This window comes from Parasteatoda tepidariorum, chromosome 4 (genome assembly GCF_982258835.1).
Source record: "Parasteatoda tepidariorum strain Cologne lab strain chromosome 4, Ptep-v5.0, whole genome shotgun sequence".
In the NCBI taxonomy this organism is placed as follows: domain Eukaryota; kingdom Metazoa; phylum Arthropoda; class Arachnida; order Araneae; family Theridiidae; genus Parasteatoda; species Parasteatoda tepidariorum.
The window spans coordinates 30,791,924-31,080,281 of record NC_141758.1 but is presented as its reverse complement, the minus strand read 5'-3'; the positions used below and the strand labels follow the sequence as shown (position 1 = coordinate 31,080,281).

The 288,358-nt window shown below is 29.9% G+C and overlaps 2 protein-coding genes across 2 annotated transcripts; one reads left to right on the top strand and one right to left on the bottom strand.

Annotated features, from left to right (window-relative positions):
• Window positions 1-32,734: 32,734 nt before the first annotated feature.
• LOC147810858 (uncharacterized) lies at window positions 32,735-33,996 on the top strand. Its single transcript, XM_087160361.1, has one exon. The coding sequence runs from the start codon at window positions 33,089-33,091 to the stop codon at window positions 33,848-33,850; it is 762 nt and encodes a 253-aa protein (XP_087016487.1). The 5' UTR covers window positions 32,735-33,088; the 3' UTR covers window positions 33,851-33,996.
• Window positions 33,997-53,672: 19,676 nt separating this feature from the next.
• Window positions 53,673-283,549, bottom strand: LOC107447924 (uncharacterized). Its single transcript, XM_087160872.1, has 7 exons — window positions 283,128-283,549; window positions 212,366-212,417; window positions 146,794-146,886; window positions 90,698-91,277; window positions 88,307-89,461; window positions 69,293-69,432; window positions 53,673-54,339 (listed from the first exon to the last, which is right to left on the bottom strand). The coding sequence occupies exons 5-7, from the start codon at window positions 89,423-89,425 to the stop codon at window positions 54,144-54,146; spliced, it is 1,455 nt and encodes a 484-aa protein (XP_087016998.1). The 5' UTR covers window positions 89,426-89,461; window positions 90,698-91,277; window positions 146,794-146,886; window positions 212,366-212,417; window positions 283,128-283,549; the 3' UTR covers window positions 53,673-54,143.
• Window positions 283,550-288,358: the final 4,809 nt, after the last annotated feature.

The following is a 288,358-nucleotide window of genomic DNA, read 5'->3' as shown; positions in this document are numbered from 1 at the left end:
CACTTTATATTTAAAGGAAAACCGCGAAAACAGCCCACGGTTAGTTCGATGATAAGGGGATTCTAACCAATGAGCTGCCTCACACTGAAAATATTTTTGCGTCACTGATATCTATGGCCGGTGCGAACCAGCAGCGGAAATCGAATTGATCAGTCATCGCTGGGCTTCCAAGCTGAGTCAGTTAAATGCCCCGACTCCCTGAGACACCGTGTTTCAGTAATACACTTTATTCAAAATTCATAAATACCGTTTATCGAAGATTAATTGCAATGAGACGAAACAAAATCAGTCCGATTGCGAAATCCTTGTATATTTTCAAATTAGCCTAATTATCGAAGACTTACCGAATCAGCATATTTCTCTGACAACATTTACGGTAACACTTGCAAGGAGACTGATTTTAAAAATAGCCTATAATATTACTAAATAATAAAATACCTAAATTCAGGTATAAAAACTACCTCCGGGTAAATCTCTTTGGTCAGCTCTTCTTTGATATGCTATTTCTTAAGTCATTACATTTAGGTTATTAATAATTTTACGGTATTGGAAAGATGATCACAAAATAACTTTGATTTCAGGCATATAATGATACTCACAGTAAAAAACTTAGGACTGAGTATGAACAATATTTATACTATAAAAAATTACAGTGCTAGACAAAATAAAGAAATTAGTATTTTATGAGCTTTTGACACATTTGCATTTAGCTCTATTGAAAATAGTTAACCCACTAATGGAAAGAAATTATTGCTGTTGTTTATATCAATAAATAAATTACAAGGTATGCATTCAATAATTTGGTTTAATAATTATCTAACTATAATTTTAAAGTCACGGATATTGAATTTACAAAGTTTCTAAGGTCAATGTCTATTTTTTATAGTAAAAAAGTAGTAATTTTTTAAAGTAGTTTTTTTTAGTACTCATAATAAAAAAATATGATGGAGCGTTTAGTAAAAAAAATGGCACATATGAAGAAAAAAGGGAAACAAAAGGACACGAAAAAGCAAGATAATCAAAATCACTACCCCTTCATCTTCCTTTCAGTAATATTAGGACATAGTTAAATTTAGCACTCCTTTATCACCTCTGAGGTAAGATCATAAGTCACCTCTTTGACATTTAAAATTTTTGTACCTCAATATTTTATTTCCATATTATTTTATAATTATTAATTGCCTTATATATTATTATTGCTTTATATATTATTATTGCTTTATATATTATTATTGCCTTACATATTATTATTGCTTTATATATTTATATATTATTTGCTATATATATTAGTTGCTTTATATATTCATATTACATAATATATTTTAAATAAATTAATACTTAAAATTAATCTAAATTGCATTGTAAACTACACGGAGCACAAAAGGTTAAATAAAGCTGAACTGACGCATGTCAAAATCTTATAAAATATGCATTTCATCTTTACCTATCGCTGCCATTTTTCATGCTAAAATTATCATCTCAACGTTATTTTAAGTTTTTTTTAATGAGAATATCATGTTTTGATGTGAAGGGAAGGTATTGAAATTTGTCATTCTGTAACAATAACTTTAATTCTTGATTGTCATTTATAACTCTATTCTCGAGTGCATACCTTATATTACATTTATGAAAAGTTACTCGAGTATAAACAATGACATGCTATCAATGTTCAACTCCTTGGCCTTTTATTTTGAACCCTACTCAGAAGGCAAAGGAACAATTGAATCAAGAGTTATAACAAACTAGCCTTCTCGGAGTTCTTTGTGATAGAACAAGCCAGCATTTGCGTTATATGAAAAAGAAAACCACTCGTGTTTAGTTAGATGGCAAAGTGATTCTATCGTGTGATTCGTCTACCATTGGGGATATTTCATGTCAGTATTGTGGTCGGTGTCTTGGATATGATTAATGTAACAGAATTGTTTTTGCTTTCATTTTAAGTTCGGCATAATCAATCTACATCTGTTTCGAGTATAGTTGCATGATTTTTATTTTAAATTAGGTAAGGATGTCTAAAATAAGGCTAAGAATTACCTTCTAAAAATGCTATAAAAATATATCGGATATAGCTTTTTTTTCTTAGTTTGATTGTAGCGACTCTAAAAATGTCATTTTACTGCTTCGTTCACTAAACTCCTCATTTATCCACATAATCTTGGAATATTTGCATAATTTATTTTTCAGCTAGAAGTTTTCTTTACGGCAATCTTAATTAATTGATACAATTTGTCCTAGTCCTAGTGTTTTGATTTTATTGGGCACCTGGGCCGCGAAGCGGCCCCTATCCCATTCATCTGGAATTTTAGAACAGTTTTGGTTGAGCAATGAGGTAAGCAGGCAATGGAGTTGCTTGATACAATTTGTAAGCACTTATTTATCTTTTCATAAATGGTTCTAAACGTAAAAAGTGATAGGAATGTTACTTTGGTATGAACATTATTTTAAGAAATCAAAAATAATCCATGGCCACTAGAATACATTAATTTAAGAAAAAATTTTTTATTGTTAGGATGCAGTTAGAACAATTTTAATATTGAAATGGTAGCATAGAGAAGAAAACGGTTTAAAATGAATGTATTACCACTGCGCACATATGGGGTTCATATCCATTCGTGCAAGCTCAATTAAAAAAAATAAAACTAGTTTTCATTTTTCAAATATTTTTTTTTGGTTTTTACCCCATGCAACTTCAGTTTCATAAATTCTATTTTCAATTACTTAGAAACTTATATTTTAATATCCTGCGTAACTTAGTTTAAAAAGTATTGTAAAATGTGAAATATAGTAATTAAAACTATTTTAATTAATGCCAAAATCATCATCAATTGCAGCGTCTTTGTCGTAAAATTTACAAATTACATTCTTTTCAACTATTGAGGTTTCTGAAAAATGTTATTTTTAGTTGTAGTCCACTAAAGCAAAACTTTCGGAAAATTTTATAGAACTTTTAAGAGAATTCTAGTCCTAGTGTTTTGATTTTATTAGGCACTTGGGCAGCTAAGTGGCCACTATCCCATTCATCTGGAATTTTTGGTTAAGCATTGAAGAAAGCAGGCAGTGGTGTTGCTTTTATGAATGTTTCAATCACTTTGCTAGAATATCTAAAGAGGAATCAAAAAATATAATGATCAGCTTGCTCTAAACTATGTTGGTTTGAAGTTTTACAGAGTTTTATTGAGCATTGAAGAAAGCTGGCAGGGCTTTTTTTTACTTGAAAATGAAATTTTTTTTTTACTAAAAAATTGGACAACTTGGCCGCGCAGAAGGCCTTTATCCCATACATCATGAAATAGTATAAAAAGTTAAAATAAATGACAGTTTTAGTTCAGCAGTTTATGGGGTGGCTGTTACAGGGAGACAAGCACCTTGCTTGTATAACTGAAAGAAAATGAAAATAATAAGAGCAACTTGCTGTAATCTGTGGATGGCTGTAGTTAGATCGTCAACGTGAAGTAACATAGGTCAGTATTTTAATATTGGTGGCTTTTTTTTAATGAAAGTCCGTTCAATACATAAGCTCAAATTATTTTGATGTAGTGATAGACAAAAATCCTTAAACTCTAATTTATTTAAATATTAATTATTACCATTGTTACCACTTAATAAACTCCTTAGTTGCTGAAGGGTATGCATAGCTGCCCTTCTTGACTTGATATAAAGTTATTTAAAGTACCTGCCCGCTTCGCGGGCATCTCACTTTTTTATCTAATAAGTTTAGCCCTTAGGCGACTGTGACTATCGGCTTTAGCATCGCTGCCCACTCTTCTGGTTTCTCTGAAAGATTTTATTTTCATATTTAAAGCAGTATCGAAACTCATGTTATTCCATTAAACGTTTGGAATTATAATAATAATTATAAATGAATTGATAATTACAAAATAGTTAAATAATTACATTAAATGTATAATAGAAAATCCTAACCTGGTCAGTATTGTTTTTCAGTAATTATTTTACCATCACTTAATACTAATTCCATTCTCAGAAAGAGTGAGTGTTGCAGGTATGGGTATGAAAACATTTACTCATAATGTCTGTAATCTATATATAATTGGTCTTCTTCACCAAATAAATTTAATATTAAATTCCCTTTAGACTGCCAATTAAAAATATTCATCTATGTAATAAGCTGGGAATTATAAAGTATTATAAACGTTATCTTATATTTTTCAAAATAAAAGCAATCTATTTTCGACAAAGATATGTAAGAAAAACTTTTTAAAAAGTGAAACAGAAAGGGTTTAACTAAATATATTAAAAAAATCATTGATATCGAAAAATTTCATGCGCGAAAGAGCCCCGGAATTAAACACCAATTTGTTTTATGGCTTAGTAAAAGCATTTGAACGAAACAGGAAAGAAGATATGACTATTCTAGAAAAAAGAAACATTAACTCTAAATTTATCAAAAAAGTAAAAATATATGAAAAATATATTTATTAATATATTATGATATATATTATTATATATTATAATCCACAACCTATCCTTTTTTTTTAAATACAATTGCTGAACTCTTGTCACATAATTTGCAAATTATTTTCGCATAATTTATATAGTCAATATATAATTGACTTAACACATATTTTTCTCACTAACTGAAAATAATATTAATTCCAAAAGACTGTTCATTAAAAATATCTTTTCATTTTATAAGCGGGGAGTTTTTAAGTATAATAAATGTTATCTTATTTATTTCAAAATAAAAAAATCTATTTCAGTCAAACTAAAAAAAGAAAAACCTTTTAAAAAGTAAATCATAAAAATTTTGAAAATATATCCTAGATAGTAAATGATATGGAAAAAATAAATGCCCAGAGTCCCGGCATTAAACTCTAAATTATTTTATGGACCAGCGAAGGCATATAAAGTAAATCGGAAGTAAGATTACTGGCTTGAATATAACTATTCTTGGAATAAAATATATAAATTCTAATTGTAAAAATATATATAAGCATCCAAAAGTACATGAAAAATATATTTATTAATATTATAATCCGCAACATATCCGCATATTTTTTTAAAAAATGCCGCATCTGTGTCGCATAACTTATACATAATTTATATAGGATATATATAATTGATCTTGACACAGATGTGTCTAACTAACTGGAAATAATATTTAATTATAAAAAACTGTTCATTAAAATAATTTTTCTATTTGATAAGAGTTAAATTTTTATAGCATAATAAACGTTATCTTCAATCTTTCAAAATAAAAGTAATCTATTTTCGTCAAACTAATAAAAGAAAAACTTCATAAAAAGTATAACAAAAAAGTTTTAAAAATATCTATAAATAATATATATTTATATACATATACAAATACATAAAAATTACATTTATTAGTATTATAATTCGAAATCTACCCGCATATTTTAAAAAATTGCCGCATAAATTATAAATAAGTTAAGCATAGTTTATATAGTCTATATGTAATTGATCTTAACACAGATCTTTCTCTCTAACTGAAAATAATAATAAATTCTAAAAGATTGCCCATTAAAAATATCTTTCTATTTAATAAGCGGGGAATAAAGTATAATAAACGTTATCTTATATCTTTCAAAATAAAAGTAATCTATTTTCGTCAAACTTATAGGAGAAAAACCTTTTAAAAAGTAAAAACATAAAAGTTTTAAAAATATACCTTAGAAAATCAATGATATCGAAAAATTAAATGCACGAAAGAGCCTCGGCATTAAACTCTAAATTGTTTTATGGCTCAGCGAACGCATTTGAAGGAAACAGGAAATAAGATTACTGGCTTGAATATAACTATTCTTGAAAAAAATATGTATATAAATTCTTCTCAGAAGAAATTCCTTTTAAATAGATAAGAAATATTGCATCCATTCTTTAGATGGTAGCATAAATAGGGTTTTATGATTTATTTCTGCATCGTGGCTCAATATTTTATTACAAATTACATTTCAAAAGTTCTTTGAAACAATTTTACGTTACCTTTTAAAACAAAATAATTTCGAAACGCAATGAGAAAAATAAACTGAATTAATACAATACAATGGCAGAATCATAAAATATTAATTTCTCATTCTAAATTATACTGTCTACTTATCTATAACATTATTTAATATTTTAATTATGACGGAGATTTCATAATTATGGCTTTAAAATAGTTATATGATTAGGTAATATATTTAGTTATTATAATTACATTAATATAGTTATATATCTTATTACATATGAAAATTTAATGATGGTATCGCAATTTTCCATTGTTGTCCGTGTATTTTTATTGGCCGGGAAATCTCGTGATGCGGTCCAGATTTTCTTCATTCATTTCCATATTGCTTTGGTTGTCATCAGCATAAAGTCAATAAAAATAATAATGGTACTGTTTTTCCATAAATATTTAAAGTTATTTTCCTGTACCCCTATTATTACGCTTTTGATTCAGGAGTTAGAAACTAATAGAGTTGTTTTTTTAAAATTATTATTATAATGTAATCCTGCGCTACATTTTGAGATAAAGTTATTTAGAAAGTGGTCCAATATTATTAATCGTTCTAGAATTATTGTTTCTGTGCAACTAACATCAATATACTGTTATAAATTACAGTTAAAGTGATCTGTTAAAGGATTTAGAACTTAACAATCAGCTTCATGCAATCAGATGCAATCAAAAATATAAATTTATATACTAAGTATATACTAAGTATATACTTAGTAAATACTAAGTTATTGAAATAAATTTGAATTCAAATAAATGACATGTAATTCGTTAAACCTATTAGAAATGTGGTATAGTATAAAATCTTAAAGCGTAACAGCACGACTGAAACTCATTTTTCAATGAATAACAAATAACAATAAAACAAATAAATTCGTGATATAAATCAAAATCGTCAAATAAATTCGTAATATATAAATTCGTGAAAAAAAGCGCTCTCGATAAAATACTTAAATAGAGATCTATCGCCAAATACTACTCACTTCTGCCTAGCTTAATTGTATGAGATTGCCGCATCTGATAATGCTCTATCTGGTTATTTCAGTTTCCGTTTTTAAAAGCGCTATATGTTGAGCCACCTCAGCTAGAATTGGCATGTGACATTTTTAGCGGCAATCATTGGTCAATTTCCTAGCGTTGCCATTCGGGGAGTTGTAATGAGGCGTTTTTTGTCGCCGTGTAAGAGAAATATATATATATATATAGATATTTAGACGTGGGAAGTGGAGGCACAAGCGTAAGCAAACAGAAATAATTTTAGTGCATGGATGTTAAGTGAATAAATTTAACTTTAGTAGAAAAACTGTTTTCTATCAAGAAACAACAATTATTGCGAAGCAATCATCGGGGTTTGTGAGCGGAAGAGAGCAGGGGGTTTACCCCCTAGTATCATATTATAATTATGTTATTATAATAATTATATTATTATAATAATTATATTATTATAATAATTATATTATTATAATAATTATATTATTATAATAATTATATTATTATTGTTATATGTAACATAATATAATTAAAACAATTGCTTCATTATAACATTATTTCTGCCTAAATAGCAATTGTAAACTGGAATTGTTTTACTAATAAACATTTTCAGAAAATTATTAAGTTTTCTGTAAATTTCATTTGTTCGAAACTCAGGTGGTCAAATTAATTTCAAAATCAAAGTTATCGAGCATTAAAATTTCTTCGTGTGAAATATTTAAAAAAAGATAAAAACTTGGAACTCAGTTTCATTAATTTTAAAAATTTATTTTGGTGAAAACAAGACGTTCATTTTTACGTCGGAAGGAGTTGTTGGAAGAAAGCAATAATAAAATTCAGTTTATGATGCGATATGTTAAGGTCATATGTTTTTTTTTCTCATCTACTATTTTCAAATTAGCAGACAAGCGTACATACATATGTATACAAAATCTCTCTCTCTCTCTCTCTCTCTCTCTCTCTCTCTCTCTCACATCGAATATTTCATTACATTCTTGTACATTTGGAAACTCACCGGTGTATGTCGACAATCACAGATATACTTTGGTGAATGTCTGAAATATTTATTACATTCGATTTGATATGAATTTATTCGTGGATATAATTACATTTATTCGATATTTTAACCCTACACTGATGTTTTTTTTAGGTTAAGTGTCACTGCCCGGTATATCCCACACTGATGTTTTTTTAAGGTTAAGTGCCACTGCCCGGTATACCCTACACTGATGATTTTTTAAGGTTAAGTGCGACTACCCGGTATAAATTGCCCGGAATACCCTACACTGATGTTTTTTAAGGTTAAGTGCCACTGCCCGGTATACATTTGCCCGACATACCCCAAATTGATGTTTTCTGAAAGTTAAGTGCCATTGCCCGGTATACATTTGCCCGATACTCCAAACACTGATGTTTCTTCTAATCTATCGTCAGTAAGTATTAAAATAAAGAATAAATATAAATATATCAAATAAATATAATAATATTAAGAAATAAATTAATATCAAATTGGATATAACAAATATTTCGGACATTCACCAAAGTGACTATGTGATTGTAGACATTCACCAGATTCCGGTGTTTCACCGTAATTCATATATATATATATATATATATATATATATATATATATATATATATATATATATATATATATATATATATATATATATATATATATATATATATATATATATATATATATATATATATATATATATATATATATATATATATATATATATATATATATATATATATATATATATATATATATATATTTATATATATATATATATATATATATATATATATATATATATATATATATATATATATATATATATATATATATATATATATATATATATATATATATATATATATATATATATATATATATATATATATATATCATAGTAAGTAATCATAGTTATCATTCCGTTTGCAAAACTTATAATGCCATTTATATATAAACTTGTAGTTTATTAAACGTAATAAAATTATTAATAACCTAGAATTCAGTCGCTTTAGAATACATGATTTTAGCTGTGTTAAAAATAATATTTTAATCACTGAAGAGGATTTTTATTGAAGATACAAAAAAGGAACTTTTTTACAAACAACTACAAAACAACTAAAAAAGGAACGGAATTGCTTTTACACAAAACAATTTAGCCATTGGGGCTAAATCCAAAATACACAGATTATTTCTTCTCCTCTACTATTCCACTTTTTCATATGAAGGATAAACGGATTCAGGATATAATAAAAATACTCATTTTGATAGTGACAAATTAAATGCAATTTTTTTCTAATAAGGAAAATGATTTCAACAAACATTACCATATTAAACCAATTAAAGATTTTGTTTTCCCTCTTAATGATAATAATATCTGTAAGTTTCAAAACATAATTAAATTTTTTTTTAATAATTCCAACTTTAAAATTCTTTAGTTAAAAGTTGTAAGAGCTAAAATGAGTAAAATGTCACCAAATATAAAGAAAAATTTATCTTACTTTTATTTTATTATCTAATTTAAAAATCCCTTTTATGATAAGTTAATAATTATTAGACAATTTAAAGAATTTGTTTCCATTAAAATATTTTGACAAAATTAAAATCTATAAATGTAATCAAACTTTTGGCAGAACGTATTGTTTTAATTTTAAGGATATTAGCAAAAATTTAGAGGAAATTAATATTTCCAATTATGAATGTCACTGTAAAAAAAGATAAATAATTTGAGTTTGTTGATAAATATCATAAATATATTATTTCTAGTAATTTAGTTACTGTAGAAATTTATAGTTAAAAAGCCCAAAATTTTGACCAATTTACCATAGATCAATTAATAAATTTCAAAAACGTTTTCTTTATGATTTCAATAAATTTTCTCTAAAGAGATCGCAGATTCCTTTTAACTTTTAGATATTATAACGGATTGAAATGAGTTCTTTATTATTGCTTTAACTTTCTCTTTAACAATAAGGGAGCTCTTAATAACAGTAATAATTCAGCAGGTTTTCTCAAACCGATCCAGAACTTCGAAAGGATTTTGTAATTACTATCATAGTAAAGCAATAACAATGTAATCTTCTGTAAAAAAAATTATATGTTGAACATTTAAATAAGAAATTTATTAATAGCAGAAATTTTAAGCTTAGTAATTGAAATAATAATATTCTCATTAAAACGTGTTAGTTTTCAATAAGAAGTAGGAAAAAATTAAAACTAATAATGTACAATTTCTATTTTTAATAATCAGTCCACAATTTCATAAAATTCTTATCAAATTTAGAACAATCACTTGTATGTTTAAAACATACTTAAACCTTTGCACTCCGATGTCGCCTCCGAGGCGCCATTTACAATTTTCATTCTAAAACTAAAAATTTATATAGCTTAATAATTTGTCATAATTTTTAAAAATAATACATTTAAAAGAAATATGTTCACCTCTACTTCTTTCAGATCCAGTGGCCGTTTTCTTCAGTTTAGATAAAAGTGTTAAATAAAGGATCTACCGTTTAAGAAACTTCTACATTGGTTGACTATCAATTGAAAAATTATTTTTAACACTAGGCTTACGAACGTTCCTTATATACCTATCTCTACGAACACGCGTCAATTTGACGAATACATATACATACGAATGCATATATATACGAATAAATATTTAATAAATTTAATTTAGTAGATTTTTATCCACCACTATTTCTAAATAAATTGTAGGCTTATATGATTCGCCGCTTTATATATCAAAAATTACTTAGTAGTTATATATCGATCTTCTAGTTATTTTGGCGTGTACGGAGCAGTTGGCATCTCTGTACTTAGAAAGCAGTGTAATTATGTACTATAAGAAAAAGAATGAAAATATGAGAGATATATTTATGAAATATCCTAGTGTTTTATTTTTCAATACTCGAACTAAGCAACTGAAACCTTCAAAATCTGACATTCTGCGTTTGTTCGTTCTATTATTGCTTATCGGCAACAGTTGTTTATAGCTTGTTTCATTTGAGATAACGGATCGAAGTATGGTCGGTACAATCCTATTTATTATTGATGTGATGTTTGCATGTTTACTCAAAATTTTGTCTAAATGACGATCGCGCCAAATTGACCTATATCCGTAGAGATAGGTATACCACATAAAGAATTTCAATATTTCAACGCTTTTGAAGAAAATAGACTTCAATATACACTTACCTCGATCAATGGATAAAAATCATTACAAGAGATAAAAAAAAAATTCAAACGGATTTTGTAATTTTCCTTACAAAACTCGAAATGCGTCAAAATGACGCGTCCCGTAAACCTAGTGTTAAATGTAGGAGGTTATGTGGTGGAAATTTCACTAGCAAATACTTGAATACCTGTCCCCGAATCTCCCGGAATTTTCGGGATATATTCTTTTTTATTCTTAAAGTGTTTCAAACTCTTATGTTTAAATATTTGAATCTTATTTAAAAACTTTTTGATTTAAAATGTTTTTTGCAAATAATTTAAAGAAATTTACATTAGTGCAATAATTATTTTTGGTACAATTTTTAGTGGTATTAAAAATTATGTGAATTTTGCTCACGTTTGCCAATTCAATTGCTATTTACCTACCTCTAAAAAGCCCTCGTTGGAGAATATTAATGTTGGCAGCTAGATATCTGTTATGAATGTTAATAAGTCTTGGTAGGTCTAGATATTATATTTCTTTCGAAAATAATCTAAGAATGAAACAGTTTTATTTAAAATTTCTTTTTCCCTTTCTCCGTCATATTTTAAGCCATACACGTTTATCGAAATAGAAATAATGCATATCAGTTATTTTTAAAAACCTATCTAAAGATAAAATATTGATTTCAAATATATTGAAAAGAAATTCTATTTATATCAAAAGCGTAATAACCTAGCCTTAGTTTTAAAATAATGTAAAGCGCAGCTCAAGCAGTTTAAAGAAACAGGAAATAAGATTATGCCCTTGGAAATTACTATTTTTAAAGAAATATTTATACTTTTTTTTCTGACGAAGTTCTTTCAAAGAGATAAGAAATGCCCCATCATTCATAGTACTATAACAAGATTCAAGATTTTCTTTTATTTAATTCTATATCATAGTTCAAAAACTTTTTCTAAATTTGTTTGAAATTTTTTTGACACATTTTAACCCTTTGCTCTCCGAGTACTTTTAAAAGCTGATTGATCAAATTTCAGCTCTATAACATTTAAAATACAATATATAGTATTATCATACAATTTTGAAATTCTTAAAAATAATGTGGTTACTAATTATTAAGATATAAAATTTCTTAATTTTAAAGTGGTGACTGCTGATGGTACCTCCGTGGGGGCATCGGAGGTCAAAGGGTAAAATCGAGATAGTTTCAAGGTTCGATGAAAAATATTTAAGTAAATTCCGAATAAAAAATAATAAATTTTTTACAAAACGTTCTTTGATATTATAGTTTTCAATTTAACTTGTATCATTTTCAAAAAAAAAAAAAAATATTTCTTTAGGTGTGAAAAAAATTATATTTTTCTAATGCTTAGCATAAATTATTATTGATTTTTCGCTAATCATATATAAAAAATACAATGCTGCATTAACTTGCATTTTACTTTGTTTTTCATTAAATTAGTAGAAAATATCAAAAATATTTTTTAATAAACTAAGCGGGAATTTTTTTAATATGGTCCGGATGCTTTTAAACATGGCCTTTATGCTGGAAAACTTACGGTATACGATTAACGCACTGCGACACATGACCAACAAAAATATACACAAAAACATGAAACTTGGCGAAATTAATCGTTTCATATAAAAAGTGAATACATCATTTTACAGTAAAGCCTTTCATTGCAACGCTTTTAACTTCAACACCATATTTCAAATCCATCACTTCCTTCCTTTTATCGAACTCTTTGTATCATCTACAAATAAAGACGTCTGCGTGTTGCAAGCAGTCGTGTCAGCAACCACCGTCTCCAACTAAACATTATATGTGGAAAATTTAAATAGTAATTGAATATCAACTGATGGATCGGTTGGTGCTTTTTTTACCTTCAGGAGAAGCGATGTAGACAATAATAAGAATTAGCTGCAAAGAACCCCTACCGAGATATACAAAGCTCCAAACCAGAATCTACGACATCGAAGATTAGTGTCTGAACTGGAAATTTGAAGTGAGTGCCCTAAAAACTCCACTGTTTGCTTTCCAAAGGAAGGGGGGGGGGTTGACGTGCACAATCTACTTGTTCTCCCGAATAAAACAATTCCAACCGTTAAAAAGCTATCTATCTTGCCCTTTATCATCAATAATCTTCTAAACTGTTCGTACCACATGTCAAGAATAAAGTGAAGACGGCAGCCATCGTCTTACGGATTATAACGAATCAGAAAATCCAATAACTCAAACTGGAAAAAAAGAATATTGTGTTGTCATTGTGATTTATCCTCCAGCTGTTTGCTATAGACAAAATCCATTAGATTATTAACCCTCAGAAAATCGAGAGCCAAAAGGGGAGAAACGTATAAATCCTCCCTCTCCAGGATGACCCAAGCAGTCCAGGATGTGTTCTGCAGACGCCTTCTGCCCTCAAAGAATGAGAGTCTCTTTGTGTGTCCACTTGCCAATCTTAAATGCCATTCGTGAAGGTCTGTCCCAATTGAGAGCAAACAAAGAGCCCGCGTCTTTTCCCCCCATCCCTTTTGGGTATACAAAATCATAAGGAGGTGAAGTGTAGCTTCTGTTGTTTTGAGGAATTTTAGCACCATAGAGGTAGAAGATTAGGAGAAAAAAACTATGATATATTTCAATGTACCGACTCATTTCTACCAACACCTCTGTCATCTGGTGTAATGTCACATCTAATCAGTTAAACTAACCATCCTAGAAAATCGAACTTTGAGGAAAATCACCATTACTCCGCGGTTTCAAAGAAATATAGTGATATTCTGACCTTGATGCTGACCCTTTTGATCAGTACTTTCATGAAGTGAAGGGGATTCTTTGACAGGGCTATAAAATGCGACGCTATAAACTTGAATGATATCTTTAGATTCGGATTTGACATTCTTAAATAGGACAATATCAGATAAATCGCACACGCTTCTTACCAAATAGTGATGTAGTTATGACAAAACAATATACACTCTAGCTATATATATATATATATATATATATATATATATATATATATATATATATATATATATATATATATATATATATATATATATATATATATATATAAATTCTCATCATCAAATTTTACCTATCTGTGCTTCAGTTCATATCTACTAATGATGTCTTCTAGTCCAATGTGCTTACCTTCCCCCAAACTTCACATTTGCTTATGTCACCTGATTGCTACCACAGCTAAGACCTGTACCACACAATGAATGAGAAAATGGTCAATCGAAGGTCTCAGAATTCCAGCTCGAATTATATGACTGCGATTAAGTTACAGAGAACCCAATTTGTTCCGCTTTGTTAGAAAATTTATTCTAGCAATACTAAAAGTCATGTTTTTAAGCCTTTCGGTACAACAAATTTCAAATGAATATAACCAATAAGAATCTAATTTTCATGGAACTCAAATAAGTATCAAACTGAATAGAAAAATAATTTTTACGTCTTCATTTGCAATACTATACACTTTATGATACAAACAAAATCTGCTTTCATATATGGAACATAAAATTATTTGTCCATTAAACTGAGAACAGTTAAGAAATTTTCAATTCTTTAACTACAGTAACAACTCTACGACCAGGAGTCTTACGATTTAAATTATTCAATAGCATTGTAGTATCATCCCTAAACACGAGACACATTAATAAGACCTGACTCCCAATTTACATTTATCTAAACTGTCGATGTTCATGAAGTAAAAATAAATAGTAAAAAAGATAGTTTGAGGAAAAAAAGTGTAATTTTTTTTGTGCGTGATTGAAAGATTTATTGTAGGAATAAAGTTAAAAAATGCGGGTGCGAAATTTAGGCTTATAATGTCACTAAAAAAAATAGTATTTACTTTAACCCCTCTTTTTCCGCTAAAGACGTTATCGTAATTGCTTCTTGTAAAAAAAAGAAGAAAAAAAAAGCAGAAAAATAAAAAAGAAGTTGGAGAAGAAAAAGTCGAAGAATTTTACTTATCGTATTACCATAATGCAAATGAGATTTGGGGGCGTATTGGAATTTTAGTTTAGAACATTTACTGTGATGAAAACCACGAGAAAAAAAATTTGAAATTTAAATATTTAGTTTATACAAGTTAAGAGCTCGAATGATTCATGAAACTCTTTATTAAATTGAAAAGTTATCTTGAAATTGTATTTAGTATTCAAGGATGCATATATTATTTTCTTAATGAACACACAAATGAACACTTCTAGAAAACTTTGAATTTAACTTCTTTTAATGTAAGTTTTATTCCTAATTACTATATCTTACATAACACTAAGCCGCAATGGTTTTCTCTCAGGTGGCTCAGTGGTTAAAAGTTCTGAGCTGTCGTCGTGCAGGGCTGGGGTTCGAGTCTCAGTGGTGACTTAAAACTTACCCAGTTAATCAAAGGGTACCAGCTTATTTAAAGGTGAATCGGTAAACGATGCTGATGGCTGTGTCACAATCATGCTGTTGTTTACAAATTATCGAGCCCCAATCTTCATCGTCACGTGGCCCACATTGAGCTCTTATGAGATAGCTTTCCTTTTTTTTTCTAACGGCAAGGCAAAAAGTTCATATATCTAACAAAGATAACGATAGAAAAGAATAAATATGTACTACGTGCGATGACAAAACAAGACCTAATTCATTGCTCTAAAAGTTCGCTTGCTCCCCAATACCTCTAGAACTCAGTGCATACACTAAGGGTCCCGCATCAGAGCAAGTGGTTCTTGTATTACGATGTAAACAGAGGCGTTTCGGAAAGGTCTATACGATGTAGATGAACAGAGAGACAAGCATGGCTCCTAGAAGACCGCAACTGCATCACGTTCGGGTATTGAAGAAGGGCTTACCCTCCTCCAGCTTTTTAGGCCTGTGCTTGTCCCAGGATCCTACAATGAATTAATTTTACATAGATTTTCCAGAAACAGTTTAATTTTCCAAAAGGAAGTTGCTAACTTTGGATGTTGTAATAAATTCGTACCTTTTTTTGCAAGTAAATCTGCCTGTCATTACCCCCAAACAGCACAATTTGCGGATACCCATTGGAGAACGATTCGTTTACCCTTAAAATTCAAAGATCTCAGAAGTTTTTGACATCGGGAAATCTCAGGAGTCAATGAAAGTGTATTTAAAATACACTGTTAAAATTTTTGGAGTACAGTTGCTACTATTTTTGGTGTTGAAATAAACAGAAGGCATTTTTAAGTAAAGAACTGCAGCTATCGTGTAAAGATTTATATGAAATTGACAAAATAACAATAGTTTGAAAGAATTAGAGCGAATATATTACTAAAAATATACTTGCTTTTTAAACGAAATATTTTTGCAACGAAGTCATTAAAATGATTCTAATGCACACGAAAATATGTGTTGTCAGTAAATAAACAAATGAGCAAACAATCAATAAAAAAATAATGAAACTATAAAAGTGAAAAAGTTAATAAAACTTCAAAAAAATCAGATTCGATTTGTCAGGAACTATTCGACCGATCTTGCTCAAATTGTATATTTTGCTATATAAAATTATTTTCTTTAAAATGAAGCACTAAATTGTATACCTTACAATTCAAAATTTTTTCTACCATTTTTGAATAAAACAATACAAAATAGCAACTATTCATTCAAAATTATTGATTGCATGGAATTATCTTTTGATAAACGAATTTTATGATTGTGTGCAAAAAGTTTTCAATTCACTTCAAAAGTGAGATATAGCGAATATTCGAGATTCCGAATCCATTGGAGAAAAAAAATATTTTTTCTAGATAAAACAAGTTTTGTGTCTTATTTCGCAACTTAAATTATCGTTTGGACCAAAAATTTTATAACCGTCGTTGAACAGCTGACCCAATTCTGGGTTGACGACTACCAATGTTCAAATTCGTGGCTTGTAATTTTGAATGTAATCCTGAAGACAAGGGAATTCCTTGATCAAGTATTGGGAGAAATTTGCCTTCGTGGCTGATTTTTTTTTGTTGATGGAACTAACCCCGCATTTGCGTTACATGGAGAAGAAAACCACGAAAGCTTCCCATAGTTAACCTGACGGCAAAGGGACACTAGCGTATGATCCATCCACTACCGAGGATATTTTTACGCCAACACTGTGGTCGGTGCGGACCGTGTTGTGGAATTCGCACTGAGCAGTCATTGATCGGCCGGTTCTCTTCACCGTTTTAACTCATTGGAAGGTGAACGCTCTATCCCCTGAGCCACCACGACAGGCATATTTGAGGCCAAACCCTAGAAATATTGAGATTGAATCCTAGAAAGTGAAGATCTGATGGTTAGATCAAAAAGTATTCTAGGCTGTCCAATTTTTCTATTGTGTACTGAACTAAGTATTTATTTATCTTCCACGTCTTTTACTTAACTTTGATAAATTATTTGTTTATGATTGTTATTGTAACAGTGATATATTTTTGTTTTGTGTACCTGGCAATTTCGATGCATAACTAGTTTGTTTATGTTTTGCATGGTTTCACGTCTGTCTTTGCATTAAATAAGAAATATTCTGTGAAAGGATTGAAATCTTTGTGAAAGAAAATAGAATGTGTCACTTAAGAGAATTGATACTTGGCGGGCTTTGCTTACTTGAGATAGAATGGAAAGAACAGTTTCTAATGTTACCAGGTGGCACATTTCAACAGCTAATCAGGATTTTATTTTTTGCGGTCAACATAAGTTTTGCATTTATTTAGATACCTTTTTCCTACTTTAACACATGAGTCAGCACAGTGTTTTTTTAAAAAGTCGATGTCTTAATTTTCAAACAATACGGCTTCATTAAAACGCAATAACAAATAACAACTTCAATAGTTTTTCAATAGTCCATCTTTGGATGTTAAAAATTAATATTTTCAATAATTTTGCAGTAGTTTAATTTTTGAGAGGAACATAAGTTTTGCATTTATTTCATTTTTCTTATTCGAAGCACTAACTTTAACACATTAGTCCACATAACTTCTTTTATCAATTCTATATCTTAATTTTCCAACAATCCGGCTTAAAAAAAGCGTCTTTAGATGTTAAAAAAATAATTACTCCAATAGTTTTACTGTTACGTTAAGATACGTTTTGCCTTTATTTAGCGAGCATAAGTTTTGCCTTTATTTCTCATACGAAGTATTTACTTTAACATATTAACAAAATAATTTTTTTATCAGTTCTATATCTATTAGCTCAATGCGTAACACATTTAAAAATATCTGAAAGTTAAACTCTTATTTAATTTAATGCAACATTGAAGTTATTTCTTAATTTATAACGACATCAAAAATAAAGCAAATTAAAATATTTGAAACAGTGTTTCATATGGAAATGACAGTTTTGCAATTTAATACATTAATTACTTTTTTTACTTCAAAATATTTGCCTCAAACATTATAACACAAAGTCTGTGATTACTTTAATATGCACAAAAATTATCTTAATTACGTAAAAGTAAAATTAAAGCTTTTTCAGAAAAAATGTGTTTCGAACTTTTGCTACTTATGAAATTTAATATTCATCATTTTTTAAGTCAAATAAATTATTCATAAGCGAAACTGTTTAAGACATATTTTATGAGTTAAAACTCCTATAAATCATATTAATGTCTCAGTTCTTTAAGTCCATTACTCAAAACGCAATATTTCTCTATATCTTATAGATGCGCAATAAATAAGATAACATATATAAGATTCTTAGACACATTACAAGTTAAGATGAGATGCATTTAAATTGCAACTATTTTAGGAACTTTTTCCGTTATATTTTATTTTAAAATTCTTTTATGTTCTGCGAAATAAAATCTTCGTTTTTCATCACGCAAAACTTTTCCACAAGTACAAGTACCACATCAACTGCAAGTACCACACTTTTCTGCCGACGTAATTTTTTCCTTTCACGTTGAATGCCATGGGGGTCACCGGTGACCAGCACTGAATTTGTTCTTAGCGCCACGGGGGTCATCGGTGACCGGCGAAGCCAAGATTATTAGAAACACATAGCTCGAGTAAATTTTTAACTTTTTATACTATTATTATATCGTTATTAAAATGGTTTGAAAAAATTAATGCAATATAGAACACACAAAAATAGTATTATTTATATATACATACAGAGATGCCAACTAGCACCGGACAGCAAATATATATTTTCAAGTGGTAGTTTATCAATTGTGTTTCTTGGTTTAATTAATTAAATTTAGTAGAATTTTATCCACCACTATTTCTAAATGATTCGTAGGTTTATATAACTCACCAGTTTGTAGTAAATTTATCTTGTTATGCCTCTTACAGACCTGCCAACTTTTGATCCCTTCCATTATCATTTTTTTCCCAGTGGTATTAAAATGGAATTAAAACTTCAATTTTAAGCAAACAAATACGTTATATGTGAAAAAAATTAAGTTGACAACCATGATAGTAACGCATATTGATATATAAGCTTAATTTTTGTAAGAATAGTGGTGATCAAAATCTTTTAAAAATTAAATTTATAAAAGAAAAAATAGTATATATTTACTACCACTTTAAATATGAAAATAAAATCTCCCGCAAAATTCGGGAGAGTTGGCAGGTATGCTCTTAGAAAACAAGCAAAAATAGTCAAATATTTGCAACGTTTACTTTGTAGTTATTTACCGTTTTTTTAATTATGGCGTGTCCGGAGTAGTTGGCATCTTTGTATATATAGAGAGAGATGTCAACTTGCTCCGGACAGTGAATAAATATTTTCAAGTGGTAGTTTATTAATTTTGATTCTTGGTTTAATAAATTCAATTTAGTGGATTTTTATCCACCACTATTTTTAAAAAATTTGTAGGCGTGTAGCATTCGCCACTTTCTTGCGTTATGTCATGCTGAACAACTAGCAAAATTTGCCTAATGTATGTAAATTTTGTTGAAAGTGACTTACGTTTGGCCAGACGGGCAAACCATGTAAAATTAGCGTCGCATTCACGTGTTAATTGATATTACAATCAGATAACCGTAGTTAATTTCCTAAAAATGTTTTCTTGTCTCCTTGACTAAACTGTTAAGTGAAAAGATCCATTGCCAGTTTTGAACTCATTAAACTACATTTATTCAAGAAAACCTTTTGGATTAACAATATATGAATAAAAAGTACTATGGAGTCAATTGATTTTCTTTTTGTTTTGTTTATTTGCGGCTGAAATAATCTTTTAAAATGACAGTATTTAAAATATAGGAGATAAACTATTTTTAAATCAAAACTGTCAGCTATGAATGATATATAATATAACTAATATTATTTATAAAAACACACTATAACCGGCGTGAGTTCGAATCCCACTGCTGCCAATATAGTATTGATCCGTGGTGGCTCAGGGCATAGAGCACTCTCCATCCAATGATGTGAATTGGATTCGAATATCAGCAATGGCTGGTAGATTCGAATTCAAAACCCGGCTCGCACCGACCACAGTGCTGACGTATATACTCAGTGGTAGACGGATCCTGGGTTAGAATCCTTTTGCCGTCAGGCTAAGCGTGTGAGGTTTACGTGGTTTTGCTCTCCATGCAACGCAAATGCGGGTTAGTTTCAGAGGAAATTCCTCCATGAAAGCAAATTTCTCCTTGATTCAGGGGTTCCCTTGTCTTCTGAATTGAGTTCAAAATTGCAAGGCTATAGAGTTGAGCATTGGTAGTTGTAAACCCGAAATCGGGTCGGCTGTTCAACGACTGTTATAAAATAATATATAAAATGGTTGAATTAAGCCGCGTTGGCTCAGGGATAGAACATTTACCTCTCAATGGAGTGGCCAGGTTTGAATCCTAGCTGGGATTGGTTGATACGAATTCTGCTCCAGGCTGGAACCAATCACAATGGTGACATAAAATATCTTCAGTGGTAGACGATCATGATTTGTAACCCCCTTGCCGTCAGATTAACCGTGACAGATTTCCATGGTTTTCCTCTCCATGTGACTCAAATGTGGAATCGATCCACTAAAAAGTCGTCCACAAAGGCGGGTTTGTCCCAATTCCTGATCCAGGAGTTTACTTGTCTTCTAGATTGGGTTCCAAATTGTTAGGCTACAGAGTTAAGCATGGATAGTTGTAAATCAGAATAGGGTCGGCTGTTCAACGCCGGTTAAGAAATAAAATTCTTGACTTAGAAAATAATCCATTTAGCATTTATACTACTGTCAGAAAATATGCCGGAATGTAAATGATGCAAAATACCTGATACATGAAATATTATCTCTCTCTATATTCCATAGCAAGTAAAATTTATCAAAGTATAATGCATTTATACTGTTTTTTTTTTCCTCTATGAATTTTGCGGACGGAAATAAATGTCACCCGATGTTTGCAAAAGGAATTTCTGACATCTGTTGAAGCAGAGTTTCGTCCGTCTCATAGGTTTTAAGTATGACCGTCTGTCACCTGTCACAGAGTGAGGACTGAAATAACTCAGCAAAAAAATAGCCCCAAGCTGGTTGGTCGTTTAGTTATTTCTTTACCGGATCTAAGTAGAAACAACAATTTCCTTTTCCATCTGATAAATATTTGAGGAACGTAGTATTGGACATTATTTTTACTTGCAAAAGTTTCCAGAGATATTGGAATTTATAAATTTATAACGCCAGTTAATAACAGATATGAAAAGCTTTTCTGATTTATTGCTTTGGAAGTATAGTTGGAAGTTACGATTGATGAACATTGTTCAGTGTGTACATCATTTGTTTTTTTTTTCCAGAGCTTTATTTCCTTCTGAGGAAATATAATTTTAAAACCAGCATTTATCAGACGACTCAGTTTCCGAGTTTCAATCTCTGAATATTCAACTCCGTAGCCTTGTAATTTTGAACCCAATTCAGAAGACAAGGAACTCCTGGATCAAGCATCATAAGAAGAAGGAGAAATTTGTCTTTATGGAGAACTTTTTCATGGAACTACCCCCATTTGCGTTATTCGGAGAGAAAAACCACGAAAATAGTCCACAGCTAGCCTCACTGCCAGGGGATTCTAACCCATGATCCGTCTACCACTAATGATATCTTTATGTCAGCATTGTGGACGGTGCCATCCGGGAGCAAAATTTCTTATCAACCAGTCACCGCTCGGATTGGAACTTGTGTCACCTCGTTGAGTGGCGAACTCCCTACTCTCTGACCCACCGTGGCTCCTGTAGAAATGTAGAAAACATCAACATTTTTGCTATGTATACATAAGCTGCTATTTAATTTTAAAAAATTTTATATTTAATTCCGTACTTTGAATACCTACACAGCGATACAGAACTTTAAATTTTTTCTCTACACTATTTCGCTTAAAATGATTGCTTGAACTTTAAAACAGAACTTAAAAACTTATATATTTAAAAAAAATTATAAATCCTTTTTTTAAAGAATATTTCGGATTTAGCGTACTTTTTTTGTTCTTGATGGCAATTATTAAGATAGCTCTGTCGTCTATGAAAACAAAAAAAGCCACATTTTAAGTGGCTTATACGCAAGGCAAAGTTGTAATTGTAATCTATATAGACCAGTGTTTCCCAACGTGGGGCCCACGCCCCACCGGGGGGCAATTTGATTGTAAAAGGGGGTAATTCAAAAATGGACTCAACATGAGTTTAAACTTTTTGCTCTGGACCATTTAAATACAATGCGAGATTTCGGTGACAAAATCGAAAGAAAAAAGCAAATTCTTAAATAATTGCGGTCAATAAATATTATGTGACTTAGGGATTTTTAAGGTGACAAACCTGAAATGAAGTATCTGTTTACAGTCGATGGTAAAGCATTTGTGAGTTATTTAGCCAATATCTTTGAAAAACTGAATATATTAAATAAGAAACTCCAAGGAGCAAATAAAACTCTTGTTGATGCAAAAGCGAAGATATATGGCTTCATTACCCTTATTGAGTTATGTCAGAAATATATTAATAACAAAAACTTTGAACAGTTTCATTGGCTCCAAAAATGTGAAGTAAATGATACCGCTTCACTTGTTATTGTCTATCATCTGAAAATTTTATCGGCTGATTTAAAAGAAAGATATTCTGATTTAAAATAAATTTATTTTCCAACATGGATGTTGCAGTCCATGTTAGTGGATTTGCCTGATATATCAAATATATCAAGAACTTGCAGAAATGCAAAATGATTAGTCAGTTAAAACTTTATTTAATATGAAAGGAGTGATGTCATGGCTTCTTGAGGAAACAAAAAACAAATACCCAAATTCAATCAAATGTGCAAGAAAACTATTGTTACCGATTCCATCTTCATATTTAGCTGAATGTGGATTTAGTGCTGTAAATAATTTTATTGGTAAAAAAAAGAAATCGTCTGGATATAACACAACGGGGAGACTGGAGACTGAAGCTAACCAAATTGGAACCTAAGATAAAATCTACGAGCAGCCAGCATCAAGGGCAAGAATCTCACTAAATTAAAATATTAAATTATTATAGAAAAATCTTTATTAAAATTACTTTGAATTTTTCATTATATGTTCTGAAAATTTACTCATTTTGTTTTGCTAACAGTTTCCTAAGTTCCTTAAGTGAACAGTTCGATTTTCTAATATTAAAAATTATGTATATGTTACATAGGGGGGTATAACAATTTTAGAAAGGCTTAGGTGGGGCATGGTACAAAAAAGGTTGGGAAACACTGATATAGACCATCTTACCATATAGCTATTGAAGCTTTTGAACGGAGAAACAGTATAGGTATTTTAAAAGTCATAATATTTTAAAAATCACCAATTTGGCTAGATTTTCCTACTAAAAACTAATTAAATTAATGAATAACCCTGAATGTTTACAAATTTGTAAGCGGCAAAATAATGCATAAGAAGTAAATTTTTAAATATTAAAATATTAAGCCACAAACTACGCTTTTCATTTTCTACTTTTAGGCTTTAAATTGAGGCTTTCAGTTTTACTTATTGACTCTTTGAGGTAGGTGAAGCGCCAGTGCCCCTTTCGTGAATTTTTTCAGACGCTCTAATTACAAGTAAAAATATATTTTGGTACTTTTTAATTATTAAAAACTCTAATAGTTTCCAAAAAATGTGTTTGATTACCGGAATTATAATTGTAATAAACTATAAAATCCAAGAACAATAGTTTGAAGAAGTAAAATATTTTTTCATTCAGATTCAAAAATGTATTAATAATTGATTTTATAAATAAAAGAAAAGTCAATGATGAATATTGTTTCTAATTGATCTAAATAACTGCAAGTAAGTGCAAATTTGGAAAATTATTGTTTGGAAGCAAGCCTTGTTCAGGAGATTTTAAATTTAACCCCGAAAAGACACCGGTGTTTTTTAATGTATTTCTTAACTATAAATTATTAAAATGCTATTTGTAATATTTTCACATAATTTGATTTATATTAGTATGAAGTATTGAAAAAATATAAAAAAATAGATTTAATAAAAATTGTGTGTCAAAAAGTCAACACTTTGAGCCATTCTGATAAATACCATAAATGGAGCTTGAAATATAAACAAAACATAGTCTAAAAGTAAGAAAACTCACAATAGTTATAAAAATCGCATATAATACAATGGCATATAATAAATGTCATATAAGTCAATGGCATATAATAAATGTCAAATAAAACAGAAGCGTTTTTACATTGGCAGATTCTTAAAAATCGTATTACTTCTCTTCAGTAAAAATACGAAATAATACTACCATCGGGTGATGCATATTAAAGTTAAAATCCCCCCCCCCCAGAAAAAAAATTTCTATCGAATACTTTCAAGTTTTGTAATTTACAAAAAGGGAATTTTATCCAATCATAATTAACGTTTTCTATTACTTTAATAAAATAAGCAATACAAAATAACTCAAATTACCGTTTTTAAAAACATACGCGTAACTAGTCAATTGTGTGTGCTGAGGTAAAAATTAAGGGCCATTTAGGACTCAGATGCAACAACCAGTGTTGCCAGAACTTAAGATTAAAAAGTAGCGAATGGGAGCTCCAAAAGTAGCGGATTCGAACATTTTGTAGCCCAAAAATAAATCATATATATATATATATATATATATATATATATATATATATATATATATATATATATATATATATATATATATATATATATATATATATATATATATATATATATATATTTATATATATATATATATATTATATATATATATATATATATTATATATATATATATTATATATATATATTATATATATATATATATTTATATATATATATATATATATATATATATATATATATATATATATATATATATATATATATATATATATATATATATATATATATATATATATATATTTATATATATATATATATATATATATATATATATATATATATATATATATATATATATATATATATATATATATATATATATATATATATATATATATATATATATATATATATATATATATATATATATATATAACAGCATTAAAACATTTCTTCACTTTTAACTGATGCTTTTGAAAAAAAATTTCCCAATTAAAGAAAAATAATCTAAACCTAATATACGAAAAATATACAAATAAACAACTACAGTTGAGTATTCTATTATGGTAACGCGGGTCAGAGTATTTGCCCAAACAAAATACCTCAGAAGTGATTATTACTCGAAAAATACTTCGTTATTCAAATAACATCCGAGTGGAATGATTTCTTGTTACATGAATGTTGACAATCACATTGTCGCATTGGTAAAGCAAGTCCAAATATTTGCTAGGTATATATATATATATATATATATATATATATATATATATATATATATATATATGTATATTAACAAAATTAATATCACAGCATAAATAAAGTGTAAAGTTTGCCATGTTTTGAGTGCTCTAATTTATTTGGCTATATTTCTGTAAAACAGCGCCGTTTGCCAGAAAACACTAAAATTATAATAACATTGGATAGCTCGTTTTTTTCAAGCTTTTTTATGTGTAAAAATCAGTCGGAACTGTCTTCGATATTTTAATGTTGGTGCGGTCTTTGAGCTGCATAAGAATACTAAGAGGTTTCGACCTCAGCTCGCTTCGCTCCCCAACCTCAAGAACCTTAATTACTCGCACATAAAAATGTTCTCACTAGCTAATTTTTTTTTAATAAAAATTATCTCGCGTTTTGAGGAAATTAAAAATAAGACCTAACCAACTAACTAGGACCCAGTCTCCAACAAGAAATTCAGAAAAGTTCAACTTCATGGGCCTACATCTGTGTGTATTTAAAAATAAAGGGCAAAAAATCTTTTTTTGATAAGCAAAATAAATTATTTAATCATTTCTGCTCTGAAGTTCGAAACAATACAAATTACAAACATTCAGCTCGCAGATGAGAAATATGACTTTGCTTTTCTTTGTAACAGCATCAATAATTGTTTCAAACTCGATTGAGAATAGTTTTGATAGTAATTTCGTGAACAAATGAATATTTTGATTTGGGCCACGTATGAAACAGTATTTTAAAGCGTCTACGAAGCAACAAATATTTTTAACTAATTTTTTTTCATTTATTGTAGCCGTAACATCTGTTGTAAAGTTAAAAAAAAACAATGATAAAAAGATAGATTTGCACTAAATGCTCGTAAATATTTTCTTTTCTCGCAGCTCGCTATTAAGTTGACCATTTCTATAAGTTAATCACCTATCTAAGATTTTGATGATCAAGTGCAAAACTGGTAAAAACAATTTATTATCATTTTTATAAGATGACTTCTCTTATAAAACCATCAAATTGTAGTTCCACTTCTGATCAGTTTACGCTAGTTTCACTGTAGTAGCTTTAATAATTTTTTAAACTCCTTTTATAACACACAGTGTTTCCGGGTTTATCATTTAAAGTAATTATCTTTCCTAGTTATTTTGCAATTACTATAAATGTTTCGAAAGGTTTAAAATGTTGACATTTTCGAATTAAAAAAATTGTCGTTATTCAATTTTCCTGATCCCTAAGTGCATTATGTTTCAAATAACTTAGTCATTTTTATTCATAATTTCATTGTTATAGTTAATTATTATTTGAGATTTCCCAATATATATTTTTGTTTTAAAAACAAAATCCATCTTTTGCGTTTCATCGTCATCATTGTGTGGGTCTTGGCCTTCTATGAAATATTTCTTCATGTCGTTCTCCTTGATGCCAATTCTGATTATCATTTGCGTTTGGTAATACGAATTTTATTTTAATATGATAACTATCAAAAACTTCCTTTTTATTTGTTTCATTTGTTTGTTTTATTTATTTATTGCATATTTGGCAAAATGAGGTGAAAAATAATAACTTTAACCATAGCAATACATATTATAGCTTCCTTTAAAAAAAATAATTTCATCATTTACGACGGGCAAATCTAAGCTCTCAGCGGCGCGACAGCCCTAGAGGGCCAAGGCCTGCTGTGCCCATCTCAGTTTTCTTGACCTTGGGCTCTGGGGTGCAGAAATCTAAGCTCTAGAGAGATATAAAAATTTTCCTATTTTTCGTGCAGCTGTGAACAGATGGTGATTTACAAAAGTGAAATGAATTCACTAAAAAGCATTTAACAGTACGATATTTTTTGGAAACTCATTGTCATTCACGAATACTATTTTCATTCATCAGGTTTAATGACTTTGGATTTAATTTTTCTGGGTTTCAAAGCGAGTAACGTGATTTTTTTTCTCCAGAAGATAAACGATTAATAATAGTTGGAGTTAAAAAAACATTTTCCCCATCATACTCTCCGTGCATTTTTCCACACTTGCGATTTCCCGAGTCTACGATTTGAAACATAAACATGGAAAGATTATAGACTCCATCAGTAAAACATATCAAGAATCCAAAACTGAAGCAAGAACGTTTTCAACAACAACAAAAATGTCCTTTTTAAAAATGGTAAAGAAGCTGCAAACTTTCAGAATCATTTTATAATGGGAAGGAAAAAATTAAAAAATATATACATATTTCAGTAAGGAAAAAAAGTAGCGCATATTTAAGATTTGTAGCGTTCGAAAAATAATAAGTATCCCAAAAAGTAGCAAGTAGCGTAAATTCAATTTTCAGTAGCGGGGACTTTTAAAAGTAGCCCAATCCGCTACTTGTAGCCCAATCTGGCAACAACGAACGAGCTGAGGTAAAAGTTTACTTAACTGGTACGGGAAAAGAGAAAATACTGGTAGAAGAACTATTTCAATATTAGATAATATTCGGGAGGAGTTAACCTATTCTCGAAAATGACAATTCACTGTAAAGAAATTTATTACGGCGAAGAAGCAATTCAATATAAGAATTGCATCCGTTAAAAACAATTGGTAATTATGGATTTTTATTATTCCCGGAAAAAAACTAAAAAACTAAATTTATTGTTACCAGTTTTTACTCCAGTGCGCTGCCAAGATGAGACAATCTAGCGTGACCCACCTTTGGGTCACCCCTACGTGAACGTGTTAAGCTAAAATGTTACCGCCAATTACTTGATATCATAAACTTAGGCTTAAGAATTACCAACAATTTTGGCATTGTACTCGTATTTAAGACTTCAGATCCTAACATACAAAAATTCATTTTTAACACTTTACCGACCGGTAGCGGTTCGAACATACTATGCCCTTTCACCGCCCGTTCAGCTGCAGATCGTCCGAGACACCGGCTCGGTTTCGGCCTAGACTGACGCGCGGACTTCACCACTAAATATCAAAAATTACAAATATGATATAAAATGCAACGTTAAAACATCAATATACTGGTTACTGTATTAAAAAGTAGGCGTAACTATCTTTCTTTAACTAATCTTACAAAATATTTTGCTACCACTTTATTAGAACTTTTCCAGAAAGCGGAGCAGTTGGCATCCCTGCCTTCATATCGATGAAAAAATCCAGACTTTCCTCGCAGGAAAATCTAGTCGCACCCAGCTGCACGTTGAAAAATCCCGACTCTTTTCGCAGGAAAATCTGGTCGCACCCAGCTGCACTCGAGAAAACGACAGCTGAATTTTTTTCAGGGCATGCTGAATTGGTGGAAAACGTAGTCACCACAGATCGGTCAAAAGTCGATTAATCGACGACCGGTCGGTAAGCGCTGGGGAGCAAACGCTGAATAATCTACGGCCGGTCGGTATACGATGAGAACAAAACGTCGATTAATCGACGACCGGTCGGTAAGCGCTGGGGAGCAAACGTCGAATAATCGACGGCCGGTCGGTATACGATGAGAACAAAACGTCGATTAATCGACGACCGGTCGGTAAGCGCTGGGGAGCAAACGTCGAATAATCGACGGCCGGTCGGTATGCGCTGAGAACAAAACGTCGATTAATCGACGGCCGGTCGGTAAAGTGTTAATATATTGTTTTGGGCTTTACTGCTTTGTTCCTGAAAAATAAACTCTAATGATGAAATAATTAGGTTACCATTCATAATAACACCACTCAAAGTAGCCGTCCGATGATTGATATTTCGAAAAGGAACTTTTAAGGCCAGTAAAGATTTCTTGATAAAAATTCCCTAATATAAAAATGAAACGAGAACAAACAATTTTAATAGGAACATTTATTAACATGAATTATTAATTATTTCAATTTGATAAACAAATCAAAAAACTAATTTATATTAAATAATATAGCTGTATTTAAATTAAACAGCTACCACTTTTAAATTTATAGTTTAATTTAAATAAATATTCAAAATTTAGTGCTAGGTGGAAGTTTTCAAGCAAGTAAACTCATTGTGTAAATTTATGTGACACTTAATTGTGTCCATGAATGAATTCTTTAATATGAGTCTTAATGGAAAACTCTATCAGAATCATGGTCACCCGTGATCTCCCAAATATTATTACCTTATTAAACATTATTACCACAAGCTATTATTACCTTATCCGCTCTTTAAAAAATGTGAGATAGATGCCAACTGCAACAAATTGAAAAAAGTATTTTAGAGAATGGTAGGGAACTACAAACTAAATTTTCGGTTAATTTTTCTAGTTATTTAAACTGCTCAACACTATCTAACAATAACTAAGTGCATACCTGCCAACTTTCACTATTTCCGAGTATGGATTTTCAGAGTGGTTGTAAAACAATAAACGAAAAACAATCTGATTCAAAAATATATTTATATTTTGATTCCGTTGAAATTTGCTTACGTAGATATTATTATGCTTTGATATATTTATTGTAATTATTTATATGTAGTGGTGGTCAAACTCATTTATAATTATCATTATAATTCAAAAAGTTAATTGGAATAACCTGAGTATTGCTACCTTTTTAAATATGAAAATGAAATCTTCCGGAAAATCCAGAAGAGTTGGCAGATATGTAAGTGGCATTTGAATTATTTAGAAGTAGTGGGAGTAAAAACCCTAAATAATCGAATATATTAAATTAAGAATCATACATTAAAAGACGACCTCTCGAAAATACACTGTCCGTCGCAAGTTGGCATCTCTGTATCTGTTTAAAAACCGATACCGTTAGTTGTAATGTTGGTAAGATTGATGTAGAAATAGAACTTAGAAGTGCACTTAGTCTATCAGCGTGAAAATAATAAATTTGAGTTGTTGCTGACTCTTTTGAGAAGGTAATTAGAGCACTTTAACTTTGATCCGGGAAGAGAATAGCTATTACTGATAAATTATTATTATTAATACTATTTGCATTACATGTATCCGGGATCCCTCTTTCGCTAACGCTTGCCAGTCCCCTGTGTTTCTTAGTGGTTGAAAACATAAATAATTGCTAAAATCACATTAATGATTTGATAATTTAATCTTGTGCATCACATTTCAACGGCAGCCTCTTACACCCCGGCGAGATTTCCGTATCGTGATCTGTGGCAGAATAATCGCCAAGTCTTGGAAACTTCCGGGCAGTGGCCCACGAGAAACTAAAAAAAAAAAACATCGCAGAAAGGGACCAACTCGAAAGGTATAACTCGTAGCCACCCCCGGTCAAACATCTACGAGTTATTTTTTTAAAAAATTGCAAGTTTAAAATCTATTTGGCAGCTTGCCAATCAATTCGGCGATTGCAGTTGGAGCGACAGATCGCGATACGGAAATATCCGCACCTACACCCCTCTTCCTTCATTTTATAAATTTTAATTTAGATGAAGGAGCGGATAATTCTTCGGGCTAGGTACTCCGTATCTTATGTTTAAATAGGTATCAACGATTCCGGACTTAGGCCCCGGATCGGTATCAACAATTCCAATCAGAATTCTTATTTTTTTCAATACTTTTAATTACCAGACCTTATTCATAAGATATTGTTTGTAGTAATAAGTAGATCAAATATTTGCGAAAATTTATATTTTATCCTGAATGTAGTAGGAAATTTTGTCATTGGTACTCAATTCCTGTTTTAATATATTTGATTAAGCCGACCGGTTTGTGTAGGGGGCAGGGGACTGTCCTTGCATCAGAAAGGTTCTGGGTTCAAATCTCGGGAATGGCATGGATGTTCCTTCCTTCTCTGTACTATCTGTCCCTACTGTGGGAGCTACGTTGGGCCACCTAATACGGTGCCCCTGTAAGAGAGGTCAACAAAATCGCCCTGTAGATGCCTGAATTGACGGATGTTAACACAGGCGGGCATTTGAAAAAAATATATATACATTTGATTAATTTTACCTTTTACTACATTTAAATAGTATAAGACATAAAGAAGGCCGGATAGTTATCTTATTGTTATTTTTAGGTGTTGGTAAAAATGAATTAAATATTTGTTTACAATATCCCTTCAAGAATTATTTCACAACCAATTGAAATAAGAAAAACTTTTTGAAGAGCGTAAAAATTGGTAGCTGTGCAATAGCTCCCCCCTTTCTGGATTAGTGAGAATATGTCCCACTTATTTTTGATAATAATATAAACCTCTTAAATTGTAATAGTTTTCATATATGAATATTATATATTTTTATAAATGAATATTATGTATTATTTATTTCCATATGCTGGACTATATGCCCAGTTATGTCATTTTCCTGTCTCTTTGAGTCATGTTAGATCCGATGAATTGGTCAGAGTCCTCCAGGGCTGGTAATGAATAACTGGAAAAATTATAAGCCTGAGGATCACCGTAGGATGACCACACTGTTTATGGCTTTTCTTGTTTGAGTAAAATTATTTGTACCTCAAAGCGTTACTTATTGTTCGCGCAAGTTTTATTATTATAATTGTTTTTGTTTGTTACCTTATTGCGAAACATTTTTAAATATTGTGATAATTAATAGATATTGAAATTAATCAAAGCTTTATTAATCACAAGTAAATTGATAATGAAGCCATTTGGGAACCGTCTTTATTCTTTTTACCCTCGTTGATAGAACCCTTGTCTGATCTGTTCTTTATTCATCATTCGCGTTATGAGATAACGAGGTGGAGTGTTGTTTTCGAGGACTTGAAACATGTTGATCTCATTACATGTTTTGCATCGACTACAACTGTGAAGAGTAAGTTGGTTTTCTTTCTACCTTTAAATAATACATTGCCTGTCGTATTGGAAGGCTTGAAACGTGTTGACTCCATCTAATGTTTTGTATCGATTACAACTATAAAGTGTAAGTTGTTTTTTTTTATCTTTAAATAATACATTGCCTGTCGTATTGGAAGGTGTGGTGATAGGTTCGTCGCTCATCGTAAAATCAAGTTTATTTCATATTGTTATCTGTTTGTCTTTAATCAATTGTGTTTTTACTTATTTTTGAAGTGAACTGAAATAAGAGTTCTGACGTCATCATATTAGAATTGTATAAATACCAGCACGCACATGACAGCCTGTCAGTAATTTCTCTCATCACTTGCCGTGATGATGTTCTTGTAATTCAAACCAACTTGTATATAAATGTAAATATGTTAAATAAAATATTAGTATCTCAAAGGAGCTATCTTCGCTTACCTCAATGGTGACCCGGATGTCTGACGATACAAGCAACTTTCATTTTTCATCATCGAATTAATAGGAAACTGCAACTATGGCGGAATCGTCTGCAGTAAAAATTCCCATCTTCAATATCTCTGATCCACACCTGTGGTTCCATATGGTCGAAGCAACTTTCCAGCTTGCGACACCGAAGCCGATTACGGAAAGCAAAACAAAGTTTAACTACTGCCTCGCCCATCTACCTCCTGAAGTAGCCGCAGTTGTAAGGGACGTCATTATAACTCCTGACGCAGAAGATCCTTTCAAAAAGCTGAAAGAAGAAATTATTGCACGCTGCGGGGAAACAAAGTCCCAGGAAATTCGACGTTTACTCTCCGGAGAGAAACTAGGAGACAGAAAGCCTAGTGAACTCTTGCGCACTATGCAGAGAAGAGCTGAATCCCACGAAATCTCAGATTCTCTACTTTTGGAACTATTTCTAAATCAGCTACCGCAGCATGTTCAGTCGATATTGGCCGCAATCCCTTCACTAAGTTCAACTAGAGCAGCAGAAATTGCTGATAAAGTAATGGAAGTGTCAACTTCAAGTGAAGTTAGCGAAGTTTCTTCAAACCAACAATGCACCTTTGAACTTTTAGAAGAAGTTAGAGCTCTACGAAAAGAAGTAGCTGCATTGCGGACACGCAGCAGGTCTCGTAACCGGAACTATGCACAGTTTCGTAATCGTCAAAGCCAATCCTCATCTCCACATCGAAACTCCAAAATGTGCTTCTATCATCGAAAATTCAAATCTGATGCTAGAAAGTGTGTCAAACCCTGCATCTACCAGAAAAACCAAGAAAGGCAAGAGTGAATGCGACTAACATCTTGCCACCAACAAATTGTCGCCTTTTTGTTAGAGACAGACAATCCAACAAACAATTTCTAGTGGATACCGGAAGTGACTGCTCAATTATTCCAGCAAATAAAAAAGAAAAAACTCTTTCTCCTATTCAGACTTTTAAAGCCGCGAACAATACCATCATAAAAGTATACGGTAAGAAATTGTTAACTTTAGACTTCGGTCTTAGACGAAAGTTTAATTTTCCATTTTATATTTGTGATATAACTAATCATATTATAGGTGCAGATTTTTTATACTATTTTAATCTTAAACCTAATATTAGAAAACGTTGCTTAAATGATATTACTACTAATTTAAATTCTCATTGTATTTTTAAAAATTCTGACATTATTTCAATTAAAACTGTTCTTGGTGAAAATTTTTATGAAAAATTGTTAAACGAATATCCTGAAATAACGAAACCTATTTGCTCAGACCAAATTGTTAAGCATAATGTTGTACATCATATTGAAACTTTTGGTTCACCAGTTTTTGCTAAACCTCGGCGTCTAGCGCCCGATAGGTTAAAAATAGCAAAAATGGAATTTCAACATATGTTAGATTTAGGCCACATGCGCCCTTCCAAAAGTAATTTTTCATCACCTTTACATTTAGTTCCCAGGAAAAATAGTTTGGACTGGCGTCCAGTAGGTGATTATCGAGCGTTAAACGCTCAAACTGTTAAAGATAAATATCCAATTCCAAATATTATGGATTTTACTAGTGAACTACATGGAACTAAAATATTTTCTCACATTGATTTAATTCGAGCTTTTCATCAAATACCTATAGCCCATGAAGATGTACATAAAACTGCAATAATAACTCCTTTCGGATTATTCGAAAGTACTCGTATGCAATTCGGACTTTGCAATGCAGCCAGTACTTTCCAACGCTTTATTGACGAAGTAACTAGAGGCTTGGAAGGCGTTTACGCTTTCATAGATGATATATTAATAGCTTCCGAATCTCCCGAAGAGCATATAAAATATTTAAAATCACTTTTTGATAGACTGCAGTATTTTGGTTTAACAATAAATCCCTCTAAATGCTTATTTGGTCAGAATAGTTTACAATTTTTAGGTTTCAAAATTTCCGAAAAAGGTATTGAACCTTTAAGTGATCGCGTTAATGCAATTCTAAATTTTCCAAAACCAAATACGATTACTCAATTACGTAGATTTCTAGGATTATTTAATTTTTATCGACGCTTTATTCCTAATGCAGCTCATATTTTATCACCTTTAACCAAGTTTTTAGAAGGACAACGAAATATTAAGAAATCTAACAAATCATCAAAAAAATCTGATTTACCGTTAATTTGGACCGATACTTCAAACAAATCTTTTTCTGATGCAAAACAAGCAATAGCCGATGCAACTCTATTAAAATTTCCTAAACCTGGTGCTAGTTTAAGTCTGTGGACTGACGCGTCTGATTTTGCAATCGGCAGTTCTTTAATGCAATATAAAAATAATGAGTGGGAACCAATTGCATTTTTCTCAACAAAATTAAATAAAAGTCAGCAAAATTGGTCAACATACGATCGCGAATTATTGGCAATATACGCGTCAATAAAAAAATTTCGTCACATGCTTGAAGGTAGAAGTTTTACTATTTTTACTGACCAAAAACCTCTAATTTATGCGTTTAAACAAAAACCTGAAAAATGTTCCCCACGCCAATTCAGATATCATGATTATATTTCTCAATTTTCAACTGATATTAAACATGTAAAAGGAAAATCTAATTCAGTTGCTGATACTCTATCGCGAATAGAAATAAATGCAATTTCAAAACCTCCATTTCTAGACTTTAAAAAACTAGAACAAGAACAAAATAAAGATTCAGAATTAAAAGAAATATTAAATTCAAATATTTCATCTTTAAAATTAGAAAAACATTACTTTTCTTTGGAAGATGTTAATTTAATATGTGATTTTTCAACTAAGTACCCTAGACCTTTTATTCCAAAATCATACAGGCAAATTATTTTTGATAATTTACATTATTTTTCTCATCCTGGAATATATTCAACTACAAATTTAATTTCTAAACGATTTGTTTAGCCCAACATGAAAGTGGATATCAAAAATAAAGTTCGTTCTTGTGAGAAATGTCAGCGAGCTAAAGTTTTTCAACACACTAAAGCTCCTTTTAGTACATTTGCTCAACCCGACGCAAGATTTTCCCATATCCATCTGGATTTTATTGGCCCACTTCCTATTTCTGAAGGTAAGCAATACTGCCTTACAATAATAGATAGATTCACGAGATGGCCAGAAGTTATCCCTACTACGGATATGACTGCCGAGACCACCGCAAAAGCACTTATTCACGGTTGGATCTCTAGATTTGGCACACCCGTTACTATAACTACCGATCAAGGCCGAAATTTTGAATCGACTCTTTTTCGAAATCTCACTAATATCTTAGGCAGTAACCACATCCATACTACTTCATATCACGCGCAAAGTAATGGAATGATAGAGCGATTTCATAGACAACTTAAAAGTTCTATAATAGCACAGGAAAATAATAAATGGACCGAAATTTTACCAATTGTTTTATTAGGTATTCGCACAGCTTTAAAAGCTGATATTAATGCAACTTGTGCACAACTTGTTTATGGTACTTCCTTACGTCTACCTTCGGATCTTTTAAACGCAAATTCTTTATCTCCGCCAGTAACAGAAAATTATGTCACAAATTTAATGGCCGCAATGAGAAAATTAAGTCCTGTACCAGCATCAGCACATAGTAAAAATAAGTTCTATATTAATCCTAATTTAAAATCTTGTTCTCATATATTTTTAAAAGTAGATAAAATTCGTCCTCCACTATCACCTGCATACACCGGACCACACCGTGTAATTGAACGCTCTGATAAAACCTTTATTATTGATTTTCATGGTAAGAAAATAACCGTCTCAATAGATAGAATTAAACCAGCTTTTCAAATTTCTGAGAAATTAAAAATAAATAAAATTCCAATGGTCGAAAAGCAATCTTCTCCAAAGGAAGAAAAGCAAATTGTTACAAAATCTGGTCGCCGTGTGCATTTCCCAAAATATTTTGTTAAAGAATATGGAATATAAAAGCATCTAAATATTTTGTATTTATTAATTGTATTCCAATTTCCAAGTTCAATTTTTTTTCTTCTTCGTAATTAAGACGTATATTTGAATTTACTACTTTGTATTTTATGATTGTTTTTAAACAATCATTATTGGTATCGTGACTTTGTCACTAGGGGGATACTGTGTGGTGATAGGTTCGTCGCTCATCGTAAAATCAAGTTTATTTCATATTGTTATCTGTTTGTCTTTAATCAATTGTGTTTTTACTTATTTTTGAAGTGAACTGAAATAAGAGTTCTGACGTCATCATATTAGAATTGTATAAATACCAGCACGCACATGACAGCCTGTCAGTAATTTCTCTCATCACTTGCCGTGATGATGTTCTTGTAATTCAAACCAACTTGTATATAAATGTAAATATGTTAAATAAAATATTAGTATCTCAAAGGAGCTATCTTCGCTTACCTCAAAGGCTTGAAACGTGTTGAACATCTCATGTTTTGTATCGATTACAACCTTAAAATGTAGATTGTTTTCTATCTTCGAATAATACATTGCTTGTCTTTTTTGAAGGTTTGGATCATGTTGACCCCATTTTATGTTTAGTATCGATTACAACGTTGAAGTGTAATAGTTTTTTTGTCTTTAAAAGATATACTGCCTCTCGTATCCGAAGGCTTGTAACATATTGAGTACATTTCATGTTTTGTACCAATTACAGCTATTAAAACAGGATTTTTCATTTTCAAATAATGCTTTGCACAGTGTGTTTAAATAAACATCTATTCTTATCTTATTTTCCTCCATATGAATGACAAAGTGTGGTAAATGTAAATAAACTACAGATAAAGTATAAAGTAGAATTTATTTAAATCCAAAACTCACAAGCGGTTACACAAATGGACATAGTGTAATGATCTCCCTCGTTAGACAATATAATAGGAGACATGAAAAGCCAAAAGCAAAAAAGTAAGTGGTAAAATACATTGTGTTGTTATTTCTTTCAATAGAAAAACAGTTAAAACGTCGAAACATCTTCACAACATCGATTGCCACAATAATATGACAGTGCAAAATACAACCAGAAAAATATAGTGTCAAAATCAGAAAATATATTAACAAAGTTCCTACTTTATGAAGTGTAGGTAAACAGCCGGACCTAAAAGCATAGGTAAGTCGATAAACATTCAATAGAAAGACATCAAAGCAAAGTTGTTTTAAGCAAACATTAAAATAACATACAAACAAAACAAAGCATTTACATTATCTTGTAAGAATCTCGTCAAAATATTTTGTATACAGGAAGTGTTTTAAGGGGATGAATTCGAAATTTAGTGTAAATGCGCATATGCCCATGAAGATTAATTGTCGAATTCTTATTTTGATAAGATAAAGTGTCCTTAAGAAAAAAGTATTCGCAGGTTTGCGTATAAATTAAATGAAAATTCTCTTATGGTGTCTATAAATTTAGTTAAATAACACTACTACTTTAATTCAGAACAAGATATATTTTTATACTATTAATTACTAGCTTTAGTTGGTAAGAGCTTACTGTCCAGGGAAGTTTTGAACTACCAGTTTTTAATGTTTTAAAAAATGACAGTGTTTAAAAATCAGATCATTCGCAGTCAAACGGTTAACCAATCACCAATTATAATAAACAGTCAGAAACATTATAAATTATACTAGCGTTCGTTTTCTTGAAGTTTTTACACAATTTACTTTCACCGTTTTTTGAGAAATTCCTACTAGTGGTAGCTAAGTATTTGTTTAAAGTATGATTTTTAAGTATGCATGTAAATGCAAAGTAAGTAAATTGAATTTAAAGTTATTTTCCACCCCACTATACGATTCAAAAGCGTATAGGGTCTTACAGAAAAGTTAATAGACCACGGAATTAGCAAACCCACCGACTGCTAACTTCAATGTTTTTAATTCATTGATGAAATTACATGAAGATGAATGGGATAAAAGCAGCTATGTGGCCTCAGGTGTTCACATTCATATTACGATTTGGTATAGATCACGAGACTTGATTCCAGATCCCGTTGTTAAGTTTTCCAAAATGTTGCAAAATTGTTGCAACCTGTTTACCTTTTAAATCAAAATAGATCAAAGTAACTTCAAACAAAAAAATTAAGAAGCAGTGACACGACTTACGATATTGTTTGAAAATGAAAAGTGTTTTAATTCGACTTTAATTTTAGGAATTAAGACTCAGCATCTAGATTAGATTTTATTTAATTTAAAAACACATTTAAGTTCGTAAGAATTAGAAAAAAGAACCTGCCTTAAGAACTTTTTGTTCGAAATTAGAAATTGGAAATCTATTCGTAAAAGAAATCCCTTTTGTTTCCGGAGATGCCAACTTGCTTCGCTTTGCAATAAAATATTTTCTAGTGGTAACAAAATTCAAGTTATTTTTAGCTTAGTTTTTATTACTTTAATAAATTTTTTCACCACTACATATAAAAAAAAATCAATTTTTCATATGGAATGCAACTTTATCGCAATTAACTGGTAGTGATACTGTTAAAAAGTAAGCGTAATTACCTTTATTCTACAAGTTTTACTATTTAATTCGCTACCAATTTATTAAAACTTTTGCAGAAAGCACAGCAGTTGCTTCCCTGAAGTGATTCATCGTAAATTATTACAGAATGCAAAATTGCAAATCAAATCAATTATTCTACAACAATTAGACATTCTAAAAAGAAAAATTCCTACACTTTGCATTACTTAAAGTAATCAGAGATTTCAAATTATTTCTATATTTCTAATACCATTGTATGTTTAATAAAACTGAAAAGTTCACAATTTATTTCCCAACAAGTAATTGCAGATAACACATTATATTAATTCCAGTATTGCAATTTTATGCTCCAAAATATTTCAAAGAATTAATTTTTATAAGAATAACTGTTTATAACTGTAACATAGGATACAAATGACATATTGCAAGTTGTATTTTTGAGATGGTGACTGAGTTCATTGTTTGAAAAAAAAGCATTATTTAGACTTTTATTCAATATTATTTCTAAGGCTTTTATGATATCTTGCATTTTCAAATTATATTCCCATAGCATAAAATTTACATTTATTATAACTTACAGTTTTACATAAAGCAGCATACAAAAGCAATAAAAATTATTTTGCAAGTCCTCAATTGAACGAGGTATATTAGCATCGGGTATATTATTTTACCACATTAATTATTTTTCCGACATGAAAGCAATTAAAAAAAAGTTCTTGGTAATAATATTATTGATTTTATGCAATATGAACATTTAGAGTTATTTTATTACATACAGCGTTTCACAAAATAGCATACAAAAACAATAAATATTATTTTGTAAGTTATTCAACGAACAAAATATTGTATTTAGTGGCCCTTTAATCTAGCTTAATGATTATTTTCCTAGTACGAAAACTAATAGAAAGTGTTAAAAAAATAAGCCATTAACAACATTGAGCGTGAGTTGATTGTGCTTGATCCAACACATAGGCCCTAAACATATAACACATCAAATATATATTGCAGCAATCTTGTTCACGTGCTTATAGGAGTGTACGATATTAAAGAATGTTATGTTATATTTGGAAACATAAATGAAAACATGTACTACATTTCCAATAGTTTGAATACAGTTATTTTGTTTATAATTATATATGTATGTACAGAGGCACGTAGGGTAATTGTAGTGCTTGAAATCTTATAAAAGTATCTTTGCATTTACTTTGGCAAATACAGTACATATATAAGGTGCTCCTTGGCTTTCCGAAAAGCCATTTTATAGAATTTTCAAGAAAATTAAAGAAAAAAATACAGTGACTCAGTTATTTGAGAAGAGTTCGCTTTGATATCTTATTCAAAACGTTTATTTTAAAATGGGGGCTTTTGACATTTTTTTTAACTTTACTTCTAAGTATGAACAATTTAAACTTGTACCAAAAGAATGCTTTTAGCACTTATGTACTTTGCTTCTGAGCTCTAAGAATTTTAAATTTTTATTGATAAATGGAACGATAAAAATGAAGATAGTTTTGCATTTTTTTAAATTGATGATTGCAATGAAATGATATTAGTATAAGTGGCAGCTTTTGAAAATTATTCGTAACTTTAAACTTTTTATATTAAAATTTAAATTTAAAAGGAAAATATTTTCAAACATGTCAAGTTAATTTGATTTTTGATAGCCATTTATTTAAACTGATGAAAAAATTGTGTAAATACTACTTTTTCTTACGAAGAATTACACGCTTGGATGTCATTAGGATAATGATAATGCAGTTCAAAACGCTTGATTTTTAAAATTATCAAAATGCTTACTTTGTAATTTAAGAAAAAATGAAATTTGTTCTGCTGAATTGTACTAAAATGCTAAAAATTTGCTTTAGTCTTACTTTAAAAGTTAAATTTAAATCCATACATAACATTTAAAAAAATATATCTATTTCGAAAAACTTTTCAGTTAAATATAGAAAAAAAAGCTTTTTTTCTGCATTACCATGATTATAATCTCTTTTACTGATTTTAAAGTTTTGCATTAATTTTTATGAGGTTACGCGACTTCCAGATAAAAACTTGTAAATTCCGGAAAGTTTCCTAAAGCTTTGAAATGCTTTGTATATATTTTTATGACACATTATGAGGTTGAGGTTGATGAAATATTAAAACCTTTATTTGACTTAAACTAACTAAATAATAATATTAAATAAATCCTTTTTCAAAATCGAAAGTGAAGTCTACATTATAACTGTAAATTATACGGTAAAGAAAACATACTTTCTAGAGAAAAAAAATATTTAAAGAAAAATACAGATTTTTGCGGCTTTTAGCCGTTATGCGCAAAATGTAAATATTTCCCGTTTTTTTTACTGACTTTCTCTGGATATTTAACAGTTTAAAGCTGCTTTATTGACGAAACAGTTTTTCTTTCTGTTTTTTTTCTTAATCATAAACAGATTTAACCCGTCAGTTCAAATTTTAGTTTTTGCCATCCAGGTTTTCACCCCGTCCGATAACTTTATCATTTTTCAAATCCTTATACGATAATTTACTATATTTGCTCTTATATTTTAGAAATTATTTTATGGTTTTATATATTGCAAATAAAATTGAGAATCGACTTGAATGTCAAAATGCATCTCTACTGTGTTATTATGCTATTTTAGATATAATTTTTTATAACTTAAGTAGCCAGATAAGGGAGGGTCATTATAAGTGAAAATCTTTTTTTACGCTTAAATATGATTTTAATAAAACTTTTAAGATAATAACATTTTCAGTGTTTTCTTCATAAAGAAAACTAGAGCTTCTGTAACTCCGGGAACAGTTCCCTTGCCTTGAGAGACTTTTTTTTGTCGAAATAACGAAGTTTGATGGTTAAAATAGCAGTACTTACCTGCAAAAAACAAAAGAAGAAGAAGAAGAAAAGAGAAAAGAAACGGGTGCCCGTTTTTAAATTTCATAATTTTTCTGAGAAATAAAGAGTTTTATACTGGCACACTAGCTGACAGTTTTTTCTTTCCAAAATTTTCAAAGTTTATTTTGCAGTATGTTAAAAATTAATGATAAAAATAATCCAGCACCAAAATTCCATACTGATGTCTATAAAAATCCTACAATTTAAAAAAAAATCATTAAAAATATTCTGTTGAATTATAATAAAGTTATTTCAGTTTACTGTTGATGTGAGGCATATGAGACATCAAGTCAGATAGGAATTCATTTTTTATAGTTTTTTACTAAAGTATCAATTTTTTTATGATTCAATCCTTTTTTTACTCTAGGTTGGATAAAAGTGTATTGCAAGGTTAATGAAAACATGTATGAAATTCATCGGCATCAAATATATTACTCTTCTCAATTTTTGTGAGTCACTGTAAAAAAAATAGTACATGAAACACAGTGATTGATCTTTCTTAACATTGACTTAATATAATCTTTATCTATTTTTATCTACAATAATAAATGTTATTATATATTTATATATATATGTATATTTTAATCTTTATTTATTTACAAAGTTTTGCCAGGAAACGCAAAGGCAATAAAGGGATTATAAACAATGTGGGGTCTGATGATATTCCGTTTGACTAAAAACATATTTTTATATTATTGATCATCCAATTATTAAGTTTAGAGTATATAATATTATTTTGCTTGGTTATCAATTTAAGGATTGTTACTTAAAACTATTAAAACAATTTTCCCGGACAAAAAAAGTATTTTTCTTTCTTTCGTCAAAACCTTGAAAGTTGTTTTAATGTAACTGAGAATTTTCGAGTTTTTCAAATTTCCCATTTTGTATTACGTAAAATACCTTCCTCATTTTTATTATTCAAAAATGTTAGATAATTCATAGAGTTTGCTTCAAATTCACTCCTGTAAATATTAATTTTCAAACACTTGTTTAAAATCGTTTAAGTGTGAATTTTCTCTATTTTCATTTGCAAATAAATACACTGCTCAAACTAAAAACTTATTAATTATGTGGATTTTATGAATTAAAAAGATAGGCGTGAATCCATATGTTTTACGAATGCTAAGTGATGTTCATAGTTAAAGCAAGCTAAATCAATATCAGTGATTTTGCATCCATTTGTCTCTAATTTGATTTAATCGCATATAAACTGTTTTTTTTTACATCTAAAAAACACTAAAAATTGGAAAAAACAGAAAAATTATAAAATCCCAAGTTAATTAAAGAATATGATTCGGATACATCAACGCCTTCATATTCAAAACGAGATCGATGTTTGAAGAAAAAAATTTCAATAATATGAGGGGTAGTAGGGAGGAATAGTACATGAGATGAAGCTGTAGCAAATTCAGCAGTTGCAAATACAGGTATTAATAGTTATTATTGCTGTGTATAATTTTAATTAGAGGCTTCTATAAACCTCCGTTACAGAAATGATTATTTTGCAATAATGATGCGGAATTAATAGCTTTTATAGTTTTAAGGAACTAATACAATGATTTGTAAGATTTAATAGATAATTGAATCCTTAAATCAATTAGCTTATAAATATTACAGGAAATTTTACTATTCAATGATATCGGAATATTAATATCACGTTATAAGACACTGATATTTTACGATGCATCGCGTAATTTTCCAATTTATTGCAGAATATTTTTTATATTAAATCGATACAATGTTTTCTAAATTAAATACTATTTCTTTCAACGGAAAGAAATTTTTTTTTTCTAACACTGAAATTCTTTTTTATTGCTTCAATTTACTTATAAAGTTATTAATGTGTTATATACCATAAATTTCTTTTCAGTCTGTTAAAAATGTTTTAGATAATTTTACTAAGATTTATAGTTTCCTACAAGTAGAAATAAAATTATTGGAAGCATAGATAGATCATTCAAATGTACTGTCCCTTCCTACTATTCCTTATCTTCACATACCTGCCAACTTTCATACTCTTTAAAATAGTTTTTATATAGTGGTTGTGGAAGAAAATTCGGTAAAGCATTAATAGCAGACCTTTTATTTATATATAGTCCACATAACGATTAATGCTTTAATGTGAGCGTATTGTATTCGACCGACGAATAACGTTGAAAATCTAGAGAATAAAAATACACATAACGTTTACTGGCTGCTGGATATTCTGTTTTGTCGTATTCTAGGAGGTCTTAAATATCAATGAAGTTGCAATTTCACATAATGATAATTAATAAATTTTTTATATCTATGTCTAGATTATTTAATTATAGTGGTACTTAAAATAATTTTAAAAACAAAATTACTTAAACAACAATTGAGCTGGAGGAAAAGTAACTACAAAATTATTTTTAGAAATAAAACCTTCAGGAAAATCCGTAAGAGTTGGCAGGTATGTTATTAATATTTTCAAAAGTATTACAACCTATAAAAGGTTATTAAGTAATTCACTTACTTAATTTTACTTTATTATATTAATTAACAAAATTAAGAAAAAAAGATGATATTCCTGTTTTGATGTTTATTCTACTTATTATTTTATGATAAAATTCGTAATGTCGGTGGTTTTTATCATCTGACGCATTATCAAAGGAATGAATGTTGAGTAAAGGAGCAGATGGAGGAAAACGGAGGGGATAAGCACCAAAACCTCGAAAAACAAAATATTTCCGTGCCAACAAAATGCAAATATTGTTTGTTTCATTCCAGACCTTTGCTGTTGGAAGATCTTGATATGTTTTGCTTTTCTGGCTGATGCATCACTAAGCTACTGAAGACAACAGGGACGGATCTAGGTGGGCCATGGGTAACTGAGTTAAAAAGTAGGAGTTAAGCAAATCCAAAGTTAGCAAAATACGTAATATATGTATTTTTAGATGGGCAGTCGCAAAACACATTTTATACTCGAGTCAAGAAAAACCTTGATCCGCCCCTGAAAATATAGGAACAAAATATTAGGAATACCGCTCTAAAGTCATAAAATGGATTTATTCGTTAAAGCGAGTAAGTCTAAGAGTCGAGTAAGTCTTTCTTAATAATATGTTTGGGATAAATCAAAAGAAATATTTTGATCTTTTGCTATTGTATTGAAAGCAATTACATAGATATATAAACAAATTTAAAACGACATGACAGTGAAACATATTATGAAATGTATTCGGATAAATTGTTTAGCTATCTAGCTAAAAATTTAAAAAAATCGAATAAAAGTTAGTAATACTAGGCCAATTAAAGTTCTTTTGAATATTTTGATTACATTTGTTTTACTTTATTTGATTACTTTACTGCGTTCTTACCTATTCTGATTACTTTAATGATGGTTGATTTACTTTAATGGAACACTATCGAGACTTTTACTACTTTTTTAATTGGTAAATTAATTTAAATCAGTCGATAAAGTCATTTTGATATTTTAAAATAATTACATTTCATTTCAGCATCCTTCATAATATATTAGTAATATTTTAAATTAATAATTACAAAACACAAAACGAAATAAAGTTCTAAACATTACAATAATTATAAACATTTACTACTGAAGCTATAAGTAATGATTGTAAGTTTCTTCAGAGTTTTAAATAATGTCAGCGGACTATTATAGTCAAGAAAAAAAATGAAACGCAACTATGATGCAATATATTGGAATAGCTAGTATTACCACGCCATGTAAGTATTCAATATTTTGTATCAATATTATCTTTGTTTATTCATATGCATAAGCAATAAACTTAAACATGCTTCAAACTCTAAAGCAGGTCGGCAACCTGTGGCTCGCGAGCCACAGGTGGCTCTCTTGATGTAAAGTTGCGGCTCTCCAGTTCCATACGAAAAAATTAATAAATTGTTACCAAAGCCCTTAAAAATAAGAAAAAATATTTTTAAGTACCTAATTTCTCAAGAGCTTTCTATTCTTATAATCGTTAATTACAAACCGCTATCCTCAGGCCTGTCGTTAAGCCCGGTTAGAGGGGTGTCTCATTCCGAGTATTCACCCGGAAAAGTGGCAAGTCTGTTGTCTGTTTGAGCATGCCGTTTCCGACACCATGAAAAGGCACAAAAAAAGGATGATGCCTGCGACTCTGATCTTGTGAAACAGCAGACAAAACCCCGGAAATTTCTGTCAACTTGAAAAATCCAGGGTGCTTTAAAAGTATTTATCTAGAAATGCCTTTTTCTCACGTTTTCTCTTGCTCTTTCTAAGAATGAAGACAATATCTTTGTCCATGTCGTTAAGAAAAGGGCTCAATGCACATACAGCTGTGGTTTTCTCTATATGACTGTCCAGTTTCTTTTCCCTAACCTCCCCAGTTACTTCACTGACCTGTCTTTAACTGTCCAGTACCAGTTTACAAGTACTTAGTTACTCAAAGCATATCTTATAAATTAATATTATTATTGAATGTAAGTATAAATTTTTTATGAATATTTACTATTTGCAGTCTTATTGTTTAAATATTAAGGTAAAATTAAATTTCATTATATATGTTGTTATTTTCTTATATAATTAATTCCTCAATTATTGCTTCAAAATTTAGGTATAAGACTTTTTTCAAAAAAGAAAAAAAATATTTTTTTTAAAAATATATATGGGTAAAAATTGATTTTTATGAAGTAGATAAAAAATTTTTAATCTCTTTTCAACTGTAAAATGATTAAAAGAAAGAAAAAAGAGCAATTTAAATTTTTTTACGTTATTTATATTCATTAGTAGGAGCTTGAGATGGAAACAGATAAATCACATTTGAATTCTAAATATAGGAATTCTTTTTCCTTTTTTTAAATAGTTATTTACTAAGCTTTTTAATTTTGTGTTTAAAATAGTAATTTATTTTTAAATTTAATTTTTTCAGTTGAGATTACTTTTCACAGATCTTATTTAATTTAAATTTCAAAAATCAAATTCTATATTTGTTCGTAGCAGTTGTTTTTATAATAAGTTCAAACTGCAATCCTTTATGAACAAAACTAATGCTTATTTTATTAAAAATGTAATGTGTTTAAAAATAGAAAAGCTGCAGTTTTTTTTTAAATAATTTTTTTCCATCTTTTTTGTTACTATGTTGATGTATTTCGTATGTATTTAATGTTTTTTATTTATATTTTAGATTTAAGTTAACAATTTTCCATTTGTTTTAGTTAATTATTAGTAAAAAGAAACTTAATATTTTTGTAATTATGTAAAAACTCTATTCGCAGTTTTGTATTAAAAGGCACGATAATTAACAAAATAAATAATTAACAAAATTGTACTTTAACTACCTTAACTAGAAAAAAAAATTTTTTTGCGATTTAAGGGTATTTTTTTTTAATATTTTAAAAAAAGACTTGAACATTCTTCGGTAAAGCATTATTTACAAATCATCAAATTTTAAAAATATTTATTTATGATTTATCACGCTGCAATGTTTGAATACATAGTTAAATTTTTTTAAAAGTTTAATTTATTATTTATATAGTATTATTTTTATATAAAGAAATATTCGTATAAAAAATTTAGCATTTTACAAATTTAAGGCAAGAATGCGTGAAAAAATTTATCTGTGCTTCCAAAACTAGTTCATCCCCCCCCCCAGAAAAAAAAGAACTATTTCTGTATCCCCATTCAAGATTTTAGTCACAGCTCTTATATTAATAACAATGTAAATTATAAAATGAATAATAAAAATAAATAAAATTATTAAATGAAAATGAAAAATAAAATTTTAGTAATAAATAAGCATTAAAAATAATTATTCTCAAATCAAATTACTAAAATTAAATAAATACGCATATAATATTTGAAATGCATCAGAAAGAATCCTACTTAGATTAAGAGTTTAAAAAAAATGCACGAGTCTTAATTGATGTCTGATAATTTTTCAGTTTAATGTTTCAGTTTAATGAATAAATACTAATTTAATTTTCATCTACATTTTTTAAAGCCTTTGAAGTGTATCACATGTTATTATCATGTAAAACATGATGTTATGAAAAGACCACCCTTAATATAAATTTTTATAAACCTTGCCAAAAATAAAGATAAAAATCTACTTCAGCGGATATAGTAAATTAAAATTTAAAAGGGAAAAAACAAGCATATAAATTTAAAAAATATCTAATGCAATATATTGATATAATCTTTATAATAATAGTAATAATAACAGACCTGTTTAATTGCCAGGTGAATGTTGAAGTTTTTAATTTATAAAGTTATTTAATTTGGTAAAAAATCGCTAATCGCCTTTTTACACTCGCCTTCCTCAACAGTGATTTGTTTGTTTTCGATTGTTAAAATTCTAACGTGTGACCTCTCCGTTCGTTTTCGCGTTCACTTGAAACAAAATTTCTTTAAATGCATATTAAGAACGGTCACTCCGAATTACCTGCATATTATTAAATTTAGCAATCAAATACATTAATGTTGTAATTTTGCGTATAAAAGATATTTAAAATAATAGAAGATCGTTACTTTCAGTGACTTTTATTAAATTAATTTTTTAAAAAAATGTTAAATTATTTGAGTTGGAAAGCTTGAGGCTCTATAAATGTTTACAATAAATAGAAAATAAATAGAAATAGAAATTACAATAAATAGAAAAAGTACGTGACCATCGTTTCTAGTTCATCATAAGTCGATTTAACGTTTGCCTTGAAAAAAAATGCAAAATTTATTTAAATGTTTAATAATTAAGTGCTTAAAAATTGTTTTTAACAATAACAAGAATAGACGGTACATATTTCTTAAAAAAGGAAAATGGTGAAAAAATTCTGATATAATATAAATGAATATTATTACGGAATTGCTATGAAAAATTAAAAAGAATTATTATAAAATCTGTCTGATAAGATTGTGTTTCGTTGCACATTTAATAAAAAAAAAATCGCGTTTTCTGTTGAAAATTTGACAAGAATTAGTAAGAAAATTTGCAATTTTCATCGAATTTTAATGACCCAAATATTCTTATCCCCCCCCCCAAAAGAAATAAGATAAAAAAATTAAAAATTAAATAAAAACTAAATTTTAAAAAAATTATTAGCGTATTTTAAAAATAAAGAATAAATATTATTCTGTATTCAAAACCGTTTTTTTTTAAATTAAAAATCATATATACATAAAAAAATATTATAGTATTAAATCAAAAATTTTCAGTGGCTCTTTAAAAGCGGGAAATTTTGTAAAATTGTAACTTTTGGCTCTTTCATTTCAAAAGGTTGCCGACCCCTGCTCTAAAGCAATAAACTTAAACATGCTTCAAACTTTATTTTGATGTTTTACTGTCCGTCCACTTTAAGAAGACCATTGAATTTCGGGTAGTTCTTTTCACCGAAGGAATACGATTATGCTAATTGGTGCAAAGCCTTTTTCTTTATTTACTGTCTTTCTTTCAATTTCCTTCGACTTCTGCTTTTATATAACCCTATTTAACTAATGGGCTCAAACTATAATTTGGCCCTTAATCGATTTCATATGGTGAATGAGCTGTACTTGTATTTTTACCAAATGATTTAAGAGGACTTATTTTCAGTTAATTTAGAATTAAAAACTTTGGAACGGTATTCCTTTTTTTGTCAGATTTTACCTCAGCACTAGAGCTACGTGCTAAACAACACACAGAACTATCCTGATTTGTTTGCCGCAAGTAGCTAAAGTTAAAATTAAGAAACGGAAGCGTTTTTTTTTTCTTTCTATTTGGTCCCAACAAATCTGTAGGTTGCTCGTGACGCTGCTAAAAGGAAGCACAAGCTCACGTGGAGAAAAAAGAACACATTCAGTGTGATTATTGTAGTTGTGTGCCTCCGGGAAAGCACTTATGTTTGAAAATGCATTGTCTTCGACATAAACACTACTTTAAGTGCTTAGAGATTTTACACAAAGCCTTTAAATTCTACTGAAGAGAAAGTATGATGCGTGTCATTGTGTGCTTGTTGCTGTTCTAAAACTGATAAACACATGGTTCTTTCTTCGCTTTGTTTACTACAAGTGATTCTAAGTCTAAGCATTTGACCTTCATTTGACTTTACGAGCCGCTGGAAAAATTGATTTCTGTTATAAATGTTTTTTTTTCCTTCTTCTTTTATATTTTTTTAACTAAATCGCCTTGAAGACGGTGTGTGATTCCAAAAACGATATTTAATAGCCTGTAAATTTTATTCCAATAAACAAAAAAATTCAAAAAAAAAATAAATCTATTTAAGTATGCTTTTGAATAATATTACTGTAACGAGTGGCTAAAGTAAGTGCTATGATTAAACACTATAACTTTTAGTTGACAAAGTTACTGCCAATATAAATGATTTTATATGGATGGATCGATTGTTTCGAAATAATAAACAGTTATAAACATGTAAATTTTTGTAGAACATATAAATAATATATATTTTGCCAAAGAATAATTTGTACGTTTTACAAATGCGGCTATGTGTGTAAAGTTTATGGCACACGTAGATTTGGCGATAATTTTTAAATATATATACTCTCTGAGCACCTTATAGTGATTTTAAAGTAAAGAGTATGCTTCAAGCTCTAAATGGCATACCATGTATCTCTAATAATATACATTATACAATTTGCTAATTAGGTTTTAAAAATGTTTATTAAAAGTATTTTATTTTCTCAGAGAGCAAGTATGAAAGGTAATAAGTACACAGTTACAGTGAAACCCTGATTTTTTGCAGTATTGGTTAGTCTCCCATGGTAGTCACCATGGGTAGTCTCCCATGTAAAATATATTTGTGAAATATAAATATATTAGTATGATTTGCTAAACAATATTATTTCGCTTTCTCATTCATAAGATGTATAATTTGAAAATTTATGGTATTCCATTTCTAAAATTATAAATTTATAATTTGAAAAAGAATGCGTTATATTATTTCTCCGAATAACAGAGATATAATTTTAAAGAAAATCAATCTACTTCTCAGAATATTAGACTTAATTTGAAGTAATCCGTTATTCTATTCCTCAAATTATAAATACTTATACATTTCCATGAACCGCTGTTAGACTGTTATAAGCCTCATAAAATTGAAAGCATAAAACTGCAGGATTGCTTAAATGTAAGGGATATGTTTCTCAATTTAGTCATAACCTAAGTTTAATAAAACTTTGTGATTTGAATATCAAGCTTAAGTGACATTTTCCCCTCTTTTTAAGCCTATAACACAGAGTTCTTAATAAACACATTTTTAATTTTTTTTCAGTATTTCATGTTAATTTAGACAAAATAACTGAAAAATAATATTTTTAGCATTTTAATAATTTATCGTTACAAAATACAGCATGAAACACTGGTGTCTTTTTCTGCCTTAGAGGTAAATTCTTCCGAGCAAGCTCACTTCCAAACAAATTTTTTTTCTCAAATGTGCACTTATTTAGATCAAACAGAAATAGTTATTCAGCATTGGAATTTCTTTAATTTGCAAAATTATTTATTGATAAATTTTTTAATATGAATGAAAAAAATTAAAATCATCTTTGTTTTTACTTTATTACAAATATAATTGCGATAATCTAACAGATTTTTTAGTAACTATTAGACTGTTCTTTTATAATAATATAATATCAAAATATATTTCTGCTTGTAATTAGAGTGTCAGAAAAAAATATATTAACGGAACACCGGTGTCCCATCGGTGTGAAAACTTTCCATCTTTAATTTGCCAGAAACGGATTACAGATAAAGAAATTTCACCAACGCTTTACCGTAAAGGATGTGCCATAAATATTCTTGTCTTAAACTCTTCTCGGGGGCGGAGATTCTTGCATTAAGATCTTTCTTTGAAAGAAAAACATTCCCCTTTCCTGATGCAGATGAGGATAAAGGAATATTGTATAATAATTAAAGATAACACATTGATTAACGATAAGTTTTGCCTGAGTTCCAATTGGAAGAAAGCACACATTCTGTTTAAAAATCGACTAGTGAAAATTTTTTAACAATTGAATTCATGTAAGTCTTTGATCAGTCAATTTTTTAACAATCAGGATTTCACTGATTTAACTGTACAATCTGAAAAAGTTTAGAAATATTTCATAATATTTGCTTACAAATAGAGCTTTAAAATGCTATAAACTAAGCTTAGTATAGATTTAAAACAAACAATAAAACAATAGATGCAATTAAAATACTTTGATGATAAGAATTTAGCAGGCAAATATATTTAATATCAAAAAATATCTGTTAATAGAAAAAGATTAATAGACCATTTTCGCATTATGGTGATTTCTTCTTAAATGACGCTGTCATAGTTTTTTTTTCTTTCTCCAAAATATTTTTGCATACAACAAAGATAAAAAGCTTTGAAATTTTATGCAATAAAAACACTTATAAATAGGCATAATAAATAATTCAGGAAGTATATATACTATGCAATTTGATTCTAAAAATATCAAGAATGTCTTTATTGATAAATCAAAAAATCGATTAAAACGTTTTTCCTCAATTATTATTTCATACAATATGGAATGAATAAAAATATGAATAATTAGAAAAATCAGGCGATCTAAACGATTACGAAAAATGGTGCAGTAGTACGCGTCAAATTTTAATTGCAGCATATTTAAATATTGGCAAAATGTCGATAAAGTGAGGAAAAGGCATTGAAATCAGGAAAATATATAATCGTATAAAAATAAAATATTTTATGTATTATTACATTATTAAATAAAAAAATCTGAAATTAAAAACCAATAAATTTAAAAAAAAATCCAGTTAAATAAATACAAATAAATCTAGTCTTTATGAAATATAGAAGCTATTTCTGAATTTAAGCAGAAGGGATTTTGATAAAAAAATAAATATAAGAAGAAAAAAATGCAATAAAATCAAGTGTTCGATTAAATGAAAAAAATAAAAGAATATGTTTCAAAGTTTTCATTTGCAATTTTGAATAATTTTACAATTAAATTCAGATTAATTTCACAGCAGAATTAATTCAAAAAATCACAATAAGCTTCGCTATGGTTAGCTAGATTTTTAATTGCAGGATATTTAATAATTTAATTTTATATACTCGTAAATTGCGAAACGACGTTAGAAGTAGCGAATAATATTAAAATAAATTTTTAATACTACTAAAAATATAAGAAAAATCTTTTCATCAACGAAAAGTTTTATAAATCTATAAAATGCAATGAGCCTTTTGAAAGTCTTACAGTTCAGTTAAAAATGTTTAAAATACTTTATATTGCTATTGCAAAGCACATTTTTGTTTATCAAATTTTGATATGCTTTTTAGTATGTGTTTTAGTTCATTCAAATCTTTATTTTTTACTATTATTATTAATTTTTTGTATTTTCAGCATATACAAAATTTACGTCAAATTTGCACACAGATAGGAATTATTAGAGCAAGATATTAAAAAGAATAAATAAAATAGATTGAAAAATTAAAAAAAAAACAATATTATCCAAATATGAGTGTCAAATATATCTTTTAAAAGAGGATGATTGATTTTAAAGCGTTTGAATTCTGAATATAATTAAAGCGTTTATTACTAAAGCTTTTAACATAGGTCTTTCTAGTGACTGCCCTGAAGTTATAGCTTTCATTTCTATTTACGTCATTCATAAAAACCTAAATGATTTTAAGGTGGTTTTTCTTCTCGGTTACCCCTCCTGAAGAGATGGCCTTCTACTCTGCTTTCCCCCATTCCACCAGAAGCGCCACCTAGTGGAAGTTTGTGGCACTCTGTCCTTGTGAAGAAGGCAGAGTGTTTTCACCCGTATGTTCTCACACATATTCAGATTCCGAGAAGCTTTGCTCCTTGTTTAAGCTCCTTTCATAGTAGTGGTCATTGTAGTATTCTTCGTCTAGTTCTCCGGTATGTTGCGGCGTTCGAGACTGGGAAATTGCTAAGGATTTTTGATAGCTGAAAAGCTGCCTCTCCAAGCTGTAGTTCTCTACTTGAAGTGCCGTGATTTCACGCCTGAAATAAAAGCAAAACGTTAGACCAAGAATACACCGTCTAAGACATTTTATTAATCACTTATAGTCAAACGCAATATTAAAAAAATGAAAATTTAACATAAAAAGTTTTAATATCACGTGTTTTAAAGATACGGTGAATCTGTGTATGAAACAAGTTATCTGTTAAGAAAAAAGAAAAAAAAAAGAGAGAGAGAGAAAGAGATTGATATAATTTAACTTTTCCACTGCACTTAATAGTAGGGGGAAAAGAGTATTAAATTTAAGGTGATTTATATTCTTAATAAAGGTAATTTATTCACAGTGAAATGCTAGTATTTATCCTAAAAATAATACAATAGAAAAAGTTAATAGAGAGATTTTGGAACTATTCAACTTTTTCTAATATTCTGGTCATTTACTTTCGTAGATTTTGCGAACGCACTGTAGGGCTCCGATGATATTCTGAAGTAACTACGCAGCGAAGAACTTTCGTGAACTAAAAGACAAGCTAAATGACAGAGCAAAATCTCCCAACTCCCCTTCCCCAGGAATCGAACTTCTGCAATATAATTTACAAACCAGCGTTAAACCCTAATGAGGCATATTTCTCCCAATAAGGAGGCATATTTCTCGCAATACTTGATCTAGGAGTTTCCTTGTCTTCTGGATTGCGTTCAAAATTACAAGGCTGCAGAGTTGAACATTGGTAGTCGTAAACTAAGAATTGGGTAGGCTGTTAAGCTAAGGTAAAAAAAAATGGTAATGAAAAGTTTACCCACCGGTAAAAAAAAGCTGCGGCAATGAAAAGTTTGAGTAAAGAGGAGAAAAATGACTTTACCTGAGATATTTAAATCGTGACTGATACATAAAAACATAAATTTTTCTACCAACAGAAAAATTTTTACCACAATATGGCATATCTGAAAAAACATGAAAAAATTTTTTTGAATAACTAAATACTTTTTTTTTAATAATTTTTTTTTCAATTATATTAATTTAAACTAGATCTCTTGACTTAAATTACTAAGTTTTAATTTTTTTGGTTGCATTTAAAAAAAATTTTAAACAATCTTTTAAAGTTTTATTCTGAAATGTATAGTAATCAAAAAATATGGGGACCCATCCGCAATCGAAATCGGTTGAATAATTAGTTCCTTGGAAATTGCATATTAAAAGTAAGGCATTTTTAAAATTAGATTTTTGAGGAACTAGTCAACCGATCTCACTCAAATTTTGCATTTTGCCATCTGAAATTACATTATTTAGAATTATATCAAAAATTGTATACTTTACAATTCAAATGTTGTTTTGACTATTATTAACTAAAATAATAAATAATCTATATATATATATATTTCTCTTACAAGGCGACAAAAAAAAAAGGCTCATTACAACTCCCCGAATGGCAACGCTAGAAAATCAACCTATGATTGCCACTGAAAATGTCACATGCCGAATCTAGTTGAGGTGGCTCAACATATAGCGCTTTTAAAAACGGAAACTGAAATAACCAGAGTGTAAAATATTATGTGTTTATGCGCATCGTATTTTTTGTTAAATAATTTATTTATTATATATCAGTTTATAGATGGTAACGAGAAGAGTATTGTGGTTGCTATGGTGACTAATTAGAATGTAAATTGTTTTTTTGAGTGAGTGTGAGATCTGTTTTTCGGAACTGCGATGCTGTAATCTTATTGTTTAGTTAAAAAATCTTCCTTTTATATTAAACGTGATAGTAGTTTCCTTAATTATTTGATTCGAAGTTCTTTGAGTTTTATTTGAGGTCAGTTTATTTTGTATTTTTTGACAAGAGAGAGCATTCTCACCAAATGAGATTTCTTCCGAAATTCAATGTTTTGTTTATGCAGGTTTTTCCATTGTAATTCATTAATTTAAATTTTTAATAGACTTAATTATAGAGAAAATTTTAACCTTTTCAAAGAGATATCAGTTTTAAAAATTTTATCTTAAGATTTTATACTATGGCACATTTCTAACAGGTTTAGCGAATTACATATCATTTATTTGAATTCAAATTTATTTTAATGACTTAGTATTTACTATAAAGATGTAATATTTTTTTAAAAAAAAAGTTGTTATATGCATTTGAATGATTGTTTTGAATTCTTAGAATTTTGTGCAATAATTTTCCCACTCCCCATATTTTTTGTATCATATTAGTGTTTTTTCCACATTATCTCATGCAATGTATTTGTTTATCCAGATGTATTTTCATGATATGTTATATTTAACCACGCTTCTTCTGTATAGTCACTATTTTTGACGCTCATCTCACATGGGTCTTAAATGTCACTAATCAATATTCTATTATAGTTACATAACGTCTGTTTATATCTGTATCTCTAAATAATTATATAGTAATTAATAAATAATAAATGTAAGGATCCTAACGGGAGCTCTGGCGACGTTGCAGATGCTAGGGTGGGCTTGTGATTAGCGACTGACATCGGGGGAAGCGTGGTATGTCGCCGTTGTAACTGTTTTCCTGGTCACAGTTTTTCTTTCTGATAGATGCCCCCTCCGGGGGCATAGGTGCAGAGCTGTGTGCTGGCGTCCATGTCCATGTACCTAAGTTAGTAGCGAGCGAAGCGACCACTATGAAGGAAAACCAACCCACGAAGAGACTTATCTTTGGGGGTTAGCGAGCGTTAGCGAACAGGGGGCGCATCACACTAGTAATAAATGTATATTAAAAGTTATTTTTCGTATGGAATTATCTTTGGCAAAAAGAATTTTATAATTGTGTGCCAAAATCTTTTAATTTACACAAACATTTCTCGAGATATGGTGAAATACGCAAAAAATAAAATTAACATTAAAGGGTCCAGTCTTTGGACCACTCACCCATCTCCTCCAACATCAGTAAGCATTCACACGGTTTCTTATAAGAAGTCTGCGCATATTATTTAAAAAGCAAACCACTTGTGAGCATGAACCCAAATTCTATTTTAAAAACACTTGAAAGAAATTTATCATAGATATTTGAGAATTGAATCTGTAGTGGTTGACAGGTAAATAAAACAAACCAATTATATTCATAAATTTAAAAAAAAATAGACATATATTTGCTACCTCTTTCTAATTTTTAAAAGATTTCATATTAAAGGGCTCTTTCACTAATTGGTTTTCCTTCATAGTGGTCTGATCGGACTACCTACAAAAAATCGTGTGGAGGCTTTCAGTTATAGGAGGCGACTTCTCAGATAACTGCTACCCCCTTAATTTTTTGGGAGATCAGAAATCCGAATTCAACAAAAAAAGTTATGCTTATTCAGAGAAAGTACGTTTTTGTGTCTGATTTTGTATCTTAAAATATCGTTTGAACTATTTAATTAGCATATATGACGTCACCAATTCCAAACATGAAGTTTCAATCCTAGAACGTTAAGTTCTGATAATTAGATCAAAATTCAGGGTGGTTCGTTTTTTTATTTTGCAAATTTTCCTTTTTTAAAAATTAAATTATTTTTTCCTCTAATTAAATTTTGAACTTTTTTTTTTACAATTCTGAAATTTTAAAACACGTCATTTAATGTCGCAACTTTACACACAGTTTTTTTTTTAAACACAGAAAAATATTTAACAAAACTAAAAACTACAAAAATGAATAATTGATGTTTCAATATCTAAAGCATTAAATGGAAAACAAACTATAATTGTATCATTAGTTGCCTGTAACATAACCCTTCAAGACATTATTATAGACTGCAATTTAGTACTTTAAATTTTACTCAGATAGCTTCAAAACAAAATGTAATTAATTCATAATTAAATTAGAGACTTACGTCAGCAATAATTAGAAACGCTCTGTGAAAAGTATTAAATTAACAACAATTCGCTTTGGCTTCAGTGTTATATTTTTAAAGCAAAATGTAACTGTTTCCTTTAATTAAATATGTATTATTATTTATTTAAAATCCATAAATTAAATTAAGCAAATCATATTACCTAATTAGGAAGGACTTGTTGAGATGAAGGCGATATTCATTTAGTGAAGTATTTCTTACTATTCATTATTTATTTAGTATGTTTTTTCTGAACAGAGTATTCTAAATGTTCAACATTGAATTGGTGTTTTAAATAAATTAAGAATTTTGAGTTAAAATTGTAACAACGTTTTATTTTGAAAAATACATTTTATTACTGTTTAATTGGATGAATTTATCTCATAAAAGTACCAATTTTAAAAGTACCAATCTCAATTATGTAACACTCCCCTTTGAGCCTAACATTCCCATTCGCTATTCTCTTTTGCTGGAGATTTTATTCGTGCCAGGCCATCACCTCCCAGGGCTAAAGAGAATAGAAGGGCTGGTTCACTCCTTTGAAGTATCTCTTGCCGCGCCGATCCTCCGACGTCACTCTAGTGACGTCACTTTGGCGCAAAGCTCGCACTTTTACTTCAAGAACGGAGCGTTTGGCCTTACTAGCTCTAACTAATATTGGATCATTTCTTTTTGCGAGATATTCTAAGACATTTGTTGTTTTCTATAATGATTTTCCTCAGTTTTTGCAGTGAATTTACAAGAATTTAAAACTATTATCGAAATGCCAGTTTGCGCGATTGCAACTTGCAAACATTCTGATATAAAAACAAAAGGAAAAAGTATAATTTTTCGCGTGTTCCCTAAAGTAAATGAACAACTATGTAAAGAATGGATTCCGAAATGACACAGTTAATATAAAACCGCAATACGTTTATTCTGTCGTAAAGAACTTTTATAAAAATTCATTATCTAAATAGAAACCGCCTCGCTACTTCATAAAGAAAGGCAGGTGAAAAGAATTAAAAAATAGATAAAGTCAAAGAAAATTAAAATGTAAGTAAAAAGTATAAATAAAATATATAGTATATAGTTGAAATTCTCCTAATTTCATAACATATTTTTTAATGTAGTTATTCTAAATATTTATGATTTTTTTTAAGAATTATATTCTCTTCGATTTAAATATCTATAAATTATATCATCGTAAATTTAAATGTCTATAAGCAATTGTAAAATTTCTAATGTCATTATGAACCTAAATTATTATTTTGTTTCAGTAATTAGCGTTTAAGGTTGATGTTTCCTAATGATTAAGTATGAACAAATTGCTATTAACGACATATTTTAAAATCAGGGATTCTAAATTTAACTTAACTTATCTTTATAAAAGAATATGTAGATAAAAAAACCGTGATATATGCCTTCATTTTTCTTAATAGTTAAAGTTAAAACTGAACTTTTTAAAATAAAGTATTTATCGTGTCATTTTCACCAACTAGCAAAACATTTTTATAAGTTTAAAATGGTATTTTTTTTAATATAATAACCAAGAAAGTTTTTTTTGAACTATGTTTATGAACGGAAATAATGTGTTAATTACGTAAAGTTTGAAGGCTAATAACCAGAAAAAGTCTAACTTATTTTTACAAGAGAAAGATGCAAAGTTATCATATCATTGCTTGCGATCTCCGAGATCTGTAGACACAGTGACGTCATGAGGAGGGAAATCGTAGCTTCATCTCTAAGAGCGAAGTGAACTAGCCCTTGTATTCTCTTTAGCCCTGATCACCTCCTACATCAAAAAGCCTTCACACGGTCTTTCATAAGTAGTCCGCGCAGACTATTTAAAAAGTGAACCAGTTGTGCGCATGAACCCAAAACCTTTTATAAAAGTATTTGAGAAAAATTCATCATATATATTTAAGAATTGAATCTGTAGTGATTGACAAGTGAATAAGGCAAACCAATAATATTCATAAGTAAAACAAATTTTTAGTCATATACTTGCTACCACTTTCTTATTTTAACTAGATTTTATATTAAGCGACTCGTTCAGAATGTGGATATCCTTCGAAGTGGTCTGATCGGACTACCTATAAAATACCGTGTGGAGGCTTTCAGTTACAGGAGGCGATGTATCCGCAGATTTCTGGGTATCTTGTGCTACAGATGTAGTTGTCGTCATTAGCCTGGTCGGTAGGGCACTGGGCCCACATCCAAGAGTTCATGGGTTCGATCCCAGGTCGGCCGAAGACACCCCGTGTAGTAAATTTTGACTGGTGTACGTTAAATCTGTCAAGTTACAAAGTCCGCCATGTTCCCATAACAAATTAATACCTCAGGGGGTACTGATCCTTGTGTTTCCTTGTCTTCTGGATTGGTTCAAAATTACAAGGCTACGGAGTTGAACATTAGTAGTCGTGAACCTAAAATTGGGTCGATTGCTCAACGACGGATATAAAATATAAAAAAATAGATTGCGTAAGGGTCACCTAAACTAATTTACTTGCATTCAGGCCAACTGATGACTTTAAGTTCTTTTTTTCGTTAAAAAAGAAAAATCCGTATAAAGTTTATTCTAGATTTAAAAGATAAGCTTAGCAAACAAATAAAAAACAACATGAAAACTAATTTTAAATCGATACAGAAAAAAAGAAATATTTATAAAACTTAATCGACACCTACACATTAAGTCCTTATACTATTGAGTCAAAATTTACATAGCGGTAACACCCAAAATTTGATATTATAATTTTTATAATTTTTACATTTTCTGTTGTTTTTTAAAAAGTATATATTATACAAAACAATAGCCCGAAACGATTTTTTTTATTTAATTTATTTTACAATATATTAACAATTAAATTTTAAAGCTCTTTTTAATTAAAAAATAAAAATCTAAGGATAGAATGAATGGATTTTTAAAAAAATGTTTCTCATTTTACGCGGAAATAATTGAAGTTTTTGATAAAATAATTATAATAAAACAAATGTTTAAAAAATTTAATTTTTTTTGCAAAATTAAGTTGTAAAATGAAAAACAAAAATGTTGTTAATTTCGTACAAAGTTCAAACAAAACCCATTTTAAAGTAAATTTTATTCTGAACAAAATGGCTTTAAAAAAATGGATCGCAATTCCATATATTCCTTTTTTTTTCAAAACGCTGCACCGTGGCGCGCCCTACCACTCCACTCCGCTGATCGCTAAATTGCGCTGTATCAGTTAATTTGGAGGGAATTTAAAAACCTCAACTAAAGTTTCACAAAATAACAAACATTATATAAAATAATAAATATATAATTTATAATTTTAGGTGAATAATATTATGAATAATTAATTATTTATAATTTATTTACATAATTTTTCGAGTTCAAACTTGGAGCTAGAAGAATATATTTGAGAATACATTTGAAAGTTTCAAAATTTTCAACTAAATAAGTATGGTATTCTCTAGTTCCATTAATTGTTGAAGCTTTCTTAAATCATGTTTCCAATTTTCTTTTTTCATTCTCATGTTCAGTTTTTGTGCAGAAGTCAAACATGGCAAAGGGGCATGCAATGGTATTGGTGGTACAGTGAAGAGGGAAGCAAGAAAGAGTAGTTTGCAAACACAAAATATAGCAACACCTGAAGAATTGTTCGACTGGGCATGTCAATTTTTCGATAATATTCAGTTTGACTTATGCAGAAAAACTGAACATGAGAATGAAAAAAAAAAAAATGGAAACAAGATTTAAGATATGTTCACGTTCTACAACTCAATCTTAATGGTTCGAGGCTGTGACCTCAAATATGCTAACAATTTCTGCAGACGATGTTTTAAGTTACGAAATCAGGCACTAAAACGTATTTTCTTTGAATAAACATGTCTTATTTTTTATGAATTTCGATTGCTGATACTCCCCTAAAATATATGAGGAAGCCACAATTTGAGAAATATGGCCATAAATTTGAGAAATATATGAAAATTTAGTCAGAAGACCGGTCTAAAGTTTGGAATGGGAAGATACAATCTATTGATCAAAAGTTATTCAGTGTGGAACGTTTATTTATTTATTTTGCGCATTCTACATAACTAAATTGAAATCTAATTTTCAAATATTCAGTGGCAGTCACAATTTTCAAAAAGAAAAAAGAAACAAAACTACATAAGAAAATAAAGAAACGTTGGAAACAAAAGTATGGTAATTCTTTAATTCAAAAATTAAACTGTACATAGCAAATTTAAATATATTACGAATGAAATTTATGAAAACCTCGAAATGAAAATGTCCAAATGAAGTTTCGAAACGAAACTTCAGTCGCACTATCTATTAACCATACAAAGCTTTTCTTGTCGGGTATTGTTTGGATAGTCAACTGCGGTACAGCTTCATCATTAAATGATTAATGATTCAAGTACTATACAAATCGTACAAAGGTTGAAGAGAAAGTTTCGTTTCTGTGATAAATTCCTGAATAATTGGGGGATGCCCTCTCTGGCCCAAAAGATAACCCATTGTACTACTCAAGACAGTCCCCCCCCTAAGAACACACCTGTTGTTAATGATGTTCAGGCGCAGAGAGGGAGGAAGAACTTCGAGAAAGCTTAGGGGTTACTCAATGAGATTGGCATTGGCGTATTTTAATACCTTCGAATCCTGCTACAATTCTTGAAGACTAGAAACTCGCCAATTCTCTCATCTCTCAAAAAAAGTTGCATACTAGTATAATAGAAGTATTTTAAATGAAGCTAAGCACTAGGTATTGTTCATGTTATTATGAACTTCGATTTAAAGGAATGTATATCAGTAATTCAGTATTTTTTTGTGTTCGGAAAGTATTAATACAAAAAAGTCACTAAAATTTAATTGAAATAGAAAGAATGTGAAAGAAGTCAAGAATGTTTTTTTTTTTTTCTTCTGAGGTGGTAGCATATACACACATATTTATTTGCGAGAATAAAATTTTTATCAATCTGAATTTTTTAAACATTCGTTAACTACAAATAAAATAGTAAAGAAAAATTAAAACAAATACAAAAAAATTGCTTATTTAAAAAATACGTAATAAGGCTTATGCCTTATATATATATATATATATATTAAATAAAAATAAGAATGAATCTAATTTACTCAAAGTAGAAAAACACGTCCACAGAAAATTTTAAATTCATATTAATTTTTATAAGTTATACTGTCTAGTTTCTGTACGTTTCTTGCGATCAATGGTAACTAACGTAATGCTTAATGATTTAGTTCTCGATTAAATGAATGCGATTAAATGAAAAATAAATAAATACTGATATCATGAAATATTTTTTTTTTTTTAATTTACTTTCCGGAGGAATGGATTATTAGTAAAGTTAAAAAAAAAAGAAGAGGAGACTGCTTATTTTCTTGCGGAAATTTAAAATATAATTTTTAAATTACTTTTTTATTAGTAAATTAGTTCAAAGTACTTGGTGCGTATCTTTCCTAATAAATTCCTTGGTAAATATTTTCCTTACTGAACATTAAAAAAAAGTTTTCTTAGGATGAGTATTTATGAATTTCCTTTTTAAATTTTTTTCAACTGTATTTTGAAAGAAAAATAAATAAATACTGATATCATGAAATATTTATTTTTTTTAATTTACTTTCCGGAGGAATGGATTATTAGTAAAGTCAAAAATAAGGAAGACGAGACTGTTTATTTTCTTGCGGAAATTTAAAATATAATTTTGAAATTACTTTTTTATTAGTAAATTAGTTCAAAGTACTTGGTGCGTATCTTTCTTAATAAATTCCTTGGTAAATATTTTCCTTACTGAACATTAAAAAAAAGTTTTCTTAGGATGAGTATTTATGAATTTTCTTTTTAAATTATTTTCAACTGCATTTTGAAAGAAAAATAAATAAATACTGATTTCATGAAATATTTTTTTTTTAATTTACTTTCCGGAAGAATGGATTATTAGTAAAGTTAAAAAAAAAAAGGAGAAAAAAAAGGTTTATTTTCCTGCGGAAAATAAGTATTTGAAAAAAAAAACAACTTCTTATTAAAAGATCAGAGTAAAAATTTAAAAAAAAATAATATTTTTAAAAACCACGTTTTTGTAGTGGAGAATAATAATTTAAAAAAAATTGAAAAACGAAAAACGTGGGGCGCATGAAATACATAACAGTAATGTTATATTAGTGTGTGTATGTGTGTTCTTGAGAATATGTGTATGTATATCTGTAATTGTAATTGTATCTGAATGTGGATGCGTAATATGTTTGTGTATATGCATATGTATGTGGATGTATATGTGGCTGTGCGTATGAGTAAGAAAATGTGTATATGTATGTGTATATGTACTGTTATGTATTTCATGCGCCCCACGTTTTTCGTTTTTCAATTTTTTTTAATTATTATTCTCCACTACAAAAACGTGGTTTTTAAAAATATTATTTTTTATTTTGAATTTTTTTATTTTAAATTATAATTTTTCAAATTTTTATTTTATATTTTTTAAAAATTATTACTTTTTAATTATTATTCTTCACTACAAAAAACGTGGTTTTTAAAAATATATATTTTTATTTAGACTATTTTTCTTAGTCAAGAGTAGTCAAGACTACTACAAGACCACTACTAAGATAATAGAACTTTCATTTTAAATTAGGGATACAAAAATCTTTATAGAAAATCAATACCTTTACGACTTTCATTCGTTTTATGCTGATGACAACCAAAACAATCTGGAAATGAATGAGGAAAAACTGGATCCTACTAAGTGATTTTTCAGCCAATAAAAATACTCCGACAATGAAAATATTTTCACCTGACTTGAAATACTAATTTGAAATAAAGGAATCGACAACAAAAGACAATCTCGAAAATAATTTTTTTTTTAAATTTTAATTTTATTTTACTTTGTATGTCTTTTTTCTCTTCATTTTATGCATTGTCATCCAATTCTAAACTATGTGCCAAATTTGAAGTTTGTAGCTAGTCGGGAAGTTAGTTTAAAATCGATTACAAAATTCCAATCGGACAGACATACACGAAGGCAAGTTTATATAAACGTGGTAAAAAATACATATATTTACTTGCGTTTTGTAGTATTGTTGCAAGATTAAATTTACCTTTAATTTTTATAACATCATCTATATTACAGTATTATTACAAGATTAAATTTTACCTTTGATTTTTATAACATCATCTATTTTACTGATTACTTAAACAAAATTGAATGAGAATAATAAATAGTAATGAATTTTAAGCTATTTTTGGAGAAACTTTTTGAAGTAATTTTTTTTCTTCATCTTATTCCAAAACATCTGCTGAATAAGTTTCTTTTTTTTAAAGTTTTTTTTTATTAACGTGGATTTCACGTTTTATCTTTTTTTTAAATATTTGTTGGAATTTAGAAAAGAAAAGAGAGGAAGAGAAAATAAATAATTATACAATGCTTTAAAACAGAAAGTAACTTAACGACATCCTGAATAAGTCATCATGAAGCTGCTTCCGCCTCGCATATGCATTCGACCTCACTTGCGAATCTTCCGGCCACCACGGTCTTAAATTGAAAAAGTTTTTGTCGCACTTATCCAATGCCAATGAGATTCAGTATTAAGCCCTTGATAAATTAACGCTCGTGCATAAGTGTGAAAGCCGCATAAGAATTTTGTGCGTCTCAATTTAATTTCGTTTAAAAAATAGTTTAATGGCATAAACCTTTATAACTGTTGAACTCCGAGATCTAGAATCAGTCTGAAGGTGCGACGAAATAAAAATTGTAAGGCCTGATTAATATGTGTCGAAGGTTTATGGTATGGCAATTATAAGATGAGCTCTCTTTCCATGTCTTTCTTCGTAAATCTCTATTGAATTTCTTTTAAAAATAGTTTAATGGCATAAACCTTAATAACTATAGAACTCCAAGATCTAGAATCAGTCTAAAGTTGAGACGAAATAAAATAGTTCTGTTTGACACATTCATTTTAGAACAAATTGATAAATTTTCAAATATGTTACTGTACTAATAATATATTTGAAAATTTATCAATTGGTACTGTGCAAATATGTTACTGTACTAATATTTTATTGAATTGTCTCAGATAAACTAATTTTGTTAATAAAGTAATGATTTCTCGATAAAATTAGATTCAGTATTATTCGAATTCCTGCTTTTGTTAAATGTATCATAACTTTTTTTAAAATTACCGTTACATTCTTGTAAACATCTTTTATTATAAATTTCTATGGATATTATATCGAATATAGAATTTTCAAAGTGCCAAAAAATAAAAATTTATCGAATTTTACGATTTTTTTCTCTCCTCTGGGCTGTTTAGAGTATATAGTATATATTTATTGAATAGTATATAGGTTATATCCAGCATAATATAAATAAATTCCCCTACACGAAGAATTGTCTATCGGAAATCGAGGTTAGTAGCATTGAATTGAATATAAACTTAAGTTTTCTTATATCATAGGTAATACCTCAATCCAATCCAAAGAATTTTTCACTCTTTCAAGATCGAGTACAATTGGTCCTCTTACAGCTATGTAAATGTAGAACATACACTGTCCTAATTTGAGGATTATTTTGTAGCTGTTTTTTGCTATAGCTTAAAAATATTGAATGAAATGGAATAAAAGTTTTGAAGAAATTTTTAATTAATTACAAGATAATTTTAAAATTGAACAGAAAGTAAATCGTTTAAAATGCGCAAGATATGAGCGTATGAAGAATTTTTTTCAAAATTTTGTCGGGAATTGTAGTTAGCAACTCGCGGGAAAAAAAAGATTTGAATATCTTCAAAAAATTATACTGCAAAATTAGGAAAAAATATTTGTACTTCTTACAAATTATGTACTTCTTACAAATAATAACAAAGTGTCCTTTGAGTTAATAAATTTATTGTTACATTTTCTGAAATAAGATGCTATAATACTTGTTTTCGATCATAATTTATTGCCGGCCCCTTAGATCACCTCTGAAGTTTTTAAAATTTATTACACTCTTGAAATTCATAAAATAATCTTCTAGGTATTTTGTGAGAAATTCCAAAAAAAAAAGGTGAAAAACTGATAGTGTCTTATCTATTATTGCACGGTAGTGTGTACTTAAATTTCCTTAGTTTTACTTCATAGCTGATTTATTTGTTATGAAATGTTAGTGCCTTGATGAACACAACTGTTTTATCTATATTTCAGAAACATTCAAAATAATTTTTTTCATAAACTCCACTCTTCGCTAGTTTTAAAATTTTTGACAAAAGGTAAATATTTAAGAAGCTGATTAAGATTCATAAAAGATTATCCTGATTCATCACAGCAGAATTAAATAATTAATATACAATTTTATTATTTCAAGTGAAAAATGGTATGGAACTAAAGCGAACACCTTTAAAATATGTTAAAAAGGAATTGCTTTTAAATATTTTTATACTACATTTACTGTAATTAATAGATTGCGTCAATCTTTAATAATTTTCTTTTTTAAAATGTTACTTCAAGACTACCTACGGGTAATTTTTCTACCTAGTCAAGAATTCTAAAAAAAAAATTGATCTCGCAATTATGGGACAACCTATTTAGAATTAAATTGCTAATAAATTAATATTAAAAAATTAGTGACAAAAAGAATGCTGTTTCTCGTCCTGTTTAGTTCCTAGCATGTGGCTGCATTAAATCACACTAATTTACTAATATTGCTGTAAATAATCAATAAATAAATTTTAATAATAAACACACTCTAAAAAAATGTCTTAAGAAATTTCATATTTAATTTACTTTATGTTTCATAAAATACTGTGAGCAAAGGGGATTAAAAATATTACGAAATAACTCTACAATACTGATATTTTAATTACAATAAATAATTTTTTAAAACTAACTTCGCGGAAAAAAAAAGCAGTCTTTAAAAATTCTGAATTTTATTCTTGTTTTGTGAAATCATAACATTTTGTAAATAATAAATATTAACGAAAACAATAAATAAGTTTTTAAACGAATTACAATAAATAAATTTTTAAAAATAATCTCGCGCAAAAGAAAGCAGTCTTTAAAAATTCTGAATTTTATTCTTGTTTTGTGAAATCAGAACATTTTGTAAATAATAAATATTAACGAAAACAATAAATAAGTTTTTAAACGAATTACAATAAATAAATTTTTAAAAATAACCTCGCGCAAAAGAAAGCAGTCTTTAAAAATTCTGAATTTTATTCTTGTTTTGTAAAATCATAACATTTTGTAAATAATAAATATTAACGAAATGGCGCCAATCAGAGATAAACGCATTATGACTATCAACCCCTATGGAAAGAAAGATAATGTCAAGTGCGATGGATTATCGTCAACTCCGAACCTGTGATTATAAAGGGAGGGGGGAAAACTTTGAGCGAGGCTCACCTGTGACTTTGGGGCAGAAAGGATTCTCCCAATAATTGAACTCGACTGAAACTCTAATGGTTATTTGAAAAGTTGCGGCAGAAAATATACCTTTCGTGGGAATTTACATTAAGTTCCGAATCTATTGCAAAACAAAGCTTAGGGAAATTAATCCTGGCATAGACAATCCTAAATTAAACAAGGCATAGTAAAGAGAACTTAACAACTTTCAAAGCTCAAATATCAAGAAAAAAACGTTCTACGCCTCTGCTATTAAGTATCGTCCTCTAAACAATTTTCCTACCGGACAATTATTTTGCGCTAATGGAAAAAGTGACTTTATAGAAAACTTGGTAGTAGGTTTCCATATAAATTCTGTTAAACTGGTTACTAATTTTTGTTAAAATATACAGCTGTTTGATTACAGAAAAGATATATATCACAAAATATATAATTTTATATAACCAATAGATTTTATGTGATAGGAATATTCAGTTTTCTTAAAAATAGTGTTTTCAAGTGCCAAGAGCAAATTAATTGAGAGACCTATCTTAGACATTTTCCGAAAATGGTGCAGTGCCATTTAAGCGGTTAACCTTTTCGGGACGGGCGAGTAACACGGAATCAAGATTTTAAAAAAATATATAAAAAGTAGGCATCGCTTAATTGACAGTCTTATTTTGCTTTTATTTTAATCACTGTTAGTTCAAAGTGTAACCAGAATTGAAGAGAGATTGAAGAAACAAAAATGATATTAAGTAATTTTTATCTACCAAAGTACATTTAGAATTCAGAGAAGCTATGCATGAGTGTAAGAAAGAAAACTCACTTCATCTGGTGTCCGTGTATTCTGCACACGTCATCATATTTATGGTAGAGGGCGCTAAAGAGAAGAACAGATTCCAACCACTCAATGTGAACTGTCAGATGAGTGTTGTTTTCTAGATAGGCACTGTTTGCTTCTCGCACCTAAAATAGAATAACTAATTAAGCATCATTTGACAATAAACAAAATAAATAAATAAATAATCATTTGATTTGAATCCTCTTCCATAATAATAAATAAATATAATAATAAGTAAATATACAAATAAACATTTGATTTAACCCCTTCCCCCGTCAAAATCACAGGTGAACTTTCGTTTCTTATTTCTCGTGTTCGTGATATTTCCGGGCTAGAGCGTTCAAAAGTAATGCACCAAAAAGGTTTGAATGAATCCCTCTCTTGCTCCTGGAATTTTTTTAATTTCTTATTTTACACACTAGATGGCTGCACCAGAGTTTTTTTAATGTAACTGGATATAGTATATTTTAAACTGGATTTCAGCACTATACAAATATATGTAATTAATACTTTTAACTCAGCTACTTTGGGGAAGCACGTGGTTTCTGTTGTGATAAAATATTTTTTGTGCACATTATGGAGTCAGAGCTACATGGACATATGGAGTTCTAAATTTCAAGCTAAAAAAATTCCTAAAATTAAAAATGAACACATATCTTGTACTTGCACCTTTTTTTTACATAATTTTCTTGAATAAAAAAATATGTACATTTATGACCGTGTTCTTGAAAATAATAAGCTCGTTAAAGGGTTATGGTAGGACAAAGTATTGTTCTGAAATTCAATATTTATTAGTTAAGAGAATTTCACACCACGGGAGAATCTTTTCGCCACAAATTTTCGTTCAGCTCTGTAACTAATTAAAAATTATAGAAAAAGTGAGTCCAGACAATCCTAGAGTATGCCATGGTGTTTCTAATACTAGAAAGACATTTTTGAAACATCAAAACGAAAATAAATCATGAAAAAATAACACTTAATTATGTAATGGAGAAGTTCTCTTCCAATAATTTGTTTGCATTTTTAGATTTAATTTTTTTTTCAGCAATTGAAACTTCAAAGTTTACTCTAGGTTTGTCTGGACTCCCTTTTTTCTTTCCTTCAAATTTTAAATCAGCAATGGAGGGGAAAAAGAATTTGCAACGAAAGATTGCTCCCGTGGTAAGGCTTCCTCTTAAATAATTATGTTCTAAAGACAGAAGTATTTTTTCATGGGTCGTAAAATATTTATCATATCAAATGATTTAATATATGATATTATAATGCATCCCTAGCGTGCAAACAAATGTCACCGAGTTACAATCTTCTGGCGGCGATATAGTTCTTCAGGATTTCTGAAATCGAAGACCAGCGCTTCAAACACCTTCGATACCTATACATTACGAGATTATGTCACATTCTTTTTCGACAGCTCAATATTATTTTTATAGTGAGTTTAAACTCATTCACGTCTAAGCTTTCTTTTTATTTTCGGTATCACGTTATAGCATACGTCAAAATTTGCAATAATGCAGAGGGGGGGAGACTTCAGTTAATCAATAGACTGATATCTGGCATTTTAATAACGCTTCCATAAAGGAACAGTAAGAAGAGGAAGTAGGAACAGTAGAAAAGATACAGGAAGCAAAGTGAGATATGCCTACTTCTTCCTGGTTGTTACACTGAAGATAACAAATATTTGAGAGCAAATTGAACTCTGTGAATAGAGCTGCCGGAACAAACGTGGCCAAAGGAAAGCCGTTTGCCACCGTTCAATGTCTAGGACCCTCAGGAACATGGTCATACCAGGGCTGAATGCCGCTTTTACGAGTAACGTCCTGAAAGAAGGAGCATTAAAGGATCCTTTTAACTACCATCCTGATGGACTAGTAGGCCAACTACTGGTTATAACTAAATTAAAAATGAGACATGAAAGCAATATTGGTATATCATTTATACGTACCAATTGTTGTTCGAAGTGCACAATGATGTGAAAGATCGACATTGCAGAGTTCTTAATTCTCAGTTAATAGTTCTTTGTTCATAATTTTTTGATTGTAAAACAAATCAAACATTAACAATGCATTAGATATTAAAAATTCTTTACATTTCAATTTCATCCAGTTAAGTGAATCTGTTCATTTCTTCCAGATTTTTTTCAACCAATTCTGGTGTTTTTGAGTTCCGATAATTCATCTGTGAATCGTTTGTTGTTCAAGATTGCAAGAACAAGATAACCAGAAAACAAGGCTACCAGGAACAACATATACTATTGTTGGAGTCATATTGATGCGATTACCCTGACTTTTCTCAGAAACCTTGATCCCCTAGGTCTTCAGTTTTATCAACGACTAATTTTTCCCCATGCTGTTTCCAGAAAATGTAGTTTATGTGGTTAGAACACACATGATTGCAAATCTTAAAGAGAGCATTGCAGCACTTAATTTCAACTTCAGTACTGATCTGATTAGTTTTTGACGATTTGGAAAAGGTAAGTAGATACTTTATTTACGTCACGCGCTATTGGCGACGAAAATCTCGAAAAACAAACACGCTTTGGCATTCACAATAGAAGACGTCATTTCGAACATTTATGGTAACACTTTAAGCTTTTCTTCTAAAAATAAAAATTCAACATTTCAAATGATTACTGTGCTACTTCATATTCATTAAAAAAATTTTATACTGGTACTTTTATGGATCGTTAATATAGGTATGCCCTACTTTATACTCATAATGTCTAAGGGCAAAAAAGTTTAAATTGTTTATTTATAATTTTTTTTATAAACTAAACTCTTATACAAAATGGCTTTTGCATAAACGCCAAAAACTACTTACCCTTATATTTTACCATTATATTACCTATAACTTATTACCTTTAAGCTTTGAAAACGTTGCCCTAAACATTATTTATGATTCTTATAATATAATTAACTATAATTCATAAAATGAAACTATCAAACTAAAATATTTCGGCAATATATTTAACTATCAAGAGAGAAACAAGTTCAAATACATTATACTCCTTGTACCTTCCATATTTAATTCATACACCTGTAAATAATGAGCACTCGATTCAGAATCCGCAGAATAAGAGTTACTAAAATATACCCTCTATTCCCAAATCATATTGTAGTTGTCAGCTATTAATCCTTTGCTGTTGCGTTATATGTTGTCTAGGATCAATAGAAGATCGCCAAATAGCCGAGCCAATCGTTCTAGCGGGAGATCCTTTATGAATATAAATAGGTCGGTGTTACGGTGAAATGTAAGCCCAGTTTAACCATCACATACACCGTTCCAGATTTCATGGCTTTAAGAGGAGAGCGGAATTAGAATTGGCTTTATGCGGAATCTAGAAATGTAATTTAAAAGCACTGTGTAAATGCGGCTTGGGCTTCTCTAATATAAAGCTTACAATTCAAAGGTTCCTACTTAAAAAGGTTTTTCAAAATTTAGTTTTTATAAATTTAGTCATTTAGAATGCAATAATTGGAATAAAACCAATAAATGGTTGGATCGGTTTCTTGTTATATTTCTTTACCGGAATGCCAACGCCTCCTATAACTGAAAGCCTCCACACGGTTTTTTGCAGGTAGTCCGATCAGACCACAATGAAGGTAAACACATTAGTGAAAGAACCATTTAATATGAAATCTATTAAAAATTAGAAAGTGGTAGCAAATATATGTCTACAAATTTGTTTCATTTATGAACATAATTGGTATGTTTTATTTACTTGTCAACCACTACAGATTCAATTCTCAAATATATAGGATAAATTACTCTCAAGTACTTTTGAAATAGAATTTGGATTCGTGCACACAAGTGGTTCGCATTTTAAATAATCTGCGCAGACTACTTATAAGAAGCCGTGTGGAGGCTTTCTGATGTAAGAGGTGATGGTAGTATACATGACTGCCAACTATCTACGCTTTTGGGGAGAATTTCTTTCAAGTGATAACTAAAGTTAGGTTTTAATGTATAATTCTTTATTTTAAAAATTAAATTTAAAGGATTTCTCTACATTATATATATAACTACATGTAAATGATTCAAATGTTCCTATAAAACCCTTTATTTGCCCTTTAATGTTTGATTCTTGGTTAAGTAAGTTTACTTTAAAGCATTTCTCCCATCACTACCTAAACAGAACTGTCACCCCGGGAGTTCTAGCTCTCAGCATTATTTAATGCAAAAGTTAAATAATAATTCCGTTAACCAACGTTCTTAACATTTCACTTTTATCGAACGACAATACTGCTTGCCTTTCCGACATTTTCTGTCTGCAGAAGAGATCTGCCAGAAGGATAACTACGCCTACTCCTTAAAAAAGTAACCACTAAATAAATGCAATGAAGCTGCATTTCATTCGGTACTTGGAATTTTCAATACGTATTGGTGGAAAAAAATTACTTAGAATGAAAAATACTAAACTAAAAATAACTTGAATTTCGTTACCAGTAGGAAATTTTCTTTTACACAGCGGGGCAAGTCATCACCTCCTACATCAGAAAGCCTCCACACGGTTTCTTATAAGTAGTCTGCGAAGATTATTTAAAAAAGCGAGCCACTTGTGCCCAAATTCTATTTTAAAAGCTTTGCTTGCTTTATTTAAATAAACTGGGCACCTGGCCGCGAAGCGTCCCCTATCCCATTCATCATTAAATTGCATACAGTAAGGTAAAATACATTGATTTGGCAAACATTGTGGTAGCCATACAAAAGTCAAGCCGTTTGCTTTTGAAATAATAAAACAATGAAAAAATTAAATATGACAAATGGACGTTTTTACATAACATTAGAAATATTGATTGTAGACTTAAATTAAAAATAAAGATAAAAAATGATTTGATATGTACAGTCCGCAAAAAAAAAAGATATCACCCTGAATAACTTTCGTTCTAATGATCCGATTTTCACGAACTAAATGTCAATCTTAATGGTTCCTGGGGGTGACCTCAAATATGCTAATTAATTAGTGCTAACTATTAATTAAGTTACGAAATCAGACACAAAAACGTACTTTCTCTGAATAAACATATATTTTTTCTTACATATTTGGAATCTAGATACTTGAATTAGGGGGGGTAGACAAAATTTTAAAACAATTGGGTCGTAAATTGGGTTGCAATAAAGGTTTATATATTTAGCGATAATCCAGAAAAACGCCAAAAAAAGTCGCCTGCGCAAATAAATATTTTAAGATAACCCATTGACTGATTCAAAAGAGGAACGCTTAATTTTACTAGGTTGCTAGGCAACCAATTTCTGACTGTAAAAAAATTGAAATAATGTTTTGTGATTGCTCTGAGAGGTTTAATTAATAGTTAATAGAAAACATCTCGAAGTTTCTAGGCAATAGACAATTTTTAAGTTCATTTATGTCCAAAAAGCAAAGCAAAAACAAAAAAAAAAATTTTTTAATCTCTTTTGAAAAGAAATTTTGAATCGATTTATAAGTTTTTAGAATTTAAATACATGAACTTTTTATAAGATATTATTTAGATTATGCTATTTTTGCTATGTTTATTCGAGGATTTCATACTAAAATCAAATTAACATAACTTATAATAGCTATATACAAAATTTTAGGGATAATGATTTTTACAGCTTTAATCGAGTCTTCTAGGCATGAGAGTTTGAAGGGAAAAAAAGTGCTTGAAAAATAAAATGTGGATTGTATAGTAATTCTAATGCACATTCACAAGGTTTTCTATAATTTACGATATTTCTTTTTTCTATAACTCAATGAATTGCTGAATGTTTAGTGGCATTTTAAAAACATTGAAATATGTTATGTTTAAGAATAAGATATTGAAATAATATGTTGCATATTGTATGATTCATTGTTTAAAAAATTGCTTCATTTTGCTAGATATTTACGTTACATGGTTTTCTTTGGATAAAGATGATTAGCAAATAGCATCCACATGTTTCGATACATTCTGAAAGTTACGTTCGCAAATTCACCATAAAATGTCGCACAACATTTTCTTCAATTACGATAAGCTACATTTACCACCAAATACTGCTACTATGATTATTTTTGTTTTCTTATATATATATATATATATATATATATATATATATCTGATATGATACTCTCTTTTTAAACAGAGCTCGTAAGGCCCTTAAGATACTGAAATGGGGGCACGAAAACTTAAAAGATTTTTTTTCCTAATGCCCGCCTGTGTTAACATCCGTCAATTCAGGCATCTACAAGGCGACAGATATCTGTGTGGCCTAAGGATTCCTAACGAGCATCAAACATTCTCAAAATTAAGTGTTCATTCACTGGAAAATTTAGTGTTTATTCAATTTTAAGAACTGTTCCTTCACTTGGTTATCTTACTACTTATTATTGAAACCACCAAAAGCTTAAAACAATATTATGTAAGTTATCTAAGTTTTTTTTACATAATTTGTATTTAATAACGAATATGTCGACATGCATTTAATAACAAATACGTCATTTAGCTAAAATTACAAATTTTGAAATTTTTATGATTTTTTTTTTTAAAGACAAGCTAAGCTTAAGTATTCCTTCACTGGTTAGTTTACCCTATAAGATTTTGAGAAATTTGCGATGTTGTGAGAGATGCTTAAAAATGTTGACTACGTATTTTTATTAATATTTATAAAATATATATTCAAGAAATTGATGAATATTTTATTCCAAATTTATTCATTCGTATGTATATTATTGAAATTTTATCAGTTATTGAGAAAAAAAAACTAAAAACTAAAAAATAATCACATTAAAGAAGCACAATCTGTTGTATAATCATATTCTATCAGAAACATGCTTTAATAAAACTCCACATTCTCTGAATAAAATGTATTTTATTCAATAAAATGTTTTATTCAAATTTCTTTACTAAATTGCAAATAGAATTTTAGACGACTAAAAAAGAAACATCGTATTTTATAGCTTAAAAAAATAAAAATGAAAAGATAAGCAAACGATTATTAGCGAAAAAAATATGAATGAAATTTTATGCTAAGCACGCGAAGTCAAGTTCCTCGCAAGTTTATCACATTTTAATATTAATCGCCCCATTTAATCATTTCTTCATTGTCGCCAAATTATTTTTTTTAAAAATAATTAATTTTAATTTTTCTCAGCTTCTAATAAATTAAAACAGTTGAAACTTTAGATTTTTCAATTGAAAAATATGTAGATTAATATGGTATAAAAAAATTCATACCTTATTCAAAAATTTTTCATCCTTAATTTAATTAAATAATAAAAAATAATTAACAATTATTAAAAATTATTTTTTTCATGAAATTATCTTTGGGTAAATGAGTTTTATGACTGGGTGAAATTTTCTTCGAATTGCTTTATTAGTTTTTAAAATATGACTAAAAACGTTAAAAGTGAAATTAACATTAAGGGGTACGAACTTTGGATCGCTCTCCTGACCAAACTATGGGGACCATATTTTCCAGATTGCGGCTACCCCCTATATTTTGAAGGTTAAGAATCCAAATATGTAAGAAAAAATATATGTTTATTCAGAGAAAGTACGTTTTTGTGTCTGATTTCGTAACTTAATTAATAGTTAGCACTAATTAGCATATTTGAGGTCACCCCCAGGAACCATTAAGATTGACACTTAGTTCGTGAAAATCCGATCATTAGAACGAAAGTTATTCAGGGTGATATCTTTTTTTTTTGCGGACTGTACAATATTTGATTTTTGAGAAATGAAAGACGTAATTGATGCTATTTTAAAAGCAATTGAGAAAAATTTATCATATGTATTTGAGAATTAAATCCGCAGTAGTTGACAAGTAAATAAAGCAAACCAATTATATTCAAAAATTAAAAAAAAATTTATACATATATTTGCTACCACTTTCTAAATTTTAATAGATTTTATATTAAATTGTTCTTTCACTAATAGGTTTATCCTCATACTACAATTTCAAAAATATTTAATATCTCCTAGAATACGACAAACTAGAATCGGTTAGTGGCGCACCCTCACAGTGGTTTGATCGGATAACCTACAAAAAATCGTGTGGAGGCTTTCAGTTACAGAAGGGGTTGGGCAAGTTGGCCTCTCTGCATATATCTTTTCTGAAGTCGTACAATTGTTGCTTTTTTTAAATATATATATGTATATAAGCTTGCTGCAAAAAATATCCATTTAATTTATATGCAAACCTGCTTCCATGTTTTTCACAAAAGAGACTTTTTTCCGTTAATGCAAAATAAGAGACCGGCAGGTAAACTGTTAAAAGTTTTCCTTATCTCCTTTTATCAAGACTTTACCTTTAAGTCAAAAAAAAAAAAAAAAAACGACAATGTATGAGACTATCTATAAAACATATGAAGATGCTGTATATTTTTCAAAAGAAGAAATAAATATCGTTAAGAGACAGGAAATAAACGTTTTCTCTTTACTATAAAGATACCGCTTAAGCCGCAATAAAGTTGAACAAAATACGACGTTTGACTTCAAAACGATTGCTCCATTTTCCATAAAAGGTGCTCCTTTGGAACACATATAGACGCAAAAATATCTCTGTTGCCATACATATTCTTTTAACGCAGGGGAAATATATATCTTACAAAAAACAGAAATTGCAACCATATCTTTATGCAAACAGATATTTCGCGTTGTCTCTGAGTTTATGTCTTATTCTTGTCGTCGAATAGGAAAAAAAGAAAAAAAAACAGCTTACTGAAAAATGCATAAAATTTTTTTTCAAGAATGCTTTTATCTAGTGATAAAAGTTTTTTTAGGCAAAGAATAAGAATTTTTATTTTCACTTTGAAGATATGGCAACAGTAAGTACGAAAAGCAAATAAGAGAATCAAAAATGTTTCATAATTTTCATTTGAAATTCAGTAAATAATGTAATTATTCTTTTGAGAAAGGGCCGGGATAGCGCGGATGGTAGAACGTTGGACTCATGTTTATGTGAACGCGAGTTCGAATCCCGCCGGGGGAAGAATCTCCGAGTATTAAATGATGACTGGTGGAGGTTAAATTTATCAGGGTCACAAAGACTACCAAGTTCTCGAAATAAATCAATACCTCTTTGGGTACTGAAATGAAGATTAATCTTTCTTTGGTTCAGGTCAAAATTACGATCTGTGAATGAATGAATACATACCTATCAACCCCTCCAGATTTTATTTTCATGTTTAAAGTGATAGCAATACTCAGGTTATTCCAATTAACTTTTTGAATTATAATGATAATTATGAATGAATTTCACTACCACTACTTATAATAATTATAATAAATATAATAAAGCATGAATTCAACGGTATCAAAATATAAATATATTTTTGAGTCAGATTGTTTTTCGTTTATTGTTTTACAACCCTTCTGAAAATCCATTTTTGGAAAGAGTGAAAGTTGGCAGGTATGATGAATAGAGTATGATCGGATCGGAATATGATTTGTGCATTGCTGAAATCATATTATAGACCAGGGATGGCGAACCAATGGCACGCGTGCCATTTATGGCACGAGACACAATATTTTGGGCACGCCACCGATCACAATTGTTATTACACTATGAATTGTTATTACATAAATGTTATTACACTATGAAGTATATGAAACAATTAAATTAAAATTCACAAAACCGAGCAAAATAAACAATTATTAATAAAAAAAATTAACAATTAATTTTAAAAAACAATTAATAACCATAAAAAACAAGCCAACAATAAATAACTAGCAAAAAAAAATTTTACAGTCCTGCTTAAACTAACATCTTACAACCTAATAATATAAGTTATTTGCCATCTTATCTGCAGCAACAGAAGTCACACTGATGTTAGTTTAAGTTGTTTTAAGACATGGCAAAATGTTTTTTTTTTCAATGTAAAAAAAGAGTTCTGATTTGATAGTATTTAGTATTATTATTTTCACAATAATCACGAAGTCAAAATTATTTGACGGCACGTCTATGACCTCATTGAACAATTTTTTAGAAAAAAATGGCACGTTGGTGTATAAAGGTTCACCACCACTGTTATAGGCCATAGATGGCGCCACTATAAAACAAAAAACGCATCTTCTGTCTTAAATTCGGTTCCTTTTCCTTAGTAGGCTTATTGGTATTGGCAAGAGGCATAAGAAGAGCCGCGATGACTCAGAGGATAGAGCGTTCGCCTTTCAATGAGGTCAACCGGGTTCGAATCTCGGCGATGGCTGGTCGAGGCGAATTCATAGTAAATATGGAAACAAAATCTTCCAGGGAAATGCAATCGCCGTTAGCCATCCATGATCTTTAGAATTATATAAAAGTAGAGGTGATTAAAAACCCTACAAATTGAATTTACTAAACCCTATAAATGAATACAATGAGAGACTACCACTCGAAAATATTTATCCGCTGACCGAAGCAAGTTGTAATCTTTAATAAACCCCTCTACTTCTTCTTTAGTTATGCTAGCTAAGCACCTGGGCCGCGAAGATTTAATAAACCCTAGCTATAACGATACGCGCGTTTATCAGAAAAGCGTGTGATTCAGAAAAGCATTCGTACAAAATCAGAATCAAGTTGCAATTAAATAAAAAACGGTAACTTAAATGTGATCGTTGCCAATTTGGCAGACTTACTTTGCTTTTACTTTAATTATTGTTAGTTTAATCATGTACATTATATTATATTATATTATATTATATTATATTATATTATATTATATTATATTATATTATATTATATTATATTATATTATATTATATTATATTATATTATATTATATTATATTATATTATATTATATTATATTATATTATATTATATTATATTATATTATATTATATTATATTATATTATATCAATCCACTTCGGAAGGGTATTAGAGTCGTTTCAGAACAGACAATTTTCTACTCTTTTTGCCAAAATTTCTTCTAGTGGAAGCGAAGTTAAAGTTTTTATAGACCCTTTCTTAGTAAATTTGATGTAAAGTTATTTTCCTTGCCACTAAATGTGAATAATTCAAAAGGTCATTTAAGAACCCACTTTATCCTATTTCCAGAGTTGCCACTGGCAACTAAGAATTTGAAAAGTGGCGAAACTCAATTCATTTTTGTTTATTTATTATCTCTCTAATTATTCAATTGTATCAACCACTATAATATACATTTCAAATTATTCATATTTGTAAACAAAAACATTTTTTTCACTCTCTTTTAATAGTAAGCTGAGAAAAAAGTTGCTTTTTTTAATGTATTTTATCTAAGTATTGAATTTTATTTTTCACCACTTTTTGGCATTATTAGTCGCCCGTGGTAACCCTGCATTTCTCTCATGGTGAAACTCATAAAATATTGGCAAAGTCAACTAAAATTCTGACAGCCTTACTGTTTGATTGTGTACCAATCAATAAAAAAATTTTGCAAAAAACGTAGCTGTTGGCAGCTTTGTAGTAAAATATAACTTCTTTACTAGTTCTCTCGAGTTAATTCGAGCTCGCTAAACAAGGCAAACTGTGCACACTCGAGATAAAGCGGCGTTATATTTTATGCTGTTATAATTTTTCACACTCAAATATAATCGAGAATTGAAAAGAACAATGTGAAGCTAAGAAAAAAATCGTTTTATTAATATTTATTATTTGCATAGAATGGTAAGCTATAACCCTTATTTATTCAAGAATAAAATATTAGAGATGACAACTTGCTCCGGACAGCAAATATATATTTTAAAGTGGTAGTTTATCAATTGTGATTCTTGGTTTAATAAATTCAATTCAGTAGATTTTTATCCACCACTATTTCTAAATATTTCGTAGGCTTATATAAGTCACCACTTTATAATACTAATGTCATGCTGTACCTTTTAAAAAGCAAGTAAATATTGTCAAATATTGGCAAACTTTGCATTGCAGTTATTTACAGTTTTTTTTAAAATTATTTTGGCGTCTCCGGAGCAGTTGGCATCTCTGAATATTATCTTTTTCCATGGAACAAAAGCGCAGTATATCAAAACTGATCACCAAAAGAAAAGACAATGTTCTAAAGTGTGTTTATTCTAAATAATTCGTAGGCTTATATAATTCACCACTTTAACGTACGTACGTCATGCTATACCTTTTAAAAAGCAAACAAAATTTGTCGAGTATTTGCAAAATTTACTTTGTAGTTATTTACCGTTTTTTTTAATAAGTTTGGCTTGTCCGGAGCAGTTGGCATCTCTGTAGTTTTGACGCCTAACATTCTAGAATATCTTTCTATCCTTACTAGTGTTTAACAACAGATAAAAATAAGAAATATATTTTTAAGGAAGATACATTTTATGCAACAAAGAAAGAAACAAAACAATCTGACGCAGGGAATAAAAAGTCTCTTTCCCATAGAAAGTTACAAGGGCATAATAATGGTAGGCAAAGTACGACAGTTGACTGCAAAAACGATTGTTCGATTTCTCTCCTAAGCTATTTCCCTGCTACACATTTATATGCAATGGCTGCCACACTTTTTTCCTTTTTCCCCTACGTGAGGGAAAATATTTCTTCCTAAAAAGGCAACTGCAACCGTATCTTTTTCAGAACAGATATTGCGATTTGCCTTTAAGTTCATGTTCTATTATGGGTCCTTCGCTTTGAGATAAAAACAGTTCTAGTCGGAACTATATTTTATTTTCCAATGCCTTCTTTTTTAGGTACAGGTGTAAAATGAACGAGAAATATAGGTTTAGATAGAAATGGTGTAGTATCTAGATCGATCATATAATCGATTTAGGTACTACACCAGTCCGATACTTTAAAAATAGTTATTATTATTATTTTTTTTAATGTCTTGTGTTCGTATTATCACTTATTTTTTTCTTTTATCATTATTATCACAATGTGGAATATTTTTCCTTAAAATAACATCTTTACAATCGATTTGAATTGCTATATTGGAGTCATTACATTTTTTATAAATGTTTCGACAGTATATAAAACAAATATCTAATGATTGGAAATGATAAATTGATTTTTTCTTTTAAAGTGTTAGAAAAAGTGATTTCGTGTTCATTTTACATTTTATCTAAAAAGCATTGCTGGGACATGATAAATGTTACATTTCCGTATACGTGCCATAATTCACAGTAAGATCATTTTCTCTAAAACTATCCCTCTTGTCCTTTTGCGATGTCACATTCACATAAAACTATCCATTCTCAATGTGTAAAAGTAAATCCTCGGGGTTTATCTACTACATCCAGGGGTTATAGACCTATTAATCACGCTCAACCTCCTTTTTGTAGCGCTTTCTTCTGGCTTCAGAGTTGATGCTATGAAATATTGATTCTAGAGATCTCATTTTCCCCTAGAAAGTTTGTTTTGACCCATTGCCAATGGGCTTTACGTAAAAATAAAAGTAAAGGGGATACACGATATCCAATACCCTAGAAGCAAATTAGGACTTTACAGGGATGCTACTTATACAGACCATGGTAAAAGGAAAAATTTATTTTTATATCTTTTCAGGAGAAAAAGTCTTGGTAAATTGCGAGATTAAAACTCAAATATGCTGTAATTGAGAAGAGACAGTTCTCTTAAATGTTGATCAGATTATAAACGGTTTAAGCGTTTATTTTGATAATCTTTAACTGAAAACATTATTTCAACGGTACATTAAATATCCTCAAAAACTTAAGAAGAAAAAAACGATCACAGCAACGTTTTGTTGTAAGAAAGTAATCAGGGTTGGAAAAAACGGGGATTTTAATTTTAAACAGTTTTCTATTATAAAAAACCCAATTATTGTTATTAAAAACGGAGTGTTAAATAATACTTTATCCACTAAATCAAAAGTAATTAAGCTATTATAAATTATAACCGTTAAAATTTTTTATTATTTCATACTTTCAATAAACAATTTTAAAAATTTAAATTTTTTCCAAACACAGGCTTATATGGCAAAAAGGAATAACGGAAAATTATTAATTTGTGCTTATACTTTACTTTAAATTTCAACTTATCAAGCGAATAAAAATTTAATATCAAAATGACTGGTTTATGCATAGAAAAGAATGAGTTCTCCTTTGTTACGATATATGAAAATATCATACGGCATCATTAAATTTACAACATTTGTGTTCATTTCCCTTTATTTTAAAAATAGATCTAGTCCTGTTCTTTTTTAAAATTTAACAATTACAAATTATTACTTTCAACTTAAAGGAGGATGAAAAATGTTAGGTACTAAACTTTTTCAATTAAAAGGTATTTTAAAATAACAATGGTGGACGAACAGGACTAAAAATGTCAAACAGTGAAGTAAACGTATGTTTTATTATTAATGATTTAACCATAAATAAGGAATGAACTTTTTAGAAATTTATTTTAACACAACGAAGCTTTACGCTTAACAATGCTAATAAATAAGGCAACTTTTAATAAAATGATGTACATTGTTTTATTTAATGTTGCTTTGTTCAACATTAAATAAAATGATATAAATACATTTTCAACGGATTTCGAATACTGTTCAATATTTTTTAATCATGTTCTTTTATTAAAACATTTTGATTTAAAATTATTAGAATCATTAGTAAAGAAACACTGCTTGCATACAATAACATAGCTGATATCAGAAAGATTCAAAACACAATTGTCAAGTAAAATATATAATTCGGAAAAGCACGTCATTTAAATTTATGCTTTTTATTGTACAAAGCATATTATACTGTTTAACAAGATTAAAATAAACAGGTAAATATTTTTTTATCTTTACTTATTTTATAAATTGTTCATTGTTTAAATAAATTTAAAATCTATCAAAACAGAGTTGATGTTGGTCTATGTTATTTTAAAAAAAATTCGAGTCATTATGATTTAGATTCAAATTGACTGACATTAATTATTTGTAACATATGACATTAATTAATTATGACATTAATTACACTTCATATATATTTACATAGACGCGCGTCGCAGTTTAACTCCAAAATAAAAAGATTTTGAATTTTTTTTTTCATTTGGTTATATTTAAGTTGATGGTATTTATATAACGAATAAAAAAGAAGTTATGAAAAGGATTTATTTCCTTAAAAAACACTAGTTTTTTGAAGAAAAAAATGTCTGGTTTTATTTGTGGTTTAAACCATGGTTTAAAATACATTGGTTAGAGCCATGGAATTCTGCAAGTATTAGTAAGAACAACAACAACAAAAAATCATTGAACCAGTTGTATAAATTATTAAAAAATTTAGATATTAAAACTGAAGTTATTTATTTTTTCTTCCTTATTTAAAGAAACTATTCTCTATTGCTATTTGTTCCTGCTTCACACATTTTCACAAAAGGAAACTGCATGTCAAAATGTAACCCTTTGCGATGCAGTTTAGCCAGACGGTCAGCAACACTTTTAAAATAAAAAAAAAATTGACAAACCACTACAATTGCAAAACTAATTGCTTTTAAACATTTAGAATGTATAAGAATTTCACTTCATAAAAGCAACTCCATTGCCTGCTCACCTCATTGCTCAACCAAAACTGTTATAAAATTCCAGATGAATGGGATAGAAACAAAAAGCGATTTTGGAGCTAACAAAGAGATTCTCCCTTCCTTATAAATACAAAGCAAAGATCATCACGTAATAGAACCAGTTTTACCTTTTTCTTTCCTTCGGAGATCTCCTTTCTTATGAGGCAAACATAGAACCATAACAGTTAAGAGGCTCCGCCCCGCCCCGCCCCGCCCCTGTTGAGCATTTTCAATCGAAATGTGTTGTTCCCGAAAGGGTTAATTAACAACATGTACTCAAAATTCTCATTTATTCAAGATTCTTGTATACAGCAGTGACTATTTTCTTTAAAAGCGTGACTTAGCTTTAATCGAGCACTTCTTCACATTATTTCGTAACAATAAATGAATCAATATATAATTGCGCACCTCCATAACTACTTATTAAATTGGTTCCAGTATTGAGACAACTTTTGTCACAATTACAATGCCCAAAGAAACATAACATAAGACGCAAGAGCAGACAAACGACCGCCAAACCAACTAACAAAAGCCTTTTGTTACTCTTTTAATTTTACATTCAACTGTTGTGAACTTAAGCGAGCATTATTTAAACAGCCATTTGTGTTAAAACTTCTTTCGACTTTTGGAAAAGTTTGGAAGAAACCAGATGTTAGAATGTAAATTCGAATTTTAATTAAATCTCTTATTACGCCGCAAGAAAGAGAGAAAAAAGAATAATTACAGGAATATCCGCGTGAAGAAAAGATTTAGTTTCAGTTAAATTCCCGAAAGCATCTCATGTAAAAAGTGTAAAGAGATAGAATTACAAAAGACTGTTTCCTAACTTTCGGGAATAATTGAGGCTTAAGGGCGCCGGCGAAGAAAATTTGATCTTTGAAAGAACAAGAATAAAATGATTTCCAGAACTCTACGAATGCAATTACTTATTCTTCTTACCATTTAAATTTCGGTGACTTTCTATGCATTATGCAGTACATATTTTAAATTGAACATTAGCGTGTACATTATTATTCAATTTACAAAATATTTATTTAAATTGAATAGTGGCAAGTCAATCGATTTCGAAACAGAAAAGCCAACTTGACTCATTCTGAGGGAAATTTTTTTTCCAGTTGTGGCAAAATTTAGTATTTAAATTTGGAATCTTTAACCTTTTGTGCCTGAGGGTAACATCATTGAGCCATATATCTCCTTAGTCTCCAACTGTACGGTCATCCAGGAATATGTTTTAGTGGTAAATACCTGTATGTTTTATCTTAGTTTAAAAAAATTTGAAGAAAAAAAACCGTTTCACTGACTACTATAAAACAATAATTCAAACAAAATTAAATAATATATATTGATTGGTCAATTACACTTTATAAATAAAAGCAGTGGGCAGTGATACTTGCAAAAATCAATCTTAATGCTACACCTTTTAATACTGATAACACTAATGACTATGAAAAAGTTTCAATAATTATAAATCTCAATTAAAAAATAAAATAATAAAAATTCACATCCCTCTATAACCACTCAAATAATTTACCGAAATAGGCAGATATAAATTTATCTTTTGAAGATAAAATAGAAACCATTATTGGAGGAGACTACAGTAAGCACACAATCTGGGGAGTGGAGACAATAAAAATGGAATTGCTCATCACAATTAAATGTCTAAACAAAATTTAAAAGTAGAAGTACATTTACATCCATGTTTCACAGCACGTAGACCGGATGTCCAGACTATAGCTAACTCCTTTCTGAGCAAATTAAAATAATCAGTGTGAAATGCATGAAAAAAACATAATTTGCAATAATCAGTGGCAAATCATGTTGCAAATGTTTTGCCAGCTGATCACTTTCCACTTGTAGCTACTTTTGTTCAAAATCTGACAAGTGCGCAACATGAAACTAAAATAACAATCTGGCAACTATACTTTATTCTCACACAAAATAATATAATTAAACCTCTGCTAACTAGTACAGAAGCTGTGGATAATGTAATCTCTGATCTTACTAGACCTCTTATCAAAGTTTTTCATGAGGCAACACATGAAAAACATTTTTCTCCCAAATTACATGAAAGTGACATCACATATTAAGCAACTAATGAAATACAGAAAACAAGTAATGAAATGGTCTGATCGAACTACCTACAAGAAATCATGCGGAGGCTTTCAGTTATAAGAAGCGTTACCTGTACTTACCTGTCGGCCTCTTTGATCGACACCTGAGATATTGTGAGTTTCTCAGTTTAGTTGTCTCATGATTTTTCTTTGGCGCATTCAAAGCTTAAAACCTGACTCTAGTTTATGCTAGGGTAGAAATAAGCACACTTAAATTTACTGGCAAAAATATGCTTATATGCTTGTTTATTGTAATATTAAATATTAATACGAATCAAGATGTTCCCTTCGAGTGGTCATTCACACATCAACCAAGCACACAATGTCTTGAATCAACACTTACAGTGTCTCTCTTTTTCTTCAATCGGTTGACCAATATAGGGATGGGAGTAATGCAGTCTCGTCTTTTCACGCCAAGCAGCTCCTAAAAATTTTCCCAACATCTCCTCTATCAGCTTGATGAAAACGTAATTATTCATAAGGACACAAGATTCACCTTTTATACTGGTTTGCTTGATTAAATGTCTATTTATTCTGCTACTGGTCTTCTGATGAACACCAGTTCATCTTTCTACAACGACTGATGAAACTTGAGGTGCGATCCACTTGTCTTTTCCTTGATCCATCCAGCTTATGGCGATGTCTTTAATTTTTGGTGTCTGTTTAACCTGGGCAAGATTATTTTTCTCCAAAATGAAGAGATGAAGAGAAATGTTTAAAAAAATTATGGTTTCCACCAGAGTCAATAAGAAATCTATTATTACAGGACTTTTCTTCAGTTACTTGTACTTGTATTGATAATTTTTTTAGTATATTCAACAAATTCAAGGTGGTGGTAAATTTTTTAGAAGATAAAATCACAAATAAAATAGACAGTTTTGCGACACAATGTTATTGTATTTTTTCAGTCGACATGGTCAAAATTCATTTTGTATAAACAAACAAGTCAGAGAAGCTCCTACCATCGTTTAAGACAAATTTAATTATTCTTTTCTGAATGTCTTAATTTATTAAATTTAAAATAATTAGTTTATTCATTGCTAATTCTAAATATTATTTTATATGAAACAGCTAAATATACATTAGCTCACCTAATCAACCTACTATATTTCTTCCTTTCCAACTTTACTTTTTGAGATTTATCACTGTTTTATAACAAAGCCTAAGATTAAAAATTTCATTCTTGCTGATATTATACTCTTTGGCCAGTTCATATGGATCCTTTTGAGTAATGGGTTGGGGAAAAAACGGTCTGTTAGAAAAAAAATACAGCTACATAATAAAAAAGGGAAAGGTCTCACGTCAGCACTTAAAGGGTAAAATATAATACTGATTCATAATTTTTCATATCTAAAACATTTGAATAAGTTCAATACATTGAATTATCCATTATGTTCAATATAAAATACATAATAGTATACAAAAAAATAAGTGCAAAAAAGGTACTTACCTGTTTCACAGGTATATTGGTCTCCATGATAACTCCCATATCTACGCCATCTTGTACATAATAGTTGTTATGAGGTGCGTTCAGCACTATCACGCTCTCCTTAATCCCCGTTGTGGGATGGTCGCGGATGACGTAAGCGTTCCACGAAACCGACCGCAGGTGGTTCCTTGGTACGTTGTGCAGGTCCGAGTAGAAGAGCTTCAGCCTCAGGAACTCGCACTCTAAGTCTGCTTCAACGCACCATCCCTGCTTGTCCCGGTCATAGCAGTTGGCCGTTGAGTTAGGATCACGTGTGGTAGGCACCTTGGCCTCACTGATTGTATTAGCACAGATCATTTCTGTGTGTACCCGGAGGACAGTTCGCCGGACTATATCCGGCACCTGACAACGGAGGGAGAATCCTCGAATTCGGCCACTCATGTCCGAGATTTGGTCGAGAATGCCAGAGTCAATCTTGCGCTCGCCTTCACCTAAGACGACTCGATACATGACTCGGCACTGGTGGTCAAAACCGGTGAGTCTGTTTAGTAGGACCCTTGGTCGCGAGCTGGAATCCGCTTCGTCACCATGTGGCAATATGGAAACGTTCCACTCGAAGTTTCCAAACGTAAAGTAGGACGTCTCCAATTTGACGCGGCTTTTTTGGCCACTTGCCGAGTGAGCTACGTGCGGCACCTTAACCAGCCCCTCGAAAACGGTCATAGCGTTGCTGACGGAAAGTTCCATCAAGAATTCCCAATTCTCGTCTGTGAACCTACGCGTCTTCAGCTCGCTCATTAACATCCATTTGCTGGTACCGTGAGCTGGTTCTTCTACACTGAAACTAGCATTCTTCATCGGATAGACCTCGTTCTTAGAGAAATGTTCTCTGTTGAGAATGGTAAAGCTAAAGTCTACGTAACATTTAGTGCCTTCAGTTGGGTTTCTGAGAATCAAAAACACCCCTAAAATCTTCTCTGTCCGGGTGAATGAAACGGCCCATTTGTGGTAACCGAATGTAAAGTCTTTTGTGGTGGCGTCACGATGAACATCACGTGTCACAGATCGAGTGACAATGAAGGTGAAGACACCAGTATTAGATCTGTCGTTCAGTCGAGAGAAACGATACAGAAGAGCCATCTCTCCCTCTCTCTTCTTGCTTTCGAAAAAAAAAATCTGAAATTCAAAGATAATTTTCTTATAAGTGAAGATTATTATGCTATTAAATATTGATCACTTTAAAAATAAGAACATTTTGATGTGATATAAAACAAGTTTATATGATCGACTTTTATAAAATCTGTCGACTTAATTTTATTAGATTAAAAATGTCAAACAAATTCAGACAACTTTAAGCTGTCATCAACATAAATTAATAAAAATTATTAAGCTGTCCTATAATTATTGATTATCTGCATGCTTTAATCAGTACTATAATCAGTTATCGAGTTCTTAAGTTTAAATATTAATATCTACAGTAAGAGTTTAGAGTTAAAAGTGACATTTTTATTACATTATTCAGCTTTACCAGCAAAATACATACGATTCATGAAATATGAATAGGATCTTTACCATTAAAACGTATTGAAAACTTTTTCACTGAGTCAGGGGAAGGAAGTAACATTAAAGCATATAGATATTACCATTCATGTTAATCCATTTGTCTTTACATTTGTTCACTAACGATTTTAAAAGCTTTTATAAATATGATTACCAACGTTATAAAATAAAATGAGATGATGTTAAAATTAAAGTGAATATAAAAACAAATATATGAAACATTCACATTATTGTGCGACTACTATCTTTATTTTCCCTGATTGATTCCTCCTGATATCTGAAATTTTTTTTATCTACTTCAGTCACTATCAGGGGTCTGTCTAGGTTTTTCTGAGAGGTACCTATTATGTGAAAATTTAGACATAATTTGTGAAAAATTAAAAATTATATTGAAAAATCAACACAAAAATATGGATTTATCGTTTCTTAAGGGATATAAAAATAAAATTTTATGAAAAAGTATTTTGTGAAACTATCGTTTTTCGTAAAGTTGGATTTGTGAAACTACCATTTTTCCTAAAGTTGGATTTGTGAAACTACCATTTTTCCTAAAGTTGAATTTGTGAAACTACCGCTAAACGGTAGTAAATTAGGCCTGGGCAGACCCCTGACTATGCTCTTCATTTATCTTTGATTTTTAACTTTCCTCGTTTCTTTAAACGACCATAATTTGGCTTTCGATGAAAATTTTGAAAATAAGTCAGTTTCCACAAACATTGTTTTGGTAATTTTAAAAAGTCATTTTATAAAGATAGTTATTTATGGAGAAAAGTTATTTTATAGAGAGCTTTTATGGAGGTACACAAAAAAGGCTGTGGTTACAAAACCTTAATTTGATAAACATATACTCACCAAATTTCCTTTTTTCTGAAGCAAATCAGCTACTTGAATCACAAATAAATACTTCACACACCATCAGTTCAATAGTTCTTAGATTCATTTACGAACCGAAATTCATAAACTGTTTCGTGTTTCAAGAAGGTGTGGATTGCGTTCAATCAACTTAAAAAATTAAAGGTAAAATGCAGTAAAGTTCACCGAAAAGATTTCAGACTCTGTGAGATACCATTAATGTCTCTAACGATACTACCTAAACTAAGTGTCACCTATATCTACATAGATGTAGATACCAATGGTTTAAAGTTTCATTTTGATTTGTGCTGTCCTCTCACTCGATGACACCACATCAGCTCTTATAATGATCATGTTTATTTATATATGCTGAATAAGATTCTCTACATCTTCAGTATTGTATAATCATATAGTGGAACACATGTATAATATGATGATATACTTGGGGATGATATATCGCAACATGTTCTTTTATGGTTTTAGTTCATATTTATTTCCACTTCATTTCGTTCATTTTCAGGTAAAGCTTTTTGATGTTTTTAAACATTTATATTTCAGTTGCTCAGATGTAACTTTTCACCTGAAATAAAATAAAAAGAATATGGTTAAGAAAAATAAGAACTTGAAATACCAAGCAAAAAATAGGTTATTAGAATATTCCAAGATAAATAGAAATCAAATAAATTCTATTAAATGCAGAAAAAAAAGTTTTTCGTTTGCATAGATTCATCTAAAGCTTTGTTCAATTTCATTATTTGATAGCTTCATATCCTGTCAATTATGCTTTTAAATTTTCGTGTATTTTTATGAATAAAAAAGTAACTGCTTCATTTTTAAGTTGCGTTATGCCATTAAGTTGTTAATGTTTAACGACAAAAAAAACCCTGAGATTTTAGTTTTTTTCCTTGCTTTTTTTCAGCTGTAAAATATATTCAGAAATGACGACGTCTCGCTAATAAAATGATGTTATATTCGAAAAAAAGTGCGAAAAATATATCGAGTTTTCTTTTTTTTTCTCACTTTTCTATTTAAAAAAATTGACAGCAATCAGCAAATGGAATATTTTTTTAAAGTATTGTATTTTTTGTCATCTCGTTCTTATCGCTACAATTTTGCATTAACGATAAAAAAATGTCGATCAAAACTGTATTGTACAGAAAAGTCACGATATACACACATTTTCACAAATACTAAATAGGTTTTTTTAATAAAAATACCTACAACTGATAAGATAAGTATAAGAGCTTTTTAAGAAATCATTTGAATACTTTTTATAGGATACATAACATTAAGAAAAACATTAAAATTGTAGCTCCTAAAAGAAATCTTAAACAAGAATCGAATTTTGAAGATTATCTTATAAAGAATCTATCAAGAATCTTTATAAGATATCTTTCAAGAATCTTCTTAGAAGAATTTTGAAGATTATCTTATGAAGAAAATCTTATTAAGAATTAAACTATGATTCTTTTTCATAAAGTTAGTTTTAATAAAATAGTTATGTTTCATTTGATAATTAGTTTATTTTGTAGTAGGTTTGAATAAAATAATTATCAAATAACACATAAATGACCATTTTTTATCACCTCAATAGCACTTAGTATCACTTAATACATTGAGCGACATCTATTTCAACCTATGGATTATCAGGTGATGTCAAAATGGCCACAACTTGATACTTCCATTAAAGAAATATTGATGGTGATTTTTAAATTAGTTACATTTATATATTAGGTCAAAATGAAAATTCTATTTTCGAAGGAACACTCCCAATGTATACATCAAATGTACCGCTAAGTTCTGTCTGAAACTACAAGTTTGAATATGTGCCGACTGGACTGTGCAGTGGCTAGGGAGCTGACCTCCCATCAAGAAGGTCCTAGGTTCGAATCCCAGTGAAGGCATAGACGTTTTGCTCTTACTGTGGGAGCAACTTTGGCTCACCAATTTTAGTGTCCCTGTAAGAGTGGCCAACAAATCTGCCCTACTGATAACTGAATGACTAGTGTGAATCGGGTGGGCATTGGAAAAAAAGTTGAATCTTGGGAAAGTTGAAGTCGGGCCTCATATATGAAGTGACTCTTTTATTTGGAACATTATCATTGAGTTAATGGGTAAATACTCTACCACTTAAAAAAAGCCACTTTGTTAGAGTTAAAGGGTAAATACTCGTTTAAGAAAGTACCATTTCAATCACTGTTAAAGTAAGCGTGTACTTTCGTTCTCATAACTTTCCGGTAGACCTAAAATTTTGAAATTAAAGTTTCTTGTTCAACAGAGGGTGTTTAAGGTTAGGAAATACTCAAAATCGTAATTTCCAGCTATTTGTTAAATAAATTTAAATTCAAACTGAACCACGCTCTTGCTGCATAGGTTGATGTTAAAGAGTTGCTTTGGTATGAATTCAAACAGACGGATCTTATATTCCTAGATGCTGGATATTGGCGGTATCTCAAAGATATTTAACTACTGGAATGTCAATTTTCTAGTGGTACTTGAGTTTATGTTTAAATGTATTTTTTTTTAATCATTTGAACTTATTTCCCACACCACTATTTATAAATGATTTAAAAGTCATACCTGCCAACTCTTCCGGAAGATTTTATTTTCATATTTAAAGTGGTAGTAATTATATACTATTTTTTCTTTTATAATCTTAATTTTTAAATGATATTGATCACCACAATTCGTACAAAAATTAAGCACATATATTAATATGCGTTACTATCATGGTTGTCAACTTAAGTTTGCTCATATACAACGTATTTGTTTGCTTAAAATTGAAGTTTTAATTCCATTTTAATACCACTGGGAAAACTGATAATGGAAGGGATTAAAAGTTGGCAGGTATGAAAAGTTCATAACAAACGCTACTTTATTCTGGTGAGGCTATAAAATTTTTGGCATAGTTGACAAATATTTTTAAACTGCAAAACATTTTATAGAGTGGTAGATAATTAAATTCTGAAGCTTTCAGAATTTTTGGTAACAATAACTACGTATTAAAATCTTCACCACGAGAGGACCCCGGAACGAAGTGGCTTTTCGCTTAAACTTTTGTACGATTTTCTCCTAGTGGTGTGGAAAATAACTTTAGATAAAGCAAATTACAAAGCAAAAGTAATTTACAAAGCAAACAATGATAAATTAAAACATTAACTTAGCTACCACTTGAAGAAATTTTTAAATGAAGCGTGGAAACTTGGAAGTCCTGTGTTCATACAAGATTTTACAGCTTTAATTTTTTCACATTTATTAAAAACCTATAAAACACTACGCGTCTGCTTTTTCTTCTGACTTGCAATTGCTATTCTAGATATTTTACATACATGACATAATATGATTTAAAGTATAAGATATAGGGATTAAAATTATAAGACATATAATGTTTAAAAATATAAGATATAATAATTAAAATATGATAAAATGTAATGATTAAAATATGATAAATGTTATGATTAAAATATGATAAAATGTAATGATTAAAAAATAATGTTTGAAGGTAATGTGGTATAAGTTTAATCGAAACAGAATTTCAGAATATTTACATGCAAGAAAAACCTTCAAACTACGTAACCCGGATAGTCTTATAAGTAGAATAACCACGTTTCAATCGGAATACTTCTATGACAAACTTGCTCATTTTAATAAGTTCCAATGTGTGAACATATTTCAATCTTATACACTGCCCCACAATAATGGAAGAGATACTTTCAGTTATTGACATTTTTTTAAAAAGTTTTCAAGAAATACTCAAATGATAATTCTTTAACCTTAGAGTCGTTCAGTTCATGCGATTTTTCATACTTAGCAATAAGATTTTAAGCTTTCAGTGGCAATGCAATAAAGGTGCACTACAATAACTGCAATAAAGTTGCGCTTCGTATGATACTTTGAAATTTTGACATTCAGTGGTAAAAAAAAATATACTGAAAATGAAAAATATTGTATTAAAAATAATTTGAATTTCGTTAAAACTAGAAAAATATTTTTACAAATCGGCGCAAGTTGGCTTTTCGTATTAATACCTGATTATGAAGAACGTCAGAGTAGGACACACCAAGTAATGATCCTTAGGGAAAATAAAAAACACCAGCGTTCGGAATACCGGACATGGTCATTTTGAGCGACTGACCTTTATCTTCAAAAAACCATTGTAAAAAATACTGAGCTAGTCAATCACATGCTATAATCTAATTCTACTTACGCTCTACCTGAAAATCTAGTTCTTTTCACACTTTATTTGAAATTATATTGTCATTTTCAACAGCATTTAGATTTCATTCTTTTAAATTTGTAATAACATAAAACTTCTAAAAACTCAAACCTTTTTCGAAATTTTGAAAAGTTAAAAAAAAAAAAACTATAAAACTTTCTTAAGCAATAAAAACTACCTAGTTTTACATTAATTACAGTAGTTAAGTTTTTATTGCAATCACTGATAACTCTTAAGAAAATTGGCATTACTTTCTTAGAAAAGTAAAATGTAACGGGGTAACTAATCATGAAGTTACTGACGGTTCCATATATATCCTACGTACATATCACCCACGGACAGTAAAATCCAATTGTTTAAAAGCAATCTAGTTCTATTCAAATAAACTTGTTTTTCCAATTATGACTGAAAATTATACCGAATTCGATATATATTCTAGGAAATAAAAAAAAAATGGAAACTCGAGAAACGGAATTCGATTAGAGAACATTCTGAACAAACTAATTACCATCCTTCCTAAAGTATCTGAAATAAATTTTTCGCTTCATTCTTCGCATTTGGAAACTACCTCGAACGCGAATCGATCTCAGTTTTCATCAGCAATTAAATACTTTCAACAAGTTGGAACAGTTATGATGGAACATTTTTCTGAAAAATAACTCAGAAGGATTTATCGAATATTCGAAAGGATTTCATTAGGAAATCACTCGAATTCCAAATTCATTCGATTGTTAAATACTTTTGACAGGCAGAAGCCTAATTTATTAAAAGTGTATTCTCTTATTGAGAAGTTAGTCGAAAATGTCAGATTAAATCATGGCGTTCATTTCTGAAGATGAATAAATGATTTGGGATTATTTAACTTCTAAATTATTCGAACTTCTAAATTCTTGAAGACTCTTTACAGATGAAACGCTGCCGAAAAACCAATGATAGAAACAAAAAAATTCGATATCTAGATTTTTATATATTTGATATCTTTGTATGGCGAGCTATATATTTCACAAATAAATTCTATTTTAGTAATCACAGAGATGCCAACTGCTCCTGACACGCCAAAATAATTTAAAAGTTGGTAAATAACTTCAAAGTAAACTTTGCAAATATTTGACAATTTTGCTTGCTTTAAAAGGTTTAACACGACCTAATATAATAAAGTGGTGAATTATATAACTCTAAGAATTATTTAGAAATAGTGGTGGATAAAAATCTAATAAATTGAATTTATTAAAACAAGGATCCCTATTAATAAACTACCACTTGAAAATATTCATTCGCTGTCCGGAGCAAGTTGACATCTCTGTATTCGTAGCATTAGCAATAGTAAGAAAACAGTTGTCAAGCCATTTTTCTCAGAATCAATTACGTTGTTATTTCAATTGCAAGTCAGAGTATGTATCACTAATTACCCAATATATGCATTAATACCAGAAGGAATTATATCTTATTTCTAGATCTTACTTTAAAGTAATAGTTCACTGCTATACTACTAATAGTTAGCATGAACTGGAAGAAATGCTCGACGACGCATCTTTGCAATTCGTATCGAATATTGAATTAAATATTTACATTATATTATAAAAAGAGGACTGGTAGCCATATATTACACTTTATTCATAATACAGGAATGCAACAGGTGTCTAAAATTGTTAAAAAGTGGTAGAAGCTTAATTATTTTTTAATTTACTTAATCTGTTTAATTATTCAACATGTCTATCAAGTGAAATCATTCTTTTCATTCACTTTCTACAGTAAACTAAAAGAAATATGCTTGAAAAATTGCTAGTTTTAAAATCTTTTAATAGACTTTTGCATTTTATTAGTCACCACTTCTCTTTTTTCAGTCACCCGTGACATCGGTAATAGGAATAAATAGGAGGTAGATGGATTGGAATAAATTATGGAAACACTTCGATACTCAAGGTAAATAATATTTCCTTTGACACCAAATATATTAGGAAAATATTTTCAAAAATCAATTTTATGGTTGAATTATGTTTATTTAAGTTCTATTTATATCAAAATTGTATTATTTTATCAATTTTATAAAGTAATATTTCATTCATGACTGTTTTTATCGCAGGACTATTTTTTTGACGTTCACTAGTGTTGCGCGACTGCTCGTGAGGGTAAAGAGGTCAATCTGAGATTCATTCGCTTTTGCTGACACGTAGATAAAAGGTGGTGGAGCATGACTGATAAAAAAAGCTGAATGAAAGTGGCGAACAAATTTTGGCTGGAGCCATCAAATACGACAACGGACTGCCAATCCAAGTCCTTCAACTGCTAGTATGAAGAAAGATTCCTGTTGGTAAGAGAACCTGTATCTACGAATTAATGCTGTGCTGACAAATTTATTCCTGCAGTTTTGCCGAAGGGAAGGAGGAATTAAAGTGTTGGTGTGCTTAATATTAAAAAAGATGCTGCTCCACATGTTCCAGCTGCAATACAAAAATGAAGCGGTGGAGGAGTTTCTGTGTGCTGCATATAAGAAAATGAAGTGTTGACCCACGAGTTCTGGCTGCAGTATCGGTGAGCATTCAAAAGAGTTAGTCAAAAATTCAGTTTCGAAGTTTAAACTCTAAGTTCAATTTAAGATAGATGTAAAGAATACTATACCTATGTTTTTAAATGCTTTTACTAGATATAAAGAATAATGTGCCGTTTATTTTTAATTGCTTTTACTAGATATATAAAGTAATGTGCCATTTATTTTTAATTGCTTTTACTGTAAATATAATTTCATGCAGCTCAATTAATTTTGACCCTTCAAGTACCTGATAAATTGTATGTATGTATGTAATGTCAGGATAATAGCATTTGGAAATGATTTAGAATTTTTTTCTTTTTTTTTTTGAAAAACTGAGTATCAATAAACTTGTTTGTAAATGTTTAATTTTGTAAGTAATTTCTTGATTGTTTCTTTTTATTCAAATCTGGGTAAAACTGTTGCCAAATCTTCTAGATTGATTAATATTTAACGAAAACCTAAATTTTAGAGGTAACAGCGCAGCTACCAATTTTATCTTCTTTACCCTATTTATCGACACCCTGAGAACGCATATATGACTCGCCCGTCTCGAAGAGGTTAAAATCATTTTTGAATTTTCACTGAAACCCGCACAGAAAGTCAATCGTGAAAGACATAAAAATGCGAGTTAGGACTATTGCAACTTTATATTCTCTAGAGATTTCAAATGTTTCATAGGGATTAAAGAAAACTAATTTAAAACTTAAGAAAGAATCTTATGAAACAAGACAATTTCCGGATTTTCCCCCCTTCCTCTCTATCTACAGGCTTACCACGGTCCTTGAAAAAATTTAGTAGTGGAAATAAATTAATGTTAAAGTTCGAACATATTTCTTATTTTTTAATACCATTTTGTCGCCAAGTGCATACCTGCCAACTTTCACTCTTTCCGAGAATGGATTTTCAGAGTGGTTGTAAAACAATAAACGATCTGACTCAACAATATATTTATATTTTGATCCCGTTGTAATTCGCTTGTGCAATAATTATTATGCTTTTATATATTTATTATAATTATTTATATGTAGTGGTGGTCAAACTCATTTGTAATTATCATTATAATTCAAAAAGTTAATTAGAATAAACTGAGTATTGCTACCACTTTAAATATGAAAATAAAATCTTCCGGAAAATCCGGAAAATCCGGTTCAAAAGCTCAAATTTTCAGGCATATATACTTTCTTTGGAAAACAATATTTAGTGGTGGTTACACAGAAATTAAATGTTCGACATTTGATTAATTATCGTTACCGCTTTTTAAAATTTAAAAGGCCTGCGGGAATCCTGTACCAATTTCTTCACTTTTCTGGAGTATAAATCTGAGTTGCTTTTTTCCTTTACGGAATGAAAGTAAGAGAAAACAAACGAGGAAATGGACCCTCAGATTAGTTTCAGAATTTATTTACACCATCTTGGCTGGGCCGTTATGGGTCTTAGACAAAAGGAGAGAAAAAGAGGATTTTTTAAAAAAGTTTTAATGATGACATTTCAAGAAAAGTCCTAAGGTTGGCAGTTTTAGGATTAAACCTAATTTGAAATGAATTGTTCCATCACCTGCTGTTTCACCTTTTGTTTGGAAACCTTAATCTTTTTTTCCTTTTTACTATTCTATAACTAGTAGTAGGTGAGTTTCGATAATGATAAAATGCAGTTACTAAGAGAAGAAAATCTCCTCTTTAAAAGTGTTTTTATTATACTTTCTCTAAGGAAAAATTGTAGGAAAATTGTTGTAGAAAAATTACATTTATCTATTTTCTAAAAAATTTATTTTATCATGTAGAGCTATCTACTTTCACGCTTTTTTTGGAGAAAATCTTTTTTTAAAAGAAAAAAAATCAGTAAATGATTTTTTGTTTTTATGGGAGAAATTTTGCTTGTGTCAAATTATTTCCAATACACTTTCACTTTAATAGAAAAAAATCTTTTACAAAAGAATTAAAAGCCGGTAGACATGATTGACTCTTACGGTCCGGAAAATTAAAATATTAAACATCCTATTGAAAAAATATAATTTTCCTCTTAATTTAAACCTTAAAAGTCATCTTAAATGTGGGATATTTAAATTAAGGCATATTATGTGAAACTTTAATATTGTTAACCGCTTTCGCAAAATTCATCGTATTTTTGAACCCTTTATTAAATGAAAGGAATTGAAGCAAAACATTATAATATATAAAATCCGATGCAGTATTTCCGGTTTGAACCATTAGATATATAAAGCTATTTCCTTCGAAAGGATACATCCCTTTTTAGCAGCCATTATTCTTCAAGCAACGAAGGAATAAAATATATTTATTTGATTAGAAAGGACTATTTACGGGAGCAGTTGCTTCAGTGGTAAACTGATTGGATTTTATAAATTGATGTTTATAATATTTATTCTAATAATAAATAATGATAGTCTATTAACCCTACAACCGCGTAGTAAAGGTTAGAAAGCGAAAGGTTTGAAGTCATTCCAATAAATGGTTAATTAATTGTAAATAATTAAGATACTAATCATGGTACTGTTTAAAGTAGTCTGAAAATTTCCTGATGGTTAATATTAAGTCAACAGCACTATAAATAGTCAACAATCAGCATTTAAAGCAAGCAGTATCCACATACGTCAAGACAGATCTTTGTAGTTACATAATACACTGTTAAAAGGATCAGTTACATAATACACTGTTAAATAAATTAACATAATTGTATTCTAATAATTTGCACTTGATGTCAAATCTATAAAAATAATTTTATTTTTTCTCTTTTCACAATAAAACCAGAGCATCGGAATTTTATATTTTGTTTCCGTTAAGCTTCGGGATAAATTACAGTATTCATACCAATTTACCTGCCAATTTAAATAACAACTAAAAAGTATTTAAAGAATCGTGATTTACTTCTTTTACAAAAATTTCTAATATTTTTGAGGTTCATATGAGGTTGTTTTGATGTGTCAAAATTGTTTTAAGGTTCATTCGAAGTTGATTTTAAAAAAAAACCTTAAAAGATCAACCTCCCGAAGTGTATGAAGTTGTTTTCAGGTTGATGGAAATTTACTTTAGAGCAACCAGCTTAGTTTTTGAGGTGCGCGGATTATTGTTTCTACACTTCAAGCAAATACGTTTATTATAGGTGTGAATAACTTCACCCGATCTAAATCATTACCTTCTACATCAAATAGCCTCTACACGGTCTTTTATAAGTAGCCAAATCAGTGAATGTAATTTAAACATTCTTTAACCTTTTCGCGCCGACTGTCACAAAAACGTGCCAGCATAAAACCGTATCAATCAGGGTAAAAAGATAAAACTGGTAATCAAAGTAGTTCTTTAGCAGTTTATTTGTGGGCGGAGTTATAATTGTTTGATTTATTTAATTCACCATTACTTTGTTCAAAATAAAACAATTTAGTTATACTTTGAATTAACATTGATTATATATATGATTAAAATAACAATAATTAAAGTAAAAGCAAAGTAAGTCTGTCAAATTAGAAACGATTGCATTTAAGTTACCGTTTTTTATTTAATTACAACTTGATTCTGATTTTGTACGAATGCTTTTATGAATCACCCGTCCCCAAGGGGTTAATGAAAATAATACCACATTTTATAAAATTTCTATTCTTGACCTAAAATGGGTTCAAAAGTGAATCAGTTGTGATGGGCAAGAGTCTAAATTCTTTTTTAAAAGTAATTGAGAGAAATATTTATGATATATAAATATAATTGAGACTTGAATCTGAAGTGTTTTTTTTTCTTCCAATGGCCAATGACATTTCGCTATACAGACATCGTCATACAGTTCGATTCGAGAAAACGATTCGAAGACATATTCGACAAAAAGACAATATTTTTTTTTAAAATTATCTAGTTATCATTCAAATACTCTTCTTCTTTCAAATCGTTTATTTATCCTTCAATTTCTAATTGATATTGATAAATAACTATCAATTGTATACTCTCTGGGTACGTTTCTTGCCTAATTTTTTGTGAATAAAATCTTGCTATACAGTCAAAGTTTTCTGATTTCAAATGCATCTTCATTGATTATTTAAGGCACAGGGAAGGATTTGATTCTCTTAACGAAGAAACAGAGGCCAACCTAGTTATTCAACAGCCGTCCAGAAAACTCTGAAAGACACCATGAAAACAAACACAAAGAGGAGAGGCTATTCAATTTCGGTGAGTCTTTATACCTAGAATCTGGTGCATAGAAGGTGCTGTATAATAAAGCTTTCGTAATTTCTAGACCCATTTGTGGATAACTTCCTTTTCACTCATTTGTACCTTTTAGAAAGACGGTTCGTTCGCACTTAAAAGATATAAGTGGAACCACAAGTGTTGCATTGTTAAGATTTATTTTATCGAAACATTATTATTCTATCCATCATATTATACGCATAATATAAAAACACACACGCATATTGGTATTTAAATTATGCCGTAGTGCTTCTTTAAATTTAAAGTTGTAAGTAGTAAAAATAAGTATTTGCATTAAACTGACTAGCGTCCTAAAAAAATTTAAAAAATCGGTAATAAAATTCACTGCTTTACCATGACAAGTTAAGTGTTAGAAAACAGAAATCGTTAGTAGAGATTATTTAACAGAAATATTTTTTTAAAAATAATTCAGATGGTAATAAAAGTGAGTTTTTGATTTTCTTTTTAAAATTTTTTTGTAGTTTCCTTGGAATATCGATAAACTTAACTTACAATGTATCAACAAATTCGTTATACCACATCATATATTTTTATTTATAAAAACCGGAAAAAAAAGATATAATCTTTTCATCAGCCCACGCGATTATATCTGCAAAAAAGAGTGCTTTCTGATATTGTATTAATATAGCCAAAGCAAAATATATTAATACAATAGTGTGAGGAGCACTCAAAAAATTTTTTTCAAAAAATGCAACAAATAAAATAGAACACAATAAGTAAAAATAACATGTAAAAACAGAAAATAAAATAAAAGAAAAAGAAAAAACAGTATAAAACATAGACTATAAAGCGAGTAGCGAAATCAGATGTACTTACATGGACGGGAAATTTTTCAAGAATGATTTAAAAATGTTTTCACAACAAGATTGCCAGATTACAAAATATGAAAACAAAAGCGCAAATTGAGTGTAACTAGAGAGTTTTAAAGTGCCGTTCTTACTGCACTGCTGATGTGATTTGTTATTCTGTGCATTGATTTGTTAGTTACCAAGGATGGGCCCGTAATGGATGTGCGCAAGGTAATATTATACTGGATAATTTTAAAAAGTTGACCATAAATAGTTTTAGAAAATACATGTTTATTTAAGAAAAAATATAAAATAGAAAAGAGAAACATAAATTGCCTGTTTTGCAAATAATTTTAGCCACGGATTTGCCCGAAATGGATTTACACATGGAAAAATTAACACAGAAAAAAAATTTTAGTAGATAATTTTACCCTCGGATTGGCCCGAAATGGATTTGCACATGGAAAAATTATTTAGATTAACAAAGGAAATTATTTAGTAAATAATTTTGGCAACGGATTTAACCGAAATGGATTTGCGCATGGGAAAATTATATAAATTAACAAAGAAAGTGTTTAGTAAATCTATCCACAAAAAAATACGATTAATTCAATGATTTAAAAAAAATTTTTATTACTTTAGTTAGGTATCCATTGTTTTTTATCCAATTTTGAAAGAGTTTATCGATTTGATTTTTGAATAAATAAATATTACTACATATACTTTTAATTCTGTTCATTTCATTGAAAGTGATATTTAATAGATGCTCCTAAAACATTAGAATTCCAAGTAATTAGTTTATTAATATTAAAATTAAAATAATTTCTTTTATCGTATAAATCAACAAAGCAGTTATTTTCAGCTTTAATAATACCCAAATCCAAAAAATTGAAATTAATATTATCATCATGATTACGAAGTAATATTAATTCCTCAGGGTAAATATCATTTAATAAAATAGTAAAATCTTGGAAATTAAAGATAATTAAGTCATCAATATATCTAAAAACAAGTTTAATACTAACAGTATAATTTTTTTCATAATAATGCAAAAATAAGTTAGCTAAGAGAGATGAATAATTAGATCCTTGTGGTATTCCATTAATTTGAAGAAAACTATCCTTTCCATTGTAAAGATAATTATTAAAAAGACAAAAATTAATCAGAATTTCCCAATAATCAAAATCGCAACAAAGGATATTTTTAAAGTCATAGTAATAATTCAAAAGGACATCTTTCAGTTTAGAAAGGGGAATGCTATTGAAAAGATCCTGGAAATCAAAAGTCGCAATAGAATTAATTTTATTATGTTTAATGAAATCTAAAATCGGTTGATTATTAGTGATAATCCAAGAGAAACCTTCTTTGTAATATTGTTAATAATTTTATTTAAGTAGTTAGAGAAAATGGTGCCAGGTTTAGTTAAATAAGTATTAGATCCACATATGATAGTACTAAATTTTACAGGAATTTTATGAAATTTAGGACTGATAATTAAGTAAGGAAATTGAATATTGCTAATTTTAATTTTTAATCTCTTGTAAAAAGTTAAAATTTTTTTAATGACAATATTATTATTGAAATTACTAAGTTTAAAATTTTTACTATTTTTTAATTCCGTATTAAAAAGTTCAGCATAGAATTTTTTACAGAATATAGCATAATTATTGTTAGCTTTGTCTATGGGAGTAATTACAAAATTTTTTTGAAGTTGCGTAATTGATTGAACAATATTAGAAAAATTAGTTGAATTGTTACTCTTATTTAAATTATCCTTATAATTGAAAATAAAGTTTTTAAAGTAATAATAAACACCCCATTTCCATTCTGTTAGCATACCTAAAGGTAAAGAGAAACTATTTGTTATCTTTTGAACAAAAACTATTGAGATCATTAAGAAAGTATTTTAGAATTTTATTGATTGATATATGGTAAATGGGTCTAAATTTTGTGCTTTTTATCATTAAATTCTTACGTTCCAAGTTTTCTATAATATTTAAATTACCAGTAATAATGTGTTTATGATGTTTATCAACAAAATCAAAATATTTATCCTCCTCACAGTGACATTCATAATCGGATATATTAATACTCCCTAAATTTTTGCTTATATCATTATAGTTAAATATGGCTCAACCAAGAGATTTGTTATATTTAAAACTTTTAATTATGTTAAAATATTTTAACGGAAGTAAAGCTTTAAAATTTTCAAAAATGTTGTGAAATTTGATCTTATCGAAAATAGGATTTTGAAAGTTAATAACGAAATGTAAATTATCTTAACTTTTCTTTTTATTAGGCGAAATTTTGCTCATTTTGGCTTTTATAAGATCAAAAAAAAGAATTTTGAAATGTAAATTAATAAAAAAAAGTTAATAAAAAGATCGTAGAACTTATATACATCATAATTCTTAAGGGAGAAGACAAAATCTTTCATTGGTTTAATGTTATAATGCTTATTAATGTCTTTTTCCATATTGGAAAGAAAATTTATATTTAATTTGTCACTATTAAGAGAGTTTCTATTACTTCTTGAACCCCGTTTACCTCGATTTGTACGCTTATCTTTAATATGAAAAAGTGAATAAGTTGATGAGTTATTGTAGTTAAGTTAATCTGTGTATGTTGGAAGGTATCGTTTAGCCCATACGGCAGAATTGTTTTGCATAGAAGCATGTAGTAATTTTCTTTCTGTAGTCTTAAATCTAAATCTTCTACAATATCTAAAATATTAATTTTGACACTGTTAAAATTATGTACTCTAAAATGATTCAATTCCAGGTTATTGATAGTCTTATTACTGTTAATATCAGAACGGTGTTGATTAATTCGAATGTTAAATGAGTTACTAGTTTGTCCAACATATTTCCTATTACAGAAACCACAGGTTAACATATAAATAAATTTTTTAATTTTACAAAAAGATTTGGAGCTAACGTTATAAAGAACAGTATGTTTCTTGTCAATATTAGGGCAAGTTTCTTCACTTTTTTTATATTATTTTATAGAGTGGTTGTTAAGCAAAAACTAAACATTTCAGAATTTTTGGTTATTTTGCCAACTTTTTAAAAGCCTCACCACCACAAAGCTGGAACAAAGTGGCGTTTCATGCAAGCGTTTGAATCATTTATTTGTAAAATGAGAAAAAAAATGTATAATGCAATATTTTAGGATTAAAGTGTGGAAAATAACTTTTAGTCAAAGTTTTTAAAAAAAATTGCATTAAAACATAGATTAAGCTGCTACTGGAAATTTTTTCCCGAAAAAGCGTCCTGCTTATATATCACAGTAGATATATATGCTTTGTTCTTTTTTCTCTTACTCTTATAACTTTCAATTAAATAAATTTAGTTTCAGTTCAAATTTTTTTCAAAAATTTAAAGGTCTCTTAAAACGAAGCATCGACGCTCCAATTAATTATTTTTAGAATAAGGAATTTCTTATATGTTGTTGTTTCTAATATCATTTACCAATACCAGCAAGCGTATTTAATGAAACCAAACAAATTTGAAGCAGAGGATCTCGTTGCTCGGTGGCTTCGGCTATGGCCAAGAATACAACTTCAGCCACACACACGTCGCAGCCCGTTTTAAGAGCAGACCCATTCATTCATCAAACAATATTAATTTTGACCTGAACCAGAGAGCGAGCAATCTCCAATTCAGTATCCCGAGATATATCTTAACGAGGGAACATGGAAGACTTTGTAAACCCGTTAGGTTTAGCGTGCACCAGTCACCATACCATTTACTACACAGGGAGAAGGAACTCTCGACCTCTTGGACGTGGACCTAACGTCCTACCAATCAGGCTATGCCAGCCAAACTACTGAAATTCAAATATAAACACCTTTGTCCCAATTTGTGGGCAATTGTTTTTCGAATAACAGCAGCATTTATGACTAAATATATGATTAATAGTGAAGTAAATTTAATTTCAAATCAATTTTTCCTTCACTTCATATAAATAATTCCAAATTAATTAAAATTCAAATAGGTTTTATGCAAAGCTATAATTTGCTAATAATATTTAAATCTAATGAAGTTATACAAGCTGTACTCTTTTATTCTCTATCACTTTATAATGTATTTTGCACAAGTTGTAGCACTTAACCTCATTGTTCAGACTTGTTTTCTTAATGTTTTTTTATTTTACTTAACTGTCTTGTATTTTGTTTGATATTTTTTTTCAAACTACATTTTGAGAGATTTACAAATTGCAAACAACATCTGAAAAAAAATAATGAACTTACAGCTACGTGAAAAAATGATACCATATAAACGTACGTATGGCCATTTTGTTACTATAGTAACGAAATGATCTCATGTCAGTTTACATGACCTTATTTCCGGAAATGATCTCATGTCAGTTTATATGACTTTATTCCCGCTATTTCTGCGTTTCTTTAACTTTATTTATATCTATCATTCATAAAGTTAACTATTTCTTATTTAAATTTTGGAAAGGCATCAAAAATATTTATTACAAGGAAATATTGAGATTCCAAAACGTAAATTTTCCACAGCAAATACTATGCAAAATTTTCCAAATAAGTACTTGTACTGGAAAAGTCTCTATTCTTTATATAAGTAGGTGCATCTTTAGTTTTTTATTTCTTTTGTAAAATGAGCTATCGTTTTAAAAAGAAGTTTACAATACTCCGAAAATGCCATTCTACTAAACTAAAAAAAAATAACCAAGACAAACAATCTTTTTTTATATTCTTGTGTTGAAAACAAACTCAAATGCTTCACGATCAAAAACAACAGAGAGAGAGAACATTATCGCATTAAGTGTATCCACCGCTAGAGGTCGTTAGGATGATGCCAAAAATAGTACCGAAATAAGATGGTGTGTGGACTTACTTTGTACCTTTTCTCCTGATAAATTCCGCGAGAGTATTTTTCCTTTGAGAATGCAATGCTTTATTTTTTCTTTCTAAGAACTAAATTTTACAGAATCTTGCTGAACACCACGACATTCAGAGAATAGTTATTATTCTGTTATTTATTTACTTACTGACTACATCATAGATGTGACCAAAAGTTACCGAAATGTACTAACTGGAAGCAGAATTTAAGCTTTAATCTATTTCCTCTTTAAATTTTTTTTATAAACAACGATTTATGCTATCAACGTCATACAAACATATTAACTTCGTATGTTTACATATTTAGGTTCACAGTGTTTCCCTCAAAATTGTTATGTGATGGTAGTTAACTTATCATCGGAAATTCACTGGTTTTAGCAAACTTTTAAATGCTATAAAGTTTTACTCCACCTTCCATAAGTTTTTATGTTTTAATATATGATTCCTTGTTTTATAAATTTGATTTAAACTTTTTTATACCATAACACGTAAATGATTCATAAGATATTTTATATAAATCGCCACATTATACCAGCTTTTTCCTGCCAAGGCTCTAAAATTAGTAGCAAAATGACCATAAATTCTGAAAGATTTTGTTTTGCTTGTCTACTACACTATAAAATATTTTTTTATAATATAAAATATTTTTAAAATTATATAGCAAATCTGCTATAGTAATTTTGAGGGACCACTAGCCGCTTAGGATTTAACAATTGTCTTGTGCACTTTTCATTTTATGACTTAGTTCCTATTTTTCTTACATGAGCGAAACCCAAAATAGGAATTAGTGCCTCCGATTAGTCAGTAAGTGCTAATTCTCGGCAGACACTGAAATGCTTGTTACAGAGATGCCAACTTGCTCCACTTTATAAAAAAAGTAATTTCTAGAGGTAACGGAATTTGTAGCTTATTTTACTATGTTAGCAATTTTTCCCCCACAAAAGGTATCAAAAACTTGAAGAATCATACATAATGTAATTTTATTGTATGTACCTTATGGTTACTCGTTTAAAGAGTACGCGTAATTATCTTTTTTCTACAAGTTTTCCTATTCGCTACCAATTTATTTAAATTTAGAAACCATAACAGTTGACCATCCTGTTATTTCCACAATTCATAAAGAAGTTAATTAGTTAAATAATTAGATAAAGTTTTCGTTCGTTAACTGTTATTCTACTACAATTTTAAGCAATTGGGTGCTCAATAGGCCTCGAAAGCCATATCAGTCTAAGGGAACATTAGGAATGTTGAAAACAATGTCATAAATGTTGTTAGAAAAAGAACAATAAAATATTACAAAAATGCTGATTTTAAGAGAAAATCAAAACATTTTTTTTTCTTTTGCAAAATTCCCAAAACCTATATTTTCAAGATTACATTCGAGTGTGAAAAATTATAGCAGCATAAAACACAACACCGCTCGAAGTATCTCGAGTGTGCACAGTTTGGCCTGTTTAGCGGGCTTGAATAAACTCGAGTGCACAAGTTAAAGGGTTAATGCTGATTACATTCTTCTTATTTATTCACTCACATTAATACTTTGGATCTGTCCAAGAAAGATTTGTATTGGAATAGAATGTATTTTAATTGTAAAAAATTTTGAAAGCATATTATTATTATTTCTTCTTATAATCCAGTAATTCTATGCTAGATTTCGATAAGATTGTTCCAAAAAAGGACTGCGAATATCTATTCATTCAAATGCAAGCAATTACTTCTGTCCTGCGCAATCCTATTCCTTTAAGAACACTTTATCGAATTCCGAGAGCAGACTGATGTCATTAACCTTTTTGCAGTAGTCGAGGTCCACCATTTCACGTGATTTACTAAAGAGACTGCCCCCGGAAAACAAATAATTCAGATCTTTTCTCACAAAACTGTTTGGGGAGAATTTAGGGAAGGAGGAATATTTTTCTTTGGTGTGCTGAGCTCAATAATAGATTTTTTAGAGATTTTTCGAGGAAAATGTGAACTTAAAACCTATTTGAAACATAAACTACTTTTTCAGAAATAAAACTAAAATGTGAAATCGTGTAAAATGTGTGTTTACGGAAGTACTTATGTAATTAAATTTATAAAATAATTCCGTAAACTACACTCGAGTTTCAAAGTATTCTATTAACGCTTATCGTTTGTTACAGAAGTCAACTTGATCCGGACAGCGAATAAATATTTTCGAGTGTTAGTTCATTAATGGTAATTCCTTAGTTTACTTAATTCAAAATATAAGGCTTTTATTCACCACTATTTCTAAATAATGCTTATATATAATTCGTCACTTTGTTATAGTTAAGTCATGCTAAACCATTTAAAGAGTAAGCAAAATTATTCAAATACTTGCAAATTTTAGCTGGTAGTTATTTAAAGTTCTTTAAATCCTTTTGACGTGCCCGGAGCAGTTGGCATCTCTGAGATACAATATTAGAAAGCACTCTTTATTGCTGATATAATCGTGTGAGCTGAGAAAGATCTTTTCAATTATTTTGTTTTCCGGCTATATATATATATATATATATATATATATATATATATATATATACAACAGTTGGGAGAGTCGAATCATCCGTCATCATTTAAACCACTTACTTCCTCATTGAAAGGCGCCAGCCCGGCCAGAAGGGAAAATGCCACGGTATCCGCGGAGCAGCAGTGTCTAGACGAGAAAAGTCACGAAAATTATACGAACTTAACTCTTTTCTACCGAACAATCTAATTTAGCATTCATTCTTGTTTCTGCAACGCTGCGTGTAGGCAGCTCTAGCCGTTCATGATATCGCTGTTAAACTTATTCCCTTTTTTTTATTAAATATTAAGTTTCATTATTGAACTATTATCGATTTTTCCTCCCTTGCTCCACAAACCCCTACATATATAATATCTGTTACTACTCTATATCTTTTCTTAGTATAAAATAGAAGTGTCCATTGTTCAAATACTTGGTGCGATTGATTGAATATCGAATATAGATATGAAATAAAATAAAATAAATATTCTTAAAAAAAATCCTCAGTCTTAAGAGACAAGTAATTATTCAATAAAAAACATGTTAAAAGAACCTGCAAATACAAAATAAAAAATAATTATTCATTTTCCTGATAAAAATTTTGTCATTGAAATAAAAATAATTGCTAGCGTCAATAAATGTGTGTCATTTTTTAAAAATAGCTTCGGAAATTTAGTTTTCAGCGTAAAAAAACTTAATTTTTCGTAAGTTCAATCAAGAATAAGAATTTATCATCCAATTTAACACAGGGGACTGCTAAATTGCTCCAGACCAAAAAGACTTTTTTTTTCTTCAAGAAACATGAAAAAAAGGTCAAAAATTAAAAAGAAATTCTCATCGTAAAACTCCAAAGAATACTTTTGTGTTCTTCCGTTAATAACTGTTGCCTTTAAGCAAATGAACTTAAAAAAAAAAAAGAAAGAAAGAAAATATCCCATTTTGAGATTCATTATGGATTGTTCAAAAAGAAATGAAAGGTAGTGCATGTATTTTTTAATGACGACTAAAATTCTTCAGTTTGTTTTCTCTTATATTAAAATGATCTTGTTTTCTCTTTTTTTAATACTTTAGTTTAGAAACGTTGTTCGATTAATTGCAACTTTAGTTTGTTAAAAATGTTTTTGAATTCTTTAAAAGGGAAACAAAAAGATTTAATAAAAGCCTGCAGTTGTTTTCTCTAGACATTTACTTTTAGGACAATGATTTTGTGGTTTATTATTTAATAACCTTTAGCGAGCAAATGCTCTATTCGTGACAAGCTATATTCGTGACATTATAAATATTTCAAAAATGTCAGGCTGCCGAACTTGGAGCTTTCGATGTGTTTCGATTCGACAACAAAAACTAAAAAATATTTACATTTCAAAAAACATTATATAAAAACATTTATATATATATTTTTATTTTTAAGAGAGCTGAAAGTTTTTTTTAACGTGTTCAAAATTGAAATTTTATATCTTTATTGGACATAGGGTCGTGTCTTGTTGCTCGGTGCCTGTTAGAAGGCATTCGCTAATCAATCTGTTAATAATAGAAGGTGATAAAAATCATGTTTTGAAATGAATATGGGAAGATAAACAAAAAACATAACGTTTTAAAGAATAAAAAGTTATGAGCACAGATTTTGCTTATGAATTGAATAATGATGAATTTTTATCTTAGAATAAAAATGATTTTAAATGAATCCGAATTTTAGTTCCACCGAGTTTCTCCATCACCTCCTACATCAGAAAGCCTCCACACGGTTTCTTATAAGTAGTCTGCGCAGATTATTTTAAAAGCGAACCACTTGTGCTCATGAACCCAAATTCTATTTTAAAAGTACTTGAGAGAAATTTATTATAGATATATATTTGAAAATTGAGTCTAGTGGTTGACAAGTAAATAAAACAAACCAATTATATATTCATAAATTTAACAAATTTTTAGACCTATATTTGTTACCACTTCCTAATTTTTAACAGATTTCATATTAAATGGTTCTTTCACTGATTGTTTACCTTCATAGTGATCTGATCGGACTACCTTCAAAAAAACCTTGTGAAGGCTTTCAGTTATAGTAGGCGTTGGTTTCTCTTACAAAATAATTATATACCACAGAAAAAAAATACCATGACATTAACTAGGATTGCCCTGATTAGCTAAAGTTTTTAAGTGGTAGCATTATCGAAAGTAAAACATAGATGCTTTACTTCTTTCCGACACACGAATAATTGACTCCGCTTACTGCAGTTTCTAAGTGAAGAGATATACTTTAATTTCCTACTGCTTAAAGAATATTGGTTGCTAAAGCACAACTTTTATGTTTAGAAGCAAATAGAGTTATATTTCTAGTGGTTTACTACACATGTATGCATAAAAAAACAAATATAAAAATACGGAACGGAAATTTGCTAGAATATAAACTTCAGAGATTTCAATTACGTAGAGATTAAAACACCGAATAATGTGCAGAATTTTCAATACTTAAATATAATTCTCGAAAACCTGTTTCATTCGCTTCAAAAATATATAAATAACAAAAACCATTCGATATGTTCCAAGTGTTTTATTCTATGAAATTAAGCGTTCATTCCAGGCGTGAATAAGAATAAAAATCATTCGACATGTTCCAAGTGTTTTATTCTATGAAATTAAGCGTTCATTCCAGGCGTGAATAAGAATAGAAATCATTCGACATGTTCCAAGTGTTTTATTCTATGAAATTAAGCGTTCATTCCAAGCGTGAATAAGAAGAAACCAAAGTGATTCGAAATAAAAACAAAAAAAAGACATAAAATTGGCAACAAAAAGGGGGAAAATAAAGGTGAGAGACAAAACCAGAAAAATTAGAAAAAATGTCAGTGGAAGAAAAAAAGATGATAAATGGAACTTCGATACTTTTTATTTACGTCGCACTAGAGCTGCACCATGGACAATTAGCGATAGTCTGGGAAACATCTCTGGGGATGAACCGGAGACAACATCCATACGTCACATCCCGTTTTACAGGGAGGACGCATTTACACACCATCCATCCGTTAATCGTAATTTTGACCTTGGCCATAGCATGATTAATCTTCGATCCAGTACTTTCAGAGGTATTGGTTTGCCATGGGTACTTGGAGGACTTCGTGATAGATTTATCTTGCACCAGTCTTCATGTGTTATGGGTACTTCGGCAGGTGGTGATCGAACCCCCGTCCTCTTGAACATGGGCCCAACGCTCTACCAGCCAGGCTATCCCGTCCAGAAAAAAATTATGAAAATGAGAAATAAAAAATAAAAGGAATTTCCACGAGCTATAGGGTGGTGGTGAAAAATGAATGTCATTAACGTACTTTCTACATATTTTTAAAACGAATGAAAATCTAATCGAGTAATATCCTTTCGCTTCCGTTTCTTGGGATTATTTATATAATTATTCGAATAACTCAGAATTCTAGAATTATTACTGAAACCTACATGAAAAAATAAAATAAACAACTATAAAAGATGTAGTATTGAGGTTCATGTTTTTATATTACTCAGTGTTTCAAAAACACAGCATTGAGATAAAAAAAACCAATCAATGAACAGAGTTTTAAATATAAATTAAAATCATTGTTAAATGTTTACAGAAATTTGTATGGACAGACAATTGTAAAAGGTACAAAGTTTCAGAGGAGAACTATTGCTGCCTTTTGCTCTCAGGAGATTTCAAATGTGGCGTAAGGATTAAAGAAAACCAATTAAAGACTTAAGAAAGAATCTTAAGTAACAAGCCAATCTCCGAATTTTTTTTCTTCTTCCCTCTCTCTCTACCGATTTCTTCACTTTTCCTGAGAATAAATCTGAAGTACTTTTTTTTCCCTCTACGGAAGTGAAATCTTCCTTATGAGAAAGTTAAAGGAAAACAAAAGAGGAAATGGGCCCTCTTCAGATTCGTTCGAGAATTCATTTACACCATCTAGGCTGGGTCTTTTTGAAATCCCTGACTTAGAAAAAGGGGAAAAAAGCGGATTTTCTAAGAGTTTTAATGATGACATTTCAAGAAAAGTCCTAAGGTTGGCACTTTTAGGATTGACCCGGCTTTGAAATGAATTGCTGTATCACCTGCTGTTTCATCTTTTGTTTGAAATCTTTAATATTTTCCGTTTCCTTTCTACTATTCTATAACTAGTACTAGGTGAGTTTTATTATTGATCAAATCTTTTATTTTAAAATATTAATGATAATATATATATATATATATATATATCTTATATATATATATTTTATATATGTATATATATATATATATATATATATATATATATATATATATATATATATATATATATATATATATATATATCTTATATATATATATATCTTATATATATATATTTTATATATATATATATATATATATATATATATATATTATAAAAAAAAAGAAATCACACTTTCAGGAACATATTTATTGGCAACAAGTACATTAATGTTTCAGCTATTTTTCAACATAGCCACCACCAGAATTGAGGCACTTGTCGTATCGTGGAATCAACTTTTGTATCCCTCTGTCGTAGAACTCTGCCGCCTGTGAAGGAAACCAACGTGTGGCAGACGTCTTCAGCTCTTCGTCGTTGCCAAAACGCTCACCGGAGGACAGGAATTTCTTGAGGTGCAAGAAAACGTGAAAATCGCTAGGAGCAATATCAGGGCTGTAGGGTGGATGATCAAACAACTCCCAGCCAAGTTCCGTCAAAGCAGCTGCTGTGCGCCATGCCGTATGTGGACACACATTATTGTCATGGAGGAGCGCAACACCTGCAGTAAGCACTGCACGACTCTTGTTTTGAATGGCACGTCACAAATTCTGGCAGTGTGCCACAGTAATGGTAGACGTCAATCACACGCTGGTTCCATTCACAGGCGGCAGAGTTCTGCGACAAAGGGATAGAAAAGTTGATCCCATGATACGACAAGTGTCTCAATTCTAGTTGTGGCTATGTCATACCTGCCAACTCTTCCGGAAGATTTTATTTTCATATTTAAAGTGGTAGCAATACTCAGGTTATTCCAATTAACTTTTTGAATTATAATGATAATTATAAATGAATTTGACCACCACTACATATAAATTAATACAATAAATATATGAAAGCATACTAATCCTTGCCCAAGCGATTTTCAGCGGGATAAAAATATAAATATATTTTTGAGTCAGATTGTTTTTCGTTTATTGTTTTACAACCACTCTGAAAATCCATTCTCGGAAAGAGTGAAAGTTGGCACGTATGTTATGTTGAAAAATAGTTTAAACATTGCTGTACTTGCTGCCAATAAATATGTTCCCTAAAGTGTGAGTTCTTTTTTTTTAAGAAATTCGGGAAACTTACTTTCTGGATGCGTTTACGCTTACTTACTTTCTGGAAGTGTGGATATATATATATATATATATATATATATATATATATATATATATATATAGGGCGACTGTGGTCAGTAATCAAGACAGGTGAAACATAATAGCGTTATATATGAACTTTTAATTAATTTATAGTCTGTGTAGCCTTGTGAAAAATAAGTTGAAATGAATAAAAAATCAATACATTCAAACATAAATTTAGCTAATACTAGAATAAATTTCTTGAATAAAAGCCCAATCATTCAGTGCTTTTTAGGTCAAAACAAAATTTTGTATTTTTGAAGCAATTGTCCTAAAGCAGTTGTTGTTGGGTTAAATTTAGATTGCGTCAAATAACTGCTGACAACATTATGCTAGCTACACTATTATTATTCACCACTGTATAAAATGTTTGGCTCGAAGCACAGAATTTGAAATCACTTTTTGTGCTTGTTTTTTTTTCATTAAAAATTGCAGAAAAAACTAACAAATGATGTCACGTATAACATAAATACGATCGTTTTGCTACTAAAGGTGTTACTTTTTGTATAAGTATAATTTTGTATACTTTAATTTTAGTTTAGTTTTTTTTCTTCTTTATTTTGAGAAATATTTGTTAATGCAGTACCAAATTGATCGCATCATTCGCACTTTTATCGCGATGGTCTAACTTTTCTATAAATCAAAAGGTGATATATTTTATTTGAATGTCTAAATTCAGAGATGTTACTGGCAACTATTTATTTAGAAACTCAATTCACTTTTATTTATTTATTATCTCTTGATTATTTAACCGTATCAACCACTATGACTATTACATTTCATATTATTAATACATATATGCACAGATATATTATTTATATATTTTTTATTTATTTATTTTTACGTTCACCATTTATAGAAAACCGAAGAAATGAGCTTTAAAAATTGCTAATTTTAATTAACTTTAATAAAATTTCGAATTCTAATAGTTAGCCCTTTTTGCAATTTTTGTCTCTCGTGGCACCCCAGCAAAAGGGTATCAAAAATATTTATAACAACAATGTTATTCAAAAATATTCATTTTCCAAAGAAAATACTGTGAAAAATATTCCGGAAAAGTACTTCTCAGTAAGCCTCTTTTCTTTTTAAGAAGGTGCACCTTTTGTTTCTATTTCTTTTGCAAAATAAGCTGTTGTTTTAAAAAAAGAAGTTCACGATTCCCCTAAAATGTCATTCTACTGAACCCGCCCCCCGAAAAAAAAATTAATCAAGACAAACAATCTTTCTTTTTTATATTCTGGTGTTGAAAACAAACTCAAATGCTTCACGATCAAAAACAACAAAAAGAGAACATTATCGCAATAATTGTATCCACCGCTAGAGGTCGTTAGGATGATGCTAAAAATAGTACCGAAATAAGATGATGTGAACTTACTTCGTTCCTTTTCTCTTGATAACTAACTCGAGTGTATATTTCTTTTGTGAAGGCAGTGCTTTATTTTTCTTTTTAACAACTAAATTTAACAGAATTTTGTTGAACTCCTAGTCATTATGATAATATTTATTTATTTTAAATTTTTTATTTTATTTCTTTTATTTATTTATTAATTGATTTTATTTTGCATTCATGTGTGCGCTGCCTTGATTATCGATGTCAACCGTACAACTATGTTTTTCGTGGTAGATTTTTTTTTAAGTTCATTCGATTTTTGAATTCAAACATTTAATTAACAATAATTTTTAGTGCCAAACTATGGAAGCAAACTAAGCAAGTAAATATATAAGGCATGACAATGTCTGATTAATTGCGCATTTCACGACTTTTCACCTATTTTGCTCATCATATGAATGTTTTATTTCGATAGTGAAATCCAAAATAAATCCTACTACTTTCCGCCCAAATTTGAAACCCAGTGATGATAAAATTAAAATTGGAAAACAGTCTTATAAATAAATGCATTTTAAAAATTGGTATTAGCTCCAATGTATCTTCACCACACTTTTAAAATGGATCTGGAAACTTAAGCCAAACATTGCTTTTGCCCATTTATTATGTTCAAAATAGTTGGTGTTTTAATTAAACTGCAAAGAGGAAATTGGTGAACTAGTTTCACTATTATGATTATATATATCTTTAATTTACGTGCAGTGGTGGTTAAAATCATTTTAAATTGGGTTTATAAGTCAAAAACATAAATAGAAAACATAAAATTTACTGCTACATTAAGTACACGAATAGAAAACCTTACGCAAAATCGAGTAAAAATTGACAGCTATGTCATTACTTCTAATGAATTTCTAAATTCTGATTCGCACCAGAAGTCAAGATTTTCGTTATTTATTAAGTCCAATAAATGGTGAGGCTTACTAGTGCCGGCAAATTTAAACAATTTTTACAGGCGTTGGCTGTTGTTACACTAAATTCTAGGAAGGCATCCATAGCCACAACAGCTAACATTGTAACGTTTGCGTGACATTGTAACATTTTAATTAGTGGTATCGAAATTAAAGATTTATAATTAATTGCAAATGATTTTCAGCATCACTACTTGAAAATAGGCGTACCCGCATATATAGACAAAATAATATTTTAATAGAATTTCTAATATGTGTCATAATGTAAGAAAAAAAATGCAATTTTTCATTTTATTTCTCAATTTATAACCACTACGAAAAAACAGTTTAGGAGAGAATAAAAGTTAACAGCTGCTCTTGGCTGTCTACTACATATACACTGTTACATCGAATCAGATCACAGTCATATAGTTTCAAAATAATGCTTTAAATATAGCCGTAAAAAATCGGGAAAAAAAAACAGATTAATTGTAGTTAAACTAATTTTAAAAAAATCGAAAAAAAAAAAAGATTTTTTGTAGTTAAGCAAAATCGTTTCAAACCGAGTAGGCATTTTCATGTGTTGGTTAAAATTTCAATTAAAAAGAAATTGGTGTTTCTTTTTTAATTTATTATTGCACAAAAATGCATACAGGTTAATGCAAGATTCAAAACCTCTACCTCCAGGCTACAATTAATTTGGTGGAACGGTGATATCACTGAGCCGAAGAGGCAGCAGATATATGAGGTCCCGATTCTGATCTTTTAACTAGGCGCTTGGGGCTACTTGTGGTAGGTATTAAGTCTATTCCAGGTGCAAATATTTTAAAATTATTGATAAAAAGAGTATATATAAATATTGTCATATTCTTGAAAATTGAAACGAAAACAAATATGCTGTTAGCAGCCCATTTTTCTTTTTCAGTGTTTTTAAAAGGAGGCTCTTAAATAAATTTAATAACGGGGCCATTGACCGAGTGATTTCGCCGTTCCCCGAGAAGTTCTGTAGTGTGGGGTTTGAGGGTTTGGATCCCGCCGTAATCCCGAATGTAGCATTGTGTTCTCTTTTTTCTAACTTGAGCTATATGTTCTTAAACTAGGCAAGAGATCATAGGTCGTGTTTAGCATAATGCGCTCACAGGCCTGCATATGTATGCATAGCAATAAAGAAAGTTAAAAATATAATGGTTAATTTGTATTGTTCATTGCAAAAGAGATCTTGATTTTATCTGTGCAGAACATTAGCAATAGACATGAAAAGCATGCATATACTAGGAAAAAAATTTTTTTTTTTATTTGAATATCATGCAAATTCTACGCAATTTTAATAATAAAATAACGCATATAATATGACAAAATAGATATCAAAAAATGAGGCTCTTACAAAGATTTTTGGCAAAAAGTAGTTTATCAAATATAATGATTTACTTTAGTACTTAGCCGTCCCATAAAACCCATTACGTTGTTTCAATAAGTTGTCTTGTGCTTGTACTAATTCTTTGTTACAAACCTTTACTCCTGAATGACCAACTACAAAATTTTGTTTAAATATATATAAGAGGGAAAAAAGAGGTCCTACATTTTTGTTTAAATTAAAGTTGTTTTTATATAGATGGTATCGATATTATATATTAATTGACTTCAGACTCCCCCCTCTTCTTAGTCATTCTCACGGTTATATCCAATCACCTCAACGTTTTTAACGATTTCACATTTTAAAGAACATAATGTTCTTATTGAACGATTTTGAGGTGGAAGGAAGTGGGTTCGCTGTTCAGCCACACGCAGCGACAACACTTGTAATGAACCACCACGATGTGTTAAGTGTGCTGGCGGCCACCTCACTTACGAATCGAATGAGCACTAAGCCTAAATACACTTCACCACTTTGTTGCAACTGCAGTTTAGAATTCAATGCAAGTTTTTCAGAATTACCAACTTTTACGCTTTTTATAAAGTGTTTTCCTTGAAGTTGACGTAAGCGAAACGAATTGAGATTGTATGTAGGTGTTTCGTAAAAGTTTAGCTAACACTTTAAAATACTTTTAGAGAGCTGGTAAGTCTACCATATATATGTTTGTTGTTGTTGTCTTTTTAGACTTCTCAATATTAACAATCCTATGTAAAGACGGAGGGGTGTGCTTCTTCTTGTTCTCAAGTGACTCCATCTACGGCCAAGAATTCGACTTCTGCACCATGAATACCTCAGGAGCCCTTTTTAAAGGGAGGGCACATTCACGCACCATCCATCTATCTGCAGATTGTAATTTTGACCTGAACAAAACGCATTACTGAAACAAAATTAACTCAACATCCTTATATATGTTTAAATCCTTTAAACGTAATGAGAGTCAAAATTATTTGAAACCGCATTTATATAACCCCTTGGGGACGGATGATTCATAAAAACATTCTTACAAAATCAGAACCAGGTGTAAATAAATAAAAAAAAACGGTAGCTTAGTTGTAGGCGTTGCTAATTTGACAGACTTACTTTAACTTTAATTATTGTTAGTTTAATCATATACAGGGTGCCTCAGTTAAACGTTTCAGAACTCTTAAGAGGTGTAGAGTGCATCCTGACGACTCGAAATCATATAGCAATGCGGGGTCGGAAATGCTTTCCAGACACAGTAGATGACGTTGTACAAAAGTTCCGAGCTTTCCAGAGCGTTGGCCTCCTCGGTCACCCGAACTATCATGTCTTGATTTTTATTTCTGGGTCATATGAAAACACTGGTTTATGACACCCCTGTTGACAATGCTGAGGAGCTGGTTGCAAGAATCGCAGTAGCTGCCGGAGAAATTCGAGATATGCCTGGAGTATTGCAGAATGTTCGGATGTCCATGCGCCGGAGATGTGAGGTGTGCATTGTAGCCGGTGGCAGAAACTTCGAACACTTACTTTGACCCATGTACCTTATGCTTTTTTCAATGTATTATTAAAACGATTTTTCACTTACGGTCTCTTTTCTTTACGGTGCTTCAGGAAAGCATTTCCGACCACACATAGCTATATGATTTCGAGTCGTCAGGATGCACCCTACACCTCTCAGGAGTTCTGAAACGTTTAACTGAGACACCCTGTGCATGTAGTTGCCTTATTCACACTTGAGGTTATTTTGAAATAAATGGAAATCTGACTTTAAAACGATCAACTTAGAGAGGTTAATTTTGAGGTGTACAAATTATTTTTTCCACACTTTAAGCAAACAAATATATTTGAGATGTTAATAATTTCACCCGATTTCAAATTAAAGTATTACTGAACTATATATGAGGTTGACTTTACGCTATGCAAATTAGATTGAAATTGAAGTTAATTGATGAGGTTATTTTTGGCACAAAACATAGCATTATTTTCTACCTCGGGTTATTTTGTTTACTTCTTTCCTCCCCAAAACAACCTTAAAAACACCTTATTTTTTTGTAAGGAAATAAAGAAAAATTTACAATTTTATACCTTTAGTAGCTACGGTGAAAAAAGAAAACCATTTTGAAAAACACAGTATATTCCGTATTGTATCCGCATATGTAAAAATACTTCCCATGTTTATTTTTCTCATAGAACTCAGATGGTGTTCAGGAACTTCTTATCAACGTTCTTTGATTATTCCAAACAGCTTTCGTTGGTTGCTCATTTTCGCCAATAAATGCGATATCTCCTCCTTATGGGCGAAAAAAGATCTAAAGAAATAACCAGAAACAACGATAACAAAAAGTTTTCTTGAATATAAGCGAAGCACATTCTTTGTATTTCGTTGATAAAGTACAGAGTTAGAAGTGCCTCGAGGCCATCAAGAAAACTTCCGCTACTAGTTGAAGATGGGGAGGGATCAACGCCTAACTTGAGATTATGCAGATTTTTTTCAGGCTAGGTTTTACATATTACATGTAAGAATGAAAGTAAGGAAAAAGAGTATTCGTTTTTGCATGTAAGATGGCAAATTATTTCTCATCTCAGATAGTAAATCAGATGTAAAATTGTCAATTTAATTATCTGATAAATTTAGTCTATAACTGGTGATTGAAAACAATAACTTCAAGCCATTGATTAAACAATAGAAACACCTAAACAAAAAATAACTAAATATTGAGTAGCCTAAAAATTATTAAGCATTTTAAACAGTTGCACAGTTACAAAAGGGAGTTTCCTTTTTATAGTAAAGAATTATATTGTATTGATGTGGTATAGTAGAAGCGCTTGCAGTAATCTAGTGATACACCAGACGTTTTATCAAAAGCAACCTTTGTTTATCAGACTTTTTTTTAGTATTGCATTTATATAGACATTTCACATATATTCTAAAAATTCCACTAGCTTACAGAATACTACGCAGAAACATCCTAATACTTACATGGAAATCATCTGGACTATAATTTACCGAGAAACCTCAGGAGTTAAAATCAATTTATTTCTAGCTTATTTTTAAGGAGGAGTAAAATTAACCTGATAATTTAAAGACTTAAGACAATGAGCCTGCTTAACGTAAGGTTAATTAGAAAATATATAATTCATTGCTCAATTCCCCTGATTTATTTCAGGCAGTTAAAACAATGTTGAGGCATTTGCAAACATTTGGATTTTTCCAATATGTCCATAACAGGCTGTTTTCAACCAAAAACGATAGGGAAAAAAACTGGCTGTAAATAATTTAATTTTAAAATTTCTTAAAAAAGCAAACAGAAAATATTTGTGAATGTTAATTATAAGCTATATACCACTGAGTAAATTGTTTCAGATAAGAGACATTCTAGTGTATATGTTTGCATTAAATCGTGGTTGTCAGGTGTAATTTACAGCCACACAAAACACGTCAGATAAGAGCTTGTCTTACTGCCAGTTTCTTTTTCTCTTTTCAGTGAACAAACAGTTATGTAAGCCTTCGACACTTTGAAATAACTGTTAATCAGTCGTGGTTGTCAGCGATACTTAATTCTCTCAAAAACAAGTTACAAATGAAATATTTTTGCAGTTATTTATAAATTTTTCTACTTTTTTTACTGGTATACTAACTCTAAATCATCGAGGTTTTGTTCAAAAATGCAAGTGTACTGAGCAATTTGAAAATACTGTTTATGATTATATTGCCGGACTTATCCAGTAATTTTATTAAAATATAACCTCTATCGTTACTTCGTAATTCAATGTATCTATCTTTACAAAAGCCCCGAGCACTAGACTCCCACGTTTAATGTAAATCTGCATCATTTCGTAAGTCATTAGCAGCTAATATAATTCATATATCATAACGAATTTACGAAAACTAGGAATTTCACTACTATGGCATATATTTGATTTTTGTGTTAATTGAATCTTTCAATATTACGAACATTCTCAAACTGTCTGCTTTTAAATAAGTTTTGTTTCTCTTAATAATATAATTAATATATTCGCACGAGGTAATTTCCGTCTGAGAGTTTTTTTTAGTACAAAGAGCTTTAGTAAGAATTATCTTTAAAATTAGATGGTGGTTATAATATTATAAACCAATAACTATAAAATACCTTTTTAAAAAAAATAGTTATCTTGTTCTACTAATCTTTAGATCTTAGGATTGAACAATGATATTAACAGATAATTAAAATGTTTTATCTGAACTTTTAAATATTTTATAAGTAGTGGTGTGTAAAATACCCTGAAATCCAAGTTTACTGTACTGAACTGAACTGAAAACCATCCATTAAAACAAGAAATTTTGCTTTTATTTTAAAATTTCGTAAAATTTTTCCAACAATACGAAGGAAATTGCATTTTTTTTGTCTGATTATATATGACAGAGATAGGCCTACTAAAAATTGAATTGAAAAGAATAAAGAAATAGTATAAAAGTTGTGATAAACTGTAGTCTATAATTTTCGTTTCAACTATCCTTTCGTTTAGCTATCCTTTTTCTCTGCTGGAAAAAGTTTTTTTAAAAAAGAGTAGCAATAAAGTAACTGGACATAACGACAGTTAAATAACCCGGTACGAAATTTAACGTTTGATTTCAATATCTAAATTTTATTCCTAGATGCAAATGCTGTGCCTCGACAGAAATGATTATCTATTTGGTTCACTGGAGAGTACTGTAGGCGAAAGTATGCCCCTCCTTTTTGCAAAAATACAAAAGTTTGTTATATAGAAGAGAGTGGTTGGGTTACCCTTTAATGCGTTGAATGCCACGCAAATTTTACATGGCTTGCCTGTATGACCAAACGGTAAATAACTACATACTAAGTTTTCAAATATCAGACAAATTTCGCTAGTTTTCAAAAAGACTAGCATGGCATATGTGAAAAAAAGTGGTGAATAATATAACCCTACGAATTGTTCAGAAATAGTGGTGAATAAAAATCCACTAAATTGAATTTATTAAATCAAGAATCACAATTCAAAAACTATCACTTGAAACTATTCATTCGCTGTCCGGAGCTAATTGGCATCTCTGTGAATATAAATAAAACTATTTTTGTGTATCCTATATTGCATTAATTACTTCAAACCATTTTAGTAACGATATTAATATAAAAAAATTAAAAATTTACTCGAATTATGTGTTTCGAATATCCCGATGGCTCTACGAACAAACTCAGTGCCGGCCACCAGTGACTTCCATGACATTCAACGTGTTAACTTGATGGTGATGTCTTAAGAGACACAGTTTATATGGCACAAAAAAAAAGCATCTGTATTGGTATTTAAACTTAAAACGAAAGTATCCTATAGAGTAAAGCGGTATTTTTGATCTATGAATTTAAGGTTAAATTCGTTATCACTTTTCTTTATATACATAAAGGCACCTTTTGCATCCCTGTACAATAGTTTTTGTTCTTTCACGGACAGAATTTTCCAGTAGACCTACTATAATTTAGACAACTTTAAATTTTATAAAAGACACATTCGTCCTATCCAGATATAAATGTTGTTGCTGTTTCTCATGCAACTTGCCAATACCAGAAAGCCTGCATGGAGAAACCATGCAAATTTAAGGCAGATGGTGTGTTAGGTGTTTTTCAGTGGCGCCCTCTGTAGCAAAGCATACGACTTCAGCCACACCCGTCACATCCAGTTTTAAAATGTAGCCCCATTCATATATCAATTCATTTACCCACAGATAGTAATTTTGACCTGAATCAGAGAGCGATTAATCTCCAATCCAGTACCCCTGGAGGTATGATCTGTCATGGGAACATGTAGAACTTAGTGAACCGACAGATTTAACGTGCCCCAGTCACCATTTACAACACGGGGAAATTTTGGCTTTCAGGAATTGAATTCACGACCTCTAGGACATGAACCCAACCAGGATATCCCAGCCCAAATATAAATGTTTAAATTTCTAACGAATGTTTCAATCTTTTTCAAATAAATATTCAACTAAGAAAATAGTTTCTGCCACCATTTGTTTCGTTTTCTTTTTTTTTTTTTTTTTTTTTTTTTGCAAGAATGTAAGAGATATTTTGAAGAACCGTCATTAAATGAAAGGATATTTATTATTAAAAAGAATTATTTTAAATTCATGTTTGTCTTACAGTGGAAAATAATGCAATCTAGAAAATCTTAAACACCATATTCCTAAAGAAGATAATAATTTTTTTCGAGGACTTAACGAATCCTTTTCCATTAATATTTTAGTCTTATGCAAGGAATATTTGCATTGAAATAAAAGATGTTTTACCTTTAACAATATATGAAAACATATTATCAATATTTCTTCTTATAATCTAGTAATCCAATTCCACAGTTCGCTTAGACGGTTCCAGAAAAAGAAGACCCCCGACTATTTATTCATTCAAATGCAAGCAATTACTTCCGTCTCGCGCAATTCTATTCCTATGAGGACACTTTATCGAATTCCGAGCGCAGACTGATGTCATTAACCTTTTTGCAACAGTCGAGGTCCACCATTTCATGTGATTTACTAAAGAGAGCGCCCCGGCAAACTAATAATTCAGATCCTTTTTCACAAAACTGTTTGGGTTTTGCTTGAAGGCGAATTTGAGAAAAGAACATTATTTTTCCTTGGTTTGGTGCTGAAGGCAATATCGGCTTTAAGAGTGTTTTTGAGAATAATATGTTAACTAAATATGCGTTATCTGAGAGCAAAATTTTCTTTAAATGATCACATTTTTCAACGTTAAATAAAGATATAACCATAAGTTTCTCAGCAAAAGAAAATACTGTATGAAACCCAATAAAATATCCGTTTACGCCAGTTAATATAATAAATGAGATGGATTAAAGTCGGAAAAAGATTGGAAAATAAATTTATTTACAGAAAATATGTTTCAAAATTTTTTAATGTAGTTTAGTTTTCAAATTCATTTATTTACAGAAAATATGTTTCAAAATTCTTTAATGTAGTTTAGTTTTCAAATGCTAAGCAATTTAATTATATAATATAAAAAAAGACATTTTTTCACCTTATTGTATAGGGGGTAATCGTTTTTGGATTTTCATTAAAATTTTATTTTCATAATTAATGTCAAAATAAATATTTAGCATTTGTGCTTGATACTTAGATTAACAACTTCAATTTATAGTAAATTTTTGATAAATAAACTATTAAAGTTATATAATAGAGAAAACATAATGAAAACCCAGCTAATATTCTTAACATATGAAAAAGAACGACACAGGCAAAGGCGACTCTTTTCACATTTTTTATTATGTAATGTCTTTAATCAATAAGGCAAAAAATCAGTTCAAGTGCGCCCCATTTCCGGGATCAGTTATTTCTCCTCCAAGCGATTATTAGATAAACTATTTTTTATGCCTAATAGGTTGAAGGTCTTGGAGAAGCATAAACGTCCCCATAACAGCACACCATCAATAGCAATTCTTTCATAAGCTTCATTGATGGGACAGCATATGTCCCACCGTAAGCCCAAAGCATCTAAACACCGGGACAGGGCATGTCCCGGCCGGAATTCTAGAGTCAATAACTCATTTTTAATGACATTTTACTTAAAATTTTGATGATTATTTTAGGCAACGTTTTATTTATTAACATTTTCATGTACATTTGCGTTAACATTTTTATTAACATATTTATTTCTAATTACTTTTCGAAATTAACAGTTATAAAATAAGAAAGGTAAAAAATTGAAAGTAGTAGAGGAACAACAGTATCTAAAGTCTGAGTTTCTTGAGGGTGTGGTATGACTAGAAACAGTTCTTGCCCAGTGCTACGTTGCAAAAGGTGCACACTATTTTCGAGCATGCCTCTTGCTCTCATTTTTGCGCACCTTCTGTGCGTTTTCCCCTCAATTGGGAAATGGTTTTCAACATTGAAAAGTCTCGCTGTTGTTGTTGTTGATGATGATGATATAGTTTAGGAGGAAGAGGGCCTTTTCTTATTGACTTATTTGCTGGCACTTTCAAATGTTCTTTCCTTCCATTATTATACTTTCGTTCGTACATTGGGTAATGTAAATGAATAAGCTTTTGGGACAGATCTTGAAGAAAGAAAGCACTCCTGTGGCTTCGTTGCCAATATGGAAATTTGTTTGACCCTTGATGTAAGTAACTAGTGGCATTCGTGGTGCAAAGTTAGTTGTATGGGACCATGGAAATGAAAGTAGATTATGGTTCTAGAGCTCAACTTCATCACCAAACAAATCATTGTGATTGGGTGAAACGACTTCATTATCGGTCTCCTCGTCAGTGTTTTCAGTTTCAGAAGACTCACTAATATAAGCGAGCTGTCTCAACCTGTTATCAGGGTAAATTCTCTTTCGACTCATTTCAACCCTTCATCAGAGGAAGGAACCTTCCAATAAGCCTTCGAATTATTTAGAAATAGTGGTGGCTAAGAACCTGATCAATTGAATTTATTAAAACAAAAATAACAATTAATAAACTACCACTCGAAAATATTTATTCGCTGTCCTGAGCAAGTTGCCGCTTGCTTGATTGGATCTCGAACGATTGACGTGAGAAATTTATGGAATCAGAACGATGAGACGGCCTTAAATTCGGTTTGGAGACCAACGTGGGAGTTATTTTCTGTTCTAGATAATTTTCAGTAACTGGGACATATGTTGTCCCAGCCGTAAAATCAAAAATTTACCAGACTGGGACAGCACATGTCCCGTCCGGTGCGAAACGGTTAAGCAATCAATCGAAACTACCACTTAGACCTGGTCCTATACCTATAAATATTTAGAATCTGAGTACCAGCCTAATAAAAGGCTTTAGCTCATTCATCTGAGTGAAAAAAAAGTTTGTAAATTCGGAGCGAAGCTCCGAGAAAATATGGGGTAGATGTTTAAAGGGTGGAGTGGCTATCAACTCGTCGTCACTGGTTTGGTCTGGACATCAGAGAACAAAACTTAGACCTGGTCAACAATACCATAGCATGTGATGAAAAAACTATATAAAAAAAGTGGTAATAGAAGCGTTTCAATACTAGAATTTATTTTTCAAAAATAAGTTGGTTTGTCTACCATAATTGTATACTGATAATATAAATTTTTATATTGGGGTCAGAAATCAAGGCATAGTGTTTATTTAAAGCTAAGGTGGAAAGTTACTTAAATAGTTGGTACAAACAAATATTATCAATATTCAACCTATATTAGATTTTATTAAACCCAACAAAATGAGATCAATTGCGAACTTGGATATTCTAGATCTTTTTAATGGCATTACATTTTCTAAACTACATTTGAGTCATTTATAAAAATATCACAAATTTGAAAATTAATTATTATGGAATTTTAATATCTGTGTTTTTTTTTAGTAATTATTTTTATAAAGGAAAATGTTTTAATTTTCAAATAAAAGGAACACAACAAAGGTTTAATTTTCGTAACATCTGTGTAACTTATTTTTACAATAGAAAATATTCATTATATACCGAATTTGTTTTCAGATGGTTTTAAAAACTCTAATTTTCAAAATTATGTAATTTTATTAAATAATATTTACCTCAAGATAATATTGCTTCGTAATCATGACGATAACATTAATTTTAATTTTTGAATTAAAGCATTAAAAAAAGGAAAAAATTATGTATTGTTGACATATACGATAAAGGAAATGATTTTAAGTTAAATATAAATTCCATGGAGCTCTAATGATCAAAACACACTTATTTAAATACTATGCTTTATAAAATAAATAGAATCAGAAGAATTTGTAGAAATATTTATTTATCTCAAAGTACATACTTTTCCAAAATTTTATTGAAAACTCCAGCTGTAAAATAAATGAAATCAAATTGTATACAAAACTATTGAGCAAATAATGTATTAAAGTTAAATAACGAGAATATTTATTTAGAAATCTTTTATGTATCAAGCTTATTATTTTTGCCAGATGCAAGTCCAATACGGGCAAATTCTCGGCAACCAAATCATATTATGAATTAAAATTATATCAATATTATATGAATTATATGAAATGAAGTTTCATTATATGTCAAAAATTATATGAATTAAATTATACTTTAATGTAAACAGTTTTAAATTTTATTAATAACAAACTTTCATAACTTTCTATAAAAATCATTAGAATAAAATGCTTTATGTCAATTTCTATTGAATTATTCTGATTTATATATTACTACCTTGAACAAATGTAGTTTTTGGACCAATCTAAGGCAACGGACAAATAAAACGCGGTTCGTAACTTCAGTATGAACTCGCCTTAAAAAATATATCCAATTTTTTTAATAAAATATGTTTAGATTATTTTTGTAAGATAACAATACATATCTGCCAACTTTTAATCCTATCTAGGATGCTTTTCCCCAGTGGTAGTAAAATGGAATTGAAATTACAATTTTAGGCAGTAATATACGCAGTATTTTGAAAAAGCTTAGACGAAGTGCCATAATTTTTTATATGCTTAATTTATGGTATTTTTCCACCGATCGCAGAAACTGCTCCCTCACTGGTATCGCCTACCCGATGACGCTGCCATGCTTGTCGGTGCTTTCCTTGTCCATTTTATTGTTGTCTAATAAAAAGTGACTTTTTGGCAGGAAATTCCAAAATTTCGGTGTCTTGGGGTATTAATCCGTTTTTAGATGCACCTGGATTTCAGCCCCCGCCCCTCTAAGAATGATGGAGGAGATAATGATATAGGTAGTTAAAGAGGGGTAATGCACGTAGGGTTGCACACCCCTTCGTTTTGGCGTACGAAAGGGACACCCCTTCGGGTTGGCGTCCGTAGGGGTGACGCGCCAGCTGCTGATAAAAATATTCTTAAATGTATTTTCGTCAAGCATGAAGTGACTATTAACTAGTTTTCATTATATTTTTAGTTAAGAGATATTTAAATTGATATATTAAATCATTTTAAAATCAAAAGTTTCAACAATAAAGATAAGGTACGATTGCCCGATATTTTTATCATATATAAACTTCAGAGCATGATGACCACATTTTATGTATTTATCTAAATTATTTAAAATCCTTCCTTATCCAAATGCTTCCTTTTATATAAATTCCGGAAAAATATGTTATTAATTGCCAACAATGTTTAATTTTTTTCCCCATTCAAATGCAGCTTTTGCTGAATTTGTAGAGAAAATTTTTTGATTTCCACACCTGGGCTGTTTCAAACTACTATTTTAAACACAAAAGACTGGCTGAATTATTATTGGTTCTTTTGTTTATTTTCAAATTAAGTGACAAAATGCTATAATTTATCATTTTGCTATCATTTATAGACACAGCGGTCGCTGTATCTTATTAAAAATATAGCGGTGGTACAGAATATTAACAAATCGAATAACCAAGTTGAAAATTGAATGGTATTTCAATTTTATTTACTTTTAATAATTAACAATAGATTAAATGATTATTTTTATAACTTATCCACAATAGCCCCCTCACGTGTCTACAGTAGTGTTTAATTATTTTAAACAAAATGATTATTGAGAAAGTATACTTTCAGATTATTAAAATCATAATGTTCGATTTTTTCATTCAAAATGAAGATAAATGTTCGAATTTTGATTAAAAGAATACTACAGGAGTTGCACAAAATAATCGAAAGACTTCGATACTAACACATTTTTTGATATTTCTCAGAAAATACATAGAGAATCAAATAATAAATTTAGATCCTGCGATTTCTTATACATATCCATGAAATTTAAAGCTTTTTGAGGGTTGAGGCACCGAGAATGAATGACAAACGGAAAAAATGCTTTTGAACACTCTATGACAAATAAATGTAGTAATAAATTTATAACTTATTATTTTGGTTCTTATATACAATAATTGAACTAAACTTCGTAAACGTAGCTTAAATATTTTTGAAAATATGAACATTTTTGTAAAAAAAAAATTAAGAAAGAAAACTTATTTTCTTGCCTTGCGTTTTTTTTTTAATAACTTTAAAAAAATTCAATAAAATAAAATAAAAAACGTTTGAATCCATTTTAAATTGATTAAAAAATTTTTGACATAAAAATTTAAAAAAAAATTTTTAAAAACTGCTCCAAATACGTGTAATTAACGTTTTTTTATACTGCGCATATACGCAAAAAAATAACTAAATAAAATAAATAAATAATTTTAAAAATTTTCTTAATTTTGTAGTGAATCTTATTTGACAACTACTTAATTCCGATTTGAATATCTTAAGCAATTTCCTAAGGAGTTTTTTTTTTCTTTTTAAAAGAAACCTCAAAATAATAAAGGATTTTCCACAAATTTCATTTTGTACTAGTAAACAAGATTTATAAATGACACCGGTTGGAGATTATGCCGATAAAAGTATCTTTTCTTTCGCATGTTTTATTTCCTAATTCCATCATACTTTGTTGTCCAGACCATCAGTTGTAGGGTATGATCATTTGTTAATAAATCTTGTTTAATAGTGCAAAATGAAATTTGTGGAAAATCCCTCATGATTTTGAGCTTTCTCTTAAAAGAGTAAAGAAACTACTTAGGAAATTGCTTGAAACTTTTTTCATTTTTAAGATATTCAAATCGGACTTAACTTATTAGTTGTCAAATATGATTCACTGTAAAATTAGGATAAATTTTTTTTTTAATTTTTTTCCGCACATGCGCTGTATAAAGCAACTACTTCAATTACTCTTATCTGGCGCAGTCTTAATTATTATTTTTTTTATTTTAAAGCAATAATTTCGTTATCAGTTTAAAATTGACTCAAGTGCTTTGTTTAATTTTTTTTAATATTTAAACTATAGCAAAATAAAAAACTTTTTTTTTATAAAAATTTTCATACATCTCCATAAATATTTAACCGAGGTGTACGAAGTTTTGTCCAATTATTGCATATAATATCCAAAATAATAGTTATGAGTTACAAATTTACTGCCACATTTTTTGGCACAGTTGTTGAAAAACATTTTTTTCCGTTTGTAGTTCATTGTCGGTACCTCATACTTCAAAAAGCGTTAAACTTCATTGATATGTAGGAGAAATCGTACCATTTAATAATTTTTAAATTTATGAACTGATTCTCTAAGTATTTATTTTTCAAATATTAAAAAATGTGTTCGTATCGAAGTGTCTCAATTATTTTGTCAAACTCATGTATTTATGATTAGACACATACATATATATAAATTTAAAATAAAAATTTTATTAATGTATGTTAATCCAAATTTTTTTTTTTTCATTTTTATTTAATAAAATCTCCTCTCCTAGAGATTACATTATTACACTATTCGTTTCATATCCTTCTTATCTTTATTAAAATGACATAATCAGAAAGCTATAATGGGTAAATGTGATATATAATTTTTCCCTGTCTTAAAGCATTTTAAAACATGGGGTGAATTTATTTTGCTAAAAATTTTATAACACAAATTAAATCTAAGACATAAATTTATTTAATTTTAATTACATATGAAGCTTTAATGAAAAACAAACTTTTTATTTTAGTGAATTCTTTTGTTTTAAAATATATCTGTGAATAACAAAATAAAGCGATTGAAATAAAGGGAAAAGAAAAAAAAAATACTATGAAAATGAAGATTGGTACTTGGTCAGGTAAGCGAAGAATCACTTTAACTAAACAGAAACTAGCATCCACACAGAAATCGGAACTTTTCTGCTAAAGTTTTCATTCCGGATTCAAAAAATAAAAAAAATTGGTTTTGTTGGCGATGATCTCGTAAGGCGATAAAGAATCGTGCATAGTACACACGCAGAGCATTCAGAATTCTTCGCTAACAGCTTCTAATCGCTTTCTAAACTATAATAACAGGGCCTTCGATATTTGACGGGTAAGGAAGGGGGAATGAAATTCTCCTCGAAGGAAAAACGGATTAATACCCCAAGGAACCCAAAATTTCATGCTAGATGAGAGTCGCCTGCCAGCTCTCTACTTGACATAAAAAAAGTGCAGTAATCTTTTTTTTTCTTTGTTTTTTGTTTATGGTAGCCAGATAAGTTAATGAAAGTTATACTTTTAAAAAAAAATTGAAAATATGGGCCATCATATTATATATACATACGTAATATTTCATTAATTTAAATATTTAATTTGAAGATTTTTTGTTCTCCATTTTGTCATGTAAACTAGGTTAATACTCGAACTCGTAGCCTTTGACTCGCATCCGAAAAATTGTGTTTCCTTCTGTCAAACATATATACTTCTACTTTGATTTTCGAGATCTCAGTACGTAATCTTCATCTGCCTTGCTTTTAAATTCTTGCTTATCACTCTTTCTTGCAGATGTCGGGGGTATTCTTGTTTGCTGTGTTTTATCGCCAACCTCAGAAACTGCTCCCACACTGATGACACGGTGATACCCCTCTGATGATACTATCATATCTGTTCTTAATTTAATTTCTATTTTTGTACTCTTTCTTTTATGGTTATTTTTCATTTGTTAAGTTTTAGATGCTGTTTGGATTATTCCCTATTACCTGTTATTGCTTTGTTGCCTTTTTGATTATCCCTGCTGCTCTCATCGCTTCTTCATGACAAGTAATAATCAATAATCAATTTCGATTAATATTTTCTTTATATATATATATAAAGAAATATATATATATATATATATATATGTTTAATTTATGATTTATGTCCTGTCAAGAAAAACTAAGAGCTTAAGTACGTTAATAAGAATTTTTTCGATTTTAACATTTCAGTCTCTTAAAACAATGATAAATCAGAATACTCTCGGCACTTTTAGAGCTGGATAAATATCTTCAGATCACGGATTCGATGTAAGATACGTGCCCAGGTCTCTTAAGTGCACTTTTCTGAACTTTTTAAGAAATATGAGATTGCCGTTAGAGAGAGACTCACAAGTTTATGTTTTAGCTTAGATGCAAAGAATTACGTAAAAGAAAAATGATGTAGTGGGAAGCTTGCACATTCAAAAACTCTAATGGATTTTCATATAGACAAAGGCGATTCTTTTTTTTCCCGCATATTTTATCGCGAGGAATACGAAATTGAAACCAAGTATGTTGACTGCTTTGAGAAATTCATGATATAAATCGTTACGAAATTTATAAAATGTTCTCCCGTATGCATTGAAGTAAAATGTAATATACGGTGACTATGCTTAAATTTCTTAAAGAAAAAAACAACTTATTAGAATTCGGTAAAGTAATGATCCCCCGGTATAAATATTTTTATATATTTCATGAAACTTGGAATTCAAGATGAGAAACTGTCTGGCAAGTTTTTGGTAATATTTACATTATGCGTAATAAAAGTTTGCTTATTTTACTTATTTGTTTATGCAGTAAGATTTATTCTAACAGTGAAGAAAATAAAAGTCAGAAACATTTCGTATTTGAAGAAATTCACAGAATATGATGGTTTTGTTTGAAAAGCTAATTTTCCCAGTTTAAGGATTCGATAGTTTAAAACACCAGATACACTTGTTGTTTGTTAGTATTTCTTTGTTCTTCGATTTTCTGTCAAAAAATGTAATAACTTCATTAATTATTTTTATGAAAAAAAAAATCTGTTTTTGTCTAATTTCAAAAAGATAATATCCGTTGTTTAAAATGTAAAACGAAATTGGAACATTTGAGGATCATATTAATTGAAAGAGAAAATTGAAATCTACCAGTTGTATTCTCAACTGCTTGCAATCTCTTTAATAAAATGTCAGTTAATATGGCTTTTCGAAACTCTTTCGCTCATGAAAATAAAAATAAGCTACAATGAGTTACATTTGAAGCAAAGCTATAATTTTAAACTATCTGTGTCATCTTGCTGGGAAGAATTATCCGAGTTAAGAACGGATAAATAACTAAAATATTTTATAAAATATAATTTAAAAATAAAAAAATGCCCATTTGGCAATAATTTTACATCTAGATGTACATGAATTATCAAAATCAATGCATAATTATCATTTTTTGCAAATTTTTAATGTATGCATAAACTTGACCTTACAGTCATCAATAACTGTTAAAAAAACGCATTATTCGCAAAAAGCATCAATTCATGCACTGCTGAAGCTTCGAAAAACAGCTTAAAAGTTTTTTTGCTTCCTATCCAAAATGCACATATTTTTTGTCTTTATTTTTGATTAGTTTTTAAAGAAGTACAGATTAAGGGCTGATATCAGGGAACACTTTGAATTTGTCAATTGGATTTAATTTTAATTAAAAAAGACTACTATGTAAAATGAGTATTTAGTATGAATATTTTATATTCTTATTTTGTATTGTTAGAATATTTATTATAGAATATTTATTATAGAATATTTCATATTATGGAATATTTTATATTATAGAATATTATTATAGAATATTATTATAGAATATTTTATATTACAGAATATTATTATAGAATATTTTATATTATAGAACATTAATATATTATACTGTGTTCCTTTCTAAAAATAGCATTGAATAAATATATCATTTTACTCTTGGTAAAGATTTTGATTTTTTAATGAACCGAAATGTGATTGTTTAAAAGATTTTTGTGAAGTGATAAGTACATAATCCTGTATAATCCCACACCACTCCACTTTCTTTAAGCTAAAATAGAAAATTCAATTTCCCGAAAATTGAGTTTTACAGACTTTGTACAAATAATCTTGTTCAGTTGGAAATGGTACAGCAGTTATCACACTCAGGTAAATAGTCTTAAAAGCTGAATTCGCTGTTTAAATATAAATTTCGTTTTATAACTCAAGTTAGTAAGTGGTTTCGTTTTATCTAATTCAGGGGATTATGTAGCCTTAAACGCTGAATGCTTAATTTTTTATATAAATTTAATCTTATATATTCGGTTAGTAAATGATTTTTTACTTAATTATTTTTTTTTACTTAATCATTTGTCTGTCTCTATAAATTGTTTTAAAAGCTGAGCGCGTATTATTTAAATTTAATCCGATATTATAATACAAATGTAATACTAAAGTAATTGGAATTATATGATACAAGTTTAATACTAAATTAATTGGAAAGAGGCTTTTGTTTTTCTTACGAAAGGGATTTAAATTGTTTAAAAATAGCTTTAAAAGCCGAGTATATAGTTTTTGTACAAACTAAATCGTATATTTGCTGTTTGTAAATTGTTTTGTAAATTGGAAAAAATAATTAATTAAGGCTTGTTATTTTGTTGATGCTTTTTATCACACAATTCGATGTATTGTTTTTCAATTCACCCAAGAAAATAACGAGGAATTAAAACAGCTACGATCTGTAAAGAAGATGACTATAATATAATACTTGATTTCAAAAGCTGGTGTTACCGGGACTTTATAAGAAAAATGTTTTGTCTAAATGCTCCTATGGATATTCAAGAAAGGAGAAACAACAGTTTCAGCGTCACATAGTAATTTTACTTACAAAAGCACTACACCTGGTGAAGTTAAAATATTTCTTGTCATTGGTTTATGCAAATTAATATTTACTCAGTACAAAAATAAATAAATAACGAGTGCGATAACAAACAATGCGTGCAAGTTTATCTGAAACACATTAATTTCAGGAACAATATTTGCAACTGACAATGTACAGTAAGACCATGTCACCAATTGAAGCCTTAAGTAATTAAAAGAGCAATTAAAACAATCAAATTCATAGGCATGCTATACCTGAAGTGGAATGTAGCCTAATTCTGAGCTTCCTTTATATGCATACATTAAATTAAAATAAATAAAATAAGCTGAATTCTAGTTTTTGGAAAGGAACTCTTACAAAAATTGTTAATATTTATCAGAGGGACGGAATTCGTTATTCTTGAATTTGATCATTTTATTTTGAATTGAAAAGTTCGACGAAAAATATTCGGGTAATTTTTCTATAAATTTAGCCATTTCTTTTTTTACTGACATTTTCCTTAAATAATTTCATTAAAACAACCAAACTTTGAAAGAAATTACGGTATATTGCTCTGTTGTAAATATAATTACAAGTTTCAAGATTCATTCCTGATTTGAAAAATTTAAACTCTTGGAGCCCCTGTTATTTTCCATGGAACTCCAGAGTTCCCGCAGAACATTCGGGGAACGCTGCACTACTGCATGTATGCATTCGTATGGATTGTAGGTGTTAGATACAAACGAGTCAATGTAACGACGTATAATAAATGGTTTTTGTATTCTGTAAGAACTTCTTTAGCCCTTTCGCATACCTGCCAACTATCCCGCATTTTGCGCGAGATTTTATTTTCATATTTAAAGTGGTAGTAAATATATATTATTTTTTCTTTTATAAATTTAATTTTTAAATGATTTTGATCACCACTATTCTTACAAAAATTAAGCTTATATATTAATATGCGTTACTATCATGGTTGTCAAACCCAACGTTCCTGCTCCTCCAGCCCAAGATGCATGAAATGTGCCGAAGGGCACTATTCATTCCAGTGCAGAAAGAGCCGAGACTCCCCAGCTAAATGCTGCAACTGCATGCAAAACCACATCTCAAATTTCACTGGGTGCGAGGCCCGTCCCAGTCGAAAGAGAAAAACGACCAAGGACACGACTACTTCTACAGCCCACAGACTTGTTAGCCTCATCAGTGAACTTAAAGACTTGCTGAAGGACCAAGACGTACTGCATCTTCTCACAACTTTAATCCAGGGGAATTCCCCATACAACTGATGTACTACTGAATCAACTCATGCCTCACCTCATCATGGACTTATTATCTGATCCTAACTTAGAACTATGAACTGTATATGACCTCTGGACTAAATGCCAAAACAGTATAGATGAATCGGTTAGAAGCGCTTCGCGCTTAACACCGAGATTCCACTCATATCAATCAATCAATCATGGTTGTAAACTTATTTTTTTTCAAATACAACGCATTTGTTTGCTTAAAATTGAAGTTTTAATTCCATGTTAATACCACTGGGAAAAATGATAATGGAAGGGATTAAAAGTTGGCACATCTGCCTTTCGGGACGGGTAAGTCATAAATGTATTCGTAAGGAATCAGTATCAGGATGGTAAAAAATAAAAAGCGGTAGTTTAAGTTTGAGCATAGCTAATTTGACAGATTTATTTTTGCTTTTACTTTGAATCGAAAACATTCAATCCACGTGTGTTAAAAGTGTAACTATACAATTTTTAATTCGAACTAAGTAGTGAAGTAAATAAAGCAAGCTATCATTACCCTGCCCACAAATAAACTGCTAAAGAAATACTTTGGTTACCAGTTTTATCTTTTTACCCTGATTGATACGGTTTCATGCTGGCACGTATTTGTGACAGTCGGCGCGAAAGTGTTAAAGATGTATCCATAGCAATGAATATAACAATTAAGTGTCTGAATAAACAGTACATTTATTATTATGAGCAACATTATGCGAATCAGTCGAATGAACAAGCTTTAATTTTCTGCAAAATCTTTAAAATTACGAAGGGAGTTCCTCTTTTCAGTTGAGTTAAAAATTAAAATTTATAGCTAATCATTTCGACTTCACCTCTCATAAAATGCAAGATTTTAATCTTAATTATCGCATGTTATTATGACTACCTATTCAGTGTGCAGAGTCCACCTAATGTGAATTTTTAATGATACTGTGGCTAACAGCAGCTTTGGCATGGTTGCAACAATGGAAAGAAATGATTGATGCTCGTTAATATTCACGTAAAGAGCCTCATTGCGACATTTTTAATGAGATTTTAATAAAGGCTGATTAACTCATTAGGGTCCCACATTTCAACGAACTTTTTTTTTAGAAAGTCAATTCATATAATTCTCAAAATTTATCTCTTAAAAAACAAATAATTCTATATTGAAGAGCTTAGTGGAAAAAGCATGTAAGCGACATTTTCAGAGGAATTTTTTAGTCAAAAAAACCAACATGAAGTAGTTGCATTAAAATGGATATGTTTTATGAAAACAGGATTGCTTCCGCCTTTAATTTTGTCATATCTAATCTGAAATAGTTTTGAGCAAGCCTGCATGATTACTATTTAAAATTAGATAGAGGTAAATAAAATGAGGCGAAGAATTATTAGCCCTGACTTCTAGTAAATCAATAAAAAAATAGTTTGTAAATTATTTTTTTTCATCTTAAACTGATTATATCCTCTCTTAATATGTTACTTAAATGGTTTATCTACTCAACCCTAAAATTATATTGATGGATAATCATACAAAGCTAAACACAGGTGGCGCTATGGGTTAAAATTTGCAATAAGACTCCCAGGTTACTACCTTAAATTTATTTCTACGCCAAATCATAAAAAAGCGCGCCATTCAATATTATTATACTAGTAAAGTTTACATATTCTTTCAATTTAACTCAAAATGAAACAATCAACAAACGAAATCGAATGGCTAAAATCTTTAATATAGCAAGTCAGAAAAGAGCAAAAACTAGTAGAAAACCCATTTCATTTTAGCATTTTTTTCGAGAAAAATAAAATATCTGTAACTATCAAGATTTCTTTTATAATTTTAGCATAACTATAAAGCTGCTTCTTTTGCAAGATAAAGAAGTTATTGTTCAGGGCTAAAGAGAATAGAAGGGCTGGTTCACTCCTTTGAAGTATCTCTTGCCGCGCCGATCCTCCGACGTCACTCTAGTGACGTCACTTTGGCGCAAAGCTCGCACTTTTATTTCAAGAACGGAGCGTTTGGCCTTACTAGCTCTAACTAATATTGGATCATTTCTTTTTGCTAGATATTCTAAGACATTTGTTATTTTCTATAATGACTTTCCTCAGTTTTTGCAGTGAATTTACAAGAATTTAAAACTATTATCGAAATGCCAGTTTGCGCGATTGCAACTTGCAAAAATTCTGATATAAAAACAAAAGGAAAAAGTATAATTTTTCGCGTGTTCCCTAAAGTAAATGAACAACTATGTAAAGAATGGATTCCGAAATGACACAGTTAATATAAAACCGCAATACGTTTATTCTGTCGTAAAGAACTTTTATAAAAATTCATTATCTAAACAGAAACCGCCTCGCTACTTCATAAAGAAAGGCAGGTGAAAAGAATTAAAAAATAGATAAAGTCAAAGAAAATTAAAATGTAAGTAAAAAGTATAAATAAAATATATAGTATATAGTTGAAATTCTCCTAATTTCATAACATATTTTTTAATGTAGTTATTCTAAATATTTATGATTTTTTTTAAAAATTATATTTCCTTCAATTTAGATATCTATATATTATATCATCGTAAATTTAAATGTCTATAAACAATTGTAAAATTTCTGATGTCATTATGAACCTAAATTATTATTTTGTTTCAGTAATTAGCGTTTAAGGTTGATGTTTCCTAATGATTAAGTATGAACAAATTGCTATTAACGACATATTTTAAAATCAGGGATTCTAAATTTAACTTAACTTATCTTTATAAAAGAATATGTAGATAAAAAAAGTGTCGATATATGCCTTCATTTTTCTTAATAGTTAAAGTTAAAACTGAACTTTTTAAAATAAAGTATTTATCGTGTCATTTTCACCAACTAGCAAAACATTTTTATAAGTTTAAAATGGTATTTTTTTAATATAATAACCAAGAAAGTTTTTTTTGAACTATGTTTATGAACGGAAATAATGTGTTAATTACGTAAAGTTTGAAGGCTAATAACCAGAAAAAGTCTAACTTATTTTTACAAGAGAAAGATGCAAAGTTATCATATCTTTGTTTGCGATCTCCGAGATCTGTAGACACAGTGACGTCATGAGGAGGGAAATCGTAGCTTCAGCTCTAAGAGCGGAGTGAACTAGCCCTTGTATTCTCTTTAGCCCTGGTTATTGTTGGATATAGTTTAAAAAAAGAATAACTAAACTACCCTCGAAAGCTAAATAATAACTGATAATTGAGATGGTTTTACTACCAGCCTTTCCACTTTTCCGTCTCGCCCCGAAGACCCAGTAAGTATGCCCTTTTATTAATAAACAATGAAATTTTTCATAAGTAGTATATCCAATTAAGAGATAACAATCAAAACATAGCAAATCTTACTCTTTAATAATATTGTGATATTAGTGTACTCATCCTAGTTATTGCTCTCAACCTTTTAGACTTTATAGATTACAGATAATATACTTATATATGATACTTATAAATGAGAAAATTATGGGTAAATTTAAATACAAATCACACTAATGAAAGTTCCCAGAATATCACGCCTGTTCACACGTCGACTTGTAAACATTACACGAGCGGAAGGATACACCAGAAGTTTTCTGTATTGCTTCCGGTTTTAGGAAACTTGTTCTTGTTTACATCCTGGTCACCCAATACAAATAGATTTTAATCTGAACTAAACACTTTGCATTCCAAGTGCTTCCAAGAATTAAAAAAAATGATGTAATCATGTTTAATTTGCATGATTAAATTTTTAAATTTACACTCTTTAAATAAAAAAGCTCTACAAGTTACTAAATAAAGTGGTTCACTATAGGTAGTGAAAATTTTCGTGATCTTTATTCCAAATTCGGTTAATATTTTGATCAATTTTAGCCAATTTTTTAAAAGAATTTTTTTTTTTAATGGCGGGCACTTGGGGATTGTCCCATTGGCCACAGAAATGCCAGAACTGCTACTCTTTTCTCGTTACCCAGTGGGCACTTGGGGCTAAGCCACGGCGGTGGAGCAGCGTCGCCCACGTCACACAACCACAAACTCGTTTATAGGGCGGGTCACATTCACACAATCACACACACAAAGGAGAAGGGACATAGAACACAGAGAGAAAAAGAAGCGTCCATGCCCTGAGCAGGATTCGAACCCGCGACCATCGGCTCCGCAGTCAGACACGCTAACCACTCGGCCGATTTCATCAACGAATCTGATATTGAGAGTTAGGAACTAGTTTTTTAAACGAAGCCGTTGTGAACATATCCACTCAAAAAGATTTTTAGTTTAAGACGGTAAATACTTTATTTTATTTTATATTAAGCTGGGGAAAAATTATTGTGACTGAGTCCCTCTCTACCGTTAAGGTTTAAGTTTAACCCTTCTAACTACTACGAAATTTCGGAAGTTTCAGAAAATAATTTAATAATGTTCATCTCCAAAAATCTTGCATTAATAATGCGATAAATAAGAACTTTAAAAAAATTCTCCGTTTTTTCATACAAACAGACGAACATATGTTTAAAGGATTACGGTTTTAAAGTTCTTATAAAACTTTTTTAAAAAATATATTTATTTTACCAATTTCCGACATAGCTCACTACCAGTGGAAAAACTATTTGATAAAAACTTCGAATGCTGGAGGGTGTGGTTTAAGGGACTACAGAATTTAAAAAGTAAATTGGTAAAAAATACCAGAACATATAAAATTTTATATTAAGAAGAAATACCAACCATTCTTTTATAAATGTATTTTTAGGCAGCTGCAAATGTTGTAAATTTGTAATGCTAATCCATAATGGATTAATCAACGTTAATAGTAATAGTCTCTTATACAAATTATGATATTAAGGTAAGTACAGAGATGCCAGCTTGTTTATGCAAAGTAAAATAAAATAAAATTTTCTAGTGGAAACAAAATTTAAGTTATTTTCAGTTTAGTAATTTGCTTTTCAATTAAATATTCACATCTACAAATCGTAATATACAACTAAAATCAATTTTCTCTTGGTTATTCTTTTAAAAAGTAGGCGTAATTATTCTTATTCTACAAGCTTTACTATTTAACTCACTACCAATTTATTAAACTTTTTTTCCAAAAAGTGGAGCAGTTGTCATCCCTGTAAAAGTAGATTGTTTACCATAACTACTGCAAAATCTTCCTGATACCAAAACCAGATTTTTCATAGAGGTAGATACATTTATTCCTTCGTATTTATGTATTCTTCGTTTAATCAATATAAAGCATACCTACCAACATTTAATCCTTTAGAGGTTGATTTTCCCCAAGAGGTTAAAAAATGAAATTTAAATTACAACTTTAGAAAGAAACATATTTTTTATTTCGGATGAGCTCATTCGAACCACAGATCAGTATAGCATGTTTATATATAATATTATATGTTTTGAAAATAGTGGTGGACAAAAAGATTATAAATTAAGTACATAAATGTTAGGAATAAATGGAAAGCATACACTGTACTACCACTTTAAAAATAGAAATAAAACTTTATGTCAAATGAGAAAAGCTGCCAAGAATGATAAAACAATGGTCGGGTCCCAACGCCTATTAAAATAAACTTTTTGAGATAAAATTACCTGTTTTAGTGGGAAACGAGATATTTTAACTTACTCGACAAGTTAACAAATTAAATTATTTTAAATAGTTCTAAAACTGTAAACCGTGATTTTTTTCTTAAAGTGAAATGAAAAAAATTAAACGTTCTCTTTTCCTTAAATTAAATTTATACCTTTGATTGTTCAAAGTAAATTGACAAAAAATTTTTTTACAGGACTTTGATCACCGAATGTTGTCAATATGCTTGTAATCATACGTAAGAGTAGAAAGAGTCACGATTTACTTTTAAAAATTTCAATTTTCGTTCGCTATCACTAAGACAAATATCTCTTAAAAATATTCTGAAAAATAAAAATCTTAAAAATGGAAATTAATAAGATTTAGAAGGTTCTGAAAGATATAAAGTTTATTAAATTATCTAACGCTTGGGAATAGAATTGGTGAAGAAATGAAATTACACGACAGCAAATAAAACTGAATGGGTACTACATTTAAACAAATTGAGAAATATTCTTATGCCTTAAAGGTGGAATCAAATTTATTTTTTCTCTGTCGCAATCGATTCAATCACCCAAGTCCCTGCGGTTATCGTTCGATCGATTGGCCAGAGCCTTCTTCAGTCCATCCTTTTTTCCCAGGCCTCTTAGAATGTTTGTTGCTCTCGTTTTACCTGCTCTCTCCTTCGTCATTAAAAGAAAACTGTTCCAAGAAAAGAGAATGGAAACAAGGGTAATAAAACAGCTGGAGGTCTCCAAAGGGATGTGCTCAGCATCGAAAAAATAATGGGCTTACGTCGTATTTCATTTTTGACTAAATGGATTTTGGTCATTTTTCTCCTCTGGTTATGTAACAATGCTGACATTTGATTTCAAAAGGTGATATATATATATATATATATATATATATATATATATATATATATATATATATATATATATATATATATATATATATATATATATATATATATATATATATATATATATATATATATATATATATATATATATATATATACTCATTTACAACCAAGTAGATGGATCATAAAGGTTTCCGACCATTTTTTCCCTTTTCACTACATTTTATTTGAGTATAGTTGCCATGCATCAGAAATTGTATGAAAATAATTGCAAGCAGTTTCCATATTAGTGGGAGATAATTGAATAATAGTATGGGCTGTTTGTGAACCACAATTTGTAAAAAAATCGATTTAATCCTTATGCCATCGATTATTTCTATAGTTTAAAATTGAATGAGAATTTATTTTCTTTGTTCTCCTTTATGTATTGTTCTTATGTTACGTTGACAATTTAAGTCTTTTTTTTTATGTTAAACTACATTTTTGCATGAAATTGTACCTTGTGACTTGAACAAAGTCAGGTAGTACAAAAATACTGTAATTTATAGGCTAAGCAGAGCCATAATTATAATGGCAGTTGGATATAGAAACTCAATAAAAAAAACATGATCAAATGTAAGTTGGGATTTTCTGCTTTTAAATCTGATCAATTTGCGTAATTTAGTTTCGAAAATTTCTATATCAACATTATTTATGTTCCTTAATTTTTTAACCCCTGTATGTTATACTGCGAATTTAGTAATCGCAAACAGCTTCTTTTTCGTTATTTTTATGCATATCCGGTTTTACTTCACCAGGTCAGATAAGACTCAATGGTGACTTGACTCGAGGCTTACCCATCTTCAGACAGATAGATACCAACTTGTCTTGGATGTAAAAGTGTTAGACCACAATTTCAGAATCATGTCGTTTGTCACACAATTAAAGAGCTTTTTCATTTAAAATAAAATTAAAAAAAGCAATTTTTATACTGATTTTATATGCTCCTCCCTTTCAATGTCTAAGGTATGTGTAAAACGTTCTGGTACATTGTACATTGATAAATCACATTTTGTCATATGTCTAGTTTCTGTAAACATTATTGTCCAGCCACTTAACCCTTTCTAAAGCCGTAGTAAGAATACTTACCACCAATTTTTAAAGTCCATGTTAACTTTTCTACCACTTTTAATTTAGGTTTCTATTTGCTAATAACTTCAGCTTTCTTGACGTGGGTATGAATAAAAATGCCAATCACTTTTTAGCATAAGAAAATGTATCAAAGTTATAAAGTGCATAATTCCTTCTGATGTTTATAGCATTGACAAAATATATTTTATAAGTAAAGAAAAATAAAAGTCAATAAGTTCCTAATAGGTCGTGGTAAATACACTTACCTCACAAAAAATGGCATTAAAATTTTAATTAACTTTTTTATAAGCTAAATGAGTTTTTCTTTTCTTGTATCATTTACTATTCTTATATGAATTTCAATTCCAAAAATTCTTCAATTTAACTTAACTTGAAATAAGGTCCACTAAAGGGTTAAAGTAGTCTATATATGAAGAGTACATACACGAAAAAAGTAGTATTAACTATTTGCTTATGCCTACAGGACATTTCTGTCTGTTACCCTACCATTTCAGCTTTAAATAAGCATTGCTGTTTCAATAAATATTTATGTATTGCTACTAACAACTGCGAATTGTCTGCAGCAAATCCTTGTTAATTTTGAATTTATTAATTTTAATTTAATATCATTTTGACTACTACTACAAACAAATAAATCAATACAAGTTTTTCAAATGAAGAAAAAAACAAGTAATTCCAAAAAGTTATTTCAATTTGCAAATATATTTTAGTTAGCTATAAACTACCTCTCTGGAAATTCTTCCACGGAAAGTGTAAAAATTGGCATGTCTAGCAATATTAGATAGAATTAGGTTGCTTATGTAAAATGTATATTAATAATGAAACACTTGTATTACAACATTATTAATTTTTCGGAAAAGAAATCGTCATTTCAACCCTTTCCAAAACAGCAAATATCGATTGAAAATTTTAATCATGTAACACATTAGCAAGTGAAGCTTCATACTTGAGCTCACAGTTTAAGTAATCTAGTCCTAGTGTTTTGATTTTATTGGGCACCTGGGTCGCGAAGCGACCCCTATCCCATTCATCTGGAATTTTAACACTGTTTTGGTTGAGCATTGAGGTAAGCAGGAAGTGGAGTTGCTTTTATAAATGTTTCAAGCACTTTGCTTGACTGTCTAAGTAATAGTGATTGCTGAACAAATACAAGCAATTACTTTTACATTACTAGTGGTTCGTAACATTTGTTGAATTAACAAGAATGACGACGCAGCGCCGGAAAGGATTGATACAATGCCCAAACAAATAGGTAAAAGTTCATTATGATCTATTTTTTTAAAAATAAAACGCACATTAAGCAATATTTATACATTTGAATATTCCTTTTGAGCTACATTTACTTTTTCAAAACAGCATTTTAAGATGTGAACGTATTCTGTTTGAACCAAGGAAGAAAGTCCATCGATGATATGGTAGCTTTGTGAATGCGAATCCCAAACAAAATGCATTAAATTTTTTTTAACATGTATGCTAAAGCTTTTAAAAACAACTATAAGCTCTTTGAGCCCATAAATTATTTTGCACACAAAGGAGCAATAAAAAAGCCAACTAATTGAAACTGACAGTAATTAGAATCTCAGTAGTTAGATTTTAGTAGGAGATAAATCTTTACATAACTAGAACAGATAACTATAACCTAAATTGTAGAGGAAAAGTAATTATGATAATAAGGCTAAAAACAGTAATGTTAGTTTTCTGTTTTTGTTTACCGACTGGGGACACATAAAACCAAAGCAAAGGTTAATATATTATAGATGAATTCAAAGTGAATAATGGATGCTTACTTCTTATAAGGCCTTTAAAAGATATGCAGAATGCTTCATTTGAAAATCATGATGAGAGTCCTAAATATCAGTTAAATCTGGTGGATTATTCACCTGCAAGTAAAAATACAGTTTATTAAGATTGCTACTAAATCACTATTTTAAAATAGAAATTATTATTTTTTTAAGTAAAATCAAGTACACTACATTATACAGGGTTATTCATAATTCCCTCCGGGGTTTCGGAGTGTTATAGTAAAAAAAAGAAGACGAATATGAAAAAAAGAAACATATGAAATTATTCCGAAATTATTCAAGTTTTACTTACATACATTTCAGGTGTTTTATGTGTGAACCCTTGGTCACGCGGCATACATCAATGCAATGGTCCATTTCCTGCCCGGAGGGAATTATGAATAACCCTGTACATGTGTATCCATACCTGCCAACTCTTCCGGTTTTACCGCAAGATTTTTTTTTCATATTTAAAGTGCTAGCAAAATTCATGTTATTTCACTAAACTTTTTGAATTATATTAATAATTATAAATGAGTTTGACCACCACTACATATAAATAATTTCAACAAATATATAAAAGCATATTAGTCCACACGATATCGAATTTCAACCTGGCTAAAATATAAATATCTTTTTGAGTAAAACTGTTTTTTGGTAATTGTTTTACTACCACTTGGAAAATCCATTCTCGAAACGAATGAATGCTGGCAGGTATAGTATACGTTAACATAACCCTTTGCAGTACTCACAGACACTTTTAAATTACATACCACTCTAAATGTTTAAATTTTTGCATCACGGTGTTAAATGAGCACTTTAATTAGTTGCTCTCGGGCATTATATGGTTATGTGTGCAAATTTTAGGTTTTGTCTTATAAAATTGTAGTGGTTGTGACCAGTTTTTAACCGGTAAACGCCCACCTGCATATGTTTTAAACATATGTCGGTGGGCGTTAACCGGTTAAAATAGTACATAACTGCCAACTTTTGCGCATTTGGCGTAAAGTTTTATTCGCATCTTTAAAGTGGTAGTAAAATGTATGCTTTCATTGCATTTATAAACTTAATTTTTAATCTTTTTGATCACCACTATTTTTAAAATAATGAAGTATGTATATTAATATGTAATACTGTCGCGAATCCAAAATACAATATATTTTTCTTCCTAAAACTGTAATTTAAATTCCATTTTACTACCACTGGGGAAAATGATCCTCGAAAGGATTAAAAGTTGGCAGGTATGTATTCAGGACAATTTTCAAAGACATTAATTGTGACGGGAAACTTTTTTCATTTATCTGGGTGAATTAAAAGATTCTCAGATACCAAAATGATTTAGCTATTTCTGATTAGATCTAGAATTCTAAGGAACAAGTATTTTTTGCAGATTTTTTGAATGCCTTAACAGTAGATAAACCAATTAATTTCGATAATATATTATACCACTTTTTCCATAAAACCACTTTTTGTATCATTTCAATTTATAAATTCGGGACAAAGCGGGTTACGCAGTTTTTAATTTTTTTCTTAAAAGAATACTTACCGAGATTTATAAGTAGTTCCGATGTACATATGCATGAACGTCGAGGAATTGCATGTTAAACCCTCAATTAGATGCAATTGTATAGCACTATCACAATGAAAAGGAAGAATAGCCGATAGCAGTCCTAGGTACCAAGTTCTATTAAATTGTCTGTTTCTGTCTAAATACTTGAATGAGTAAAAAATGAACAGACACATAATGAACTTCCTATGCTCTTTCATTGCCACATTATTATAACGAAGTCAACCGTTATTACAATCATTAGCAAAAGAAAAAAAATATTATAATCTGTTTCAGTTTTGACATACTATTATAAGAATATCACGCATTTATATATCTGTGCTGAAATTCAATAAATTTTTTATTCAAAAGGTAAAATAGGAAGCTTAAAATGTGGCACAATTCTCATGGAATCAGAGATGCCAACTACTCCGGACAAGCAAAAAATATTTAAAAAACGGTAAATAACTACTAAGTAAATTTTGCAAACATTTGACTATTTTTGCTTGCTTTTTTAATGGTAAAGCATGACGTATGTACGTCAAAGTGCAGACCTGCCAACTTTTAATCCCTTCCATTATCATTTTTCCCAGTTGTATTAAAACTTCAATTTTAAGCAAACAAATACGTTGTATTTGAAAAAAAATAAGTTGACAACCACTATAGTAACGCATATTAATATATAAGCTTAATTTTTGTAACAATAGTGGTGATCAAAATCATTTAAAAATTAAATTTATAGAAGAAAAAATAGTTTATATTTACTACCACTTTAAATATGAAAATAAAATCTCCTGCAAAATCCGGGAGAGTTGGCAGGTATGAAAGTGGAGAATTATATAAGCCTGCGAATTATTGAAAAATAGTGGTGGATAACAATCTACTGAATTAAATTTATTAAACCAAGAATCACAATTGATAAACTACCACTTTAAAATATATATTTGCTGACCGGAGCAAGTTGGCATCTCTGCGGAATTTTCAGAATTATTAACAATTATGAGTACCTGTCAATCTAGTCATGATAGGATGTCTTAGCATCTAACGCCGCGCGCTGGTCAGGTCAGGGCTGAAAGCCTATACATATATATCGAGACGGAAAAGAGTAAAAACTGGTAACAAATAAATTTCATTTTTTAGTTTTTTTCTGGGAATAATAAAAATCGATAACTACATACCTGGTAACTTTTAATCCCTTCCATTATCATTTTTCCCAGTGGTATTAAAATGGAATTAAAACTTCAATTTTAATCAAACAAATACGTTGTATTTGAGAAAACTTAAGTTGACAACCATGATAGTAACGCATATTAATATATGTGCTTAATTTTTGTAAGAATAGTGGTGATCAATATCATTTAAAAATTAAGATTATAAAAAAAAAATAGTATATAATTACTACCACTTTAAATATGAAAATAAAATCCTCCGGAAAATCCGGAGTAGTTACCAGGTATGTAACTACCAATTGTTTTTAACGGATACAATTTTTTTATATAGAATTGTTTCTTCGCCGAGAAAAAAAATTCCTTATAGTCAATCGTTATTGTTGAGAATAGATTAACTCCTCCCGAATATTATCTAATATTGAAATGATTCTCCCACAAGTATTTTCTCTTTTCTGTCCCGCTTTCAGGCCTGGGTCAGGTATTGCCTTCTTACCGTATTATACGTCCTTGTTTCTTCATTTTTCTTCTGCGATCTCCATTTAGGGGTAATGGTTGCAACTTATCTATAATGGGAGTATACGTTGACGCTGTTATTCCATGACTTGATAGCCAGATTAAGCTTTACAACCAAACCACTTTCTAATACAATACTTTTGCATTGTACCACTTCTGAACACTTACATTGCTAACAGCATTATTTAGAAAGAAAAGAAGTTCTCCTTTACCTTATTGATGGAAAAAAAACATTCGACAATGGAAATAAAAATAAACTAGATGTGTTCTTGGCTAAACTTGTAGGAAAACTAACTGTTCAAAATCTTCTCCTGAGGAAGACGCTAAACAGACTTGCGGATGAATTTCTCCTTTACCTTATTGACAGGAAAAATACACTTCACAATAAAAATAAAGCCAAACTAGTTGTACTTCTGGCTTAAGTCGTGGGAATCTCTTCAGAATCTTCTCCTGCAGAAGACTTAATTTCACGGAATCTAGACATAACTTCTAGGCCATCAGTGAAGATATGCAAAAAGAAAATGAAGAGAAAGCCAATGCATTTTATTCCAAGACTTTAGAACACCTAGAGTAAAAAGGCTTTTGCAGGGTCTGTAAAATCAAAGTGCCCAGCCTTTAGAAATGATATCTTTCTCCTGGTCTCCTGCTAAAGTCTCTCTATTGTCGTTGAAAAAGGCTAAAATACCGGATGCTATATTACAGAACTGAAAAATAGGAAGAATGTAGTTTTTTAATATCAACTTTTGATTTTTGTTGGAAAAACGCAGAGATGCCAATTGCTCCAGATTCGACAATATATTGTGCGAAACCCGTGGAGAACTACAAACGAAAATTTTCTAATGTTCGGCTAATATTGGTTAACTTTCTTAGAGCTTAATTATATTGATATACAACCTACATTTGTAGGCCTGCAGGCTTATAAACCTTTGTCAAGTAAAAGGACAGATAACACAATATAGTGGAAGACATCACAAAGAATACACCCAGGGTTACGACGGGATTCGAACCCGTCACCGCCTCCTAAAACTGAAAGCTTCCACACAGTTTTTTGTAAGTTGTCCGATCAGACCACTATGAGGGTAAACCAATTAGTGAAAGTACTATTTAATATGAAATCTATTAAAAATTGGAAAGTGGTAGCAAATATATATCTAAGAATTTGTTTAATTTATGAATTTAATTGGTTTGTTTTATTTACTTGTCAACCACTACAGATTCAATTCTCAAATATATATGATAAATTTCTCTCAAGCACTTTTAAAGTAGAATTTGGATCCGGACTCTGTAGCGTATCTACCACTACAAAATTACAACTACAATTCACTAGTATATAAGACATGTTAACTCGACTCTATGTTGGGGTACCTTTTCATAGATGACGGTTGACATGGTCTGTTACTACTCTCCCCACATTGGTGACCTTCGGACGTGATGTGAACACGCCTACCTTGGCAAAAACGCCCACTTTGATCTGGATACGGCCTACATCGGCATACCCTCCAACTGCTACGGAATTTCCGTAGTTTCAGAAATCTTCTTTTCAGACGGTAGCAAAATTAATGTCTTAATATTTAAAAAAAATTAATTTTAGCGTAACTTGTCCTCTATTACTTATAAAAGTGCAAGCCATATGGCTAGATTCTTAAGTTCTGATAAAAGTTTTATGAGAGATCCATTTGCTTTAAAAATTTCTACTTTGGTTCGCTACCACTAGAAAGAATTATTTTCAAAATCTTCATAAGTTGGAGGGTATGCATCGGCAGTATCGCCTACTTCGTTGGATGGTCCACATTGAACAGTTGACTTGCTACTTGTGACTGCATCATTATCCACCTCCTCACACAGTTGCTACTCAGTCTCATCTCGATCACACACAACGTTGGCTTGCATACACTCGACTGCTAACGGCAACACAGGAGCGGCTACAACCGTGAAGTTAATACACCTCTCACATTCAGTCTCAAAAAAAAAAAAATACGGTGATCTTAATACAGCTCTCCCGGCCTCGCACGAAAAACAGCAATGAATCAACTAGTGGCATACATTCATCGAATTCTATCATAGCTATAATTCTGGTGGGGAGTACTGTAGCGTATCTACCACTACAAAATTACAACTACAATTCACTAGTATATAAGACATGTTAACTCGACTCTATGTCGGGGTACCTTTTCATAGATGACGGTTGACATGGTCGGTAACAACTCTCCCCACAGACTCTTCCGGAAGAATTTAATTTCATATTTAAAGTGGTAGTAAATATATACTATTTTTTCTTTTATAAACTTAATTTTTAAATGATTTTGATCACCACTATTCTTACAAGAATTAAGTACATATATTAATATGCGTTACTATCATGGTTGTCAACTTAAGTTTTCTCATATACAACGTATTTGTTTGCTTAAAATTGAAATTTTAATTCCATTTTAATACCACTGGGAAAAATGATAATGGAAGTGATTAAAAGTTGGCAGGTAAGGAAGGGCCGTGAGGCCTCTGAAGCCCAGTTCCACTATAACAAACGAACTTTTAAAATAGAATTTGGGTTCTTGCGCGCAAATGGTTCGCTTTTTAAATAATCAGCGCAGACTACTTATAAGAAACCGTGTGGAGGCTTTCTGGTGCAGGAGGTGATGTATCGGCCAGCAAAGCCCCCTTAATTACAGGGATGCCAACCATGACTAAAAGTCCTTATGTAGCAAGACGGGAAAGATGAAAAACTGGTACGAAATACATTTTATTGTAGCATATTTTTCGAGAAAAAAAAATTATCTGTAACTATCAAGATTTCAACATATATATAAATCTGCTTCTTTTCCAAGATTAAATAGATATTGTAGAATAGTTTAAAAAAAGAATAAGTGAACTCCTCCCGAAAACTAACTATAACTGAAATGGTTTTCCTTCCAGCCTTTTCTCTTTTCCGTCTCGCTTTCACCCTTCATGCCAACTGCTCCGCTTTCTGGAATTATTTTAATAAAGTGGTAGCAAATTATATAGCAAAATTCCTTAAAGAATAACCAGAAAATGGATGCTTTAACGTTGCATTTTACATGATGCTTGTAATTTTTGATATTTAGTGGTGAGAAAATTACTTAAAATGAGAAATACTAAACTAAAAGTAACTTAAATTTCGCTACCACTAGAAAATACTATTTTACAAAGTGGAGCAAGTTGGCATCTCTGTAAGAAGAAAGCTTTAAAGGGAGATGTTGAACTATCCGGTATATGATAAGCGTAATCAGGAGTGAGCAACGGACCTGAATATAAATCGGCAACGCATAACAACTGCTAGATACAGCAGTTTCCAGTTAACTCCTAAAAACTTAAGAATGCGGGAGCAGAAGATAATATATGGCATTTAAAAAATATCTAGTATCATTTCATGGAGTTAAATTTTGTATTTACTGAAAATTAGCCTCTCAGAAAATATTGTGTATTATACAATATAAATTATGATTTGACTACCACTTTCTTTAAAATATAATTGTTTTAATATGTTTCGTATAATATGATAGAATGATTTAACACAGAACTATTATTATATAGTGCCACAGCTCTCTCTTCTAAAATGAGGAGGGTAGCTTAGAAGCTAGGATAAGAATATGGAGGCTAACTGCTCCGCTTTCTGGAATAAAGTGGTAGCAAATTATGTAGTAAAATTCAATAAAGAAGGATAATTACGCCTACTTTTTAATATGATAACCAGAAAATGGGTGCTTTACCGTTGCATTTTAAATCATACTTATAATTTTTTATATTTAGTGGTGCGAAAATTACTTAAAAGGAAAAATACTGACCTAAAAGTAACTTAAATTTCGCTACCACTAGAAAATACTATTTTACAAAGCGGAGCAAGTTGGCACCGCTGTAATTATAACAAAGTGGTGTACAATATAAGGCTTTGAATTAATAGGAAGTAGTGGTGATTAAAAACTTTATAAATTGAATTAACCAAACCAAGAATCACTTTAAAAAGACTACCACTCGAAAATGATTATCGGCTGTTCGGAGCTAGTTTGCATCTCTGACAGCACATTAATGATTACCTACTATTTCAACCTTTTTTTATATGTAAATATCAGTATTATTGTGATAGCGTGTTAGACAGAGATACCACAAAATAAATATTATTAATATAGCTATTCTACCACCACAATCTGAGATCTAAATATTTCCGAACACACCTGCATGATTGCCTACCATTTCAACTTTTTTTAGATCGAAATAAAAGTATTATTATTATCATAGCGTGGTAAACAGAGATAAAACTAAATAAATATTAACGATAAAGCACTTCTACCACCATATTTCTAAAATATAAATATATATAAAAAAAGCAATTCTATCATCCTTTATTGATCTAAATATAAATGTTATTATAATAACAGCGTGGTAGATAATATTAAAAAGTAATTTTAAAGCCACGCTATGTGGTAAGCCGTATCTAGTTGCGAAAAATATAATGTCTCAACTGTTTTGCCATTATTTTATTTATTTTGCACTTTTTTTTAAATCAAAGTAACAATTTTTAACCACATTCTGGAATTAAAATTATGCGGTTTAAAATTATCTTTCTGTGAGCTGTCCTAATTCCAAAAAGTTAAGAAAAAGCAACCAGAGTCAAATTCAGATGCATTTGATATGGATTTTATAATTTCGCTCAACGAGAGAGGTGTTAGTGTTATTAGGGATCTTGAGAACATAATTACAACTCCGTTCTGAGAATCAAAAGATGTTTATAAATTATTCATGGACTTCTCTTAAAACTTTACAGCTTTTCAATTGAAGCAATTTTCTAGAAAATGTCTCTCTTAATGGTAAATGAAGCCAAATTTTCCAGTTTCCTTTTGATGATCTGTAGGAAAGTATTTGGCTTCAGTTCACACTTAATGACAACGAGGAACATGAACAATAAAATAAAAGTCATTAAAAGTTTCATTTTCCCGAATTATAAGTTATCACTCAATTCAAAAGTTATCAATGTGTTTGAGAAATTCTACTTTGTTGTAGTGATTGCGTAAGTATTTTTTTTAAAAATGACACTGTGAAACATAATAAAATCTAAGGCATTCAAGGTTTAGTTCACAACAAGTTATCACTCAATTCAAAAAACATTAATGAGTTTGAGAAATTCTACTATTGTGATGATTGCTTGATATTTTCTTAAAAAGACACTGTGAAACATAATAAAATCAAAAGCATTCAAGGTTTAATTCACAATAAGTCATCACTCAATTCAAAAATCATTAATGTGTTTGAGAAATTCTGCTTTGTTGTAATGATTGCGTAAGTAATTTTTTAAATGACAATGTGAAACGTAATAAAATCAAAGACATTCAAATTTATTTTCAGGTGATAATCTTTAAATGTATGATTGTTTAGTAAATTCGATTTATGGAGATTTTACTCACCACAACTTCTAAGTAATTCAAAGGCTAATGTACGCCACTTTGTTACAGTTAAGCCTTTAAAAAGATTAGCAAAATTAACCAAAGATCTGCATATTTCAGTTTGTAGTTCTCTACCGTTTTTTAAAATATTTTGTTGAATCTCTATTTGTTATACATTTAGCATCTCTGTTTCAGTATGTAATTGCCTAACACTCCATGTAATATTTTGCAAAAAGCATAGTAGTTGGCAGTTCTGTTAGTCTCCCAACCACAACAACTGAATAGAAACGAACTGCGCATGTGTAATTGTCAATCAGTCAGTGATTTTCAAGAGTGTAAGTTGGAGGAGATCCTCTCCTCTTTCACATAGAGTCATAAATGAAAGTTTGTGTTTTTTTAATTTTTGTTATGTTTAAATAAATTGTTTTGTTTTATAACTACGTCTGTCTTTATTGTTGAATAATAGAAATACGTTACAGTCGCATTGGGCATTGAAAAATATGTAAATGTTCTTGTACTAAGACTAACTACTAATTTGTTCTTAAAACGAGCAGTATTTTCAAATACAATATGCGTCTTTTCAGGTTATATTTGATATGTCGTCGCGAATTCACCTTACAGCAGTGGACAAATTCTGAAGCAAGTCTTAAAAGTTTATGATAACCCTAACCTCGTTAAAGCTCATTAAAGATCCACTTCATTTATGATAAGAGAGCAGAATTCTTTGGAAAAGTGATAAAATATAAACAAATATGGGAGTAACGGAGCTATTACCTATCTGGAAATAAAGAACTGGTTGAGAAAATAACTATTTTACTTCCCTTATTATTATTTGATTACAATATGCATATTTGTGCTTGTAAACTTATAAACTATAAACCAACATTTTAATGGCTATTAATTCGTTGATAGTTAACTACGCTTTAAAGTGACTTAAAAGAAATGTGGTTTTACTATCAGTTTTTTTATCTTCTGAGAAAGTTATAGCTCGTCTTTTTGTGAGCCGCTTTAAAGATATATTAAATAAATATTGTTAATAACAATAATTAAAATTTTTGAAAAACAAATCAGCATTTAAGATTAGAATTTTATACGCAAAAAATTATTTTAATGCTCAAAATATTTTTCGTTTTAATTTATGATGGAAATTTATTGATATTAAAACCAAAGTCGGTATTTGCAAATAAAATTTCATTCAGGAGAAGGTATTTTGCTATGCAAATAAATTCACTGTCTTAATTTTTTTTTATTATGAGAATTCCTCAAATTTAAAATATAAGGTTATAATTCCCTACAAAAGAAAATATTTTATAGCTCAATGAATTCTTGTTTCTCATCCAAATATATAATGCAAATTTATTGAAGTTAAAAACATAATTTAAAAATTTTATTCATAAGAAGGTATGAAATAATGCGTAAATAAACTCACACTTTTCGTTTTAATTTATAATGTAAAATTTTCAAAATTTAAAACATAACAGGTACTTCACTGGTACAACCATATTTGGCATCCGTATTTCATTCATGAGAATACATTGCTTAGTGCAAAAGAATTAATATCTTTAATTTTAATTTACATTGTAAACTTCTGAAATTTATGAAATATCATACAATGGTTGGAATTTTATTAAGCAAATTAATTCATAATTTTCATTTTCATTTTATGAAAACCAAACGAGACTTATTTTAATTAAGATTTCTGAAATTTATAACATTTCATGCAAGATAATATTTTAATATGCAAATGAATGCATAATTCTCATTTTAATTTTGATAAAATCAAATGAAACTTTTGTCTTGTCTTAAAGAAGCTAACAGTAAGAGCTAACAGTAAAAATTATAGAAATGCATTAAAAAACAAATCTTCAAAGCAAACATTAAATTCCTAATCACCCTTGTACAACTACATAATGCGACAGGTTTGAAAGACCAAAGAAGTCTATGCGTAATTACGACTGCACGATGCGAATTCCAAGATTCTTCATGAATTATTCATAAAGTCTCTCATCAAAGCTTAAGAAACTTTCAAAGAGTTCTTTCTTTAACTAGTGTTGAAAAAGTCTGCACTTGTTGGAAAGATTAGTTGAGCAAAAAGAAATTTATATATAGATATATTTTTTACCTTTAACTATTACGGAAATACCATTAGCGTTACAACGGATTATTGGTTTTTACTTTCATAAACGTTAGTGAAGGAACACAATCCATTGATAAATAAGAATAGTCAATAAATGACTCAAATGCATGAAAGATCTTTGAGACATGAAACATAACTATTTGTTAGGGGAGTTGGATTTTGTGAAATGATGAAAGTGACGGTATGGTTTTAATACGTAAAGTATATAGGAAATAAACACACTGAATTTCTTTGGGTTTGCAATGCTTTGCTTCTTTTTTTCCTAGAAAAAGAAGTTTTTCGTCCTGAGACAAAAAGAATGACCAGAATTACCTGAATATGATTAAATTTGCTGTATTTCTTGTTCCATGGGAATACAAAAAATCTCGGTAATTTTTCGTAAGGATTTTGGTAAAATTAACAACGAAATGCCGTTATATATTCAGAGGTAAAATTTGATAATTGAGGTAAAAATTGCTAATTTTACCACGATTCCTTAGCCTGGCATAAAACTATTTCTTTCGTTAAATTTACTGATCAGTTTTGTATTATTTACTAAATGTGTGATAGTAAGAACAATAATTTTAAAAATCCGAATTTCCGGTAAACCGTTGTTGAATGGTTTAAATACAGTAAATTTTTTCCAAGGAAAGTAACACAAGTTTGTCCTTAACACTTCATGAAAAAAAGGTCTTAATTACAATTGGCCCATAAACTGCCAATTGATCCTAAGTCCTTTTGACCTCTGGAGTGTGGGGGGCTAGAGATTTGCGAAGGGGTTATATATATATATATATATATATATATATATATATATATATATATATATATATATATATATATATAAAAGCCAAAAATGCCATTAACATACAATACGGTAGCTATAACAGAGTTTTTTTCCCCAGTGCGCCGAACGCACATTTCAAATTCATAACTGAAATACTCAGACACAGTTTTGATACCTCACTAAAAATGGCTCTTAAAAAATAATTGTGCAATATTTTTCTATATTCAGATATTCGTCTTAGCATGCTTATTGTGAATTTTAGCCGATAAACATTATATTTTTGTCAAAGATTTATTATCTTATTACTTTCTGGGCCGAACGCCTTCATATACCAAATTGACAGTAAGAAAGATATTGAAAACCACGTGATTATTTTCTGTAGTCATGCTTTGAAATCCGTTTCTTTTAACCTAAACATTGAAAATCGACGTTGATTTTAAAAAGAAGTTATTTACTGAAGTGTAAATAATTCATCGAGAAAGTGACTTAATTGCAGTAAATCAAAACTAGGTTCATCGCTTTCATTAATTAATAGCATCTTTTTCGTTGTCAAAAAATACCGAGTATATTTAATCTTTATTTTGATGGATTGAAGTTCTAAAATCGCGTTTTGCTTCATTATCTTTTGATGTTAAACCATCGGGTAGTTAAACAAAAAATATCATTATTTTAACCGGTATATGGCTTTCAGTATATAGCTTTCAATTTTGTTTTATTTCTCAGTGTTGATTCATATTGATTTTTTAGTGCTTAACTATTTTTACCCTATGCAAAAGAACGTTTACGGATTTAGTGTTTTCCGAGATGCCAACTGCTCCGCTATCTGCGAAAGTTTTTATAAAGTGGTAAAGAATTATAGACTTAAATCTCGAACATTTCTGATCAATTTGCCAGCATTTTAAAAATTACACCACGAGAAAACTGGCACGAAATTGCGTTTTAAGTGTAGATTTGAATTGTTTTTGTAGCGAGGAAGGTTAATTTATAGTAAATCGATTTTATTAAATCTAAAATCATGCGTTAAATCTGAACTTTTGTTAACAGTAAAGATAACACTAAGCAGAGAAAACTTTCATCGCTGGTATAAAAGGAAAGAAAAAAAAACAAATCAGTTGCAATAATCTATAATTTTGTTGCAATATTTTATTTTTACCCTAGCACTGCCACTATTCTGAAAAATGTAATAAAAAAGCGAGATGGCAAATAACGAATAAAATGAAATAAAACGTAGCAAAATGAGGATTTACTTGGAATTTTGACAGACTAATTTGACTTTGCAAAGTAGCAAGATTTATCGCAGCAATTTGACTAAGTATGACAGAGACAATTCGAAAAATAACAAGTGAAATATTGGACGAAACAGATTTCTAAAATTCTAGTTTCTTGGAGGTAGAATAGGAATAAAATTCACTCCACGGAAATGAGGACTATCTTGAATTATTCATAAATTCTAGAGAAAAGTTCCATGCATTGTTAAGTCAGCGGTTTGGAATTGAATTTGAATTTAAATAGGAAAGTAACTCAATGTGATATCGAAAACTTTTGCAGAAATATGGGCGAATTTTATGACATTTGAAATAAGTCTAATTTTGAGAAAATTTAATGATAATAATTTATATACCAACGTTATGTATGTAACTGTAAAAAAATAAGTTTAGCCCATAATTTTTTTTTTTTTTATAAAACTTAAAGCTCTCTTAAATAAGATTTATTTTTCTACTATGGGAGATTTTTAAAATAAGTTTGAGAAGTAAAGGAATAAAGTGTTATTAGAATGTATGAGCTCAAAAATTGTATTAAAAATAATCAGCCATCACATTGTGGTTTCAGTAGCACACTTAAATACATTTTCAAATAGCTACAACTTCGTTTTTCAAAAAGTTGATAATTACAGTACCAAAAATAAAATGAGATTATTGCATTACTTTTAGAATAGCGTCAGTACTCCGCACTTACGTGAAAATATTTTCGACGAGTAAAAGAATGTTCATTGACAACAAGAAATGCGGAGAAATTTCGGTAATTTCTGCGTTGCATCGATCTTGCCTTCATTGTCTTAGTCTCATATCACTACTATGTGCTAAAAATATCGCTCCCATTCCATTTTAAGGATTGTTTTACTGATATGCTCAGGTTTTGATCCTGTTTCTTTTACAGTAACAGAATAGGCAATGAATAATTGTTCCTAACACCTTTTTCGTCAACAAAATTAGGAAATGCTATTTTAAATCTGCCGAACAGTATGGAAGCCAGATGGTCATATATTGGCAACATTATTCTATAATTGCCCATCCATCCGGTTGTAGAATTCAGATATAATTGTCTGTTTATGTAACTATATCTGCATATACTGTAGGATTTACGTATAAGTCAATCTACAACACTATCTTCAGAAATCCAAATCTATCTGCAAACTCAACACAGTTACAATGATTTTTGTTGTGAAAATTCTGCTTAATGTAACATGCATGTAGTAAAATTTGCAAATATAAGGCACTTTAAAATTGCACATAGAAACTTCAAGAGGTTTAAATTTTAGTTGAATTCCGTTCAATACTAAAAAAGTGGAATAAATTAGTACGCAGTGTAGTGTAATTTAGTAATAGAGAAAAATTCCGTACTTTTTGTTCTTTGCGATGTCCTCTCAATTCAGAGTTTTAGCTTTTATTGGAAACAAATTTAGCGGTGTTTTATAAATGAATTTGAGTAATTTTTCCATTTTTTTTAAAAATATAAAATTAAAATTAAATAAAAATGAATCTACAGAATACTGCAGATTAATGTTATAGATCTGCAGATTATGTTCATCTGCAGATTAATGTTACTAATCTGCAGATCCTGCAATAATCTTAAGATGATGCAAAAATCTATAGCGTTCATTACTGTGCTGAATGGTTCAATATCAGATAGATTCATTCGATTCGCATGTAACCGCCAAAAGCATTATTCAAAAAATTACAGTCTTAATTATTTATTTTTGATTTTATTACGAGAATGTAGTTTTAATAAACTACAGGGAGGGGCAGAAATGGGTTAAATGGAGTATTCTGTTATTTATAACACAAAAATTCTCTGTTAATTTCAGTAGAATGGCAAAGCTATGTTTCATATGTAATGACAAGACCAAACATCAAATTCTTAAGCAGCAAATAAAAAACAAGGCTTTCAATGGTAAAAAAATAAGTTCTTAATTTTTTTATTTTAATTACATCTTATACTATTTATAGTCATTATTATAAGTAATGGAAGATACTTTATAATAATTTTTTTTTAAAATTCAAGTTATAATAGTCGCATATGTAAAGTTTTTTACTTAATCAATTAATAATGGCTTAATTAATTAATTGAAGACTCCAAGAGGATGATGTGAACGTGTCATTCATTATCACAGTATTTTAGTTGCAGTAACTTTACGCTAATGCTTTCGGGAAATCACTGATTATAAGAATTACTGTAACATTTAATGATCTTGTAGAACGCAGTTCTTTTGGAAACGTATTTTTTTTAAAAATATTATATAGCTGTGGGGATAAATTTGTTAAATAACCTTATTAATAAATTTTCTTTGAATTGGAAGAATCCTGGTACAATATTTAGATATTTACCTAGCTAGACGAGGTAGATTTCTATAATATTTAAAGTGTTAACGTGATAACAATAAAATACATCAAAATTTGTTTTATTTTGCTATTATTTAGAATCTTTATCGCCCTCTTGGCCGGTCATACATATATATATATATTTCAACAGAGGTATCTTTTCATAGAATAAGGTTATTGAAAAACTAAGTATTTATTAGCCGCACTTTCATGTTCATGCAAGTCATTTCTATCTTATCATAAAACAAGAATACCTTCAGCTTATTTCTTCTGTCTAAAAAATGGCGCAATACATTTATTGAGATTTAAATTTCTGTTTCTCAAAATGAACGAAATTGGAGTTGACCTACTATTCAAATAAAGTATTTTAACCGTACATATTATTTGAATGATATAATATAATATAGTTTCAAGAACTTGAGTGTAGTAAAAGTTATTTTCTTTTGACATACAGCGTTTAAAACAGTAACAATTTTGTCTAGTTACCCACCAGAGTGTTTTGGATATTGGGGGAAATTAGGTGGTCGCATCCATATTTAAATTAATGGAATAATTTCAAGCCCAAACTACAGTTAGAGTCACAGTTATAGCTATAATAACACAGAGTTATGAGCACCCTCTCCATAACTGACTGACGATTTATTCCAACAGTTTAAGCATATTTATTTGAACACATGCGAAACTAAAGTTATTAAAGTCAGCAAAGTTGAGCATATATTTGCATTATTTATACAATGCGACATCAGGTTGCGTTGCTTTAAGGCGAATTCCAATTATAGAATTATATTTGTTTATTTTAATTTGTCAGCTTTTACTTAAACTATGTTTTCGTAAACTTTGACGTGCTCTGCAAATTAACAATTCTCGAAAGATTTTCGCTATAATTTATTTTAATTTTTATAATTATTACTGAATGTGTTTAAAGTAATTTTTATTATAATTCTTAGGAATTTATTGTGTCTAAGTTCATTAAAAATTCAAAACGACACTCATTAATGTCTGGTTGCAGCGTTTTATTTAGAATTAAATATTACTGTTAGAGAGTTATAACATTTTTTGCCTACTTTTAGATTTTACCTACCACGAAATGTCAGTACCAATATTATGTGTACCGAAAAATTCTGTCCCCGAGAGAACACAAGCCATTATACAAGCTTGAAAGGTGCCTTTATAAAAATAAGTGGTAGGACATTTATTCTCAAATTTTTATATCACATCTACTGCTTAGTTCTGTCTTCCGTTACACTTAAATATGTATTCACTTACTCTTTTGTGTCATATTCATATATACTGTTTCTTTTTAAGCTAGAACATTTTCATCGAATTAAAGACTAAATATCTTACCACTTTCTTTGTAAGAGAAACTTTTGGATTATTATAAAAAGACATTTTTATACGTACTTGCATATACAGACATTGCCATTAGACCTAATAATTTGCATAGAATAATGCACTTTCATTCATTCCGAGAATGGATTTTCAGAGTGGTTGTAAAACTATAAATGAAATACAATATGAATCAAAAATAAATTTATATTTTGAACCCGATGAAATTCGCTTGCGTAATGATTATTATGCTTTTATATATTTATTGTAATTATTTATATGTAGTGGTGGTCAAACTCATTTATAATTATCATTATAATTCAAAAAGTTAATTGGAATAACCCGAGTATTGCTACCACTTTAAATATGAAAATAAAATCTTCCGGAAAATCCGGAAGAGTTGGCAGGTATGCATAAGTATATAGCTTTTATGGGTTAAAACCCATGAAGGCTATATAAATTCATATCACCGGAAAATTTAACTCATGTACCGAGGATTTTTTCCAAAACTCGTAATGGTAGTATTGTTAAAAAGTAGTGTTATCTGAAAATTAAATATTTCATTTGCTTTAAATTAAATTAAAACTTGTGTTTAGTACTTTAAAACGAATTGGCAACCACTTTTGCATTTTTATCTTTTTCCTTTCCTTTACATTATTATTTTTTGTGAACCGCTGCTTAAAATTTAAAAGAATGATTTGAAATGCAAAATCAAGCAACTATCAAAACTTATATTTGAATTTTATCATATATACGAGCAAATTTATTTTTGGTATATTTTGGGAATTGATTTATCTAGTCCTACCACTATTTTAATGGAAAAAATAAAATTCTGAAAATAAAATATTCCAAAAGTAGTGCATAAGCAAATATATAATTTTACCAAACAATTGAGTAAATTTAATTTTTGACGCATCTACAGCAGAATAAGCAGTTTTATTACTTAATCAGTTACAGTACAGTTAAAAGAGGAAAACAGTTTATATTTTTTAAAACTAGTTCCAGATCAATTTAATCCCTTAGCGCACAAATTTTTGATTTAAAAAAATGTTAAAGAATCATTTTTTTTTATTTAGAAAACATATTTTAGAGCCTTGTTTTGGAAGGTATAAAGAAAGACAAAATCAAGTGAGGAAAGTGCACCGGCATGAAATACAACCCCTCTGGAATTATTTCGAGTGTGTGGACAGTTTGATCTGCTTAGTGCGCTCGAATTAATTCGTGTGCACACGTAAGTTAAAGAATTTTGAACACGATTTTGGTAAATAGTTTTTCTATAATGAACATTTTCGGGAAAAAAAATATTTTTTGCCTGCTCGAAAAAATAACCCCCATTTGTGAATAATGATAAAAATAAACATTTCGATACAACAATACTTGTTTTTATTTTATAACCGCCGTTGAACAGCCGAACCAATTTTTTGAGTTTACTACTCCTAATGTTCAACTCCGTAGCCCTTGTAATTTTTAACCCAATCCTGAAGACAAATAAGCTCCTGGATCAAGTATTGGGAGAAATTTGTCTTCATGGAGGTCTTTTTGATAGAACTAACCCGCATTTGCGTTACATGGAGAGGAAGACCACGAGAACCTCCCACGGTTATCCTGACTGCAAGGGGACTCTAAACCTTGATTCGTCTACCACTGAGGATATTTCACGTCAGCTGTGTGGTCGGTGCAAGCCGGATGCGGTGCAAGCCGGATCAACCAGCATTCGCCGGGATTAGAACCTGGTTCCTCTCATTCGCTCTATCCCTTGAGCAATACAACAATACAGATATATTTTGAACTACAACAACACTGATACATTTTGAACTACAATAATACTGATATGTTTTGTTTAATTCAAGATTTTGGAAACTATTCGCAACATTTTAATTGTGATTAACATTATTATCAGCATCGCAGCAACGGCCTACACTCTATTTGTTATGAAACCCATGAATTTTTCATCTTCATTATAAAGTCTGAGCGACCGAAAATTTTGCCAGCTAATTGTGAATTTGTAATTATCGAACGATAAAGGAAAGTTGCAAATTAATACATTTAGTTCTCATAATTAATCAAAAGTTAAGTCCATTAACTGAATTCCATGTTTAGGTAATCAATTATATTAACACAAACAAAGGGAGGCTGTTCTCTCTGTGGGGTACATAATTGATTGTAAGTAGTTTTGCGGTCTGGGAGAAATTAATTACACTCTTTTGTAAATAACATTCATAAGATGTAAATAAATTAAAGACGTTGTCTGAGTAAATTGAATGCACTTGAAAGCTCAATTCAGAACTTCTCAAAACTAGATGATGGAAAATTGTATTTTTATTTGATAACTGTCAAATTATTTTGATAGTTTATAAGTAACTTAGTCTCACTTTAACTTGCATCAATGACAAAAGAATATGTTTATAAAATAAAAATAAAAAATTGGAATGAATAGAAAAAGAAAATGTATATAAAAGAAAAGAAATATTTGAAATGAAAGCATAAAAAATAAGAAAATGTAAATGCTAAATACATTTTAAGAAAATGTGTATAAAATGAAAAACGAAATGAAAAAAAAATTTTTTTTTTTGGATTATTATCGTAACTGTCGAATGTAATAATAACTAAACGCAGTTGTTTAACAAAATATAATATCGCATAAAGATTTGTATACTGCAGGTCTGTAAGAGAGCTGATTCTTATTTAATGTACTAAAGAACTTTATAAAGTTTCAAATAAGAAATTGACAACCATTGGGCTGTAAAAGAGCTGATTCTAATTTAAAGTAATATTGTATAAAATACAGTATAAAAACCTCGATAGTTGCTGATCTAAATATCGTCTGTTCAATAAAAGAGCTGATTCCTATTTAATGCACTATAGAACAATATATAGAATCTCGTAAAAGCATTGGGAAAGTGCTGGTCTATAAACGAGCTGATTCTTATTTAATGTAATTTAGAACATAATATAATACGTCATAATATTTTTAGCAACAGCTAAAAATATCACATGCCAAAAGAGTTGATACTAATTTAATGTAGTATAAAACAAAATATATTATGTCGTAAGAGCTTTGACAACTGTTGATCTATATATCAGCTGGTCTATAAAATAACTGATTTAAACTTAATGAAATATTAAATAAAACATAAAGTGCCCGCGCTAAGCCCACACCTCCTAGAAAGAACAGGCCTCAGCATGGGTTACCATAAATATCCCTTAGTAGTCCAAACGTAATGACATATTTTGTATTTTTAACCACTGCGCAGCTTAGTACCCCTAACGTAATGACATCTTTCTTATTTTTCGTCTACTGCGCAGTTAACTTCGTCACATCGGACTACTAAATTGATCCGTGCTGAGGCCTTTCTACTTCTAGGAGGTGTTGGCTAAGCATTCGCAATCTCGTCAAGTGCAATCAAATCGTAAATTTGGCAAATAAAATTGTGCTTTACCGAAAGTATTGGCGAATAACTTTTCCACTGGAGAGAAATTATAATTGCATCAAGATGAATTTTTCTAAACATATCATCATTTTTTAAATTTCAATTACAGTAATTTTCGGTAGATGCGCGGCATAACCAATTAGTATTGGGTCCAAGTAACATAAGCTTGAAACAAACGTAAAATAGTTTTCTATGGCAAAATTGAATCATAAAAAATTGCATTTGGCGAAGACTTTCGAAAATCGACGAAAACTTTTGATATTTGGCTAATTTACTGACTAATAATTTGAAATCCCTAATGTAGACCATGAATATAGTATGTCATTAAAAAACTATAAAAGAACTGATTCGAATTTACTGTAGTATAAAACAAAATAACTTAATCTGGTCTATATATCAGGTGGTCTATAAAACAGTTGTTTCTAATTTAATGTCAGATAGAACAGCATGTCGTTTCGCATAAAAACTTTGGTAACTGCTTGTTAATAAAAAAAGCTGATTCTAATTTAAATTGTGTTAAGCAAAATGTTTGAATATGTTTTAAGCTCTATATTGAACCGAAAAATGTTTCGATATAAGCATATTACTTCCTTAAAAACGACAATGTGACTTTCATTCTTCAACACAGCTTGCTTTCAATAGCTTTCGTTTAAACTTTCTATGTAACTGCGCCATTTCTTGAGAAAATACTGTCTTTGGTAATCCATTGTAGTGTTGTCATTAACACTAGCAGAAAACAGAAACAGATGTTGCCTATTTGTCGTGTTTAATAGCAGGCAGTGATTTGTATTTGGGAGAAAAAAGTAGGACACAAGAGTTTCTTCGGCCCCAATGCGCAACAATGTCTTTGCCTGAAGATTTGTATTGTCGCTCCTCTGACAGAAATGGTTGTCTTCGACTGAAGAAGAACTGTTTATTGCCTAGTGAAAAGAGAGAACACAGCAGGGTTGGACTACTTACTTGCATTTCAAACAGCTGTTGTTTGGGTGAAAAATATGGCTTTCGAAATATTACTGTCGCCTAAAGCAAACGTTACAGCTTTTAGTAAGATTAAAGTTTGAAACTTGGTAATTTTCTATTTCTTGATTTTTCTCGGTCAATGAGATCTTATAATAAAACAATGTTACAAGATGTTCTCAATTTAGTGATTATCTCAAATTGCAATAATTTATTCAAGACATTGTCTTGAACAAATATTTTTGTCCTATAAGGTATAAATAAAGCCATACTTTTTAAATGATTTTTGGTGGAATCTGCGAATTTTTCTCTTGTTACCTTTAAGCAAAAGAAAGAAATTTTCCTTGCTGAATTCGGAACCATGTTGCATGAAAGATCATTGTAAGTGGGTTCTACTTCTTATATATTAGTTTCGCTGCCTTTCTTTAATCTTTTAAAGGACTGTGCAAAACGAGCAAACATTATATTGTTCACTTTCTTGTTGGAAATGGGTTCTTAAGTAGATATTTTCACTCCTAAGCCAGCATTATATTTCCACAATATTCCACTTTAGCAATAATTATTCCAGCAAATACTTCCACTTTAGCAATAATTATGTGTAAGACATAAAGTTTCTACCTGTTATTTAGGTGGAATGAATGAAATTTTCCCTTTTAATATTATACCAAAAGGAAGTCACTATTTTCCTTTTAAAATACAGAATCACGTGATATGAGCGATTACTATAAGTACTGTTCCTCTATTAATTTTGCTCTCTATGATTTTAAAGGATCGCGGAACCTGTTAACCCTCTTTGTTATTCATTTTCCTGCCTGAAATGCTCCTTTTAAATAAATACTTTCCCTCGTAAACCAGTATTTAGAAACGAATTCTTCACTTTAGCAATAATTAAGTGTTGGATATGATTCCAACTGTTTTTATTCTAACTGTTATTTAGATGGAAAATGGAAAATTTTTACTTTTAATACCGTACCGAAAGAAAGTCACAATATTCCTTGCTAAATCCAGAACCACGTAATATGAGCAATCGTTATAAGTAGGATCTACTGTTTTTCTATTAATTTTGCAGCAACTCTCTAGGATTTTAAAGGACTACGAAACTTTTAAACTCTGTTTATTATTCATCTTCCTGCCGGAAATGCCCTTTTAAATAAACACTTCCACTCGTAAACCAGTATTTAGAAACGAATTCCCCACTTTAGCAATAATTATGTTCTAGATGTGAAGCCATCGACAGAGCAATTGCTCCAACACGAAGAGAACAATTTATGTCTGGCGCCATAAGTTTAAAACAAAATACCCATAAACACCGAAAGTTCTCCCCCTAGGCATTTCGTAGTTCCGGCTATCTTTTTCCTGGAGATTCTCCTGTTCTCCCAAAGCGAGGAGCTTTTGACAACCGGAAATTGCCATCGCCGTGCATGGGTGTTGTGACACCCTTTTACCAGGAAATGTAATCTTTATGTTTATTGGTGGTATCAGTTGTATGGTTCGGATACTACGTGCCCTGGTTTAGTAAACAAAAATTCAAACCGGGGAAAAATCTAGCGTTTTATGATGAAACTTAGAAGTTTGAATGTTACGGATTTTGTTACATATTTCGGATAAATATATAAATCACCTGCTAGATTTATACTGAAATGTGCAAGATAAGGGTGAATAAGTAAATATGCGACTACCTTTTTCTATGAACTTTTTCGTTTGCAAGGTTTTATATATTATTTTATATAAATGCTCATCAAAAAATCTCATTATATGGTAGCTATCATAGAATATGCGAGAACTGAAAAAGTTAATCCAAAGAGATAATTTAATAGTTAGAGAAAAACAGTGAAGTAAATTTATGTTTAAAGGGAGTTGAGCGGTTTCGTTTCTTCGGAGAAAAATAGGTATTTACAAAAATCGTATTAAAATTTTATATTCTATTTCTTAAATTTCATTTTGCTTGTGTGATGTTCAGTCAGTTTTGCAATTTCTAAATCTAATGCTTATTGAGGAATATTTTTACCCGTTATATTATGTATATATTTTAACTAAATTTATTTAATTGGGTTTACTACTTTATTTAATTTTATTAACCTAATTACAAAGATATTTTAATTTTACTAATTTATTGAATTCAGTAGTGCTTCCTTCAACAACCGAGTGATCAAGCTCAGAATATAAATTATTATACTATATCACGGAAACTTTTTGCTTTACTAGTATTTTGTTGCCGAAAATTTTTTCATTAAATCAGGAAATTGAAAAAATAACTATCCTAGCGATGGGAAAAACATAACAAAATGCAGACCAATGTGTTTTAAAAAATGCAAAATAAAAATTCAAAATTATTTTGATAAATAAAAAAATGCATTTGAATTCTTAATTTTTTTTTTAAGTTCAACTTCAAACTACGAAGTTTTGTTTAATATTCTTCTAACAGTCGATTTCGATTAAATTTATTTCTAAGATGTATGGTTGTATCAACTTAAGAATCGGAAAGTATAAGTAGCAAGGTGCATTTTAAACATGTTCTGGTTGAAAGTTCGTCAATGGAGAGAAGAGAAGGGCACCTACAGGCAAATACTCTGCTACAATACATATCAAAGTACTTATGTCATGCTATACCTTTCAAAAAGCAAGCAAAAATAGTGAAATATTTGCAAAATTTACTTTGTATTTTTTAACCGTTTTTTAAATTATTTAGGCGTGTCCGGAGCAGTTGGCATCTCTGTAAATAGACACATCACATAAGATTAATTTATTTGCTTGTAGTGGTAGTTAAAATCATATTAAATTAAATTTATAAATCCAAGAATTAAAAAGAAATTTATAAGATTCATTACCACTTTAAATATAAAAATGAAATACTACGCAAAATCCATCCGTAATAATCAGTTTGAAGCCATCATAATATTTACATTTTAATTAATTTAAAAATGTCGCCATTATAAGCTTTTAGACCAAAATATAACTCTTTAATTTAACACGTTCACGCCGGGGTGACCCACCAGTGGGTCACGCTAGATTGTCACATCTAGGCAGCGCACCTGAGTAAAAACTGGTAACAATAAATTTCATTTTTTAGTTTTTTTCCGGGAATAATAAAAATCCATAACTACCGATTGTTTTTAACGGATGCAAATTTTATATCAAATTGCTTCTTCGCCGTGGTAAATTTTCTTACAGTGAATTGTTGAGAATAGATTAACTCCTCCCGAATATTATCTAACATTAAAATAGTTCATCTATCAGTATTTTCTCTTTTCCCGTACCAGTATTTTAACTTTTCCCGGCGTTAACGTATTAAATTGTTAACAAATAATTGCTATTTTAAAAATAATCGTTATCCAATCTATTTTAAATTGTTACCAAATAATTGTTATTTTGAAAATAATTGCTACTGAATCAGTTATAAATTGTTAACAAATAATTGTTATTTTAAAAATAATCGTTGCCGAATCAGGGTCATTTTGCTTTTTGTTTAAATTTTTCATTTTTTGTATTCTTTAATGATGGAATGCACTTATTTCGTTGTATATTAGCTCACCTTTTCTGTTGTGGACATTACCAAATTTAAAATTTTTTCGATAGTTTTTATTCTGAATCTGATTGCTTTTATCTTAATTAAGTGTATTAATTCATTAATTTTAAACGCTTTGAAAAATGGAAACATTGATAGCTATGCATTTTTTATACGAAAAAAACGCAAATTATTTTTTTGTGCCGAATACAAGAACATGTTTTATAAACCTTTTAAGTTAAAACTTTCAGAAATATTATCTAAATTCTATAAAAAAAAACTATTTCTCATGAACAGATCTCTGAGACTAATGCATAATTAACATCTCTCTAATATTCAGATTTAAAAAAATTATCATTAGTAAATTTTTTTCGACTTCCTTAACATTATTATTTTATTTCTGGAAGTAAAATAAAAGTAATACAAAAAGTCAATCACATGTATTTGTAATATTGTAATTTGGTTCTTTTTGAAATAAATTAAAAATAAACAAATGTATGGTACTTTAGTTTTACGTAGACTGTATCTTTCAATTAATCATCTGTCATCAATCATTATAGTGATATCTTCCTCGGCTACCCATACATTATCTATAAGCATGAATATCATAATAATTAAAATAATGTACGATACATTTGCAGCGTTAGAAAGCATCAAACTTCGCAGTTTGTAATCGATGTCTATTAAACTAATTATTGACTATATCCGATTGCTTTAACGTACGGCCGTATTCATATCATTAGTCTAAAGCATATAATTAATCAATGAGAAGTTAAATAATAGTTGCTTAACCGAATTTCGTATTTGGCAGGAAGTTATCAATCAATATTTCTACTTATCTACTAAGCATCTACAGAATAGCTTTATTTCAAATAATGATTACGTATACATTAAAGTAAAACATTATTATGCATATTTATTATCAGTGCTGCATTGCTGAAAAATAACTTTTAGGGATAAGAAAAATAAAGGTTTTTATTAGTACGTTTCTCTACAAAAATTTGATAGAAAGCAATAAAATAATATATATATATATAAATGCATATTCTAAATTTTAATATTATAGCGATGTGAAAAGTGCTTTTATGAAAAAACGCAATATATTCTCGTTTAAACTAGGCAGTTTTTTTTTTGTTATTACATTCTAATTTAACGAATTGTAGTACTATATGGTTCAAATTCCAAACATATTTATTAAAGATACTTATAGTGTTGGTTCTACTATCCTGTGACTGTTATTGTAGAAATGATAGTATTACCATTAGTTACCATAGTATTACCATAGTATTACCATTAGTCTTAAAAAATATTTTCTGTAAGACATTATGTTATATATAAGATATCATGTACAACATTATGTAAGACATTTACATAAGATACTATGTGATATATATATGACATTAGTGATAGTTGATTAAAGAAATAATTTTTAATAGAAACACCGAATTGAAACTATTTGTGTCTTTCACGTTTATGGAAAAATGGTTCTCACAAAATAATTATAGCACGAGAAATTTAATAATATCTTTGATTTTGTCGCAATATAAGATAGTTTGGTCAAACGTAATATAATAACGAGATCTGGAATTTTTGCACTACGTCTTGTCAAAATCAGAGTGGTAAAATGAGATCACATTAGTTCCACCGGAACATTCTACTTTTCAAAGAACACTCTCCGTTATATAGGAATGCAATATAAGAAGGTTGTTTGGTATTTTCCCTTAAATATGTATTTCATACTTTCGTTACAAGTTTGAATATACATGACAATGCTTTTTGGCGCCATATATACTGTGTCTCATTACGCTAGAGCATTATCCTTGAGTTCACCCTTTCGCACCGGACGGGACATGTGCTGTCCCAGTCCATGGGTGAAAGCCCTTATATAGCAAGACGGAAAAGAGAAAAACCTGGTACGTAAAACATTTCATTCCAGCATTTTTTTCGAAAAAAATGAAATATCTGTAACTATCAAGATTTCTTTTATAATTCTGGCATATATATATAAAACTGCTTCTTTTCCAAGATAAAGTAGATATTGTTGAAAAATTTAAGAAAAGAATAAGTAAACTCCACCCCAAAACTAGCTATAACAGAAATGGTTTTACTACCAGCCTTTCCTCTTTTCCGTCTCGCTTTCACCCCTGCTGATTTTTCGCCGTATTGAAAGGGCTAAAGGAGTTATATTGAGTTATACTTTACCACTTTTTTTCATAAAAGAGCCTTTAGCTTTATTGTAAAAGGTGGTGCGTGCTTTCGCGTACATCATTAGAAAATTTATGATCAGGTATTATTGGACTAAAACTTTTTGTTTACAATTAGAGTAATTGTATACTGACTAAAAATAGGAAAACTTTCCTCATACTTGCAACTGTTGGCAGCTTAGATTATATATTATGCTGACCTTAATGCTAAACTAAACACAATTGCGCCACTGCCAATGAAACGCTGATGCCTACATTACCCATCGCAGCTTACTCGATCTTAGGCTGTGAGTTGCAAAAGTAAATGTTTCGATTGGGCGGACAGCCGAAAGCGGAATGTCCAGTATTTAGTCTCCAAGCATGCTTGAGGTTTATTCTATCGACCCACTGAAGGGATAAAAGACTGAATCAACCTTGCCCTGTCCGAGGATTGAACACTGGACCTGGAAAAGCTACCTCCCAAACACCGAGCGATAGATCTCCACACAACTCCGACTTTCATACAAAGCATTTTTTTATTTAACGTATGAAGTAAAATGGTTTTTACATTTATATACTTTAATGACACCTATAAAAGATCCGATATTATTCTTGTTGTTATTTTGTCGCTTTCCAATATAGCAATCCAAGTAAATTTTTAAGGCAGAGGATAGGTTTTCTTGTTTTTCAGTGGCACCATCTTCGGCCCAGAATAAGACTTCAGCTACACACTAGTTTCATCCAGTATTACATGAAGGACCAATTCATGCTCCATTCATTCACCCACAGATCGTAATTTTTGCCTGCACTGAAGAACGATCAATCTCCAACTCAGTACCCCAGAGGTATTGATTCATTATTGGAACTTGGAGGACTTTATGACCCTGATAGATTTGACGTGCCCCAGTCATCATTTAAACACACAGGAACTCATCTGCCGACGGGGATTCGAACTCATGCTCAAACGGATACAGTTCAACGTTCTATCAACCTGGCTATCCAGGCCCTCTGATATTTTGAATTTATGATTAATTTATTGTATCATCCATTGTTTGGTAAATTAGTAGTAAAGATATTTTCCCCGCACCTCTACATGTGAACAAACACCACTACATCGTTGCCCATTCAATATTTTAATATTCGAAAAAAGCTTTTTGTGACTTTCATTTTTTAAGTACAAAAGCCTGTAATGTATCAGTCTGTATAAACATGAATCGATGCCCTCTTTCATGATGTTAAAACACGCGAGAAAATATCACGAAAAAACTTCTTGTTGTTTTTCAATATTATAATAAAAAGCTATGTGATTCATTTTCTTATGTTTCTCTTGGTCGTTCTGCCTCACATATTATGCGTATTTTGAAAAAAAATTTAATCAATAAGAAAATAAACAAAAACTTATGTTTCTTGACTTGGATAAAAGCATACAACTCTTAACTTTCCATTGGTTTTGTAAAGGCATTCTAAAGTGAAGCTAACACGCAAACCTTAAAATTCAGATAATCGTGGTGTATTGACAAAAGACTTAGACAAAACATTAACTCTAACATTTTCTAAGAGTTTAGTGTAGAAATCGGCTTTTTGTGTCCGACATTTTTTAACTTTTGATACATTGCAGTTTGAATTTATCATAATTTGGAATCAAATTATATTTATATTATTATTTATACTTTTTAAGTGGTAGTAAATTTTTTGCAAAACTATTAAAATCTTGATTTCATAAATTTTTATTTTAAATTATTTTGCCCACCACAACGTATATATTAGGTATATATAGGTAATGTAACTTTATAAGGTATACTTCAGGTAAGGTAACATAGATACATATAGGGAATCATACAATTGTGGATTTCGGCTCTGACATAAGTATATAAATTAAAAAGTTATGTTATTAGTTGTTATTCATCAGATATGTAACTACCATTTGTGAAAATCGGAAGGAATACGTATCTATAGTCATCTGCATTTAAATTAGCTTTTTTATTAACATCTGAAATAACCTCTACAATAATTGATATACAATAGAGCAATTTTTAGGTAACGCTTTTTGAAAAAGTTATTTAAATATTTTTTTTTAATATTACTATTTATATAGCTTTTTTATCATCATGGGAAAAAAAGGTTAACGAAAAAAAATAGGGAAAATTTTATAACTTTTCTTAGTTTAACCGGGTTTATTAGCTGAGAAAGATTATTGATGATACCAACAACAGTGAATAGTCTTAACAGTATTAAAAGATAATTAGGTAAACAATTTTTGAATGATATTTCTAAAAAATAATTTTATTTTCTTATATTAAAAAAGAAAAATAATAATATTGTAACAAATCGAAACAATTTATAATTAAAAGAAAACAAACATTTGATACACATGAGAAGTCTTTCGAGAGAATTTGTAAAAATATATTTGAAAAAATAGGCATGCAGTTAAAACTAAATCAATTAGAATGATCTGGTTTTTCAAGAAAACTTTTACACTATTCTTATATTTTCCAAAAATTTAGTATATTTTATATGTTAATCTACTTCTTACGTTTATTAAATAAATTTTATAAAAATAAGAAACAAATAAAGGGGGACAATAATGAAAAGAGCACAAATAATGCCACAGTCGCACAATAGTTTTGGTGCTATATAAAATGAAGACTTTCTTCGCTTGCTTCTGTGAGCAACTGAAACGATCATCACCTGGGAAATATTCAATACCGATAAATAGAAAATTCATTTGATAACAGCTACCTGTAAAAGTTTATTATTTAATTATTACAGTAAATTTCCACTTTATTAATAACAACCATTTTTCGGAAAGGGCATTCAGGCCTTTGCAGAGTGCGGTCGTGTTGTGACTAGCTCTGTGCGATTGAATCATGTCAGAGTAGGTTATATTCCTGGATTTGTACCCTCTTCGCGTGTAGGCTATTCCTCACGCGGCGGCTCTAATCATCGATCCGGCAGGGGAGGCAAGACTATGTCTAGCGCTCCTTCACCGACTGCATTTTCTAGAACGGTTCCCGACGGAGATACCAGGCCATGTTACTCAGGAAACCCAATACCAGAGACAGTACTGCCGAGCCCACCAGTAGAGAAACCAATCATGGAATCGGAAGAAATCGAACAAGTTCCTGAGACCATCAACATCACCCCTCCTATGGAGATTGAAAAGAACCAAGAGCCGAAAGAAGAGGCTTCGGCCTCTGAATCGGAGAATGCTGCCAGTAACACCCAAGAACCACCGATAAAGAAGAGGAAAAAGAAGAAGAAGAAGCCCACCAATGTTGCTAATACCACTCCAAGCCCTAGTACTACGACACAAAGCTGCTCTTCTCCTTCCGAGCCCTCTACTCAGCCGGAGACTAAGCCTACTTCTTCATCTACATCCACGGACGAGACTCCCAAAAAAGACAAAGAGACTTCCAAAGAAACAGAAAAAGCTCTGACAACCAAGCATGCCAAAATACTCATCCGAGGATTGCCAGATGATTTTGATACAGATAACATTTTCCAAGAATTTGGAAAATTGGACTTAAAAATTCACAAAATTATGCAGTTCAAGAAGAGGGTGGGCGGGGCCTATAGGCTCCTCCCCCTTTTTCTCGTCATCGAACCAATGGCAGACCAGGAAAGGATCTTCGCAACGAAATGTATACAACAGTTTACCATCAGTGCAGAGAGATTTCGTGGCGGCCGCCGGCCAAAACAATGCTTTAGATGCCAAGGCTTCGGCCATACGCAGAGATTTTGCTCCAATCAACCAAGATGTATGAAATGCGCAGAAATGCACTACTCATATCAATGCCAGAAAGATAGAAGTTCCCCCGCCAAATGTTGCAACTGCGAGGGAAGTCATACTTCAAATTTCTCTGGGTGCGAGGCCCGCCCCAGAGGAAAAATTTCTCAGACAAAGGATACACCTGCCACCTCAGCTCATCGACTTCTTACAATCATCAAGGAACTGCAGGAGATCCTAAAAAATCAAGAAGTGCTAGGTCTACTTCAAACTCTTATCAAGGGATCTTCCCCTTCAGAATGATGATCTTCTACTCCAACTCATGCCAACCCACAACAAGGACTCGATTTTTAATCGAACTCTATCGACATTATTACAGGCGCCTACGGGCACTACCTTAGATGAAAAAGTCAATTGTCCGCTTCGCGGACAGGTACTTTGTATCTTACTATAGTTCAAGTTCAAGTTAATAACAACCACTGTTAAAATGATTTATTCTTCTTGCTATTTTGAGCAGTTAAAACGATCATCGCCTGGTGAATGCACTGAAGATGAAAGTAAGCGAAGCAAACTATAAACTTATAACCAGAGAAGTAAGCTTGAAAAAGACAATGAAACAAATACTAATGATTTGAATGAGAATCTCAGATGCTCTAAGACTCAGAAATAAAAATAAGGAGAGAGATTTTAAGAATATCTTAACATATTGACCTTTTTTTTATGTATATTTAACACGTTCACGCCAGTGCGGGCCACCGGTGGCTCACCTTAGTAAAAACTGGTAATAAATAAATTTCTTTTTTTGTTTTTTTTTTCCAGGAATAACAAAAATCCATAACTACCAATTGTTTTTAACGGGTGAAATTTTTATAATGAATTGCTTCTTTGCCGTGAAATATTTTCTTTCAGCAAATTGTTATTGTTGAGAATAGATTAACTCTTCCCGAATATTATCTAATATTGAAATAGTATTCTTCTACCAGTATTTTCCATTTTCCGTCCAGCTTTCAGGCCTGGGTGTGAATAGCCGGCGTGAACGTGTTGAGTTATTTTGATGTAGTTGTGGTAATATTTCTTTACTTCTAATTTACTAAAATATATAAATAAATAGAAAAAATAACGGCACACTTGAAAAGTTTTTTATCAGAAAATATGAAAATTCCATAGTTGTTAGAGAATATGATATGCATACCAGCCAACTTCAATTCTCTGCGACGATGATTTTTCCAGGAGGTACTTATGACACCACGAAAAATGACAACTACTGGCTGGAATATTTTTATATTATTCAAGAGTTTAAACACACGTATGTTAATTATTAGGTATTAATATACATACATAATTAAATTTTATGGAGTAGTAGTAAAACATATTTTAAAGTATATTTATAAAACCTATTTTTGAATCGAAAAACATGAACTACCGTTTTAAATATAAAATCTTTTGGAAAAACTATAAGAATATACGTTTACGGAGATCTTAAATTGACTTAACTCATATTCACTGTCCTAACTATAACTAATTAGTAAAGTTGCATAGTCGGGAACGAATTTCACATAGCTGTTTGCATTTCTCACTTGAACAATATCAGAGATGCCAACTAGCCTGCCTTCGACGTAGAATTTTATAAAGTGGTAGTGAGGTAAAGACTAAAACTTTTTAAATTTCGTTTATATTTACTTTGACCACCACTTCATATAAATAATTACAACAAATATATAAATGCATATTAGTTCTTACGATAGTGAGTTTCAACCTGATTATAATATAAACATATTATTGAGGAAGATAGTTTTTCGGTAACTGTTTTACTACCTCTTGGAAAATCCATTCTCGAAAAGAGTGAATGTTGGCAGGTATGCATCATAACTTTATCAACATAACTTTTCTACTACTAGAAAGCCTTGTTCAACAAAGTGGAACAAGTTGGTATAGCAGGGATACCAACTGCCCCGCTTCCGGAATAGTTTTAATAAAGTGGTATCAAATTATATAGTACAATTCGTTAAAGAAGGATAGTTACGCCTACTTTTTATTAGAGTAACCAGTAGTCTCATGCTCTAACGTTGCATTTTATATGATACTTATGATTTTTGATAGTTAGTGGTGAAAAAATTACTTAAAAGAAAAAATACTAAACTAAAAGTAACTTAAATTACGCTACCATTAAAAAATACTATTTTACAAAGCGGAGCAAATTGGCATCTCTGTATAATAGTAATAGAAATAAATTATACAAAAATTATTTTAAGCCACTGGTTAAATACGTAATAAAATTACAAAAAACAGCATTTTTCTATAAAAATATAATTTATTCAAGTTTTTATCAAAAAGAGAAATAAAAATTCAATTTCCATAGTAACTCTAGAATTATGTGAAAAATAACTAAACAAATAAGGCAGATATACTTGAAATCGAATTGATAAATTCTCTCCTAGAGAAAAAATTTGATCTCAGTCTGAGAGCAACTCTAGCTTTCTACCAATAAATAACACTTAATTTTTCTCAAAGTTTTGGATTTTTCTAAGAAAAAAAAACGCTTTTATGAAAAATTTAGAATGTTAAAATAGAACATTAAAAGAACGATTGATGTCAGAAAATTTTTTTTCTGCCATTACCGTCGGTAATTTCTTTTTTTTTTTTAATTCGATATTTTTTTTTCTAGTGATGATTGAGCAGAAACTATAAAAGAAAGATTCTTTCAAATATTTAGCTTCTAACATTTTTTCAAAGCCATGAGTGATTTGAATAATTTTCTGTACGATATGAAATCTTCAGATCAAATTTTTCCGTGCTTTGACTTTATTTTTTAGTCTCTCATCACATATTTTTTTTTCTTTATTTTCCTATTTTTTTTCCTAAAAAAAATTGGAAGACGTTAGCCAGGAAAAGATTGCTCTTTTTGTGGAGGGAATATGATCTTTCATATTTATTCATAAGCTCTGTTTTGAGGCTTTTTTTTCTAACTCTTTCTTTAAGAAAATTTGAATTCTTTTGGTGAAGTGGAACCAAGTATGGCGTGTAAAGGACGATCATAAAAAGATGCTGAAATTTTTCATTCTACGATCTTATAGGTTGTTCTCTTTTTGTTCGGATAAAGTTATTTGTGTTCGTTATTCACAGAGTTTAGGTTATAATATAAATTCTAAATAAACCAAGAAGATTACAGCCTAAAGTATAAGTTTAATACTTATTTATAGTATGTGTAATTACACTATGAATTTCAAAAATAGACGGTTTAAGAACGTTGTTTTTTTTGTTGTTTTAGAACTTTTATATTGGAGATAACGCAGCTGCTAACTCATCCAAATTTTTGAGAGGATTATATCTTTTATACTTAAAAGCATTATTTATGCTTTAATACCGCGGGGGAACAATTTTCTTTTATTTTATGCTGCAAGCGATTTTTGAACGGATCTTAGATATTTTCAAGCCCCAGATTTTAAAACTGTAATCAGCTTCTTTCTAGCTATAGTTTTCATGCAACTGAAAAATACATTCATAACCAAGAATTTTTTTAAAATTCAATTGAGTGAAAAGTGGAGGACCCCACTTGTTTGCTACATAGGGAGTGATAGAAAGAAAAAGATTATACATTTCAGTTTATGTTGAAATTTATTAAATTAATACTTTATTTTGTCTTAAATGTAATTTTCAAAAGAACAGACAAATCTTAGTTTATGTTTATAAACCTATACATTCTTTATAAGCTTGTATATTCAGAAAAAAAATTAACTAAACTAAAAATACCATTTTGAAAAAAAAAATATGTAGCTTTCCAAACAAATGTAATTTTATATTTAAAATCCATTTACCCGAATTGGGAAAGATCAGGAATCAAAATGCAACAAAAGTATAAAAATACAACATTAACCCTTTATTTCTAGTAAAGGTAAATTGAAGTATTTTTGGAATTGAAATTGTTTTAAGAACAGTAATTGATATAACAAAAACAACTCATTTTGTTTATAAAAATGCCATTTTTTTGGTGGTACATATATTTAACATGACCTATTAGGAACTTACTGACTTTTGATTTTCTTTATTTATAAAATAAATTCCTTAAATGCTACAAACTTCAAAAAGAATTATGTATTTTATAACTTTTATACGTTTTTTAAAAGCCAATTTTATTCAAACTCACTTCAAGAAAGCTGAAGTTATTAAAAAATGGAAACCTAAATTAAAAATGGTAAAACGTGGTGGTAAGTATACTTACCACGCCCTTCAAAAGGGTTAAATGCAAAAGTAATATAATTAAACCAAATATTTGTTCCCCATTGAATACATTCGACATTTAAAAACTTTGTTTCAAATTTTTATCATCATTACATAAGAATAGTTTAAACGTACATACTAAATACTCGGTCATTGCATTATAAAGCATAGACTGCCATATAAAAGATTATTATTTTGTAAAAAAGAAACAATAACACGGACTTGTGCGTGACCAGCATGAAATATCGAAATGCATCCAAATGAACAAGAGGACTATTGTTACTGTTTCTATATTGATATTTAATTGAATGTTGGTTTAGTCTCACAAATAGCTTGCTGCCACTGATAAAAATCAGCTGGCTGTAACAAAACAGTGAGATAAACTTAATTGGAAACTGACATAAAATTTCTTTCCACTAAATTTAAATAATTAACATGTTGAATACCACGCTAATTTAACATGGCTTGCCCGTCGGGCCACAACGATAAATAACTACAAACTAAATTTGCAAATATTAAACATATTTTGCTAGTTTTTGAAAAGGTTTAGCATGGCATATCTTAAAAAAGGGGTAAATTACATAAGCCTACAAAATGTTAAGAAATAATGAAGGATAAAAATCTACTAAATTGACTTTATTAAACCAATAATCACAATTAATAAACTACCACTTTAAAATATATATTTGCCGTCGGGAGCAAGTTGGCATCTCTGATAACCGGTTAAAAGACAGTACATTGTATATGTTATGACTGCGAATACGTTTCAGTTGTGATGGATATGTTATAAATCTTCAAACCAAAGGTAAAAATAAACTTAGTTTACTGCTACCTTTTCGGATTAAAAACAGTCTTGATACATTTATTATTAATTAAACTGTATCGTAAAAGGTACTGAAAATACAATTATAGTTTGTCTAAGTTTTAAATAGTTATTGCTATTTTCGTATTTTGCAAGAATATAATAATGCACCTTTTTGTTAAAATAAAGCCGAGCTCAAAAATAAATAATAACGTAAATAAAATGATAGTAGTACATGTTAATCTTTATTCCAGTTACTAATTTTATCAAAATAACAAGCTTTTCGCTACTCTTTATTACATCTAATCTTTTCTCAATAAAGAAAAATAATCTAATGTTTGTCCATATATTATCGTTATAAATTCTATGTATCTCTTTAAATGCAATATTGAACTATTATTCTGTTACAGTTATCCCATGGCTTTTAGAATTAGCATCAATCGATATGAAGCATTAAAACAATCGTTTGTGTGCACGGTGTAATTATGGCTTGATATTTGGATGGTCGTTAAGGTAACAACTTCAACTCATATTAAAGGATCTCTTGTTATTTTTCTATTGATTCAAGTGCAATATCTTTCTCGAGTTCCAGTACAAAAACAAGTTAATGGAAGAAAGATAATATTTATTTAGTCACGTTATCTGCTTTTGCAAGTATCTAAGTGTAATATTATGCGAAATCCATTTGTGTTTGCTTTCCTTACGGCTGTAGTTGAATAAAGCAGGTAAATCTGGCTGCGATATCTTTATTTGTAATAATGTTTCTTTTCTAAAAAATATTTTTAGAGGTACTACTTGTTTCTACTGAAAAAACTGAAATTTAATGCTACTGCTTATTTTTCAGAAAGTTAAAAAAGGACTGGAAGATTGTAAAGAAAATACTTTTTGCTGGTTTTGTAGAAATTTGATTACGGGTATGTTTCCTTTCACGACTGGCATGTTTCGTAAAATAATACAACATTATAAGGAAGAACACTACATATCTTTATTGAAATTAAACTAATGAAAACTACTAACATCACAGGGTCCATAGATTCGATTAAATTCTTTGAAAAAAGCTAACTAACACTACTAACGTGAACTGAACTGTATTAAACATCTGGGCACATCAGAGTCACCCCATCTAAACCATCACCTCCTACATCAAAAAGCCTCCACAAGGTTTTTACTAAGTAGTCTGCGTAGACCATTTAAAAACTCAAACAGTTGTGCGCATGAACCCAAATTCTATACTCTAATTTTTATTTTATTTCCAATGGCTGGCCAATTTAAAAGAACAGAAAGGATTAAATAACAAGAAAAACAAGGCAAAAAGAGATAAATAGAATAGAATGCATAGTGACATGCTTAGCCCATACGGTCCCTAGCCTCCCAGTAGCGTCCACACACAGTAGCGGAGATGAGCGCAGGACAGACGGAAATATGGGGCAGGTCCATGTTCTCCCCAAGGCGACAGAGCTTGCATTTAGGACAGTCAAAAATGTTTATACTAAAAAGGTGTGTGGTCAGACAGTCATGGCCCGTTACAAGTCTAAAGAGAGCAACTGCCTTAAACCTGGGCTAATTTGGGAAAGTTAAATATGGTTGAACCAGGTTTTGTGTATATTGCTTTTACAGAGAGCATGTTCCGGAATTGGTTTCGGATCAGCAATTTAAATTAGTGCAGAGAGATGGAGCAACGAGATGCTTGGACAACAGTTGTTCCTTTCTTGGCCAAGAAATCAGCTTTTTCACTATCCCAAATCCCGCAATGTCCCGGGATTCACTGGATGACGATTTGCTTACCTTTTAGTGTCAGGTCTTTCAGACAATCAATGCATGGAGATGGATTGGGGAATCAGTGGAGAGTTAATATCAAGAAGTGCTGCTTTAGAGTCAGATAAGATGACGGCGCTAGAAAATTGGTCAGTACGACACTGTAGTTGTTTTAAGGCAATTAGAATAGCCTCGATTTCACCGTCGTAGGCAGAACTACTTAAAAGTTACGGTGTCGAAAATAATTTCAAACATAGTTTACGAAAAAGCTAATACTTTAAAACATAAACTTAGATACCACAATTTTTTTTTCTTCTAAAATGCAAAAAAAGTCTACAGTCCTGAATATAATATTTCAAAAAGAAATATAATATTTTATTTTATAACATTTTAAAAAGGAATATAATATTTTATAATATTCAATTATTAATATTTTTTAAAAGTTAGCCTGTCAGATTCTTAGTTTGCAGTAACGGGAAAAGTGTCTTTACGAAAAATGTGGCAACAGGTGTGCATATAAATTGCGTGGATATTTTATTCAATTAACAAACAATTTGAGCTAAAGAAAACATAGCAATTGCTTGATTATAGAACAGGATATATATGACAAGACGCATAATTTTATGCAATTAATATATTGTGTTTGATACGAGTAGAAATGGCTGAGAATGAAAGAAGTTAATAGTCTTAAGCATTTTAAAGAAAGAGACATCGTCGTTTTAGCACTTAAAAGCCTTACTATAAGAAAAATATAAATAACAAGTGCTTCATATTAACTTTCAAATCATTCACTTGTAGTGGTGTCGAACATGATTTCAAATCAAATTTATAAAGCAAAGAATCATATATTAAAACTAGTTACGCAAATTACTGCACTTTCCGCCAAAGTTTTAGTTCATTTTTGGTAAAACGTGTAGAATACGAATGATTACGCCAACTTTTTAAGAATGTCACAAGATAACTGCAATTAAGTAGAATTTCATATGATACTTGGAACTTTTGTTATGTAGTGGTGGAAAAATTACTTAAACTAAAGAATTATTTAATTTTTTTTGCCATTAAAAAATATATTTTTACAAAGCGGAGCAAGTTGGCATCTCTGATTGAATCATAGACTTAGCTACCACTAGAAATTTTTTCACCCAAACCTCACAAAGTTGGTAGCCCTATGAACATATACAATTATTCAGATGAATTAGTTAGAGCCCCTAGCGGGGCTGATGCTAGGATAACCATCACATATGAGAATGAGAACATATACAATTGTTGATATTTTAATACATCTCTGCACACCGCTTAACATTATTTGTTCAAAATAATGCGTATGTAGTCACATTTTACCAAGTTGTGTGATATCTTAAAAATAAATTCTTACTAGTATCAACGTTATTAAAATATCTCTAAAATTAATTTCTTATTCCTATTATTATGTAATACGTATATTTTTTATAAACTAACGATCTTATTAAAAGAAGCATTGAGAATAAATCTGTTAGCTTTGTATTTCATAAACTAACGCTTATAGTGGGTTAAAATCCTTGTTTGGCTACTTGATGATTGTTGACAGATACGTGATTGAAAATCTAGCAACGCCAGGCATTACTGCCGGTGTATTGTTATAGGTATAGAATAATGGCTGCTTGGATTGTATATTCAAATGGATGCGGTGAGAGTCATTATCGTGAACATTCCAATGTCAAGAATTTCAAACATAACGCGTGATTCAAATGATTTTGCGAATTACACATGAAACATTTTTTAAACATGTTGTTGGTAAAGCATGACAAACATTTATAGCTGAGGAATTAAATTTAGTTCAGGACATAATAGTGCTGGCTAAATAGAAAGTGATTAATTGTAATTGAGGAATGAAATTTTTAATGCAATAAGCTGCTTCGGTAAAAAAAAAAAGGCAATAATCTTATAAAATGCGTTCATTCGGAAGCAACTGTACGTATGAGCATACATTAAATAATACTAATAACATTAAATAACATTAAATAATAATAATATCTCTTAATATTAAAGACACAAATATATTTGTTTCCTTTTGAAAAATAATTATGTTATAAATTCTATCATATGCTTTGCAATAAAAAATATTTTCGATTTAAAAAAAATACACAATAGATAATTTATTTACAACTAGAATTACTGATATTTTTACTTATCAAGAACGACTAATGCGATTGAAATGAACGCAATAGAAAAATGAGAACAAATATTTGATTTCTAATGAAAATATATAAATTGAGATGTTTCGTTTGTATTTACATTCTACAGTATAATTATTTTAGGAGAAAATTATTACATTAAAAATTTCATTTTCAGAAAGAATAATATCATTATAAAACATTTATACATCATTTTAGGTTCCAGCATGTGATTTAAAATAAAAATTATTAATTAATACTTTACACAAATTATTATTAGGCATTGTAAGTTTGCTTCATTTCGACAGAAAAACATTTTTAGAGAAAATTATAAGCCGCGATAGCCTGGTTGTTTGGGTGTTGGTCTCAAGTCCAAGAGGTCGGGGATTTGATCACAGCCGGCAGAAGATTCCCCGTGAAGTAAATGGCGACAGATGCACGTTATATTTGGCAGGTTACAAAGTCCTCCCTGTTCCCATAGCAAATCAAGAACTCTGGGGGTACTGAATTGGAGATAGATCGTTTATTGGTTCAAGTCAAAATTACGATCTGAGGATAAATAAAAAAAGAATGGATGGGTCTGCCCTAAAAACCGGCTGTGACGTGTGAGTGGCTGAAGTCGTATTCTTGACCGTAGATGGCGCCTCTGAAGAACAAAAAAACGCACCCTCTGTCTTAAATTTGCTTGGTTTCACCAGGCAGGCTTGCTAGTATTGGCAACAACAACAGCAACCGAGAAAAACAAGAAAACCCATAGCATGACGTAAGTACTATAAAATGGTGAATTCCTTCAGTGGTGAATGCCCTTCAAATTATTTAGAAATAATGGTGGTTAAAAATCTACTAAATTTAATTTATAAAACCAAGAATTACAATTGATAAACTACCACTTTAAAATACATATTTGCTGTCCGGTGCAAGTTGGCATCTCTGTATTCAAATGACAAATGTAAAAGATAATATAATTCCCGATAACTGTTGCAATAATCTTGTAGTTTTTTAACGTTATTTCAAATCTATTACATTTTGAGAGCAAAGACCATAATTATTTTCGTCTACTTTTGAAAATGTTTCAAATTATCTAAATACCTTTTGCAAAAAAATAATAAATAAAAATAATAATAAACTAAATGATAGCGAGAAAGAAGAATATGGTAGTAAAAATAATCTCAAATTTTTCGATATAATTTTTTTCTTCTTTTTTTAAAAAAAAAGAAGATAGAAAGACAATTATTTTCTACACTTGTTACGTTTCAAAATTGTTGACAACACAATTTCTTTTGTATAAAAAATTTGAACTCCTAAATTGAAGTTGCACGAAGTTTTGATGTTTTATTTTTTGTCGAAAAGAACGAAAAAACTTTTGAGATTTCATTTATGAAGTGAAGCAATGAAGGAGGACGTTTTACGATGTCGCTTCAACACTTTGGAAAGTCGTAAACCCAAAATAGAAAATAATGACCGTCAGAAAACCTGAAGTTGATAAAACTTGTCTCATAGAAAGAACTAAAGATAGAGTTATCATATAATAAAAAACTGGTAGGGAAGTTAATTAGATTTTATATTATTTAAAATGCTTTTAGAACTTACTAACAAGTCAAATTATTAAACAAATAAGCAAACTGAATGCTAATAAGTGAATTATTTATGAGAAAAATATCTGTGGAATTTCCTAATGAAACATAAATTTTTCCCATATCTGTTATAAATTTCCAATTTATTATTTTTCACAGTGAAATGGCGATGTTATTGGAACAAATTTTACAAAGAAGTGGGTAAAACTCTAATGAAAATATCTATATTATTAATATTCTAAATTGATTAAATAAAGCCAAAAGTGGTTATGCTATTCTGAGTAAATTTTGAAGAAACAAAAAACATAGGAAACTTGTTTCGTAACTACCACTAATATTATTAAGCATCAATTTACTGGTATATAAAACATGCTGTCTTCATCTTCTTATGTTAAGCTTCCGTTAAATAAATTAAAATTGGCCTAGGCCATGTATTCTTAACCTGAGGTTATGAACCCCCGTTTGCTACAGTGAATCTTTGCGAAGCAGGATTTTCCGCACTTGAGACAATAAAATCAAAACATCGAAATCGCTTGAATGATGAACATGATATCATCATTCATCATTCAAGCGACATGATGAACAACGCGCATATCATATGCTCGTTGCTTTGTCCATACCTGCCAACTTTTAATCCCTTCCATTATTATTTTTCCCAGTGGTATTAAAATGGAATTAAAACTTCAATTTTAAGCAAATAAATACGTTGTATTTGAGAAAACTTAAATTGACAACCATGATAGTAACGCATATTAATATATGTGCTTAATTTTTGTAAGAACAGTGGTGATCAATATCATTTAAAAATTAAGATTATAAAAGAAAAAATAGTATATAATTACTACCACTTTAAATATGAAAATAAAATCTTCCGGAAAATCCGGAAGAGTTGGCAGGTATGCATGTCGAATTCTATCCCCCAATCCAATTTATTAATTAAGGAAAAGCAGCAGCAGCCTTCACATTAAAAATTTATATTCTAAAAATTTTTTATACGATTAAAATAATAAAATTAAATACTTTCTAATAATTGATGTTTTCTGCAATAATTTTTTTCACAGGAGGTGGTCCGTGACTTCTTAAAAATTTTTAAAAGGGGTCCATTATACCAAAAAGGTTAAGAAACACTGGCTTAGGCGAATTGAACTAACTCATAAGAACTTTCAATACCAATGTTAAAATTGTCCTACTCTATGGATCTGAGACCCGGCTCTGCAATAAGAAAACATAATAAGAACTTATTTACAACAGAAGAAGATTCTTACGTATCATGTGTTTCCACTAAATTCATAACGCAGAAATCCTTAGAGAAGCTAAACAGAAACTGATTGAACAAGAAATTAAAATACGTAAATGGGAATCGATTGGTTATATTCTAAGCAAGTCAAAAAAATTTAAAATAAAACAAGTTTTTGATTGAAACCCTCAGGGCAATAGAAAAAGAGGAAGACCTAAAAATATGTGTGGCGCTGGACGACACAGAAGTGAATTGAGAACAATAAAGACATGGAGCGAGGCAAAATATTTGGCCACAAATAGAGTGATGTGGAAAGCTATGATACTCCAATTTGGAGTGAAGAGGAATAAGTATGTATGTTATGTTAGTCTTTCATATTATGGTGGGGGGGAAACCTTTACCTATTTCTTAAAAATATGAAGACTTTAGGAAAAATACAATGATAAACATCTTTTTTTTTTAAACAAGGTACACTAACTTAAAATATTTCCTAAGAATTGTTTCCGCTAATCATTTTATAAGCTTCTGAAATTTTAATTTGATAAAAATCCTATTCATTGAAACATCTTATTGTGTGTACGAAAATTGTGATAATTTTTTTGAACTAAATATGCTCTTGTGTACAACTTAACAAATTTGGAATCATCATAAATTTAATAAGATCCTCATATAGTTTTATAATGTGTTTCTGTATTATTCAATATTAAATTATCCTTGAGATGTCAACATTTTCAATATTTAACAACACCATACCTGTCAACTTTTAATCCCTTCCATTATCATTTTCCCCAGTGGTATTAAAATGGAATTAAAACTTCAATTTTAAGCAAACAAATACGTTGTATTTGAGAAAACTTAAGTTGACAACCATGACAGTAACGCATATTAATATATCTGCTTAATTTTTGTAAGAATAGTGGTGATTAAAATCCTTAAAAAAATTAAGTTTATAAAAGAAAAAATAGTATATATTTACTACCACTTTAAATATGAAAATAAAATCTTCCGTAAAATCCGGAAAAGTTGGCAGGTATGCAACACGGTACACAGAAACATATTGCCTACTTGAAAATCATGGTATTTTTGCACCAAAAACGATCAGAAGATAAAATTGAAAAAATTGTACTTTATTATGTTGCCCTTCATATAAGTTTGTTATATGTTTCTTTATTATTCTCTAAACATTGTTATTAAAAACACAGAAATTGTGAGTTTCTGTGTAATTACTATTATTTTTCTACATAATACAATATTTAGGTTTAAATGATGACAGATTAACTATGTTGTTGTTGTTACTTATGCTACATGCCAATCAGCAAGCCTACTAGAAATCAAGTGAACTTTTAAGGCAGAGGAAGCGTTTCTTATCTTTTAGTGGCGCCATCTCTAGCCAGGAATGCGACTTCAGCTACGAACACGTCACAGTCCGCTTAACAGAGAGGTCCCAATCATACTACATTCATTTATCCACAGATCGTAATTTTGACCTGAACCAGAGAACATACAATTTCCAATTCAATATCCGCCGAGTATTATTGATTTGCTATGGGAACTTGGAGGACAATGTGACTCCGACAGATTTTAGACTTATCATATTTCCGACAGATCCGGTCGTCGGGATTCGAACTCCAGTCCTCGTGATCACGAGCCCAACGTCCTGCAAACCAGCCTATGCCAGCCTGCAAATTAACTATAAAGTAATCAATCTAAATTATTACTGATTTTTTTCATTTCAAATATTTAAATACAACTTGCATTTTTCTGCTATGAAACATCTATTATATATAATTCTCTTACGTGGCTCCCAAATTTTGGCTGTATTTCTTTTCCGCCGGTGGCAACGTTTGCTTTGTTTTGTTTACGTTTTGAAAACATCAAAGCATTTTGCCTTTTAGCGATGTGTTTCTGATCTAATATATATAATTCTCTTACGTGGCTCCCAAATTTTGGCTGAAGTACTTTGTACAACTGAATAAAATTCTTTTAACAACACTTAAATATTTTCTTTATTTTCCTCATATATCAGTCGGCAAAGAATTCTGTTAGGTAAAAAAACATTTCGCTAAAAAAATAACGAATTCTAACAGAAATAAAAATAAGCAACTTAAAAAATAAAAATGCTGTTGCCAGCCATAGAATTTTTTGAAAGTTAACTTAATAAATCAAAATGACATAGAAGCGCAACTAGATCAAAATTATGATACCTGAGCGCTTGACATAACAAATCCTTCAATTCTATAAGTGTTGCATCGCCAAATGCCCAAATTAAGAATAGAGTTTTTAAAGAAATTCTATAAACAGTTTTAAATAAACAACCTACTTCTACAACTGCTTCTTGAAGAACTTTGCTCATAGATTAAAAATATTGTTTTAATTTTACAGTTCTAACTTTACTTCTACTTTCTTTATTGCTATGACCCTCTTTCATTAAATTTTACAACTTCATGCTAAATTTGAGGACTTTAAGTTGTTTTGTGGTTGAATAGTGACATTTAGAAATGTGTACATAAAAAAAATAATATTTTGAGGTTAAGAGTTTGCCTCAGAAAAATTTGAATTGTTGACATTGAATTTAACAATGGAAACAATCATTTTTGTGAAAAATTGAATTGTATTGTTGACATCAAGACTGAAAATAATGTGTTTCAACTTAACAATACTACCTTAATTTATACTTTAGAATTGCCTCGGAGAAATTTGAATTGTTAGAAATGACTTAAACAAAATTTTTTATTTTAACTGACAAATACTATATTATAATTTAAACTTTTTCTATGGCTATACTCATTTTCTTACTCTTTTCTTTGTTTTTTACACATTTTATATTTCTGTGATAAAATAAAAAACTTATAGTTGTTCTGCTTCTGAACACTGATGAAAACACAAAATGATGGGCTTCATCAACAATCAAAAATATATACATTTATTTTACAAATTCCATATTATTAGGATGGCACCATTCAGAGAATTAAAAATGCAAAATTATCTTCATAAACATTAATTTTTCTACAATAAGTTATATAAATAAGACCAAAATATTTTATATGCATCATTTATTATTCCCTAGCTATTCTATTTAACTTTCATAAAACGTTCGTAAATTTTGCGTCTCCTTTCCTCTCACGGAGTTTCATGAAACTCGAAATTTTTCTTTTATTATGAATAGTTATTTAACAGGCTGTCAGCGATGAAGTCACGCAAAGCGCAAAATCCGTTATATAAACCGGAACATCGTAGAATATATTATTAATACGAAATCTTCGTTTTCGGCTCTGTATAATTTATAATATCTTAAATTGAAGTTATAAATAATAAAATATCTTTATTTTCCTAGAAGCTTCTATCGATAGAGAATTAGCTAAAATACATACTGCACTTAGCACTCAAACATTTTGGATTTTCCTGAAGATTTTATTTCGGTAATTCAAAAAAAATCGAATCGTTTGCTTCCCTATTTATTCTTGTATTTATGAATATAATTTAAAAAGACTTACTATCAACAGGTGATTAATTTAAATATCGAAACATGCTACTTTCATATTTAGTTTAACGCGTTCAAACCGGGAAAAATGAAAATACTGGTAGAAGAACTATTTCAGTATTAAATAATATTCGGGAGGAGTTAATCTATTCTCAACAATTCACTGTAAGGAAATTTATCACGACGAAGAAGCAATTTGATATAAAAATTGCATCCGTTAAAAACAATTGGTAGTTATGGATTTTTATTATTCCCGGAAAAAAACTAAAAAATGAAATGTATTGTTACCAGTTTTTACTCCGGTGCGCTGCCAAGATGAGAAAATCTAGCGTGACCCACCGGTGGGTCACCCCGGCGTGAACGTGTTAATATGTTGAATGCCTCGCCAATTTTATATGGCTTGCCTGTCTGGTCAAACGGTATATAACAGCAAACGAAATTTGCAAATATTAGACACATTTTGCTGGTTTCTAAAAAAAAATTTAGCTTACATATCTGGAAAAAAAATGGTGACTTATTTAAACCTCCGAATTGTTTAGAAATAGTGGTCGATAAAAGTCTACTAAATTGAATTTATTAAACCAAGAATCACAATTAATAAACTACCACATGAAAATATTTATTTGCTGACCGGAACAAGTTGGCATCTCTGAGTTTATAAATAAAACTATTTTTATGTGTTATATATCAATTTCTTCAAACCATTTTAGTAACGATAATAATGAAAAAAATTTACTCCGCGTGTTCCTAATAATTATGTGTTCCTTGGCTTCTCCGGTCACGGGTGACCCCAGTGGCTCTACGAACAAACTCAGTGCCCGTCACCGGTGACCCCCTTGGCATACGACGTGTTAAATCCTGGAGAGAAAAAAATTCTGCTTTTGCAGGGGAAAAAATACCCGATTTTTTTCTGAATTTCTCAGCACACTTAAAAGCTAAAGCCGTTTTGTTGATTAACACGGCTTTCCTCCGTTTTTCATTCTAATCACAAATGATTTAAAACTGTCAGTTGAAACTTTAATTTTTCCGATGCATTTTTGCATATTGCAATATAACTTGACTTTTTCTCCAATCATTGTATGATTATTTTCTATACTAGATTTTAATTTTTAGGAATTATTTTATGCCTTTGAATATCGTAAAAAATAAAACTGTAATTCGACTCTATTGTCAAATTAATACAATATTGAGGCGAAATTCTCACTGTCACAATTTCTTCATGATAAAGCACTTGTGTTGTAGCATTGTGCTAAGTGCAAATAGCACGCACCCAATCCAAGCGCTAACTGATCGATACAAGTTCTGACGACATAAAATAGTCACACCTGGTGCGCGTGATTTCTTACAGAGAAATTTTGTCTCCATATGGTGAAATCATGAGGACACAACGGATTAATTTTTGTGTTAAAATCACCTATGATAAAAAAAGCTGTCTGATTATGGATTTTTTGTTGTAACTTTTTAGGAAAAAACTTGCTTTTCTACAGTAAAATCCGTTGAAATTACGCAAATTTTACGGTTTTGAACAACAAACCAAAGTGAAGGTTTAAAACCGTAAATTTTAACACGTTCATGCAGGGGTGACCCACCGGTGGTTCACGCTAGATTGTCTCATCTTGGCAGCGCATCGGAGTAAACACTGGTAACAATAAATTTCATTTTTTAGTTTTTTTCCGGGAATAATAAAAATCCATAACTACCAATTGTTTTTAACGGATGCAATTTTTATATTGAATTGCTTCTCGCCGTGATCAATTTCCTATGGCTCCACTAAGGCTTGTCGAAAATTTATGTTAAATCTTCACGTTCTTGAATCACGACTTTTGTATATACATAATCATCATTTATTAATGCTCATATTCAATTTTCTGTACATATTTATGGCAATTAATGTAAATATCTTTGTTCAAGTTGTAATTTTTTCAAATCAACGTTATATTTTCTGTACATATTTTCATGGCAATTACTGTAAATATCTCAGTTCAAGTTTGTATTTTCTCTAATCATGGTAATATTATTGTAAAGCTACCACAACGACTGCTTATATTCAAAATGTTTTTACCTCATTGTTGTAATTTCACGATGAATGGGATAGGGGCCGCTGCGCGGCCCAGGTGCCCAGTTGTTTTTAAATAAAGTAAGTAAGTGATCAATTTCCTTACAGTGAATTGTTATTGTTGAGAATAGATTAACTCCTCCCGAATATTATCTAATATTGAAATAGTTCTTCTACCAGTATTTTCTATTTTCCCGTAGCAGTATTTTCACTTTTCCCGGCGTGAACGGGTTAAGAGATTTTTGTTACATTTTTCTCCATTCTTATTTCTATATTTTTTCCAACTTCTTATTTTTATTTCTTATTAATTCTTATTTCTATTATTTTTTCCATTCTTATTTTTCCGAAAAATAATTTTTGGGAACATGAAAAGGTGGGAGAGGTATGACAGTGTGTGTCTTAAGATATTGTGTATAGAACCTGAATTTTTGAATAACTGAAGTTTATATCCAATATTTAAGAGTAATGAATGGAACCTGAGCTTCTGAATAACTGTCAAGAACAGTGATCTTAAAAGGTGAATAGCGAGACACTAGGGAATTCTTTTTGCTACCTGAGAGAGATTTTATATTTAGATTAAGTGGTTTGTATTTGGTTCATTAACAATCTTAACACTTAACAGAGATGGAGCATAAATTTACTTTTTTTCCATTGATACTTTTTTAAGACGGGACGCGAAGATTTATGTTTTTGGTTAAAAAAATTTTTAGAACGGTACCGATTGTTTTAAAAAAATAAGACCAGAATTACAAAAGTTTTTCTTTTCCGTTGCTTTAATATTTTTAATGGCTAGTTTACTACATAATATGTTACTAGATAACTTCATTCACTTCAAAAATTTACATATTGGAAATGACAGTTGACGTGCTTCACGCACTGAAAAACAAGCGTCAATTTTCAACGTTTGCAAAATGTGAATGAGAAGAAACAAAAGTGATGGTAAATATTAAACATAAAGTTTCCAACGAACAATGGGAAAATGAAGACGAGAAAAGAAAAACAAGAAAAACCACAGTAGCCGAGAGGGAAAAAAGATGAAAAACAGAAGAGAAATCACAGTGGCTGAGAGGGGTGAAACAGGGTAAAATGAACTTCTACCGGCTATGCTAAGGTGGTGAGAAACTAATGTCGTAAACAAGAGAATCAACATTCATTTGAATAAAATAATATCTTAAGATATGCTGATATGACTGAGGAGGAAATTATTTTGACATTGTTGAAATTGTATCTAAGCCTAAGATTCCAACAATGTACAAAAATTGATGATTTCTAGTTTTCTTGATGTTCTTGCTGTTTCCAATGGCACTTGTTAAATACCTGCAAGCCTGCTTGGTGAAATCAAACGAATTTAAGGCTTAGGCTGCCTATCTTGTTTTTAGTGACGCCATCAATTGTCAAGAATACTTCTAAGCCACACACATGTTACAACCCGCTTATAGGGCTATATGGATCCCATTCATACATATTCATTCACAGATCGTAATTTTGACTTCAAGTAGAGAACGATCAATCTCTAATTTAGTACCCCCCGTGGTATTGATTTATTACGGGAACATTGCGTACTTTGTGATCCGACTGATTTAACGTGCTCCGTTCACCATTTACTACACGAGGAGTCCTTCGCCGGCGGTGACCAACCAAACGACCTCTTGGACATCAGACCAACGCCCTACCAACCTAGCTATCATGGCAGTATTCTTAATAACGTGTTCCTTAAGTCTACATTTTAAAGGGCGTTTGTCTAATGTTTTTGAGCGTTTGAAACATGTCGACTTTTACTTTCTATTTGCATATTTTTAAAATAAAAGTTTTTAATATAAAAATATGCGTATTATTGCTATAGTGCCTTGAAATTATTTATTTAACATACAGTAATTTTCTAATGTTTTATAACATAAATTTATAAAATAACATGTTAAAACTCAAACTAATTTGCATTGCTTTCTTCTCTTATTTTGTCTGAAATAAGATGCCTGTGACTTTTTATATTTTGCATTATAAAGCAACTGATAAACACCAGAATCATAAATTTCAAAAGCATACCTAGCTTATCCAGAAAAAAGTTTTTAACAAACATTTTATTATTTATTTTATAAATACAGAACTCAACTATAATGTCAGGCGCATACAGAGCAAACAAACAGTTACTCAATATGTCGTTGTTATAGATGGCTTACGGATTTTAATAACTCTTTTGAATGTCAGATGGAATGTCGATGAAACAATATTTGTACATGAACTGTTCTCAAAACTTTACCGTTCCCTCTACTATAAAGTTCTCATAACTGAAATCAATCACTAGAAAGCGTTTTGGGTGTTATGGAACTGTTCTCGGGAATTTGTCGCGCTTGAATAACTTTTCCAAGATGAAGGTTCTGATTCAGCGCCAAAAATTTCAGAAAGCAATATAACATAGCGAAGCTCGCTTGATCTATTGGAAGATACGATTTATGAAATTCTTGTTTACGTCAACTATTGAAAATTTAATGTGCCAGAAAAATACATGGACTATTTTTAACCGACTTTAATATTGAAAGTATAAAGTGTAGTTAGTCGCAATGCAATAAAAATGTTCTTTCTATCTACAAAATTCAAAAGTTAATCTATAGGAGAGAAAGTATAGCAAATAATTCGTAATATTTTCAACAAAAATATGAACTAAAGTTATGGATTTTTGCCTTGAAGTTACTAACTTTTATTCTTCACTGTTGGAATTTTCATTCTAAAATCACGGTAAAGTAATCGAGGTAGTCTGTCCGTCCGATTAACCATAAAATTTATTGTTAGGAACATATTTTTACCTTTGTGGTTTTGAAACTATTTAAACCTGATACGGTTAAAGAACCATTAATACATAAATATACGGTTTTGTAACCATTTACAACTAGCATAGGTGGGTGCTGCACCATTTATGCGTGAATAATAGTTTCGTATTCTAATTATCAAGGGTCATTACATACAGGAAACTAGTTTCTCTTCATGTATTGAAGGAATGGAAGACATATTGTGGTATCAAAGCTGGCATTCGAACCCCTGTTCAAGCGGTCAAGAGATTGAGCAATTAGCAATATCAGCTACAGTGTGTCACCTGTTGCATGGAACAAAATGGCTTTACAAGGTGGATTTAGGGCGGATAGAATTTGGTTATTAAATCGTATTAGGTAAAAACTATTAATAAATGTTTATTCTAACATTTAGCAGTTTAGCTTTTTTATGGTTACTTTTAGTTAATTATGGTAAAATAACAATTTAATAAACTGCTATGTAACCCTTTTTACCGAGAAATTTCGAACAGTGTTGAGTAGTGCATTTCTGAAATTTAATGTTAACTCTAACTTAAACAAATTAATTTAACGTGCAAAAACGTGCGTGACTTAAAAAATATGATTTATGAAATTCTTGTTTTGATGAACTATAGAAAATTAGTGCCAGAAAAATGTATGAACTATTTTCAATCGATTTCAATACTGAATGTAAAAGTATGGTTCGCCACAATACAATAAAATTATTCTTTAAATCTATGTAATTCAAAATTTAATGTACAGAATAGAAAGTATAACAGGTAATTTCTTATGTTTTCAGTAAAGATCTATACAAAATTTGCCTAAAAATTACGAATTTAAATGCTATACCTGTGAATTTTTAAAATGTAATGGTAAGTCTAACTTAAACTAATGAATCAAATTTACGTGCTACAGTTCAAATGATTTATTAAAAGGCCGATTTAAAGAAACCTTGTTTACACGAACCATTAAAAGTTTAAAGTGTTAAAAATATATAGTGAAGTATGTATTTATTTTAAGGCACACATATTTGGATGGTTACCAGAAAAGAGGATAAACAAAATATTTAAAAAATTTCTAAAACTGTATAATGCATACTATATATTACTTTGTAAGCAACAAACCATAGGTCAGGCATTAAAAAACTTTAAAAATCTACATACGTTTAAAATAATTATGTATGCATTTTAAAATTTTTACATAAGATTCACATTTGTTCTTAATATTTGGTGGAAATAAGTGGAGCATGATCAAACTATTCGCTTTTTTTAAAACTATTTTATCGATTAACACTGAAAATTGTAAATAAATTCCTTTTTAAATAATAGTGTTCTATGATATATATATATATATATATATATATATATATATATATATATATATATATATACTGTTATGTATATATATTGTTTTAAAAGTTTGCTTTAACGGTAAAAATGATGCAAGAATAAAAATACATTGTTTGTTTTTTAATATAAAAAAAATTATTTCTGCGTTATAAAAACAGACATTGTTTCTAATATTTCAAATATTAAATCAACTCTTAAAGAATTCTAAATGTTATTTAAATAATCTGATGATCTCCGAGTAAAACATGTTTCAAAATTAGAGTAATTCAGACTATCCTATAATCTAATTAGAATGAAACATTATTATTATTCGAACTCGTGCGTTTTAATGTTCCGAATGGAAAAGAAGCACTGTTTTACATTTAAATTTTGAATTAGATTTCGTGTGTATTTGGCATTTTAATTGGAAGAAGGATGAAATACGAATGAAAAATTAAGGTTCGAAACAAAGATTTCGTTCGCAAATTTGCTGGAGCACAAACTCAGTTTAATGAATGAAATTAAGAGTGCATATTTAAACTTTGAAAGTAAATGAGATTTCCTGGTCGGCGTTCATTTTCTGAAAAAGACACGTTCGTAAAAGCATTCCAGAAAAATTTAATTAAAGAATTACTCTCGTTTACAGTAAACAAGACTGATTTCCTTTATCTGCTGATGGATTGTATTAAAGGCAAATGAAATTATATATGTGACGCGTTAATTTAATGGAACGAATTGGTAACGATTTTAATGTTTCAGATAATTACTAGTAGGAATGTAAATACTGTTTTTAAACTTTACTCGATTAATGAGTTTGTTTAACGTAAAAGTGTGGTTTCCCAAAGTGTGCTTTCATTAGGTTCTCACGTCTTCACCCTAACCCCAATCCCCTTTGTGTCAATTTGAAGACTTCTTGCTACGAAAAAAGATAGTAAATTATTTCAACAGCCTGCTACAGCAAAAGAAAGAGAAACGCAACTGTAATTTTTACCAACTTTCCTGCGAAATTGTATTTCTGCATTAAATTCCTAAGCTTGATTTATGCTTCGTTCATTTTTTTTAATTTAATATGTTTGATTAATCTCCATTCGGATAACTGTTACGACCACGCATCATTTGAAAATTGTGTAAAATGAAAATGTGTTTTGTTCAATTATGCTTAGAAAAATTTGAAACGTTTCATTTATAGTTAAAATAAATTCAATTTTAAAATATCAATGAGGTATAAGTTTATATTAAAATATAGAGTATTATTTTGGTGAGCTGTAAATTCTCAGTGGTTAATGTACTAAGATGATACTGTGGAGAACTAGGCCTGAGCACATCACCACCATCATGCCATTGCTCACAAAATCGTGGGGCCTTAACCCCTTGGGGACGGGTGATTCAGAAAAGCATTCGAACAAAATCAGAATCTCAGAATGTAATTAAATAAAAAAAGGTAACTTAAATGTTGTCGTTGCTGATTTGACAGATTTAATTTGCTTTTTATTTAATTATTACTTTAATTATTTAATTATTTTACTTTAATTATTTATATATTTACTTTAATTTATCAAAATATAACTAAATAGTTTTATTTTGAATAAAGTAATGGTGAATTAAATAAATCAAACAATTATAACTCCGCCCACAAATAAACTACTAAAGAATTACTTTGATTACCAGTTTTATCTTTTTACCCCGGTTGATACGGTTTTATGCTGGCACGCATTTGTAACAACCGGGGCGAAAGGGTTAAGCCCCCTGTCCACTATGGATTTTTTGTGTACGTTTTCATGTCGTACCTGTAAACTTTTCCAGTACAAACCGGGGATTCTTTTCGAATAGTTAAAGGGACAGAAAATCTTTCGCATTATTTGTATTTTATTGTGTCACAATAATCTGATAAACAATGATTTTGATCACCACTATATCTGAACAATTAAAACAAATGTATAAAATTTGATAACCGATAATTGAGGTGATAATGTATATAGCCTTTTTTTCCCTTCATTTTATAACCTTTTATATATATCAAACTGGTGTAACATAGTAGCAACCCACCGAAAGCTACTGGCTGATACAGTGTTTTCGAAGTTACTATCCCGTGGGGGATATCTGTACTCTTTCACTTAAGGTAATAAATTGGTGGATGGGAAGGGTGGCGCTGGGGTTTAACATAAGTTACATCTTAGTAGAGATGAAAGTCTATATATACCAAGACGAAAAAGAGCAAAAATTGGTACGGTAGGCAATTCATTCTAGAATTTTTTTTCGAGAAACGTTACATTTGTGCGACTACCGAGTTTTTTTTTATAATTACAGCATATGTATAAAAAGGCTCTTTTAAGAAAAAGTAGATATTATTGAATAGTTTGTAAACTAGAATAGATTTACTCCTCCCGAAAATAAATTAAAACTAAAATGGTTTTACTACCAGCTTTTCCTCTTTTCCGTCTCGCTTTCACGCATGAAGCTACGGACAGCCCCGTGGGAGGTGGGCCCACCTGCCATGCACCTGTATTTCAATGATTTTTCCTTTTTGTTCCGCTTATATACTAGACAATTGTAAGTCTAAGCATTCAGGTGAGAGTTTTAAATGCCGAAAAAATAAAATAAATTAAGTTTAATTTTACTATGTTTACTTCAATTTCACTTTAAATATTGTGGAAAGCTATAAGTTCCAGGCTAGTTCCCATGTCTTGTGACGAGCTTATTATTGTGTTGACAAAATTAACCACATTTCTATACGTTTTAATTTTTAATCCTCTACATTTTTATACAATCTCTTGAAGGCTGAGCATTTTGCATCTCTGTTAATGCGTTATTAAGACAATAATTAAATATTGATGCTTACATTTAGTTACTTTTTCAAATCTTCAGATTTTTTTTTAAAATGAGATCTGAAAAAGTAGGGATCGCTAGATTCATGATAGCAATTATCTTAATTATAAGATTTCTAGCAAAAGGCAATTTCTAATAGAATAGTTTAAAATTTTGCCAGCAGTTAAAAAATTTCGATATTATTACTTACGACATATTACTGCAGCGATAAAAACATTTTTTAAAAATTGCTTAGAAATAAGATTTAATTATGATAAAAATTCTTTTCTTAATTATTTACACCTTTTAGCTTATTTCTTTGCTCTTGCATAGTTGATGTCATGTCAAGAAAATAATTAATTTCTCATAACTCGAAGAATGTGACAATCATTATTTTCTGCTTGAAGGCTTGAAAAATAATATAAATTATTTATATGACGTTAGTTGATTGAAATATTTTTGAAGAGATTATGTTAATAGCAGTTTAGAGTACGAAGTACCTGTCACGTTTAAATATCTTACTTAACGCATTTAATTGTGTATGATGTTCGGGGATTAAACAACTTAGTTTAAACACTCATGGTATTTACTGTTTAAAAAATTATCATACTTAAAAAAATAAAAACAAATAATTAGGAAATTAAATTTAAGCTTCCTATAAAATGTTTCTAAGTGACCCTGAGGAAAGAAACCAAAAATAACAAAACTAGATAAAAACTGAAGCTAGAAAAAGATGCACTGAACCGTTTAAACTTTTCAGTTCATAAAATTTTAGATTTTTCGAACAATCCTATACATTTTTGTAACATTCTACATGAACATCATACATGATTCTGTGAGAAAAAAAGATACTCTGCAACAGATTAAATGCTATCCAAAGAATAAAGTTGTAATCCCTGAACAGAAAATGTATCATTCATAGATTTGGAAAATCTATCATTCATAGGAGTTAACTTATGCGATTTAAACGGAATACGATAATTGGGCTAATCATATTATTAATTCCTCAATGCACATTTCACATTAATGTTCATTTCAGTAATAAAATTATACAAAATATTTAACACGAATTTTCATTTAGATAATTAAATTATTCTAAAAAAAAGTAACATTTGCGGATTTCTAACTATTATTTTACATTACAAATTAAGTTTTACCTTCATAACGCCTGCAAACAGGGGGGGATGATATTTACTTTCTGACTTTAAAAATAGCTAACTTTTTCACTTTTTACTAGCGGCAAAGGTTTTAATAATCCGAAGCGTGTTCCAGTGGCTCTAATATACTAGTATCTAGTATACTAGTATAGAGTTCTGTTGTTGTTGTTTCTAATGTCACTTGCCTCACGGGCAAGCCTGCTTGGTGAAACCGAGCAAATTTATGGCAGAGTGTGCGTTTCTTGTCTTTCAGTGGCGCCATCTATGGCCAAGAATTCGACTTCTGCCACACCCGTTTATAGCGCGGAACCATTCATACATCCATTCATTCATCCACAGATCGTAATTTTGACCTGAATCAGAGAACAATCAATCTCCAATCCAGTACCCCCAGAGGTATTGATTTGTCATGGGAACATGGAGAACTTTTGCGACTCGACAGATTTAACGTGCATCAGTCATTTTACTACACGGGGAGTCTTCGGTTTGCTGGGTTCGAACCCACGAGCTCTCGGACATGGGCCCAGCGCCCTACCGACCAGGCTATTCCGGCCATGTATATAGTTCTAATACCTAATATACTGGAAGTAATATCTCTCTCTAAATATACAAGAAGGTTCAAGTATTGAATTTATAACACACTAATAACAAATTTGTTATTAAATACGGAGGATATTTTTACTATTCCTTTTTTGGTCATATCTGAAAGATAAAGTGAGTGTAAAATTTCTTAACCTTAAATATTTTGAATTTAGTTTTCAATGAAAACTGCCAGCATTAATATTTTACCATTTAAATTTTTCTGGTTTCAATTTTTTTATGGAGTCTGAGCATACTATTTTTAATAAACCTTATATTGGAATTTAATTGGTTAACATGGACTAATACATTTTCCCCTTCGGTAAACATGTGAAAATTTGAAACTAGAAAGGTCACCTGGGTTCATTTAATGATCCCTTTAAAAACAAAACACGCACTTATTTACCATAGATTAAATAAAACTAATTACTTATATTAGTTTTGTTTTTTAAATAGCTTTTAATAATATATGTAAAAGAGATCTAGGCTTGAAAAATAAGAAAGTGCAAAAGAAAAGACGATTAAAAAAACTTCAGCATTGAAATAAGAGAGAGAGGGTTACAAAATGTTTCATTAAGCGTAATCATTTTAATTATTACATTATTATTATTATTTTTCTATTTTCAGTGGTAAGAGAGTATTTTCAGTGGTAAGAGAGTCATTTTCTCTTCGCCCAATATCTATAGATGATCGAAGTTTTTTATTTTTTTTAATCTATTCTTTTTATAACCATCGTTGAACAACCGATCCAAATTTGAGTTCACGGCTACCAATATTCACCACCGTAGCCTTGTAATCATGAACCCAGTCCAAAGAACAATAGAACTCCAGGATCAAGTAACGGGAGAAATTTTTCCTTCGTCGATGACTTTTCGATGAATGTAACCCGCTTTTGAGTTAAATGGTGAAGAAAAACCACGAAAATCACTCACGGTTAGTCTGAGGGAAAGGGGACTCTAACCCATGATCCGTCTACCACTGAGAATATTTTAAGTCAGCACTATGGTCGGGGAATTCGAACCTAGCTCACTTCATTGGGAGGCGAAGGCTTTATCCCCTGTGCCGCCACGGCTCGAAATCAAAGTTGTATTTTATTTTATAACCGTTGACCCAATTTCGGGTTTACGACTACTGTTGCTAAACTCCGCAACCTTTTAATTTTGAACCAATCTAGAAGACAAGGGAACTCCTGGATCAGTACCCCCAGAGGTATGATTTGTTATGGGAACTTGGAGGATTTTGCTACTCGACAAATTTACGTGCATCAGTCACCATTTACTACACGGGGAGTTTACGGCTGGCGGAGATCGAACCCACGACCTCTTGGACATGGATCCAGTGCCCTACGAACCAAGCTACTCCTACGCCAAAATTCAATCAAAGTTTCACGAAAACCCTAAAATAGAAAATGCGATGGCCATCCACAGAAAAAGGCCCCAACAGATGAAATTGTGAGGCTCAGCTATCAGGCCAATGCAGTGCATATTTGTTGCAAAACAGCCATGTCATGTGAAAAATCGGATATGTGCCACAGCCTCACGGCGTGGCTTGTCACGAATTGTGTTTTGTTTCAGCTTTTGCCACTTCTTGGCATAAATTCTTTAAATTTACTGTATGAAATTTAATGAAGATTTTTCTTTTTATAATTCGTTTTAATATGAACAAGTGAACCAGAATATTGGTCATTTGCCTATTAGAGTAACCCCATTAGGCTAATCCCTACGAGCCTAACTCGTAAGCCTTCTCATTTTCAATAGTTCCATAGCCAGTGATGCAGTTAACAAAAAAGATGTTTCAAATTTAAAGGCATCCCAACAGATATCTAAAGACTCTTTAAAATTGAGAGTTGCGTTTGAGTTGAAAGAATGACGACCTATGTAAATGCGACTAAAACACTGAGATGTTGTTCCAAAGCAACACAGATAGCATTAATTTCACTATTGAAAACTGCTTTGGTAGAATAGTTATTGCTTTATGGTTTTTAAGATATTGAAATAATTTATATTAAAAAAGTAGATTGCACTTAAATACATTTCTTGATAGATTTTTTGTCCAGTTTTCTGGAGTATACAGGGCACAGAATACATTTGGCAGTCCTGTTTCATCAAATTTTTCTACGCGTTTTCTGCATTTTCCAGATTCAACGCAATATGTTTCCTCAGACATACCTCGATAAATGCTCAGTTAACTGGTTTACCTACTTTTATTTTCCCCTTACGTTAGAAAAATCTTCATTCTTAATTCATTACAACTAGTGGGCTGAGCCCTCTGCTCGCTAACGCTCGCCAACCCCCGAAAATTGCTACGCAATCTTATATGGTTTGCTTCGCAAACCAAGCTCGCCTCGCTCGCTACTAACTTAGATTCGTTGCAAATGCACAAAATTCTAAGAATTCAAAACAATCATTCAAATCCATATCAAAACTTTTTTTTAAAAAAAATTACATATTTTTAGTAGATAGATGTAATTATGTACATTAAAATAAATTTGAATTCAAATAAAGGACATGTAATTCGTTAAACCTATTAGAAATGTGCTATAGTATAATTCGTGATGTAAATCAAAAATCGTCAAATAAATTCGTTATATATAAATTCGTGAAAAAAAGCGCTTTCGAAAATATACTAAGTAGACTAAAATAGAGAACTATCGACAAAGACTACTCACTTCTGCCTAACTTAATTGTATGAGATTGCCACAGCTGATACTCTCTGGTTATTTCCGTTTTTGAAAGCGCTATATGTTCAGCCACCTCAACTAGATTTGGCATGTGACATTTTTAGCGGCAATCATTGGACGATTCGCCGTGTAAGAGAAAACGTAAACAAAACAAAGCAAACGTTGCCACCGGCGGAAAAGAAATACAGTCAAAATTTGGGAGCCACGTAAGAGAATTATATATATTAGATGCTGTTTTAAGATATTAATAATCAACTGAGGTTATTAAGTGGCACCAATATCAATATGTTATTTTGTTAATAAATAAATTTTTCAAGAAAAAATCGACGCTTCGGAAGAATTAAGAAAATAGTCTAAAGCTCAACTAGAAAAATATTGAAAGTGTGAGATTTTTTTAAACGTTAAATGATACCCAAAGATTGACTTGGGAATCTGTACATGGCCCTACCTTGTCATCCGAGTATTAAAGACATTCAATTTCACTATAAATTAAAAATGATAAATATATAAGTAACTGTTTCTTATCTTACGATACTTTAGCTGAGATTTTCCAAAACAAAAATGTAGAAGTATTTCCATTAAGACAATTTTCTTATTACCGGAAATACCTAATTTTTACTTTCTGATAATTGAAAAAGAATTAGAAAATGAAACGTTAAAGCGTACAGAATTGTGTTAAACTTAATCCTTTCAAAAGCGATCAAATAAAACTTGCCCCACTAATCTTTCATAATAATATAAGTGTCTGAATTTCTTTTTTCCTATTAACCACACAGATTTTTAGCAACAACTTACAACTTTTTCTCACAAACAAATCTATGATATAAAATCTGGGAACTGTTAAGATATTGGTTGTCTGAGATATTTTACCTTTCCCGTAAACAACCTAGCATCTAAATATTATATATATATATAGCCAAGAATCAAACATAAAACACGTTTTTTAACTATCAATAGAAATTTTTTATTTAGCCTCATTATATCGCGGCGTGAAAAAACGGTTGCCAACTTTTCCGTTTAATCCAGAGAATTGTTGACAGCAAAACCAAAATGTAAATATTTACATTTAACAAATATATTTTTCACCACCTTAACATTCTACACGTGAATCCCGATTGTATCTAGTTAGAATTAAATGTGGAAAGAGTTAGTTCTTCTTGACAGTAAATGAATTCATTTAGAAAAATTGTTTTCTCGAAATATACTTTAAAAAGAGCATTTAAGGGTAAAATAAAATACAGTAATAATAGTAGAAAAATCCTTTTTTTTCCCTTCTAAATACTGGCAAAAACAATGTCATGACTTTGACAGGAAGACCTATTTTTTGATTAATGGTCTGTTTGAGCCGTGATCCATCTTAGAGCCATACTCCAGCAGGTTACTCCAAACCTACTGTTCTTTTTTTAATTTGTTTATTTCTTTTTATAAGGAATTCGAAAGCTTTTATATTCTTTACTAATACATGTGATTAGTAGGTAAACCGTATTTCGTGATTTTCCTTCAGTTCTTAAAAGAAGTAATTTAAGAAGCAAAATTTTTCTTGTTTTATTGTATATAAATGTGTTTCTGATTAAACATTTAAATTCTCATTTTCTTTTCTGAGTACAGATTTTCACAAAGGTAAAATATATTCCAATTTCAAAAATAATATGATTTTTTAATCGTGTCCGTGGACAATTAAATGGCCTCGTGTGCCTTCGAAACAGCATCCGCAAGCTCCAATACATCATAACTGTAAAGGATCTCACGAAGTTCTAAAGCCCAGTGGCACCATACCCAGTTGTAAAACATATGGGGTAAGGGCTGGGCACTCGAGAATGTGATCTGGGGTAAGTTGGACATCGGTGCAGTTCTTGCAGGGAATATAAGTTCTTATTTCGTCGGGAAGAATTTTCATCCCTTTAAAGTGGTTTGTTCTCAGTCTAGTAATTGTTGATGTTAAGATTCGGGAGCAATCAAAGTCAGTAATGAGGGGTTTCCTGAAGGAATGGGGAAGAAGTCTGTGTCTTGCAACTGCATTTGCGTCTGCAAGCATGATGGTGGAGGAAGGTTGGTCGGCAACTCTGCCTTCCTTAGCCAAGGATCTCACGAAGATATATATGATATGATATATGACAAAAAGGCCAAAAAATTACGTTTTTATCAATAAATTAAATGAATCTGAATTATGACCCCTTAAAAACGAAAGTGAAATTTCGATACAATCTGAAAAAGATAATATTCAAAGCATTTATCTGAGCTCCCAAATCTCCACCAAAATTTTTCATGTGGTAGCAAAATACTCATCAAGCATTTTGAAGTTCTCCTAAATTCGCAACCACTTAAACATAAATAGTATTCAGCTAGTATTCAATATATATGCAAACCTTTGTGGAGGTCAAGAAAAATTTAATGATTAATATTTATAAACAAGAAAGGTATTTTGTGGCATCAATTTTGCTGCCAATTTAAAATTTTTGTCAGACATTTGGTAGCTCTGTATCATGCTTTGGCTTCAAATGAGACAGATGCTTGAGATTTTTTACAGATCTTGAATACTTTCCCATCGCTGCTTTTAAACCTGCAATCAGTTTTCTTCTAAAACAAAATTTTTTGTGCAATTTACATTACTGACGGCTGAGTGCCCCCACCTTTCTGGTACGTAAGGCGTGGTAGAAAGCTGGGGTGTAATTAGATTTCTGTTTAAAATGCGATAAATTAGGATGACAAATTCTTTGTCTTTAGCAGTATTGCATTATTTTCAAAGTATATTTATGTATATATTTATATAAACCTATACATTCTTTGTAAGCGTGCACACTCAAAACAAAAAATAAACTAAAAATACCATTTTGAAAAAATAAAGATCGACAGCTTTCGGAACAAAACTAATTTCAGATTTGAAATCCCGAATTAGATGACATCAAGTATTTCTATAAATGAAACAAAAAAATTGAGTTATTAATACATCATGGTATACAGAACTGTCTTGTTTATGCAACACATATAAACACTAACACTACCATTTTCACTTTTTCTTACAAAAAGAAATCAGATCTTTAAAAAAACTCTAGGCACAAACGAGTGAAAGACTTTCCGTAGTATTATTAAAATAAAAATAATTATATATATATATATATATATATATATATATATATATATATATATATATATATATATATATATATATATATATATATATATATATTTTCCTCAACTGGCAATAAAAAAATTTATTAAACTATAACTCTCAGTGGTCCTTTTTTTCCATTCGGGCAATATCCATTAAGTTCTCTTATTTCAGTTGGAACACAGTTCATTATTGCTTTTGCTTAAACCCGTCATACTTCATTCAACTGACAGGATCTTTACTTCTGAGTACCAAAAACGTCTTTCCTATTGACTCTGAGAATACGAACGCGCCCCCGTCTTGTAGAGAATTCCAAAACTCCCCGCCCAAAACTCATTTCATCCATCACACTTGGCAGTTTTGGCGACTTAGGCGATAATGTTTCTCGTCGTCCGCTTGCATCTCCTCCTCTCAACTCATCACCATTATCCGTACTCGCATCTCTCCAAAATAAACCATGAAGTATCCGAGGGATTCTTAAGAGCAGTTAGAGACTCTACAATGTCTCCTAAATCATTTTGATGTGACTGTTTTCAAAGATGGCCCAGGTTTGCAAGTAACGGTTGTGGAAAGCATAACATGTTGCGCTTTATTATATAGGGGAGACAAATACTTTCATAAATGGGAAAAATCCATTTAAAATTTTCCTGGAACACTAATGGTACACTAGCTACGCTAGCATGGAAAGAAATTGTTAAAATAAATTACGGGAGAAGATATATAAATTATTTTATAAAAGTATTTTTTTATCCTTTACTAAGACCGGGGAAAGTGTTATGATATGACAAGAAAATAGTAAAATGAGTTTTAAGAAACGCATAATAATATTCTTACAGAAAAAGTTTTTCGTTCATATATTAACTAAATTGAAGCTTTAGCCTGCAATTTTAAACAAAAGAAATGCATCATAATTGTCTTCCATTTCTTATCTAAGTGTAATTAAAATTTAGTTTTAGATTCAACGCCTTCTTGGGAAAAGAAAATGAAGTATGCTTTGCTATAATGAAACTAATTGAATTAAATTTTATTGATTTATCTTTATGTATTTTTAATTTCGAACTTATTGTCTATTTAAGGGTTTTATTTAAAACAATATTAGTGTATTAGAATTTAATCTAGTTTTTTTTCCAAATACATTCTTAATTAAAAAAGAAATATCTATTTTACTTATGGGCTTAATTAAATTAAATATTTCTACTCAGTTTTCCTGTCTTTTGTTTCTTTTATTTTTTCCCATTGTTTGCTAGATGATGATAAGCAACAGATGAGCAAATATTCTTAGCTATAATGGCATTCTTTTGTTTTGTTGCATCAGGAAATTCAACACTCACTGAATTATTCATCTCTGTAAAATCACTCATTGATGTAAAAATTATATCTTCTAACTTTTTCCTAACAAGCCGTAATTGACATCTTTTGAAAATGTTCCGTTAGATTTCATTTCAGTATTTATTTTGCATTTCCTTATAAATGTTTCCATCCTAATATCTAACAATTACGAAATTAATTTTAAAGGATTATGAACAAAATAAATCAATTAATCTGACCAATTTTTATTCTAAAAAATATAAAGATGAAGCAAGTAGATAACTTCAAATGATCTGTTTATCATCTATAAAATTCGTATGAGTTTTTTTGACCAAAATTTTAGTTCAAATTTTTTTGCATCACAAAGTATAAAACTATTGATTTAAGCTTAGCCAGGATAAAAAGATCTCCAAAGATGAATTAAGCACATAATAATCTCCATAGAAGATCTTAAGTGTTGGTGAACAAAAAAGAACTAAATCTATAATAATCATAAAGTATTATTACTGATTGTTATGAGATAGTTTGTCTTGCTGAATGAAAAAGAAAATGCGTGTAAATTCTGATTACTTAAGTTTTAACCTTTTGCTCAACGAATTCTTTAATATGCTGCTAAAACTTATGTCAACACTAAATTACAAAAATAGTACAATATTTTTTTTAATTTCTAAAATTGGCAAAATAATGTGGTTAATATAATTAAAATTTTAGCTTTTAAATAGGTTATTTAACTTTTCTACTCAGTGTTGTAATCGGAGGGCAAAAGATCAACATTTTCTGGCGCAGTGTTGCCAGTCTGTTCACTTGTTTCCGTCTATCACTGATTTTTAGCCACTCTGAAAATGTCACTTACCAGGTTCATACAAATATCTCTTCAAATGTGTTCTACTAACTTGAAAAAAAAGCAAAGGAAAACGTAGGACGTACTTGGGGAAAACGTAAAATTGGTAGAATTTGCAGTCGCAGCAGGTACCGATATGTATAGAATAATTCATTATGATTAGAAAGGTATATAATGCATTCAAGTACACTCGATGAAATTTATGCAACTCTACCCTTACAAAAATTTAAGGTATTTTTGAGGTATATATCAGGTTGTTTTGAGGTGTCAAGGTTAATTAGAGGTTTATTCGAAGTTGATTTCTAGAACAACCTTAAAAGATCAACCTACCAAGGTGTATAATCAAGATGTAAAGTTCTTTTATTCACACTTGAAGTTGATGGAAATTCTACTTCAGAGCCACCAGATTAGGGAGGTTGTTTTTGAGGTGTACGGATATTTTTTCTATACTTCAAGCAAATTCGTATATTTGAGGTGTGAATTTTTTTACCCGATCTAAGCTAAGATTATTTCTGAGTTATATGTGACGTTATTTTGTGAGGTGTAAATGAGGTTGAAATCGTGGTTTATTAATGAGGTTTTTTTTTGGTGCAAAACATAAAGTTCATTTCTACCTCAAGTGTATTTTCTACATCTGCCAACCTCAAAAACTTTTTTTGTTAAAGGAAAGCTTTCCGCTCGGGCAGAATTTGCTGTAGTTCTTAGTTTCTGGACACTTTTAAGGCAATAAAAATTGTTTAAATCCAGCTTCAAGTTGGACAAAAACATTTCCGCTACTTCTTTTTTTTTTTTTTTTTTTAATTTTTGCCCATGCACATTTTCTTTAAATAGCAAATTGTATTGGTACTTATAAATAATTTAGGAGTATTATGTACTTGTGATCGACAACATCGGCCGATAATCACATTTAAAAAACTGCCTTTGTCATAGTAACATTTATACTAATTGTACCAATACTGTGCTACTATGACACCTACGAACTCTTGCGGATTTTTTTTGGAAGATTTTATTTATATTTTTAATGTAATAGCAAAAGTTCCAAAATCACGCTCGGTTCCTGTTGTAATAAAATTGAGTTAATTTGCTTTTAAATACCATTAAATTTAAATAAATGACAATAAAGAAACATAACCTGCTAGTTATCTTAACGTTTTTTAAGTGATAACAAAAAATAGATTAAGTATTTCCATTCAATATCACTTTAGTATTTATTTCACTACTACTGGTAAAAGTTGACAGGTAAGTAGCAATAAAAAAAATATCACAATATGCATAAAATGTTAAACTAACGCAGCGCACCAAAAATTTTAAGCACGAACATAGATCTTCATGGCACGTCTTTGGAAGTAACAATAGAAAAAACAAGTATTGATACATTGAGCACGCTTGCTCTAAAAATTGGTTAGGCAATGAAAGCTACGACAAGTATAAATATAATACAATAAGCTTTAACTTACCTGACGTACTCAAATGCTCATATCATTTTATTCCATTTGAATAGATTTTCATCTGAAAATTAAAAAAAAAGATTACGTCAAATATTAACATACTTTTAATTCAAACACTAACAGTGTCCTTTTAGTTTTTTATAGGAACAATGGAAAACATAATGTTTTAAACTAATGCATCAATTCATAAAACTTTCACTAGCTATTAATATTCGAGTTTTTGCAATTTGAACAACTTTGTTTTGGTGACAGCTGCATTTTATAATCAAATTAAAAATACTGCACATCGGTGTTTATTAAAGGGAACTATATACTCCGTTTCTAGTTTTGCGTTTGCTAAAAACCATCTGCGTTTTAAGAAGTAAGTAATCATCCGCGAATGCGTATATTTCAGTTATGAAATTATACAAATACGCTTCGAAAATACTATAAAAGCATTTATAAGTTAAACATGCCAGACAGAAATTTAATTCATGCATCTTTTACGATACATATCATAAAAATATTTTTTTTTAAAAATTACATTTTCGTAATCTTACTGATATCCTATATTTGGCGGCATATTTCGATAAATAGGGAGAACACTCTCTCTCGAAAACAAAACAACTGTATGACGTTGCAAAAGCATGGGATTTCATTGGACCACTAAAACTGGAGCGTCTTTTGCAGGCATGTCTTTAACAAATCAAATGAGAGACAAAGAGTTTTTATTTCGTTATAGAAGAAAATCGTCAGGAAAATATTTATAAGAAAGAGAAGAAAAAAATATTTATAATTCTTTCATAGCTTTTTTTTAAATATGAACAAAAAGTATTATTTAAATATGATGCTAATCTTTAATTTTTGCAGAAATACAAAACAATAATTTTTATTCAATAAGTTTTGTTTTCCTTTCTTACGATTTAAGAAAGCAAGCAAATGAATACAGCGCAACGGTAGCGTTGTTGGCCATGTTGACTGACTTGTTGATTGCTTCGATGATCATTTCACTACCAACTTGAACATTTTTAAGGGATTTTTGGTACCCTAGTATTATAAACTTTTTAGACCAGCTGGTATCCTGATTTTAGTTAGAAAAAGTCCAGTATTATATTAGAAACGGCAAGATTAACACATCAATTAGGATAAGCTGTAGTTCTAGATATTTTATTTTACAACCGTCGTTGAACATCCGACCTAATTTTGAGTTTACGACTATTAATGTTCAACTCCGTAACCTTGTAATTTTGAACCAGATCAAAAAGACATGGAAATTCCTGGATCAAGTATTGGAAGAAATTTGTCTTCGTTGAACAAAGCCTTCAGCAAGAAAACAAAGCTAAATAAAAATGAATAAAACTTTTGTCAATAATTTTATGGAATGTAACATATTGTATGTATGTAGTTTTTCATACAATTAAGCAGAATTTACAATTCTGGATAGACATAAGAATTCTCAGAGTCTATATAAAAGCAGTAGTCCTACAGCAAAATGCTTACTATAGAATTATTATTCTAGAAAAAGAATTTTTAAGGTTCAACTCAGAAAAGAAAATCTAAAATTCATATTTCTGGAGAAAAAAAACGTTTTAAAGTAATTTTCATAAACTTTGCAAACATTTCATTACTATTCTTCTACAAAACCTTCATCATATTAATTTAATTTGAAATTATGAATTTATTAAAAAATCTGTATTTGTTAGTTTTTTTGAGCTCAAATCAGGATCTTTTGTTATTTACAGTAGATGAAAATGTTTAAAAATATCTATCTAAAATTATTGTAAATATATGAAAAATATTTACGCCGTTGAGGTTTTTTTTTTTATACATACAAAATATAAACCGTTGAAACGAAATCTCTGGGAGGATTTTATTTTGAAAACATGGCATATTGATGAATGGCCAGTTTTTCCCACTATAAAACTACAATATGTCCTGTTTTTTTTCTTCTTCTTTTTTTTCTTCTTCTTTTTTTTCTTCTTCATTTTTTCTACTTTTTTGGATTTATCGACTGTTGCAATGCACGCTGGAACATCCATCATTTTAGTTTACAAATCGATTGCTTCTGAAACTACTGTCGTTTTATATTCGAATTTGGTCGAAACAGAATGATACATGTAGAGAATATTTATTTGCCCTTTAACGATCTTGTCTTTTGTTCTCGGGGGTGACAGTTTTACAAATCCGATAAGTTATTGACAAAGTTTGAAAATTTAATATCTTTTTCAAAAAATCAATAAAAAAGATTTAATGAGCAATTCGAGATCTCAAACTGCACAGTATCTTCTAAATCTTAATTATCTTCACCCAGTGGACAGAAAAACAACGGTCTGTGAAAAACAGACGATATTCTTCCGATTCGAGTGCGGTTTATGTTTGAATTAAATGTCTCTCCATGTAAGATTCCTCTCAATGTAATGCAAATGCAGACTAGTTCCATCAAAAAGTATTCCACGAAAGCAAATTTCCCGCAATACTTGATCCTAAAGTTCCCTTGTTTTCTGGATTGGGTGCAAATCTCAACAAGTATGTGAATTTCCTTATGTACATTCAGATCTCTCTTCTAAATAAGTATTCACTTAATTCCTGAAATTTTTAATTAGAGAGCTAAATCAATTTAAATTTTGGGACATGGTAGCCCAGTGGTTAGTGATCTGGAATCCTATTCAGAAGGGCCGAAATTCGATCCTTGGCTCCGCTGAAACCCACGGAGTAAATACGATATATCTTTTTGTAAAATCTATGGAATCAAAAGTCCTGCAATCGGTCGCTGAGCAGGGGTTCAGGGATCTTTGGAAAAATTTCTTTCCCTTTCAGATCTATGTTTAAATTGAGGAAATGGCCTTATGAATAACTGATGATGCCATCTTTACTTACGGTTTTGAGCTAAGACATCACCTCCTACATCAGAAAGCCTCCACTAAGTTTTTTATAAGTAGTCCACGCAGACTACTTAAAAAGTGAGCCAGCGGCGTAAAAATGAAACCAAATTCAATTTTAAAAGTAATCGAGAAAAAGTTAGAATATGAATTTGAGAATTGAATCTATAGTGGTTGGCAAGTAAATAAGACAAACCTATAATATACATAAACTTTAAAAAAAGAGACATATATTTGCTACCACTTTCTTATTCTTACTAGATTTTTTACAAAATGGCTCTTTCTTAAACTGGTTTTATCTTCATGGTGGCATTATCGGACTACCTCATCAATCACTCGACCAAACTGACGTCACGGTGAACGTTGACATCACTGGTCTAGTAACTAGTTTGTACTCTATATCCATGCCCTCTAGTGAACTGCGGTGCTTGTTTATTGCAGCTGTACATAATTTGTTCTTTTTTTATTTGATTTTTATAAGTTGTAATGATTAATAATAATTGATAACATTCAGTCTCTTTGCCAGAAAAATCTGAAATTCGCAAATTTTATGACACATTTTTTTTCCAGATTTTTTTAAAGATTTATAATTCGTAAATTTTAAAATTAAAAAAAAAAACTAATATGTTTTTAAAATTTAATTCTTTATATCATTCTGAAATTCAAATATTTGAAATAAAATAAAACACACAATTTATGTACTTACAAAAAATAAATAAATAAATAAAATAAAGAACATTTTAGTAAACATTCCAAGCTAGCCTGTTAGCGTACAATTAGTTTGGTAGTAAAGCGTTTTCTTGGTTTTCATTTGTGCGTAATGGAAATTCTAATTATTTTCATTCAAAAAGTTTTTCAAAGTACGATTTTACTCCTCTATTTCAATAACAAGGTACTTTGATATCTGGGTCGTGTTAAAAGTTAAAAATATAAGAAAAGTATTTCACAACATCCACTTAGATGAGAAATTGTCTGTCAAGGATGATAAAAAAATTAATGGTTAAAAAAATAATTCATTGCGATAATGAACATACAGCTGTAATGTTATTATTGTTCAGTTATCTAAAAGACTTTTTCGTGGTTTTCCTTTGCATTTAACGCAACATTTTATTTGTCTAAATTTTAATTTAATTTTAAATAATATATAGGTTACTACAAAAGCTTTTATAAGCATGATTTTACTCTGATATTTAAATTGCAAGTTACTTTGATATCTGGGTCGTGTTAAAAGTTAAAAATATAAGAAAAGTATTTCACAACATCCACTAAGATGACAATTTGTCTGTCAAGGATGATAAGAAAATTAATGGTTAAAAAAGTAATTCATTGCGATAATGAACATACAGCTGTAACGTTATTATTGTTCAGTTATCTAAAAGATTTTTTCGTGGTTTTCCTTGCATTTAACGCAACATTTGATTTGTCTAAATTTTAATTTAATTTTGAATAATATATATTTTACTGCAAAAGCTTTTATAAACATGATTTTACTCTGATATTTAAATTGCAAGTTACTTTGATATCTGGGTCGTGTTAAAAGTTAAAAATATAAAAAAAAGTATTTCACAACATCCACTAAGATAAAGTGACCACACGTCCCGATTTTGGCGGGACAGTCCCGCTTTTTTGTGGACTGTCCCGCGTCCCGCCGATTTTTTAAAATGTCCCGCTTTTTAGAAAATATCTGCATTTCTTATTTCAAATGTACTGTAAAAATATATTACCTATTATTTATTAAGTATTATGGTGAATATAAAGAAATAAAAAATAGATTTAAAAAAATACATTAAATGCATGCAGAGTAAACTAAATTAGGCAATGTACCGAGTTAGATTTATTCGGTGGTGTTCGATCATTGTCGTTACGTCTCGGCTTAATTCAGATAAGTGCAGACAGGCGGACTGCCGATAGACAGTGCGGTTTGTTGTTTTCAATTTGACTTTCGGTTTGACTCGATTCGATTGACGAAGATAGTGGTAGAGCAATAGTCGCTACAACGTAATGGCCAGAAAGGTAAAATTTAATATTATTTTTTAGCCTTTGTAGTAAATTTTTTTTTTATTTCTAGTATTTACCCACAGAATAAAAGATGAGTAAAAAAAGAGAATGCAAATTTAATGAAGAGCTAAGCAGAGAATTTCCATTTATTAAAAAAACTAAAATAGACTATATGGTACGGTGTGATAAATGCAATGCTGAATTTTCGGTCTCACATGGTGGAAAAAACGATATTACTAAACATCTAGCGACAAAGAGGCACAAAAGATTTTTGGATAATGCCGCTTCTTCGTCTAAAATGGAACAGTTTTTTCGCAGTGCTAGCTTTGGCAACACGGAAAAACAGCTAGCATTAGCGGAAGGGCTATTTGCTTTCCACACCATAAACCACAATCAAAGTTTCCGATCAATGGATTGTACGTCACAAATGATCAAAACATTATTCGACAAAAAATTTGCATGTGCAAGGACAAAAACCGAAGCAATTATTTGTAATATTTTTTCACCATATTCGTTTTCACAACTGCAGAAAGAATTAGAAAAATGCTCATTTATATCCATATATTCTGATGCTTCCAACCACAAAGATTTAAAATTATTTCCCACAATTGTTAGATTTTTTGATCCGGAAACAGGAATTAAAATTAGAATATTAGATTTTGTTTCATTGCCGGGTGAAACTTCACAAATAATTTTTGACTCAATAAGTGCTATTTTGAAAAAGAATAATTTGAACGATAAAATTATTGCCTATTGTGCGGATAACACTAACGCAAATTTTGGTGGAAAAGCTAGAAGAGGCATCAATAACGTTTTTAGGAAACTTAACGAACATTTGAACCAAAAAATTATTGGAGTAGGTTGTGCAGCTCACATTCTACATAATGCTATTCAAACAGCATCTGACTTACTTCCAGTTGATGTTGAAAATATTATTGCAAAAATTTATTCGTATTTTTATATATATACTGTGCGTGTTGAAAGTTTGAAGGATTTTTGTGAAATCGCAGAAATCGAATATAAAAGAATTCTTGGTTACAGCAAAACACGATGGCTAGCTCTTTTACCAGCTGTAGAAAATATTTTAAAAATTTACGAACCATTAAAATCATACTTTTTATCACAAGATAAATGTCCAAGAATATTGCAGCTCTTTTTTGAAAATGGCACATCACAAATTTGGCTTCAGTTCATTCACAACCAAGCTACATTATTTCACATTGTTGTGAAAGTTATTGAAGGGGACAAAATTTCAATTACGGAAGTGTCAAATGAAATCAATATTTTAAAAACAAAATTACGAGAAAGAATTGATAACGATTACATTTCTTTAATTATTCGAAAAGACATCACTAGGTTGGAAGAACAAGGTGCCATTAAACGACCTGATTTTTTGAACCATGTCAAAAATTTCTATAATAACTGCTTGGAATATCTTGAAGAATGGACAGTTCAATTCGAAGATGTTAAAAATTTTCATTGGGTGACATTAAAAAAGGAGATTTTATGGGAATATGTGGAAAAATCTTTTGAATATATTAGTAACCATTTTCCGAAAAATAATATTTGCGAAAATGATCTTTTTGATGAGGTGTCATTGGTAAAAAGATATGTTACAGATGAAAAAATTAAATGTTGGTTGTCTGCAAATGTGGAAACAGACAAAAAATGGACGGAGTTATTCCTTCATTTTAAACAGAATAATATTCCTTATCAAAATATTTTGAAAATTGTAGAATTCGCGCTCTCCCTTCCGGGAACAAATGCAGCAACAGAACGTGTTTTTTCTAGTATCAATAAAATATGGACAACTGAAAAAACGCAGTTGAACATTAAAACTTTAAAATCTATTTTAAGTGTAAAATATAATTTGACCAATTCATGTGAAATATTTCACGACATTTTAATAAATGATCCGAATCTATTGCAAAGTATTCACTCGGATCAAAAATATGACAGTGAAAGAAAATCATAATTTTTCTTAAATAAAAAATTTAATTTGATTAAAAATCATAATGTTCAAATTATTATGTTTTACAAATATTTTTATAGTCACCGATAATTAATAATAAATACATTTTTGTACAAGTATATGAATGTATACAATAAAATATATATAACTAAATTGTAATTCTCATTTCATCCCATTTGTCCCGCTTTGTCTCAGTGAAAATGTGGTCACTTTACACTAAGATGACAATTTGTCTGTCAAGGATGATAAGAAAATTAATGGTTAAAAAAATAATTCATTGCGATAATGAACATACAGCTGTAATGTTATTATTGTTCAGTTATCTAAAAGATTTTTTCGTGGTTTTCCTTTGCATTTAACGCAACATTTGATTTGTCTAAATTTTAATTTAATTTTAAATACAATATAGGTTACTACAAAAGCTTTTATAAACATGATTTTACTCTATTTAAATTGCAAGGTACTTTGATTTCTGGGTCGTGTTAAAGTAAAAAGTGTTTCACAACATCAACTAATATGACAATTAGTCTCTCAAGGATGATAAAAAAAATAATTGTTGAAAAAATAATTCATTGCGATAATGAGCATTTAGCTAGAATCCTATTACCGTTCAGCAATCTAAAAGACTTTTTTGCGGTTTTTCCTTGCATGTAACGCAAAATTTGATTATTTCTATTTAGCCTTAATTGAAATAAGTTATTTTCATAACTTTAATGATTATGATTGTACTCCAAGTAACTTATGAGTAATTTTGATTTCTGGGTTGAATTAAAAATAATAAGGACGTTTCCTTATATTCACAAAGATGTTATGCCATCTATCAAGGATGGGAAGAAAAAAAATTATTGATTATTTAAAAATAACTTCTTTTAGATAATGAACATTTAGCTGGAATACCTATTACCGATAAAAACAATCTGAAAAACGCATTTGTAGTTTTCTTTAGCATGTAACGCAAAATTTGATAATTTAATTTTATAAATTATCAATAATAGATTATTTTATAACTATAGATTATTTTTATAACTTTCTTTTATAACTTTAATAAAATAGATTATTTTTATAACTTTCATAAGTATATAATTGTAATTCGATACTTAAATTGGGGCTTATTTTGTTTTACTGGTTGAGTTAAAAAGAAGAGCTTTTCGTTTATATTCAGCAAGTTGATACCTTATCTATTTCATAATTTTATAACCATCGTCGAACAACCGACCTAATTATGTGCTTACGCCTACTCATGTTTAACTCCGTAAATTCAATTTTAAATCATATCCAAAAGACAGGGAGAATCCTTTATAAAGTATTGAGAGAAATTTGCCTCCATATTGGACTTCTTGATGGAACTAGCCCGCATTTACGTTACATTTTGAGGAAAACATCCCACGGTTAGCCTGACTTCAAGGAGACTCCTGATCTTCTGAACCACAACGGCTAGGTCTGATTAATAATAAAAAATGGCTGCTTATAAAAAAATAATTTCATTGAGATAAAGATGAACATTTAGTTGAAATCCTATTACCGCCAAGCAATCTGAAAAACATTTTCTAGGTTTTCCTTTGCGTGTAACGCAAAATTTTATTACTTTAATTTCAACTTAATCTTGGCAAAAATAAATTATTTTTATAACTTTTATAAACATTGTTTTACGCCGATATTTAAATTGCACGTTGCTTTGATTTTTGGAATGAGTTAAAAATTACAAAAAATTTGAAGAGCATCTCGCTATATTCACCGAAATAATTGACTGTCTGTCAAAGACGCTAAAAAAATTATTTATTATATAAAAAAAATTCATTACGATTACTGAGCATTTCGCTGGAACTCCTTAAGCGTCAAGCAATCTGAAAGATATTTTCGTGGTTTCCCTTTACGTGTAACGCAAAATATGATTGTTTTCTTAAAAAAAACATTCATAAAGGCAGCAATGTTTAAATATTTACATAAATTATGAATTGGGAGATTTTGATACTGATATATATATATATATATATATATATATATATATATATATATATATATATATATATATATATATATATATATATATATATATATATATATATATATATATATATATATATATATATATATATATATATATATATATATATATATATATATATATATATATATATATATATATATTATAATAATTTGAATAATTATTTGTGCAAAGGCATTAATAAAGATCGGAAATTAATGGATAATACAATCGAGTTCATAATAAATACTACGAATAATTATTTTCATGAAAAAGATTTTTATTTTTAATTCTCATCGGAAAATTTAACAAATTTACGGTTGCATGGCTTTAAAAAAATGTGTCATTGATGTGCATTTTTAATTATTACGATTTTAAAACAATAATAGTAAACTTATAAAATTCAAAGGATTTTAGTTTCGAACTCCTTCTGCTAAATCATATTTTTAAATATAAAAAAATGCTAATATAAGCATCTATACTTCAGTTATAGTAGAACCAGACGCTTCAAACTAATAACTATGGTTGGATAAGTAAATATCCTTCCTTCGGTTTTAATTAATCTAAGTTCTGAAAACCAAAACTGAACAAAACCGAAACTATAGTATATAATTGCTCGTAATCTGAATGATCTCTGCTTTTAAAGCTTCAATAAACAAACAAATAAATTATGAGTAATGAATAGACATCTTTAAGCAATATACAATATACTGGTTTACAGAAATGAAAAAGTTTTAGAATTTAAATTAAATTGCTTTTTAATGATCAACACTGATTACGCGCAATGCAAAGGTACGGCGGAGATGTCAGAAAATAATCACTACGACGACGCGAACGCCACTTTTTGCGCGTAAAACCGGTCTGTCAAAAGCGTGTTGCTTTTCTAAAACCCCCCCGGGAAAGTTAAATGTCCTTATCCCCTATAGTAGTCCCTGGACTACCTGTAAGAAACTGTGTGGAGGGTAAGACGTACTTTCTTCCTTGCAGGAACTTCCTTCCGTACTTTCTTCCTTTAGGAAACTCAGCCATTCGTATTGAGTTTCCTGACATACTTCGCCAAGCCAATGGCTGGCGTGCTTAGCTTGTCCCAGTGTCTTTCAAAACAACACAACAGACTCTTGTTAAAAAATAAAACACTTTGTGATTTTAGCCCTCATTTCAAATTTAACTTTTTTTAAGAGAAATAAAAATTTAATTTTCATGTATTTTATATAAATATTTTAATAAATAATTACCATGGCATTTTTTGCTGACTCTTTTATGAAATGTAAAAGCATAAAAATGTGGCATGTTATTTTTTAGCTAGAAGATCTTCTCTGGAATGTAAAGTATTATAAAATTTAACTAAAAATTATAATAAAATCTACTTTGTTATTAAAGACACCATAAAAAAAATGTAATGACGTTAACATTTTTAACCCGATGAAATGTTTTTAAAACAAACAAATTGGAAGCACGTTTTTCTATTTTTTTTTCACAGCGGCTGAAATCAAATCCTTTTTTAATGGAGTAATCATCTTTAACATGATATTAAGTCTGTTAAATCAGAAGAAAAAAAAAATCATAGAAGAGAAAAAATACTCTCTTTCGAACTTGTAAATCTCAGAGGAATAAAAAAAAAAGCATTTTTAAAAGTAAAAGGGATTGTTTTTGTTTCCCTAATTTAACTTTGAGAGCGAACTATTTCCCAAAAGATTATTTTTCTTTCTCTTTTTAAACAAACAAGAATATTCGTGAAAAAATATTGAGTATATGTAAATCGGGAAATAGCTTTGGTTTTCCATTTCAAGTAAATAATTGAACTCGAGTAATTTGATGGGTGAACAAGAAAGGAAAAAACTTCTTATTTTAGTCACGCAAATATCGAAAAATATAAGAATTTATTCTGTTGTATAAATTGTTCTCAGTACTATTATATTACCACTATTAGAAAAACTGTTTTCTTCTAAGAAAAAGTAATAGTTAAAATAATTTTAATATAGGGTATTTTCTGATTAGATTTGTTCAACAAAAATTGAAAACTCGAATTGATGATCCAGATAAGTGACTTTCAAAATGGTATCAGAAATTCTAACTGTTTGAGGCATCTGCGAATTATTTTTTTCAGTGGTGATGAATTAAAGCGGAATTTTTTTCTCAAAAAGAAAATGTATCAGAACTTTAGCATTCGTCTATATAACCTTATATGAGTATAGGTTAAAAATAACAATAATTAATTTTCCTAATCATAATATTAATTTTTTAAAATATCAATATTAGGTCTAGGTTGCAAAGGGTGCCTTTATATATATATATATATATATACAGGGTGCGTTCTGAAAGTAATGCGCATTTGCTGGTAAAAATAGATTTATTGATCCCATGGGTACAAATGGTTAAAATTCTTCAAAATAGTTCCCTTGTGCATCAATACACTTGCGGAGACGATTCTGCCACGTCTGGAAGGCACCCTGGAACTCCTCGACAGGAATGCCTCTCAGGAACCTTGTAACATGAGTTTGGATGTTTTCCACCGACTCCCAGTGCTTTCCCTTCAGTGCTCTTTTCAGTCGGGGGAGCAAAAAAAAGTCACACGGTGTCAAGTCAGGGCTATAGGGAGGCTGGGGCACCAACTCATCAATTCCAGCCATTCTTCCCTGCGCAAAACTCGAGCTTCTTTTTGCTCCTCCGTCAACACCTTCGGCACAAACTTCACACAGAAATTTCGCATTTGCAAATCCCCCGTAACAATCCCTTGCACCACACATTTTGGCAAGTTCAGGGTGTAATAGCGATTGCCTGAATGCTTAACCGACTGTCTGACTTCAAAACTTCACTCACATGCTGGACGTTTTCATCGGGTCGGGCTGTTGTTGGGCGTCCAGAACGAGACTCGTCGGTGACTTTCTCCCGACCCTCCTTGGAGGTCTTGTGCAACCTTCCACACTGAGATCTCGAAATGCATTCCTCCTTAAAGTCGTCTTGAAGCATGTGATGAGTTTCCGTCGCATTCTTCCTAAGTCGCACACAAAACTTCACCGCTGTTCCAGCGAACACTCCATCACGCCGTGACTCGGTCGAAAAAAAGACTTTGCGCGAAGACGCGTCCTACCTCTCCTACTGCTCGGAGCGACCTGAGACCAGGTTTATTTGGAAGGACAAATCCCCCACCACATTTTCTGACCAATCTGAGTGTGCTGCGATCAATAGTCAAATCACAATAAAATCATGCGCATTACTTTCAGAACGCACCCTGTATATATATATATATATATATATATATATATATATATATATATATATATATATATATATATATATATATATATATATATATATATATATATATATATATATATATATATATATATATATATATATATACATATATATATATATTATATATAAGTTCAAAATGAAGAATAAAACAAAGAGAAATTAAAGACATATGAAAAAAAGGGGGAAATAATAAGTAATAAGTAAAAAAGTAACAAACAACAGTTTAAAAAAACGAAAAAGGGATAAAATTTCATTTAAAAAACCGGAGAAAAAGATATAATCTTTTCATCAGCCCACACGATTATATCCGCCAAAAAGAGTGCTTTCTGATATTGTATCAATATAGCCAAAGCAAAATATATTAATACAATAGTGTGAGGAGCAGTCAAAAACTTTTTTTACAAAAATTACAACAAATAAAAAAGAACACAATAAGTAAAAATAACATGCAAAAACAGAAAATAAAATAAAATAAAAATAAAATAAAAAGAAAATAAAATAAAATAAAAAGAAAAAACAATATAAAACATAGACTATAAAGCGAGTAGCGAAATCAGATGTACCTACAAGGACGGGAAATTTTTCAAGAATGATTTAAAAATGTTTTCGCAACAAGATTGCCAGATTACAAAATACGAAAACAAAAGCGCAAATTGAGTGTAACTCGAGGGTTTTAAAGTGCCGTTCTTACTGCTCTGCTGAAGTGATCTGTTATTCTGTGCATTGATTTGTTAGTTACTAAGGATGGGCCCGAAATGGATGTGCGCAAGATAATATTATACTGGATAATTTAAAAAAGTTGACCATAAATAGTTTTTTTTTAAACTGTTGTTTGTTATTTTTTTGCTTATTATTCCCCCCCCCCTTTTTTTTCATTTGTCTACAATTTTTCTTTGTTTTATCCTCATATCGAATATATATATATGTATATATTGTATATATATATATTGTATATATATATATATATATATATATATATATATATATATATATATATATATATATATATATATATATATATATATATATATATAGATAGATAAACAAAAAGGAAAAAAATGAATATATGTATGTACGTAAAAGACGAATTACATCTCCCTCTTATTCCTCAGTAGTTATACTTTAGAAGGTCACAAACAAAAAGCACAGTATCAGCATTTTAAAGTATCATAAATAAGCTTCAATAAAAAGAAAGATATTAAGGGTGTCTCACCTATGAGGTGACAAACTTTTACCTTAAGTGATGTACCTCATAAAGATTAAATTGTGCGTAGCAATCCGAAACCGAAACATTCACAAGTTGTTAAACGGAATAGTTCCCACTTTTCACTTAAGTTCCACTTTCACTCCCTCGTGAATAACGAGAGTGCTTCGCAAATTTCGAAGATGAGACCCTAAATTACTAAAAATATTAATCATTTTTGAGAATTAATTCATTTCATCTCATTTTTCTAACTTGTGAGAAACAATTTGGCAAGTTTTCTGAAAGGTGCTTAAATCTTTCAAGCAGGTCTTATGAAGTTACTGTCTTTTTAGCTCCAAGATTAAAAATAATAATATTTAAAATTTGATACATTTTTACTGAGCCAATTAGAAATACTGATTCTGTGTCATAGAATATATAGAAAAAATAATTTATCGTTGAAAAGAGCGAAGCAGAATGTTCTGCTTCATTATAAAGAATTCGAAATACTGACTCTGTATAATATAGCTTATAGAATAATTCTCGTTAAAAAGAGAGGAACAAAACCCATTGTGGATAATTTTTTGTTTTAGCTATCGATTGAAAGAATAATCCCTTTAAAACGTTTTTTATTGCTATTACAATTTCGCAATTCTTCTGCCTGTTTTTTAAGAAATATAAAGTTACTTATCGTGGCTGATTAAAGTTCAGCAATTAGCTTTTCGGTGGAATATAAAATACTTTAGAATATTACTCAAAATAATAAGCATAGTTTTTTTGTGTACTATTTAAGACAGAATAGAATATATATTAATGCCACTTTCTTAATTGCATTATATATACACGGTGCCCATCTTTCTTCCGAATTCAATGTGAATTTTCGAATTAACTATTTTTTAGGACGCAATTTCTCCAGTGAATCGGATATTGATTAATAAGAATGGGTCTTCAAAAGAATTTTTAACTTAACTGAACAACGGTCAATTGTCAACAATACCGATTCCCTACTTATTTGGACAATAGTTGACCAATTCAGTCGATCATTGAAGAGAGATCACTTGAACTAAATTATACGTTAATCAGAATAATTGTCAGCCTTATATGTAAATATGGCTACACAGAATAATTGTATACCCTTATATGTAAATGTGGCCACACAGAATAATTGTATACCCTTATATGTAAATATGGCCACACAGAATAATTGTACGGCCTTATATGTAAATGTGGCCACACAGAATAATTGTACAGCCTTATATGTAAATGTGGTCACACAGAATAATTGTATGGCCTTATATGTAATTGTATGGTTTTATTGAAAATATTATGTAAAATAACACAGAGTGTGATTTTCATTAGAAGATTCTAGTATTGATCAGAAGAATCGTCAGAAGATTCGGAGAATTTACTTGGAACTAGTTGTAGAAATTGCCTAGGGATTCTTAAACCTACTAAGTCCCTTGAGCCCAGTCGATATAATTACCTTTCCCTACTATCTCATCTGAGCCAGTTCGTTCAAAAGAGATTAATAATCCTCACCCTTCAAACCATTTTCCCCTTTTACCCTAAACATGAATCGTTTATGCCGATGGTTTCTTGACTGAATTTTCTCCAAATATCGGAGTATTAATGCTTCTTCTTTTGTTCTTTGAACTGGGCAGGGCAGCGGCCCCCATCCCATCCATCATGCTCGTTTTGATATTTGTGGCAAGAATTGTTAAGGTCAGCAGTCTATGTGTTGGCTGAGGAGCATTTATACATTCCTCCTTTTTTTTCTTTTTATGTTCCTGTTTGAAAAAAAAATTGGTGGCAAAATGGAGCACTGAATAAACTTGCTCCCTGGAAACGTTTAAATAATATAGTTTTATTGCCTGATTTTTCAGTTGCTATTCAGTATTTTGGGTCAAAAGAAACGCCTGTCTCTGAGAATATCCTAAATTGTCGAGTACACATTGAAAGTTTTATGTCAGAAAGACGACCAATTGTTTTCCTGTGGGGGCAATGACTTATCTCGAAAGACCGAAAGAGGAAGTCTCTCTCAAAGAATACCTCAGATTGTCCGGTTCTTCTTGATAGTTTGATGGTAGAAAGACGACAAATCATCCTCCTAGAGTTTCCAGGACCTTGAGACATTTTCGGTAGCAAACAGGCAGATATACTGACCAAGACGTGCACACAGATGATTTAACAAATGATTTACATACAATTCTTTCTTTTCCATAAAGCGTGATGTCAAAAATATAATCACACTTAAATGGAAAGCGTCACTTTCTTCCCTAAGCCTGCCACCTCAAAACTCTCAAGAAGGAACTTGCAATCTAGGACTGCGATTCCCATATGGTGTTCCGCGAAACCCTAGGGCTCCACAGGGCTCCTAGGGCTTCTCGCCCCCGTGAAAATGACGGGGTGAGTTTTTGTCCGCTATTTCTCGCTCCCGTGATATTGACGGGCTGGAGTGTTCAGTAGTAACAAGCCAATAAGAATAAAACATACATTTCTCTTGCCCGGAAAAGAATTTATTTTTCATTTTACACACCATATAGCAGTACCAGGATATTTTTTAAGGTAATTGTAGATAGTTAGTTTATTTTAAACTAGATTTTAGCACTAATCAAATACGTAATACAAATACAAAAGCCAAAAAATAGGCACTTTTATGACCGTTTTCTTAAAAATTAACCGATCGTTAAGGGGTTAATGGGGTTTCGAGAGTTCCGAGACTTTTTGAAATATTTTTTTTGGAAATATTTCTTGTTATCTGTAATTATATTTAGATCCAATCTAAAACCTTAAATCCATAAACCTTAGATCTATAATTAACTTATTTCGATTGTCATAATGAAATTATATTTAAAGTAAAATGCCTAAGAGATATACATTTTTTAAGAGAAATATTTATAATTTTGCTAACAACAAAGATTAAAAATTATGAAGAGGACATGCCTTTGCAATAATATTTAACATTGCGTTTTTCAAATCGAAATAAAATAACTAATTTCTTAATGAAGAAATATGTTGCCTTACAAACCATTTTCAACGGTAATACAAACCATTTTTATAAAAAGGACATGCATTTGCAATAATATTTAACATTGCGCTTTTCAAATCGAAATAAAATAACTAATTTCGTAATGAAGAAATATTTTTCCACGCAAACGATTTTCGACAATAACAACAGTTCTTTTCTTTTATACCAATAGAAAAACAGATTTTTGGCTAGACTTTGCAGACACATCTCCAAGACTGTGAATTCCACTGCCGAACATAAAATCTAATTTGAGATTTCAAGACAATGAACAAAAAAATCAGTCATTTTATTAATTAAAAAAAATTCAAAAGTCAAAATTAAGCAGTCTTTCGATGGTTAATACGTTCACAATTGTCTTTATTTACTTTAATTAAGTCCTGGTTTCGCCGGAAGAAGCTTGATTAGGTAGGGTTCCGTAGTAAAAAATAATGGGAACCGTTGATCTAGGATATTCTCAGAGATATGTATTTCTTTCTGAATGGCAGCCTAAGAACTCGACAGTAAAACTTCCACTTCGGAGAGTTGGAGAAACATACCGAAACCTATATTTCAATCGAACCTCTTCAAAAGCTGTCAAGGAATTTAAACATTCGTGGTGTACAAAAAATGCCTGGCTGAGCAATTACGCAGCATTTGCATTATTGTCAGTCCAGACTGTCAGCTCATACGAAAGTTTTAAATAATAATAATAAGAAATACATAATTACGTTAAAATATGATATTTAAAGCTAATAATAAAAATATGACAAAAAAATGATATTTAAAACCAATATTGTCGAAAACTTAGCTGATTTTAATTTGGTTGAAAATTTCGATAGGTGCATAGTTTTACAGCTGAACATTTTACTAATCATGCTTACATTGACAAAAAATTATAATTATGACCTAATAATTACAGAGAGATATCCTGATAAAATAATAAAACACATTATTTAAAGACCTAATTTAGTCTTAAATTTTTAAATTTCACTGATAAACCAACTCGAAAGTGAAGGGTTATATATTTTAAAGAAATATACAAGGATTATAACCTTATTCATATCTTTTAGTTTCCCGTGAATGGTAGCTTACCATCTCTTACTTGCTGCTTTGTTTATAAAAAGAACATCATGCCTGCTTGCCCAGTTAGAATGCGCGAAACGATCATTAGTTTATTTGAACTTAAAGATTTATTTAGTTACACAAGTTAAAGTGACAGTTAATAGTGCAAGAAATAAAAGAGCACAGTAAAATCTATTTTTCGCAATCCAATTTCTTTCAAAAAATATGTTTAAACTTAAAAAATAAATGAAAACTTATAATATGGATGAACAAGTAAAAGTCAACAGAACGCTTTAATGTTTCAGACAAAACGAGCGAGACAAAATGCTTTAAAGTTCATCTTTTGAATAAATAATCTGTCTAGACAAGGGAAGTAATTAAGTTATTGTACAAAGATAATTCATGGCAAACCAATTAAACATTTCAATTAAACGCTCAATTGAATGCTTAATTAGGAGAATGCAATTACTTCTAACTTATGTTCCCAAAGGTTTAGCTGGTTTATCATGTCTTAAAAAGCAATTAATTTTCATAGAAACTAAAAGAATCTCATGCACGGCTAACATTCCAAAATTCTTAACATTATTAAAGTTCATAGAAAATATTTTTTTGTTAGAATCAAACGCAAAAATGAACAGTTTTCACTTTCATTAACTTTTGACTTTCCGAATGCCAAAGGTTAGTTTTTTTTTCCTTCTAAAAACAACGTTTCTGAAAGTTTGAAAATATTTTCGTATTCTCTAATTAAATATATGTCATTTTGATTTCTGAGAAGCGACGGCTGTGTTTTTTTAAAATTTAGTTTGTTTCAAAATATCTTTAGCGTTAAATAATGAAAGCTTAAATTTAATGAAAACTCTTTTGCAGCGTTATTTTGTAAGAAAAATGATTTTTTAAATTGTTCAATCGTGAAGTAAATAAAATATTCGAAATCATTTCGTTTAGTTGAACTTCCACTTGCTCTACTTTTGAATATTTGCATAAATAAATAATCGTCCAGTCAGCTAAACAAAAATACTTTTCATTTTGATTAAACATTGAATTTCTGATTACATTTGAATTTCAAAGAAATATATTTTCAACAAAATTTATTATTGTTAATATCGGAATAAAAGCTTTATGAAACTGTATTTTAGAAGGGATAAATAATTTGAATAGTTGCGAAATTTGATGCAAAATTTGTATAGCATTATGAATTTAAAAAAAAAAAATTCATTTTATGTCAATCCTCTAACAATGTTGTCAACTACTACACTTTCTAAAAAATATTTTATAGGGAGGTAGATAAAAAAAATAATGCTTTCAGAATATTTTTTTTTCTTTCCAATGGCAGGCACAGAACCTTTACGTTCTTCGCCTAGGAAGATGCCTGTAGTATTACGCATTTAACGTTAGCCAGGGCATATTCACTCATCACACAGTAGAGAACAACACACAGATAGAAACAGACATGCCCTGAGCGGGAATCGAACCCGCAGCCATTGGCTTCGTAGTCAGGCACGTTAACAGCCTGGCCAGCATGCTTTCAGAAGTCTTAAGAGTCACAAGACGGAATAATTGAAACAAAATGAGCTTGTTATATTATTAAAACAATGCGTTTTTTTACAAAGTGACGTATACAAGAAAAAATAATATTTCGTGAAATAGTGGTAGTAAATATATGTTTAGATTATTGGATGTTCTTTTTTCTATTATACCAACCAATTTTACTTTTAAAAAAAATCACTTGGTCTTGACTTGAGATCCAAGTATAAATATTACACTGCAACAGAGCTCAGGATATAAGTTTCTCTCATTGATTATTTTCCTATTGTACATATCTATTTTATCTTATCTTTTATTCAATTTGGGTTGATTATCGTGCTTTGCAAATATATATACATATATATTTTATATTTAACCCAGACCTTCCTTAATAATATCGATCATCATAATCTTCATGATTATCTTATTTTATATTGTTTATGATTAAATTGTCATTTAATTATACCCCATGCCACTCAACATTTCTTGATTGTCCGTGTCACACGAACCCCCTCTCGTTTTTTTGGTGCTGAGCACCCCCTCTTCCTCCCATCTCCATACCTCCTTACTACTCCTCATCATCGATGTGTTACTACAGACGAATCGGTAAATGACGCTTCGCGGCAGCGCACCGAGATTTATGTGATTTCTACCATTCTACCAGTATAAATATTATATTATTAATACATTTTAATATGTAGAACCCTTGGCGAACAAAAAACAAGGTATTCTTTAGGTATTCTTTGGCCAAGGTAGAACCATTTTTGTTAAACAAAAATTAAAAAGAGAACAGATGTTCTACCACTTTTTTTAAAAAAAACATAAGCGTGCTTTAAAAAAAAAACCGCTTAGCATCTAGAAATCGAAAACGCTTTTATATTTTTTTTTTATTTATGGAAACGATATGCTTAGATAACTACGATAAAGTAGAGGTAATGTAAGGTTCACACTGTGTGACAGTGCTGACATATCGTGTTTTCTTAAAACTTTCCAACTTAACTTCATAACAAAGCGATATTTTTTCATGCATCTATGGAAAGCTTTTAAAGTAGTATAAAACAAATATACGCTTCTGTCAGATCAGCATTTTTTTTAATATAAGGTGTCTTTGGCTACTTCTTCTCAAACTATGATACTTTCTTATGATTGTTTTGGAAGCGATATATTGATGCATAACTTTTTCCATAATGGATCCGTAATGGAAGAAAAGTTTTTAAACTCGAGAGAAAATAAAAAGCTTTCACACTATTCAAAAGGCCATTATCGCAGCAGATTCCCAACAAAAGAAAATATGAAATACTTCTGAAAGAACAGAAAAACAGGAAAGAATGATGGTAGAAAAAAAATCTTGAGGCTCTCTTCTTTTTCATTCATCACCAAAGATCCATAAAAGTTCAAGGATGTGATGCCAAGAAAAGAAAGGCATCCAATGATCTGAATTTTGACGTCACAAAAAGGAATTTTCATTATGAAGAAAAAGATGTGTTCGGTGGAGTTTCATCATACTCTGACGATCTTCAATCAACTCAGTTTTGAGGTGTAATGGAACTCATAATACTATACCAAAAGCAGAAATAGGAAAGTTTAGTTATTTAACTTGCTCTCTACCAATTTTATCTCTTGGAACTTTTATATCTTTCGAGGAGAGCTTTTTCCATTAGGTATCACAATTGATGCTATTTATTGTATTCATTACTTTGTCAAATAAATTTAATTTCAAGCCGTTTTTTCATTTTTTTATTAAAAAAACGCTATATAATTGTCTGCTTACAGTCACATTTTAAGTAGTGGTGAAATAAAAACAATTTTTATTTAATTGGCTAAAAACTTAAAGGTTATGTGCTGGTAATTGCAGCTATGTACTTGATACCGATATCTTTTTAAAATAATTATGAAGTATAATGAAACGCATAAAACTACATCAAATGCAGAAATAGGAAAATTTAGTTATTAACACGTTCACGCCGGGAAAAGTGAAAATACTTGTACGAGAAAAGAGAAAATACTGGTAGAAGAACTATTTCAATATTAGATAATATTCGGGAGGAGTTAATCTATTCTCAACAATAACAATTCCCTGTAAGGATATTTATCACGGCGAAGAAGCTATTCAATATAAAAATTGCATCCGTCAAAAACAATTGGTAGTTATGGATTTTTATTATTCCCGGAAAAAAACTAAAAAATGAAATTTATTGTTACCAGTTTTTACTCCGGTGCGCTGCCAAGATGAGACAATCTAGCGTGACCCACCAGTGGGTCACCCCGGCGTGAAGGTGTTAACTTCCTCTCTATCAATTTTATTACTTAGAACTTTTATATCTTTCGGGGAGAGTTTTTTTTTCCATTGGGTATCACAAATGATGTTCCATTGGGTACCACAAATGGATGGTGAGTAAAAACCCTATAAATCGAATTTTCTAAATCAAGAATCATACATTAGAGACAACCATTCGAATATATTTATCCGCTGTCCAGAGCTGACATCTCGGCTTGCATATAGTAGGCCCGTTGATTCTCTGAACGCGTTCTTAAAGGCTAATTTAAAGGTTAATAAATTAAGCACTAACTTATAATCGCAATTGAAATGGTATTTCAAAACCACTGGGAAAAACTTTGAAAAGAATAAAAGTTGCTGCATCGGTAGCCAGGATCAAACTCACTACCTCTTGCTCTCCACCAGCAACACAAGCAACGCCTTTACTGACTGCGCTACTAAAAGCATCCCTCTTCTTATCATGTCATGATCTTTTAAAAACATAAAAATAAAAGCATTTCTGATTTATTTTTTAAAAGAATTGAAAGTCTGGGGCGTTAAGCATATAGGAGAGCTTGGGTTCACACTAATCGAAATAATAAATGTAATTAAATTACTTTTATCTTTTAAATTTAGAAAATCACTGCCTCTTAGCAAACCATTTAATTTTAACATGATAAAGCGGCTGCCAGAGTTTTCGTAATAGAAATAAAAACAATTTAACTGGTCGCCGTTTAAAATCTTTTGAATTACACCGCGCCATCAGAAATAGTTTTTAACATAATACTTTGAAGATGTTCGGCAACTTATTATTAATTTACAGTCATCAATAAAAGCTGACATTAATTATTTAATAACAGGAAGTTTCTATCAATAAAATGTTTTTTTTTAAAAAATCGCTCTTTTTTTCATAAGATCTATTTTAATATTTAATAAAGTTTTAATTACTATTTTTACTGCGTCTATTTAATATCTGTTTCCCTGTAAACTTTCGGAGGTCAAGTATTTTTCTTACTTTAAAATATAAAATTAAATATTTAGGTACTTAAAAAAAAAACTTTTATCTGACATAACTCAGCCGGATTTCAAATTCTTTGTGATTCATGTTCACCTGTCATTTCCTTCTTATCAAAGTGAGTGTTAAATTTATTATGACATATAAATTAGAAGATTTTCTTGGCTTACACTTTTATTTAATCTTTTACTGAATCTTAGAATGGTTTTTTGAAAAGATAAACGAAAACTTGAAGAAGATTGATCGACGATTGTAATGGATTTTTATACATTTTTCCCGTTTACAGGGCAAAATAAATTCGTATTTGAAATCTTATTTAATTCATTGTTTTGATCTCAAAAATGTGTAGAATGTTTATTTATTCTTATTTCCGTTTGGTGACAGAAGTTTTGAAAATTTTGGGGTATTCGCTGATTTCAACTTCCTAAAAGGTCACCTTCGATCAAAATTGACTTTATTTACGTTTATCTCATTTCCACAAATTAATTGTTCCCCAAAAAATAAATATCTCTTTGAAGAACAGTTAATTTATTTCACTGAGGGAGAAAAAAGTGTAGAATGATTATTTTTAAGAACTATAGATTTCCGTTTGGCAGTAAAAAGAATGAAACTTTACGTCATTTTCTTTTTTCAATTTTGTTGAGATTTTTATTTTATCTCAATGGACATATTCTAAATTTTTTTCACATTTTTCGAATGAAATAAACTCAATTTCAAAATTTTAATTACAAAACTGCGATGATCGTGGGAAAAAGCAGAATGTTTTTTCATTATGAAAGCTAATATTTTCTGCTTGGTGCTGAGATTTTAAGAATTGGTGTTTTTTGCTGAATTCGTTTCTGCTGAATTCGCAAAAGTGTTTTTTTTCGATTGCATTAGACTCTTTTTTAAGTTTCGCTCCCATTTACTTACAGAACAAAAAATCAATTCCTTTTTTTCGAAATCAGTTTAATTTATCGGATAGATTGTGAGAGAGTTTAGAATGTTAATTTAATTATTATGCAGGTATAAATCATATAAATGCACCGTTTGATCACAGAAGTAGGAAACTGATGTTATTGGAAGATTTTAAATTTCAAAAGAGTTTTTTTTACGGTTGTGAACTTTTTCCAAAATTTTGCCAAATTATAGAACAAAATTAATGTTCTTTCGAAATCTTATTTAATGTTTCGCAAAAAATGTGAGAAAATGTAGAATGTGTATTTAATAATGTGCAAGACAACAAGTTTCTGTTTTATGCTGGGAGTTATGAAAAAAGTGCAACTTTACGATTTTTAATTTAAAAATGGATTCTTTTTTATCCCAATGAAATTTTTTAAAAAAAGTTTTGATTTTTAAAAGAGATAAATTTTGTTTGGAATACGATCTCATTGACTGTACTAATCCTGATAAGGTGTAGAATGTTTATTTATTAATACCTAGACTAGTGAAAGATATTAATCACACACAAATTTCGTGAATAAAGAGTATCGATGATAATATTGTACCAAACGGAAATTGAAATTTATTATATTTATAACAATATTGAATGAAATTGAAAACAAAATAATTAAATATCATTTTGCTGTTTTTAAATAAGAAAAAAAATTTATTTTACTAGCTCGAAAATCTCTAACCGTAAATTAAATCAACAGTGGCGCATAATTGGATCAGTTTTAATCCCACCTAACATTTGATTTAGTTTATGATCTAATATTTGTTTTTTGAACACTAACTTATTTTTTAATTGCATGTAAAATTTGAAACTACATACACGCTATTATAACTAGTTTCCGGGAGGAGTTTAAAACTATTCAACAATTCTTTTTAAAACTATTCAACAATATCTACATTATCCTTGGAAAATAAGCAGTTTCATATATAGGCTAAAATTATAAAAGAAATCTTGATAGTTACAGATATTTTATATTTCTCGAAAAAAATGCTAAAATGAAATGTCTTTCTTACCAATTTTTGCACTTTTCCGTCTTGCTATATTAGGGCTTTCAGCCATGATCACGGTGTAACTTTTGTAAATAGTGTAAATATTTTTTCTTTATCTTTATCTTCAATTTGTTCCCTTTATTATGCATACCCTCCAACTGCTACGGAATTTCCGTAGTTTCAGAAATCTTCTTTTCAGACGGTAGCAAAATTAATGTCTTAATATTTAAAAAAAATTAATTTTACCGTAACTTGTCCACTATTACTTATAAAAGTGCAGGCCATAGGGCTAGATTCTTAAGTTCTGATAAAAGTTTTATGAGAGATCCATTTGCTTTAAACATTTCTACTTTGGTTCGCTACCACTAGAAAGAATTATTTTCAAAATCCTCATAAGTTGGAGGGTATGATTATGTATCAACTTGCGATTTATTGTAACATATGACCCAGACTTGTTTTTATCAATTATTGTTCATTCTGAGATTTAACTTAATGTTAACGCAGCACCCCCCTTCCCTTCCACCACATATTCTTCAATTAAGATGAAAAAGCAGATATCCATTCATAGATAGGTACTCTGAAAAACTTGATTAGTTAGTTGATCACGGTGTAACTGCTAATCCTAGTAAGACAATTTATCTGGGCCCTTGTCATCACCTCGCACAACAGAAAGCCTATACATGGTATTTTTTAAGAAGTCTCATACCTGCCAACTTTCACTCCTTCCGAAAATGGATTTTCAGAGTGGTTGTAAAACGATAAACAATCTGACTCAAAAATATATTTATATTTTGATCCCGTTGACATTCACTTGCGCAAGGATTATTATGCTTTTATATATTTATTGTAATTATTTATATGTAGTGGTGGTCAAACTCATTTATAATTATCATTATAATTCAAAAAGTTAATTGGAATAACCTGAGTACTGCTACCACTTTAAATACGAAAAAAAAATCTTCCGGAAAATCCGGAAGAGTTGGCAGGTATGAAGTCTGCGCAGACTATCTAAACATTGAACCAGTTGTGCGAATGAACCCAAATTCTATTTTAAAAATTAGTCGAGAGAAATTTATCATATGTATTTGAGAATTGAATCTATAGTGGTCGACAAGTAAATAAGACAAACCAATATTATACATAAATTTAAAAAAAACATTTAGACATATATTTGCTATCACTTACTTATTTTTACTAGATTTTTTTACATGGCTCTTTCATAAACTGATTTTACCTCCATGGTGGATCGAACTACCTGAAAGAAACCGTGTGGTGGCTATTCCATTCATCGTGAATTTAATGTCGGGTTGTGTTGAGTCGCTACCGTCACATACCTGCCAACTCTTCCGGATTTTGCGGAATATTTTATTTTCATATTTAAAGTGGTAGCAATACTCAGGTTATTCCAATTAACTTTTTGAATTATAATGATAATTATAAATGAGTTTGACCACCACTACATATAAATAATTACAATAAGTATATGAAAGCATAATAATCCTTGCGCAAGCGAATTTCAACGGGATCAAAATATAAATATATTTTTGAGTCAGATTGTTTTTCGTTTATTGTTTTACAACTACTCTGAAAATCCATTCTCGAAAAGAGTGAAAGTTGGCAGGCATGCAACAGGCAGCGAGGTTGCTGTAATATTTTATAGGGTGGTATACAGATAAAAACCAGTACTTTCGGAATATTAAGTTATACTGTCAATGTTTTACGATGTAACTGCAATAAAGTTGCTTTTCATATCATACTTTGAAAATATGAAGTGGTGGAAAAGTTGCTTAACCGTTCAACGCACAGCGTCATATATTTAGGACAGTTACTTTTTTCAAAGACATTCATTGTGGTGGGAAACTTTTTTCAGTATTTTCATCTATCTGGGTGAATTAAAAGATTCTCAGATACCACAATGATTTAGTTATTTCTGACTAGATCTAGAATTATAAGGAGCAAGTACTTTTTGATCTATCAAAGATTTTTTGAATGCTCTAACTGTAGAAAAACAAATTAATTTCGATAATATATTTTACCACTTTTTCCATTAAACCACTTTTTGTTTGATTTCAATATATTAATTTGGGACAAAACGGGTTAAAATGAAAAATACTAAACGCAAACTTACAAACAAAACATAACTCAAACTTCGTTACCAGTAGAAAATATTTTTTTGCAAAGCCGAGCAAATTGGCACCTCTGGTTAGTTACAACTCGTATGATTTTGCTCTCAATCAATTATTTTACACCACGACTATTAGGACTCATATACATGTTTAAATTATTTATCAATTTGTTGTTTATATATATTTGTTGTAATAAATATCAATAATTAAATATTAACTAATTAATATTTAATTATTGATATTTATTAATATCCCCTGATATTAACTTATTTATAGATTGTTAAATATGTGCGAAAATCTGCAGTCAAAAGTGGGAAAAGTAGGCAAGTACGAAACTATATTTAGAAATTTCATTAAAAAAAAATACTTTTCAAGGCGATAGCCTTATACACGCATAGGTTGAACTAAATGTAAATATTCCATTTCGCATAACTATTCCTTGATTAAATTATACGAAAGTCAACTCCTATAATGAAATTAAATGCTAATAAGATTAAAGTTAGAAGTAATTAATTTCATTTCTCCTCATTCCCTTCATCTTTCTCTTCGATTCCATTCTATCGCAGCAACTCTTTCATTCCATTCATCTCCGCTCTTCCTTTGAAAAGAGACGAAGAGCAGTCAACCCTTCCCATTGGCCCATAGAAATGACCTAATTAAAGACATGCCATATGCTTTGAAAATCGGAAAACTCTTGAGTTTCGACATTCGGTCTTGTTTGATGTGCACTTCGAAGTTATCATTACCTCTCGACACATGCGCTGCAAGCATTCATTAAAGGACGCTAAATTTACCGCAAATATGCAATCTAATAGCTTAAGTTGGATGAAACAATTGAAATAAGTTTAATTTGTTCAATGTTTGAAATAAGTAAGGTATAGGGAAGCTTTGAATTGTATACTTTACGTGAATGCATTATTTAATTAAAAGCTAATTGCGTTGAGATTAATTTATGGTGTTAATCTAGCGGATAACAGGAAGCTAGAATAGTATTGTTGGCTTGCATTGCAATGCTTGGATCTAAAACAATTGAACAGAAGTTCCTGTTTTAAAAACAATTGCGCCATTATGCATTTCTAAAATGTGTTTACATCAACATACAGAATTTCAAACTATTGGGTAAATTTCATACATTCCATCTGGTAATTCCTTGCTCTTCGAAATATTTAAAATTGTAGAAAAATACCAATTTTTATTTGTTTAATTCGGGCAGCTAGCACTTAGAAATCTCACACTGATTGATAAGGTTTTATTAATTTGATTAAATGGTTGACTTAAAACGGTGATCAAAATAACAAATCATTTTTATTTCTTTATAAATCATGAGTAATAGGTGAGGAATTTAAAATTCGTTTTTAATCGCATTATTCGCATACCGTATTTCAAATTATTGAGGAAAAAAGTCTCTTTATAAATTCCTTCCGCTACGTCGTTGCTCCCAAAAAAACTTAAAGCTAATAGAAACTATCACTTTTTATTCTGCGAGAACTTGAAATGTTTTTCTTTTTTGGTTAATGGCGGGCATTACATTCACGCAGAAGAAAGGACATAGAACACAGAAAGTGAAAGAAACACCCATACCCTGAGCGGGATTCGAACCCGCGACCATCGGCCTCGCAGTCAGGCACGCTAACCACTCGGCCACCTGGTCGGTACGCTTGAAATGTGCTTTCATTTTTATTGAAAACTTTTATTTATATTAATTTTATTAAATTATTTAATTAAGATGATGATTAAAATCATAGACCACTTTTATTTTTTATAAATCAAGAAGAACATTTACTGAGAGAAAATTAAAATAAAGTGGAGAGATTTAAAAAACAAATTTAAGAGACAGATGAGGTTTTTCTGGCAGACTACCTACGCCTCCCACCGAGGTATTACCCCCGAGCTTCGCAGGTGCACAGTAGCCACATAGCCTCAGGAAAATAGGAAAAATTATATACAAGTATTTACAACTATTTACAACTATTTACAAAATTTACAGGACAGTACCCCATCGGACAAGAAAAAGGCGGTTACCGGGTAACAGTGTCAACTTACTCCCTCTGTATTGTGAAAAAAATATATACATATATTTTCTGGTGTTTACGAAATTTAAATCATTTTTAGTTTAGTGTTCTCCATTCTAAAAACATTTTTCATCACTACATATCAAAAATATAAAGTATGATGAAAAATTCAATTGTATTGCTGTTATAGTTGTGACTGTTTCAAAAAAATAAGTGTAATAATACTCATTTTTCAATTTCACTATTTAATTCGATACCAATTTTTTACAACTCTTTCAGAAAGTGGAATAGTTGCTATCCCTGCAGAAATATTTTATTTTCTCTTTAAGTTTTTCTTTGTCCAACTGTGTATGCCTACTTTACGCTTCTTTTTACAGTAAATTTATTGTGAATGAAGGCCAAAATAGAAATCAGAGTTTTATTTTGTTATTTTGTATCCACATCTGAAATGCTTTGCAAAGAATGCCTTACACGGAATTGCATTTATGGGGTTCGAAAGTTTTATTCTTTAGAGTGTTCGAATTGAATGACAATATATCTTCCAATGAATTTTTAGTGAAAGCATATATTCTCTTTACTCGATATAAAAGCGTTGTTTTGTTTAAAATATATCTCACATCGCTGGCTTCCGCTTGAGCTATTGGTTGATAAAGCAGATTTTTTTTCCAGATTCTTCGTGTGGGGGCGTGTAAGTTCATTAATGACCCTCACTGAATGAAATAGCTAGAATTTCGAATTCTAAAAATACACCTACGTGCTATTTTTTATTTAAATAACTTTTCTTTCGATAAAAATCATGTTTGAAGAAGAACATTATTTCATCTTTTTCGAGTCGTTTAAAAAGTGAAAGAGTCCTATAATAAAACTAGAAAATTCAAAAGGTCTTTTTATAGAATTGAAATGAATGAAAATTATTTATAGGGAATTTATAAAAGAATCATTTATATAATAAAAGTGAAACGAAAGACTTTATTTTATCATGAAATGAAGTTAGAGTTCCATAGATTATTTTTATAAAGTTAAAATGAACATTGAAAGAATTTTATTTTATCATAAATTGAAGCTAGAGTTCCATTATTTTTATTAAGTTAAAATGAACAGTGGGACATTTAATCATACATTAAGCTAATGAATAATATTGTCATAAAATTGTATTTTGGTCCGACATTATTATTGAAGAAATGACAATGTTGAATCATGCAATAAAGATTATGAAAAGTTAGCTAAAGTGTTTAATGGAGCTGAAAGTTATTATATATGAAAACGGAAAAGAGCAAAAACTGGTAGCAAATAAATTTCATTTTTAGCTTTTTTTTTATAGAATAATAAAATATCCATAACTACCAGTTTTTTTAACAGATACAATTTATATAACAATTCGATTTACCTTTGTCGAAAACTTGAAAACAACAAATTGTTTATTGTTAAGAATAAATATTCTCCTCCCAAATATTATCTACTATTAAAGTAGTTCTACTACCAGTTTTTTTCTCTATTTCGTCTCGCTTTCAGCCCTGGACCCAAATCGAATTATGCAGCACACAGAAAAATTTTTACTTGGTAAGTTATCTTCAAGTACTCTCAATATTAAATATATTTTTATTTTCATTACATATTTTACATTTTGAAAAAGTAAAATATGAGCCTTAGACCACAACCTGCAATACACAGAAAAAGTTTTGGTCTGAAAGTTAAGAAATACTATAATATTCCCAATATTAAACATATATTTATTTTCTTAAGCAATTAAAGCCATCAATTTTAATAACGAAAATAATGGAAACGCATTGCGTGCTTTTCCAACTTCTGAGAAAAGTTTATTTAAATGATTCTCGAATCAGAAATTGCAATCTAGTCTCAGGGGATATTTATATCCCTTATAATAGCTACCATTCAAGTCGTGCCAAATGGAAATGGCTTTCTGGTGAGCTTCTTGTGGATTTTCTTCCAGAGTATTGCCTAATTACCGCCATCTTAAAAGGCAATTTTTCCGTTTCGATGTTCCAGTTATTTAAAATAACTGTTAAATGGTTCTTTAACTTAGAAGTTAAAGTTCTGTTTTATTAAGCAACAGAGTAACGATTTCGGGTAAATAACGAGTTTGGAAAACTTCCAGAAAAACCTAATCTGACTTAATGGAAACGTTTGTTGGTTGTTCTTATTCCCTTTTATGTAACGTAGAAGACTGGAGCTTTTAACACTGATTTATTTGAAGCAAGCTATTTTCTTTCCCCATATATTTAAGCTGCCCTAGGAAAAAAAGACTTTTCTTAGGTTGTTTGAATCTGAATTTTTTTTTTCTTGACAAATAGTATAAGTTTAGTCAGAATTAAAGAAATAGCATGTACCTATGAGTTTAAAATGACTGCAGAATTTGTTTGAAAATGACACAAACAAACTTTATTGAAAGTAGAATGATCTTCAATAAAATATACCTCATATTTTCGTACAGTCGGTAAGCATGAATTCATATAAGTTTTTATAAGTTTGCTGGTATATTATTTATAGCAGTCAGTAAAATATATTTTTTTTTCGAATTTGATCTTACCTAAGGCGGGTTTGGGTATTTCCGATCTGAAATTACTTTTGATCCTAAAGCTAAAGATTCTTACTAGAATGACACTTTTAGTCTTTTTTTTTTGGTCAGAATAGACAAGATGATTGAAAACGTTATACATAAGAAAGGGTCATGCAAACGTTGCGAGAAACTTCAGAGTGAGTTAGGGAACGTCATCAATATTAAAATTGCATAGGAACCCCTGCCCGGAAATATCTGTAACCGTGTGCAAATTGAGGCGATGCTCTATTCTGACCAGTTCAGAAGTACATTGTCAAAGAGTTCGCAATAGGAAAGCGCCCCTAGCAGCGTATGCCGACATTTTCGTGTATGGTAACTATGCTATTTCAATCCTGATGATGTTCCCTAACTCTTCTAGAAGTTCCTTGCAGCATTTACGCGATCCCTGTTATACACCGAAGAGTAATTACATTATGACCACCCTCTATCTATAACAATTGACTCGCCCAGGTTTTCATACTTTCTCGCCCCAGAAACAATATTTTCATGGGGCACATTAGGACCCATAATCCTTACAGAACAATCTCTGACCTCTGTAAGCTACTTGAACATAGTTGCAGACCAGGCTCACCCATTCATGGCGACAGTTTTTCCTGCGGGGGATGGTGTTTACTAACAGGATAATGCACCATGTCATAAGGGTCGAAACGTCATGGATTGGTTCGAGGAACATTCCAGTGGCTTTTAAGTCATGTCTTGGCCCCAAAATTCACCTGACCTTAATCCAATAGAGCATTTGTGGTCCTACTTGGAAAACCAAATTCGTGCTGTCACTCTACCCCCTCGCAATGTGAGGGAACTGCAGGACCAGTTGGTGAGCGCTTGGAATCAGATACCTCAGACTACCTATCAGCATCTTGTGGAATCAATGCCACGGCGGGTGCTAGCAGTTATGAGGGCTAAAGGTGATCCTACATGTTATTAGCAGGGTGGTCATAATGTAATGGTTCTTCGGTGTATATAGCATATTCAAACATGTTTACTTCGACAAAAATTAGTCTAAAAATGTATTTTTACAAAGCGAACTGTAGCCTGGAGAGGCAAAAGCGATGGTGGATTTGAAAGAACTATTAAAAAATCTCATGCAACAGAAAACAAAAGCAAATGCTCCTCAGCGCTATTGTTTAAGCTTTTCATCGAAATTAGGAGGAAAAATACTGATTATGGAACATTTAGGGGAAACAACTGTATTAAAATGAAAGTGCTAGCAAGCGATTAAAATATCAACTTCATTTGATCGTAAATGTTCTAACATTTTATTAATGGGGTCACTCGTTGCTTTTTCAATTTTAACTTGTTGGAAAAAAATGTCGAAGTTTTAGAATAAAATTCAATTGCTGTATTGATGAACTATATTAAATAAACACTAGGTATAAACCATTTACACTCGAGAAGTCATTCTCGATTACCATTGTATCGCATAAAATATCTAGAAATTATTTTTTCACACGAAATTCCCACATTTCAATATTAAGTAATTATTTTATTTCTTTATTGTTTAGTTATTCATTATTAATTTATTTTTTACTATTTTGAATACTATTTTAAAACATTCGTTGTGTCAATATAATAATAACGATTTCTTCACTGAAAATAGCAAGTATCAGATCATTTCTGACTGATAAAATATGAAACTGAGTCCAAAATTAAATCCAGGGAATATGTTTCGAATAGAGTATTAAATTATGATAAAAACTCTTTATATTTAATAGCATAGATTTTTCTATTTGTCTCGATTAATATGTTATTTCCAATTTGGTATACTGGACAAAATATCCTCACAAGTAAATATATGTAGTTCTTGTGACAAACGGTGAATATTATTTATTATTAACTTATTTTTCCTAAGGGCATCATCATTGCAATGATCTAGAGAATTATATTGAAAATAAATCACTCTATGAAAACGAGTTATATATTTAAACGTATCGTACATTTTATCTGAGTCCTTACTTATTAGTCCAACTTCGTACATATTGGTTACAATAACTAAATGCTGAAAATTTATGACATTACAATAACAATTGCATAGCTAAGTTATCTGGTTTTTCCGAAAGATTTAAAGCGGTAGTGAAACTCATGTTATTCCATTAAACTTTTTGAAATATAATAATAATTATAAATGATTGACAGCCTCTTCATATAAATAATTACAAAAATTTTATAAAACCATCATACTTATTCAATCTCGTTGAAATATATATTTCTGAGTAAAATGTGAAAGTTGGCAAGTATGCATAATGCGTTCATAGGTAGAACATGTGAGGTGCAGGTAAATTCCGGTATTGTTCTAAAACAATAGTTTATAAAAAGTGGTTGTTTCATTAAAAGCAATTATATTTACATTCTGTAGGATTTAAAAATTTCTAGAATAAGTGTTGCCAAACTTTCACACTGTGTTAAAAGTAGTTCGTCAATTATTGTCTAATCGCATTACTTCGATAATATGAACGACAAAAAAGGTGCTATTTTTTATTTCCATTTACTCTTTCCAGAAAAGCAAATTTCGATTGAAAATTTTAGACAATTCTTTATACTAGAAGCGATAAACTTTAGTTCTTTGCAGTTCAAAAAAATAGCTAAGTGTTTAAATGCAATTAGTTCTACATTTGCAGGCCTGCCAAATACTCCGATTTTTGCAAAATATTTTATAGAGTGGTAGGCATTTAAAAATCAAAACTTTCAGATTTTTTGATAGAGTTGCTAACATTTTTAAAGCCTCAACACGTTAAAATTGGAGAAAAGTGGCGTTGTATATGAACTTTTAAATCGTTTATAGGTAGTGGTGAGAAAAACAAATTTAAATGAATAAAAAATAATACATTAAAACATTAACTCAGCTTCCACTAGCATAAATTTATACAAAAAGCGCAGAACGTTGACAGCCCTTCATTTATAGTGGATTTTATAACAACATATCTGGGATAAGTATTGTCGAACGGAACATATAAAAAAACGTCAAAAGTATTTAATTTATTAATGTCTACTTGCTTACTTTGATAATATGTAATATCAAAAAAGACACTACCGTTACGATTAATCTCTTATGCAGCGGCAAATAAGATAGAAATAAAATTTTACGCCAAATGCGTAACCGTGATTGATGCGTAAGGAAGATTGGTTGCAAAACGTTTTAAAGAAATTAGTATTAAATTTCAAATGGTTTGTAGCATTTGTTGAATTACTATTGACAAACTAAATTCACTGCTTTGGAAAGGGATAATCTGTGAAAATGGTTTTTAACGTGACAATTTTTAACGAGTAAACCTAATTTTTTTTCCATTTCTTTTTATTATTATATTTAAAAGATTTGAAAAATTTATATTTTTTTTTAATTCTTGGACGTATAATTTAATTTCAAATGAAAATACACATAAATTATTTAATATAAATGCAAAATAATTAGGTGATAGAAAGCTAAAACTCTGGTAAAATAAAAATATGCCTTTCTGTGTAAGTTTACAATTCAAATGCCATTTTTTATCCCTTGAAATAATTTTTCTCGGAAACATTTAAAGGTTACGTATTCGTATATATATATTTATCCTTAATGAATTGGCTGTAATTTCTTTACCTGTTTGTGACTAACGCCGTCTTATCACGTTACCTCAAACTTTTAATTTGACGATCGCATTCAGAAAACGCCTTCTAGAAGTGAGATGCCAACTGCTCCGGACAAGCCAAAACAATTTTAAAAAAACGGTAAATAACTACAGAGTAAATTTTGCAAATATTATTGACTTTTTTGCTTGCTTTTTAAAAGGTATAGTATGATATAATTACTATAAAGTGGCGAATTTTATAAGCTTCCGAATTATTTAGAAATAGTGGTGGATAAAGATCTAATAAATTAAATTTATTAAATCAAGAATCACAATTTATAAACTTCCACTTTAAAATATAAATTTGCTGTCCGGAGCAAGTTGGCATCTCTGTAGAACAGCTTCCACACGGCTTCTTATAGATAGTCCTATCAGACCACTATGCAAGCAATCCAGTTTACTGATTAGCCATTAAATGCAAAATTTAGCAAAAATAGGAAAGTGGTTGCAAATATATGTCTTAAATTCTGTTTATTTAATGAATATGATTGGTTTGTCTTTTTTTTACTTCTCAACCACTAAATATATGACGATCTTAATAATCGAATTCTTAAATATATGAATAATAAAGTAAGGTAAATTTTTTTCGGATATTTTTAGAATAGAACTTAGGTTCATAGAAACAGGTTCACTTTTTAAATAGTGTGCGCAGACTACTCATAAAAAACCGCGCAGAGACTCAATTATTATTTTCTATTTTATTGACTGCCATATGAAATTAAGCGTAGGTCACATGTTAAAAAGGGAACATTATCGCGTTTTTGCCACAGCTTTTTCCAAAAATTTCTCGATGGTTGTAACCGTCATTTGCTATCATCGCGTCATTTTTTTCCTCTTCCCAAACAAACAAAAACAATTGACAAATGTATAACATATGTTATGTGGAATGTTACTTTATTCCTTTTCAATGCATGACTAAATAATAATCAAACAAATGAATAAGTACTCTTCGTACTGAATGATGTCCCTTTTATTATTAATTAAAAGGATCAGAACTTAATTAAAATTTTGGGGTACCTGACTCGAAAATTTGTGAACTATAAGATTTTTGAACTAACGAAATTTTAGGTTATAATTTCTCAAAAAAAAGAAAAAGAGATGTGATAAAGATCATATCCACTAAAATTGATTTTATTGGTGACTTTAGTCATTCTGATAATGATTTCAGTCATTATTTGCCTACATGTCACTAAAAATCGGACGACTAACGGAAACGATTTGCGTCAACATGCTAAAACAACTATCCTTTAAAAAAAAGTGGAAGTACATGCTGTTTTCATTAATATCATGTTTTGCAGAAACAAGGTAGTACATATTAAGAATATAAATATTAATATTTTGATCTCAAATCAATTGCCCTCCAAACGCTGTGCAAAGCGTGGAGTTAGAGGGTTCGAATCCCAATGTTACTCTGGATGTAGCTTCGTGCTGTCTTCTCTGTATTGTGCTATCTGTTTTTCTATTTGGCAAAGGAAAAATAAATTGAGCACACAAGCTTGCAAATGTTTGGAAAGCATAATGCCTCTCATAGCTAAAGTAAAATGCAGTATCATCATCATTCAAACATGCTCTAACAAGCAGAAATGCCAACTGTCCGGACTAGACGGCAGAGAACTACAAACTACAATTTGACTATTCTGGTTACTCTATTTAAGGTTTTAAAACTCTAACCCCGGAGACAATGCAGAAAAGGGGCGTATCATATAAGCTTTTGAATTAATGTGAAGCAGTGGAGAGTAAAAATCCTATAAATCGAATTTAATACATTTAATCGAATCCAATAAATCGAATAAATCGAATAATCGAATAAATCGAATTCAATACATTTCTTACTCGTGTTAAAATTGCATTTTTTTTAACAAAAAGTATAAAATAACTTATTGCAGAATTATTTTAAAAGTAATTGAGATAATAATATAGCGTAAGACAGTAATTATTTTCAGACTCAAATGGTTTGAATAACAGTTTTGTGGGATAATTTGCTTTTATAATTTATTTTATTTCCTATTCAATACTTCGTTATTAATTAATTAGTTTATATTTCTTGATAATCAATGAAGCTTTTTTCCAGAAGTTATACAGAGCCATAAATAATAAAAAAATACCTAATTTAATTCATTTTATCAAATAAAATTGCAAAAACATCCACTTATTTCATGACTTCTTTACACTCAATTAGATTTGCAATTAAACTTCCACATTCCACTTATTATTTTGCAAGAGAAAAATATTTTTTTTAATGTGTTATTTTATTTAAGCAAATATTTCATTTTAAAAAAGAGTATCATTTAAGTAATTTTAATTAGTATACGTTGTAGAAAACGTGATGTTAAAATTTTTCTGAAGCATCTAAATCGATGAATATCTTTGAGGAAAAACGGTATTTTTAGATGCCTTTAAGCACTCTAATACTGACTTACTGCTCAATTTCCTTTTTATTTTAATACATATAGATACAGAGAGAGAGAGAGAGAGAGAGAGAGATTAGTTTTTTATTTGATTAGATTGTTTTCAGGATTACTCTTATTACCATTTTTTCTATGTTAAACATATCGATTTCTTAGTTTATAATGGTGAAAATTGAGAGTCGATGCATAGAAACACTTTGATTGATTGATTGATTGATTGATTGATATGAGTGGAATCTCAGTGTTAAGCGCGAAGCGCTTCTAACCGATTCATCTATACTGTTTTGGCATTTAGTCCAGAGGTCATATACAGTTCAAAGTTCTAAGTTAGGATCAGATAATAAGTTCATGATGAGGTGAGGCATGAGTTGATTCAGTAGTACATCAGTTGTATGGGGAATTCCCCTGGATTAAAGTTGTGAGAAGATGCAGTACGTTTTGGTCCTATAGAAACACTTTAACTTTTGATTTCTAGTCAAGACACAGTTTTTTAAAGTTAAAGTGGTAGGTAATAGAAAAAAAATATCCATGCGGTGTGAACAACAAAGTATGTACTACCCATTTTTTTAAAATTATACAGGGTGGTCCTAAAATATCTGTCAAAAATGTAAAGGTCGGTAGAGGGGACTTAAATAAGCATATTTCGTATAGGATTGTGTGCGCGGTAATGCCGCCTTGAGCCGGTAGGGAGCGCTGATGACTGCGGCGTGTATAAAAGCGCTTGCTAGCTGAATTCCCGCACGGATCTCAAACATGCATCGTTTCACCAATGTGGAGCTTACCGACGTGCATTTTATGTATGGGGCTGCACAAGGAAACGAATTAGCTGCTCAGAGGATGCACAGGGAGCTTCAGAAATCACCTGGACGCTGTCTACGACCAGCATTGGATACGACGGGGTGGTCCAGTTCCCAGGCCACCGCGTTCTCCTGATTTAACCTGCATGGATTTTTTCTTTTGGGGTCATATTAAAAGCCTGGTGTACGAGAGTCCCATCAAGAAGATATTGTTGCCCGCTTGTCTGTCGCTGCTTTACATGTGCTCGACATGCTTAACGTCCTTTCTAATGTACGCCGATCCATGCGCCGTCGCTGTGAATCTTGTATCGATGTTGGCGGCTGCTCTTTCGAGCACCCCTTGTAAACTGTTGATAAATTTTTATTTTCTTTTGTCTTTACTTGTCTTTTCAGTTTCCTCTGATTCATACTGCTTTACAAGCTAGTGCTTTAATGTGCCATTACCGCACACACATTCCTATCCGAAATTCCTATGCGGACGTAAAATATTTTCTGTGGTAGATGGATTAATGGGTTAGAGTCCCCTTGCGCTAAGCTAACCATTGGAGATTTTCGTGGTTTTCTTCTTCATGTAACGCAAATGCTGGTTAGTTCTATCAAAAAGTTCTCCACGAAGCAAATTTCTCCCAATACTTCATCCGGGAGTTCCCTTGTTTTCTGTATTGGGTTCAAAATTACGAGGAACTGAACATTAGTAGTCGTAAACCCAAAAAATTGGGTCGGTTCTTCAACGACGGTTATAAAATGAAATATTTCTACGTATTGTCAGACATAAAAAATAGCTATGTGTGCTTAAGGCTGCTATTTCAGACTATTATCATAACATCAAACTATAAACCTTGATTTTCTCAATTCTTATACATTAATTATCTTAATATTGTTCTTTTCTTGTATAATATTAATTAAAAAATTTTACTTGCATCAAAATTTTCATTTTCAGAATAAATGCTTAAAATAACGATAAAAACCACATTTGAGTATTAAAACCACTTAAGGTTGCAAAAAACATATGCTGTTTAGGGTAGATTTTTTTCATCGATCTATAAAATTTTCCTCCGATAAAAAACTGTGGCTTTTGTGCGTGATTAATAGTATAATTTACATATTATTCAAGAATCTCGAGAAACAAATGACGTCATACAAGAAAAGATAAACTCATTAACTAAAAAACAATGGCCGAAAAAAGAACCTGTTCTGCATCCTGTAGACAATCCACAAGAAAAAATGAAAGCTATATTAAAATCTAAATTAACCATCGATAAAAATATGAAGATTGTTATAAATTTAAGGAATTTGATAAAAAGAAATAACAAGCATGTTAGGGAAAAGATGCATTGATTTTGGTAGAAAAGGAATTTTAATGCTTGCAGCAGAATTTTTTTTTTCTTTGATGCTTATAAATAAGAATGCCAATAGGGCACTTTCCATGGACCCCGGTTTCTTACCATTTGTTACCTTCTTGTAACCCTGTGCTCATAAGGTTAAATAAAATTGGAAAATACTTCGTTACAACTGACAAAAATGATTTTCAATACATATTTAGAACTACTAACTGCTTCACTTTTTGCAACATGTATTAATGAGCAGGCTTCAGAATGTTTGATAATTTTGCTGACATTATTAAAAGTCTCATCACGAGAGAGCTGGAACAAAGTTTCATTTCACATAAACTTTTGAATCATCCGCAATCATTTTTGTTTAAAAATGATTTTCTATCACATTTACTAAGCAAAAGAATAATATATTAATGCTTAGACTTCGCTTAAACAAAACGAAATTTTCCTAATATACTATTGTTATGCAATTTTAAAATTCTTAAAATAATGTAGTTACTAATTATTAAGGTATTAAATTTTTGAATTTTAAAGTAGTGACTGTTGATGGTGCCTTCGTGAGGGCATCCGAGTGCAAAGAGTTAAGATACAATTTCGAACAACGTAAAACAAAAGGGTCAATTTTTTTCGAAAGTAGTGGTAGCAGCATTTATGTTTTTACCTTTTTTATACGGCGCTTAGCATGAAGCCTGTCATTCTGGTCCACTTATTGTACAAGCGAAAGGTTAAAGTATAAATCTTGGTTTATAAAATTTTATTTTTAATTTCATAACAAATCAATGATGACTTACTCTCGTGCATGTAAGATATATTCGTTAAGCAGTAAACTTATTGAAATTTATTCCAACGACGGTACAATTTGGAAGCTACTACGTGCTCATAAAAAAAGTGAAAGTTTTTATAATTTTAATTCGTTTGTTCGTTCGTTGTAGTGGAACTGGGAGTCTGAGGCCTTTTGCCCATTCATCCTGATATTAGACTGAGAAACATACATGACAAGAATAAAGTTTGGGGCGCAAAATGGAGTTCGTGAGAGAAAAAAAAAGTGGCACTTTGGCATTATTAGGTATTAACAAAATTACAAGTAATAAAAAAGATCATGAAAAAAGGTAACATTAAAGTACAATGAGAAAATAAACACTAAAGAATATTTACAGTATTTGCAGTTTGGGAATATATAAAAAGGGGGGATTATAATTTTAATCAATTAACCCTTTCGCGCCGGCTGTAACAAACATGTGCCAGCATAAAAACATATCAATCAGGGTAAAAAGATAAAACTGGTAATCAAAGTAATTCTTTAACAGTTCATTTGTGGGCGGAGTTATAATTGTTTGATTTATTTAATTCACGATTACTTTGTTCAAAATAAAACTATTTAGTTATACTTTGAATTAACAATGATTATATGTATGATTAAACTAACAATAATTAAAGTAAAAGTAAAGTATGTCTTTCAAATTAGCAACGACTACATTTAAGTTCCCGTTTTTTATTTAATTATAACTTGATTCTGATTTTGTACGAATGCTTTTCTGAATCACCAGTCCCCAAGGGGTTAATAACTGACCAAAAGTATGGCGCCGATATGAAAAAATAGTGATAATCCATTCTTATTTATACCATTTTGACATTTATTTTTATCACTTTAGCTTTAAACATGCTTTGAATCCAGATGCAAACGAAAATATTCATATTCTAAATATATTATGGCAGCTATGATATGGTATTATGGAAGTACTTAGCTTGTTCAAAATCAATCCTCCGAATGATCCGTGCTAATAACCAAAATCAAATTGCATAATTTTTTTTTGTCAACATTGAGATTAAATTAAACATTAAAAACTGATTGTAATTTGTTTAAGATTTTCATTATTAACTTAGATTAAACTGCCTAACATTTCAGAAGAGTATAATAAAGTATTTTATATATATGAATTTCCGATTCCTTTTTAAAAGTGATCAAAAGTGAAAGCAATAAAAGACATAAGGATGAATTCTTGAACGAAATGATTCAAATTAGGGCTGCTTTTGAATATTGTACTTAACTTTTACACCTCGGTATTTAATGAAAAATTGGCTGCCATATGTATACAGCAAATAACCATGTATGGTTAAATTCGTTGGGTAAGTAACAGGTCCTACTTTTGGACACAGCCGCTATCATTTCAGGATGTGCCTAGCTGTTTTGAAAAGTCTTCACTATTTCTTAATCTTTCTGTCAATTTCTAAGCCTAATGCGACGAAAAATAGTTTAAATAAAACCAGTGTCATTTATTAACCAATTCGTATAATTTATTTCAGGTAGTTTGCACTAAGTCTAGATTAAAAAAGGTGTAATTCAAATAACCTTAATAGCCCTATTAAAGGTTTACTGTAATAAGACTAATTAAATTCAGTATAATTGAGTAATTCTTCGCACGTTTTCAAATCAGCGTAAATCCGAAAATGCTGATTGTAATGAGCCAAAAGTCTCAAACAAAATAGAAAATAATGAAGACTTGGAGCATTGATGCCTAAGATGGCCTTAATTTGACTTAATAGCCTTATTTTATTTCATCTCATAATCCTCGTTGAACAGCCGAACCAATTTCGCATTTACGACTACCTATATTCAACTCCGTAGCCTTGTAATTTTGAACTCCTGGATCAAGAATTGGGGGAAATTAGCCTTCGCGGAGGACTTTTCTTTAAGGAAGCCGCATTTGCATTCAGTGGCGCCATCTACTGCCAATAATACGACTTCAGACACACAAGTTACAGCCCGTCTTACAGGGAGGATCCATTCATTCAACCACAGATCGTAATATTGACCTGAACAAGAGAACGGTCAATTTTCAATTCAGTACTCTCTGAGATACTGATTAGTTATGGGAACTTTGTGACCACTGACAAATTCAACGTGCACTAGTCACCATTTAATACATGAGGATTCTTTGGTCGGTGGGATTCAAGCTCACGATCTCATGAACATGAGCCTAGCATTCTACCAACCAGGATATCCCGACACATTTACTTCGTCTTCCCTTTTATAGTAAGTACAAATTCGGAGATATTTTTAAATTTTTTTTTATTTCACTTCTATAGCATTTCATAAGTTTACCTTGTTTTTAACACGGTTATAATCATCCAGTAAAGAAATATCAATCAATCAATTCAATATAATAGTGACTATTCAAAAATAAAATAATTGATGATGTTAATTTTTTTTATTGTTTTATTTTATTACCAGCGCTGAAGAACCGACCCAACTCACCTATCAACTTTCAACTCGTAATTTTAAACCCCACCCGGAAGATAAGAGTACTCCTGGTTCGAACATTGGGACAAACTTCGTGGAGCACTTTTTGATGTAACTCACCTGAATTTGCGTTACATGGGGAAGAAAACCACGAAAAACTTCCTCAGTTAACCTTGCAGCAAGGGGATTCTAACGTTTACCACTGAGGATATTTTACATCAACAGCGTGGTTGGTGCGAGCCGAGAGCAAAATTCGTGCTAGCTGCGATTCGAACCTGGGTCACCTCATTATGTAGCGCAAGCTCAATTTCCTGTGCCACCACGGCTCTAGATTTATTACCAATATTCAAGCTCTTTTTAATAATTATTTTTATTAATAAAAGATAACTTATCGGTATAAAAAACTCTGAAGGAAGATCATTACTTAAAAAAAAAATCATCATTCTCATATCATTATGTCTTAAAAAAATCTTCATTAGAAGAAATGTTTCAAAGGAATAAAAAAAAAGATCTTTATTGCTTAGAAAAGTAAAGATAATGCAAGAAATACTTCTAATAAAAACTTCAACTAAGAAAAAGGAATTTAAAAAAAAACTAATTAATCGTAAGGAAATCATTTTATTCATTTAAGCACCCTGGTTACACAAAGCATTTTCTACTATCAATCATTTCCATGAAAGAAATACTGTCTTAAACAATTCATATTTTTGCATAAAACACAATATAAAAAAAAAATGTAATAATCGTTTAAAAAAAGAAATTAATTAAATATTCAGTGATTTGAATAAAACTGTTGCATCAAGTACCTTTTGTTACATCTTTTCCAAAGTCCTTATTTGCATGCCACTTCATTTGTTTAAAACCCGAAAATGTTTTATTTACATATAAATTTATTTAAAGAACTTGAATAGAAACCTCCTTCTGCAAGAAATGTAACCCCTGAAATGTTTCAAGCATCATCTCCGAATCGTCTGAAAGATCTAAAGAACCCCGCTGGCACGTGGGACATTATTTTCTTTTTTAAATGTCGCCAGGAAATCAAAGAAATACCGCTGAGCATTGGACTCGAATTTTAAATACTCAAAAACAGATCAATACTTTTCGTTTCAAAAGCTCCATGCACTTCACTTCAGAGGTTGAGAAAAAGAATAAAAAAAAAAAAAATCAGATAACAAATCATGAAATTCCAAAAAAAGCTCTTTTTGCTCCTTTAGATTCTTTTTAGGAACGGTTTTCGACCAGCAGGTTCTTGCTTTTCCCCATAGGGATTATTCCCTGGAGAATAACAATAGCTATTGATTGGAAATCGGAAGATGCTGATGATACATTTATGCGAGAAGGGCCAAATAAGGAATGCCTGTTGGGTATTCCGTCTGCTTTTTCATAATAATGGACCCCAATGACAATAGAAAAATGGAACGTTAAGAGCAATAGAAAGAAATTAATGGAATAAAGATATCTTGCGTCGCCACTTTCGTTTTCATACACAGGAAAATGAAAGATAATTTTTAATAGGAGAAATTTTACGACACAGTTTGAAAATAAGATGTGAGAAATAGTCTATATCTGAACTAGTAAAACATGTCGTATGTTCCATAATTACTTTCTTATTCAGCAATAATAAAAATTGGTAATCTGAGCAGCTTATTTTTATTATTCTTTTTCTCGACAATGGATCCCTATGACAATAGAAACATGGAATGGTAAGAGCGATAGAAAGAAATTAATGTAACAAAGATATCTTGTGTCGCCGCTTTCATTTTCATACACAGGAAAATGAAAGATAAATTTTAATCGGAGAAATTTTACGACACAGTTTGAAAATAAGATGTGAGAAATAGTCTATATCTGAACTAGTAAAAAATGTCGTATGTTCCATAATTACTTTCTTATTCAGCAATAATAAAAATTGGTAATCTGAGCAGCTTATTTTTATTATTCTTTTTCACGACATTGGATCCCAATGACAATAGAAATATGGAATGATAAGAGCAATAGAAAGAAATTAATGGAACAAAGATATCTTGTGTCGCCACTTTCGTTTTCATACATAGGAAAATGAAAGATAATTTTTAATCGGAGAAATTTTACGACGCAGTTTGAAAATAAAGAGTGAGAAATGTGAATAAATGTGAGAAATAGTCTATATCTGAACTAGTAAAAAAAAGTCGTATGTTCCATAATTACTTTCTTATTCCGTGATAATAAAAATTGGTAAACTGAGCAGCTCATTTTTGTTATTCTTTTTCACGACAAAGGATCCCTATAACAGTAGAAAAATGGAATCGCAATAGAAAGAAATTAATGAAACAAAGATATCTTGTGTCGCCACTTTCATTTCCATACATAAGAAATTGAAAGCTATTTTTAAATCAGATAAATTTTACGACATAGTTTGAAAAATCAAATATTTTAATAAAATATCGCTCAACAAGTTCAATACCTAGATGTTCCATAATTACTTTCTTATTCGGCCATAATAAAAATTGTTATGATCTGAGCAGATTACTTTTAGTATTCTTTTTCGCAGTAATGGATCCCAATGACAATAGAAAAATGGATTGGTAAGAGCAATAGAAAGAAATTCATGCAAGAAAGATCTTTTGTGTCGCCACTTTCATTTTCATACATGAGAAATTGAAAGATATTTTTAAATCGGAGAAAATCTATGACATAGTTTGAGAATAAGATGCCAGATTAAATACTTTAATAATATATCACTGAACAAGTAGAACAACTAGCCATTTCTATGGTTACTTTCTTAGTCAACAATAACAGAAATTGTTTATCTGAGCACCATACTTTTATTATTCTGTGCGAAAGAGAATGATGAGATACAGTTTCCCTGAATTGATTAGATAATATTAAAAGTTGTATTAAACCCATAACTGCTACTTATTTAGCATTTTCATAATTTCTGGTTATGTAATAGAGCATGAAACACCAGAGTCTTTTTCTGTGTTATAGGTAAAATCTTCCAAACACAACTCACTTCCAAACAATAATTTTTTTCTAATTTGCTCTTATTTGCTGATATTTATATCTAACCCTTTCAATCGCCGTGTTTCAATAGGAAATTATCTTATCAATATCTCTTTGTTATTTTTAAAAAGATAAGAGTTACAGTCAATTGGATAGTTCAAGGCATTTCAACTCACCTAGGTAAAGATATTTTTGGATAAAAGTCAAACGCAGTCAAAATCAGATTTTTAAAAATCTTTAACATATACACCACTTTTATGTTTCTTAAAAAAGTTAACATTTCTAATGAAAATTGTATTAAAATTGTATTGTCAAAATATTGGCCTGCAATATTTCGACAATATTCATCATCTCCTCACCATTGCCAAGCACCTAGCAACGTTTTTCAGAGCTCTCTCTTTTTATGGCAGTGGTAGAGATGCCATGTGATTTTTATCCTGGTTAGACAGCATAGACAGCGTCTGAGCTGGTATCCCTCTCTTCGAATTTACTCACCACGTTTAGAATGAGGATTTCCGGTCACGACAGATCCAATGTACTCCTTGCTGGGTATACACGGCAGTGGTTATGTCAGCTGCCAGGATCGAACTCACAACCCCATATTTTGACAAGTATGCCATATAAAATTGTAGGGCTAGCTAAATTACGGAACATGTGCTAATACTCTAGCTAGTCTACAATACAAATTTTCACAAAATTCTCAAAATTTATACAGGACGCTTAGAGTTCAGTCAGTCGAAAGCTAGCTGAAAATCTCTTCGTTAGTGATATAGAAACTCCTGATGATAATCTGTATAATGTGTAACTAACACTTGCGCATCAGTCCACAAAAATGAACTAGAAAATGATTAGAATAGACCAATTGTTTAGTATCTAGAATTGTTAGAATTGCTTAGGTTATCTTATAAAGTTCTTTATTTGCACTAGAAGGAAAATGTACGATATTTGTTTATGAATTAACGGACTTTTTCCCCATCAATTAACGAATACTACTCATGGCATCTTCATTTAAATTCATTAGCATTATTAACTAAAAATGAGCATAAAATCTAAGCATCCCGTCTTTGGCTTTTTATTTGCACATTTTTAAATATTTGTAATCATATTTCTTATCACCAAATTCATTATGAAAGTCATCGATATTTTTCCATAATCATTTAAAGAATTTATATTAAACAGTTTTTTCATACTTTTGTCGATATTTTATATTAATTTTGGTCAAAATAATTATATTTAAGATTTAATAGTTTATGGTTATGAAATACAGCATAAAACACAGGTAACTTTTTCAGCTTTAAAGGTAAGAGGCTCACATCCAAACAATATTTTTTTTCAAATTTGCAAGTATTTGCAGTTATTTAGATCTAAGAGAAACAGTTATACATCATTAAAACAACTTTTATTTACGAAATGAATTATTGATAAATATTGAAGATGAATAAAAAAAAATTCAAATTACTTTTTTTGGATTTTATATTTTAGTACAAATATAATTCCGATAATATAACAGATTTTTTGTAACTATTAGCATACCTGCCAACTTTTAATCCTTTCCATTATAATTTTTCCCAGTGGTATTAAAATGGAGTTAAAACTTCAATTTTAAGCAAACAAATACGTTGTATTTGAGAAAACTTAAGTTGACAACCATGATAGTAACGCATATTAATATATATGCTTAATTTTTGTAAGAATAGTGGTGATCAAAATCATTTAAAAATTAAATTTATAAAAGAAAAAATAGTATATATTTATTACCACTTTAAATATTAAAATAAAATCTTGTGGAAAATCCGGAAGAGTTGGTAGGTATATATTAGACTGTTTGAAAAAGTAGAAGAATATATTTCTGCTTGTAATTACACTATAAAAAAAAACTAGAAACGTTTCTGAGTATATGAGACAACTACGATGCATGCGATTTTCAAAAACGTTTCTGAATATTTTGGAAACGTCTGAAACTGAATCGGCGTCAATGCGATTCAGTCTCATACTTTTGAAAACAAAAGAAATGTTTCTCGATTGATCTCAGTCGATGCTATTAACTAAAATTCTCAGAAACATTTTTATAGAGTCAAACTTAGTTTCTGAATTTTTTTGCGGTGTAGAACGTCAGAAAAAAATATATAAAAGGGACATTGGTGTCCCTGCTGCGTCAAAGGTTTAACCTCAGAACTCTTGAGGAAACAAATTCACCTTTTGAAAAAGTCAATATTTTCATGTAATTATCCAACTGTTTTAAAATTTAATTTTTTTTTTGATAGTGTCAGCTTTGCGTTTATCGATCAGCAAAGTATCAATATCAATTGTGCTGACAAAGCAGATACAAAAACAACAAAAATAGGTAGAATCTATTTATTGGTTTGCATATAGATATTTGCAACTTTTTCTGTCGGTCATTTGCAATGCTTACTTACAATTCCGTACTATAGCAACGTAATTAATAAAAAGACAGATGCGAAGCCTAACCTTGCTTCCTTTCATTGCTTATCTTCATTTGATTTTTTAATAAATTTGAACTAAGGAGAATTTACAAAAATTTTCTATACGGACAAACGCGCAAAGCGTTCTACTTACAAACGTTCGCGGTAAAAAAAATCCAAGATAATTTGTGCCAATTACTATTTGGAATTGTAGATTTTCTAGTACCATTAATCTTTTTTGCAGTATATTGGGAAATTAATTTCGATTAGTGTTAATAAAAGACTATGAAAGTCAAATGCTGATCCAGCCATGACCGGTATTCCCCAATTTTACATATAGCTTCTTTAAAAACGGGATGGTACAGGCTAGTGAGCGTTCTCGGCTAAATAAAAGGTTTGAATTGATTCAAACCTCCACCTGGTGGCTGAATACATATCAACCTGCATAGTTTCAGTAATTTTCTATCAAAGGCTTCACAGTAAATATTTATCAAAAATTAAACTTATTAAAGAAAAATTAAATATAAAATAATGAACTTTATTAATATTAGGAAACTATTAATATCAGTTTAATTCAATACAATTGCTATATAGTACAATTTAGAGATTCGTAATGATGCAGATTTCCTTTTACATTTTAGACCGTTAATGCGCAATCTCTAATAATTAGGCTATATCTAAAGTATTCTGATATATGATTTTTTCAGGTGCTTAGCAGCTTTAAAAACATTTCTTATTTCCTAACATTTATTATAATTATTGTTATTATAGACGAAAACATGTCTTTCCATTGTTATTTAATGTTAGAGGAATAAAGTTGTATATTTCTGAAACCACTGCATCAAATAGAACTGGATATGAATGATAATTTCACTAAACTCTCAAAAGCGACCATCACGACTATTATTAAAGTTTATTTGACCAGTTAATATGAATGGGGAAATAAAAATAAATAAATAGATGGTATATAATAAAGGAAACCGTATGATGGCAACTGACGAAAACACGGATAACATTCAGAAACTTAAGTTTTCTATAGAAAAAAAGTATTGAAAGAGAGGAGAATGTTTACACGCTAGATCTGCAGGAAAGAAGAATAAAAAGTTCTAAAAAGAAATCCACAGAAGCACTCAATTTTCGTGTAAACACATCATTCTTCATTCGAAATTGAATTGGAGTTTTCTTTCCTTCTTCGACCCTAATCGTAATAGTTTCATACCTTTTTTTTAGCTTCTTTTCTTCTACTTTTTTCTATGAAATGTGAAAAATTGTCACAAACATTTCAGTTTTTGCATGTCACGCAAATAAGAAAACAGATTTTACTTCAAAGAACAAGTCAGTTTAAATTTCTGACATGTTTTACTGTCTAAAAAATCATGTTCAAGTATTTTGCACAAAAAAAAAAAATATTACTTAAATATTTTTGTCAAATAAAATGTTCTAGTGGTTGCTTTTTATTATTTTTCGAATTAAATATGATTTTCTACATAACGGTTACTGAAAGCTTTTATTGTTTACCCACAAAACATTTGAAACTATTCTGAATGAATCGTTCCCGAAACAGCCCAGTGTGAGCCATTCGGGGTCATGGAGATTAAGACTTTGTGAAAAACGGCAAGGAGGTCAGCACTGAGCGCAGACTGTCTTTATTTTCCATAAAAACTGGTACTCATTGATTTGAAGCAAGATGAACTACAAGCCGTCACTGGAGATCGAACCCACGTTCTTCACAATGACGTAGTGTAATGACATTTAGTGCCTAAACCACTTAGCCATCGCGGCTTATTTTGAATGAAGTGCTACAAATTTAAAAAAAATCAAAGCATTTTAGCTCAAGTCAGTTGTTGGCTCAGATGGTTATAGTACATTTCAAACAATGAGATTTTGAAACAATGACATTGATAAAGATCTAGCAAGAAAATCTTAAAAATCTTTCAAAAATCTGCAAAATTGACATGTGAATGGAAAAAAAGTAAGTATTAAAGTGCATGATATTCATACAATGTTGTTTTTAAGCTGTTGAAAAATAAAAATTCGATCTCAATTGTAATTTGTTTATCATATAACTTTTACATGATAAACATCCACCTCAAAAAGCGTAAAAAAATTAATAAATATACTATTAGTTAATACCTTTTCACACTGTCTTAAAAACAGAACACTTCAGAAAATATAAGTATTCAGACTTGATCTTCCAGAAACGTAACCCCTTGCGGACGGGTGATTCATAAAAGCATTCGTACAAAATCAGAATCAGGATGTAAATAAATAAAAAACGGTAGCTTAAATGTAGTCGTTGCTAATTTGACAGACTTACTTTGCTTTTACTTTAATTATTGTTAGTTTAATCATATATATAATCAATGTGAGTTCAAAGTATAACTAAATACTTTTATTTTGAACTAAAGTAATGGTGAATTAATTAAATCAAACAATTATAACCCCGCACCACAAATAAACTGCTAAACAATTACTTTGATTATCAGTTTTATCTTTTTACCCTGGTTGATACGGTTTTCATACCTGCCAACTTTCACTCTTTCCGATAATGGACTTTCAGAATGGTTCTAAAACAATAAACGAAAAACAATGTGACTCGAAAATGTATTTTTATTTTGATCCCGTTGAAATTCGCTTGCGCAAGGATTATTATGCTTTCATATATTTATTGTAATTATTTATATATAGTGGTGGTCAAACTCATTTATAATTATCATTATAAATCAAAAAGTTAATTGAACAACCTGAGCATTGCTACCACTTTAAATATGAAAATAAAATCTTCCGGAAAATCCGGAAGAGTTGGCAGGTATGGGTTTTAAGCTGGCACGTATTTGTGACAGTCGGCGCGAAAGCGTTAAACTTTTTTAAGTAGAATAAAATAAAATCGACTGAAGTTGGAAAAAAAATTTCAGAAGCATTTGACCTACTAAATATAACTCCAAACAATTCCCCACCCATCTTTAAATATAACATATCATTTTCAATTCCCTTGCAGATAGACTAACACACAATTTAACGTTAGTTTAAACTCCCACACAAATCCAGTACATATTTCACTTTATTAAAATCTGCAAAGCTATTTTCTCTGTTCGTCTCAGGTACAGGTATTAAAGTCTTTAATGAAAGTTTGTCTCTCGTCTTTAAAACGCTCTTCCTCGAAACCGGGATATAGAATGAACTGAATTCAGGAAACAGTTCTAAGAGCTGTGAGTGATAAGACGAACGGAGGAAATGGGTAACTCCACATTTACGCCATTTGATCCCCATACTTCACTGTGTACAATGGAGCTGAGAGTTTATCACTCACTTCCTACTCTCGGTTGAAGTACGGTTTCCCCTTTGTGCCATAAGGTAAATGAATACACGGTTTCAAAGCAGACCAACTCTTATCGTTGAATTCTGGTGAGATTTGATGACACCTCTAATTTTCGAGTGATGAATATAACATGTCTGGCCTGAATTCTGCTTCCGTCTTCCATAGATTCAAAAGGGATAACTTGTCTTCGAGCGTTTAAGTTATTAATTCAGTTGACTTTTATCGGAACTTTATAAATAAATGATGCAGGTAACAGGTTGTTACAACTAAATATTTTATCGTAACAGCTTTGTTGTGATTAAATATTCAGTTCTGTAGTCCACTTAAGAGAACTTAATACAGGGATGTCAACAGCTTCATTTTCACAAAGGTTATAATAAATTGGTTGGGGATAAAATAGTAAAACTTGTAGAATAACGATATTTATACTTACTTTTGAGGAGTGTCACCACGAGAATTTGCAATGAAGTTGCATTTTATATGGTACTTTGAATTTTTGATGTAATGTGATGCGAAAATTACTTAAAATAAAAAATATTTAATCATACCTGCGAAATTTTAACCCTTTCGAGGATGATTTTCCCCAGTGATAGTAAAATAGAATTCGTATTACAGTTTTTGGTAAAAGCAAACGCTGTACTTTGAAAAAGCTAATAAGGACAACCTTAAACTGTATAAAATATCTGGGCACCTGAGGCCCTTTTCCCATTCATCTTGAGCTTGATCTGTGTGGTGCTTCGTTGAGGTTGTGAAATGCAAATGAAGTATTCATGTGGATCATTGAGGTTCTGACTGTGTAATTACATGCAGTAGGGTGATGAGATTATATTGTGAAAGTATGAACTTTAGCTAATCCGATATGATGAAAATGAGGTTATGATTATGCTATTGCATACCTGCCAACTTTTACGCATTTGGCGTAAAATTTAATTTTTATATTTAAAGTGGTAGTAAATATAGACTATTTTTTCTTTTATAAACTAAATTTTTAAATGATTTTCATCAGCACTATTCTTAAGAAAATTAAGCATATATATTAATATGTGTTACCATCATGGTAGGCAGCTTAAGCTTTTTCAAATACAACGTATTTTTTTGCTTAAAATTGAAATTTTTATTCCATTTTAATACCACTGGGAAAAATCATAATGGAAGGGATTAAAAGTTGGCAGGTATGCTATTGATAATAAGGACATGCACGACAATGTTACATATGAATATATATGCTTAATTTTTAAAAAATAGTGGTGGTCTAATAGATAATAAATTAAATTTACTAATACAAGGAATATATAAAAAGCATACATTTTACTACCACTTTAATTATCGAAATAAAATTTTACGCCAAATGCGTAGAAGTTGACAGGTATGTAAACTAAAAAATATCTTAAATTTCACTTTTACTAGGAAATATGTTTTTAAAAAAAGGAGAAAGTAGGCTTCTATGGCGATATAAGGTATGAAATTATTAGTCATAAGTTTCCATATCCTGTAATTTTTTTCAAAAGAACGCAACAAAAAATGGATTAGAAAATACAATTTACACTATAAATATTTTTTCCATGAAAATAAATACACAGTGAATTATATAAATGAATACTGAAAATTTAAATATTTACTGATTTAAGACAAAAAACTAGAAGTAAAGCTATTTTCTAACAACCTCGTTACCAAGATATATTAAAAGTTATAATGTATTTAAACGGGAGTTTCGTATGTATGCATTCTAGTAATGACAGACTTCTTTCCTCGCCAAAATCAATAAAATAAACGCATCATTTTTCACACTTGCCAACTTTTCCTGATTTTCCGGAAGATTTTATTTTCATATTTAAAGTGGTAGTAAATATATATTATTTTTTCTTTTATAAACTTAATTTTTTAATGATTTTAATCACCACTATTCTCAGAAAAATTAAGCACATATATAAATATGCGTTACTATCATGGTTGTCAACTTACGTTTTCTCAAATACAACGCATTTGTTTGCTTAAAGTTGAAGTTTTAATTCCATTTTAATACCACTGGGAAAAATTGTAATGGAAGGGATTAAAAGTTGGCAGGTATGATTTTAGTACAAGGTTGGTTGTTCCTAGAAGCGTGGGTGAAAGCGAGACGAAAAGTTTAGTTCATTTCAGTTTTATCTAGTTTTCGGACGGCATACCTTCCAGCCGTTACGCATTTGGCGTAAAATTTTATTTTTATATTAAATGTGGTAGTAAATATATACTATTTTTTTCTTTTACAAACTTATTTTAAAAATGATTTTGATCACCAATATTCTCAAAAAAATTAGGCATATACCATAATATGCGTTACTATCATGGTAGTCAGCTAAAGCTTTTTAAAATATAACGTATTATTTGCTTACAATTGAAATTTTAATTCCATTTCACCACTACTGGGAAAAAACATAATGGAACGGATCAAAAGTTGGAAGGAATAGATCTCTTTTCTTCTTTTAACTATTTAACATTATATCCTCCTTTTTTTCTGAGAAATAATAAGTTTTATATAAATATGCCATAACTGTAAGAAAAATCTCGGTAGTTACAGAAATTTAATTTTTCTAGGAAAAAAAATGCTAGAATGAAATGTCATTCATACCAGTTTTTGCTCCTTTCCGCGTGTGTATATATCGTCTTTCAGTCTTGCCTAAAGTGAGAATATTTTGTCGTCTTTTTCTTTTAAGAATTAATTACAGAGCTAATTGTGCTTTGTAAAAGAAGTAGAATTAGTAGTTAAACCTGATTATTTTCTCAATTTTAGGTAGGGGTAAATAATTTTTGATCGCCAAGACATATTAAAAGTTAAAGCTTACATTAAGGATGAATTACATTTTCAAGATATCACTGAAAATGTTCTACTTTTAAAATCCATTAAGTTTAGAATACTCTAAACACTTACAGCTGCTGTTTTTTACAATTTTTTGGTTACGAATTTTCGCAGCGGTAGCACCATAACAATTAATTTTAAAATTGTAAGCTGGAACTAAATTAACTAAGCAAACACTTAGTGTTTTTATGAGTATTAATAGAGCTTTGATAAATTTATTTAAACTATTTATATATAGTGTTGATCAAAATCATTTAAAAGAAAGTATGCTAAGCAAAGATAAAAAATCTTATGTATATATTTTGGAATCACTTATAAAGAGAGAATCTATTATATATAATTCTCTTACGTGGCTCCCAAATTTTGGCTGTATTTCTTTTCCGCCGGTGGCAACGTTTGCTTTGTTTTGAAAACACCAAAGCATTCTGCCTTTTAATGATGTGTTTCTGATCTAATATATATAATTCTCTTACGTGGCTCCCAAATTTTGGCTGAAGTACTTTGTACAACTAAATAAGATTCTTTTCACAACAGTTAAATATTTACTTTATTTTCTTCATTCATAGAGAAAACAGTCGGCAAAGAATTCTGTTAGGTTAAAAAATATTTCGCTAAAAAAATAACGAGTTCTAAAAGAAATAAAAATAAACAACTTAAAAAATAAAAATGCTGTTGCCAGCCATAGAATTTTTTGAAAGTTAACTTAGCAACATAAATCAGAATGACATAGAAGCGCAACTAGATCAAAATTATGATACCTGAGCGCTTGACGTAACAAATCCTTCAATTCTAAAAGTGTTGTAACGCCAAATGCCCAAATTAACAATTGAGTTCTTAAAGAAATTCTATAAAAAGTTTTAAATAAACAACCTGCTTCTACAACTGCTTCTTGAAGAACTTGGCTCATTGATTAAAAATATAGTTTTAATTTTACAGTACTAACTTTACTTCTACTTTCATTATTGCTATGACCCTCTTTCATTACATTTTACAATTTCGTGCTAAATTTGAGGACCTTAAGTTGTTTTGTGGTTGAATACTGACATTTAGAAATGTGTACATAAAAAAAAATAATATTTAGAGGTTAAGAGTTGCCTCAGAAAAATTTGAATTGTTGACATTGAACTAAACAATGGAAACAATCGTTTTTGTGAAAAATTGAATTGTATTGTTGACATCAAAACTAAAAATATTGTGTTTCAACTTAACAATACTACCTTAATTTATACTTTGGAATTGACTCGGAGAAACTTAAATTGTTAGCAATGACTTAAACAAAAAGTGTAATTTTAACTGACAAATACTATATTATAATTTTAACTTTTTCTATGACTATACTCATTTTCTTACTCTTATTTTTTTGTTTTTTATACATTTTATATTTTTGTGATAAAATAAAAAACTTATAGTTGTTCTGCTTCTGAACACTGATGAAAACACAAAATGACGGGCTTCATAAGCAATCAAACATATATACATTTATTTTACAAAATCCATATTATTAAGGTGGCGCCCTTCAGAGAATTAAAAATACAAAATTATCTTCATCAAAGCCGATGCTTTACATCCGGCGTTTAGTGGCAGACTACTATTTCATATTGTTTTACAACACATGGCTTTAGCCCTCTGGTGGGAAAGACTTTAAAGCAGTGTTTCCCAACGTGGGGCCCACGCCCCACTGGGGGGCAATTTGATTGTTAAGGGGGGCAATTCGAAAATTGACTCGACAAGAGTTTTACCTATTTGCTCCGGGCCATTTAAATACAATGCTAGATTTCGGTGCCAACATTGTAAGAAAAAAAGCAAATTCTTAAATAATTGCGGTCAATGAATATTATAAATTCGTTTGATGAGACCAAAATATCAACTGGGTTTTTGGCGTCGTCAAATTAACTAACCTCCCTGCGGCATATGGCAGCGTAGACCCCTTGACGCTTTAAAATTTCGCTAAACAATGCCCGCATCTGAATGGCCCGTCGCAACATTCAGTGATAGATACCATAGTATGTCTTATATGCCTGCAATGCAACAGTCTTTATTTACTGCTCACATTTCAACCCATAATTGTATTCTTGAGGCTAGTTTTGAAATTTCTTTATTCATCGCTAAATTTGGAAGAAATCATACTATAGGAGCGAATTAAATAAAACCGTCAATATCAGCATTTCTTAAAACGGTCCTTGAAAAAGATGTAAAAGCTATGCCACTCAATAACAATACTGTTAGCAGAAGAATAGACAAAATGAGTGAAGATATTGAAAAACAACTTGTTGACAAGCTAAAAACAAGAAAATTCTCAGTGAAAATGGATGAATCAACTTTGATAGACAGTGTGGCAGTATTGATAACTTACGTAAAATATATTGATAAAGGGCATTTTGCTGAAGAAATGTTGATAGGTAAAAGATTAGAAAGCATCACTACCTCCAAAGATATTATATAATAAGCTAAAAAAAACTACTTAGATGTCAATAATATACTAATGAAAAATATAACATCTTGTGCTGCAGATGGTGCTCCTAATATGATGGGCAAGAAAAATTCCTACTTAAAATTGATGAAAGATGAGAATCCAGAAATGATTCTTGTGCATTGTGTTATTGCATAGGGAATAAAGTTGTGCATAGGGAGAAACTTGGTAGTTAAAAACATCTCGCCTGCTCTAAATGAAGTACTTACATTCAGTAATAAAGTGCATCGATGCTATTAAATCTAATGCCAAATGTGAGCTCCTCTTCAAGCTGTTTTGTAAAGAACAAAATGCAGACCATGTGAGACTTTCACTTCACTCTGAAGTAAGATGGCTCTCTAAAGGGAACTGCTTGAAAAAATTCATGGAACTGCTTGATACTCTTAGTGATTTTTTAAGCGACAAACCTGATATGAAGTATCTGTTAACAGTCGAAGGTAAAGCATTTGTAAGTTATTTAGACGATATCTCTGAAAAACTAAATATATTAAAAAGCAACTTCAAGGAACAAATAAAACTCTTGTTGATACAAAAACGAAGATATTTGGTTTCATTACCCTTATTGAATTAAGTCTGAAAACAAAAACTTGGATCAGTTTAATTGTCCCCAAAAATTAAAAGTAAATGATGCCGCTTTTACTTGTTATTGTCGATCATCTGAAAATTCTATCGGCTGATTTAGAAGAAAGATTTTCTGACTTAAAACAAATAGATTTTTCAACACGGATGATGCAGCCAATGTTAGTGCATTTGCCTGTTATATGAAATATGCAGTATCAAGAAGAACTCTCAAAAATGCAAAATGATAAGTCAGATAGAACTTTATTTTATATAAAAGGAGTGATGGCATGGCTTTGTGAGGAAGCAGAAATCAAATACCCAAATTCAACCAAATATGCAAAAAAACTATTGTTACCGTTTCCATCTTCATATTTAACTGAATGTGGATTTAGTGCTGTAAATGATTTACTGGTTTTAAAAAAAGGAAATCGCCTGGATATAACACAGTGGGTAGACTTGAGGCTGAAGCTAACCAAATTGGAAACTAACATAAAATCTCTGTGCAGCAAGCGCAAGGATCTCTCTAAATTAAAATATTAAATTATTATAGAAAAATCTTTATGAAAATTATTTCGAATTTGAATTTTAGTTTTTCATTATAAGTCGAAATTTTACTTACTGTGTTTCGTCAACAATTTTCAAGAGATTTCTCACTGAAACCTATCATTTAAGTTTCTTATGTGAACAATTCAATTTTTTAATATTAAAAATTATGTGTATGTCACATAGGGGGGCATAAGAATTTTAGAAAGGCTTAAGTGGGGCACGGCACAAAAAAGGTTGGGAAACACTGCTTTAAAGCATAACTTACAACAGTTACTTTTCTCAACAACTGAAATTTTGAATAGTGTGATTAAGAAAAATATGTGAACTGTTTGAAATTTCAAATTAATATTGAAATGTACAGGTTTAGAATTTTCTACTGTGAAAAGTTTTCGGAACTTCAGTATTCAAAAAAGTATACAAAAACTAGACTCTAAGAACGTATCCAATGAGCGAGCAAAGCGAGCATTGGATTGAAGCAATCCGAAATGAACTGCGAAAGAAGTTCCGGGGGTTGGTGAGCGCCAGCGAGCAGGGGGCGAAGCCTCCTTGTAATTAAAATTTCATGTAGTATTCAGAGATGCAAACTTGTTCCGGATTAAGATTTTATAGTGGTAGCAAAATTTATGTTTTTATCTAAAAACGGATGCCAACAACTCCGCTTTCTCCAAAAATTCTTATAAATTACTAATAAATTAAAAAGTAAAACTTCCAGAATAACTGACATTTTCACTGAGGACCAACTCTCTAAAAGTCCCACAACGAAATCAAACAAAAAGTCAACAACAAAAAAGCTGCATTTTACATCAGGCTTTGTAAGTTTGATATGGTTGTCATGGAAAAAGAATTTAAAATCAAATTTATTAAATTGAAAATAACTTAATTTTCACTTATCACTTGAAATTATTTTTTTTTCTGTGTACGTCTTTTGCTTCAGCTATTTCAATTTATAGGATTTTTAACTACCAATACTTCTAAATAATTCAAAGACTTATTAAAACGTCACTTTTAAGGTAGTTATTTTGAGTTGAGCGTTTTAATATGTTAGTTACCTAAGTTAGGAGAAACTTAGTTTATAGTAAAAAAAGTATAGTATATAGCTTTCTACAGATTTCTCTAAATATTTTTTTAAAATATGGAACAGTTGGCATCTTTGGACGATAAGGCAATTGGCAGCTTTGTAGTCATCCGTGCTCATTGGTATTGTGAAATAACTATGACAGTAATTTCTTTTTTTTTGCAATGTTGAATTTTTAATTACATCTATTTTATTTCCATAATACTTTTAGACCTTTTATGTCACAAACATATACTGTTACTTTGAAATCCGGCCATTACTTTAAATCATTTTAGTAAATATTTAGTTATTATATGTTATTGTAGTGGGTATTGTTTCGTTTTCTATTTAGTTAAAAAATATTTTTGAAAAAAATATTATATTCAATGCAATTAAGTAAATAATTTTTTTTGTATTATTTATTGCAATTAAATTTGAATATATTTTACTAAAAAGAAATGGATACTAAATCCCCAAAACAATATTTGATGACCAAAATATTTTCTGAATTTTATTTTATGCATCGGAAAACAGTGCTTAAATAAACATTATAAATTGAATATCATAACACAACCTACCTCATTTAGTACGCCAAGTTTCTTTTTGATAAATACTTTATATCTCAAGATTTAAGGTGTAAAATATAGCAAATAAACATTTATTATAACGAACATTATTTTCTTTTGAAAAAAGAAATGAAAAAATAATTAAAGCCAATCGGTTTCGTGATGCATAGCTAGTCTTCCATGAACTGATTAACATTTGTAGTCACAGTGGTCAATCTTACCGTGAAGAAAACGCTTTCAAGACGAATTATTGAGCCTTATGATTTAGGATGTTAAAAATTGTAAATAAACATTTATTTTCAAGGACATTATCTCCTTTTTTTAAAAAAAAGAGAGGAAAAAAGACTGAAACCCAATAGATATCGTGATGCATAGCTAATATTCCACAAACTGATTAACATTTGTAGTCATATTGGTCAATCTTACCGGGAAAAACACACTTTCAAGACGAATTATTGAGCCTTATGATTTAGGATGTTAAATATTGTAAATAAACGTTTATTTTCAAGGACATTATCTTTTAAGAAAAAAAACAGAAATGAAAAAAATAGATATGAAAAAATAATTAAAGCCAATCGGATTCGTGATGCTTAGCTGGTCTTCCATAAACAAATTACATAGGTAGTCACAATGGTCAATCTTACCTGGAAGAAAACGCTTTGAAGACGAATCGTTGATATTTAGGATGTTAAATATTGTGAATGAACATTTAATTTCAAGGTTATTATCTTTCACGAAAGAAAAAAATAGAAATGAAAAAGAAAAAAAAATAGAAATGAAAAAACAGTTGAAGCAAATCGGATTCGTGATGCTTAGCTGATAAGCAAATTAACATTTGTAGTCACAATGGTCAATTCTTACAGGGAAGAAAGCTCTTTGACGACGAATCAAAGAGCTTTAGGATTTGAATATTGTAAATAAACGCTTATTTTCACTGACATTATCTTCTCTTCAAAAAACAATGAACGAAACGAGAAAATAATTAAAGCCAATCGGTTTCGTGATGCATAGCTAGTCTTCCATAAATTGATTAACATTTGTAGTCACAATAGTCAATCTTACCGTGAAGAAAACGCTTTCAAGACGAAATATTGAGCCTTATGATTTAGGATGTTAAATATTGTAAATAAACGTTTATTTTCAAGTGCATTATCTTTTAAGAAAAAAAATAGAAATAAAAAAAATTGAAATGCAAAAAATAATTAAAGCCAATCGGATTCGTGATGCTTAGCTGGTCTTCCATAAACAAATTACATAGGTAGTCACAATGGTCAATCTTACCTGGAAGAAAACGCTTTGAAGACGAATCGTTGATATTTAGGATGTTAAATATTGTGAATGAACATTTAATTTCAAGGTTATTATCTTTCACGAAAAGAAAAAAATAGAAATGAAAAAGAAAAAAAAATAGAAATGAAAAAACAGTTGAAGCAAATCGGATTCGTGATGCTTAGCTGATAAGCAAATTAACATTTGTAGTCACAATGGTCAATTCTTACAGGGAAGAAAGCTCTTTGACGACGAATCAAAGAGCTTTAGGATTTGAATATTGTAAATAAACGCTTATTTTCACTGACATTATCTTCTCTTCAAAGAAGAATGAACGAAACGAGAAAATAATTAAAGCCAATCGGTTTCGTGATGCATAGCTAGTCTTCCATAAATTGATTAACATTTGTAGTCACAATAGTCAATCTTACCGTGAAGAAAACGCTTTCAAGACGAAATATTGAGCCTTATGATTTAGGATGTTAAATATTGTAAATAAACGTTTATTTTCAAGTGCATTATCTTTTAAGAAAAAAAATAGAAATAAAAAAAATTGAAATGCAAAAAATAATTAAAGCCAATCGGATTCGTGATGCTTAGCTGGTCTTCCATAAACAAATTACATAGGTAGTCACAATGGTCAATCTTACCTGAAAGAAAACGCTTTGAAGACGAATCGATGATATTAAGGATGTTAAATATTGTGAATGAACGTTTAATTTCAAGGTTATTATCTTTCACGAAAAGAAAAAAATAGAAATGAAAAAGAAGAAAAAATAGAAATGAAAAAACAGTTGAAGCCAATCGGATTCGTGATGTTTAGCTGATAAGCAAATTAACATTTGTAGTCACAATGGTCAATTCTTACAGGGAAGAAAACGCTTTGACGACGAATCAAAGAGCTTTAGGATTTAAATATTGTAAATAAACGCTTATTTTCACGGACATTATCTTCTCTTCAAAAAAGAATGAACGAAACGAAAAATAATTAAAGCCAATCGGTTTCGTGATGCTTAGCTGGTCTTCCATAAACTAATTAACATTTGTAGTCACAATGGTCAATCTTACCGGGAAGAAAACGCTTAGACGACGAATCGATGAGCCCAATCGATAACTTTCACACCATCTTCATTCACAGAACATTAGAGTGACCTCCGATTTCTCCTTCACATTGAGGAACATCTGTTCTCAGTTCTGTTTACTTACATAATTGCACTCAGTTATTGCCTTTTTTTTTTCGTTAAAAGGGTAGTGATAAGAGTAACCCTTGAATTCATTTATGTTTTTATTTGCCCAATAGTGAAAGTCTGGTTTAAAATTTGCAGGGAAATAAGGTTCATTTAAAATAATTTTTATTGTTTTCAACTTTTTAATTTATTTTTTTTTATTTTCGCATTCTGATGAATGCATTAAGATCAAAATTCTAAAGCCTTATATTTAGTTTGAATATTATGGAAACCAAGAACCTATTAACCCATTGACACAGATGGGACACCGGTGTCCTTTTTATATAATTTTTTTTGAAGATATAATTACAAACAAAAAGGCTTTTTGGTATATTTAATGAAAAGAAAAAAACAATCTAACATTTAGATAAAAAAAAGTTTGAACCTACAGTAAGATTCGGCACTCCAATAGTTGATCTGTTGGATTAACGGAATTGTACTTTAACTAAAAAATAAAATCTTAAAAAAAAAAGTAGTTGGAAAATTATTTTTTTATTCATGTGCAAAAATTTACCAAAAATTGGTTTGGTTAATTAAAGAAATTTCTATGATGAATAACAGCTTCTCTTAGATCTAAATAACTGCAAATAAGAGCAAATTTAAAAAATTATTGTGTAGAAGTGAGCTGCGTTTGGAAGATTTTACCTTTAACGCAGAAAGACACACCGATGTCCAAATTATATGTTTTTCTTTTGACGCTCTAATTTTAAACGAAAGTCTACCTACACTTTTTTTTAATTATGAAAAATTGTCTAATATGTAGTTAATGAAAGAATCTGTTAGATTATCGGAATTATATTTGTACTGAAATATAAAATTAAAAAAAAATAGTTTGAAAACAATTGCATTTATTCATATTCAAAAATTTATCAATACTTGACGTTTTAATTTAAATAAATTTAAAAAACGAATAACGGTTACAATTACGATGGAATCTCTTTACTTTCTTTATAAATTAAAATATTTTTCTTTTGCAAAATTATTATAATAGTATATTTTAATAAATCGAAATTTTAAGAAAAATTGTATACCACAATAAATAAATTATTAAAATATTTATTAAAAATCATGAACTTTTTTGATTTTGTATATGGCCAAAATTATAAAACAACTAAAAATGTAAGAAGTGGTTAATTGAGAAGTGGAATTGTACTTAGGGGCCGTTCAAAAAGTACGTACATCCCGAAGGGGGGAGGGGATTTGCTATTATGTACGGTTTTGTACAAAGTACGTACTTTATAAACATACACCAAATTTAAATTTGACTTTATCCTACACACTCCTTAAGTAAATATTTAATTTTATTTAAAACATAATTATTTTAATTTTTATGAAAAAGGGGGGTAGACTAATAAAATGTACGTACTCTAAGGGCCTTAGACAGTAATGTAAGACCTTATGTACAGTAATGTACGAAGGGGGGGAGGGGTTTGAAATTTCTCCATTTTTGTGTACGTACTTTTTGAACGGCCCCTTATATATATTTCATTTCTTAAATTGTTTAATCGTGACTACCATCATGGCATACATTGTAAATTATTCATGTTAAAAACTAATAAATCCTTTGTAGTCGCCTTCAATAATAGTAAACTGAAAGAAATATACGAGAAAAGTTTTTAAAATTAATCTTTTAATTGATTTTTGCTTTTTATTAATTACCACTTCTCAGCCACTGTGGTATCCTTGCTAAGAGAACTATGTTTAAAACTCTTCTGCTTCATTTCACTACCACGTGATTTCGCTAAGAGTTTGTTGGATGGTCTTTCCATTAAACTGCGCAATTGAGTGATTTACCTAGATAATTTACTAATTAACGGTTTCCGTATCGTTAAGTTCGTAGGTTTGTATCTCTTATTTATTATTAAATAGTGAAAAATAAATAATGTGTTAATTTCAATACATTTTTTACCGTTTGATTCCTTTCTATTACAATTTTTTAATTGAGTTGTTCTATGAGTGTTGTTCTTCAGTGTACGATTTGTTCTATGAACTAATTTGTTGATTGTATCTTTAGATATTTAATTGTCATGTTAACTTAAGCAAGCAAGAGCGCTGTTGTTGTTTAAAAAAAAAAGATTTTATTTTCTCCTAAACGAGTGCCTTGTGGGTGATATACAGACTAATGAGTGCCTGATGGGTAATTTTTAGATTACCTAGATAGTTATAGAAAGGAAAACAGTTTTTGACACTTTAACGGATCATCTTAGTTAATCTGCACATTGCCTAGGTAATCAGTAGAATAACTGTCTACTGCACTTCAACGGTTTTTATTCTATTTTTTTTTTAATTATAAGCATTAGTCAAATTAATCCACATGATTTTTATATCGTGAAACATACTGCAGTAGGAAAGGATACATATATTTGATAAAGTTTTTAAATTGTAATAATAAAGACAAAAAATACTTTTTTTTTAATTTCACTAAGACTAGGATTAGGAAGCTAAGACTAGGATTTGGATTATTAAGGCTAGGAAAATTATTCAAAACACGTTTTAAATAGAACATAATCGAGAAAATATTTCAAAATATTTATCTAATCCTAGTTCGGCTTAATGATCTCATTGCTGGTATGTTTTTCAATTAAATCTTTAATTGAACCTTATTAAATACAAATTTTAAACTAATCTATTAAAAGGAAATAATATTTTGAACGTATGGTCAGCGAAGACGACTAGTAAAATTGTTTTTACTTTTAACCCTTTCGCTCCGACTGTCACAAATACGTGCCAGCATAAAACCGTATCAACCGGGGTAAAAAGATAAAACTGGTAATCAAAGTATTTCTTTAGCAGTTTATTTGTGGGCGGAGTTATAATTGTTTGATTTATTTAATTCACCATTACTTTGCTAAAAATAAAACTATCTAGTTATACTTTGAATTAACATTGATTATATATATGATTAAAGTAACAATAATTAAAGTAAAAGCAAAGTAAGTCTGTCAAATTAGAAATGACTACATTTAAGTTACCGTTTTTTATTTAATTACATCCTGATTCTGATTTTGTACGAATGCTTTTCTGAATCACCCGTCCCCAAGGGGTTAAGGTGATTTGGTTACAAAACTTTCAGTCAGAAGATTTACCTTATTTCACTTGCATGTATAAGATAAGAATTCATGCAATCTATTCATTTCCATTTTATTAATTATAAGCCCTTTTAGTGGTCAATTTTAAAATATTCATACTAAGGTTCAATAGTGACGTGTCTGGTAGAATTTTTTTCTTCAATAATGAAAATATAAAGATACTAAAATTTATACACTATACGTATCTAATAATCTTAATAATATATATATATATATATATATATATATATATATATATATATATATATATATATATATATATATATATATATATATATATATATATATATATATATATATATATATATATATATATATATATATATATATGGGTGGTTTTTGCGAAATACGACAATTAGACAGTCTTTTGCTCCAAGATCTAATGGCTACTAATACTATACTACTAAAAGAAATTCTTTTAAAAAAATTAATAAATAGCGTTGCTGTTAGCATTTTAAAATGACTTAGCATCAAAATTTACTGTTTTGTATACTTAAAAAATCTAATTATAAAATATATATTAATACAAATTTAATTATAAAATATATATATTAATATAAATTAAATTACAAAATATATATATTAATAGAAATTTAATTATAAAATATATAATATTATTAAATATATATAACATTGATTTCTGGAAGAGAAGTCAAAATGGGGCTCAAAGTGACATTTTACATATACAATTTGAATTGTTACTACAAATATTTAAAGAGTTTAGTGGAAGAATCAGGTAAAAGATATTTTCATAGAAGGGTATGAAAACTATTTTATTACGGATTTGTTTGAAGGCTGGATTTATAATTTTTTGCATTATTAAATTTATCACTGGCTAATGTTAAATATCAATCGATCTAGTCCTGCGGTTTTAACTGGACACCTGGTCCGCGGAGGCGCCCCTATCCCATCCAGCATGATATGGTTAGCAGTTCAAAATGAAGATAAAACAAGGGAAAATTACAGAGTAATGAAAAAAAGGGGGAAAAAGAAAATTAATAATAAAAGTAAAAATAACAAAAACTAGGAGAAAAAAAAATCCGAAAATAGTGTGAGGAGCATTCAAAAAATTTTTTGAGTGCTCCTCACACTATTGTATTGATATATTCTGCTTTGACTATATTGATACAATATTAGAAAGCACTCTTTTTTGCGGCTATAATAGTGCGGGCTGATGAAAAGATTATATCTTTTATTTTCCGGATTTTTTAAAAGAATTCTATCATTTTTTTCCTTCCAGTTTTTGTTATTTTTATTTTTATTATTAATTTTCTCCCCCCCCCTTTTTTTCATTAGTCTGTAATTTTCCTTTATTTTATCTTCATTTTGAACTTATTTTATGAGTTCTATTTACTTGCAGCTCATGCGCAATAAATGAAACTTATTGTTTTACTTAATTTTCTTCGTGTTTTTTGCATTTATTTATTATGCTACATATATATATATATATATATATATATATATATATATATATATATATATATATATATATATATATATATATATATATATATATATATATATATATATATATATATATATATATATATATATATATATATATATATATATGTTGACACAATGCAACAATAGTAGAACGGAAAAAAAGCAGTAGTACTAATTGAATTCAAAGTTCATAACTGTTACATTTTATAACAAATAACCATGTCTATTTTAATTGACTACTAATTCTCACTTTTCATCAAAAATTTGTTGCAATTTTTTCTATTTTTAAAAAAAAATTTCAACTCCTTTTATATTTATATTTAATTTTCGACTGAACAAATCCACTCTATCACTTTAACTAGTTAGTGCCTAGTTAGTTTACTTTTTCATTATAAACAAGTTCAATAATTTAATATTGATTTTCATACTGAAAAAATACACTTCTCCTGTCATAGTTTAATTATATAAAGTACTGTTTCGAAATCCTTTTTAATAAGGTTTCGATAATATGGCAAATATTTGTTGAATGTACCACATAAACAATACAATAAAGTATGCAAGATATTAAAGAATAAAATTCTAAATTAACTAGTAGATGTTTATTGAATATATCCGAGAAAAGAATCCGTTAGATTTAAAAGACAAAAGTTAATTAAATTTCCCAGGAAGAAACTACAAATATTGTACTCGCGGCATACTTAGTCTTTTAGCATTGTTTACATTACGATATCTGCAATATCCCTAGGCCATAAAATGTACGCATAAATATCGTTTTTAATCTTATTAAAACACTATATAAGAGATACATATTTCTTAGACAAGAATAGGTGTTATTATAAAAGTTTCAATCTTGAAGCTTATGATTACTCAATATCCTATGGAAGAAAAAAAATATAAAAACGAGCGATAGTGGAAAAAAATCAGTAGACCCACTTCTCGGTATTTGTTTCGTCTATACATTTTTGTTATAACCATTTTTCATCTTATTCCTTTTTAATTTATGCAATATTACTTTTTTTAATTAATTATCGATATAGTAAAAATAATATGTATTTGTAAAACTAGCAACAACTAGCAGGCCGCTAACGACAGTAGAATGAGAATTTTTGTAGTATTATTTTAATCATTGTATAGATTACCGCAGTATTTAAATGATTGATTACACAGGGAATCGTTAATTTTCTTTGCGTGAGATTTTTGTGCAGAACTTCTTTATGTTTATTCACGAAGCTGAATTCAGATCAGCAATCAGTTTTCCTATACAAACTGCTGCTTTCATACAATTTTTATAACATATTCAATACCTTCATTACCAGGGCTTTTTAAAACTCACTAATATTAAAAAATATTTAAAATAATAAATACAATTCATTAATTACTAAATTTTTCCCATTCTCTGCTACTTAGAGAATGGTAAGAAGAATTCAATAATTCACTTTCATACTTGCCAACTCTTCCGGATTTTCCGGAAGATTTTATTTTCATATTTAAAGTGGCAGTAATTATATACTATTTTTTCTTTTATAATATTAATTTTTAAATGATATTGATCACCACTATTCTTACAAAAATTAAGCACATATATTAAAATGCGTTACTATCATGGTTGTCAACTTAAGTTTGCTAATATACAACGTATTTGTTTGCTTAAAATTGAAGTTTTTATTCCATTTTAATACCACTGGGAAAAATGATAATGGAAGGGATTGAAAGTTGGCAGGTATGCACTTTAGTTTATGATGGTCGATCCATTAACCCCTTGGGGACGGGTGATGCAGAAAAGCATTCGTATAAAATCAGAATCAAGTTGTATTTAAATAAAGAACGGTAACTTAAATTTAGTCATTTCTAATTTGACAGACTTACTTTGCTTTTACTTATTTCATTATTTCTTCTTCTTTATTTCTTCTTTTCATTATTTCTTACAGTTCATTGCCTTATATCAAGATATATGTCTTTGTCTATTTCAGTTAAATTATTTTTCAGAACTAGGAACTTCCGAAGAATACTCTAAATATATATTTTTACTTTTCATAACGAGTTGATATGCTATGGGAAATTTTAGCTTAGGTTCACAGTCTATATACTATCTTCTGATTCAGTTTCCAATAAATCGGGATAAACATATGAACCATTTTCAACATGAGTTTTATAACTGTTAAAAAAAGTCGCCAAATTTGGTGATAGAAATTTTAATTCCGAAATTCATGGCACGCGAACAAGTTCTTAAAGGCGTATTTAAAAATAATCAATGCGAGTATTGGGAAACCTGTTGAAACGTTAAATTCCTACTCATGTCACCTGTTGAAGCGTTAAATTCCAACACATGTCACCTGTTGAAACGTTAAATTCTAACTTATGTCACCTGTTGAAACGTTAAATTCCAACACATGTCATCTGTTGAAACATTAAATTCTAACGTATGTCACCTGTTGAAACGTTCAATTCCAACTCAGGTCACCTGTTGAAATGCACGTATTCAAAAAGAAATAATGTTTTTTTCTTACTTTTCTATTCTGTGTAGTTTTAAAATAAGACAAAATTTTGTGATAAGTTTCGTATAGTAATATAGCGACAGAAAACAAGAAGGAAAAAAAATATACATTATGGCATAAACATAACTAATATATACTTATTTTTGTTTTCGCTTCAAACTCATTTACTCTGCATTAGTTCAACAGTAGTATACAACAGTGGTGAATAAAATAAGTCAAAGAGTTGTGATTCCACCCACAAATAAACTGAAAATCTGTTTCGCCAAGTGAAATTCTCGAGAAAAAAAAATTTCGGTTTAAAATTGTGGTATTTACAGAGGTATAGAATTATTTTTTTTATGTATAGCCAATTCTCAATTTAAATGAAGCAAGATTATTTTTTTTAAAAAATCTTTCCGTACATTTCACTTCTCTTCAAAAATAGATTTGGGTACCTGAGACAAACGATGCTTTCGTCCATTTATTATTACTGTAGCAGTCAATGGATTCACAATAATTTCAGGAGAAAATATATTTTATGCAAAACTAATACTGACGTATTGTTTTCAATTTTTAAGCATGTATCTAGTAAAAACATAAAATTTCAGAGTTGCCAACTTTTTACGATTTTGAGAAAAATTTTTATAGTGATATATTAGATTATGTTTTGATGTATTATTCTATGTTTTGTAAATTTTGTTGTCGAAATTAACGAAAATTCTGAAAGCTTTAGTTTTTAATAGTCTACCACTCTATAAAACATTTTTTAAAACCATAACAGTTGGCAGCTCTGATAATCATACTATCAGAGTACATAATTTATGCTCTGAAAATTATAACTATATACCAATATACAATCATGAGGAATTTGTCAATAATATTGGGCATGAAAATCTATTGAGCCTTTTTATAAAGGCTCTTTGTGACAATTCTAAAAACATACTTAACTTAAAATAAATAAGCATAAACGGCGTCTAGTTCTTCCTAAAAATTAAAGTGGAAAATAATTTTGTCAAAAAATGTATTTCATATTTTTTAAATGCTTTTCTGATCGCTATTATTTGATTTTGACGCATATGAAGTTATGTTAGAGAATGGGGTGAACGTTAACAGCATTTAAGTAGTTGCTGAAACAGGTACATTACCACTATAAAATTCATGATTACCACTGGAATAAGATAGAACTAAAAGATAAGATAAATTCTTCTGGGATAAGATTAAGCGTAAAATATAATTGTAAATGCAGAAGTATCCTATACTTAATTTAAAACAAAATCAAAAATATTACCTAAGCAATCTAAAAACGTTTCGATAATGAAAATTTCATTAACCGAATTTATTTCACCATTTGTCTTTTATAAAATTCTTCATATGTAGATTTTCTATTTAAAAAATGTAAGTTTAAGTGAATTATTTTTTTATTATTATTTCCGAAACAACTTTTGACATTTATTTTATATTTTTCAATCTATTTTTCTTCTGTTTTTTTTATAAAACTTTCAATACCCATATTCATAGAATAAATGTATAAATATAAATATGATAATTATTTAATAATATAAAAAGAAGTTTCTTTGACACTTATTTTACATTTAGCAACCTTTTTTTTTTGTTTTAAAAAATTTTCATTATTTTTATTCTTAGAGTAATTGTATAAATATATTAATTTTTTTATAATTTCAAAAGAAGATTCTTTGACACTTATTATATACTTATCAGTAATTTTTCTATTTTTTTACAAAATTGCGAATACCGGCATTCATACAATAATTGTATAAATATAAGCATGATAATTATTTAATAATATAAAAAGAAGTTTCTTTGGTACTTCTTTTATATTTATCACTCTTTTTTCCTCAATTTTTAAGAAGTGTAAATACCATTCATAGATTAAATGTGTAAATATAAGAACAATACTTATGTTATAATTTAAAAAGAAGATTCCTTGACACTTGTTTTATACATATCAATGATGTTTTAATTTTTTTTATATTTGAATAGTAAATATCTTAAATCATACATTAACTGCATGGTTGTAAGCATAATAATTTTTCTTATTTATTTAAAAAACAATTATTTGATATTTATTTCACATTTATCAACCACATTCAATTTTTTTTTATTAGTTTATAATTGTCACCAATTACAGATTACATGAATAAATATAAATACAATATTTTTTATGTAATTTAAATAAAAAAAAAAGAGTTTTGACACTCATTCAAACTTGATTCAATTTTAAAATATTAAAATTTCAAATATTTCCATTCATAAAAAAAAAAAAGAAATGATCTTCTATAGACTGATATTAACTCACTGACACTGAATATTAAAAAAAAAAAAGAAAGAATAGAAAAAAAAGAAAACTCACCACATATATCTCTATGTCGAAAGATAGGGGAAAAAATACTTTAATCTCCCCATTTCCGAACAAGAAACAAAATAATAAAAGAAATCGAACAATCTCTTAATCAGTGCAACTCACTATACATGTTCCATCACTGAATTGAGTTAAAACGTCTTGTAACAGGTTTAAACAGAAATTGGAGAGAGAGAGAGGGAGAGAGGATCAACACTGAATGAAATAGGAGAAAGGAGAATTGTGGAGATATTCTCCACTGTCTTATGCCCACAGTTCCAAATCCAAGACTGAGGACTCAACTCTCCTTCTAAACCTCTCTCTTTCTCTCTCGTTGCTAGGTCGGCGGGGGTGGTTGAGACCCCCTAAAGAGAAAGAACTACTTGAGCTTGTTGCTTCAGAGCTGCGGAGGAACACACGAACCAAATCACACTATTTTCTTCCCCCTCGCGAGAGAATACACCGCCGATCAATCCGGGGTGTCCGGTGCACGGACAGAATCGGAATTTTGAGTTTCGATCGCAGCTTCGGGGCAGAAGTCCTCATCGTTTACTTTTTTGAGGGATATAAACTTTTTTTTTTCCTCTACCAAGAAAATAAATTTGTCATCAAACATTTATTTTTTATTTTGGTAAAGGAAAATGAAATATTTTGATATTTTCCGGATTGAAGAACGGGTTTAAACATTTTTATAGCCTTTTGAGTTTTTACAATATTGTCGAAAAGCTGTTTATTTTGCGTTATGATGTAATAAGATACTGTATTCCTAAATTTTGAATCTTTTTGTTCGTTAATCAATTCTATAATGTCAAACCACAGCTTTTCAAAAAAGAAAAAATAGACTTTTGCAAAAAGTGTATTTCAAAAGTGGGGAGCAAAAAGCGCTGCAAAGCTGCAAAATTGTACTGTCATGGGAAAGTTTAAGCAAAGAGATAGTAATAATATTACCTTATGAATAAAGAATTAGGCTATTTTGACAACAGTTCGAAGCATAACTACTATACATCTTGCGTATGTTTTAGGTTATGGTTTGTTGTGGTAAATAAAATAATTTTAAATTCTAAATAAAGCTTAATGTGTCGAAATTTAAACGTTGCTAACACAAAATTCTTCATTTTTTATTTTTTTTTCAACGTACGTAAATATGGCTTCCAGGCATAAATTTACTGGCCATCTACGGAGAAAAGCAAATCCGTCATTTTAAGAAAGTCGTTTTTTTTCCAAAATTTAATATAGAATAGTCAAAAATGAAGGCAATATGAAAAAATAGTAAACACATATTTTTTAAGTGAGAGTGTATTTAATTTTTATCTCTTACATGTTCGCATGGCATCGTAGTGAATTATTATTAAACGTTTAATGCAACATATAATGACATTAAAATTATTACAACTTATTATTACAACATTCATACTTATTATTACAACATTCATTACTTATTATTACAACAGCGCCTTTGCAATAATAAATTATTTTAGAAATTTCTCAAAACCAAACTATGAATTTATTTCCCACAATCAATTATGTCGATGAATTTTATTTCTAAGTGTTTTTACACCAAAATCCACAAACTGTTAAAAATTTCTTAAAGTTAAAAGAATATAAAGAACAAAAACAGTAAACAATATATTTTAAAGCAAAATATAAACTTTAAAAAAAAAAACAATTTAGCTTAAAGGCGCTGTTCGAAAATTACGCAACATAGTATATGAGTATATACGTTAAAAAGTAAACATCAGTCTTTAAAGTTATTTGACACTTTTAATTAGTAATTAAAAACTTTAGCTTGTCAACTAGTTTATTAATTATTTTTAAGTCTAGACGAAGGATTTTTGTTGTCTAAAGCTTTTCTTTTATTATATTGAGAACCAAGAGTTGAGAGTCACCTGATTTAAGTCTTAAATGCATGTACTCTATATAATTTATGTACAGTGCGCAAGATAAAAAACGGAGCACCCGTAATAACTTTTGATCTAATGATAACCACATTTAATAACTTTTGATCTTCATGTTTTATTACTCAATCATAATGGTTTGAGGGGATAACCCCAAATATGATAATTAATTAGTGCAGACGATATTTTAAGTTACAAACTCAGACACAAAAACGTATTTTCTCTAAATAAACATTCCTTTTTTTTTTTTTTTTTTTGAAGCATTCTTGACTCTTGACGGATTGATGGATTTAAATTTTAAAAATTACAAAATTCGTTTATCCAGAGATAAATTCATGTAAAACATAAATTTTAGTAAATATTTATTAGTTTTTTTATTATTTTATTTGATGAAAGATGAAAAAAACTTAATTTTTAAGGTATGCAATTTTTTCTTATTGTATTTTTTCATATTGTATTGTTTTTCATAAGGTATGCAATTTTTTCATTTTAAATTATCTAATTTTACACGGCAAAACACAAAATTTGAACAAAATTGCTTACTGAAAAATTGAATTTAAAAAAAAAATCGTTTATTTAAAATTCGGTTTCTTCGAAACTATTCAACCAATTTCGCTCAAATTTTATATTTTGCCATGCGAAATTACGTACTTTAAAATAACGCAAAAATTTAAATTCCTTAAGATTAAAAAATATTTTTCGAATATTATTAAATAAAATGATAAAAATAATGAAATTTACTAAACATTATTTTTGGTTCAGAATTATGTTTGGATATAAGAAATTAATTATTGGGTGCAGAAAATGTTCAAATCTCTTAAAAATTTCTTGAGATATGGAGAAACATGCAGAAATTAATATTAATGGGTCCAATTTTTGGACTGCTCTCCTGATCAAACTCTTGTGACCATATTCCCCAAAATACACTGGTTATCATAAATTAAGGAAAATTCACAAAAATCGCGATAACTCAAGAAATTACACATGGAATTTTATGAAACTTACCCACAATATACAACACATAGTAAGGTATTAAACAACATAAAAAGAAATTATCAGACATTAATAGTAGTATAGAAATTAGCACATGTATAAAATAAACAAATTGGAAGTATCGGTTTGCAATAGAAAAAGTACCTTTAATATGGAATATGATTGCCTCTAGAAGCAATACAGCACAAACAGCGATGTGTGATGCTTTCAATTATGCGGTCTATCAGTTCAATAGGAAGTGAGAGCCATTGCTCTTGTAAAGCAGTTGCAAGCGTGGCAAGGGTCTGAGGGGGCGGATTGATGGCAGATACACGCCTCCCTAGAGCATCCCAAACGTGCTCGATAGGATTCAAGTCCGGGGATCGAGCTGGCCACTCCATGCGAGTAATTGTTTCCTGTTGAAGATAATCATCAACAATGCGAGCTCTGTGTGGTCTTGCATTATCGTCCTGTAACAGGAAGCAATCACCAATTGCCCCGGCATATGGGCGCACATAAGCATCAAGGATGTTGTCTCGATAAACCTGAGCATTCACGGTTCCCCTTGGAAAGACATGGAGGTATGTGCGCCCTCCTAAGGATATGCCTCCCCAAACACAGACACTGCCTCTTCCGTATGCATCTCTTTCACGGATGTTTGATGGATGATAACGGGTCCCAGGTTCTCTCCATATCAAATAACGTCTACTGTCACTTTCTAGACTAAACTTGGACTCATCCGTAAAGAGAACAGGCCTCCATTGATCTGACGTCCAGTGGACATGTTGTCGGGCCCACTGCAAACGGTCTCTCCTATGGCGTGATGTGAGCGGCACGCAAATGGCTGGTCGTCTCGCATACAGACCACCTTCGTGGAGCCTTCTGCGCACAGTTGACGTTGACACCAACCTTCCGGTGGCTGCAGCAAGAGAGGATCTAAGATGTGTCGGAGTAGCGGTTCTATTCCTGCGTGCACTTAATGTCAAATATCGGTCATCGGCACCGGTCGTAACAGTTGGCCGTCCTTGACTGAACCTCCTAGATGCCGAATCTGTGGTTTGAAATTGCCTCCAAAGTCTATGAACCACAGATGGACTCACATTTAGCCATCTGGCCACTTCTGATTGACTCTGCCCTACCTCTAGTCTCCCGATGGCTCTCCATCGTAGTTCTTCAGGCAAATGATGCCTAGAGGTCATTATTACGAATTGGCTATCTCAGATTTTCAATGTCGCAATCACAGTAAAATTTGTGTGCTTTCTCTCAAACTTGGACTTTTATGCTCCAGGCAGATGACGTAAGCCGAGTGCAGCGCCACTAATTTGCATATTGCAATTTTACTCAGCTACTCTTAGTGGACAACATATGCAAATTTTGCACGGTTTGGCTTACTTTTGAAGGAGTTATCGCTATTTTTGTGATTTTTCCTTAATTTATGATAACCAGTGTACATACAGAACAAAACATACAGAGAAAACAAAATACATGTTATTCTAAAAAAAAAAAAAGAATCCAATACTCCTGTCTTGGATTAGATTCTTATCAATTTGTAACAGGAAGGAGTTACTTAGGATGAATTATTTCGATTCATAACAGAATCTCTCCTGAAATAAAAACCGACTCTATTCTCAATTCAGCAAATAAGGCTGTCTATGGGCTGAAAAGATTTATTAAATATAGGCTTCTTTCTAACAAAACAAAGTTCTTAATTTACAAAACTCTTGTCAGGTCGGTCTTAAACATATGCTTCTGAAGCTTGGACTATCGTATTATCCGAATTACTAAAATAAATTGTATCGTAATATATGCGAGAAAGATTTTGAGGAGTATTACTTGGTGGCGTAAACGAAAACAATAGCTGGAGAAAGATATTTAACTTTGAACTGAACAAAATTTATAAACTATCTGATATTATTAAACACATAAAAATAAATAGAATGAATTGGATTGCCCACGTGATTCGAATCAGTGATAACAAGCCATACAAAAGATACTGCTTTTTAGACCCACTGGAACAAGACAGCGGGGAAGGCCGCGGTTGAGATGGACTGATTCGGTGGAATTTGATTTTCTTGCAATCAGTAAAAAGAATTGGAGATCAAAGACAAAATCGGAAGTCGTTATGGCGAAATCTTCAGAGGAAGGCATTGGCCAACATTTTGTCATTCGGTAAACTATGATTGATGATGATAATATTCACGATATTGTCATATTCAATGCACCTATGTATATTATGAGTAGCTAGTGAAAAAGAACTGCAAAAAGAGACGATTCTTTGTGAACCACTCCTTGGATATTTGGAAACTGCTAAAAAAACGCGCTTTAAATTTGTGCTATTGTTCTTGATTTATTAGCAAAACTAGCCAACATCCAGAC

Excerpts from the sequence above, each read along its gene's own strand:
- LOC147810858 (XM_087160361.1), top strand. The coding sequence starts at position 33,089 with ATGGCGGAATCGTCTGCAGTAAAAATTCCCATCTTCAATATCTCTGAT.
- LOC107447924 (XM_087160872.1), bottom strand. The coding sequence starts at position 89,425 with ATGGCTCTTCTGTATCGTTTCTCTCGACTGAACGACAGATCTAATACT. Across the intron at positions 69,433-88,306 it reads CCAATATACCTGTGAAACAG|GTGCGAGAAGCAAACAGTGC; the intron begins GTAAGTACCTTT and ends ATTCTATTTTAG. Across the intron at positions 54,340-69,292 it reads ATACACGGACACCAGATGAA|GCGTGAAATCACGGCACTTC; the intron begins GTGAGTTTTCTT and ends CTTTTATTTCAG.